The following is a 288,358-nucleotide window of genomic DNA, read 5'->3' as shown; positions in this document are numbered from 1 at the left end:
GTTTATTTTTTCATTTCACAAGTGAGGCTAGACTGTTTCCGATTTTGTCATTTGACAATTTGGTTTGTGTCAGAGTCAGTGTCTCTTACCTCAAGGAGAAGGAAAGAGGAAGGAACATGACAGTAACTTCTTTTCCTTCAGAACGTATATTTTTCTGACACTCTACTTTCAGATAGTTGAAAACTGGATCCTTGCCAGGACCTCAGAATGAGGAACATGGTGTTATACCACGGAGAATAAATTGGGCAGTGGTTCTCAACTTGGGCTGGTTAGCACACTTATGTGGCAGGAGCCGTTTTAAAGCACATATTCACAGGCCTACAAACTCAGAAACCAGAAGAGTCTGTCTTTTTTATTGAACTCAGTAGTTCTCAGTCAGGGTCATTTAGCGCCCCCCAGAGGACATTTGCCAATGTTTAAACAGTACTGGAAGTTTCTATTGGGTAGAAGTAGGGACACTGGTAAACATCATACAATGCACAATAAAAAAAGAATCCATCCATGTATACACATACACACACACACACACATACACACACACACACACACACACACACACACACACACAATCTTATTCTTTAGTTGGTATGTGTGGAAAAGTAACCTTACTGAAAATAAGGTGAGTATATGCAGCTTGTGATGTATTATGGGGGAAATGATTTAATTATGGAGGCAGAGAATGCTTATATTTAGTATTTTGTGTTGCCAAATCTTTCTTATTTTATAGTGAATACTGAGATTTAAACATTGATTCATTAGGCAGAAATGGAGTCTCTGCTATACCTACTTGATACTAAGGTTTCTATTAATGAATGTAAAAGGATTTTTATCATTGTTTTTATTTTTGCAAGTCTTTCCCATGGTTTCTTGGAATAGCAGTTGCTAATGAAGAGAAACCATCCCCAAAGGTAGATTTAGAGGTAGGTTGGAAGTCCATCTTTTTTTAGACTCCTTTAACTCATGACTTTTCTCCTTACTGCACGTTCATTCTGGGGAAAATTTGCACATGAAGAAGATAGTTCTTTGGACCTTATTTTTGCATCCACCTATGCATTCATTCACATATCCAGTATTGCTTGGGATTCTACTGTATTCCAGGTACACTTAGGTTTAGTGCTGAGGCTACAGCAGTGAACAGACATAAAAAGATCTTGCACCCAAGGAATTCACCTTTTGTTGGGGAAAATGCACACACAAAACTCAGTAAGCTACTCTGTATATAATTTATTAGGTGGTATGGAGAGAAAATAAACAGGAAAATGAGAAATGGTAGAAGGGAAGGCCTCCTGGAAGAGGAGACACTTGGGCAGAGAGCTAAAGGAAGAAAGTGAGCAAGGCTAGTCAAGAGAAGATGAAGAACATACAGTACCATGGGAATAGCAAGTGCAAAGCTCCTGGGTTAAAGATATATGTTTGCAGCAGAAAATAAGACTCATCTAGTGGATCTAATCGATCTCATATTTTGAGATTTGTTTTAGGGACCCCTGGGGAATTTGTGAAATTAACTTGGGAATGTAACTCTGTTCACTTCTTTTCTACCTACATGAAAATTTTAAAATAGGGAGCAATAACTTAAGGTCAGATAAATATAGTTTATTTGCCCAAAACAGAAGGATTTGTGTTCTGTATCTTTATCCAAAGGGAGAAAAAAATATGGTCCATAGTTAGGGACATAGTGATTATTAGATAGGGGGGTAGCAAGGGAGCATAGCAGTTTCCACTTTGCAAATGACTAAGGATATTGGATAGAGGAAAAGTATGGATGAGCCCAAAGCTTGGCCCAACAAAATATGAATGGATAAACAGAGGCACTAACCACTGATGTGGGGCTTGCTACATAGATGGAAGGTCATCACCCCTGGAAAGACATTCATACTTGAAGAAAAGTAAAAAAACAAAAAAAAAATGAGCATTACTGTTAAAAACAGGCATATAATCAAGGTTTGGGAATGCTTAATTAAAATATACAGATATCTGTTCAAGGCACCTAGAGAGCCCTTGGAGAGATGGATAAAAAGCAGCCAAGAAGGAAAAGGCTCTTTTTAAGAGTTTCCTAAAAGGGTATGCAAAAGTTACCAGGATAGCACAAAGCTATTTCTAGCTCTTTAGAAAAACTAAACAGAAGCAAAGCCTGACCCTTCCTTGGTAAGTTGTGCCTATTACCAGATAAAGCTTTCACCTCTTTAAAGCTTTGAACCCACTCAATCATCTTATAACCATGCTATCTGACAAAAATAGTCATATTTTCATATGTTTTTCATTTTAATTTTTGATAACAGATTTTCTGTCTGCAATTCACACATTGTCCAAAAGCTTCTGGCTTTCTGGAATTGTTTGGAGGGGAAGAATTATAATTATTCAAATGTCTGGGTTGGTGGTTCGTAACCTTATGAATACAAAATAGTATGGGAGCTTAATAACTCTTTCACTGTTCCACTCTACCCTTTTGAGCAGGTAAATGGAGGTCTAAGAAAATCCAGGAAGATACATGTGTATATATGTCATTCTGAGGTCTGTAGGCCAAAGAACCTTACTGTGAAAAACACTGACTCCCTTTCCCCCATCAGAATTCATTTGCTCACTGATATAGTATGGTTATTTGGTGAGTGCTAAGGAGATAAAATAAAACATGGAAGCTGCCCAATTTGCCTTATAATTGTTCCAAAGTGTGGCTTTTGTTTATAGAAAGCTTGGGTTCATGATCCTCTCAATCCCTAGATTCAAGTACTACTTGACCTAGTATGTTGCTAACTATCTGGCATGAGATGAAGAGAAGTGTTTGTGGGGTTTTGTTTGTCTGTTTGTTTGTTTTAGTTGTAGATAGACACAATACATTTATTTATTTATTTATTTATTTATTTATTTATTCATTTATTTTTATGTGCTGCTGAGGATCAAACCTAGTGCCTCATGCTTGCTAGGCAAGCACTCTACCACTGAGCCACAACCCTAGCCCCAAAATTGTTGTTCTTGATGACTTGTGTTTTACCTGGTCAAGTCATGGCATGTCTCCTAAGATGACAGTAAGGTACATCAGCTATGCCTTACAGTTGGCAAAGACCGTTGGGAGATGCAACCCTGAAAACATGGTTTGATAGCAACCCAGCAAATCAGAAAGGACATTAATATATCACTGTTTGGTTGAGACCAACCAATATGATTCTATTCCTTGCTCAGGTTGTTAGTTTGTGTTTCTCTTGTTTGACCAAAAGCAAAGTGTACGTATAAAGAGAAGAAATCTGGATATGGAGATACTGGGACCACAGACCTCAGAGCAGCTTCTGGGTATCTGTGTGACCCTAGCAAAGTCATTTCTTTTCTTATCCTCTGAAGAATCAAAAGGTAGAATTAAAAAAAAAAAAAAAACAAAAAAAAAAAAAAAACTTCTAAAGGACCTTCTTGTTCCTGCCCACTAGTTGTGATTCCAAAACCTAAAAGGATGTTCACGGTTAGTGCTTACCTTAGAGATTAAAACCAAGCATTGGATGCTTTTCAGGCACAGGGGAAATAGAACAATTTGGGCCATGGGACACAGAAAGAGGATTTAGTTGGAAGGACCCAGGAAATCAGGAGGCAGGAGAGGGGAGAGCCTGGGGGAAAAAAAGAGAAGAATGTATAAACCACAGTTTTTCAACCTTGGCACTATTGACCCTGATGAAGTCTCCTACATGTGGGACAGTCCTGTACATACCAGATGTCAGTGGTGCTCCTCCAATCTCCAACTCTCAGACCCCGGTTGCAACAACTACATGTCCCTAGACATTTTTGAATGGCCCATTGGCAACAAAATTATTCCTACTTAAGATCCATCAGTTTAAATCAAACAAATATGATGGCTTTTTCCAGAAAATCCTCATAATAATTATCCCACATATTGAAAAGAAATACATGCAATTTCTACTATTGTACACATGAAACTATCACTTGTCAACAATGTAAATCTGAAAGGGAAATATTATTGTCCCTTCACAAGTTGAACCTCCAGCAAGTTCAGATATATGAAAATAAAGGAAAGTTAACAGAAGTGAATGGGTATAACCACCAATGGCATAAAAATGGCAGCTAAGAAAAGGCAGAAAACCAAGTGTGGTGGCGCACATCTATAATCCCAATAGCTTGGGAGGCTGAGGCAGGAGGATCGTGAGTTCAAAGCCACCCTCAGCAACTTAGCAAGGCACTAAGCAATTCAATGAGATCCTGTCTCTAGAAAAAAAATACAAAAAGGGGCTGGGGATGTTGCTCAGTGGTTATGCACCCCTGTACCAAAAAAGAAAAGAAAAGGTAGAAGACAGAGCATAATGTGATATGAATGAGGATCAGTGGGGGGCTGAAAAAATGAGGAGATCCTTGAAGGTGAAGAAAGAGATGTGAGGGGAGTAGAAAGAAATTAAAACCTACAAAAGAATGAGAAAATTCATACTCTCTTTCCCTCCTCCTCATGTGTGTGTGTGTGTGTGTGTGTGTGTGTGTATTAGGCATATTTCTCAGGGTAGAGATAGAGAAGTCTTATTCTGAGGGACAAGAGACTGGATGAAAAGAACAACTACCATCTGAATACAGGAGAACAAAAGAATTAGAGGCTGGGGCCACAGGAACTGGAAGCACATGCAGTGGTAACACCTGAGCACATAACATCAGCAAGCAGGGCATCAGTGGTACTTGCTTATATAAATAGAATGGCACAGCTCCACCAGTCATTTGGCAGCCATCAAGTCTATACTGAGGGTCTGCTAAGTGCCAGGCACTGTGTTATCTACTGGAGATATAAAGCTAAAACTCCCTAGCTTCATCCTCAAGAAGATGAAGTCTATCTGGTCAAGTTCACTAAGAGGAAGACAGTCCATGATTGTTGCACTGGGAGGAAACACACTGAGAATCTCAGTTCTTGTTGCTTAGACAATGAAATAGCATAATCGGGGAAGAAAAGCAGCTCCCAGCACGCTTCCTACCACCTTCAGTTGGCTTTAAAACAGCGATCAGGATAAAAGTCTTATATAAGGTTATATAAGAAGTTCCAGAAAACCTCAAAGCCACCCCTCCCCTCAAAGAATGAAGATGATTTATAGCACTGATTTTCAGGGAGACCCTCTTACTGTCCAGTCAGCTGAATTTCTGTAAATTTTAGATGCCCAAGGGTTGGGTTGCTGTTTTGAATTAGTTCCTCTTGCCAAGGGATATAAGAAAAGGCTCCCGAAGGAAGCCTGCAAAAACAGCTCATTACTGTGCAATCCATTCCCCTGCCACCTCGCAGAAGATTCAGGCAGAAAAGCTTTGTTGCCACCGTCTGATAACAGAGGTGGTGGCCTGAATACTAACCAGAAAACCGCAGAGAAGGAAATGTTTTCTGAGAAAATGTGTCTCTTCTGCAGGTAGAAAAACAACAAGACAAAAAAAAAAAAAAAACTCACAGGTCTCCCTTCACAAATCTCAAGTGGGTAAAGCTGCAAATATCTAGGGAAGTATTGGGAAGGTTAGGTCTGGGGGTCTGGTTTTGTGTAATCTGTTTTCAATGCTTCCCTTTTGCAAGCTCACACACAGTGCAGTGGGTTTGCTCAAATGAGCGCAAACAAAGGAATAAATTTGTTTGAAAGGGCAGGCTTCATTATACTCTAATTAATGTAAATCTCACCCACAGAGAGTAACCAAAATAAATAGCTATAGTAATTAAAGTTTAGAGGTTTTTGTTTTGTTTTGTTTTGTTTGGGGAGGGGACAGTTTAGGAGTGGCTGAAAAGGATTCAGATGGGGTTTCAGGAATGAAATTTTGTATAATAATTTTTCAGAAGAACAAACTACCTAAAATAGTCGGGTGGTTGTCCCTAATCCAGGTCAGTAAATTCTTTCCTTTTTCGGAAGGGAATGCACCATGCTCCCTCAAAAGGGTTTTGGAAAACAAAGAGACAAAGTTAAAAACTAAAATTCCTTTAAAAGTTTTTTTAGCCTAAAACAATAAAGGGAAAGAGAATGAAATCATTAAGGCACTGTCATATTGAAATAACCAGACCAGCAGAGCTGAAAAATCAAAGCTGAGTTTATTGTTCACTAGGCATGGGAAAATTGTGTCATGCCAAAGTGAGTTCATTGAGTCTTCTAGAGTCTCCCCAGGCAGAAGGGCTGGATAGGGTCAAAAAAGGAATTGTCAAATAAGGCAGGATTCTGTAAAGTATTTTTAATTGGTTAGGGAGGGGATTATAAACTCTCATTTGGGATTGGCCCTTGCCTGATTCACATCGCAAAAACACAGGCAACATTTTCAAAGTGGTCCAAGATGTGCTACATTGAGATTCTGCCAGGTTTGGGGTCATATAGCAGTCACTTGAATAATAAAATCCCTAGTAATATGTAGGAATTTCCACATTGTATTTTTCAAGATGCCCTGATGATGTAACACAGGCTACCAGTAAGGGAAGTTCTAGGAACGCAAACATTTCTGTGAACAGCAAGGCAATTAGTGCCATGCTTGCTTCCATTTGTGACATATCCACACTGCCTGTTGAGGGAGCCAGACACACAAAGATCTCAGACAGTGAGGCTTTGGTATGCACAAAGACTAAAATGAGCCTGGTATAGTTGATAAGCAGCAAGAAGGGCAATGTGGCTAGAGAAAAATGAGAAGGAGGAGAATGAGAAGAAATAAAGAGATTAAGCAATATACTAGCCAGGGTTCTCCACAGAAACAGAACAGATAGATTTCTAAGTCTATGCAGAATCTTAGTCACATTGACTCAAAAAATTAACCATCACTGGTAGTGTCCAGGTCTGCCCAGAACATGGTAGGACCCAAACTTTTACTCCAAATAGAAATCCATTGAAGGATTTTGAGAAGGAAAGTGACAAAGTCCAATTTACAATTTTTAAAAGATTTCTCTGTCTGAAATGTGAAGAAGATTCATTCTTTAGGGAAGTAAAAGTAGAGGAAGAGAAAACAGAAGGCTTGTTATGATACTCCTGTAATAGTGGTCCACGTTATGCTTTGAATATAGCTCTTGCTGCTCTGCCACTACAACTTATTTTTAAAATGGACATGTGTCTTTCTATGCTTCTCTCCCTGCTCCTCCCTAATAATGTCTCCCCTTCTTTAATCTCAGGGGAAACAGGATTATCTTCCTTCCCCATGTTAGGGTTATCTGTCCTTGAGTACATACCCACCATAGGACCCAATTTTTAGGGATGGCACCAGAAGATCTCAGAAATGACTATCTCCCAAATTAACAAGTGAATTACAACTCCAACAGAGAACATGTGGAATTCAGCCTTTGAACCATCTCTTTAAAAGCCCCTGATCCTGCTGATGGGCAGAGTCACAGCCTCTGGGACAGGAGCCCCCTCTGCTTCTCCTTCGCTAGCAGAGCAATAAACTTTCTTTTCCCTTTTTCTCAAAACGGTGCCCTCATTATTAGATTGGCAACCAGGACAAGAAACAAGCTTCCACTAACAGTCCAAGAGATAATTGTGACTTCTAAGTCAAACAATAATAATGGATAGGGGTAAGATTCATGATCTGTTTTGAAGGTAGAGCTAACAAGACATGATAAAGGATATAGAATTTAAAAAAAAAAAGAAATCAACATGACTACTGGATTGTCAGCCCAAGTACATTTTTAAAGTTTCAGGAAGGGTGAACTCCAGAAAATCAAAAGTTTTAGGGGGCTGTTTAGATCAGGACATGTTAAATTGAAAATGCTAGTAAAAAATGCATGTAAATGGCAGCTGGGTATATTAACGTGGGTTTCAAATGAATGCTAGAGGTATAAATTGGAATCATTAGCATTCAGATGTTATTAAAAGCTACAGCACTGGTTCAACATGGAAACCATTTGATAATAATCCTCATCCCCATAGGGCATGTTTATATGTTGATGAAAAGAAAAAATGAGTAATACAAAAGAAAGGAGAACAGGTGAAGGAATACAGTCCTTGGTTTGAAAAGGGAAGAGATGTACATGGGGACAGGTTGACTTTGGAGTGGAGCAGTAACAGAATAGCTATGACAGGAAGGGAAGGGAAAACATAAGGTTAGAGATGCCTACAAAATAAATTTGGTAGAGTTGTGGCAGGAGAAAGAGACAGTAGTATTTTTCTGAGTACTTCTATTTTTCTCAGTGAATTAAGAAACAGAGCCATCAAGAAGAGTGAGGGAAAGAAGGCAGTACTAAGTTTTTAAGGGGAAAAGAAGGTATGAAATAGTTTCAGAGAATGCGAGAGAAAACTGAACATAGATAGTCAAGTAAACTCAAATTTACAGCCATCAATTTGAAATGAGGCCAGTAGCAGGGTGGTGCATTTTCCCTCAGATATAAAATGGACAGAGATTTGGGTTATCCTGGGTTAAGAGGATTGGATAATTTAGAGGCCAGAGATTTAAGTACAAGATTCTCTTGGATGTGAAAGTTGCAGGACAGTAATCACGAGAGTAGTAGTAGAGGGGAAGGAAAAAAGGGAGTGAGCAATAACCTAAAATCTCCATTAAAATAGGGAGGTGGCCAAGAGGTCAGTAGATATAGAAAAGAGTTGACAGTTGAAATAAAAGGCTAGTAGGACGGTAGCATGTGCTTCAAAGGAGCTTTGGTTTTGGAAGTCTGGTGAGTGAGGAAGAGAAAAACTGGGAAAATAGACCAGTGGTTCTCAACTTGGGGTGACTGTTCCCCCAAGGGGCCTTTAGCAATGTGAGGAGACATTTTTTGATTGACATAACATAAGGGAGGGAATGCCAGTGACTTCTAGTGGGTAGAAGCCAGAGATGTTGCTAAACATCCCAAGTTGGATAGGATATACCTTGTGACAAAGAATGATCCAACTCAAAATGTCAATAGTGCCAAGGTTGAGAAACCTGGAGTTAGATCAAGAAAGTTAGGGAATGTTCACAGGAGAAGAAGGCTTGTTCACTGGACAGACTGAAAGGGCCTCAGTAGTAAAGAAGGTATGGGAAATTGATCAAAGCAGGAGACAAAGCCTATGGGGAAACGGACCTGAAAAGCAAAAGGGATCTGGGAAGATTGACTACTTGATGGTGACTAAGTGTATCAAATATCATTGGTTTAGTTCTGAGAATGAGATGGAAGAGCCATTCTATTTACAGTTTTCTTCTTTGGATTAGTCTCTTTGGTAAGTTATGGAGGTAGAGAAGGCAGGATCAACGATAGAGGAGGCTACACACACAAACTCCCACCACCACCATACAAATACAAACCCAGGTGCTCACCCAGAGGAGAATCCCAGAGCTTCTCTTTTGTCCTGCTGGTAGCCAGAAGCAGGGCAGTCTTAATGCGAGCTCAACCTAGCCTTCAAAGGTAGGCCATGAAAAAGAGACATAATTTTGTACAATATCAAGATAGATGTCTATAAATGGGCAAAAACTCAAAGTCATAAAATCCTATATTAAAATGTCACATTTTGAAAATGATGGAAACTGAATATGTGTGGTGTGATAAAAAAAATTGTAAAGTGTTACTGTGCCAGATGAACGTACCTTAAATGTGTCATTTACATTTTGACAATCTCAAATGCTCCCTTTTGATTCTCTTCTTTGTGCTAGAACACTGCAAATTCAGAGGAATTATGGCTCTTGTTGTTGAAGGACTTGCCCTCATCCCATTTTCATAGACAGAGTCATCCATATGAAGGAAAAGCTAAAAATTTCTTAGAAACATTATTTTTTCTCAAAACATCAATAATTTCTCTGTTATATAAAGTAAAAATGATGTTAGTGAATAACCACTCTGTGCCAAGAATTGTGAACCCCAAAGGAATGCAGTATTTTAATTACAGCAATTCTAGCTATTTCATTAAAACATGTATTTAATTCTCTGAGGGCACATTTAAAAAGCACAAAAGTTTAAGATGATTCTTCAGATTTGGTTGTAATATTATAAACTTTACAAGGATTTAAAAATTTGGCCATAAAAGAAATTTTATAGTTTTAAATGTGCTACTTTTAAAATATATCTGGGAGTTAAACCTTTGAGTAAGATTTTGATACCAGATATATTTGAGTTGACAGTCAAAAAATTGTTTGTAGCCCTGGATTATTTTATTTCAAGTACCAACACATTAAATTGTGCATTATAAATCCAAATTTTTCAGGAACATTTTCATGATAAGCAAATGACCAATGATATCAATATAGCTATTTGACTCAGTTAAAATTCTGCCCTAGTGATTTTTTTCCCCATGCTGGTGACACTCAGCTTCCTTTCCTTGTGAGAATGTCTCCTTGGTCTCAAGGGCAACTGAATTGTACCTCATAGAATGATAAATACAAATTCAACACTACCACCTAGAAAATATCCTAACACTGATAACAAGTGTAAAGAAAATAGTTAAAATATTGCTTCTAAATATTATTTAAATGTCAGCAAGTTATTTTGCTTTGTGTGAATAATAATGAGTCTATGAAAACTTATTTCTGAAAAACTCTACTGTTATAAATTTTTGTGTGGGTAACCTCTTGCTGGGACTACCAAGAAAAGTATTGCCTATTAGTGAAGTTGTATTCAACTCCACTATTCCACCTCAACAAGTAAATCAAGATAAAGAGAGATTGGCGTTTAAAAGGAATAAAGTCATTTATTTCTTCAGAGAAGGAAAAGAGAAGGTGTGGAGGGGAATGAGAAAAGTACTCTATCCAGCTAAAACACCTTGTGTGAGATTATTTTCCCCTCTTCTTTTTCTTTTTCTGTGTAATATAAAAATAAACAAGAAGGAAGAAAGAGAACAGAGAAAGACAGGGAGGAAGAAGGAAGAGGAGGAAAGGTGGGAAAGGGAGAGGGAGAAGGAGGGAAAGTGTGAGAGGGAGAGTGGGGGAAGTAGATATGGACAGTAAATGCTATGTCATTCCCTCCCCTCCCACCCCCACAGAACTCCTTCTCTGGCAGCTGGTGGAGACTGAGGCCAAGAGAGAAGCTGTGGTCTTGTTATGAATGAAGAAGCTCTGAGAACTTTAAATCAAAGCAGAGTCACAGAGCAGAGAAGCTAGGCTGAACTCAAGGAGTTCAGCACCAGAGCAAGCAGATGAGAAAAGGGACCAAAGGTTTTCCTCTCAGAAGCTGTAAAAGTTGAAAGAAAAGGACCAGGTATTACCATAGCTGTCAAATGGTGAACAAAGGAAGCATTTTAACTTCAGCTGGTTTACTTTACAAGTTATAATTAAGTTACTTTTTAAAATGTCTGTTTTACAATACAAGTTTAATGAAGATATGCACATTTGATAATTATAGTATAGAAAATGTACAGTTACTCATCTTTGGGTGGGAATTCAGGCAGAAACTGCTATGCAAGCCTCAGGAAAATTGTTGGCCCAGTCAAAATGAAACGTGACCAAGGTATTGGCACTTCCTTGGCACTACCTTGGCACTTAATAAATATTGGTTGAAAGAATCAATACATAAATGAATAAATGCAAGCAAGCTGGTCAGTGAATCCTTAAAATTTCAGGAAAGGTGTGCTAGGATTGAAGAAGCCAACCTGGAACGAAACAAAAACCATGTTATAAACTAACAGAAAATGCCTCCTCCTCCAGCAGTCAAGAGCATCACTCAGCTTTTAATGACAGAGTTATGCATATTTACATTAAAATAAGCACATGGATTTGACAGCTTAATTTACAGTGTTTTCTCCTTACCACTTTGTTTCTGCTAAACAAGAACTAAATGCCCAAATGTATGCAATGTGGCATTTCAGATGTTGAATGGCAATGAACAACCTCGGTGACATAGTATGACAAGCATTTCCTCCCAAGAAAGCTTTCCAGGATGTAAAACTTGCTTCCCATTTGTGTTGCTTGAGAGAGTGATTAGCCCTCCCTAAAACATGCTTTGCAGTTAATCCTCTCAATAGTGCATTGGTAAGCCAACCAAAGAACTCCGTGCATTAAGGGATTTGGTCAATGACCATGTTTTAATGACCATCAGATCACCAGACACTAGAGTTCTTTTACCTGAAATTTCCCTCCTGACAGGGACTGCTTTAAATATTCAGGCACTGGGAGATGGGTTAGGGAGTGAAGCCAAGAAAAGAAAGTGAATTATCAGCATACCAGCAATTTGGAAACTAGCTGGCAAGCCAGCTTCTTAGGTAGAAATGCCCTTAGCAGAGGCAGACTGTCTCACATTCCATGTTGAGTCTTTTACCTGTTCTTTTAAGTAACAAAATATGGCACAGCAGGAACATACCACCTGGAGGACATGTCCTCAAGCCTAAATTAATGACTCCATGTAGCAGCATGGAAAATATTAGATATGAATCTGGGGAATAATTAAAGCTGGCTTTCCCATTCCTTCCAATGGGACATGGCACTTCCCCTTATTATGCAATGTCCAGCCTCATCTTGGTCTACTTTGGGGTTATATTTGTAATTTTTACACAGATTGTGTTAAATAGTCAAGGATCTTGAATCAGATAGTTAACTTCCGGATTGGAACCCAACACATTTATTTTATGGCAATGTAACATTGGAAGAAATAATTAATCTCCTTAGGAATCAGTTTCTTCACCATAAAAAAATTGAATAAGGCTAGTACCTCTGTTATGAGGTCATTGTGAGAAATGGAATAATGCATGTAAAATGTTTAGCAGATTGGCATATAATACACACTATAGAATGTTCACCACTAATAACAGTTATCTATTATCATAATTATAGCTATTCTTTGGAATTATCAACTCTTAAAGGTAGTAGAGGTTTTGAAAAGCATTAAAAATAAAGTCCCACATTAAAATGCCCTGCTATTATTTTGTTTTAGTTTTAGCATATACTCTGCAAGTTCTACCCCCACAGATTTTGATGGAATTTGTCTGGTTGGGGTCTGGAGATCAAAAGGTTCTTATATTTCCCTAGTGATCTTAATGTGCAGCCAGTATTGAAAGTCACCACCCTTCACATTATAGATTAGAAGAGTGAGTCCCTTAAAGCTGAATTGACCTCCTCAGGGCCATATGGCCACTGGGTATGTATAAGACTCAACCTCAATTTCAATATTTGATATGTCTTGAAATTCAACTCCAAACCCTATACAGTACTTTTGTGCTTTGCTCATAACTCTTAAGTGTCTCCTCAGTAAAATTCTACCTGACATTTCTTCTCTCCTAAAATATGTATTTTTCATCTATACAGGGGATTTGGAAAAGAAGATGTCAAGTTCTTGAGTGGCAAGTAACCCCTAATGGGCAGTACAATCTTCAATCTGGGGAATTTAAGAGATCAGGGAGCTGGGACTCAAAAATGATTCCTAGGTGCTGGACAATGAAAGGATTTTAGGACAGTGAAGCACTGTCCCTACAGGAATGTTTCAATGTTGTCATCAGAGGCATGCATGACTAAGAGCTGAGATGGTTTAGACTTCTCTGCCTGGTGGTCAGCACACTGGCAGTTAAGAAGTAGACAATAAAGTCATATTTACTAGAGCCTGTTCAATATTCAGGCCATGTCTTTGCCTGCATCTATTTCTCTTCCTTCTAGATTTTGGATTTGTAGCTATGAAATTTAAATTTTCAACAACATAAATATGTTGTCATACAGCAGCCTTACTCTATTTCAGGCTCATTTCCACCTCTGAGGCTTTGATTATGCTGCTCCAACCTCCAGTAATGCCTTCTCTTCTCTTCCTTTCCATCTGTGTAATATCCTACCCATTCATCAGGGTCCATCTTTGCTTTAACTATCCCTACCTTGAAAATTTTCTCTTGCTGGTGAACTATCATACTGAGTCAATATCACAGAGTTCAATATGTAATCCAATTTAGAAACTCAATTATAAGCTCCTAAGGGTAAGAACTTGCAGAAACATTTTTCTGTATCAAATATAACACTAGACTGGCTGAGCATATATCAGATTCCTGATAAACAACTCTAGTTCGTTTATTTTTGACCTCTTGCTAAAGGGGAGGTAATGAGTGGGATACTGGAAAAATATTATGGGTAAGCTAGGAATAAAAGGGATTAATGAGTAGATAAATATTTGTTAGGTTGAGGAGGAATTGATCTAAAGAGTAAATAAGTGTATAAAGAGGCAAAACCTCTACTCAGGAGAGTAAAAGTGGGCCTGCTAAAGATAAACATGGCATGGAAGATGGTTCCTGAAAACAGCTAATTGTCAATTCACATAGAAAATTCACAAGGAGGTTAGAAAAGTGATTTCTTCGCTTTGAAATACAGAGAGAAAGTTGAGGTACGTTTTGTGGAAGCTTGGATTATCATGCAGCAAATATTTTTTCCGTCCTCTTCCACTGTGAGAACACTATACTACCTTGCCCCTTAATTTTGAACTTCACTATGTGACTTGCTTTGGACAATGGCATGTTAGAAGATGTGATGCAAACGAAGTCTTAAGGGTGCTTGTATGATTAGAAAGTAATATGGAGATTCCTCAGAAAACCTGGAATGGAACTACCATTTGACCCAGCTATCCCATTCGTTGGTTTATACAAAAAAGACTTAAAATCAGCATACTATGGGCTGGGGTTGTGGCTCAGTTGTAAAGCACTTGCCTTCACGTGTGAGGCACTGGGTTCAAGCCTCAGTACCACATTAAAAAAAAAAAAAAAAGGTATTGTGTCCATCTACAAGTAAAAAAAAAATTTTTTTAATCAGCATACTACAGTGACACAGCCACCTCAATTCACACCTCAATTCACAATAGCTAAACTATGGAACCAACATAGATGCTCTAACCAGATGAATGGATAAATAAAATGTGGTAAATATACACCATGTGATATTACTCAGCTTTAAAGAAGAATGAAATTATGGCATTTTCAATAAATGGATGGAACTAGAGAATATCATGCTAAGCGAAATAAGCGAATCCCGAGGCTGGGGATGTGGCTCAAGCGGTAGCGCGCTCACCTGGCATGCGTGCGGCCCGGGTTCGATCCTCAGCACCACATACAAACAAAGATGTTGTGTCCGCCAAATACTAAAAAATAAATATTAAAAATTCTCTCTCTCTCTCTCTCTCTCTCTCTCTCTTTCTCTCTCTCTCTTTCTCTCTATAAAAAAGGGGGGGGGGGAATAAGCCAGTCCCAAAGATCCAAATGCTGAATGTTTTCTCTGCTATGCAGGTGTTAATTCACAATAAGGGGGAGGGTAGGGAAGAATAGAGGTACTTTGAATTAAGTAGAGGGGAGTGAAAGAAGGAGAGGGTGTATGGGGGTAGGAAGGATAATAAAATGAATCAGATACTATACCCTATACACATTTATGACTACACAACCAGTGTGGTTCTACATCATGTACAACCAGAAGAATGAGAAGTTATACTCCCCCCAAAAAAAGAAATTGAAGGATTGAGGACTTTAACATCCCTGATCTGTACCACTATGTCTTTAAATTATGTATACAAAAGGCCTAAAAAATTAAAATCACATTATTATATCAATACTTGCAGAAAAATCATTTGACAAAATCCAATACCCATTCTTTATAAAATCTCTCAGTAAACTAGGAAAAGAGGGGAAATTCATAAATTTGATAAAACATACAAAAATTCCATAGCTAGCATCATACTTAATGGCAATAAACTAAAAGTTTTCTTACTAAGATCAGGAACAAGGCAGAATGACATCTCTTACACTCTTTTTCAACATCATACTTGAAGTCTTAGCTAATGCTATAATCCAAAAGGGGAAAAAAAGGAGAAAAGGTATACTGATAGGAATGGATGGGGAAAAATGGCCTTTGTTTACAGATGACATGACTATCTGTGTAGAAAATCCAAAAGAATTCACACAAAAAAAATCCTAAAACTAAGAGGCAATTATGGCAAGATTGCAGGACACATGGATAATAAGTCAATCAATTATATACCAAAAAAGAATAAATATAATTTGAAATTAAAAACACAATACCGTTTATATAAGCACCCAGAAGTAAAATATTTAGGTATAAATCTACCAAAACTTGTACAAATCTATGAGGAAAATTTTAAAATTCCGATAAAAACCAAAACAAGAACTAAATAAACAGAGAGGCAGTCTGTGTTTACAGGTAAGAAGATGCAGTATTGTCAAGATGTCAGTTCTTAACTTGATCTGTTGAGTCAATATAATCCCAATAAACCCCTAGCAAATTGTTTCGCAGAAATCAACAAACTGATTCTAAAGTTTATGTGGAAGGGCAAAAGATACAGGATAGCCAACGCAATACTGAAGGAAAAAAACAAAGTTGGAGGAATGATAATACTCAAATTCAAGAGTTGCAAAGCTATTATAATCAATATTATGTTATTAATTAAAGAGTTTACAAATAAATCAATTGAATGGAAGATAACCCAGAAACAGATCCACACAAACATAGTAACAGGGCAAAAGATGGTACTAGAACAACTGGACCTCCACATAAATAAATAAATAATCAAACAAACAAACTTAAACACAGATCTTACACCTTCCACAAAAAATAATAAAAAGTAGATCATAGTCCTGAATGTATGATGCAAAACTCCTAGAAGATAACAGGATAAAACTTAGATGACCTTGGGTGTGGCAATGAATTTTTAGATTATAACATCAAAGTCACAATTCATGAAAGAAATAACTGATAAAGTGGACTTAGTACTGAAATTATAAACTTCTGCTCTATGAAAGACAATGTCATGAGAATGAGAAGACAAGACACAGTTTGGGAAAATATGTTTTGAAAATATATCTGATAAAAGATTCCTACCCAAAATATTCAAAGGTCTCTTAAAACTCAACAACAAAAAAAGAAACAAGCTGATTAAAAATGCATGTGGATGTGTAACCGATGTGATTCTGCAATCTTTATAATGTTTTGAATAACCAATAAAAAATTTAAAAAAAATGCGTCAGAGATTTTAACAGACAGCTCACCAAAAAAGATATCCAGGTGGCAAATAACCAAATAAAACGATGCACCACACATCCTATATCATCAAATTTAAACAATGAGATACCATTACATACTCATCAGAATAGTCAAAATCTAGAATATTGATAACACCAAATGCCATCAAATATGTGAAGCAATAAAAATTCTCATTTATTGCTGGTGGAAATGTAAAATGGTACAGCAACTTTGGAAGACAGTTTGGCCATTTCTTATAAAAATAGACAAACTCTTACTATACAATTCATCAATTGTATGCCTTAGTATTTACCCAAAGGAGTTAAAATTTATGTCCACTCAGACACCTGCACAGATATTTATAGTATCTTCATTCATAATCATCAAAACTTGGAAGCAACCAAGATGTTCTTTAGTAGAAGAATGGATAAACTGTGGTACACCCAGGCAATGGAACATTATTCAGCACTAAATAGAAATGAGCTATCAGGTTATGGAAAATATGGAGGAATTTTAAAGACATATTACTGAGTGCAGTCAATATGAAAAGGTTACGTACTATCTGATTCTGATTGTGTGACATTCTGGGAAAGGCAAAACTATGAAGACAGTGAAAATATCAGTGGTTGCCAGGGTTGTGGTAGCCTGGGAAGAAAAGAATTGGTGGAGCACGGAGGATTTTTAGAGTGATAAAAGTACTCTATATGATCCTATGATTATAGATACATGTCATTATATATTTGTTCAAACCCATAGAATATGCAAAACCAAGGATGAACCCTACTGTAAACTCTGGATTTGGGGTGATTTTTAAAAAAGTAATACATTCACATAATTGAAGTTAGATTTTTCTATATACATACATATGAATAAAAGTGGAATGTCTCTCTTCTACCTGTCCCACATCAATCTAGTCTCCCATCCATTAAAACACAAGTAATTACATTTAAACTTTTTGAATATAATTCCAGAATTTCTTTGTGCAGATAAATATCATCTTCTCATTTTTAACATAAAGGAGAGCATATCCTACCTGTTGTTCTGTATTTTTTAATACTTCCTAATATATCCTGCTTTCCATTTCAGGACATGAAGAATGCCCTCAATTTTTAAAATTGCAGCATAATATTCCATTCTGTGATTGTTATTGTGACCTTTTAAACTTTCAATAAAACTGTATTATTGCTTGAATGATTCCAAGTTTTATATTTCTGACATATAAATGTTTTATCACCAGATTTATTATAAATGTGATAATAATGATTCAAAGTGAAAATGTGGTAATTACAGGATGAGTTTTATGGTGTCTGAAAACAATTTCTGAGATGTGAGGAATATTAATACCAAAAAACTCAAGAATCCTGAAGTCCTCTTGGTAGGAAAAGTGATTTCAGAAGTAAGAAACTCCTCTAGGGGGAGACATCACTAAAACACATAAGACCCGGATACATGCAATACCCACAAGACATGAACAACTAGAACTCATCTTTATTTGTCCATGCTTTAAATATTTTCTCAATGAGCAAATTAAATTGGAAAAACACAGACCTGCCTTTTATTTTCTGTTAGAATTCTGGGGATATAGCTTCTGCTTTCACAGGTCTTTAGAGTCATGTTTTCTTTTGTTTCTATTCTTTCCCAGAGCACCATCTGGAATTGGATTTATGAATGTTCAAATTTTTACTTTATAACATCAAATTCCTTACTTTGCAAATTCCTTGGGGTTTTAAAATTTTATACAGATAAAACTATTTTCCTTTTGCTGACTAAATATTAAGTTTAATAATAAATTATAGCCATTATTATGAAAGTTTTAGTTGTCAATTTTTGCTACACAACAAACTTCACCAAAATGTAGCAACTCAGAACAAAGATTTTTATTTTCTTCACAGTTTTGTGAGTCAGGAATTCAGGAAAGTCTCAGCAGGCGGGCTCATCTCTTATCCATGTGGCATCACCAAGGGAGCAGGAGTGTCTAGGAATGTAGCTCAGTGATAGAATGTGGGTTTAGCATATACATGGCCCTGGGTTCAAACCCTAGGACCATGAAAACACAAAAACAAGAAGGGAGGAGGGCAGAGGATGGGCTTTTAAGATAACTTCTTTACTCACATGCCTGATGCTTCATGGTCTCTGTCTCTCTGTAATTCCGTCAGTCTTTCTTTCCCTCCAAGTATTGCATTATCCTCAATGTTTTCCCATGTAGCTTATGTCACTCAGAGCATGGAAGTGTAAGTGTGACCAGACTTCATATCTGGCACCATGGGTCTCTAAGAGTGAGTGTTCCAAAGGACAAGATATGGACCTTACCAGTCTCTTCTGACCCAAACTCAAAAAACATCAGTGTCACTTTCACAGTATTTTTTAGTCAAAGGGGACATGAAACTCATCTATTAAAAGAAAAAATATCAAATAATGTGTAATAATATTTAATTTTCACAAATAGGATATAATCTGTCTCCCAAAATTTTATCACAATATACAGGCAATATATGTATTTATATCTTAAAGATATAAGAGATATTAAAACAGTACATGAAGAAAACTTACTATGCAGCTTATGTTTTAAATTTATTTTTATTCATACATGATAACTATATATAATAGCAGAATTAGGCCCAGACAGGTTATAAACCAATTCTATTTATATTCTATTGGCTAATGAGCCTTTATAGATGCAAATGTATCTGAGAATTGTAACCCCTGGCTGGGCAGCTACTATTCAGGAACACTACTACACAAAGTGGAAAACACAAATAGTTGTTGGACAACTAATATATCCACCATGGTGTTCAATAAATGTTATTTTTATAACTTATTCTCATAATGTCAATGGTTATGATTTTTCCATTGGTCCAGAAACTAAAAAATAAATTAAAATTTCCACCTCATGAAGAGATCTACCTCTATGTTAAACTATTGTCAAGTGCCTGTCCTCTCATATCTCCACGTCATAACCTTTGAATCCCAAATTTCAAATATTGAACTTAATTCTCAATAGTTTGGTGTTGAATAATTAAAGTGAGTTCTTCCAAGTCACTTCAGAATAAATCAATCATCTTCCATAGGAAGGCCAGAGACACAAATCTACAGTGATATTAGACAGAAAGTGAAAGAGAATGATTGGAGGCTGCAACAGACCTTTGATGGCAGGTGATTTAGGGCAGGCCAAGAGTTTTGTTTGGGGAGAAAGACATTTTCCCAGCTGACATTGAAAATTAAAATTGTTGGAGGACATTAGCAGCTTCCTGCTTGAGTGGAACACTATCTAGAGATTCAAAACCAGATACACACACACACACATACACACACATACATATACATAAATACTCATTTGAATAAATGGAATAAAGACTATTTCTGTGATCCAAATTTATCATTAAGTATTCTTAGGGGGAAGATCTACCCACACATGCATATTAACCTGGGTTTTGTGGACCCCAGGAGGTCCATGAATTCTCTCTCTCTCTCTCTCTCTCTCACACACACACACACACACACACACACACACACTGCTCCATGGTCACCACTTTCTTACAAGCTATTAAAACCACTGTCTGGAATACCATTAGTCATGTGCTAGAGTTCAGCATGAATTCCTTAATATCAATGGTATAAGAAATAGGCATTATTAGAGAAAGGGGATTTACAAGACAGGGTCAGGAAAAAGGAAGTTGCAAGACCCCATTCTCCTGTTATTCCACAGAAAAATAAAATGCTAAAAGTTAAACAATCAGCTGGACCTGCAGCATAGAGTTGTATTTCCCTTAGGTCAAAGGTTTTCAACAGAGGGTAAATTGCACTTTAGAGGCATTTGGTAGTATCTAGATACAGTTTTGATTATTATACTTGGGAGGGTAGATGCTATTAGAATCTGATAGGTAAAGGGCAGAGATGCTGCTGAACAATCTACGATGGAAAGACAAGCCCCTACAACAGAGAGTTATCACATCCAAAATTTCAGTGCCAAGGGTTTAGAAATACTGCATGAGAGAGACATTCCCACTATGGCAATCTCTCTCCAAGTAGATTCAGAATTGCAAAAGTTCTGCTCTATCCCCTTGTATCAAGTTCTACAGAAAGGTTGCTATATTGTGTCCTTCTGATTTTAGTTCCATCAAAAAGGAGAGCCTGCATGGCATGACATGCATACAGTATAGTCTAATTTGGACAGTGATCCCAAGGAACAGAAATTGGGGTAGTAGGAAAAATGGAACAGAAAGGATATGAAGTGAACCTTAGAGCACATTAGTAAGCTGTCACTTCTGTGGGCAATTGGAACTCAACCTTCTGGAAATCCCCTAAGGGAACATATAGAATATGCCTCAGAATTATCTACCCTAGGGACCATATGTATCTACTGACTGTCACCTCCCAGTGGTCAAGGGTTTTCCCATGGGGGCTAACTCCCTTTAGGTTTATGCATATCCTCAGAACACAGGAGCTGCAGGGAAGTTTTAGATCAGATTGTTAGTGTAGCCAAGGTAAAGTAGTGTTAATTTCCACCTGCATGTAACTGGTTGTCATCACAGGAAGATAGGTGGGCCAAGAGGATATGAGGTGGGGCACAAAAAATGCCAATATGTTCATTCTAGCTATTTATTTTGCCGTAAGGGGTCCTTCATTAAACTCTCTCCACTGTCCATCATTCAGATTTACAGACAGAAACAAGTAATCAAGCTTATAGTAATTTATCTGCCAGAGTGAGGTGCCAGCCTACAGGGAGCCTGATTCCCTCTCCTGGTAATGTTACATTTCTATTTGTACTGAGTTCTTTTTTCCAAACAGCTCTTAGGCAATATTTAAAATGTCCAGATAGCATACTAGGTTGGAGCCTTTCTTTCCATCCTCTGTGTATAGAGTTCAAGGTTTTCAGATCCTTGAGGGAAGTGGTTAGGCTGCTGCAGCCAGCTGTTACCACCCTTTGGTACCCAGGATTCTGCTTTCACAGTGAGTCCACCACTCTGGAAATTCCAAACCATCAACTTCTCTCAGGCCTGGCAATCTTCTGGTGGACAATGAAGCCATGGGACATTGGTCATAACAGGACTGAGAGGTCTGGCTTGCCCTTTCAATGGCTGTGGTAATCAAGATGACCATGGTCATCCAGTGGCCTTCCCTCATTCCAAATGACCCTGCTTGACAGACCTCCAGATCTCTGTCTTCACCCCCAGGAGGTATCTTTCCTGCCTCTAGGGTTGCCTATTAGATCTTCTACAACCAGACAATAAGAATCCCCCCCTTCTGTTATGCCAGGTGTGTCCATTTGTGGTTATTACCTCTTGTGTTAAAGGACTTATAACAAATTCCACAATGTTACATCATGTAAAGAAAAAAAAAGAAACTTACAAAGCCAGGGTCATGAGAGATGACAGGGCATAAATGTCCCACCCTCGCATTAGCCACATGGAGAAACATCCCAGGGTTGGGTATGGGTTTACATGTAGGAAAAAGAGTGTGGCTCTTTCACTCTTAATCTTCAAGCACATATGAGTGAATGAAACCAAAAACACACCCCTGGGCACCAAGCTATCTGGATTTGGGTTCCATCTGTTTTCAGGAGTTGCCTGAGACCACCAACTGGCCAATATCTTAGGACTTCAGGAAAGCTGAATTTGTGTACATCACTCCTGCTGGGAGAAATGGCACCAGAATGAATCAATTATTATATTTAGTAAGGTAATATGCTGTTCAAAGTCCCTCCTTCTATTTCTGAGCTATTAAGTTGCTTTCTATTTGGTTGCCATTTAGTTATCTTCATTATTTGGAACTGTTATAGACATTTTGCTTTTTAACAAACGAGGTGACATGATTGGATTAATGTCTCAGAATATGATTTTATTAGCAAGGATAAAGAATGGATTAGCAAGTAAAGGTTAGGTACACAGATCCTCTGACGGGGAGAAAGAGGGTGGCCTAGTCTAACAAGCTCATTGACTAGACCACCCAGGATGAGCTTCCTGGGTCACCATTGTACAATCTAGCTCCTTGCATCCCAGAACCATTGCAAAATACTGTTTTAGTAATGTATTGGTGGAAAATGTCAGCAAGCAGTTTTAATTTTACCGCTAGGAATGCCCTCCTACCAATATACCTTCACTTATCCTTCTCACATTTTCCTTGCTCCACACATACTGCACCTAAAACCTTGAGCTACAGAAAGAAATGTTAACTCTTAAGTGGAAAGATTTCCTAGGAAACTAGCCATATAACCATCTAATCTATTAAAAACTAATTAAAACAAAATAAATGAATAGGAAAGATTCACCATCATTACATTAAAATTCTATTGAGTCAGATGCCCATAGTTTCTAAAATACTATCTAGAAGAATCTGAAGGGACTAATGTTGACTTTTGATACTGTGCTGGGAAGCAATGAGGATACACTGACAAGAAAAACATTGCATCTGTCCAGATTCTCTCTCTGGCCACTACTGCATCCATTAATTTTATGTCCAGATGACAGCATGCCTCCTAATGTTTGCCTTGCCACTTTTATTTTTCCCAGTCACTTTCAGAAATCCCCTTGCAAAAAAAAAGTAAAAACAAGTGCCTGGCAGGGAAAACACAAACAAAGCTTCATTGGTCCAGATAGACATGTGCCATCATCAGTTTTGACAGCAGCCTTAGACAAGGAGCAGACAAAATGCTCTCACTTCCATTCTTAAAACGAGAGAGAGAGAGAGAGAGAGAGAGAGAGAGAGAGAGAGAGGAGAGAGAGAAGAGGTAAAATTATAATGCATATTGGGGAGGTTTCCTCAAATGAAGGCAGCATTGAAAAAAAATATTACCATTGTGTTTGAATGCAATTGATTTCCAGTGTGTTTATAGCACAGACGAAGTAAACATGAAGAACAGCAGGTAAACAAAACTGCCAATGTCATTTAGTCCAGAAGGATGCTGCACCCTAACAACACACGGAGAGAATCAGTAATCACGTTTTCTTTCAGCCTGTGGTTAACAAATCAGATAGACACACAGGGCTCTCTAGGTATAATGGTGTGCTAAAAATAACCTCCTCACTTCCTTATGTAACCCAGAGGCAATCTCATTCAGTTTCTAAATTTAGAGTCCTCAGCAAAGGCCAGTCTGGTGGGGAGGTGGTTGGTAGTGCCAGTTAGCAAAATGACTCATAGGGTTCAGCTAATAAAAATTAAATTTATTTCTCTGTGCAATAATATGTGAAGGGATTCAGGTATAGGAAGCATTTTTAAGAGCTGCAAATAAGATAAAGCAAGTTCTGTTACAGCAATCAGCGCAGGAGAGAATGAAAGAGGGCCATTTAGACTCCAATTATCTTGTAATGGAAACAAAAATCATATTATGTTTATCTCATAATCTTATGAGGAGGAATTCTGATAGTACTAATAAAGCCACAGCTTGCAGACTGTTCATAGGTGGGGGTCAGCAACTGAAATTAAGGTGATAATTTCTGAAGCAAAACCAAGATTTACTGGCTTTGACATTTTCCATTAAACAGACACATGCTTTCCTTCTCTGACCCATTCCACCGTTCATCTCCTGCATCAGTTCTAATAGCAAATTTATGAACAGAACTACACAAACTACAATTATTCCCCCTTCCTCATTATTTAGTAGGATGGTTAAATAATAAAATCACCTTTGTTTCTAATCTCTAATTGCAAATTTTTATTTACCCTGGTAACATTTCCATTTATCCAGTATGAATACTACAAGAAAATTCTAATGACCAGAAATATTTTGCAGTAATCTTTTATAATAATAAATGCTCATTATGGTGTTTGAAGACTTACAACATCCTGAAGTATCTCTTGAATTATGATAGAAAGACAGTTTCCTGATTTCAATGAAATATATTATGATTCTTTGAAAATTGTTTATTGTTTATTGTGGATAGATAAGTGGAATTTTCCATAGCCATGGGGAGTGAAAACATAGCTTCAAGTCCAAATTTCCTGGCAGTTTATTTCAGGAAAATTTATTTGAATATGCTGAGCTCAAAATCCTCACCTGTAAAATGGGCTAATAATATCTTAATAAAGTACTATAAATTTCAAATGAAATAGTACTTTAAAAATGATAAACTACAAAATTATTCAGGTTTGTTTTTTACTCTCTGAAAACTAGGTAGAGTGCTGGGCATCGTGGTGCATACCTGTAATCCCAGCAGCACAGAAGACTGAGGCAAGAGGATTTTGAGTTCAAAACCACCCTCAGCAATTTAGGGAGGCCCTAAGCAACTCAGAAAGACCCTGTATCTAAATAAAATATTTAAAAAGGGCTGGGATGTGGCTCAATTGTCAGTGGTCAAGTACCCCTGGGTTCAATCCCTGGTCCAAAAAATTAAAAATAAAAAACTAGGTACAATATAAAACTTATCAGATTAACCCTTTCTTTCCTTCTCAAGTGGTTGAATACATTTAGCAAAACTTTATCATAATGAAGAGAGTAGTTCTGCATTTAAAAAGTACACCCTGTTTATTTATTTATTTTTTTAAAGGAGAGAGAGAGAGAGAGAGAGAGAGAGAGAGAGAACTTTTTAATATTTATTTTTTAGTTCTCGGCGGACACAACATCTTTGTTTGTATGTGGTGCTGAGGATCAAACCCGGGCCGCACACATGCCAGGCGAGCGCGCTACCGCTTGAGCCACATCCCCAGCCCCACCCTGTTTATTTTTAAATGAAAGTGTTCTAATATCTTTAGCACACATTTAAATCAATATGAATTCTGTATTGAGAAATTCTAGGTGAGATAACTGTATTTTCTTTCTAAAACTATTTCCTTATAAATATAAGGAAAGTCCATAAATCAAATGGACTTCTACCACATAGAGAAATTATTAACAATCATATATAATCTGATAAAAGTAAAAGAGCATATTCTTAGATGATGTGTATTGAAATACATTTTTACAATCACATTGCACATCTTATATGTATATTTCATATATCAGAAGCTCACTACCAAAGAGATAGGGTTTCCAAAAATATCTTCTCCATCTTTGCTACTTCTTTCTATTCCTGTTAAAAACACTTAAAATAATACCAACCTCTTAAATTGTTTTAAATTCACAATATAGCCTTGTAAACTATACCCCCTCTGTTGTACAGACCTATATAACCTATTAATTTAATATAACTGAAACTTTATACCCATTAAACAGCAACTTCCCATTTCCCTCTTCCCAGACCCCTAGAAACCACCATCCTACTCTGATTCTATGAGTTGTACTATTGTAGATAAGTGGAATCAATAAATGTAAGTTTATATACATGTATGACTGCACACATAGAGTGACTCTGCATCATGTACAGAGAAATGAAAACTTGTGCTGCATTTGTGCACATGAATCAAAATGCATTCTGCTGTCATGTGAAACTGATTAGAATAAATAAAAATAACTTTAAAAAATAAATGTAAGTTTATTGTACTTAATCATGTATTTGTACAGAAAGAAAACTGGAGATATAGCCAGAACAGAAGAAAACATTAATTAAATTCATAACTTGAACTTTTATTTACATATCCATTCCCACAGCTAATTATTTATTCAAATATGAGCACCTTCCATAAGTAGGGCCTGTAGGGAAATAAGATGCTGGAAAAGAAGAAAATATGATAGCAGCAGCTTACACTGATACTGCCCTTATGTGCCACTGTGCCTGGCTTTTATGGTTCTTATTGGGTATAGCTGACAGAGTATTGTATACCAGGACAAGCTAACATATTTTTACCTTTATTTTATGTGGTGCTGGGGATGATACTGCCAAGCATCATTCTACACTGTTCTAAGTACTTTACAAATACTGATGTATTTAATCCTCCTAACAATTCTGAGTAAATATTATTACTATATCCATTTTATAGATGGGGAAACTAACATGCTGAAAGGTTAAAACTAATTTTCCCCAAGGTCTTTCAACATCTGACTGGCAGATGAACAACTCAGATAGTCCAGCCCCTGAATCCATGTGCTTAACCACTATGCTATATGGCCTGGACACTGAATCTTCTTTTTCCCCCAACAGCGAGGATGTAGCCTGCTGGCCCTGACTTTGATTCCAGATCCAGAATGGTCCCAGATACTTGTCAGTATTTCCTGTTAAGTGTACATGTGTCTAATCAAAGTTCTTCCTTGATGGTGACATTAATCACAAAATACTCAGTTACAGCAAAAAGTGAAACCCTCCCAAATTAGAAAAAAACAAACTTTGTCTCATGATCAAAGTATCAATGTATACTCTGCTGGGAATCCCTGCATCTGCACTTCTTGCTATACCTGCCGTCCTATCTCTTTGGAAATCCTTAATGAAATAAATCAGGAATTTGCAGTATAGTGAGCATGAGGACTCCCACTGTGGAAATAGCTGTTGAGGAACTCATCACAATTAAACCGTCCTGAACTTTTCAAGAGTGTTTCTACCTTCACAACATCTAAAATTCACAAGAAAGAGCCAGTGTAACTAAAGTATTAAAAACACTAGATAAAAAAAAAAAAACTAATCTGGGGTCCATTTTTTTTAATTAATTTTTATTGTTGGTTGTTCAAAACATTACATAGTTCTTGATATATCATATTTCACACTTTGATTCAAGTGGGATATGAACTCCCATTTTTACCCTGTATACAGATTGCAGAATCACATCAGTTACACATCCATTGATTTACATATTGCCATACTAGTGTCTGTTGTATTCTGCTGCCTTTCCTATCCTCTACTATCCCCCCTCCCCCCTCCCCTCCCCTCTTCTCTCTCTATCCCCTCTACTGTAATTCATTTCTCCCCCTTATATTTTTTTTCCCTTTCCCCTCACTTCCTCTTGTATGTAATTTTGTATACCCCTGAGGGTCTCCTTCCATTTCCATGCAATTTCCCTTCTCTTTCCCTTTCCCTCCCACCTCTCATCCCTGTTTAATGTTAATCTTCTTCTCATGCTCTTCGTCCCTACTCTGTTCTTAGTTACTCTCCTTATATCAAAGAAGACATTTGGCATTTGTTTTCAGGGATTGGCTGGCTTCACTTAGCATAATCTGCTCTAATGCCATCCATTTCCCTGCAAATTCTATGATTTTGTCATAAATAAATTGTGTATAAATGCCACTTTTTTTTTATCCACTCGTCTATTGAAGGGCATCTAGGTTGGTTCCACAGTCTTGCTATTGTGAATTGTGCTGCTATGAACATGGATGTAGCAGTGTCCCTGTAGTATGCTCTTTTTAGGTCTTTAGGGAATATTCCGAGAAGGGGAATAGCTGGGTCAAATGGTGGTTCCATTCCCAGCTTTCCAAGGAATCTCCATACTGCTTTCCAAATTGGCCGCACCAATTTGCAGTCCCACCAGCAATGTACAAGTGAACCCTTTTCCCCACATCCTCGCCAGCACTTGTTGTTGTTTGACTTCCTAATGGCTGCCAATCTTACTGGAGTGAGATGGTATCTTAGGGTGGTTTTGATTTGCATTTCTCTGACTGCTAGAGATGGTGAGCATTTTTTCATGTACTTGTTGATTGATTGTATGTCCTCCTCTGAGAAATGTCTGTTCAGGTCCTTGGCCCATTTGTTGATTGGGTTATTTGTTATCTTATTGTCTAATTTTTTGAGTTCTTTGTATATTCTGGATATTAGGGCTCTGTCTGAAGTGTGAGGAGTAAAGATTTGTTCCCAGGATGTAGGCTCCCTATTTACCTCTCTTATTGTTTCTTTTGCTGAGAAAAAACTTTTCAGTTTAAGTAAGTCCCATTTGTTGATTCTAGTTATTAACTCTTGTGCTATGGGTGTCCTATTGAGGAATTTGGAGCCCAACCCCACAGTATGTAGATCGTAGCCAACTTTTTCTTCTATCAGACGCCGTGTCTCTGATTTGATATCAAGTTCCTTGATCCACTTTGAGTTAACTTTTGTGCATGGCGAGAGAAAGGGATTCAGTTTCATTTTGTTGCATATGGATTTCCAGTTTTCCCAGCACCATTTGTTGAAGATGCTATCCTTCCTCCATTGCATGCTTTTAGTGGGGCCCACTTTTGTTTTCATCCCTGTCTAGGGGCTTAACTTGATTGAATCATTTAACTCCAGAACATCCCATCTATAAACCATGCAAAAAGTCAGGCACAGTGGTACACAACCTAATCCCAGTGGCTCAGGAGCCTGAGGCAGGAAGTTCACAAGTTCAAAGCTACCCTCAGCAACTCAGTATGGCCCTAAGTAACTTGGCAAGACCCCATCTCTAAATAAATAAATAAATAATAATAATAATAATAATAATAATGAAAAGGCTAGGGATGTAACTTGGTGATTAAGAACCCCAGGTTCAATCCATGCTACCAGATATATAAATAAACCATGCACACTGGGAAGGAATTCAAAAGCCTTTTATATAAAACTCCATGACTCTAAAGATAGACTTGACCAAAACAAAGAAACTTGAGTAGAAATATACACAAAAGAGAGTATGGAATTTTTCTTTTGTATTATTCAACAATCATAGACCTAATCATTTCCTAGGAAATCCCCTCAAAATCTTGTGCTCTGGAGGCAAGTGAGGCTCTAGTCCCCAACCAGAATGTCCATCACAATCATCCCCTACCTCCAGGTGGATCTGCCAATGTAACAAAGAACCTCTATAAATGTTAGCCTGTCAGGGCTGGGGTTGTAGCTTAGTGGTAGAGCTCTTGCCTAGCATGTGTAGTGGTAGAGCTCTTGCCTAGCACCACATAAAATAAAGGTAAAAATATGTTAGCTTGTCCTGGTATACAATACTCTGTCAGCTATACCCAATAAGAACCATAAAAGCCAGGCACAGTGGCACAAACCTGTAATCCCAGCAGCTCAGGAGGCTGAGACAGGAATATCACAAGTTCAAAGCCAGCCTCAGCAAAAGTGAGGCACTAAGCAACTTAGTGAGACCTTGTCTCTAAATAAAATACAAAATAAGGCTGGGGATATGGCTCAGTGGTTGAGGGTCCCTGAGTTCAATCACTGGTACAAAAAAAAAAAAAAAAAAAAAAAGAACCGTAAAAGCCTCCCATATAGTGAACCACAATTCACAGGAGCTTGCTGAGCATTAACGCTTAAGAGAGAAAGAAATGCAATGGAACTTCTACTACTGAAGCACTAGAAAAAAATGACATCATGCTCACTAAATTCAAAGTAAATAATGAGAAAAATATAGGGAAAAACACATACACAAGGAATATGCTCCCAATCTTCTGGTGTGTAGTGACCTATCTAGCTAATTCAACTACATATGAAACAGTTATGAAATGATAAGTGGCCAAAATATTTGGTGCCAAGTTTACACACAAAATCTGTACACTTTACTCATAGAAAGGAGGTTCAAGTCCTCATTCGCAATGTGTATGTTCTAATTTTATTTCAATATTGAAATAAAAACAAAAAGACTCAAGACTGTAAGTTTGAAGTGGGGTAGGAGGTGGGGGTGATTAGCAGAAATAGGCACACTGGCCAGGTATGGTGGTGTGTGCTTATTATCCCAGCAGCTTGAGAGGCTGAGATAGGAGGATCATAAGTTTGAGGCCAGCTTCAGCTGCTCAGCAAAGTCCTAAGCAACTTAGTGAGAAATAAAATACTCTTAGTCTCAAAATAAAGATAAAAATAAAAGCTGGGGATGTGGCTCAGTGGTAAAAGTGTCTCTAGGTTCAAACACCAGTATATAAAAAGAAAAAGAAAAAGAAAAGAAATAGGCACACTGACTGGGGTAAGAGGAAGGGAGAAAAAAAAGACACAGAAACTTAAAAAGGGAAACTCAAGTAGTATTCAAAAGATATAGCAATGTCAGGCCATTCTGGGAATTGAAGCCCCTTGATTACATCAGTAGAACATGAAAAATTAGCATGAATAACTATTGTTATTCAAGGTGATCCTATAACACCCAAAATATTTAGACCACATTCAGGATTAGAAATGAAGGAATGAAAGAGAAATGAAATGCATTATCAAGATTGCCACCAAGTAATTAAAATAAATTAAATTTTGACATGCATACAATTTTTTCTTTAAATGGAAAATTTCTATACCAGACCAAATCATTTCCTCCTATTGTAACCCAGCATGCTTACTGGTCATTATTCTGAAGATCCAATACATCATACCAAAAGCTTGAAGTAATGGCATGCAAATGAAGATATTTGGCAAAAATACAGACAGGATTTAGGGTTTGCTCTCCAGGTCACAAAAGATGAGACAGGAGAGGGAAGGGTACTTATAGTGGAACAACATTATTATTTTAGTTACAAAATCCCTGAGGTGAAGATAACATTATCTAAGCTTTGAAATCCTAATCAAAATCCTTATCATATGTGAAGTGATGCTATCTCTGAAATTTAAATTCCTGGGCTTGAGCCTATTTGCTTATGATTTCTTGAGATTGCAACGTCAACATCTATGTTTTCAAGGGATGTTTGAAAGTCTCCAGAAGATAGTTATCTTCCACAAAATCCACTTCTTCTGCATTTCAGTTTAATGGAATCCCATATGAGGCGCCTGCTGTTATGCAAGCACCTTGAAAGGTAGGTGATTTTGTGAGTGTGGAACCTGACTGAACAAATCTTACTTCACACCTCAAGCTGGCTGTGAAGCACTAAGCAATGTGGTGCTTGTTTTGTGAAACCAGGGCCAGGAAGCTCAACAAATCCTAATATATATACACATTTAACTGACTCCACAGCAAAAAATGCTCTTTATTTCCTCCTACAGGTGGAGAATATTGATTCAACTACGATCCCTGGCAGAGAGACAGAATTAAGATTTCATCAGTTTGCCTTTGTAGAGAAATCCTTTCCATCTAATAGTGCATGGAGGAATGACCTACATGAGCAAGCACAGGCATGTCTTTCTATTTCTTCCCTTTCTTCCTTCCTTTTTTTCCTCTTTCTTTCTCAGATGTCTGTATTTTCCCTGCATTTATATGTGTATGCTCCATAGTTTCCCCCATCACTATATTGAACTAGAAGTTGGAATAAAGCAATGGAAAATCCCCTTACAGAAATCCCTACTGTCAAATAGCATCTCTTACTGAGTCATTTGCTCCTCTAACTGCCTAGAAAATGGCCTCTTCCAGTGAACTAAATGGCTTCTCAAGTTGCTTGAGAAATCTAATGCACCTCCTTCTACCAGGCAATCTGCTCCCTTTTCATATGTAGCATTAGGCCTATTATCCTTAATTCTACACCCACACATGCTGTTACCTAGGCAACAGCATCCCCAGATCACACATTGGTCAAACCAAAATCTTCCTCCATCTTTGTGAGTCAAATGGATGGCTAATATAATCAAATGTACCAAAATTGACTTTCAAAACAGTTATAAAAGGAAATTTGTAAAAATAGATAGAACCTTTGTGGTCAAAAGGAAGGTTGGTGTGTGCAGGGAAGTGTTTGGTTAGTTGTTGAAGCATGAGGAGACAGTCTCTTCAGGCCAGCTTGGTCTTCCCAATTCAAGTAGGAACTGAGAAGGTGCTGGTGATGGTTTGGGAAAATTTTTTCTATTCCTTGGAGGAAAAAATCCAAATGTAAGATATTGTGTCAGTTTGGGATCTCTAGAAAGAGAGTCTAAGTGAAGGATTGAGGTGCAAATGGTTTATCTGAAAGCTAATTATAAGCAGCATTCTAAGAGTAGGGTGGGGGTAGGGTGGGGTGTGGAATGGAGCAGGAAAGAGAAAACAACAATGCATTAATGATCTGATTTCTGCTGTGGATAACTGGGGTACAATCCTACTAAAGACCATATAATAACAGTGTAGAACATATCTCAGTATTACCTGACCTATGGCAGGGAAGCTGGGCATTTATCCACATATTGTCATCCTTTGTAAATTGAGGGTCACTCACATGTATTAACTTCCAAAGGATTTTCAGCCCACCCTGCACAGGGGCTCAATGAGCACCTGCTGCCACAAAGAATCTCTGGCAGAGACACATAAAAACCTGATGGTAGTTACTGGAACCATCTGCAGTGATCTCCAAAGTTTCAACTAAAGTATCAAAGGCAATTGGAAAAATAGTGAAAAATTCCAAATCAGTTTCAAAAGCTTATCAATAAAATTTGCAGGAGTCTTGACAACCAAAAGAGTAGGATTTGAAATGGGGCAAAAAAAAAAAAAAAAAAAAACAGTATGTTTTTTAATCAAGGCCAGCATTAATTACACTGTCATTATTTTCTGATCAAACAACTCAGAAAGAAGCTGGCCTCAGAAGGTGAAACCAGGACAAGAAAGTATACACATTTAAGGTGTTAGACCAGGACGTAAGAAAAGACCACTGACTCCAATTAAAATCAAATTAAAGCAAGCTTATTATTTCGACCAGCCGGGCTGCCTCTCCCTCCCAAAACGGCGGGAACAAGACAGCCCCCCAGCTTTCCTTCAGCCCAGCTTTATAGCCCAGAAAGTTACACAAAGGGGGGTTACAGATAACAGAACTCTGACAAGCATCACACTAATGGTAGTTTACATTTTTTGCTGACCCCAACATCAGAATTTATGAGGACCATTAGAGCCTCAGAGAGGGTCGTTGTCTGGCCAGGGAAGGCCAATATTTATGAGGTGTCACTAAGTTTCAGAGAGGGCTGCTATCTGGTCAGAGAGCCAGGCATGGGTGAGTTTAAGGCATAGGCAGGCATTCCAAGCAGGTTCAGAATTTGCAGTAATTTATAGTAAAGCTAAAATTATCTTTTCATGGCTTTGTGGCGAGATTGCTCCCAATTTTAGGAAAAGATCAGGTTGGGTCTATCATTCCCCCCTTTTCTTATGTGTCCCTTTCAAATCTTTGATAGGGTAGGGGAAGAGCACTGAGGGAATTTTAATCCCTCAGGCAACCGTCTCCAACTTTTTAGAACTCACCCAAAACCGGTCTCCCTAATTTTACCTGACTTAATTGATTACTTATATTGATAGTCTATTTATTTTTGGCTCCATTGTTGTAAGAAGAAGGATGTTGCTCATTTTGGCTTCTTGTGAGCTGAGAGAGGGTGATGTAAGGGGGCACGGCGTGAGGGACATGAGTTGCCTTTTAGAAGTCAGTTGAGGGACATGAGTTGCCTTTTAGAAGTCAGTTCAGTTTGAAGTCTGGTTGGGGAAGAACAGGTTGTAAAGTCATCTGGGGATGGGTGCTTCTATGAGAGAAACAAAAACCATGAGTACTGAATAAATGTTGCAGCAGCTGGAACATGTCACTGTATAGAAGTTCCCTCACCAGGCTTTAACATCCCCAGTTATCAGGACTGTAAGCATAACATTTAACTTTTAGTGTTACAGTTGTCCCTCCCCATAAGATACAGTTTAATAATTTAATGTCATCTGATCTTGCAAAATCCTTTTACTAGTATGACCTCTGTGTCTAATAGAGAAACCTTTAATTCTGTTACTCAGGGATGGATAATCATACTAGCAAACACCAAGCCTACCTGTGTAGGTTAGGAATATCTGTAGACCTTAAACTAAAAACTTCTGTCTCTGGCAGCTCCTCTTGATAGTCTCTTTTTATAGTTATCAGGCTTTTCTGTCTGAGAATCCTTCTTTGTAGCCTCCAGTCGTACTTATTTTGGGAGGCTAACATAAAGTGTATACCTTAAATTATTATTATTATTATTATTATTATCATCATCATCATTATTATTTAAAATTCCCAGGAATGGCTGTGTTTTGGTTTTAACTGTCTTTGCTAAGTGTTTAAGATGAAGCAGTCAAACTGACTTTTGTTTCTATCTATTGTTAACAGTCAACTGAACTTTTATGGGAGTCACTCCTGGGAAAACTTGAGAGCAGCTTCTCAGTTCTGCTAGTGCCGTTTGCGCTAGGATGGGTCCAGGCCTTGCTTGACCATGTGGCTTCCCTCAGAAGCATCAGAGATGTCTCCCTTCTCTGAAGACCCTCCTCTTCACAGCAAATGCACTGATTGGCTTTCTGTTCTCCAGTGGTCTCATTAATCTCCCTGATCGGGAGGTTATGTGGCCCAGAGTTACAAAGCTCTTTAGAGAAGCCCCCTGTTCCCTGGATTCAGACTGACTCAGAGGGCAAGAGCCAAATATTGGTTTTTCTGGACCTTTTAATTTAACTTTAATTTTAAAACTTAATCTTAAACATCCAGCAAGTAAATTTTAACAGCTTTATATTAAGAGTACTGGGTTTAATGTCTATAACTTTATAATTATTTATCTTTTTATTAATTGGGATCTGTATTATCCTATCTGTCTTGTAGGTTATGGCTTATTATCTTAAATTAACCCATGTTGTGTTCTTAAAGCAACACTTCTGTAAAACACTAACAGGGAATCTTTAGATCACTTATAAGGAAATTACAAAATAAAATTAACAAGAGTAAAAACATTTAGTTCGTGTAATTGCTACTCTGAATTTTTGGCTGAGTTATACATTATATCCCCTGTTTGAGATCCTAGTAATCTTGACAGAAAAAAAAACAACTTTTTAACATAACTTTAAATGAACTAAAATCTGGCCTACTGCTTTTGTAGTCATTCTCACATGTAGTAAGATGGGACACAGAGCCTTATCTCAGGTAAGGCAGGGCTCTTTATAAATCTTAAATGTTCTAGTTCTAAAGCTGATCTTTGCTTTTTAAATATCAATTTACAAAGTTTACATAAATTGTTTGAGGTCACATGAACATTACCTAACATCATATGATATTACATTTAAAACATGAATTAAAGAAAGGCTGAAAGTTTTTAACCTTTACATAGATTGGGCTCTCATTAACTTAAAAATACATTTAAATTGTTCCCCAATGTAAAAAGTAACATAAAACTTTACATATCTTATTGATAACCGGTAAATAAATCCCCAATATATTTTTTACCATACAACTTCAGAACACCAGCTTGATATAATGCTCTTTTAAAGTTTCTACCTTACAGACTTGTATACCTGGAAGCTATGGGCACATTAATAGCATCACAATTACATTGATGTTTTTATATTAACCAAGTTTAGCTTTTAAAAAATAACAGTATAATGCTCTAAAATAACAGTTCTTATTTAACCAGTTGTTTAATTTTTATGGTTGCTTGCTCTAGAAAAAAATAAAACTTAATAAACACAATGTTATGGGTAAACTTATGTTTTAAGAAATTTTTGTCTCTTTAACACATGACTGATTTTTACAATCTTATACAGACCTTAGTACAAACTTATACAGACCTTAGTAAATCAATCAGATATCTAACAAAAGTACTCATGAATGAGTAATCCCGTATCAAATTTACTTTACTTATTTTATCAAAATATTAGACAAGTGTATTGAACAGTGCTAGCCATTTTTTTGTTATTGAAGGAAAAATGCTAGAACCAAGGCATATTAGACATTTTATAGACATTGGTATTTTATGAATTTTTTGAACACCTAGAAAAACTTGTAAGCTTAAATTTAAAGACATTTATTTTTATCTGTTTATCCAATTTAAATTGAACCATTTAAATTACGTGAATTAAAGATCTTTGGATCCATTTTTTAAATTTGTTTTTATGAGCGCTCCTTATATATGTTAATTTGTATATCATATATATGATATACAGACATATGTATATATAGACATACAACACATAACACAAGTGTGCACACATAACAATAGTAAAGGCCTTGTAGCTTTTCGAAGGTGAAATCTCCATTGCAATGTTTCAAAAACTCCACAGTTGGTCAAAGATAGAACTGATCAGAAAAACATTAACCTAGGTCTGTAGGATCAAAATCATGAGCTCAAAAAAATACAGAATCTAAGAAAAAAACAAGAGTCCTAGAAAAAATGACTGGCCAGTAATTGGTAAATACCAAACAATTTACCCTTTTTTTTCCCCTTAGGCCTGAGATCCGTCTCCTACTGAGCTTGCAGGCTTCTTTCATTTGCATTTCAACATAAGTCCTGGCTGAGGTCTGGAAGGAGCAGGGAAAAACTGCTATTCTGAGCAGATACCTCAGGCCTAAGGCATTTTAACCATAAGTCATAATTTTCAGGTTCGGATGTTGAAAATTATGATACAAGTTTAAGATACAATTCACAAAATGTTATATCTTTACATCTTGTTTTGTCAACAGATACCATACTATGATTTACTATCCTTGTCCAAATTAATGCACTGGTACACACAGTGACATTTTCCCAAGCTACCCAATTCAAAATTGGTGAAAAAAAGACTGAATGATTGGAAAGTTACTTGCCAACTTGGAAGTAGAGTTCTTTAGTTTTCCATCTTAAGTATTTAAGTTCTCTGGCATGAATTATCTGAAATCATAAACTAAACAATTACCTAAACCCAACTTTTAACTGCAAGATTGTGCAATGCTTCAAAAACCCATTCAGATACCAGATTGTTAAAATAAAACATCATCATTTAGACACACATTCAGCTAAGATCATTTCCAAGAAACAATTTATAATATCAACACACTATTGCACATGTCTTAAAGGGCCAGAAACAAAGACACAAGACAGACAGAAAGGAGCTCCAGACTATGGCTGACAGACAGGAACCTTTAAAACAGAGCAGATAAGAGAAAAATCTCCTACACCAGTGGCACCATAGATGTCCCCACAAGGGGACCAGATGTTTTCACAGAGGGGCAACCTGAAATGTAAAATCAAGGGTCTCCATGGCGACTTTACTGTATTTAGTGTCCCCTTTTTCTTTTTCTCTTTTTTTAAAAAGACAGAGGTGGCATAATCCTTACAGTGCAGGGAAGGAAGGAGGGAATTCCCTGAAGCAACAGGGCTTCGGCAGCTGCTGGGAGTCCCTCAGTCCCTCCTTTTACTTATAGGATTAGCTCCTCTGGTTCGGTTCCACCCCAGGCACACTCCATCTCCTAACATTTCAGTAGTCAGCTCTAAAAAAGTTCCTGGGGGTGGGGGGGTATCAAAATTTGTAACTGAAAGTTCGGTTCCTGACCTTAGAGCCAATTAATGTCAATTTAATAATGAGGGCAGAGTTTTGAGAAAAAGAAAAAAGGGAGGTTTATTGCTTTGCTAACAAAGGAGAAACACAGGGGACTCTGCCCAAAGGTTGTGACTCTCTTGATCTGGGGGGACAAGGGGTTTTAAAGGAGTCTCACTTGTTAACCTGGGAGATACTCAGTTCTTAGATCCCAGCAGGCATTGCCCTCTGCAGTGGGTGTGCTCCAGCAGCCAGCTAGGGGTTTCTCTCCTCCTGCTTAACAAAGGGGGGTAAAGTTCATAGCAGTTCCTTAAAACACAGTCCAAAGGGGTGTCAGGCTTACTTGCTTTATTACCCATTTTCACGTCCAATATCCTTAAGTTTTTACCACAGAAATCACACAACAAAACGCACAAAAACAAACAAACAAAAAAACATATAGAACACAGAACAAAACACAAGAAAACAGAAACCCGGCGCCGAAACAGAAAAACAGAGGAGCAATGCAACGTCTTGCCAAAGCTCCGGGGTAGGAGTGCGCGCATGCCCGTTGGCACCTCTCTACCCTTCCAGAGGAATTCCCTACAGAACAGAACAGAGGACAGAACGATTTCTCGTTACTGTCCGGACAGGAGTATATGTGAGCCTTGCCAGGCCACCTCTCTGTCATCAGAAGAGATCTCCCTTAACCGGATACCAGATGTTATAAAGGCGCCACTTACCTATGGAGGCCTCCTCCACCAGGTGCTTGCTGATAGTTTTAGTGCAGCAGTTCACTGCAGTGCTCCGGGGACCGAAGGCTCACTCCGAGGCCTTGGAACGTCTCAAGGTGCGCACCCCCTAGAGTGGTTCTCCAGCCCGGAGCCCTGGAGTGAAGCCCGGCTTCAGAATTTCCAGCAGTCTGGTCTTGTGATCTGGTCGGGCAGGGTCATCTTGCTGGGAAACTCCAAAATGTTAGACCAGGACTCAAGAAAAGACCACTGACTCCAATTAAAATCAAATTAAGGCAAGCTTATGTCGACCAGCCGGGCTGCCTCTCCCTCCCAAAACGGCGGGAACAAGACAGCCCCCCAGCTTTCCTGCAGCCCAAGTTTATAGCCCAGAAAGTTACACAAAGGGGGGTTACAGATAACAGAACTCTGACAAGCATCACACTAATGGTAGTTTACATTTTTTGCTGACCCCAACATCAGAATTTATGAGGACCATTAGAGCCTCAGAGAGGGTCATTGTCTGGCCAGGGAAGGCCAATATTTATGAGGTGTCACTAAAGTTTCAGAGAGGGCTGCTATCTGGTCAGAGAGTCAGGCATGGGTGAGTTTAAGGCACGGGCAGGCATTCCAAGCAGGTTCAGAATTTGCAGTAATTTATAGTAAAGCTAAAATTATCTTTTCATGGCTTTGTGGCGAGATTGCTCCCAATTTTAAGAAAAGATCAGGTTGGGTCTATCAAAGGTCCTCACATGGCCCAGAAAGGAGTTTGTGTGTTCAAGAGAAAAGGAAGCTACACCCAAGAGAAAATCAAAAGTAAAGATCCTCTGCGTCAGACTCCCACCCAACAAAGCAGGAAGTCTCTGCTCTGTCCCTTGGGACCATCTCTGACATCTGGTGTCTTGACAATTGCCCCCAAAATCAAGGAGAAAGTCACCATGCCATGAGTTGGGAAGATAAACCTAGGGCATTGTGGGGCTTTGCCTTAAGCCAGGGGACATGGTGGTAGCAAGCACCTCAGAGAGTAATGGAAGACTACAGCAGTAATGTCTGACCTGTCAGTTCAGCTAACAGTTCTCCCCTCATCCATCTTACTCATTAACTGTTTGGCCCAGACACTCAAGGGACCCCAGACAGTGAGGTGAGGAGAAGGGGGAAGAACAGTCACATCCAGCAGGAAGGACACCAGGAGAGGAACACACAGGCCAAATGAAACTGGGACTGTAAAGAAGAGGCCAGGTAAAAGCAGAGTGATTGAGTGAACAGGCTTGAAGTGAGACATGGTTTGCTTTTAGCAAGTTTTCTAACTTCTCCGTGTTTCAGATTCTACATCTATAAAACAGAGATAATATTAAAACCTACCCCAGAATTATTTTGAGTTAAATGAGATAATCTTGATAATATTCTCAATGCAATGCCTAGAACACTCACTAAATGGTTACTTTTGAGTAGTAGGAGAGCAAAGGGCTTGAGTAGGTCTATAGATGGAAGCTATGGAGGCTGGGAAAGGTGAGATGTTTAAAGATAAAGTTGGAAAATGACATCTTACACGGATAGGGAGAAGATGGAATCAGGAATCAAAAGCACTAACGTCCTCAGGGAATTTCTATTTAAAAATTTCTGATAAAGATGCAATCTATTCTATTATTATTAATTTATAGGTCCAAATTCTCCACTAGACCCTGAACTCCTTCATGAACCTTTAATTGTTGAATTCAACCTATGTGTTAGGTACTTTTCTTGGCATTAAGGTGGTGAATTTAACAAAGTACCCAGCCTTCATAGGGCTTACACTGGGGTAAAAGTAGTTAGTCATAAAGACAGAAACATTACAGGGATTACAGTCATAAGAGCTACAGGAAATAATGAAGCCAGGATGAAAGGAGGATGAAGTATCAATATGGAAGGTGAGGATGATCTGTGAAGGCTCTGTTGATAAAGTGATGTTTGAGCAGAGACTCCATGAATGTGGCCAAAGGGGCCAAGTGGATATTCTAAAAGAAGCTTTTCAGGCAACAATATTAATGAAGAGTGTGAAGAAGAGCATGGCAGACCAGCAGGGCTTAGGGGATAGGAGGGAGCCAGATGGAGAAGTCATGTAAGGCAAACCCTAGTGCACAAAAATCATTTGGGAAGATTTATAAGATCCAAATTTTGGGCTGCAACATAAACAAGTTTACTCAGCATTTGAAAGTGGGACCCACACATGGGACTCTTTTAAAGATTCCCTAGATGATTGGTATATAGCAAAATAAAAGAACCAGTGAAATAGGTCTTTGAAGGCCATATTAAGAACTTGGGCTTTTACTCTGAGATGGAAAGCCATGAGTGTTTTCAGCAGAGAAGGGCCATGATTTGTATTTTCAAAGACACACTCTGATTGCTGTATGTGGAATGCACTAGAGGGGGAGAGAGGAATGATGCAGCAAGACCGTTAGGAGGCAAAATGCTATCATTGATTTCCTGTATCCCCAGTGTTTGAAGACATAAAATTAATATCCCAAAGACATTCCCTCTGCCTGAAACCTCCAGATCTATGAATGGTTTATCACCATAGTTCCTTCAGAGACTTGCCAGATAAAATGCAGGATGTCCAGTGAAATTCAATTGCAGATAAAAGATAATTTTTCAGTATTTCATGAGACATACTAAAAACTATTAGTTATTTGCCTTGATATTCAAATTGAACTATATTTTTATTGTTATATTTACTTTTCTCTTTTAACTGGGTCCTGTCTTTTTACTTGCTAAATCTGTCATCCTTACTTTCATGTTTTACTCACAGGAGGCTTTCCCTGACTATCAAATACAGAAATGAAGCACTCTCCTCTGGATCCTCAATCACCTTTATTCTATGTCATTTATTTTTAGAGCTCTAAGCCTCACCTGGCACGGTATACATAGATTTGTTCCTCAGTTGTCTTTCCCACTACACTGTGAGCAACCGTAAAACAGGAATTCTATTATATTCTCTTTGGTATCCCCAGAACTAGAACAGTGCCTGGCACATAGGACATACTCAACAAATATGGTGGCAGGAATGAAGTAAGGAAAGAGTAAAAGGAGGGAAGGAAAAAGAAAGGAAGTAAACATGGTAGGGAGGGAAGAACTGAGAAAAAAAACCAAGGACAGAAGAAAAATGGATAGCACTACAGATATTTTCTGGAATAATGAAAGGAATCTTTAGAAAGCTCAATTCTGACTTTTCCTCTCAGGGCATGGGAGTTGAGGTTATCTGATAAAACTGGGAGTCAAAGTTGGGCAGAAAATTCAAAGAGAAAGAAGAATATTTAGAATGCTCCCAGCAATGAGGAAACAGGAAAGCAAGTAAACAGTGGAAAATAAACAATTGTCAGAATAAGGGACCTGCATGAGGTTGACAAGCAGAAGGTGTAAGAAGGCTCACTTAGGTAGACTTGCAATCCTCTCCAAGGTGGCTGAGCAGCTAGTATTAGGAGAAAATGCACACAATAGCTGTTTGGACAAACAGCTGAGGACTGAGAGGGCCAAATGATCAAGGAATCCAGAAAACTGACTCCTAACTTAAGATAACCCAAGACTCAGTCTGCGTTAGGAGGTGAGAGGATCTAGGGGGAGATTATTAGACTTACACCTGAAGAAGGGAATGACAATGGGATGACAACCAAATCTTGTTGCAGGGGGATATAGAGTTAGAATATCATGGTCAGACAGAAGAATTTGAGAGTACAAATCATCAGAAGTTATATCAGAGTAGTTAATTGCTCAGACCCCGACACTAAATTTTTGGAGTTTGAATCCCAACTCTGCCACTTAATAGCTGTGTAATTTTATGAAAACAACTTAATATTTCTGTGCCTCAGTTTCCTCATCTATAAACTAGGATTAATAACCATTCTTATGGGGCTGGGGTTGTGGCTTAGTGGTAGAGCACTTTCCTAGCATGTGTGAGGCACTGGGTTCAATCCTTAGCACCACATAAAAATAAATAAATAGAATAAAGGTATTGTGCCCATCTACAATTAAACTATTTTTTAAAAATAATCATACTCACCTCATAAACTATGCTAATGGTGATTAACTGAGTTAATGTATGTAAAGTACTTAGACTAGTTCATAGTAGGTAGTTTGTATTACTATTATAACTGAGTGTATGGGTTATTACCATTTAGTGGAAATGAAAGTAATTGTAATACAGGAGGACCAAAGTAAGACAAAAAATAAAATAAAATAAAATGTACCAGATGGGTTTTATCATAAGAAATAGGCACAAATAACTCCAAGAAAAACTAAAGCAAGGAAAAAGTAAACATAAAATAAACATTGAATACATCATTAACAACAGAACTTATTAACACCTAGTTTTTCTAAAATTAGCAAGTCTATTTTTGAAGATAAAACAAGTAAAATTCAAAATAATGCAGGCCATTAGGCACATGATATATTCATATTTTAATAATTATAATTACAAATGAGATACTGAAGAACAGGGGCTTTTCTTTTTCATTTTTGTACCAGTTGTGTATTAAGCAAGTGAATCATCAAATATTTATTGGATACATGAATTAAAAACAAGTAGATGGAAGGAATATTTACATCCTTTACCATTTATTGTCTATGAACTTGTTTGTTTTTAAATTCTTTTTAAAATTTTCAACAGGAATGACTTTCCTGTGTTCATATATGAATACACAACAGTTTAACTCCACATCATTACAACCATAAGCATGGGATGCTAATTAGAATAAGCCATACCCCATGTAGGTATAATATGTCAAAATATACTCTTACCATCATGTATATCTAAAAAGAAGAGATTAAATAAACACACACACACACACACACACACACACACACACACACACACATATAATTTGAAAGCATTTGCAGGTATTAAGGGTTGACTTGCAACAGACCAATTTTTGTCAAAAATACTAGGAAAATAAATGACATACCAAAAAAAAAAAAAATAAAGGAGGGGAGAAGGGCTAGAAGAAGGAAGGAAGGGAAGGAGGAAGGGAAGGAGGGAGGTAGGTCTGTTTGAAAGCATCAGACAGCTGCAGAAACAAGCAGATCAGTAAAAACAGGAAACTGCAGAGAAGTGAGCTGGCATTCTGCATCTGCTTTTTCCTGAGGGCACATGACAATTCTAGCCATGAGGCACTATAGGCTAAGAATGTCAGCTTTAACCAGAGAGAAGACTGCTACTAAGAGGCAAGGAAAAAAATCAAAGGTTTGAAAGTCTAGAATCCAAATGAAAAGGAACAAACATAGATCTGAGTCTTAGACTTGACTGATTTTCCCCTAGAAACATTTGCTGAATTCTGAAGCCCCACAAGACAGGAGGCTAACAAGCTAAGCAGAACGTCTGTCAACTACAGAGGGTTGCTTTTGTCAGTCTTTCCATACTGAGATGTCTAAGACCTTGGGATTGGCCACAATAGAAGAGTTCACAGAATATCATAGATTCTTGGTTGGAATACTTAGGGGGCTATATTCTAGGGTCATAAAGCAACAAATAGATATATACTTAAAAAATTCCAACCCAAACCTGGATGTGTTTCCTGATGAAGCCCTCTGAAGAAAAATGACATCATCTAGACCCTTCAAAACTTCTTATACACAAGTATCTGAAATTTAATCAAATACTACCACATAGTCCAAGAATCCCAAAGTAAGAGAAAAATGAATAGTATTCATAGACCCTACCCAAAGATGGATCCATATTAGCAAACAAAAACTTTGAAACACCTGATTAACATTCAAGACAAATTGCATAAAAGAGAATAGATGAAAGGATAGAAAATTTCAAAGAAATACTATCTTATCTATCAAAAATGGAAGCAAATGGCACTACATTTTCATGTGTATTTAAAAAGAACAAATAAAATTATTTTTAAAAATAAGAGTAAATGGGAATTCTACAACTGAAAAATATAATATTTGAAATTAAACACTAAACAAATTGATGTACTAAGAGATGAGACCTAAAAAAGAGGAATTCATGGATTGGGAGACAGTCCAGTGGGAAATATATACCCTGAAGTACAGAACAAAAGGATGGAAATACTAAAAGGAATATATGGGAAGTAAGTAAAATATCTAACACACATGTAATTGGAGCCACAGAATAAAGATATGATAGAATAGTGAAGAAGCAATATCTAAAGAGATAATTTTTGAGGATTTTTTCAATAGACAAAAAGCTATAATCCACACTTTTAAGAAGCCTATTGTACTCAAAGAAGGCTAAAGACAAAAAAAGCCAGATATAGAATTGTAAAACTTATAATATTGAAAATGAAGAGTGTTTATAGCAGCTCAATTCACAAAAACTAAACTATGGAACCAACTGAGGTGCCCTTCAATGGATAAAGAAAATGTGGTATACACATACAATGGATCTTAGTCTTAAAGAAGAATGAAATTATGTCATTTGACAGTAAATGTATGGAGCTGGAGAATGTTATGCTACATGAAATAAGTCAATTCCAAAGAACCAGCGGCCAAATGTTTTCTCTAATATGTGTCTGCTAATTCACAATAAGGAGGGGCTAAGGAAAAATAGAGGCACTTCGGATTAGACAGAGGGGAGTGAAGGGAGGGGAAGGGATATGGGGGTAGGAAGGATAGTAGAATGAATCGAGCATTAGAAACCTATGTACATATATGATTGTGCAACCTTTGTAACTCTACATCATGTACAGCCAGAAGAATTAGAAGTTATACTCCATTTATGTATGATGTGTCAAAATGCATTCTACTGTCATGTATAACTAATTAGAACAAATTTTTAAAAATTAAAAAAAAAAACAAAGAGTGTAGTTAAGGGTGTAGCTCAGTGGTAAAGTGCTGGCCTGGTGTGCATAAGACCTGGGTTCAAATCCCAGCACCACAAAATAAATAAATAGATAACTAAAAATAAATAAAAACAAAGAAGGGGGAAAGATACATGAAGGTAAAATATTAAGATGTATAGATAACTTTTCTAAAAATGTGATAGAACCCAGAAGGCAAATGGAATGACAATTTAAAACTTCTGAAAGAAAAAAAAACTGCCAACTTATTTTGCAGCAAAATATTCTTCAAAAGTGTAAGTGAAATAAAGATGTCTTCTGGCAAAAACAGAAAGAATTCATCACCATCAAGCCTGCAATACAAGAAACACTGCAAAGATTTTTTTTCTGGAAGGAGGAAAATAATCTGAGAGAGAAACATGAAAATACAATCAGGAATGAACAACAAAAGGTAAAACTAAATGAGTACTGAATATATAAAAAATAAAAATAATTTGTGGAATTTAAAATATAATCAAACTACATGAGAATATCACAAAAGACAAAAAGGAGATAAATAAAGTTCAAATTGTCTACTATCCTAACATTTTCAGAAAAAATGGAGAAAGTAACAACTTGTATTCAGCTAATAAATTCAGAAAATATGCCATAGTCTCTAGGATAGCCATTAAATGAACAGTAAAAGATGTGCATTTAATGAGCTACCTGAAGTAAGAAATTGAATAATAAAATTATTATTATCCAAAAGAAAGTAAGAAATGAGAGAAAAGGATCATAAAACAGGTAGATCAATTAGAAAACATATAGTAATACAGAAGAATATAAACTCAAATATGTCCACAATTGTGTTAAACATAATTTGTCTTAGTGGATTAAAAGAACTTTCAAGTATGCACTGCCTATAATAGAAAAAATTGGAACACAATTACACAAAGAAGTTGAAATTGAAACTATGTAAAAAAGACATGCCATACAAACATTAACCAAAAGAAAGTTAGTGTTCTATACCAATATCAGATAAAGTAGATACTAAGACAAAAAAAAATATTTGATGTTAGGAAAGATATTTCATAAGAATGAAAAGATTACTATACCAGGAAGTTATTAAAAGAAGCCAATCATACAGCTTCAAAATATACAAAGCAAAATTGGCAGAATTAAAAGGAAAAATAGACAAATCCATAATTATTGTAGGAGGGTTAAATTTAATTGTCCAATTATATAATATAAAAATTAGACTTTTGAAAATAATAGTTTAAAACATTTTACTATAATGTGAATTGTAATGCATTCTGATATCATATATACAAATTAGAATAAAGATTTTTTTTTAATTTTTCTAATCTATTATATTTCATTAACTCCATATATGCATTACTTATATTCCTTCCTTTTTAAAGGTTATTTGTCAAATGTTATGGTTTTAAGCAGGTAAATTAAATAACAGAATTACATTTAGCCATATCATGATAAACTCTAAGAAATAAAATACAATGAAATCAAGTGGTGGAGTGAGTTGGAAGAGATTAATAAATACTTCCTGATGAAATATAATTACAAATATTATATAAAATTATAATTATAAAAGTAGTCATGAAAACAAATATGTGAACATTTGTAATTATCAGAATAGACTAAAAAAAAAACAATAAAACTGATCAAACGATAAAAGATGTTTAAAAGATATGGAACCAAAACCAAACAACTATAACCAAAAACAAGATGAGTGTACTTCTATTTCTGCTAATGACAGATTAGGCAATTTGGATATACTTTCCCACTAAGAATTGCTAGAAGAGTATGACAAAAAAATGTTTAATTTGATTAATGGCCTCATAATATTAAAAAGATAGAGAGGTATTACCTGGACCAAATTCAGAAGAGAATTGATGCCCTGAAAAATGAACCCTGTGATTAGAGTCTCTTCTGCTGGGGATGTATAATAGCCTTGAAGGGATCAGCTGAGAGACTTGTAATTCGGTCAACATGGTAGAAGTGAAGGAACAGACGGTAGCATCAGAAACCACTAATATGTGGAGTTAACAGGGTACTGACTAACCTTCCTCACTTTCCACCTGGATCTGCAACCTAAAATTAGTGTGAACTGAAAACAGACAAGCTATTGTAATGACTATAGGTCATATTCAAATCCTTTAAGTCCCTGAAATTGATGAGGTGATCCAGATTGCTAGTGCCTTTGGGCAATGGGCAGAAGCAAATGAGAATCCTCTCCGGAGGTAAATAGCATCATCTTGCATCTCAGATTATTTCTACCAACAATTTTTCAAATGCAGTGACCTGGCATATAAAGAGAAGCACACAGGCAACACACACACAAGACAACATGAATTAAGTCCAGCAATAAAAAAAATAGCTATAAAATAACAAGGAAGGATATTGGAGTTATTAAACAAGCATTTGTTAATAAATATGCTAACCAAATAAAATCCAATTTTGAGAATTGTAGCAAAGAAATGGAAATATATATATATATATATATATATATATATATATATATATATATAGAGAGAGAGAGAGAGAGAGAGAGAGAGAGAGAGAGTCCTTCTCCCAGCCCCAAAAATGTACCCAAATCCAAAAATAAGTGAACAGTCTTTAAAGCATTGGTGTGCAAAGTTATTGATTCATTTACTTAATAGGAATATTGTGAACAAGTTTTCTGCATAAGCCATCGTTAGATTTTGAGAGAGGTAGGATGAACTTTATAGACCAGGTACAGTTGTGCACACCTGTCATCCCAGCAATGTATGAAAACATGAATTGGTATGAACATACTTTATATACAAACAGAGATATGAAAAATTGTGTTCTATATGTGTAATAAGAATTGTGATGCATTCTGCTGTTATGTTTTTAAAAAATAAAAGCAATTACAGATTAAAAAGAGAGAGAGAATCATGAGTTCAAAGCCAGACTCATCAAAAGTGAAACACTAACCAATTCAATGAGACCCTATCTCTAAATAAAAGACAAAATAGGGTTGGGGATGTGGCTCAGTGGGCAAGTGCCCCGGAGTTGAATTCCCCATATCCCCCCCAGAAAGAACTTTATAGCTTATAGTCATATTTATCATACATATTATTCTAAGTCAAAAAAGCCTTACCTGGCAATGCCCTATGATTCTCCCTATGTTGTTTTTTAAAAAGGTGAAGAAAAAGGAATAAGCATTCATGTTTAAATGCTCTGGTCCTAAATTTATTCTGTAGGGGAGTTGCTAAAGATGGATGGATGGGAGGCCGTCATTACTGTGTGGTGTGTACAAGAGTTGGTCACCTTAATCTGGAATGGTAAGAGAAGAATCACAATCATTCATACCCAAAGAGCACAATGGCTTCAGTCTAAGTATTATGATCACACAAGACTCTAGGTCAGCACCATTCTTCAGCCCACATAAAAAGCATAAGAAACTTGGTCCCATCTATATTTGAAGCTGTATTGATTTTGGGACTGTTGAAAGCAATATATTTCTTTTCAATTTCTTTAAAACAGGAAACTGCTGAAGCCTCCTGGAGAAAATAACCTATTCTCAATACTGAGAGGACAGTTGAATTAAAGTGTAAGTTACTTAACTTCCAAGATAAATATCCCTCATAGCAAATATGGCCTTGAAAAGTTTCCATTTGGAGCCTGAGAGGGAACAAAGTTATTTCTTAGGAGCATGAACTTCTCTGAGACAGATTCATGAAAAAGGGGATAAAAGCAGACCTGTTAAAAGAAAACATGTCCTACATATCCTGTTATTTGTCCCAAAAACACTATTGATGTGTTGTTGAGAAAAAAAACAGGAGAATGCCTAGAAAGAGTAGTATGTCCCCACAAGCTTCTCCCTAAGGCCAGGATAGGCCTACATGCCTCATATACATGTATCCATGACCTCTGTAACAGCCACAGATGATGCTGGCTGAAATAGAAGTCCAACAGTCTGGGACTTCATACCTCCCCTGGCTCCAGAGTTTTTCAGAGGCCTCATTTGCAATCAGGCCTGGAGATGGGGACCATTAATCTGCCCAGTGTTAGGTTTCACCAGCCCAACACTAAGTTCCTGAGCAGTCTTATCCTTACTGCCCTGTCATACTCCAGTGAAGGGGTTGTGATAGTATTGGTGAAGGCAGACCCTTTGCCACCTGGGCTGATGCTAAGCTGGGTCATGCCTGAATCTCACAGCAGCAAGGACCTATGCAGTTTCACAGGCACAATGACGCCTACACCACAACTGGCAGTGACATAGGCTGACACGAGTCTGTTGCATTGGAGCACAGGTCTCTGCCTGGTGTCAGGGCAGTTCTAGAGTTCTACCTGTGAGTGCTGGCCTGGTGATAGCTATCCTGGTGGTGAAGACAGTCTCTTGACCACCAAGGCTGGCACTTAGGCTGGGTTATACCTGAGTCTCACAGCTATAGGGATGTGTACAGGTTCAGGGGGTGGGCAGGTGTGCTCCAGGCCCACAGCAAAGCTAGAACTGATGCAGCCTAAACTCGGGTCTATCCCACCAGCATACAGGTCTCCACCTGATTTAGGGGCCAGTCTAGAGGCTCCTTGAACTGTGGCATGCATATGGGGCTTTCACTTTCTATCTGGCATTGTGTCTCATCCCTGTGGGTCTGGCACTGAGCTCCAAGACAAAACCCTGTGTTAGCTTTCAGGTCCTACTCATTGCTCTGCTGCCCAAAGATGGGGGAATGGTGGTGATTGCAAAAGCCACCTGGCTGGGGGTGGAGCTGTGGCTCAGTGGCAGAGCACTTACTTGCCTAGCATATGTGAGGCACTGGGTTTGATCCTCAGCACTGCATAAAAATAGAACAAATAATATAAAGGCATTCTGTCCGTCTGCAACTACAAAAAAAATTTTAAAAGCCACCAGGCCTTAGACAATTAAGGACTCAGTCCAAGTGTATTGTCTGACACTAGGGGTCATAGGACTTTGCTCAGGGCTCTGATACTTTGGTTCCAAGTCTAAGACTTGGACTTAATTCCTTCCCCCCCCCCCAATGCGAGTGGTCTCTCTCTCACAGCTGGGCTGCTTAGGAGGGGTGGAGGAGGGGCAACTCTTTACTTCCTGTCCTCTTCAATACCTCTTTTCATTTTCTTATACGAAAAGCAGGCACTGTATTCTCTCAGCTCATTTTCTTAACTCTTGTGAAGGTAGTTTGGTTTGTGAATAACTTTTTAGCCACCATCTTGTTACACCTTCCCCTACAATTAAAGGATTAGAGGAATGTAGAAATCAGTGTTCTCTTACACCACTCTCCTCAATTATGTTCTTATATAGCCAAGTGATCCAAGGATTGAACTTATGGTGACATTTATGAGATTCTTGGGTTGTTGTTTCATGGGATATTACAGATGTGTTACACTTCCAGAGTGAGTGAATACATAACTTCAATGGCTCCTACACTTCTGCAATTATAATAATCTGGGTGATCTTATTTGGCTTTAACACATTCAAAGTAAATCCAAGAGGTTATCCTCAGTATAAGAACAAAACAATGAATTATCCTAAAATAAAAGACATATAAGATAAAGAATTTGGGGTTTTATGATAAGATTGCTAGAAAATTCTCTCACAAATTTTCTTCCTCCAATTAAAATCACAATCCTTACTATCTTCACATACTTAAACTGAAGGAAATTTTGTTCTTGCAGCATTCAATGGCTAAGTTTGCCAGGTCTTTCCATTTTGATGTAAAATGAGTACTTGAAATGTCAGATGGCTCCTATCGAATTCAGGATGTTCTCCTTGACAATCTTGGTGGGAAGGGGGGACTGTCGATTCAGGATAAATTATGATTTAAATTAAGTACTGAATTCATGGTACATAAAAACCCAACTTGATTAATACTTAACTCAAGAATATAAACAGGGCAGCTATAGATATTGAGCATGCATAGTCACAAAATGGTTCAGAGGGATTCCAGGTTAATTACCCACTATTCCTTTCTTGCTAGGAAATGGATAAAACCATTGCTTAATGGTAAAGATAGAAATCCTATTCTGGTTGAGATTCTTTTTCTCTCATCACATTACTGGTGTAATGTCCACAGATACATTTCTGTATGGCCCAACACAATTCCAAACAAATACCATTTCACTGGTCTTTCCCTTGTGTCACAGGTGATATATATTGCATTTGGAAAGTATTCTAAGAACCCAAATGGTAACTTATCCACATTCAACACTTAAAAACCACAGACTTCATCAAATGCATTTTTATTGAGCTTTTTCTCTATTTGCTAGTATACAGATGTGTATAATTAAAAGACATGAATGAGATTACTTTCCTGCTGTATGAAGGAATTATGGGTTCTACTAAATCCCTGAGAGGCAAACCTCCTACAGTGTGGCTGCACAGGTTTGGTAGATCTCACTAAATTCAGGCAGGGAAAGAAAAAGAGTCTCCCCATTGTTCAGACTTATTTATACAAGTGTTTCTAGCTCCCTAGAAACAGAAGATGAGGGTAAGCTGTTAAAGTATAGCTGTTTAAATGTCTGGGCATAAGGGCAGGGCATGAAAATCGGACAGAGCTCACTTTCAACTGGGAAGCATGGCACTGGTGCTATCTAATAGATGCACAAGTGAAGGGGGATTCAAGAATATACAGACAATTCAACAGAGCTACCAAGCCATATCTTAAGCAGCTGGATAGAATTAAGGTTGCTAATCAGTTCACCTTCAAATAAAGAGATTAGCTTAGATTATCTAAGCAGGTCCAATATATATAATCACAAAAGTCCTAAAGTAAGGAAGAAAAAGGCAGAAGAGTCAGAACCAGAGAGATGTCATTATGAGAAATATTCAACCAACCCTAGTTTCCTTTGAATGTGATGAAGACACCCTGAGTCAAAGAATGCAGGAAGCCTCTAGAAGCTGGAAAAGGCACAGAAACAGATTCTTCCTTAGAAGGAACTCAGCCTTGCCAACACCTTGATTTTATTTCCTTTCAATTGACTTTTTACCTGCAATACCTTGATTTTAGCCCAGTGATACTTCCTTCAGACATCTGACTTCCAAAACTGTAAGAAAAAAAAATTTGGTAATTTTAAGCCACTGAATTTGTGGCATTTGCTACAGAAGCAAATTAATACAATTGTTGGAATGGTATTGGGCTTTTGGGATTTCTTCAATGTTGCCAGTCTATTTATGAAAGACTGGCATGGAGACTAGTATTCAAGCAGTATTCAGGCATCTTCTTCCAAATCATTCCCAGGTATACCACCATGACTAGCCTGTCTCCACCTACCAAAATATGCCTCCCAAATCAAATTGCTATAATTTATGTTTTAAAAACACCTCACATTAAACCAAATTTTAATTGTACAACTGGACATTGTATAACTCTCTGACTACAAGAGGAAAAAGGGCGTAATATGTTATATAGCTAGCTATTGCTGGATGTGGATAGTGAATGATCCCCCTGTCATTGGCTGATCCTGTGTTATCGGCCAAATTCAAGCCTGGGAAATATTCCATGCCAAAGGCAAGGATGTCATCTGCTTTGACTCTCAGCTTTTGTGCTAACAGTTATCGATGTCCCAGGACAATGAGTTTCCTGGGTGAAGCAAAATGTTCCTAGCACTGCAATAGTAGGATAGCTGCAAAAAAATGTTTCTAGCTCTGTAACATTTTAGTGCACAAAGAAGCCTCTGACAACTCACAAGCCTTAAACAATTTACAATCCCCATAGAGTTTAACTTCCTGATTATGAGACCTTATATAATAAACTTGCAGAGCTAGTTCTGGGTCACTGTTCCTCCATCAGAGTGCAGTACCCTACCTGACCCCAGCTTTACTTGATAATGTCTCTGTGGTTTTTTTGTTTCTGTGTTTTTCTCCATCTCCAGTTGCCCCTACTTTGTTGTTGCTGTGTGGGTTGTAGCAGCTCTATAATACAATATCCCAAAATTCAATGACTTAAAACAATAAACATTTATATTGCTGCTCACAGAACCACTGTATGGTTCTTTGGTCTGAGCTAAGTTCCCGTGTAGGTGTGCAGTCAGCTTTGGGTTGGGTTGGTAGCTGTTCTAATCTTGGCTGAACACTCTCACATATTTTGTGGTTAGCCAACTATAGATTGGTCTAAAATGGCTTTGAATGGGAAAATAATGAGCTCTCCTCAACATGTTCTCTTTTTCCTAGCAAGATAGGCAAAGTTTATTCTGATGATGGCAGAGCCGTTAGAGAGAATGAAGGGACATAAGGTCTCTAGGCTCAGACAGTTCTGCCACATTCTGTCATCCAAAGGCAAATTACAAGGCTATCCATTATGCAAGAGAGTGAGAAAATGGACTCCATCTCTGGATAAAAGGACCTGTGAAGAAACATAAGAAGGGGTGAAGAATTGAGGCTAATTTTGCAATCAGCCTGCCATGTGCATAAAGCAAACATTATATGAAGTCAAATATTTGGGGGAAAGTTTACACACAAATGAACAATTGTCAGTGACATAAATAGACCAACTCTTTCCTACTGTATGATGATGTATGCTAAAAGGTGGGTTTTTTTCCCCTTGTTTTTATTCAGCAGAAGAAAAAAGATCTGTACTTGATCCCAGCCAAATAGGAACTCCATCCATACCAGATTTTTTTTACCCAGGTATGACCTTGAAAGATACTGAAACTATGGCTTCTTTCTGTTGGAAATGAAATATATCTATTGACTATTTTGTCAAAGAAAAAAATGTATTGTTTTACTCAGCATAATGTTGTTGGAACTGTTAGGAGATGTGCCAAATTCTGACACTTTTCAGAATGATTCAGTTACTAAAACTTTGCTAAGATAATTCCAAAACTCAAGACATTTTTTTTCCCTGAATTATCCATTTCATCGCCCACTTCTTCCCCCTCCTTTGTTTTTATAAACACAATTCAAGCAGTTTGCATTTTTCCATCTGGGATTTCTGAACCATTTAAAAATCAAAGCAATTGGATCAGAGCAATAATAAAAATAGTCAATAAACAGTATGGCATGGGCACTGAACATTAGAACATAGTCTGACGTTAGGTTTTGCTCTGGCATGAGTTCTATCAGGAGAGAGCTGTTTTAATGAGACCACTTAGAGGGCTAAATATGTATTCTCCGGAGTATTAGGGATACTGCTGTGGTGTGGAAAATCTAAGATGCAGGAGTCAGGCTGACTAATCTCCTTGACAGCTGAGGAAAGGAAGCTGGCAACACCTACACTACTACATCCAGAGTTATTGACCTCACCAGAAGGTTCAGTGTCAGTTCACCTTAGGTCTTGTCCCACAGGACCACCTGGAGGAATGAACACAACTCAGCAGAGAGAAGCTGTCAGTATTACCAGATTCTCAGGACTGAGGAGGAAATAAGGAATTAATTGGAAGAAGGAAACATTTTTATCTTCATCAAGGTAATGATAAGGAGTGATCCAGATCAATGAGAGCAATTCTTATCAACCGCAAAAGTGTTGATGAACAAATCAATTTTTTAAAAGCTGCAGTCAGGCCCAGAAAGTACTAACCCAGTTTCACAGAGTGCCCCAATCAGGTAAGACCTTTCCTATTTTCTATCCCTCTCTTACCCCAATCCCTTGCACCTGGGAGTACCACAACCTCCACTTCATTAAATAGGGGAAAAGAAATCAAAGAAAAAGGTGGATAAGGCAAGAAGTTGATCACAATACTGTCCCTAACTGTTGGCCTTTCCCCAGCTACAGCTAGAGAGGTAGAGAAAGGCTTTGCCCTTAAATCAGTTTCATACTTTGACCATCACATTGGACTGGAAGTTTTAATTAACTGACCAGAGGGCTTTCTATCTCAGAGTGTTAGGAAAAACCATGGATGGCCTGAATTTTCATCCAGAGCATAGTAAAATGTAAAAAGGAGAAGAAAACTGAAAACAAAAATAAAAATAGCTTTAAAATTATGTATCACTTTTTATCCTTCTTTGATGAACCAGTACAAAGATGCATCTCTTGTGGAAGAAACAAAAATAAGAAAGCAATTAGTTACATGATAACAGGTAGTGATAGGGCATGAAGAAATATAAAGCAGGTTTAGGAGATATGGCAGGGAGGGGTGGTATGGGTGGTGTTGGAAGGTGCAGAATACAACAGACACTAGTATGGCAGTATGTAAAAACGTGGATGTGTAACTGATGTGATTCTGCAATCTGTATATGGGGTAAAAATGGGAGTTCATAACCCACTTGAATCAAATGTATGAAATATGATATGTCAAGAGCTATGTAATGTTTTGAACAACTAATAATAAAAATTTTAAAAAAATTTTAAAAAGAAGATCTGTGGGGAATTGGTCCAGGCAGAAAAACCAGCAAGCACAAACTGCAGAGGCAGGGAGAAGAGTTTGGAGGTCCACAGAATCTTTTTTTTTTATATAGGATATATGACTAGAATAGAGGAGTAGGAAGGATTAGGTCATTAATTTGGAAAATTCACCAGGACTCTAATCATATACAGTCATGAAAAAGGAATTGGACTTGAAATGCAATCCAAAAGTGTTTGAGAGCTAATTTCCATTCTAAAATGATTACTTTGGTTATTATATACAGAATGGATACAGTAACCCTGAGAATGGAGACTGACCAGTGACTAAATTTGCAAGATAGCTACTTCCAAATTACCTAGGTTACTTACAAAAAGGGCAGATGGCTAAACTCCATTCATTCCCCAAACCCACTGATTCAGAATACTGTGTGAACAAGGCAAAGGATGCTTTTTTTAGCTGACTCTTCAGGAGATTTTCTCATGTTGTCAAAATCGAGAATCAGCACCCTACATCACACAGTGACCATTTTATGAGCACACAGAAGAGAACTGATGCTCAGTATCAGACTTATGTTCCCCATGAAATGTGCAGGCTTTTAATTTGCCTCTTTGCTTTAACCATATTTCATTCATCATTAACAATGATCTGTACAGAATTTAGCAGTTCAAAATCTCTTGGTTCCAACTTGAGCTTGGGCTCAATTTTACTATTTATCTTACCTTCATTTCCCCATTGATAATTATTTTTTATTTTTAGTATTTTCACATTCATTTTATTGTGTTAAAGAATTAAACTGCAGCCTTGGTAGTCTTCAGAGCAATATAATACACCATACATACATTTAATTTGGACTTCTGTCCATTTTAACTTCAAAGTCTTCTCTGACACAGGGCAGGGACTCACATTATTTTTCCCTTAAAGAAACACTAACAGTAATTCTATTTTTCTACCCACAACTATCATTCAAACAGTAACTGGATGAGTTCATTCCTAATACCATTTAAAAATTTTGTCTACTACAACACATTCATCTGATCTGCTTTGCTGGATAACATAAGTTTCCTAAACTGAACTAAAAATAAATCATTTTAAGTCTTCTTTTTTTAACATGTGAAAATTTATTAGGATACATTTTTGTCCCATACATCATCTAAATAGCGTCATACCACATTCCACTCTGGTGAATGTCATTACAAATTGGAGAACTCTTCATGGGTAGTTGATAAGACAAAGCAAATTTGGCTATTTTCTTATTGCATGAAACAAAGAGCAGCATTGTATTTTTTGATATTTTTTAATTGGTTCATAATACTTATACATAACATTAGGATTTATTTTGACATAATTATAAATAGATGGAGTATAGTTTGCTCCAATTAAGTCCCCAGTACTTAACTCTAACCCTCCCCCTCCTCCCTCTCCCTGTTCTCTTTCTTCTACCCTACTGATCTATTTATTTGCATTGTTTTAAGTTAGTGTCTTGTGGATATACATACAGGTGCAATTCACTGTGATGTAGTCATATGTGTATATAGGAAAGTTAAGTCAAATTCATTCTACTGATTTTCCCTTATCCTGTCCCTCCTCCCTCCTCCTCATCCCCTTTTTCTACTCCCCTGATCTTTCTTTTATTTTGATGGTGTCTCCCATTTCCTTTCTCTCTATCTCTTCTCCCCACCCCCTAATTTTAGACTAGCTTCCACATATTGGAGAAAACATTCTACCCTTGACTTTCTGAGTCTGACTTATTTTAAAAGTTTCTAAACAAGACACATAAGAGAATCAGATTTGAAGTAGTAAAAATACCCACAATAATGTAATAGGAACGTTTACCACCAACATTTTATACTATTGTGTGCCAAGCTTCTAATAACAAGGATTTCTCACTGGAAACATTAGAATCTCAAAATTGGTGGGTGTGAAAATCACTAATGTTTTTAAAAGTCTATTAGTTATTTTAGGCTGGTCACTGTTAAAATGGCCATATCTTATTTCTTACTTGAGCTCTAAGTTCAGAGATGTGTTTGTATGCAATTGGCCGAGACAAGAATTATTTAGCCTGTACCTGAGGACAAAATGAAATATTAGCAACCAGTTCATCTTTTGAAAAAAGAAATATCTTCTAGAGCCCTAGCACTGCCAAAAAGGAGAAAGAGAGAGAGAGAGAGAGAGAGAGAGAGAGAGAGAGAGAGAGAGAAAAGAAAAAAATATCTTCTAAATTTATATACTATAAACTAGTAAGTGATATCTACATACAGACATTTCATGTTTATGCTATATACCATTTAAGAGGAAGGAAGTATTTCATGAGGATTAATTAAAATTATATTTTATAATATTCTAAGAATGTTCATTTATACATATGAATTCAGTATAAAGTGTAAGTAGTAATCTTAGCTGTAACATAATAACCCCCTACAATGCAAAAGCTGATTCTAAAGACACCTTCTAAAGTAGTTAAATTTCATATGATTTAGTCATTATTTTTTTCTTCTCCAATACAAAGTCATCTGGTAGTCTTCAATGTTAACTTCATGCTAAAATGTTCCAAGTTTAGATTTCTCTACCAATAAAAAGAAATAGGAAATAGCTAAGCCTAGCAGCACATGCCTATAACTTTAGCACCAGGGAAGTGGAGGGAGGAGGATCACTTGAACTCAGGAGTTCAAGACCAGCTTGGGCAACACAGAGATATTGTCCCCTCTTCTCAAGAAAGAAAGAAAGAAAGAAAGGGAAAAAAGAAAAGGAAAAGAAGAAAGAAATGAAGAGAAAAAAGAAGTTTTAATTTCAAGAGGAACAATCCTTGTCATACAATAATAAAAGACAAATATGAGTTTGTGACTGTAAGAACTCCCCTCATTAGTACATTATTTCATTTCCTCCATGACATTCAAATTGGACTTTAAAATTCAATACACAAGAAACCACATCAGAACAGGATCAAACTCTACCATGAAATGAAGAATTATAATAATATCTATTCAGCCTTAAATATTTAGTTTAGGACAATGATCAGAATAGGACACACTTCATCTAAATGACACAATTTAAACAGTGCTCTAAAATAATGTTACTTAATAACATATAATAACTAATAAGTGTGGTGCATTATGTGATTCCAACCATTCTGTTAAAAAAAAAAAAAAAAAAAAAAAAGCACTAACAAGTAACAGCATCCCTACCAGCTTGGAGCTTATAGAGTCAATTACTTTGGGCATAACTTTCCAAATGATTTAGTAATGCCTTTTAACATTACAAACATAAATCTATCATAGTATTGGAATTCTGACATATTTTGGTGCTTCTGGGGCTGCCTAAAAATGAAAAGGCATCCAAGTGAAATGCATTATAGACTTATTAGACTTCAAAACTTCAGTGCCTAAAATGTGAAATAATTCTCTTCCATTCAGCTCTCTGCCTATACGTTCTACTAAAATTTTTACTTCTAGGATTTTTATTGTACTTTGGGAAATTAGTGGTAAAACATAGCTTTTAAATCCAGATGTAACTTGTTTAAATTCACATAAAAATAGCATTTTTACAACTATATTGAAATTTAATCCTTTTACACAGGTTAACAAAATGTATCATCAAAAAAATGAAATACTTTGAAGATAAAACAATGTAATTTTTTTTCCAAAAAAATCTTACCACAAAAGACCACCTCTGGTTCAATTTACCACAGTAGGGGAAAGAAGTGGTTAAAATATAGCTGTGCTCTGCTGAGCCACTTATCCACACTATAGTATAAAACATGAAATAAATCCTAAAGACAAGGTTTAAAGCCATCTTTAAAAAAGATTCTAAGTATTTTATAACTGTCTCTGTAAGAGGTGCTTTTTCTTCCTCAAACCCTCAAAGTTTAATTAAAGGTTGAGTATATTTAAAGTTTTTTTCCCTCATCAGCTTTTCAGTTCAAAATCCCATTATCATTGTTAATAGTGTCTATATTGTGTTCAATCTGAATTATGTGACCCAGGAAGCAAGGTTGGAGGAGGTAGACAAGGTGACAGCCCCTTTTTATACAAGCCTTACACCAGGACTTATTTCATCTTGTGTAAATGATGAGCTCAGAATTTCCAGATCTTCATTGAACTGGGATTAAAAGAAAAAAGTAAGATTATAATGATGATGAGAGAATTCACATACAGATGGATCATAGTTTTGAGCTAAGGTAGATCCTAGAGGAGAATTTATTTTAAAAGGCCACTGGGCCATAATATATCCAGAGGAAGAGATTATTGGTAATGGATCAGACATCATGGGTAGAGGTGACCTACAAACAGTGTAAGGGGTACCTGCATCCTTGGGAGAATATGGCATTGTATCCTTTACTGATAGCGTAGGAGATAGGAGTGGCACATAACGTTGCTCTGTGGATATATATTACGGTGAAGAAGTGATACCACTGGTTGACTATAAGGTAATAGTTCTTTAGTACCAGAATGAGAATTATCATCAAGAGGAACAATTATTAAATTACTGTATTCTATTGATGAAATGCAAATGGTTTCCTGATGGACCAAAGGAGGTGGAGGTGTAGAACGTTCTGAAGGAGCATCAATATCTTCATGAGGCTGAGTATCATACTTGTGTGGCACCACCTGTTGCATAGGAAGTGATAGTATCATGTTGTGCTGCTTTGGTGGAATACAGCATGTATGGTCCTTGTCTAGTAGCAGTTGAGGGATTTCAGAGATTTTAGCTGGTAGTGAAGCAATAAAAGGATGAACTTTTGCATGGGTAACAAGTTTCCCAACTATCTTTTTTTATGGCAATAGTTGATATTAGCTTGGAAGTCTCTTTGAGATGAATACGTTCTCCTGTATCCCTGAACAATGCTACACATGAAGATAGAACCTCATGTATACTATTCAATTCTCAGTGCAGGGTTATTAGAGATTGGACATGTCTTAGCTCCATTTTTTCTTATAAATTAGCACAGTTGTAGCAAAAAGCATGCTTAGATGAAATTGTTCAGCCACAGATTTTAATAGGCAAATCACATTTGTCACAGAAATGAACTAGTAAATCCTCATTTTCATTTATGATGTTTATCTTTTTTCTTTTTCCCAATAGTTCATCTTCTTTATAGTCATGTTGCTCTTCCTTATATTCACATTCTTATCAGCAGGGAGCCCATTCACAGTTCTCAGAATTTGATATATGGATTTGTTTTTGTTTTTGTTTTCGCTTCCTTGGAAATGATCTTTAAAGGAATTCATCTGCAAACATCAAGTGCCTCTAACATTTCAGAACTATGAATATCTGGTAACTATTACCTAAGTCATCTCCAGGACCAGAGCACATGTGTGGATCCCAGGAAGCTAGAGTACAAGTGCAATCTGATCCCCCCCCTTCCCTGTGCAGCTTTCACCTTCAAGGACTTCCATCTCCTCTCATCTGCCTTATCCCACTACTCTAGCGAGGGAGTTGGGACAGAGGAAGTGAAAGCTTCAAGTGTTGAGGTTGCTGTTGTTTAGTGCTAAAAGAGAAGGTGGTCTTTGTGGAAATAGAAACTGATGGGAATGGGGAATAATCTCCCTGCAAGTGCTACAGGAAATGTCCAAGACAGACTTGACTGCCTTAATTGTATTATTTTGCACTTTGGTAAACTGCCTTAAATCCCTCATTGGATTAGATGGGATAGTGTGTATATATGTTTGTGCATGTGTGTAAATATATGTATATATTTAAAATGCAACACCTTTAAGATTTTGTGATTTCATGATACAATGAACTTAAAAATCTCTGTTATCTGGAGGGAGAATTGCATTTATTGAATCAAGGAAGAATCATGTAAAATGTAGTGAATATGGAGCTTGACACTTGCTATCCATATTTAAAGAATGGCTATGGATATTTAGACCAAATTTTCCCAGTTCCAAAGTTTCCACCTGTAAGTACAAACTGGATCAGAAAAATAACAGCATGCCATATTTTTCTGTCCCCACTTCTACCCATAATCGTGGTATTTCTACAACTCTAGCAGGAGGAGCAGTATTTCCTATATGTGCGAACATTTGTTCTCTTGGCTGTGTCAGCTGCCAGTCCCCCTCAAAACAAGACCAGATATCTATTAAGATAATCAGTTACATTTTTCCCTTGCTGTTAATAAGTTAAATTACTTTAATTTATTTCCCAATATTAAATAATTATTGCAGTCCTAGAATAAACCCAAACCTGTCATGGTGATTTTTTATTTAACAGAATACTGGATTATCTTTGCTTTGGATATAACACATGCTCAAATTCCAAATAAAATAGTCATTATTTTAAAAATAACAAAAACATTATCAATTAGAGTTAAGTGTCATATGTTTATTGAGATATAGAAGATCACTACCTTAGTAGAATCCAAGTAGTATCTTACAAGGGTGGATGGCAGGATAGGATATTAGAGACTAAGCTGGGCATCTAATTTGGATTGGGCAGATTTTATGACATATCCATAGATTGGTGAAAAGGAGGTAAAAATATTGAAGTGAATTTTGGTGAGGGAGATATGATTCTTGCTATATGAACTCTTATTTTCCACACCATTTTTATTTTTTGGAAGAGGGTATTTCCTGAAACAAACAGGTGAATTTGCTTATCCTCAGAACTGGCTAACAGAGGAAGAGAAAACTCTTCATAGTCCCATTATTGTTTTACATGGTGACAGAGAGTTGTGTTGGTTTCAATAATTACCACACAGCAGTGACTGTTTTCCTTCTCCTGGCTCTGGCTTGTTAAGTTATTGATTAGGGCTACATTCGTGGTAAAAACACAGCAATGCTCAGATAACCACCAAAGGCCTCAATGCTCACCAATGCCTCAAGCTACTGTTGTCCCACTGAAGACCCCCACTGAAGGTACTGCTGAATCCAAGAACATAAATGGATTTCCACACCCTCTTTTATTTCATTCTGTTACATGACCTACAAAGCACTTCAGACTTATACTCTTCAGTGTCTTAAAGAGATTTTTCTGAAGTTGAACTTTTAATTTTTACTTTTAGTTATTGCTCCCCTGCCAAGGATTTAAGCACTGCAAGATCATAGTGTCTGGTTTAAATTTAATTTAAATGATGTCACTTTCCTCTGATACTCTCCACTATTTCTTGAACCTTTTCAGTATCTCAGAAATGCTACCCTCTCTTAGGATTCAGTAACTCACAGGAAGCAACTTTATCCCTCTTGAAAATAAATTCCTTATGGACACATCTCATGAAACCTCCATACACACTATAACTAAGCCCAGTGCACTTTTTCCTCTCAAATCAGGCCTGTCTTTACATGTTGACGTTTTAGGTCATTTAGAATTTTGTCGGCTTTAAAAAAAAAAGCTGTATTTTTTAATTGACAGATTAATTATACATATTTATGTGTAGTAAGCCATTGTTGTAAATTGTGGCCGCCATTAGAAGATGGCGCCGGCTTCCACTGTGGCCTGTGATAAATCAAATTCCTTTGTGGAGAGTTGGCACGCTATCTCTTGCCACCCTATAAGAAAGACCCACGCGGCGGTTTAAGATTGGTACGTGGGAGGCTTTATTAGGCTGTGCTTGGGCCCTCGAGAAGAAGAAGAAAGAAAGGGAGTCACTAAAAGATACTTAAATCAAGGCCTGAATAAACTGCTGAAAGAAGATTCCTGAGTTGCGTCTTCCTTGCGGGCAAGGGGTCGCGACATTTATGTGTCACATTATAATGTTTTCATACATTTATACATTGTATATTGCTCACTGCAGGATACTTAGGTTATCAATCTTCTTGAACATCTGTAATTTCTTCATGATGAGAACATTCAAGATACTCTCCTCCAGCTATTTTGAATTATAATAACACATTATTAACTATAATCACCCTCTGTATAATAGAACACTAGAACTTATTCCTTCTATCTGATTCTGATTTTGAACCTGTTAACCAATCTCTCCGCATCCTCCTACTTTCCTAAGCCTCTATTCTGCTTGCTAATTCCAAGAGTTCAGCTTTTTATTTTATATTTGACATATGAGTGAAATCATACAGTATCTTTATTTCTGTAACTACCTTAATTTCAATAAACATTGTGATATCCAGAGAGGCACCATGTTGCTGCAAATGATAGAATTTTGTCCTTTTTATGGCTGAATATTACTCCATTATGTATATATACAACAGTTTTTAATAAGACAAATGTCTTATTAAAAGACATTTGTCTTATTAAATGTCTTTTGTTCTTACAAATGTATGAATGCTTTGTTTTGCCCTATGATAATCAATGAAGCAGAATTCTGAGCAAAACTAAAATTTATAGCATTAAAACATATGCAAATGTTTTTGTTTTACAATTATAATGACTTGCTTGACAGGCTTTTTATGAGAGTCCAAGTTTTTTTAGTGATAGGCATGTAATTCAAATACCATGAGTACAAAGGGGAAGATCTGTGAAATATAATGTTGATAATTTATTGTCTCTTCTTTCCTTGAAGGAGTATTTTTCTGTTGAAATTGAGATTTTTTTAATTTGACAGAATTTTTGTCCTTAAACATGACCCTGAAGAAAAATGTCAGCTCCAAACTGGCTAAAATTGCTTCTTTTGCTCATTGGGTCTACTTCAAATTATTTCATGAACAATAAGTTCAGCTTTTGAGTAATGAAAGCATACTTTACCACAAACAAGCAATGTCAATTTCTAGTCCAGATACTCCACACCCAGAAACTGCCCTCATTCAGCACTTCCAATACCCCTAGTTGGAGTATTTGTTTGTAGCCGAGAAGTGCTCCCCAAAGGCCCATGTATTAAAGGTTTGATCCCCAGTGCAGCAATGTTCACAGAGGGGGCTTTTGGAAAGTGATTGGATTATGAGAGCTTTAATCTCATCAGTCAACTAATCCATTGATAGTTGAATGGAGTCCTGAGAGGTGGTGGAAACTGTTAAGTGATAGGCATGGCTGGAGGAAGTATGTCACTGGGAGTGTGCCATGGAAAGGTATTTCTTGTCCCTGTCCCTCCCTTTCTGCTTCCAAACAGCTAGGAGCTGAGTAGCTTTCCTCCATCATACCTTTCCCCATTATATTCTTCCTCATCTCAGGCCCAAAGCAATGGAGCCAGTCAACTATTGACTGAAACCTCTGAAACTGTGAGGCAAAATAAACCTTTCCTCTTTTAAGTTATTTATGTTAGGTATTTGCTCACATTTATGAAAAACTGACTACCACAGAAGCCTATCCTGGAAGCCCTTAATAAATATTATTTGGTCAAATTGTTGCTAAAATAAAGGGTGCTGACCTTCCATTTATTCCCATCAGATTTAAGAAGCTATCTTGTTACACTTGAAAAGCTGTCTTTACAAATTGATCTTTATTTAGTGCATTTAAACAAGAAAAAAATTAAATGGGTTTCCATTCAGCCACATCTTTTAGGGTATACTCTGTCCTTCAATCTCATTGCTCTTAAAAGTTGCTAGACTTACATTCGATTGACTAAAGGGAGATTCAGTGTCTGTCAGCCTGTAACAGTGATGGGATATAAAAAGGTTTGGGTTTGGAAATTTAAAAGAGATGGACCTTTGGAAATTGCTCCTATTCACAGAGGCCTATTAGAATTTGACTGCCTCTTTTTAAAAAATCGAAATGAGATTGGTGATGAAGAATTATGGACTGCACAATGAAGGAGTATCAACATACACAATTAATACCAGGAAACAGGTTGAAACATCTCCGTTTAAGCCACATGCCATCTGGCCCAGAAGCAGTCATTCTACCAGAGTGACACCAAAGGTCAGCAGGAGCGAGAGCCGTATGTCCCACTGCCAGGCTCCTGGATTTTATTTCTCATTTAAGGGAATCTGATCTGTCATTCCTCTTGCTCCTGTGGGTTTTAAATTCACATAATCAACATATCACTGCCAGAGCCTTAGTAATAGCTGAGGCAGTTTAAAGGTGAGTGGAGAATAATCGTACTCCCATGCCAGATGCCTTCAGTTTTGCAAAGAAATAAAACGTCCATCTCAGGCTCCAAAAAGTCAGGCAAATTGCTCTGTGTGAAGGAGACCTCGCCTCTCCTCCCAGATGTGCTAGTAGCTATATTTTACATCCTGGGAGGGCTGGTCCTTTGCAAGTTTAGAGCAGTGGTTCTCAAAATGTGGTCCACAGACCTCTGGGGATTCCCAAGGCCCTTTCTGAGGAACTTAGAGGCCAGAACTATTTCCCTAATAATACCTAGATGTTATTTGCCTTTTTCACTATTTGACATTTACAGTAATGGTGAAAAAGCAACAGTGGTAAACCCCTGGAATCTTAGCACAAGTCAAGGCAATCTTACCAAATAGCAATATAGTAATATATATATTACTGCCAGTTTCACTTAGAATGTTCTTGATGAGGTGCTAAAAAATTATTAATTTCATTAAGTCTCAACACTTGAATATACATCTTTTTCATATTTAGTGTGGCAAAGTGGAAAGTACACCTACCACATTCACTGCATACCAAATTGCAATGGGCAGTCTTAAGAAAAATCATTTATGCTATCATTTGGGTGGGAAGTTGATCTATCTGCTTTTTTGTGGGACACTATTTTTACTTGATAGAACAACTGATAGACTATTCAAAATTGGATATTTGATGAACATTTTCCTCAAAAATGAACCAATTTATCCAGTTACTTCAAATAAAACAACCATCAGTATTTGTTGTCAATAATAAAATTCAAGCTTTTGAATGTAAATTGGAATTTTGATAATCTTGTATCTGTGAGTGTAACAGCTTCCCAGCACTAAAGACCTAAGCTGATAAAATCAGTGATGATTAATAATGAGCTTTATTTTTTGAAATTCTATAATGATATGCTTCAATATTTGCAAGATCTGCAAAACTCAATCAATGATATTTTTCCTTAAGACAGTGTCTTGCTGAGTTGCTCAGTGCCTCACTAAGTTGCTGAGGCTGGCTTTGAACTCTCAATCCTCCTGTCTCAACCTCCTGAGCTGCTAGGATTACAGATGTGTGCCACTGTGCCCAGCAAACTAAATTTTTAAAATGTACAATGCTTGATGTTAAACAATCATGAAGGATTAAATTAAGGTCAAGATAGCAATGGGTTTTACTCTGAGTATGAAAATTCATTTTTATGTTTCAGAAAATCTATTGCAACTAATATCTCAGAAACTATAACTGAGTTTTAGTTTCAAAGAACACCCTTAACTATCTGAAAGGCTATTCAAACACTCCTGCTCTTTTCCAACAATATATCTGTATGAACCTTTCTTCCTATACTTCACCAACACCAAGTATCAAAAGAGATTGCATTCAGAAGCCTACAAGAGAATCTATTTATCTTCCATAAAAAATTCATTAAATATATTTGCAAAAAATTTTAAACAATGCTACTCTACTCACTAATTTTTTTCTTTCGGAAGATGTATTTTTCATAAAAAAATGTATTACATGCATTAATGTGTAATGGGTGTGTGATTGTTATATTTAAGTATTATATTAATATTGTTATATTTAATTTTTTGTTTCATGATATATGTACTCTACATAAACAAAAACTCTTTGGTGTCCTCAACAACATCTTAAAAGGCAGAAGTTCTGAGACATCTCAGCATGTGAGAAGTGTTATTATAGGTGAACACCTTTCTTCTCAGAGACTGCCTTCTCTTCCCGCTGCCCCAAACTTTGTCGTATCCAATTCAAATGGCCCAGAAGGTCCCAGAACTTTCCCATCTGCTAATAATGGTGGCATGGGGAATGGAAAGAAAGAGCAAAATCACTTAAATTCCAAGATTTGTACCAGGCACCTAACACATGGTATCTCATTTAATTCTTACAATAGCCCTATGAAGTAATAATAATTGTATAGGTGCACAATGGGGCAGCAGGATATCTGTGTAGCCAATCTTATTGCATGGGTCAGAAAAAACACATACTCCTCTTTTTGCTCTCTGATCATTATTATGTGTGCTGCTTCCCCCTGGCACACTCTTCCACCATGATATCCTGCCTCACCTTGAGCCCCAAGGAATGGAGCCAGCTGTCTGTGGACTGAGACCTCTAAAACTGCACTTCTGGTATAGGAACAAAGAACAACAACAACAACAAAAACACTCCTTTAAAAGATTGCATAGAATCTCCTCAAAATCAGAAACAACAACAAAATGAACAAGATGAGATCTTTGGCCCAGAGAAAAGATCACACTTGCCTGGTGTCTCAAGACTGTCTGGGAAGCCAGGTCCACACAAGAACATGAGACATCTGTCAGTCCACTTGACAGCAGCGAGGATCTCATACCAGCCATTTAGGATAAAAGCAGCCTCTACCATTTCTGCATCTCCAGAAAAGAAAACACCATGACCTCCTTTGAAAATTTACCAGCACCCCAACACAATCCATCAGTCTGACTGGAGTAGGCTTCTCCACCAGGACAATACAGACACACACATCCCATATCCAAAGCCCATAGAATTCTTCAACAGATCATTTTTTAGCATGTACGAGGGGTCGCACAGGAGAACTGTGAGCTCACTTTCCTGCTTGCTGCCTCATCTTCAGCAAGAGACCAGCACATTGTAGACATAAGGAAGTTCTGCACAGATGTGTTCCAGCCTGAGGAACCACCAAGAAGGAAGAAGAAACTTGGAGAGGAGGTAGAGGTCATGCAACTCAGAGGCTTCACCACATAGAGATGTATTGTGCAGACAGAGAAACACAACAGAAAATATGGACTCTGTGGACTGGTTGGGATGGCAATATTCTAGTCCCTTTGGGTTCTGGCTCTGTTGTCCTGTGAAACCTGAGAGAATTTTCAGTCAGCTACACCTCAGTGTGGAAGTGCCCATGAGATTATTTCCTGAAGAAAGTGATAATGAAGAAGAGGAACTTGGTGTCCCAGAAAGAACAAGGTAGTGAGAAGGAAGACGAGGAGTACAGAGCATGAGTGTTGGCACTTCCTGGCTCTGCCTACACCCCCACCTTTAGCTTTTCCTCCAATAGAACCATAAATGTCTAAATTTTCCCATTCAGAATGTTTTGAGGTCTTTCCTCTTTGTTTATTTCCTAACCATTTGCCTTCCCTTAGACTGTCCCTAGAGTCGTCTGTGGTCACTGTCCTGCCTCTATGTATGCTTCTCTACCTACTATGTGACATTAGGCTAGACCACAGCACCCAGGGTTCCTTGATGGGAAGTAATCCTCACCCAAAGTGAGATGTGTGGGGGAGAGGGCAACATCCCAGGGAGGTTGGCAGGGTGGCACGTGGTGTGAACATCAGCCTGGATAATACAAAACTCTACATCTGGATTCAGAAGACAGTGGCTGTAGGCCCAGCTCTGGCCCTGACTGGACACATTACTTTGAACAGCCCATCTCGGTTGTCTGAACCTAGATATCTTTATTTGTGAAGGGAGGAATTTTTCAAGATGGCATTTGAGGTCCTTTATTTCAAATGTGTGTGTTTGTGTGTGTGTGTGTGTGTATATATATATATATATATATATATATATATATATATATATATATATATATATATTCTGTTGCTATAATAAAATCCTGAGACTAAAAAAAGGAAAAGAAAAAGAAAAAAACACATACTAGCTAAGAATTATTTATAAATCGAATAAATCAAACATCTTATAAAAACAGCACTGCTAATTTCCAAATGCATGTGGGTGATGTGATAAATAAAACTTTGCTGTAAAACATTAGCAAATTCATAAAAGCTTCTGATTCATACAGTGTTTTTTAAAATCGCAATCAATGAATCGTAGCATACTTGTGGGAAACATAAAATTTTCTGATAATTGAAAAGGGAACAAAGGGATCCTCCTCTTAGAAGACACTGAGAACCAGTACACTGCAACTACACTAAAGCTACAGCAAACTCAGTGCCTTCAGGCCAATGCTAGGCTGTTTGGTGTGGTACCCTTAACTCCAAAAGTTCATATTTTCCATCAAAGTATTGGAAACTCTAGTTAGAGTCAACAGAGAGATAAAGCCAACTAATAGCCTGGTGCCACATGGGTTAGATGAGGGAACCAAATAGAAAAGGCTGGAAGAGCTCTGGCTAGGGCCTAGCACATGCTAGACAAGAATTCTATCACTGAGATGCAACCTCAACCTCAACCTCAACCTCTGCAGCTTTGGAGACAAAATTTAAATAGGAAAGAGAGCCACTGACCTTCCAAGTCCAGGGAACAGCACAGACAGAAATGTGGAAAGGGCAATACACTTGACTTAATGGAGGGCTCAAAGGAAGCAGTGCAATATGCAATTGGGAAATGTAGTTTAGGGCCAAACGTTGGAGGGCTGGATGAACTAATGAGGAGTATAAACTTTTCCCTATAGGCAATTCAAACCCATCAAGTAAAGAAATAAAAGACAACAAAGTGTGGGGTAGATTTGCAAACTGGGACAGGAATTGAAAAGTACTATTAGGAAGCGATTTACAGTTTAGGACTAAGATGGCTCAGGTCTGAATACAGGAAATAGAAGCCAAAAGTAATGAGCACTACAGAGATGTTAAAGGGTCACACTTTGGTGACTAAGACAATAGAGAGGTGGGAAAGAGAGAAGAGTCCAATATTTCAAGCCCAAGAGACTATCACATTGTCCAATTACAGAGGAACCTTTTGGCCTGGGGCACATCTGCTTTACTCTACATTTTCACACGTTTGGTGCTAGAAAACGTGAGGACTTTGTTTATTGACATGGAGGAATTCTGACTGTTCTGACAAGGTAATCAGAATGGTATCCTGAACTTACCACTGGTCAGTTTTTCAGCCATTTATGAGATGTCTGCCCCTTTCCTCCACAGGACAAGTAAGATGTGGATTTATTTTAAGGGCTGCAGCTGCTTGGTCACTACCCAACAGTGTTAGTTTTTTTCGCTGCTGTGAGCAAAAGACCTGACAAGAACAATTTTAAAGGAGAAAAAGTTTATTGGGCACTCAGTTTCAGAGGTCTCAGTCCATAGATGGCCAATTCCATTGCTCTATCCTCAACATGAGGCAGTACATCAAAGCAGAAGGGCCTGATGGAAGAAAGCAGCTCAGGACATGACAATCAAGAAGCAGAGAGAACTTTCACTCACCAGGGACAAAATATATACCCGAAAGGCACACCCCAATGACCCACCTCTTTCAGCCACACCTTCCTGCCTACAATTACCACCCAGTTAATCTCTATCAGTGGATTAATGTGGTGGTTAGGTTAAAGCTCTCATAATCTAATCATTTCACCTAAAAACCTTCTTGCATTATCTCACACATGAGCTTTTGGGGGACACCTTCTATCTAAACTGTAACACCAGTCCACATACAGACTGGTCCCCTCACTGAACAATTCTGTTGGATTCTCCCTGGACTATTTGACTGGCAAGGTGTTCTGGCTTGGCTTTAGTTTTCAAGGATGCTGCCTTGGATTGGAGGCCTTGCTTTTATACTCACATCTTGGCTTTCTGGCCTATGACTCAATTGTATTCAGCTTTACTCCATAGCTCTGGACAAGTGGCACCTGCCTCCAATCTCCCTATGCTTTTCCAGACCTGTTTAACTCTATCTTGTCCCTCTCTGTTGGAAATAAAGATCAGATGGGCTTTTTACATAGAGCTAGGTACAATTCTCAAAAGCGTTTAGCAATAGTTAAAAGCAAAGGGATCATAGAAATGACAAGATGGAAAAGGAGAAGGAAAAAGCTAAAGAGGAAAATTTTCAGCCTGGAGAACAGGAAGGAGTGGGCAAGGTTGATGAGATAATTGTCTTCAGGTATAGAAAGGGCTCTGCTGGAGAGAGGAAGCTGGCTGTCCTCCCATCCGGCCAAGGGCACACCAAGGGCTTACTTGCAGCATGGGGGATTTACGTAAGATAAAAGAATTTCTTGAACAAATGCGGAAATGGGTTTCAGAGGGGTTTTGTATAATTGCCTTTGCAGGAGATGGCTAAGAATAGCATAACTCCTCCAGCAGCTGGAAGGCAAGGAGGTGTTCTGTGGACAAGCAGGAGGTGAACATTGTTTGTTGCCCCTTCTATAACCTCCACCCTCCCCTTTTACTGTAGGAATAGAATTTTCCACACTCTCTTAGGCACCCATGAAAGAGCTCAACCCTTTTCCATAGCAAGGGCTCTTGGCCAATTCCTGATATTTTTAGAAGAAAATCAGCTAGTAAAGCCTTTGCCCCAGTGGTCACCAGAGCACTCTAGTAGTGATAATTCCAAAAGCCATAGAGGCAATTTCTGACAAAATGATATCCTAGGCAGACTCAAAATTGTTTCTTTAACTGAAGGGTTGCATGGCTGGTTTTTAATTAGAATGGATTAATACAGTGTTCCCATTTATAAAAACCAAAATTGAAAGGATAGAAAAGCAATGAGGTGATTTAAGTCAGGAAAATATCCTCTGAATCCTCTTCCTCACAAATATAACCCTTCAAAAAAAATATAACCCTTCAAAAAAAATATAACCCTTCAAAAGAGAGGGGAAATTAAATAATTTTTGTTATTTGTTATATACCCTGATTCTCTCTGTAATCTAAAATATCAATGGTATTATATAGTGGTATAAGCTTCTAGTGTATATGTCTATATGTGTACAAATATATGTATTTTTTCAGATATTTGTACATTTTTGTATCTATATAATTATATAAACACATGTGTAAATTGTATAAGACAGTATACATAGGTACCACTTTTTTTCTATTTCCAGAATGATATTAGTCTAGGACTAATCAGAAAAAAATTACCTTTATCTTCTCAACTGACTGATTTGGAAAAACCAAAAAGTTTGCATGTTAGTGCACAAGATAATCTACACTGTCCTCCACTGAAAAACTATGAAATGTGTCATTGGGTTTTCATTCCAAGAATGCAACGAAAAGCAATTGCTAATCTTTCTCTTTTTCTGTCACAGCACTGTACATGTGTGTACGTATATGTGTATATGTGTATGTATGTGTGTGTGTGTGTGTGTGTGTGAGTGTGTGTGTGTGTGTTACTGGGGATCAAACCTCAAGCCTCATGAATATTAGGCAAGTGCTCTCCCATTGAGTTCCAGCCCCAAACCCAGCACCATCCTTTGGTGTATACAGTTGTAAAAAGTTGTTTTAATGGGGGAGGGAAAGGAAGAAGCCTAGATGTGTTTCATCATTCATCAAGATGAAGGCTCTACTCCTTTTTGAAACTGGGGGAGGGTCACAATTCCTACATATCAAATCCAAACCCATCAGTTAACAATTCTCTCTTGATAGCTCCCCATCTGTCCCCTCCCATCCCTCCCATGCCACCAGCTTATCCTATGTCCCATGGATTACTTCAAAGGCCTCCCAACTGGTCCCCTAGGCTTCAATCTTATCTCTCTCCAAGTATTCTCCACACCAGCATCTGCTAACACTTGATTAAATAAAACCTAATCATGTCACCAATTCAAATGTTCAGTGGCTCCCAAATGCTGGTAGGATTGAAACCAAATTCAGCATCATGACTCTTCAAGACCCCTCTCTATCTGGCCTGTCAAACTCTCTTGCTTCTCACTAATCCCTCCTTGGCTACTCTCCAAGTTCTAGCTTCAGCAAGCTGTGTTCAGCTCCTCTCAATGGGTTATTTCAATTCTCACCACATCTTTGTGCTTTCCACAGCCTGGCCTTTCTACCTGGAACTATCATCCTCTACTTTCTTTCCTGGCTGTCTCCAAAACATGTTACAAAACTTAGGTCCAGTGCTGAGGGTGTAGTTCAGTGATAGAGCACCTGCCTAGCATGTACAACAACCTGAGTCCCATTGCCAGCACTGGGGAAGAAAAACAACCACTCAGTCCATCTTCATCTTTTTATTAGGAAAGCTTCCCAGCCAAGACCCCAGATCCAGTATAATCTCTTACTCACATCCCAGTAATAAGCATGGACAAAGCAAGAGTTGAAAGAATGAGGGGAGAAAATATTTTTGAAAGAATTTTATATTCAGAATTCCTTCAAAAAAATCAAACTAGTTATTTTTGTTTTATTAAACAGAGCCACTAATACATGCAATCTTTGTGGAGGAAAAAACAAAACTTACTTGGACTTTCTGTTAATTTAAAAAACCTTGATGAAACATACATATATAAATGTGCACAAATCATTCATGGAAATAGCATCCAGATTAAGAAACTTAATATTATCAGTATCTCAAAGGCCCCCTTGTCACTACCCCCAGAATTAATAACTCCAATGACTTCTAATAGCATTAGGTTGGTTTTGCATATTTTTATATTTTATGTAAATGGAAACAAATTATATTCTGTTTTGTGTTTTACTTCTTTTGTGCAACATTATGTTTGTGGGAAACACTTAGATTGTTGCATGTAGTTTTAATTTGTTCATTCTTGGTTTTGTAAGTTAATATTCATTTATTTGCTTACTGTAATGTTGATGGGCATTAGGAGCCTTCCCAATTTGGGATCAATAATGCTTCTATGAATGTTCTTCCACATGTCTTTCAATGAACATAGGCTTGCTTTTCTGTTAAGTATACATTAGGTTGAATATAAAACTGCCAAGTCATAAGACACAAGTATATTCAGCTTTAGAAGATCCTGCCAAATAGTTACCCAAAGCAGTCACACCAATTTATACTCCCACCAGCAGTATATGGGAACTGTGCCTATGTCCGTTTTTATTATACCATTCTGGGGAGGGATGGGAGTATATAAATAAATCACATGGTGGTTTTAATTTGCATTTCCTTAATTATCAGTAAATTAAGCAACTTTCACCTATTGATTGGTGGTTTGGTTATCTTCTTTTGAGAACAAGTTCAAGTCATCTGCCCAATTTCTATTGGATTCTCTGCTTTATTCATTTATTATTATTATTTTGATTTCACAGCTGAAAGCATTGTAATTCTTTAATTGCTTAGCTCTATAAATATTTTTATGCACTCCTATTCCCAAAGAACTGTTTTTACCTCTATTCAATTATATATTATACTGTTGAAATTTTTATTTGCATATCTACTTTTTCTTAAGAATTGCTAAGTATTTTAAGTCATTAAATAATTGGGAAATAGAACTTTTATTCATTACTGTACTCCCAACCGTAGAATAATATCTAGCAAATGACTCAATAAATATTTGTTCAGTTAACTGAAATAAATTTAGCATATTTTCCCTAAATTTGTGTTATCTTTTATACTCTGTTGTATATTGTTTATTCCAGCAAGACAAATTGCATGAGATAGCCATTCTGCCCCTGTCTCCACTAAGTTACAAAAGAACACTAGTTGTAAATGAACAAAGATGAGTATCAGAAAGTAGAATTTTTCAATAAAAATGAGTGACTACAACTAATAACAATCTCATAACTGATGAGAAAAAAATTAAGATCTCAATAGGTTAATGGGTGAACACTAATGTGCATTAACTCAAATTTACCAAATGGGATAAAAAAATCTAATTACAAAATAAATCAATCACACTCCTATATATTTAATAGATATAAATATTAGTAAAAACTAAATTAACAGAATTGTTGATCAGGTTTTATAAATCTGACAGCATTTTATACTGTTCTTTATTGAACTTTATGTAATAGTTGTTGATTTATATGTCTGCTTCCTCCAATGTACTATCACTTTCTTATAGGCAAGACACATTTCTGATTTTTGTTTTGTTAAACAGGCCCACTAATACATTCAATCTGTGTGTGTGTGTGTGTGTGTGTGTGTGTGTGTGTGTGGTATTGAGGACTGAACTCAGGGCCTTCAGCATATTAGGCAAGTGTTCTACACTGAGCTACATCCCCATCTCCGTACAATATTGTCAGAATGATATTTTTCAGTTCATTTTGCAAGCCACGTGTGCCTTCTTTGATGGAGCAAATTCACTTCTAAGTATTCATTCTAAGGAAATGATCAAGAGGAAAGAAAAAACTCTACATATTAAGTTACTTATCTCTGTATTATTTACAATAGTGAGAAAATGAGAATTTCTAACAATAAAGAAATTATTGAATAAATTATGTCATAGAAACTGTAAAGAATATTATGCTGCCACTATAAATGGACAATTATTAAGCACCTATGCATTCAGGCCATTGCTGCTACATGAAAAAAAATCATGCAAAATCGTATTACACCCTTAATAAAATTATGCCAAATAATTATGCATGTATCCAGAAAGCAGCATGGAAGAAAACAAATAAGAAAGAAATTATTGGAAATTTTAAGGTGGCAGGATATTGGAAAAGGTTCTTTTCTTCAATGTTGTAATTGTTCATTCATTCATTCATTCATTTCTTCCCCTAGTATATCACATATTTCACTTATTTGTTCTTGTCTGTCTCTTCAAGTCCAAGCTCTGAGAGGGCAGGAGAACTTATCTGTTTTGTGTATTACAATATCCTCAGCAGTCACGAAACAGTGTAAAGCATGTAGTAGGTGATCAATATTTATTTTTGTAATGAAAAAATAAATGCACTTAACAAGGATCTCTTATGTATCAGGCACCATTCCAAGTGCTGGAAATATAGTATTGAATAAGATAAAGTCTTAACATCATGGCAGTTCGAAGATGTTGGAGGAAGACAAATAATAAGAAGGGAGAAAGGGAGGGAAGGGAAAGGAAGGAAAAACAAACAACTCTGGTTAGATCTGAGAAGGTAAGGGACAGTTGAGGGGTGGACTTTAGTTAAGGGGCCTGATTTTAATAGTTATATGAAAGACACATGAAAAGCATTTCAGGCTAAGAAGTAAAGGCCCTGAAACTGAAAAGACGGGAAAGTGCTTAATAAAGTTAAAGAAACAGAAATATGACTGATGTAGCTAGGAAAAAAAAATGGAAAGTGACATCAGTCACTGAAAGCCAGGCCATATAGAGCTTTTGGGTCAGAAGAAGTTGTTTGGGTTTTATTGTAAATGTAAAGGAACTGAAGAATTTTTGGCAGAATAATGGCAACACTGTTATTATAATTCTGTTATCATACTATTATAATATTGTTCATGAAGTTTGGGTTTAAAGTCACCAAAATCCTGGATTAATCAACATGCAATATTAGCAGCTAACACACTGCCTCATGAGTTATAGGCACATGTTAAATGACAGTTGATTTTTCTTTATTCTACAGTAAATAATCACTTTGCACATAATACCAATTTTCCTGGGTGAGGGAGTGCCTTATTATTACTACAGTTTGTAGACTAATTTTAATATGTTGAATGCTTTACAATGGTTTTTATTTAATGCTAACAATAAAATTGAGGCACTGAGCTTTCAGCTTCTAAAGAACCATTTGTGCTTCAAAAAGCTTTTGATTGATTTCTTCTCAATAAGGTATGTGCATTAACTCAAATTCAATTGGCACCAGAGCCAGGGCTGGGGTCATGTGTGCAAATCAGAGTTGCAATGTGAATCTCCAAGGACTAAGTTTGGCCTTTGTTGATAAGTAGAAATTCTCTCTGGAGTATTGGGATGAATCCACTGTAGCCTTCTTCTAGATATATTCTTACAGCAACTTTGGAAGGTGAACAGAAATACATTCCTTTCATCTTGAGTGAATTTTCCAAGAGCTAAGTTATATGTTTTTAGGAGTAATGGAAAATACCAAATGTTCATGTGCACTTGTTTTATTAGAATAACTAAGAAAAAATATGATTGGCCTCTGCAGAAAATACAATCTTCTAATATTTGGCAGTTTAAAGGAATCTTTACACTTAGTTACAGACATTGCTGGGTAAAGGCAATTATTCAGCACAGAACCTTATGTACAGAAGTAATTATTTCAACAAAAATTTTTATTAGATTTTCCCATTAAGAAAACAAAATGTAGACTTCCCCTTAAATGTAGCAGGCTCAGATGTATGTAGATCTTCCCCTCTTCAAAAATTATTCTAAAATATTTTCTAAAAATGATTAAAGCCCACATGATGAAAATAATGGACCCCCTACTAGAAGCAAGCTAAAATATCCTTAAAATATCAGAATTCCTCAAGTCTTGGGAGCTCTAGATAACAGAGACTATAAGAAAGCTTATTAGGGTTAAAAACAAGGTGATTGCTTGAAAGTCCCTCAACTACCCACAGACAGTGTTTCAAAGGTTTTCTTCTCTGAAAAAGTGACCTAGAGATATTCTGGTTTCAGGAGACTGAACAGAGAGGACAGGGCAAACCCAGACTTCAGAGAAGTCTGCCAACTGAACTGAGAATGCCCCAGCCAGGAAATCCAGGCCTTAGGGTCACCATAGTTACATGTTTGCCTAAGGGGGTATTTGAGAAAAGTGAATTCAAACCCATCATTTCATTACTGCTTGCTACTTAAATGCTCATGGGCAAGTCATTAGTCTACCCAAGCCTTGGTTCCCTTACCTGTAAAATGGGTATAGTGTTAGGTATCTGAGTTGTTGTACTAATTAGATTAGATAATATAACTAAGGCATTTTGTACATGTCTGGCACATGGTCACATGTTCAATAAATAATATCAAGCATTATCAGTGAAGGCCAGGTTCTGGTGTCCTTTCTAAATGACTCAAAATGAAACTACCATCAAGTATGAATTCCTATAAGCTGACTCCTTTTGATATGGACGTTATTTTCCAATAGATTACTACAGAAGCACAACCTGAAATTTTCACTAAGTCACAGGTCAAAATTGTGTTTGTGAACATATCCATTGCCCAGTACAGTATTAGAGAAAAGGCTCTAAAATCAGACAAAATTTGCTTTGTTTCTGGTTCCTCCAACTACTAATGTGGTCTTGGTGAGTTCCAGAAGTATTCCTCACCTGTGCAGGGGGAACAACTATTTGCATGATTGTTGTGAAGACTGTCTATAATTCAGGCAAGGTCATAGCAGAGTGCCTAGAACATGGTGGGGGTCAACAAATAGGCGCTATTTTAATTATGATTATTATTAGATGAAAAATTATAAATGCCAACTAAAAATCTGGTTAATTTTGGAATAAATATAATCTGGGTTATTTTTGCCATGCATCAAATGTCAGTGGGGAAGGAAGTTTATCTATTATCCAGTACTGATTTCACTAACTTCAAATCAATTTTGAAATTAACAAAATATACTTCTAAATGGTAAACAACACTTTTCTTTTTGTCTAGGATACTGCAGGTATTTCAGTCAAACTGGCAAAAGACATAATACTCAATATTTTAGGTAAGCTTTAATTTAGAAAAATTAACCTAATCATTTAGTTCATTTAGTTAGTGGTATTTATCTCATAATCAATGGGCAAATGAAAACAATTTTTATACAAATTCTCTAAAAATACTGGAAATATTGTAATTTATTCCAATATTATGTTTCATAGGATATTTTATTTAATTTCTCAATGGGATATATTTAAAAGCTTAGAAAATATTGTAAATCCATGGCTTAGCCACAGATTCTTATTCAGTTACCTTCTTAATTGAGCCAATTAACAAAACAAAATACACATTCAAATGAAACATGTATCTAAACCATTTAGGAATAATTAAAATTATAGATCAGGTTTTCTTTCACTGATCACAAATTATTGTAAAGCTTTTGTGCTGCTCATTTCCGGGTTCACTTTGGTGTGTTTATTAAAGCACGGTATTGTCAGATCACGGGGAGTATCTCATTTTCATTTTCATATCTCCAATTCTAAAGGGGATTAAATTATCCAATTAAGTCGTTAATTAAAAAGACTCCTACAGAATAGACTGCAGGCTACCAATGGCATTTTCAATTTTCATTGTACTCTGCTCAAAAGCAATTTACTAAATTCAAAAGAGCTCAAAGTTACTGCCCTGGAATTCACTTTATAAGGTACAGTTAGCAGTGCTACCTGAGAGTCCAACCCATTTCCTCTTCTTTTGGGTTATCTGGCTGGACTACATAACCCATCCTCCCCTGCAGTTAGGTTTGGCCACACAACAGTATTAGCCAATGGAATCAGAGCAGAAGTAATGTAGACTATTTCCAATATTATCCCAAATCTTCCACTCAGCACTTCCATGTTGTTTCCCCTCTGCAAGTTTCTTGCTGATGAACACATATTCAATTATGTGTTCAAAATGGCAGAAGAAGCCTGAGTTCCCAAATCACCAGCTGGAGGAAAGAAACTCATGGATCATCAATACCTATTATGTATATAACAAAAACAAAAAGTTAACTTAAACTGTGTTAAGCCATCAAGATTATCTGTTTCTACAGCTAGTATGATATAAGTTACTAAAAAAGCAAGTGAACTTGAGTCTAATTAGAAATATTAATGTAAATACTTTAAGTCTAATTAGAAACATTAGCCTCCTTCAAATTTTGATCAGATCCACTTAGATATATACTTGAAAATTAAAGCAAACTCAATACCTATTGGATCTCTTAAAATCGAAGTTATATAGGCCACAGCAAGAGAGATTCTGGACTTCTTGTCTCCATTCCCCAAAGCCCTCCTTTCCTGTCCATATCCCAAAGATCACTCATAAACTTGGTCATTTATATGCATGTTTAGTTCTGCCACTACCCTACACACAAAAATTCTCATTTCATGGATCAGCTCAGAAGCTAGAAACTCCGAAAGTAAACTCTACAAAAGGGGCACTATCAGGTCATACTCAGCCACTTCTTATCCACTAACTCTATCATCTGATGTATATTTCCTGTACATGATGCAATGACCTACTACACAATGGGTTGACCTAGAAGCCTAGAAACCAGTACTTTTCCATATCTTAGAGCATATCAGTGCCAGAAAGGTATTTAAAATAATGAACAGAGGACTCTACTTACACTGGCAACCTAACCCAAATAGGCTCCATAAAGAAGTTAGTATGAATTCTATGGTATGCCTATGGAGTTATCTGGAATCAGGCTTTCAGAACCCTCCATTACTTGGGTCTATGGGTCACCACACACTTCTAGATCTCTGAAAGTGCACTGGGCACAGAGGCTCCAGTAGCATGATGGCAACTATCCTAGAGAGTCATAGCAAATTAGAAACAAAAGCACACAGAAAGTGAGTTAGAATGCTCCATCAAAGGGGTTTGCTGGGATCTGGACAGAAGGAGCACCAACAGTGTCCTCCAGGGGAGTTGAATAATTCCTTCTCTGTGTCCCAAACCACACCCCAAGTGGTCTAATTGTAACCACATACATATGCATCTCCCATGTTGACCAGATTGTTTGTTGAAGCCAGAGAGAGTATATTATCCACCTAACTATAGCTGGTTTAGGGATGTAAATGTAATGGGTGCTCAGTTATGGAGTGCTGAATGAATGACTATAAATTGACTGGATTGTTAAAGAATGGTAACAGCATATTGGGGTTCTTTGGTTTGATAGTAACAATAATGTCACTTTTGTGAGACCAACCCTATATTGGTCAATGATTTCCTCAAAGGCATGTCTTTTTCTTGGAGGGAACATTATGGCAAATGCAGTTAACCACATCTGCTGACTTACATTTTAGAAGAAAATATAATGACTGCCTTACAAATCTTTAACTATCTACAGAGCAAGTTACTACATTAAAATTCTACTTTCCTAAACCAAAAAAGATAGTATACTACAGTGCATTGTATACTTTTTATACAGTCTAAAACAGAATATTAATAGACGTACTATATCTTTGCATTTTTTAAAAGGAGAGAAATGGAAAGACTTCAAGCTACTTTTTATTGTCCTTAAAAAGACTGTTTTTATTGTTTCAAAAGTAGGGAATAAAACACAATCAAACTCATCTCACAAAGACTATTTAGATAAAAAATGCATAATCCAATAACATCTTACTTTGAACCAGTGGGACACTTCCACTGGTGATGAGAAGGTTGTATGAAACAATCGGATATTCTTCCATGATTTAAGATGCAACAGAAGAATTATGTTAAAAAATATCGAGGAAGAAGCTTATCAAGTGCTTTGATTATAGAAATGTTGATTGAATAAATATATTTGGAAATGGGAGTACTAAGGGATGATGATTAATCCAGAGGCCAGTAATCCAAAGCCTAAAGACTCTGTCTTTTCTTACTCTGAGATACCTGACAAGTAATTTCAAGCCTGTCCATTTCTCTGGCATGAGCATAACCTGTCTGGCAAGCCATAGTTCCTAGTTGCTTCTTAGTGATAAAATTTATGTGCTGTGCTTTAAGCTCCATTGAGGCAAGGCACTAAATAAACTTGAGGATAATTTATTAATCCTGAATTTGCATTAGTCATATCCCAGTTCATGTGGTAAAAGGAAAAAATATGGAAATAGGACGCCAATGCTGAGCACTTGGTGAAAAGCTCAGCAAAGCCAGTCTGGGATCCAATATGTAATTTACTTTTAATTTACCATAATGATTTTTGTAAAACTTTATGGCTCTCCTCCAATAGATATGCTCAGCAAGGATCGCCAAAATCCTGTCTTCTCTTCAGAGCCACATTCTTAGGCCAGTTTCTGTCTACTTTTTCCTTTTCCTTTCTAGTTGTATCTTATCTTCTTCCCTCTAAACTTGATCAATGACTGTTTCTTTTAGCAGCCTATATCAAAGAGAAGGACAAGAAGACTATAATTTGAAGAGTTAAACACAAGCATTTAGAAATCTGATCCTACAAAATTGTCTTAGTTAATAGTGATGATTTGATATTGCTACTTTGATTTGTGTTAATAATGGCCATACTATACACAATTTTCGGTAGAATTGAGTTAGATCAAGAAAAGTTAATCAGTAAAAGTTAACTCTGTCATCAAGAAGCTGTGAGAGCCCCAACTGATCACCAACCAGTTTTCCTGGACTAACAAGTGACTTCATTTCCACTTCCAAAGTTATAATTCTATGCTTTTATCAAACACTTTCTCTGACCTGCAGGAATATGTTTATTCAGAATTTTAAAAAGAAATCTAGAAGGAAAATACTATTCATATAAGCATGACAAACCTTAGCTAATTTTAAGCACTCAAGTAAGGAATAAAACAAAAAATATTATACATGTCTAAATCGAATTGAATTGCTTACTGTAGAGAAAAGGCACATACATTTCCAGCACCCCTGACCTAGTACTACTTGTTTTTAGACATACAAACTAAGGTCACATTAAGCTGTGGTTAAGAGGAGGAAAAGGTAGCTGCCCTTCAGAAGTTTATCCATTCGGAGAGGAGGAAAGTCAAGGGGAAAATCACTCTCCTCTGACTAATGCAGTGTAATTGTTTTCCTTATGATGGTTCCCCTCCATTTTTCTCTCTTCAGAAGTTCCCATGGTTACAAAAGGACGTGGCACACACTTACATGTCTTTTAAAAGGATGACAAGTCACGGAGATGCAAAATGACCTCCTGTGGTTAGACTGAATTTGTCATTTTGCTTTTGAGATTTTTCCCTTTGGCCCACTTAACCCAGTACCTCATGTACAATGAATAATGTGATGGGGTGTGTGGGGGGGGTGCCTATGTTAAGAAACAGGAAACGCCAGGTAACCACTTTAATGCTATTTCAGTTTTATCCTACATACACACACAACTAAAAGAGGGGTTCACTTAAAAGGATAATGCTCTAAGGATCAAAAACAGTACTGCTCTTTCTTCAAAGACTTGAAAAGTAAAAATTATATTCCTTAGTTCTATTCAGGAATTTTAAATTGAATCAGTATATTCTAAAATGGCTTCAATCAAGAAAAATTTTAAAAGGTTTTCTTTTTAAAGAGAGGGAACATTAACTGAGATGAAATGGAAGAGCATTTTTCTCCCTCTCAATGTAGTGTTTATCCCTTTGCACTAAAGGGAAATGAAAGCCATTTGTTTCTAATGGGGAATTGGAAAATCCTCCAATCAATACCTGCTCATTGAAGAACCAGGAACATGCAGACTAGATAAAATTTTGGAGATTTCATCTCCTAGTTTTCCTGTTGTTGCATGACTAGGAGTTTTTACTTCTTCTGGGACTTAATATTGCCTTTTCGTCCTATTTGATAAACTCAACCTTTACCTAGTAGACTTATTGTCATCTTTGTTCATGCTGACCTGAATAAGGCAATCAGCTGCATCAGATGCAAGTTATGAGGCACATTTTCATTCACATAGACTCCAAAGTTGAAAGTAAGAACTTCATTGAAAAATGTAAAATGGAGATCCAACATAGTTCTTATTTAACTACCTTAGCATTAAGAAATGACTGACTTAGCATTAGTAATGACTGTCCATGAAGTCTAGCAATGCAGTCCAAAGAACAGCAAGGCCTTCTATATGTGCATACACATGTCTTCATCACTGAGGGTTACAGGTTTACTAGACTGAACTTTTTGATGGACACATTCTACTTAGGACTCCTGAAAAGCTATAGATTGAAATGGTATGTGCCATCAAGCTATGACTAACTAAAATGGAAAATAGCAACAATTCAGCAGATAGCACTTTAAGACACATAGCCCAGGGATTTACTTTTGTTAGTTTGATTTTCTAAAGAAAAATCCGTGGTCCATTTCTTGCTTTTACTTTTTTAAGATCTATGACTCTCAACAGATACTGTTTAGATCTAAGCAGGTCATCTACCCAAATAATGAAACTCATCAAAAATAAAAGTCCTCAGGGGAATATAGGCCTAAATAAGTGGGCAGTTGTCTCAGGATGGCAGAATACAGCACTCCAGCTACCAGAGTCGACAGGAATCCACACCTCTGTTCATCGAGGAATTATGTGGGCAATTAAAAGCTTTCTGGAATTCTTCAAAGTTGCTAATGGCACCATTGACCCTGAAAAAAGATATGGCAAAGCACATGTCATTTAATTCATCAACAGGTTCTGGATGAAATTGTAATGGTATATTGCTAGAAAGGATCTTGACATTTATTTAATCTGTTTACAGGAGAGACAGCTAAAGCCCAAAATCATTAAGTAAAATTCCAAAGAAATTAACAGCACTAAGACTAGAACCAACATCTCCTGAATGCCAGGCAAATGTTCCTACTACTCTTCCAACATTCTTCAAAATCCTTTAAAACTATACCATCTCCAATACTTAGTTTTTCCAAGATTTTTTAAAACTTAACTTTTATGGAATGTATAATTGATATAAAGTACATGATTCTTAAATGTAGAAACCACTAATTTGTTCATGGGTACCCAATAGTACTACCACTCAGATCAAGACAGGATATTTCCAGTAACCTGAAAGCCCCTTTGTGTCCCCTACCAAGGATAACTACTATCCTGACCTCTATCACCATAGCTTTGCCTGCTTTTGAATTTTACATGAATGGAATCCACAGTATTCAGTATTGTGTCTTTGACTTCTTTCACTCAACGTCTGTAAAATCATTCATTTCCAACTATTTTTAAATAATTTTTTTCAATCTACAAAAATAATTTCTCTTCTCTAAATTTCTGTTAGTTTGGGGGGATCATATTTACCTAGAATCTAGTTAATGCAACAACCAACTAATGGGAAGCATCTAATTGTTACAGATAAATACTTCTTCACTAGATTTTAGTTCCAAAATCCGGTGTTCTTGCAAGTTCCCAACTACAGTAAAGACTGCGGATTCCTACTCAGCACTTTGATTGTAAGTGCTTTTTGGAAGTGGTATTTTCATTGTGTGATTTTCACTGCACTCAAAATCTATAGTTACTGCAGACATCAGTTAAAAAAAAAAAAACTTCCCCCCTCATCTATTTCTCACCCAACCTCACATTCAAAGGGTTGACTAGAAACTCAGCATTCTCAGCCACTGACTATTTCTTCCCTAATGACTTTGTTACCTAGAGGCATTTGAATGAATGTAATGGCCTGTATCCAACAAATTCTCATAACCTCTTGTGTTTTAACTGGGATGTATGGGTAGGGATGCATATTTCATAGGGTGCTTCACCCTAGGCAAGTGTTAAAGATAGAATATAGCTGATAATTAGTAAGCATACTCTGTAAATTATCAGCTAAAATCCAACATTACAGGCAACTAGTTAGTAAAAATAAGTTTCTAAAAACTTAACTGTTGAGTAATTAATCTACTGTGTGGCTTCATCTGCACCATTTGTCAGTGGGAGCACATTTTTAGTCCATTAGAAACTGTCAGGCTTCATGACAGTTTAGCCCAGTGGGGGAGAATTTCCAACACAGTGATTAGATTTTTATGCTACTGGGTAATTTATGGTCAATGTTCAAAGCATTTTTAAGGCAAGATTTTAGGAATAAGATTTTTAAAATATAGAAGAAATTTCAGATGACTTTCTTGCAATATGCAAATTGATTCATTTAAATATTAAATATAAAGATATCCAGGTTAATATGTTCGAAGCAAAGAATGAATAACTATAAATTATTATGATTTCTTATAATAATTATGTGTCCTCTACTTAGAAAATTTCTCTCGGGCTATGGAACCTAGGACAGGGTAAGTAATATCAAACATAATTTTGTTTTTATTTAATACTTTATACATTCTGACAATTAAGATTGTAATTCATAATCCTGTTCCCTTCATATATAAGCAATTGTTTCAAAATATGATGCAAGCTGAAAGCCAAAATATAGTGTCCTGACTCTAGATATGAATTATAATTGCTCAGTATCATCATAAATCTTCCTTTGGGTTCAGATCTATTCAGAAAGTGGGCATGCATTTATGTCTGTTGGATGGCTGTGTGGAAAAAGTAAGAGGTATTAAACAGAATATGCTTTAACATGAAACAAACCAGAGTTCTAGATGTTTTAAGGCAAAGTGCCTCATATTACATCTTCTTTGGAGACAATAAAATTTGGGTTTTGGCTCAGACCTCCCCCCAAAAAAATTAGGTAGTTGGGTGTTTTGAATATTTCAGTTTACTGATTGCCCATGGTGCTCATAGCACCCATGTATTGCTTCCTTTCAAAAACTGAAAGATCATAAATAGAATTTAATACTAAAGCTATGATTTGGATTCCAAATTACTTTTGTAATCCCATGGATCTCTTGAAACTAGAGATGTGTACAACTGCTCATCAACAGAAATTTAGTTGAAAAAGGACTGAATATACCAGCTTACTACTATTGCAGAAAAAGATGTTTAGTTTCTGTTTGGCCAGATTTGGTTATCTGCAAAATGGAGATTACACCTTCACAATACAGGCTTTTGTTTGCATCACTCATGAGTAGTACACTGGGATGGATTGATGGGTGTGGTGTGAGGCAGGAATATGCAGTTAAAAACTGGTATCACCCATTTAATCATTTACCTAAATTGAGGGGGGCTGTGAGCACCAATTTGAATTTGTTCTCGGGCAGCTTCTGGTCTATAAGAATTGCACCTCACCTAGAAGAGAAAGGCATCCCAATAAATAAGCTTCCATTCCAATTATACATTTTCTAGTTTAACTGCTCCAAATTATACCAAAATATAATTTTAGAATGAATAGATGACAAACAATTTTAGCAGACCAGATAAAACCTTCATCAGTAGTAACATCTATTATTCTAATCTCCAGAGTAGGAGTTTTTTTCAATATGAGTAATTATACAATTTGGTAAATTAGGAAGTTTCTAGACATATGCTTTAAATCAAAAAAATCATATATGTGCCCCAAAATTAATCAACGCATTTCCTTCAATTAATTTAATGTTTTAAATATCCCATATCAAATGTAATCATGCTCATTTGAATCAATAAAATGAATCAGCCATTCAGAATTGAGTATGGTCATGAGAAGTTACTATTTCGCCCCAAGTATTTTCCTTGCCTCAACCTAGTCTCAGCCTGGAACAGGAGTACATTTCTCCATTTCCTTTGAAGTTAGGCACAGAAATCTAACTTGTTCTGACCAATGAAACATGAGCAGAATGATAGATGTAACTTCTGGGCAGAGGCTTAAAAAAACCTGACAGAAGTTTTAAGAGCCTTAGGAATACATTAAGGGGCAATGAACATTTCCTTACATTTCTTCCCTATACCTGTGGTGACCATGAAATTACATGTCAAGATAAAGATTCCAAACCCTAGGCCCTTATGTAAAAATTACAGGCAGGGCCCTACTGCTAATATATGATGGACTTGGAGCATAAACAAGAAATACACTTTCGTTGTGCTGTTCTTTTCTGCAGTATAACCAACTTAATTCTGACTCAAACTATATCTTAAAATATGATATAATCTTCAAGTATGAACAGGACTAGGACACATGGAAATGGTGGTGGGTAACATTCTAATGGAAGGGCAAATGAGAAAATGATTGGGAGAGGGGGAAGGCAAGACACTGAACTTGATTGCAATAGGTTGTATATAATTGGCAGCAATGGAAGACCAAGTGAGACAGAATGGCGACAGATTTTTGAAGTCCTAAGCAATAGACCAAAGTTTTTAAACTATATTTTAACATTGTTCTTGATCAGGAAAATAAAATCCATATTTTTCAAAGATTTGTCTGATAGGCATGTAGAGTAGAAGGAGGAAATTAAGAGACTAGTTAGAAGATTATTTATGGGCAATGAATATCCATTAAATAAGTAGGAATAGGAATGGAAAGAAGTAGAAGGATGAGAAGAATATCCAAGAAAAGAAATTGATAGGTCACAGCAACTGCAAGAATATAGGAAACAGGAAAGGTGATATGATGCTATTAATTTTGATGAATATAAATCATCAGTCATGTTTCTGAATTGATTTTGAAAATGTTTTTTTGTAAAATGATTCTTTAATTTCCTCAGAAGCTATCTAGTGTGAACTTGTTTTGATATTTAATTTTTACCTCATTTCTTTTTAGGTTACTTTGTCTTATACCCTTACATTATTATATATAATTGTCTATGTCACCTATGTCACTTAAGAGATTTCTGAAAACACATTATGGTTGTTACTATTTTCCTAGTACCTTCCCAGGAGGGAAAATAACTTTGCTTCCTATAAGCAGACTTAACTCCAATGTGCAAAAGATTGAAAATATCCTCATTCTGTCAGTAGGAAAAGCTCTAAGATAAATTTCTCATTAGTGATAAAAATAGCTTTCCACTTTTTCACTAAATCTCTTTACTTTAAAATAAATCAGGAATGGTTTCATATTACATTTGGAAACATTTTAAAATTATAACTATATCATCACTATTAATTAGTTTATTTCATCTGTGAAGAAGTAATTTGGACTAGGATGTAAATAGTAAAAACTAATGAACCCTTGTACTTTGTCCTCTAGATCTGGGATTAGCAGACTCTCTGTAAAGAGACAGATAGTAAATATTTTAGTCTCTGAAGACCAGAAGGTTCCTGTTTAACTAATCAACTCTGCCACTGTAACACGAAATCAGCTAGAGTATAGCTATTTTCCAATAAAACATTATTAACAAAAACAGGAAACTGCCAACCTTAACTGGAAAAAATTCTTACTGTTGTTTGTGTGCTTATTTTAACATCTGACCCCATAATCACCCAAAAGGAAGTCTACCTAGTTGAATTGTGTTAGCCTTTTCCTTTTGAAGCAATTGATCTAAAAATATCAAGCATCTTCAATCTATTCAGCATCTTTGTTGGGTGCTATGGAGGAAAATAACAAGTTTAAGGATCCAGAAGATTAGATGTGGAGATCAACCTGAAAGTCTTGAACATTTTGAGAGCAATTAAGTACTCAACTGAATGTTAGTAAAAGGAAGTATAATAGGAGTTAGAGATAAAAGAAAATAATGAGGACTGGACTGGAATCCTTTGGGAAGAGTTATGGATGAGGTGAAACTCAACATGGTTCCTGAAGAATAAAGCTGAGATTGAATAATAATTTGGGGAGGAAAAGTAGGGAGGGGGCCACATTATAAAAGGAGAATCAGAAGCAAGGCCACAGAGACAGTAATGAACATGACATCATGGGGGGTGGAAGTGGGGATACTGCCTGGATAAGGTTGAGTTTTTCTGATCCAATGAAGCTGTAGGAAATTAAAGCAGAACAGGTAGAGATAGATCAGACTGAGAACTTTGAAAACCAGATGAAGGTATTTAGACTCAATGTTATAGACATTTGAGAACCACTGTTGTTCTTTTAGTAGATCAGTACTGAAATAAAATGGTATTTCAGTGAAATGTAAAAGAGTAGTAAAAGATGCTGAAGTAAGGAATACATGCCATAAGGCTGTTGGGATAATCCAGAGCAGAAGACATCAAAGCTTTGCCTATAGATGAGATAGGTAATGGGGATGCTGTGGGCTGAATGTTTGTTTCCCCCAAATTCAGCAGAACCTTATGCTACTGGCATCCTGATCTCAGACTTTCAGCTTCCAGAACTATGAGAAATACATTTTTGTTTATGAGCCTGAACTGCCTAAAACAAGAGAGAACGAGAAGTTGAAACTAAACAGTATTTAAAAAGATGAGACATCTGGGCTGGAGCTGGAGCTCAGCAGTAGAGCACCTGCCTTGTATGTGTGATGCACTGAGTTTGATCCTCAGCACCACATAAAAATAAATAAATACAATAAAGGTATTGTGTTCATCTACAACTAAATTTTTTTTTAAAGATGAAACATCTAGATTTGGTAAAACATGGACAGTTAAATAAGACCCAAGAACAGACTTTCTAACCAGGGAGATTAAAAAAAACTGGGGGTATGTTAATAGAAATCTGAAAACTAAAAAGGAAAGTGATTTTGTTGACATTGGATTGATCAATGATAATTGGTTTGGTGTTTTCATGCCAGTTTCAAGAGATAAAAGATCCCAGACAGGTAGGAATTCCTTAATCAGAGTATTAGGAATTAGGAACAGGTAGGAATTCCTTAATAAGACATGGATGTGCTTACTGAGAAATGAATGCAATGACTTAGGAACAAATGGTTGTGCTGAAGAAAACTTTTGTCGAGCTTTAAGCATGTACTTAAATGTTTGCCCACTGTGAGGCCATACATCAGAACCTTTATAGACACATCCTGACTTTTTTGAAAATGTTGTCTATACATTTGTGACACAAACCAGTGCAATAACCAATGGCAAAGAATTGCAATAACCAATGGCAAAGAAACTTGCTTCATTAGCCAGAGACTCAACTGAGAATTATACCTTATTTAGTGTTTCCTTCCAATTTCTGTCCCAATAACATATTAAACTCGTGAAAGAGTAACATGATTCTCCTAGACTTTGTTGTTATTTTTCAGCTCCAACAGTCCTTGTGTATTTATTTTACAGTTGGGAACCCAGACCTGAGGGTCCCCTATAGGTTGAGAGAGATAGGATGAATTCAGCAAGTGAGGCAAAGGAAAAGGAGAAATGTAGGGAAGGGCAGGACCACAAAAATCAAATGGTTACAAGTAGTACCAAATGCATGAAGAAGTCCAGATATATTGAGGAACTATATGGTTAATTACTTAAAAAATCAGTTCACTGGTTAAAAAATACCAGTGAACTTTGATTCAATAGGTTAATTATTATATGTTTTACAGAACATTAAGATGATGGACTTTATCCTGAAAGTATTCAGCGAGAGAATATTTTGGACAAAATTAAAGTCATGCCATTAAACTATGATGAAAGCCACAAGCTCAAGTTCTGCATTACATCCTTGATGCCCCTTCCTCAGTGTACTCACATGGGCATAACTCAGGAAGAAGAGCTGGTTGTTGTTGAATGTAATTCCTGGTAGGAGAGGCTCCTCAACTCCTTGCCTTCTCTCATTTACCCATTTCCTATAAGCCTAGTGAGAGAAACAGGATAGATGAGCTGTGAGATGATGGTTTTCCCTTTATTCCTCCAATACAGACATATTAAATATATACTCCTGCCATTTGCAAAATGCAATGTATCAAATTTTCCTTTAAGAAAACAAACACCTAGAAGTTAATGTCTTTCCACTTAAGAGTGAAGTAGGTACACCAGAAAAAGACCTTACACTCAATAACTACCAAAGGAGCTGAGCCACAGTACTGAGACATTAAATAATTCTTTTCAAAAAGAATTCAACATGGGACAAACAAATATAACACCATGACAAGGCCCTCAGGGAAATATATCTGTGGGTACACATATTATCAATTCTTTATTTTTTCCAATTAGCAGGAAAACTATCATCGTTGATCACCATCATTTTATAAAACAAAATTTATTTTAATAAGCATATAGGAAGGATATAGCCTTATAATAATAATCTGGTCTTTTTATTATATTTTAATAAATAGCCTTAAGAAAAGGATATATAGCACATCAAAAACCTGGTCTTTAAAGTGAATGTATTTAGCTTTATGAAAAATTTCCCATATCATACTTGTTTCTTATTTAACCAAAGACCAATGGATGACAAAAACAGTATTATGGACTCTTATCTGGACCAATACATGAGAATCACTAGCCTCTGCCCATAATTTAGACTTTTGGTATTTTAAGATAAAATTTTAAGTAGAGAGATAGAGCTGTACTCAGGGAAAACTCATATATGTACCTAGCCCCAAGGAGGTTTCTGTAGCATACTTTGATATGATTGTGAGTGTATTTTCTGAAAACTTTCTTTTAAATTCATGATTCTTAATAACAAATATTGTTCTTTAGGGTAACTTTATGCCTCAAAAACAAAAAAAGAAAGAAATGCAGATCTATTTAGGTAATAGAGATAATAGAGTCGATGGGGAAATACAATTCTATTTATAGAAACTCCAGAATACCCAACTCCTAAGAACATGTCTGCAGTATAAATTGAGGTGCACCCATACAGTGTTTTATAGCTTAATTTTTAAAACCACAGCAAACATTGCAGTTCATACCCTAAAAGCTTCCCGCAGACCTCCATTATCGGCAATATTTTCTCCCAGGGTCCTCTTCCCCTTCACCTAACAAAAAGAAAAAAAAAAGCGTTTCACGGTCAACTATCATTCAGCAAGAGGCATAAATATTATAGCAAGCAAAAGTGTCATATTTTAAAGAGAAAATTACATTCAGTAAATCAGAGGTAGTCATAATATATTGCGAGATGGCAAACTAACCCCAGCAAGGTGCTCCTGAATATAATAATTTCTATTTTATTATGCTGCACATTACTTTCTCACCCTCTTTAATCTCACCAATTTTTTCTAGCTCCAATAAAATATTAACAATATTCTGAGTGACTCTGGTTTAATGGGAAAAAATAGAAATGTCAATACACAGATTACTTTCTCTGATTAACTCATATAATTTGAGTATTCTTCTAATTGTACCTATGTTTCCAAAAATTTGCCATCCATACAGGAACAAGATTTCAAGAACAACCATTATCATTTTACCTCTAGTAATTTCCATGAAAAATTAAAAGAAGGATAGCTCTCCTGGGGAACAAAAATCAAACAGTAGTGCAGACCACAAGGTCAAGGTTTGCAATGTGTATGACACCCAGTCAAGCACAGAGAAGACCATTCTTCTGATTATTTGAAAACCATTTCTTAAAATCTCAAATGAGCCAGAACCTAAATATTTTAAATATTCTAAATCAATACAGCTCACAACCCAAAGCCACCATGCCACTTGTTTTAGTACAGGCTACCAAGTATGACTGGATTTTACATTTTTCAATGATTGGGGAAGAACAATAAAAAGGAGAAGAATATTTTATGGTATGCAAAAATTATGTGAAATTCAAATTCAGTGGTCATAAATTAAATTTTATTGGAACACAACTATGCCCATTCATAAACACACTGTCTGTGGTTACTCATTTTACAAAAGCAGAGTTTAGTATTTACAACAGAGACCACATAACCTACATTGCCTAAATTACTTACTATTTGGACTTTTACAAAAATATTTGCCAGATCCAGTATAATAGGCAGGATACTGGCCTCCCAAAGATGTCTACATCCTAATCCCTAAAACTTGTAAATATATTATCTCACAATGACAAAGGAGACTTGTAAGATATGATTAAGTCAAGGATCATGAGATGGGAACATTGCTGGATTACTCAGGTGGACTCAATGTAATTACAAGGGTCCTAAACAGGTCAAGAGAGTAAGTGTCAGAGTGATCCAATGTGAGAAGACTACACTGGCCATTGCCAGCTTCGAAGGAAGGAACCATGAGCCATGGAATATGGGCAGCCTCTAAAAGTTAGAACAGATAAGGAAACAGATTCTCTCTTAGTTCCTCTGGAAAACAACACAGACCTTCTGACACCTTGATTTTATACCACTGAGACTTGGGTCAGACTTTCGGCATACAGAACTACATGACAATAAATTAGTGTTGTTTTAAGTTACTAAGTTTGCAATGATTTGTTACAGCAGCAACAGGAAACAAATACAAGCCATGGATCCTATCAACTCTTTACTTTTAACCTAGCCCAATTTCCCAGGTATTAAGTAACACTAACAAATAAAAACAAATATTTATAGAAGTACTTTGGATTAGACAAAAGGGAATGAAGGGAAGGGAAGGGGGATGGGAGTAGGAAAAATAGTAGAATTAATCCAATATAACTTTCCTAAGGTCATATATGAATAAGTGATCAGTGTAACTCTACACCATGTACAACCACAAGAATGGGAAGTTATACTTCATGTATGTATGATATGTCAAAATATACTCTATCATGTATAACTAAAATGAACAAATAAATTTTTAAAAAATCTTTGAAAACATTTTTTGCTATAATCACCCAGAATAACCCTGCTAATTTTAGTCCCCAAAAGTCAGCATTCCTGCTTTACCTACATTCTTTTACTACAATCCTATGAGGTAAGTCCTATTATTATCATTCTTATTTTATAAATGAAGATCTGAAACTCAGAATATGTAGCAGTTGTTGTTAGTATCCCATCGGATTCCTTTTTCTACCAGGACTATGAACCCATTCCTGTAACTGATAACAGCTCAGGAAGTGAACCTTAGTTTATGAAAGCTACCATACCTGGAGGTTGCTGGGAAGTTATACTCCACCTTCCAGTAACTGACTAATATGCAGGTGGAAGAGCCCCATCCCTTGCCCCTGGGCTGAACAATTTCCATGGTATGCTTCATGCTCTAGAACCCTTTGTGGGATCAGGGTAAAGCTAAACTCCTCCTGAAACCGGTATGTTTTCCTCACTCCCTTACAAGTTTCTCATGAAACTACTTTGATAAATTACTGATCTAAGAAACTCCTCCTTGGTCTTTGCTTCTAATAACCTGCTCTAAGACAGAGTGGCTAAGTAAACTACTAACATTTCTCAGAGATTGAAACCTAAGCATTCTTCTGTCTCCAGAGCCTTTGTTCCATAATGCATAACTTCTCAACTCCTCTTGGCTCTTGATATTTGTATTTATATCCACTCAAGCTTAAATCTCTCCTTCGTTTTTAGTCTAATCTTTATAACTAAAATAGAAGCTTTTGAAGTATCCTCAACCTCTGGTTCCTGGCACTATGGACAATCTCAGTGAGGGACATGGCTCTAAGTTTGACCTCTCAGGACTTAACAGCTGCTGATAGTCTATATCTTTGGTACCCCATCTATGCTCCTCCCAATTCAGAGAGAGAGAGAGAGAGAGAGAGAGAGAGAGAGAGAGAGAGAGAGAGAGACTAAATCTTACAAATGAAACCAGAAAAAATAAACTATGGTGCCCTTTGGCCACAAAAGAAGCCACCCATTCTGCTGTGTGAATAAGACAACAGGCCGTTTTCTGATGGTTGGATGGACTTACGCTGAGACAGTCATGCCTTTTCTATTGTCCTTGTAATGAAGATACACATTTGTCAGAACTGTTTCAATATTTGACACTTTGTTAAAAATGGATGCTGAAGAACAGCCTACCTATACATCACCCAGGTATAAAATGAACTTAAACTAAGAGAATGCCAGCTCTGGAGTTATGAAGATATAAACTCTAATCCAGACTCTACTGTGGGCACGAATCTCTTTGATCATCAGATTTCTCATATGTAGAGCATGTATACCTAGTAATATGTACACTTCTGAAGAACATTATGAGGGTCACATTTATTTCAGTTAACTGAAAACTCCCTCATGCCTACAGATAATAATCACAAAGAAATATGAATCCTTTTACTGCAAGAAAACTACTGTTGTCTTTTCAGACCTACAAGTCTTTATTTTCTCTGGAGTAGGCTACCTCTTTGTATGAGACAAAGAATCAGAAATATTAACTATCTCTTACTGAGTGCTTCTTGCAACAGAATTATGCTAGTACTTCACTCATTTAATTCTTACAACAAATTAATTAGTTCAGAAGTATTTACCCATTTCATAGCTGAAGACACTGATACTTAGAAACATTAACTTGCCTAATTCATAAACCTGGGAATTTATCTTGGTGTATATGATATTCTTTTTTTGCTGGACATATAATACTTGTACATATGTATATGGTACAATGTGATATAAACATATATACATTGTATAATGATCAAATCAGAGTAATTAGCAAGTCCATCACCTTGAATTTTTATCATTTCTTCATAGTGAGTATATTAAAAATCCTTTCTTCTAGTCATTTTGAGAGATCCATGCAGTATTGTTAACTATAGCCACCCTACTATGCAGCAGAACACAAGAATTTATTACTCCTATCTATCATATTGTCCCCATTGACCAACATTTCACCACCTCCTAACCCCCTACTATCTCCAGGCTCTTGTTACCACTATTTTCCCCTCAATTTCTATGATTGACTGACTGACCCCACCCCCATCTCTCTAGCTCTCTCTTTTTCCTAAGGATGGAACCCAGAGCCTCATGCATGCTAGGCAAATGCTCTACCACTGAGTGACATCCCCAGCCCTTTTTATCTTATTTTTGAAATAAACTGCAAGTTGCTGAGGCTAGCAACTTGTGATCATCCTGCCTCAGCCTCCTGAGTTCCTGGAATTATAGTCATATGCCACCACAACTAACGGAAAAAGATTTGTTTTAATTAATGATGCTGGATCAACTGGTTATCTTCTAGGAAGAAAATATCAGTGAATTCTCATATTAAACTCCATAGAAAAATCAATTTCACATGCATGAAGAATTATATGTAAAATAACAAAACAATAAACAACATCCCCAGGCAAACTAGAAGAATTCATATATGACAACTTCATAACAAAGAATGGAAAAGAGGAAATGATTTTCAATTTTAAATATTTTATGTTGAAACATATCATATACAAAGTCCAAAGGATAAGTAGCAAATCTGGGGGAAATATATATAATGGAAACAATAGGCAAAAGTTTAACATCTATATTATTTTAAAAGGTTGTTATAATTTGACAAGAAAACAACAACTCAATAGATAAATGTTCTTTCATGTATCACTTGTGGAAATATGAAATTTTGTAACTTTTTGGTGACAGTTGGAATCTATCTTATAGAGAAAAAAGAGTACACCCATAATAAAGGAGTTTATTGTGTCAGCATTTGTAACACCTCAACAAGAGATTATTTGACTAAATTATGACAGAGCATTCACACCCAGGACTCTGAGGCAGCCATTGGATACAATGTACTAAAGTTGCGTGTGTCCCTACCTTTAAGCAAGCAGGGGGAAAGTATAACATTGTAACCAATGTTATAGGTAGGGACAGTAAGACTGATAATAGGAAAAGGATATGTAGGTGAAGACAATAAATGGAAAGGATTGACATTTCATTCACACAGACCATGTATAAAATTGTGTTCGTGTCTTTATGGAAAATTATTATATAATGGAAAATAAACATTTAAAAAGTATGTTTCCTTTGTTCAAACTTCTAAAACTATGAACTCTTAACCAGTTCTCAGACTATTAGTTCAAATTAATGAGAGTTGATTTCAATAAATTAAACCTAAGCAATAGTTTCGATGGAATTTTTTTTTTAAGAAAATGTCATGAGATGTAGGAGATTTATAAGGATGTTATTGTTTGTACTACAGGATTTTTTGACATTAAATAAATTAATTCATAGATCCATCTTTTTCAAACTGCAGCTTTTATCAATCACCACAGGGATTATAAAAAGACAGACAGACCACAAGGCTATCAGGCTCCACCCCTAGAGATTCTGATTCAGCAGGTCTGGAGGAGAAATCAAGAATTTGCATTTCTAACAAGTTCCCAGGGAAGGCAGATGTTGTTGATCTCAGAAGCACACTTTAAGAACCAATGGTCTAAAGCAAGCTAATATCCAAATGAGGAAAAATGGTCCATGAGATGCTTCCTTAACCACAGTTGTACTCACATTTAAGCCAGCTTTCTTCCAATAATAGCTGCTATACTGGTTAATCATGCACTTTGTTTTTTCTTTAAACTTTTCTTCTGAATCCATAGACCACCAAGGATCTAGGTTTCCATTTTTATCAAATTTTCTACCTAGCAAAAAGGAAAGTTAAAAGACATTAGTGTTATTTATGGAAACTAAATTCAACATCTTTCCTTTTTCTCACCTTGACAAGCTTTCAAAATGCAGTCATAACAGCAGGGAACACCCTTCCTGAGAACAGCTTCTGCATTCTTTCCAATATCACAGGTTAAATGTAAAGAGGGAGGAAGGGAGAACAAGGATTGAGAAAATTCTTTCCTTCTAAGGAACAAAGGGCATTTTAAAAAAATGAGATTTCTCAATTTAATGTATGTACCAGTCTTATCCAAATTTGGATCTGTGTTTTCACCTGATCTGACCTGAAATGTTCTCTGGATTGTGAAAGGAAATGGTTTCATTTGGAAAGTCTGTGGAGGGAACCAGAGCACCACTATCAGTGAAGTTCCAAACAATCCATAGGAACAGACCCAGCGAGTTATCCACACATAGGACCATACGCCCTACTCAGCCCTATAGGAACATGTTTCCTCCAAGTTGCCAGGAGCCAAGAGACACATAAAAGCTGGTATGAATCAATCTACAGTCATCAGTATGGATAGAAGGACCCATTTTTCCTATTTAGACAAGGAAGATTTCTCTAAAAAATAAAACTTGGAACAAGAACAGAAATCTCTAAAACATAATGGGGAAAAAACATTAGTTACATATGGTATATTGCTATATGCTAACTCACTAATTTCCCTACACTCTTCAAAACAACAATTTAGGTACATCTAGACTACTGTCTATATTCAAGGTTACTATATGGTTTAAATTTAATTATGCAAAAATGGTTAAAAGGTCTCCAAAACAAGGGTCCCCTAAGAAAGAGTTTACATGAAAGCCCTCTACCCAAAGGTGTTAATTAGAACAATCCAAAACTCTTTAGCAACAATGTATGCTACTAATACTACCACCTGGAATGGTATGGAATCACTGCCCTCCACCCACCAACCAAGCAATCATTAAATAGTTAGTGCACGTGTACTTATATGTGAATACACTGTTCTAAGTATTGGTCACAAAGCAAAATTCTGTCCTTTGAGAAAGATTCCAAATGGATCTGGTGGAGAATCATATTTAAATTTCCTAGGAAGAAACATACAAAACCAATTGCTTTTGTTTCATAGTTAAGACTCTATTCTCAGATAAACCAAGTGTCCAAAGGCAGAAAAATGAGTTCCAAGAAGTCACATGATTATAAGGCAGTTACATTTTAACAGAGAGAGGGAGACCAAAGAGGTAGAAAAACTAGGTGATTAAGGGCAGGCTGGTGGGGGCAGGAAGAGATGTCCAGAAGAAAAAGAACCTGAAATGTCTCTGGCCCTGGGGTAGGCATCCAGTAAAGGATGTTAGAGACACTACAGGCACAAGGGAAACAAGTCCACAGCATTCCCTTGGGCCAGCCAAGTTCTTAAGACTGCCTGTACAGACATTATTATTACTATGTGAATGCATGACCAATGTGATTCTGCAACCTGTATACTCAGAAAAATGAGAAATCATATCCCATCTGATTCAAATGTATGATATGTCAAGGTCATTGTACTGTCATGTGTAATTAATTAAAACAAAAAATAAAATAAAATAAAAGACTGCCTGTAAATAATTTTGTGGATGTGATAATAGTTTGCTAATTCATAAACGTCAGAGATTTCCTATGGCTTTCCAATAATACTTCAGAGAAAGGAGTGCTGATCTAAAATAAGGACTCTCAGAGGCAATCATTTCTTTAGTTTAGATTATATTCTGCTCTCTTTTGCTTAAATGTCATCAGGATGTACAACATATTCTATATTGTGCCTTATTAGAGAAGCCTAGCCTTGATAAAAACAAACTCAGAATATATGCCAATATAAAGAAAAACAATGATTAAGCATTGCATAAGCCTTGGAATTGCATAAAGAAACCAGTCAGCCAAGCTCAAAGGCCTAACTTGGCAGTGCAGCATGTAGAGTCATCTTTGGGGCAGAGCGTGCACCTCCAGGGAAAACATCTCAAAATGGTGAATTTTAAAAAATGACAAAGGGCAGAAGCTACAATACAATTCCTGTAACTACTGTGGCAGGTACAGCAATCCTGATATAAATGTAGAGGTAATCTCATTGGAATTACAAGATCTTCTTTTTTATTCTCCCCCAATTACCAATGAGAATAATTGTTTATTTATTGCAAGCTATCACAGCAAGACATGTGGAAAAGTTTTCCATCAGCAATTGTATTTTTTGTATTGGACAATTTTTAGTCTATGATGCTGTCGCTATGCAAAGATAATAACAACAATTAACACCCACATAGTGAACATTATTACAAAAGTGGCAGCTTATAAAATAAACTAGTACTTACCATTATTATCAAATCCATGTGTAAATTCATGTCCAACAATTACTCCGATAGCACCATAACTCAGAGATCTGTATCATAAATACACAATTTGGGGAAAATTATAAGCATGAATCTGAGAGCATAATCCCTTAATTTTTCCAACAAAAGCCAAGACAATCTGTTTTCTAGTGGCCATAATAATAAAAATCTAATAACCATACGCATGAAACTATAAAACAAACTGTCTAAACATACCCTTCTAATCAAAATGAACAAAGAAAATACAAATTCTAACATTGTCTTTGTGACCTTGTATAGACCTTAGTATCCTACCCTGAAAAATTAAGAATATGAAAAAGATGATTTCTAAAATCCCTTTCAGCCTCAGATTTCTATGATTCTACATCTGCTCTAGTGATATTTTATACTTATGAACACTTAAAACAGAACTTAAAAAGATCCTGTCAGTAAATATACTATTTTTTATCTGAAAACTTGTTGAAAAGTCACTATAATCTTAGAAGTTAAATTGTTTTCCAAATATAGTCATAAAAAAGAAATAGAGCAGAGATTAAAAGGGATCACTCTGTTTTCAAAGGTAGTCACATTCCTGTTTCTGTGGCAGACAAGCTGACAACTGAATAGCAAAGGCTGTGAAGCCTTCATCAAATTTGGAAAAGGTATTATATTATTTCTCCTCACCTCTGAAGAAGCATGCATTAGACTCCCTACAATGGCAACCACCAATAATTCCATGCACCCCTGAGTAGACATGCCCCCTCTTCCAATCAAAAGGGGATCTATTTCCCTGCCCTTGTATCTGAACTGGCCCTGGGACTTCTCAAGACTAAGAGAAAAAAAATGGAAGGGGCCAGGTATAATCTTTGGGCTAAAGCCTGAAGAGACCTCGTAGTTTCCCTTTGCTACCCTTTCAAAAGTTAACTACAATGTAAAGAATTTCTACATAGTTGGAAGAAAAGGTCAGGTGAACCAAGAGAGAGACTCCAAAAGCTGAGAGACTCTGAAGGAAGAGAGGCCCATCTCAATAAAGCCAGCCCAAAGATCCAGTAAAGTCATCATCCTCCTCCAGCCCTATGCACCTACCCAGCCAACACCACAAGAAACAGGGACAAACTGTCTTCAGTTTGGTCCTGCCCAAAATATAGAATCATCAGCCAATAAATGGTTATTTGGTGGTACTTCATTATGTAGCAATTGATAACTGAAACAAACATATGCATAATATATGAAGAAATCAATAATGGGATTTCCATATGTGTATGTGTATAATTTTCTCTCTCACCTATAAGTTCCATGAAGATAAAACCCTTATCTACTTGTTCACTGCTAAATTCTCTGTACCTAGTACACAATAAGAAAGTTAACAATGATTTAACTAATGCTTAATTAACTTTACCATTTCATGCAAATGACAGATCTATACGTATCTTATTGAAGTCATTTAACCTGTGGATGAGGAATATAGACTATTTAGAATATTACTGTTAGGATTCTTCATGAGATTTACAATGATGCTAAAAATCTCTCACAGTTGGTTCCTGACATGCAACATCAAAGTCACCCAGCAAATAGATAGGACCTATAACTGGAAAGAACAGAAATTTCTGAAGCAACATGTTATTACAGGATATAATGATCCTTAACATGCTAATTGTTTGTCTCAACTATACCCAAGGAAGTGCTGTAAGATTTAATTTTTCCCCTTGGTGGCAATTCTTTCCTTTGTTATTTCTTTCCTGCAAGGTAATTTGCATTTGGAAAAAAAAAGCTTCCTACTGTTTTTCCATCATTGCAAACCTTCATTAAAGAAGTAACAGCAAAATTATGCATTTCAATCATGGAGCTATCATAGCAGTATGGGACAAACTTGTAATTTTACATAGTGCTACTTCTTGCAGCAGTAGCTATCACTATGCAGCCTGCAACATTTCGTTTTTCCAGATTGTTCAGCCCTGGGAATGAATACTCAGTCCTCTACAATCTTCAGTCAATGCTGTTGACTGGATGAATTTAAGGCACAAAAAATGGAAGCTTATAGAAACTGCTGTGCAATAAATGTCCCTTAAGAGGAACTCAACAAACTTTCTATTTGCAAAGGATAATAGAGAACTCAGAAAATGACTAAGTTTAAATTAATAAGTTTCGATTCTCAGTTACAAAGTCACAATCCTTTGGACAAGAGACAAAGAAAAGGTAATTTTATATGATTAAACCTTATAATGGTAATGTTTCATAACATTAAATTTATATCCTCCATTTTATCAATGGACATTATTTAAATTAGCATGACATTATTTAAATGCAACTGACTGGCCAGAAATTTGAAGAGTTCCTGTATTGAACATCTAGCCTGCCAAAAATAAAACAGGGAAGATGAAAATTTCACTACCTACTCAGTTTCTCTTTTGTTCTTACCATCCAATGGGTTTAATATATACAGAACATTCACTGTCGATAACAAAACAACTATATTACTATATGGACACACCATGATCTCATGCTATTATAAAGTAGGCTATCCTGTGTTTGGATCATAAAAATCTCCAGATTGAAAGTGGTTTTGAGGTCATCTAACTCAAACTTTCTACTAAGAGGCATGATTTCCTGTACAGAAACTTGTTCAAATGGTCATAAGGTGTCTGCTTTGATATTTCCAAATGACCAGGAGCTCAGCCCCTTCTGAGGTAGCCAATTCTCTTTTTGGGTGGTTCTATAAAAAACAGTTCTAATATTGATCTGAAATTTCTTTCCCCTGCCTTCAATGTATTGATCCAGTAAAGTCTAGCTAAACACCTGCTGATTGCCCCAAATATAAGAAATCATTCTGCCACCTTCATTTTCCTTCAAAAATATGAAAATAATTACATGATTCACCTTAAAATGTTCTCAAATTCTTTCAGTTATTATTATTCAATCATGAACTCTAGACCAGCATTTCCCAAAACAAAAGGAAAAGAGTTTTGGAATCTCTGGGTTAAACCCATTAGGTTTCTTTCTTGTAGAACTTGGCAACTTTTATGCTGATGAGTATTGTGATTCTCCAAAAATAGAAGGGTGAAGAGATTACTAACTTCTACCATTTCATGGAACACACACTTTTGGAAATGTTGTAATGCTATCTTGGCCATTTACAATTCAGATCCTCTCCTCTGGAAACAATTTGACTTGTTCATGTCCTCATAATTAGACCCAACACTCAGGTGAAGGATAAGCTGACTAATGTGAGCAAAAAGGATACCCAGTTCTTTGTGGTTATCAATCAATTAATACAGTATAGATAGATGCATGGGAAGCCATCTCACTGGACCGTGATTTCTTTGTCTCCAGCATCTCTATGTTCCCAATGCCAAACACCCAAACAATACTTCATAGCTGTTTGTTGAGTGAATATCTTAATAGATGATAGATGGCTTAGTGATGACATAGAACTCTTTAGGAAAAAAATATAAATCTTTCTCACTGAAGTAACAACTATGGCTCAGCCTAAGATGGAACTAATAGGCACAAATATTAATTCCTAAGTTTCTATGACTTTGACTTTGATATCAGAAAATCATGCTCATGAACTCAGTAACAAATTGTTGAACTAGTAACTTCCAATGCCGCAGTCTGGCTGGGCACAAAATCACAAGCCACTCACAGCTTTGTAGATTCAAACAGCAATTCTTTATTCCCGATCTCACACTGGCCCTCTACAAACACGTTCTGGGGAAATCCACGTTCTCTGCCCAAATCCACACCTCCACTGGGCTTCTGTCTCCCAAAAATACTGTCTGAATCCCGTGAGAACTCAAGAGGAACTCAGGCATCAGGATACGCCCTATTCCCAGCAGGAATAACCTTCCTAAACCGGGAACGCCCTAAACCCGGATCCGCCCTGGTCCTAGAGCAAGATCACCTTACGTGCAATGTCACTGCAAAATGTCCTATTTCCACGAGTCCTTCCACTAAGCAACATGGGGTACGCTGGCAAGGAAATTGTCATACCTACTTGGCTAATGGCTCCCAGCATCTCCCCCCTTCTGATTAATTAAACAACAAGTAATGTGGCTTAAGGACCGTGCCTGGTAGGTTGTCCAATTCAACATATGGTTCTTACCCGTCATCGGAAAACTGACCTTTAGGCGTCAGCCTCCTGTCTTAGGTTGATACCACTGCAACTGGATCATACCCGTCACTGACTACTGGTCCAGCATACAGCCATACTTGTGGATAGGTCTATGCACCAGTGGGGGGGTGAGGTTCTTTCCACGAGTCCTTCCACTAAGCAACATGGGGTACGCTGGCAAGGAAATTGTCATACCTACTTGGCTAATGGCTCCCAGCATTCCAAACCTAACCATACTATTTCTAAGTCTCCATCTACCTAACCATAATAATAGAAGCTCAGTTAAATTTTTACTGATAAACAAAATCAAAGAATTCTAGAACTTTTAATTTAAAGGAATCTTGCAGAATATTCGGCTTAATGGAGATATATCTATGTCTATATGTAAAATCTTAAATATAGGGAAAATTGATTCCAAATATCTGGACACTAAAGAAAACTATGCAGCTGAGGCCTGAGATGGTATAAAATATTTGATTAAATACAAGCCTAAAATTTGCATTTATTTTAACAATGATGCTGTAGGCTTTATTGGTAGCTGCCCATGTTCCCTGAGTACTCATCATTTCTAAACAATCAACAACTTCAATTCTTTGACTTTATATTTTGACCTTTGCAAAGGCACCATGTTCTTCCCTCCTAACTTGTCAATAATTGGTTTCTTTACTAATTTACTCACCGAGGATATTCTGTTCCCCAAAAGAAAGGCTTTTGCAGCTCTCCTGCTGGAAATCCTGGGAGAAAGAAAACCAAACAAACAAAAAATGTTAATGGATATAGAGATTGATTCATTGAATTCCTCCTTACAGCTAAAGCCTGAAGCTTCCAAAGGCCCATCTGGAACTGGGGGCCTCTAATCTCTTTAATGGTGATATTAATTCATCTGAGCTTGAAATAAGTGCATTGAACCATTCCAAGGACACTATTTTGCACAAACATACTATTGGCAGTATCCGGCTTGTGGAGAACTGGGTCCTTTCATATACAACGTGCAAAGAAGGCTTCAGGTTGTCCAGAAGCTTCTCCTGATACAAAAAGGGCCCAGCTTCATGAATATGCAAACTGTGCAGTCACACAAGACCCACATGAAGAAGAACTGCACACTTGGTGTAGAACTTTACTGTCACTGTCTTGAAATTCTTGGTAATTTAATCTTCTAACTTGTATTTTGTTCATGAAGTCTAAAGGGCAATGGAACATTTGTGTGAGCAGAGGAGATACGCATTATGTCTAGTGTTTTTATGTAACTCATTTGCACACAGCACTCTTGACACCCCAGGAGCATAAGATTCTGGCAGGCCCACAACATGTGGGAGTTCAGCCACATGCAAGTTGACTATAAGACAAGCCTGTTACTCTGGAACTGAGTAGGTGCTAAGACAGCCCCAAGAAGCCGTGGTTTCCATGTGAACCAGAATTTGTTTAGTTCACTAAAAAAAGGTAATAGTGTTCTATGAAACAAAATGATTAAGGAACCCTGTCATGTCCTTTATTTCTCCTGTTACTTCTCTGTATTGGCCAACCTCTTACTCTTAAAATGATAATATAGAAGGAAAGGGAAAGATTGGGCAGTGCATAACTTCTTTTCCTTTCAATTCTTCCTTACTTGTAAGTAAGATGAAGTTAGAGTGTTGGTAGACTGTACAAGTATTAGGAAGTAAAAACAGTTCTATGCAGCATCTCTACCTTGCTGGTATGAATGAATATATATATATATATATATATATTTTTTTTTTTTTCCAGGATGGAGATGTAGCTCAGTGGTAGAGTGCTTGCCTAGCATGTGTAAGGTCCTGAGTTCAATTCACAGTATCACCAAAAAAAAAAAAAAAATACATGCACACACAAGTTACATATAAACTATGATTTTGGTGGGTCCATATACAAATTACATCTTCTCATATTTGCATTTAAAACTGGCATTATGCAATATAAAGATAAACAGTAAAATTCATGCTAATGATATGAAATGTTAGTTGTTCTTAGAATACCAATCAATAAGCATCAAAAAATACTGTGACAAGAGAGAGACCATGGAAGATAAAGCTTTATATTTTGGCACCTTCAGTGGTACTTTTTTCTGCTTTCTGCACAAGGAGCCCTGCATTTTCATTTTGTACTGAGCCCTACAAATTATGTAACTGGCCCTATGTGTAGATGAGGGGGACAAATGCTTGGCTTTGTCCTTTCAACTCACCACTAAAAATTTTGCACCCTGGGTTGATCCTGAGAGTTGCCTTTACTAGTCATTACAGCTGGGAATTCAAAGAATAGTAACTGAGAGAGAGAATGAGAAAGAAAGAGGGGGGCGGGGTAAGGCCTTCTGCAGTGTCCTCGCCTGCTTCAGAGCAGCTGCTCTAGGTCCCATGAGACTGAAAGCTCTTTTCTGAGTTCTTCCTCTCCCCTACTGCCCCGCAAATTTCTTTCTTCCTCCCCTCCATGGCATTAATTTAGAAGTAAAATGTTAGTTTCATAAGACTCTTGCATATATATTATTTTCTGTTGTATTAATAATATCATAGTTTGAGATTTCAAGGTACAAAACTCAATTGCAAAACAGAGATGGATCCAGTTAGGTTTTCTCTTCCTTCAAACAGAGGAAACTGCATCTAATATAACCAAATTTGAAGGGGTAATATTACATTAATCTTCATAATTTCCACATTTCCTTAAATATCTTTGGCATCTTTACATCATTATCCCATTCTCCTCATTGGGGTGGGGTGATTATTTTTAGTAAGTAATTTTGATTTGGATATATGTACATATATATGCAAGTATATAAATGCAAATCACAATGTTTATATAAAATTTCAGTTGCAAACAATAAATCATACAAAAGCAATGATATTTCCTAATAAGAACAGTGATCATAAACCAATGTGATTTAATTGTTAAACCATTATGGATTCCCCCACCTGCTAATGTGCCCAGCTGGAAGCAGTTATGTCCATCACCAAACTCTTTATAGGAAAACATCTGACACCTGCATGAGCCTTGATTTCTCCAGCTTTTGCTTTCAGGGGCCTCAGACTCAAGTGCCACAGTCATCACATTACCTTGATCAACTGTATCTTCTCAGGTTTGCAGGGCCATGGAACCCAATACTGATAAACACAAGAATCTGATGCCCTCAGGCATGTTTTGCTAAAGTGAATGGATTAACAGTGTAAGCTGCAGTTTGGGAGATGTCAACTAGCTAGAGTGATAGATGGAATCCCAACAGGGTCAACTCCGTATCTTATCTCATAAAGTGGATAAGTTGCATTAGCAAAGATGGAAGTAAAAAATAAATAACTGAAAAGGGAATTTTTTTTCTTTCCCTTTTTTTAAAATTGGGTTTTCTTATGTTTTCTCACATATTCATTTGATTTCAGTATGTGGGTGTGGATGTTTGTATATGAGAGGGAGGAGGGAGAGGAATGAAAAATTTTAAACTATTTAAAATAGCAATAATTAATTAATTTGCTAATAGGTAACATTAGACAGGATGTAAGAAGTATATTGGTGGGAGTGCAAACTGTTACAAGCATTTTGGAGATCAATTTAGTCATCTCTTCATGCTTTAAATGTCATTTTTTTAAAAAAAATGAGTAACTGGAGCTGGGGATGTGGCTCAAGTGGTAACACACTCACCTGGCATGCGCCAGGCACTGGGTTTGATCCTCAGCCCCACATAAAAATAGAATAAAGATGTTGTGTCCACGGAAAACTGAAAAATAAATATTACAAAATTCTCTCTTCTCTCTCTCTCTCTTTAAAAAAAATGAGTAACTGGACTGGGAATGTGGCTCGGTGGTAGAGCCATTGCTTAGCATACGTGAAGCTCTGGGTTCCTTCCCTAGCACTGAAAAAAAAAAGTAAATAAATAAAATAAATGAGTAATCCCCTAGGTGATGATATGGGAAAGGTTCTAAGAGATATTAAGTGAGAAAAATAATCAGAAAAACAGCATTTTAATGTAGTGTATGGAGTTCTTTTGTGTAATGTATGTATAAATGTATTTATACATACGTATATCAAGTTCTGCTATAACAGAATCTGATATATAAAACAAAAGACAAATATTGTCCAACATGATAGATAACTAGTGAAATTTGGGGGCATAACTCCAACTCACATTTGCTCACATGAAATTCGATCCACGAGGAATGCTAGCTGGCTGAAAGCAGAAAACTGAACCCAACTGAACTAAATCACATAGGAATAAACAAAATGCTCAGCAGAACACACTGCAACATGACAAACTGCCTTAGTTTACAGCATGGATTACAAGCTGCACCCACCCATTTGGTTTAAAACTCTCCTTCCAATTGCAGATAGTTTGCACCACTACACAATATCTCACATGGGCAACCCCTCCAACACCAAAAATTTTTGAGGGCTGGGGTTGTGGCTCAGCGATAGAGCGCTTGCCTAGCATGTGCGAGGCCCTGGGTTCAATCCTCAGGACCACATAAAAATAAACAAATAAAATAAAGGTATTGTGTCCAACTACAACTAAAAACTAAATATTAAAAAATAAGGTTTGATTGTGTCCCAACTCCATTTTTTCCATATGTTCCATGGCTTTTATTACAAAATTTTGCACAATTCAGTGATGCTTAGGAATACATACATCCCTGTATAGCAAAATTGACTGTGCACATACACATATGAGTATGTATGTGGATATACACACACCTACCAGTAGTTCTCAAATGTTATCATGCATGAGAATCAATAGAGAACTTGTTAAACTACAGATAACTAAGCCTTACACTCAGAGTTCCTGAGTCAGTAGGCCTAGAATAGGGCTGAGAATTTGCATCTCTAGCAAATTCCCAGGGAACATTGGTGCTGTGGATCCAGGTACCACACTGTGTGAATTCACTTCCCAAGCACCTGGAGTTCACTGCACTCTGGAGTTCACTGCTGTATTACTTGTAATTGGGGGAAAAAAAGTGTGCAATATGCCAAACGTCTAATAGGAGGGGAATGACTTGTTTACCATATGACCATATCATGAACTGATATGCAGAAAATGGTAAGAAAGAGGTCAGTCTTTTGTTGGGGGATTGAACCCTGGGGTGCTTAACAACTGAGCCAGACCCCCGCTTTTTAAAATGTTTTATTTAGAGACAGGATCTTGCTAAATTGCTTAGGGCCTTGCTAAATTGATGAAGGTGGCTTTGAACTTGCAATCCTCCTGCTTCAGCCTCCTGAGCCACTGGGATTATAGGCGGCACCTGTAAAGAGGTCAGTTTTAAGTCTATCATGGAGGGGCTGGGGTTGTGGCTCAGAGGTAGAGCACTTGCCTAGCATGTGCAGGATGCTGGGTTCAATCCTCAGCACCACATAAAAATAAATAAATAAAGTAAAGGTATTGTGTCCAACTACAACTAAAAAAAAAAAAAATCTTAAAAAAAGTCTATCGTGGAAAAAAATCTCCAAGGTATATTGTTGGAATAAAGCAAGGTATAGATATAGATATCTAGATACCATTTATTTTCTTAAAACAATAGTTACCCTATCAGTGTGAGTACATACACACATTTTTCACAGAAAATGTCAAATACATATCAAGGTTAGGATGTAGCTCAGTGGGAGAGCACTTGCCTAGCATACACAAGGCCCTGGGTTGCATCCCCACTACTATACACAAAAAGAAAGGAAGAAAGAAAGGAAATGAAAAAAATATATATGTATTACAGTGATTGTAGTGGTTAATATTTGGAAAAAAATGGGATTAGGGTTGGTGGTAGGTGATTAAAAGGGCCTTGAACATAAATTTAATGTATTAAACTTAACTACTCAAAGATATTCAACTTGTGAAATTAAAATTAACTCTTTTAGAAATACGTGTATGTAATACAGAAAATTCTTGCAAAGGCTATCCAAAAACAGCTAACTAAGCTAACATAGTATTAATTTGCTCTTTGTTAACATTATCAAATTCTATTACTATTTCAAACCAAAATATAGATTGTAGTTATATGATTTCAATGACTAAAATCATAACAAAAGAAAATATTGTTGTAACAACCTCATTATTCATTAGTAATAATTTATCTTTTTTCAAATTTGCACCTGGGAAAATCAGTGGGACTTGCTTTTGGTTTTCTACTTGGGTTAGCCTTTCATTTTTAGTGAAGTTTCTCATTATAATTCTCATATGATTGAATATTGACTAATGTAATTGGAGCTTAGCAAAATGCTGACCATGGAATACATGGAGTGCTTTTGTTTCTAGCATAATTGCCAAAGAACTGATCACATTTAGTAGGTGATTACTCCGAGTTCAAGTATTTGACTTTTACAGTCATTAAATCATATCTTGACTACAGCTTTCCAAAAGTTAAATGCCTCAGTGAGTCCCAGTTTCAGTATCCATTTTATTCTTGTAAAATCACATTAATTAAATTTTTTAGTACAGATGAGTATAGAAAAGGAAATTAGTACACTATCCCACAACTCAGATATTAAGAAAACAATACTCAGGACCAATAAACTCACACTCGATAGAGATAAGAAAAAAAAAGCAATAATTTCCCTCTATCCCTATCTTTCTTTACCCAACTTAGAATTTTCTTCCCACCACTATCTATACAGCCTGCTTCAGGTATTTATTGAAATGTCACCTTTTATTATGGCTTTTCCTAGTATTTTCTAAAGGGGTGGGTTGTCATCCTACTCACTTACATATTTTATAACTCACCATAACTATTAACCCTATCAGTGATACTGTGAATTTTACTTATTTTGTATAAATGGTCTATCTTTCCACAATCAGAATCACAAGATTCATAACAAAGGGGATTTTTATTTATTTTTACTCTTCTCTATGATATCTTCCAATCTAGAATGTCTGGTGCATGGTAAGCCCTAAATAAATATTTGTTGAACAAAAGAAATCTGTACCTTATAAAAATCAAAGTGGTGAGTGAGGTTGAAGTATTACCTATAATTATAAGTATGCTTTGTTAGCCAAAGTTCTAAAACATAATGTGATGTCATTATTTGTACTTCTTGAAGTTTCCACATTCAGTGCCAGATCTGGGATATGTTTCATTATTAAAATTCTGGTTTTCCTTCTCCTTCTAAATAAGGAATTTGATTGGTTCCTTATTCTTTGTTTCATGGCAGAACTGATATAATTTTGAGGTCAGCACTTTTTTTCCCCTAATAAAATGCTAATCAGAATGCAGATGTGAACAAACTGAAAACCCTGCCCAACTTTATGTAAGTTCTACCACTCGATCTCATCTTAGTGCCACATACCCTTCCAGCCATGAAATAAAATGCAGGATATACTCCCTTTTTAAGGTTATAGTATATGCTGAAGAGAAAAAATCTAGACAAAATGCTGACTTCAGGTGGGCACGGTGGCGCACTCCTGTAATCCCAGTGGCTGGGGAAGCTGAGGCAAGAGAATTGTGAGTTCAAAGCCAGCCTCAGCAACATTGAGGCACTAAGCAACTCAGGGAGACACGTCTCTAAAAAATATATAAATTAGGGCTGGGAATGTGGCTCAGTGGTTGAGTGCCCCTGAGTTCAATCCTCAGTACCAAAAAAAAAAAAAAAACAAACCTGAATTAGATCAAAGGTCCTTGACCCTGAGCGTATTGAACTAATACAATCCTTTTCCCCTCCATTCTTTGTTGCTTGCCTTTAAATGCAGAATTAACTATAAGTTCCATAACCATATGAGTAACCTTCAGGAACATCATCATATAGCAAATATTTTGGGGAGAATTACATTCCAAAGGTTTTTTTTTTTTTAAATTTGGAAGTCATTTTTATATTGACACTTAAATACTTATGCTTTTAAGGCAACTGTGGGTCAGATTCATAAATCTTCCTGTTATTTTCTCCAGATTTAACAAAACAGGAGGTCTCCAACCTTCATTGCTAGTCTTTAAAGCTCAGAACATTTACTGTTTCCCTTTCTTTATAGTAAATTTTGGTAAATTTACTAACACAATATAAGGCAACTCATACTTAATTTAGAAATGTTTCATTCTTTTTTTAAATTGTTGCATTGTAATCATACATCATAGTGGGATTCATTATGCTGTAGTCATACACACACATAACATAATTTTATCAATCTCATTCCTCAGTACCTTGCCTTTCACTCCTCTCTTTCATGCTCAGATTCACTTGCTCTACTCTACTGATACCCCTTCCATTATTGTTATTTTAATTAGTCCATTATAACATGTAGTATATATATCATATATATGCCATATATATGAGTTTGTGTGTTTATGTTTGTGTGTGTATATATGATTCATTGTGGTAAATTCATACATGGAATTGCATAGTTTAGAAGATATTATTTCCATATATTTCATCATGAGAAACATTTAATTCTTAAATTCAATATCTCCTTTTGACTCTTTTGAAGGAATTAGCATTATTGAATTCATTTAAGATCCCCCCAGCAATCTCTGGGACAAAAATGGCACAGCCAGGAGCAAATGACAAAATAAATTCCATCCCCAAAAAGGGGTAATTATGAAGGAGAAATCCAGTGAGTTTGAGAATGTGTGAACTGCTGTACACACTCAACTGTTTATTGAATTAAAATATATTTCCATATTTTGTATAGATGCTTTCTGTAGAGACATACCTGTGTTTTCCCAAGTATTGAGTGCATGTATTTATTTACTTTCAATATGAGTGTTTGTGATATTTTTTGCTAAAGGCCTGGCTAAGAGAAGAGGCACAACTAATAATTGCATTATTAGTTTTGTCAAATAATAAGGTATTTGTTCTTTTGCATGGGCTTACTGATATATTATTGTGGCTTTATTCTAGTACCTGTTACGACTCTTTATTTTCAAAAGTTTTAGGTGCTATTCTATTACTGAACTAATCCATGTATACATTCACATTTCAGGGTTATTATTGATGTATCATCCTAGCAACATCATCATATTTCTTGGTGAGTTTCACTTGTAATTACCTTCTGCTTACATATTTTATTATTTTATTTCCCCTATGCAATAGATTCTAGTTCTCTAGTTCACTAAGTGAATATATTTTATAGTCCTAAATTAGAGATGTTCATATAATTAAATCCCATCATAAAATTGTTGGAAATAGTTGGGTTTGGTCCTGATGCAATATTCTATACATTACTACTGACCACTGCCATTTACTGAGTTCCTGTGATAAGCCACATGGTTAAATTTTGAATACACAAACATCCTCAAAGCATCTACCACCTAATGAGTAAGAAAGGACATTACCAGATAGTACTATTTTGCAAAACCTAAAGAAGGGGAGCCTACACCAAGCTTTCTGAAGTTTACTTTTTTTTGGGGGGGTACTAGAGATTGAACCCAGGGACACTGGACCACTGAGCTAAGTCCCCAGCTCTTTTTATTATTATTATTTTTAAATTTTGAGACAGAGTCTCACAAAGTTGCTTAGGGCCTCACTACAGTTGGTGAGGCTGGCCTTGAACTTGTGATTCTCCTGCCTCAGCCTCCTGAGCTGCTGGGATTACAGGCATGAACCACCACACCCAGCTAAAGTATACTTTTTAATTGAAATATATTTTAAATTCAGTAGAGAAAAGAAATACTGGATCCATGCAAGTAGATGTACAGAGAAGAGGAATTATTTATACAAATCTACCTTAATGGGCAGTAGATATGGTATATAAGATTAGTTGGGATTTTGAGGTAGGAATTATTTAGGGCACTGGTTCTCAGAGTGTGGTCTGTGGAATAGCAGCATCAGTATCACCTTGGTTTTTGTTAGAGGTGCAAATTATTGAGCCCATCCCCAGACCTACTGAATCAGGAACACTGATTGTAAGCTCCAGAGTTCTCAATCAGCTCTCCAGGTTATTCTGGTGCCCACTAAAGTTAGGACGCACTGGTTATATCAGGATAGCTATTCTCATCCCCAACTGTACTTTAGAATTCCCAATTTCTTTTCTAAAAAGATACCCAGGTCTCATCCCCTGCCTAAAACTAAATCTATTAAAGCACAATCTCTGGGATGAAGCCCTGAGCATAAGTGTTTTTAAAAGTTCTCCAAGTTATTCAAATATGCAAAAAATAAGGAACTACTTTTTTAAGTTAACTGATCCATAAATCAGCCGTCCTGTCTCATTCTGCTCTCTTCACCTCTCTCCAACACCATGCATTTAACATGCAATTTGTTATCTTATTTTTCCAGACCATACTTTCAAAAATTAAACTTCATATGGCCTATAAATTATGACTATATTAAAGGAAAAAAATAGTTTTAATTGCAACTGCCTTTAAACACCCAAGATAAATGCTAACTCTCAGGGAGAATGAGTGTTACATCTTATTCAGGATTAGTTCTTGTAACCAGACAAGCTAGACACCCATTATTCTAGAATTTAAGGGCCCATCAGTCAGGACATGAAAATTGCTGCAATTACAAAGCACTTTTAGTTATGTTTTTTTGTTGTAAAAGGATTTCATTGTCACCACTGCTAAGATTAATAGTGGATTTTTTTTTTTCAAATTGGCATCTTGCAGTAGTTTGGTGAATGCCAACCTTCTCCTTTCCAGAAAGTATTGAGTTCTAACAGCTGTGACTCCTGTCAAGGGATTCAGCAAGATGCCTTAGCCATCTGCTGGCTTCCTGCAGGTAACCTCCTGCCACCACATCTATCAGCCTAGAGCTGACAAGCAGAAAGAAGCTTCTGAAATCTGCCCTCCATCTTGAAGCCTTCTTTGCTGGCTCTTCTATTCTTTTTCTGCCATAATTACCTTAGACTACAACAAAGAGAATTCTCCCCACTTTACCAGGGTGACCAACTGTCCCTGTTAGCCCAGGACTGAAGAAACAGACTCCTGGGATGTGGTATATTCAGTGTTAAAACTGGGATGGTCACCAGAAAAACAACAACAACAACAAATGTGCAACCCCACCTTTAACCAACTATATTTGACCTCATTTGCATTGCTGCATTTTTATAGCTCAGTGTTTTTCAAACTTTGACATCAGGCACAGAGGTTTGGTCGTTAAAATACTGTTAAATCATAAATTGCTGGACCTAACCCCAAGAGTTTTTGATTCAGTAGATGAAGCCAGATAATGCCCATTTATCACAAATGGTACAGATACTGCTGATCCAAGGACGATACTTTGAGAACCACTACTATAGTTCAACATCTGGCAAAGAAAGCACCAATTTCCTTACACTAACAGGTTCTTTCATATATACAATTGTTGTCCCAGATATTCAAAATTGGCACTAGTAACAGTAATGTTCAGTCCAACCCTAGGAACATATAAGGGGCTCAACAAAAATAACTATTATTTCCCCCATATCAATTAGACAAAAAAAAAAATCCCCGAGTCAATCCCTTTATTAATATTTATTAATATCCTCCAGGAGCATCTTTAAGATGTAAATTTTCCCAAGAAAAGGTGGGTACAATGCATTTTAAATTCTTAAATGGGGTTTACCATTGGAGGCAGCAACTCTTCTACGTCCAGTAATTTACCCTAAAGAAGTAGTCTCAGATTTAGACAAACACTTAGCCACAAAACTTATCACCACAAAGTGGTTTTGTTTTCTTTCTTACAATAGTGATTTTCTACAACAAATATGGACTCCTTTTGTTAAAAAAAAAAGTAAACAACAATTGATCTTTTTAAAGGGAGAACAAGTGATATTGAGAGTATCAAGATAAATTAGCAAGATTGCTTCCTGACTTCCTGTCTCCCATTGCCATGGCTGTTTTCCAGGCTCCTGATGTTCACTTCACTTTGGCTCACATCCAGGTAGTTCCCAGTGAGCACCCTACTCACACCTTGTCTCTTTAATCAGATTGACCCTGATAATGATTTTGTGCTTTACTGACAGCCCTATAGTGAAATCTGCCCTGTCCACTATATCTGAAATAGCATTCCCAAATGCCCTGCAGGTGGCAAAGTATGTCTCTATAGGCATTGACCCTGGGACTCTCCACAGTAATGGGAATTCCATAGGCTGCAAGTCTTCCCAATTGAGGGCAACTTTGTTTTCCCAGCCTCCTTGGTCAGGCCAAAGAGACTGAGGAAAGTGGGGATGGTTGTATTAGGACCTCCAGATTCCTCAGCTAGAGCAGGAAAGGAACACCTCAAAACAATTGTAGCAGATGTCCCACAATCTCGCTAAGTGAAATATCTGTCAATTTTGCAAAGTAATTGATGTTTGTTCATGACTTAATTCAAGCTCACTTAACAATACTTTTTAAATCTCATTGTAAATTTTGTGAAGTAAACTCTTTTTGGGGAGTACATTTAAATGTTCTTTTTATTTTCTTTGTGGTACTGGGCATTGAACCCAGGAGTACTCTGTCTCTAAGCTACATCCACAGCCCCTTTTAGTCTTCTTTATATGGGGACAGGGTTTTGCTAAGTTGCTTAGGCTGGCCTTGAACCTCCTGCCTCAGTCTCCAGAGTCATTGGAATTAAAGGTATATGCCATTACACCTAGCTTAAACATTCTTTTTTAAGGTAGCTTAAGACATCTCTCAAATATTCCAACCTCCACTTATTTCTAACCAAGGAAATAATGAGATTAGGTAAAGGGCTTGCAGAGAGCAGCACTCTTAGAGGAAGCAATAATGAACTGTTCCATGATCCAGCCCTTTGGATATAGAAACTGGACAACATCCCACCTTCTGATTCTTACCTACCTCCTGGCTGTCCTACATCCCATGATATCTTGTTTCCATATCAAAACAGAAATAATCCTCTCACTAGTCTAATGGATGAGGCTATGATATGATGATGACTCTAACATTTCATGCCTTTAATCTTCTTAGCATGTGATCACATATACTAGCTCATGTAATTCTCACATATGATAACTAGTGTTGAAAAATGTACTATGAACATTAAGAGTATGCAGTCAATAAGCTAGGTTATATACCCAGCTCTAAATATCATTAGTTTTGTAAGCCTTTGGCAAGTTAGTCAACCTCTCTGAGCTTCAACTTCCTCTTCTGTAAAATGGGTCCAGAATACCAAGCTTACAGAACTATTATGAAGATTAGGGATAATTGACATTAAAGTACTTGGCACATTAATGGCTTCCTGGCAAAGAGGAGCTGCACAAAACAATTACAATATTCAAAGCAGAAATAGAAAAGATAGAAAATTATGATCTGCATTATCATTATCCAGTTATTTGAGAATAATCTCTTGGGACTTAAGTAATTTACTATCTACTCCCCCTTAGCACTATCACTGCATAATCCTTCTCTTGAGCCACTTGTAAAACTCATAACTGCTCTAAGTAGCCTTAATTTGTCCCTTCTTTAACCCTATCTTAAAGAATAATACTAAGGAAGCAAAAAAGATTCTTGCTTCCCCCCCAGAAAAAAACTATAATGGTTCCCTATGGCCTGCTCCTCACATAATATATGAGATCTTCAAGTACTTCATCCACATATCATCACCCATCATTCTATCTACTTTCTGATGCATGTAGTTTGTGCCCCATCTCATGGTCCATTCCTGTACCATGCTCTGTCCTATCTGCGGTCTTTGCATCAACCACTCCTTCCCACATGTCTCAACCTCCCTTCTTCACATAGAGAACTTCTTTCTCCTTGCAAAGCCCCCTCAAAAATCACTTTCACTGAGAAGCCAATATGAGTCCCTCAGAATGCATTGCTCACTCTTTGGATGCACACTTATGATGGATGTCTTCTAAAAGACCCAGTAACAAATCTCTCCCCCAGTTCCTCTAAAGCAAATAATGCCTAAAATTCCTTAAATACTATTTCAAGCATTTTGCATATATTACTTTATTTAAACTTTACAACAATCCTATAGTATGATTACTACTATTATCTCCATTTACCAGATAATAACAGGCTAATGATGTTAAGAAATGTATCCAAGGTTACAAATTATTAGTGGCCAAGCCAGGATTCAAATAAAACTGCCACACTTCAAAGCCCACACCCTTAACCACTATTCCATAGCACATTATGTACATGTGCATCTCAATACCTGGCTGCTTGTAACACCCGTATTAGTTATCTCTTGCTGTGTAACAAAAGCATTTTAAAATACAGTTGCTTGAAAAAATAAACATGTGGGTTGGGGATGTGGCTCAAGGGGTAGCGCGCTCGCCTGGCATGTGTGTGGCCTGGGTTTGATCCTCAGCACCACATACCAACAAAGATGTTGAGTCTGCTGAAAACAAAAAAATAAATATTAAAATTATCTCTCTCTCTCTCTCTCTCTCTCTCTCTCTCTCTCTCTAAAAAAAATAAATAAACATGTACAATCTTACAGTTTCTGTGGGGCAGAAATTTGGAAATTGCTTATTTGAGTAGTTCTATCTCAAGGACTATCAGGATATTGCAGTGAAGATAATGGCCTGGGCCCAGTGTAATGATGTACACTTGTAATCCCAGCTACTTAGTAAGTAGAGGCAGAAAGATTGCAAGTTTGAGGTCAGTCAAGATGCTGACTAAAAATTAAAAGGCCAGGGATATAGCTCAGTCACTCCTGAGTTCAATACCCAGTACTAAAAAAAAAAAAAAAGTAACCTGGGTCATACTCCTGGAAGATATGCTTCCAAGTTGGTGCACTACCTTGGGCAGGAGGCCTAAGTTGCCTCACACATGGACCTTTCCATAAACTGCTTGAATGCCCTCATGATGTCATGGTTGGTTTCTTACACTGTGATCAATTCCAGAGAACAAAGCAAAACCCTGTCTTTTATAGCCTAGCCTCAGAATTCATACTCTGTCATTTCCACAGTATCCTATTAGTTACAAGTGAGTCTTATTCACTATGGGAGGGGGAGGGAGTATGGATACAAAGAAAAGAGAATCTTGGGATCTCTTTAAATATTAAGCAAATAAGTAGAAAAAATACTAAAGACTGTTCTGAGTATCAGAACATCTTCTTAATAATGAAAAAATTGGATTTGATGAACACTTAAATTCTCATCTAGTGGGCTGGGGTTGTAGCTCAGTGGTAGAGTGCTCACCTTGCAAATGGAAAGCAGTGGGTTCAATCTTCAGCACCCCATAAAAATAAAATAAAAATATTGTGTCCATCTACAACTAAAAAAATTTTTCATCTAGCCCCAAAATTATGAAAGATTATTCCAAAATGCTATATGTTGGCCTTGTTTCCCCCATGTCCCCAAAATGGAGCATCAAGTGGATTTGAGGATTTCATTTCATTAAATTCCAGTAGAAGCCACAGGTGAGTGTTTGCTAACTTGGCTTCCACTTTACAGTTTCAGGCAGAGCCAACAAAATATGTGAAATTCTCCCAATTTGAAACAGTTATTTCCTTAACAACAAATCTATGTTTGATTTCAGGATTAATTCTATAGTTTGATGCCAGCATAAGCCCAGCCTCTGGACAAAGGCTTATCTTCTTTAGCGCAATATCTATGATTAAACTGGGGCAACCAAATCCCTTGTATATAACAGCAAAGATAATAAAATCATTGAGTTTAGCCTTTAAGCCATGCTTGTTTTCAAGCCAAAACTTTATTTGCTTAAAATAATTCTTTAATATGATTTGAGATGTATAAAGATAAAAACCAAATATCAAAATGAGGCATTTTGCAAATACACAGTGATGTTGAATCCATGAAACAAATTTTATTCTGAAGACCAATCCATGTTAGTAGAAATGAAAATCAAATGGGTGTTCACTCTTCCCAGTGCCACCACTACCTGATTCAACTCAAAGGATTAAGGAAACTGACAGAAGACTCCTCAACAATTCCAGGAGCACATCTTCTCACAGGGCTGTATTCTGGGGGACTCAGCAAACTACAGCCCACAGGCCAATCCAGCCTGTTGCTTGTTTTGTAAACAAAGTTTTACTGGAGTACAGCCATACTTATTCATTTACAAATTGTGGCTGCAAAGGCAGAGTAGAAAAGTTGCACCAGAGACTGTATGGCTGACAAAGCTGAAAATATTTACTGTCTGGCAATTCACAGAAAAGATTTGCCCATTCCCAGTCTATACCTTTGAAGACTTGGCCTAAGACAACCAATTATAAGTTCAAAATGTCTATGCATACTATATGCTGTTCCAAGCATTTTTATGGGGCAAAAAGGAGGAAGTGTTGCTATTTATGTTGAGGTATTACTTACATACAGTAAAGGAACTAATCTTTGTTTTTTCCAATCAGGTGATAAAACCCAGGACCTCATGCAAGCTATGCATGTGCTCTACCACTGAGCTACATCCACAGCCCAAGACAAAATTTTAATGTATCACCTGTGCAACTACCTCCCAGATAGAGAACATTTTTTGTGCCACTTCCAGTCAATACTCCCAATAAAAGTAGCCATTATTTTAACTTCTATCACACAGATTCCTGAATTTTGTATGCATGAAACACAACAGGATTTACTGTTGTGCCTGCCTGGCTTCTTTCACTCAGCATTGCCAGTAAATAACATCCATACCTATTTTGAGTGTGAAGCAGTTTTTTCCTCTTCATTGCTATGTAATATTCAATTGCATGACTAGACCTTAACTTCTTTCCCTATTCTTCTGTTGGTGAATATCAGGTTCTTTCCAAGTTTTTGCTATTATAGATAAGGTTGACATGAATGTTCTTGTACATGTCTTTTGGTGGACATAAGGATTCACTTATCAGAAGGGGAATTTCTTGTTAACAGGATACCAACAAAAACTTTTCCAAATTGGTTGGACTTTTTAAATATAGAAAAATATTGGTTTGGGGAGTAGAGGGGTGGGGAGGGTACATAGGAATAAAAAAGATGTTGGAATGAGATGGACATCATTACCCTAAGTACTTGTATGAAGACACGATTTGGTGTGAATATACTTTGTATAAAACCAGAGATATGAAAAATTGTGTTCCTTATGTGTAATATGAATTGTAATGCATTCATTCCTGTCATATATAACAAGTTAGAATAAAAAAACATTGGTTTCATTTCTAAGATCTTTTGAGAGCAAAAATTCAAAATACCCCCAACAAACTTCTGCTGTTTCTTCTGTGATACACTGGCTATCACAGGGAGGTGTGACATGATAGTTTTAGAAATGCAAGCTGAAGCTGGGCATGTTGGTGCATGCCTGTAATCCCAGAAGCCCAGGAGGAGAGGCAGGAGGATTGTGAGTTCAAAGTCAGCCCCAACAACTTAGGGAGGCCCTAAGCAACTCAGTGAGACCCTATCTCTAAATAAAATATAAAATAGGGCTGGGGGTGTGGCTCAGTGGTTGAGTGCCCCTGAATTCAATCTCCAATACTAAATAAATAAATAAGTAAATAAAACAGAAAAGAAATACAAGCCTAACCTAGGCAATGTGCTGGTATTTTATAAATTTATCCCACTAAATCCTCTCCCAAAACTCTATAGGCTAGGTAACCTCAATACATGGCAGATAAGAAAAGGGCCAGGACAGATAAATATCTCAACCATGGACCTACAGTTAGGTCCATGGAACTCAAGGTCTCCCACTGAGGGTTTTACTTTTTCCCTTTGAAAAGCAGTTTTGCAGTAATCACAAAGTTAGGGAAACAGAGATAGATACCAATAACCTTAGCTCCTTATTTTTTTCTTTAAACACCTTATTAATTTAACTATAGTTAATATTTAATAATTAATTTAATAATAATTGATTTAATAATTCAATGATTTATTATTATTATTAATTTAAATATGGTTAATATTTAAATTAATTATAATAGATTAATTATTATAGCACCTCAGTATAATTCCTCATACTGTAGATTTAAATCATTATGATTTCATACTACATTCTATGCCTTGAAACATGCTATCCAGATTGACAAGGATAGAAAAGTAAGAAGTATAAGCATCCTGCAAAAAAATCTCACATTTAAAGATGGCCATAAACCAGAGGGTTTCACACAAAGGCAAGGATTTGCAAGGTGAGGGAGATAACAACCTTATAGGTTTTTCTATCTTCTACTCAGGTCTCCACTACATGTAGAAGCAGATTTAAGTGGCATAAATCAGAAAATGATAATGGGAACTGAATGAAATTCTCATAAATCACGTTACTAAGTATAGTTACATCGTAGATGTGAAACCCAATTAAACAGATGGCCACATGCTGTCAGAATCAGCCCCTAATCAATAAAGATGTTCATTTTACAAAATCACCTCAATTTTTCACTTTTTCAGTGAAGCAAAAAGAAGGCAGTTGTGGAGCGGGGGGGGGGGGGGGGGGGGGGACTCTCAGGAAACCCAGTGGAGAAATGTGCAAGAAGCTCCACCTGTCCTAATTTGTAGTCCAGAAAATCAGGAAGGGAAGGAGGGGAAGCCACCCAAAGGATTCCTTGTCATGTTGCCTGGAAATAGAATTTACAATGAGAGCAGGCAGTGGTCATTAGGAAAACAGAAACAGCTTGAATCTCTTAATTAAAATACTGCTTCAAATTGTTCGTTTTAAAACCCCTCTGTCTATGAGCTTTTGAGAAGCCATTGGTTTTCCTTGAGATGGCTGTTCCTGGTAAACCTCTGACAGGTTCAGCTCTTTCCAGGCAAAAAAAAAAAAAAAAGGCAGAGCAGGGGGAATCCTGGAGGTGGAAATATTATTAGACACACCAAGTCCCCAAAGAAGCACTAAGCCTTCAGTGGCATTTGAAAGTAAGTGGAGAAACAAAGGTGAAGAAATTATCTTGTTGATTTTCTTGCCTAAGATCAAATCTGGATCTGACGTAATAGTGCATAACTTAGGGATATCTATATGGATTATTAATTTTTATCTTAAAAATAAGGGAAAGATAAATACAAAAATCAGAATGGTAGTTGCCTCTATGGTGAGGAAGAAAATGAAATGGGGAGGGAGACAGTAGCTGCAATGATACTCATAATGTTCTGGTTCTTTGCTGAGTTACGGCTTCATGGGCACACACTGATTTTATGGTTTCTTATAGACTTTATAATCGACATGGGCCAACATGTTATACATTATTGTTTTGCATATACCAAATATTACATAATAAAACTCTTCCTTTTCTTTTTACTTTTCTGTTGTGTTGTGTGGTACTGGGGATCCAACCCAGGACCTCATGCATGCTACTTAAATACTCTTCCATAGCTGCACACCCAGCTCCAATATTTATTTTCTTTTAAAATAAATCATCTAAGCAATACCCCTTCACTTAATAGATTATTCCAAATATTATTATAATAATATATTTAAATAAATAGTAGTATAATTTTAGTTATAATTACTATCTCAAATATCATAAGTTCCCAAGTAACATATGCAGCTTAGTTTTCAATTTGGAGCTTAGTACCTTAAGAAAGCAACAGTATTTTCGTGATAATGAATACTTATATAGTAAGCAGTGACATTCAAAATATTTAACAACTTATTTGGTTAAATAAATTAGTGTAGAAATTAAAAAAAAAAAATCAGCACCATCTGCTTGTTTTCCTTCTGCTCATTATTCTCACAGACCAAAGTCCTACAGACATCTATTTCCAAATGTGGCCACAGGAGGGCAACTCTGGTCGTGAGTAGACACAGCTCTCAAGCTGTGGTCTCTGGCCAGGAAGTACTGTAGAGACAAAGAGCAGCTTGAAGGACTTAGAGCAAGCAGGCTGATTGACTGGCTAGAGGACAGACATAATAAGATGCTTCAGTGAAAAGGTGTTGTTTGAGTAAACACTTGAAAAGTAGGGGGGTTAAACTTGCAGATCCCTTGGGATTCCAAGGCCAAGAGATCCCCAAGTACAAATACCTCAAGGGAAGAGTGTATAAGATATGCTGTAGGACTGTGAAAGAGGCCAGTGTGGCTAGAACTGAGGGAGGGATGGAAGAGTAGTAGGAGGTAAAGGCAGAGAGAGATCTACCTCTAGGTCAAAGTAAGCAATTTAACCTTTAAGCTGAGTAAAATAAGATACTGGTTTAAAAAAAAAAAAAACAACTTTGAACAAAGGAGTAACTTTGATTGTAATTTTTTTTTAAATAGATGCAATACCATATATAGAATAGACTGAATCAGAATGAGGACAGAAGCAAGGAGACCAGTTAGAAGGCTGTTACTATAATCAAGGTGGGAGATGGTGGTGTGAACAAGAATGATTCTGTCCCTGTGTTCAACACTGTAGAAATGTGATTGAATCCATGAGATTAGATGTTATCACCAAGAGAGCGAATGAAAAAGGAGAACAGAGGTGAATAGAACAGACACCAGGCCTGAGCCTTGGAGCATGCCGCCATAAAGAGGAAGAGAAGATGAGGAGAATCCAGCAAAGGTTTGACAAGGAGTGGCCCATCTTCCCTGCAACAGGCTTCAACCAACTTGAGTTGATGTCTGTCAAGTCTTTACCCTTTTACTACAAAGAGATGTACCTCTGAACAGTATACAGAATTGTTCAGCATGATTTCCAATTTCATTTACATGATATCATACTCCATATAATTTTCCAAGTTCTCTTTTCTCATAGAACTTAGTATTTTTTAAACCCATCTATGTAAATACATGTCACTTTAGATCATCAAGTTTTCACTGCCATATGGTATTCCTTTGTGTGAACGTGCTATATTAGATTCACTTTCCTGCAAAGGTACAAATAGGGGATTCTCCTTTTTCTGCTACTGTCAATAACATTTATGTGAGTATTCTCGCATGAGCCTCCTTTTGCCTTGCCTTGCCTTGTATGAGAGTTCTCCAAGGCAGAGAACTTTTCAAACTTAAGCATACATTAGAATCACCTGGAGGCTTTTTAAAAGCAGGTTTCTGAGCCCCACATCCAAAGTTTGTGATCCATAGGTCTGAGGTAGGGCCTGGAGATTTGCATTTCTAACAAGTTCCCCATGATGTTGTTGCTGCTGGTCCAAAAACCAAATTCTGAGAACCCCAGCACTGGAGCACATGTAGGTACTCCTTTGGCTCCTTCAGATAATGTCAAATTGCCCTTCAGTATATGTCTTTATTGGCAATACTGGGCACTGTCAGAATTTTAATTCATGCCAATTCTGATATCTAATACTTTATATATTTATCATGGCATTTATGATTACATGTACCCAATACATATAAGCAAAAGTTATCAAGATATAACATCATAGATCTAACTAGACCATTTTCATGGTTTTCTCTTACATACAGTTATTCCCCTTCAGGATACCTGTCTGCCTGTCTGCCCAGTTACCTGTCATTCTCCTCCTCGATCTCTAGGATAGTATAGTATAGTTAAGATGATTATGAGAGGAAAGTGAAGGCATGATTTCTTCTTCATGACAAACTTCATTATGGTTTTATTTACTGTAGGTTTTTTTAGAGTCACTGATGATGTAAAGCTTAAAAATTAATAAGGCAAAGAAAATGAGGAAAAATAGGTATAAGAAAGAAAAACAAACTTGGGCTGGGGTTGTGGCTCAGTGGCAGAGTGCTCACCTAGCATGTGTGAGGCCCTGGGTTCAATCCTGAACACCACAAAAAAATAAATGAAATAAAGGTATTGTGTCCACGTACAATTTAAAAATATATTTTTAAAATATTTTAAGAGAAACAAACTTATTTCATCCACATACCTGGTCGCTTTTCAAGGGAAAGAAAGAATGCCCTATACTTCATCAGAGGCATGGAAATGTTCCTTTCATTTTGTACCAGATTTTAAAAGACGTCAAAAGGTTGTACTTACGGATCTGGTTGGTAGATGCACTGTAGAAGGCATTGACAGTTGTTGGATTTGTAAACCATCTATAGGAAGATAAACAAATGCCACAGGGTGATTGTCATTATCCAGGCAGGAGGGTGACAAAGACAAACATGATGTAGCTGGATTTATTAGCAGATACCATAGAACAAGGGGATTTGGCCTGGGGAAAATTATTGCCTCAGTTAGGGCTATTGCCTGTTCAGTGAATAATCTCTTCCTAAGTTGAACATGGCTCATTGAGAATATTAACATGCCTGGTCATTCACTGTTACTAACTTAACATAAAAACTCAGCACCAGTGCTTCTAAAGAAGCTATAATGAGAAATTCTAGAATCTAAAAGGCTTTGCCTGCAGATGGAAACACAGCAAAAAGCTAATGTTTACCAGGCCTTGTTCAATGAATTAATGAAATAGCTACAGTTTTATGCTGCATCACCTCTGACCTGTCCATTCAAAAGTTTCAGATTGGTGATAACATAGAGATCCACTTAAAGAGAGGTGAATAAACTACCACCATGCTTCCCAGAGGGTCTACCTGCTCCAGTGGAAAGCTTCCTGATTTTAGTGACAAAACAATTAACAATTGGGTCTGTCTATATCATTAACTAGCTGTCTTATAACAGTCACTGACCTTCTTGGAGTCCAGTTTTAGCTATAAAGTTAAAGTAGGCAATTTTGGAGGTCTTTGCAATTATAAACAGTTTATAACTTCATCTTAAATTTACAGGTTACTTCAGGAATTGGAAATTTGTTCTCTATAAAAAGTCAGATTGTACACATTTTAAGCTTTGTGGGCAAAGAGGCAAAATCAATGAATGGTATTATATAGATATTTGATAGCAAACTTTGCACAATTTTTATTGAAGGAATTCAAAATAGAATAGTAATTTAGTAGAATTTTTTGTAATGCAAGCCTATTAGTGAGAAGAATTGAATTCTTTTGTGGTGGGATAACATTTTGCTTAATTGGGCTTCAAAGTTATTGCTTCACATCCTCAAACCAATATCAGAGATTTATCTGTAAAAATCATTCTTGGCTTATGGGCTATATGAAAGCAGGCAGCAGGCAAGATTTAGCCCACAGGCTATAGTTTGCCAAACCCCAACGTAGATGCTTGTGGGTTTCAATCACTGCCCTTCATAATTAAAACCAAATAATTCATCTTAAACTAAATTGTTCACAATTAAACTTGTGTGGGACTGAGGGCATAGCTCAGTGGTAGAGTGCCTGTGTAGCATGCATGGGCCCTGGGTTCCATCCCTAGCACCACCAAATAAAACTTGTATGAATCCCCTTCAAAGCAATCAATTTACTCACTTATGTCTAATAAAATAATTATGTCAGTCTAATGAATTTATTGCTATGGGAGGCTAATATAAAACTGGTAGGGGGACTGGGGCTGTAGCTCAGTGGTAGAGCACTTGCCTTGCAGATATAAGGCCCTGGGTTCAATCCTCAACACCAATAAATAAATAAATAAAAAGAATTGAAACTAAGGATATTTTTAAAAAAACTGGTAGGAAACCCAACTATTGATTCTAGCTTCCACTCCTACCTTCTCCTACCTATAAAGAAGTCTATGAATATGTCATATTATTATTATTAATAAACATTCACTAAGCACCTAAGGTTTTACTCCTATAGTCACTACAGGACATATTAGTCCATTTCACAGATGAAGACACTTATCTGTGAAATGGACTAATTTAAATTTAGAAGCATTATATACTTGCATAAGATCGAGTCTGACTTCAAAGCACTTTTTTTCCACATTGTATTGTATTGGTGCATTATAGTTGTACACAATGTTGGGATTTGTTGTTTCATATTCATACATACACATAATATAACAATATAATTTGGCCAATATCACTCCCCAGCATTTCCTCCCTCCTTCTGCACCTTCCACCCCTTGGTTCATTTCTTCTACTGATGTCCCTTTGATTTTTAGAAAAGTTACCACACCTTTGTTTTCCTTGATCCTCTCTAGCTTCCACAAATGAGAGAAAGCATATGACCCTTACCAAAGAAGTTCTCTTAAACATTATATTATACTGGAGACATTTCTGGAAATCAAAAAAAAAAAAAAAAAAGGTGCCTCCTCTCATGTCAAAATTAAAACTTAGACTTATTTCCATGAAATGCATATTCTCTTCCCTCAAATTTAGGATCAGTATTTCAATTAAGCCCTAATGTGTAATATAAACTTACTGGTTGGCACACTTTCCTCAGGAAACAAGTAGAAGGGAAAGCACATTTACTGACAGAGCTTGCCACCTGTAGTGATCCCCAGGATCCTGTGAATATGTTGCTTTATATAGTAAAAAGAACTCTGCAGATGCAATTAAGGTTGAGGACTTGAAAATGGAGAGTTTCTCCCAGACTATCCAGGTAGACTCAATCTAATCACTTGAGTCCTTAACAACAATCTTTTTTTGGCTGGAATGACAGAGATTGTAACAGGGGAGGTCAGAAGAGATACTGCAGATGAGAAATCAGGGGATTCCAAGGGTGAGAAGGATCTGATGCACTTTTGCTGCTGGCTCTAAGATTTAGAGGCCATACACAAGGACCATAGAAAGGCCCCTGGGAGCTAAGAGTGAGTCCCAGGCAATACACAACTAAAGTAAGGACTTCAGTTCTACAACCCAAGGAACTGAATTCTGTCAACATTCTTGATGAGCTTTTTCAGAGACTCTTAATAAGAGCCTAGCGAAGCTGACATCTTGATTTCCACCTTCTGAAACCAAAGCAGAGAAACCAGCCAAGCCAAGCCAGATTTCTAACCTACAGAACTGTGAGACAAATGTGTTGTTTTAAGTTGCTACAGTTGAAGTAATTTGTTACAGTAGCAATAGGAAGCTAATACTTTGCCCAAGGAATCCAGCATTTGTAGGTTAAGAGAATCCAGACACCTCTCAGCTTGGTTTCTAAAAATCATTCAATTCAATCATAATACACACAAAAGACTCTGTGTATTCCTACACTATGTTCCTTCTCTTTACATCCTTCCCCTTTCTTTCCCTTTAGCAAAGAATAAATGAGCTTGAAACAGCAAATGAACTTATGCTAGACAAAGGTGGACAAAACAAAGAAATCAAATAACCAATTCCTGAAGTAGACTCTGCTGAGGACTTCTGAAGCTTTAGCAAGGATGACTAAAAATCTTACCTCAGATACATGATCTTACCATTCCTGACCCTGCAGAGCTCCTATTGACTCTAGGGCACATTTGGAGCCTTGATTATCCCCAGAGCTAATATTAAGCAGCTGCGCCAGCAGATCCTACCAGTTGTTGATACTATTCTTTCTTCTGTTTAGTGCCTATGCCAAACCAACTGTTCAACATTCCATACATTTCCTTTATTATATCCAAGTTTATTATATATTTAGTTTTACCATTCTCTAATGTAAATTGACCTGTGCTAGTTTTATAGTGTATTTTACAATTTTTTTATATTCCTCCTATGAAGAGATGGAGTCTAAATTCCTCTCCTCTTGATTATGAGCTAGCCTTAATGATTCACTTCTAAAGAATAAAATGCAGTGGGAATGACATTGTTTGACTTCCAAGGCTAGGCAATTAAGGCTGATACAACCCCAACCCCACCCCAGTATAGGAAGCATGCTTTCTCTCTCTTTCTCAGGAAACTTGTTCTTTCATGTTTCTTTATCAGCCAACATGTTGTTAAGAAACTCAATGTACATGGAGAAGCCATATATAGGTGTTCCAGCTAACAGCCAGAATCAACCATTGGATATGAGAAAGGCAACCCTTCCCCATGACTCCAGCACCAGCCACTATCTAAATGTAACTACATGAAAAACCATGTGCAAGAACCACACAAATGAGCCTAGTGCCCCCAAGAAACATGAGTGATAAAAACAATTATTGCTGTTTTAACCCTTTAAATTTGGAAGCAGTTTGTCATGCAGCAATAGATATCTGGAACACTGAAAAGTTGGCTGTCCCAGATTAAGTCCTACCCAGTAGGCTGAATTTCCCCCAGAAAACAGTTTTGTTTGTCCAAAATAATGGTTTAAAAATATTACTGCATTGGATCGGGTATGGTGGTACATGCCTGAAATCGCAGCAGCTTGGGAGGCTGATGCAGGAGGATCACAAGTTCAAGGCCAGCCTCAGCAACTTAGCAAGACCCTGTCTCTAAATAAAACATAAAAAGGGCTGGGAATGTGATTCAGTGCTTAAGCACCTAGGTTTAATCCCTGATATCAAAAAATAAAAAAAGAATCACTGAATTGGAATTTTTTAAGTAGAATGTACAGTTACTAGTTCCCCCATGGTCCTCATCATTCCTTGTTGTTGTTTATACTTAGCTAGGTTAGCCATTTCTTCAATGACTGGACCCTGAAAGCATTTGAGTTGCAGAACTTATCTTCCAATAAGATTTTAAGTTCCTCATGGGTTAAGATAATAGTCCAAATGGTACATTCAGAGTAGAAAATCACTTAATCTATTAAGATGAATTTATTATATTGCAAACATCTACCTTAATAAACAAAGAACATCATTTGAGTACTTTAAATTCTTCCTACTATGTCTTTGTGATGCTCCTGCAGTCTGTGTTTAGTGAAGAATTTAATGGATAAGGTAGGGAAAAGTCCTATAAATTTAAAATCCCAAAATATATGGGGATGAAATAATATTAGACAATAGGACTGATGAAAAGAATGTAATGCCAAAATACAATGATCTGAAGGAATAACATTCGTACTCCATTTTCTTAGAACCATATGCAATAGATATACATTAGAGTCAAGTTTCACATTTTACTTGTCAACACTTGAAGATAGTCTAGAGAATATGTAATGGGAAAACCATCAAGTATCTATTTCTTTCTTACTAATATTTCGCAGTTTATATAACTCACATTCTGTGCTACAGATGATTTTGCAAACAAAAATTCTGTGCAGAACCATAATTTGTAGAGACATTTGATGCATTTTAAAATGTATTTTCCAAAATATATAGAAAGAGAATCTAGGCATGTTTGGTCACAGTAGAATGAGAATGAGTTAATAGGGAAACTGGCTTAAAATCATTTCTGTCAAAGAAGAAGATCCTGAGGGAAAGAAATTACTCTTGACTCAAGCCAAGCAGTAAAATAAATCCTCTATTTTTAAGCAAACTGATGAAGTGACAATTCTGAGAACCAACCCCTAAATATGTACCTTCAGGGATGACCACCCAATTAATTTCATTCTTGCTGACATTTCCTATTGCCTTAGAAAATTCTTAATGCACATTAGTGCAGCTAAAATGAATTCCATGAGAATGAAAGATAGAGGGTATTTATCTCCTATCCCCACAAAGAAGTAAAATGTTATTTCAGGGTTTTGTGGAAATGTAATCATGATGTGCTGTTCAAAGTGTAGAGGAGCTACTCCAGAATCATCCCCACTTGATTAACTTATGAATTTCAGACTTTAAAAATGTCAATTAAAGCCAATGGCTGTCATGAAACTAAAATTCCCTACAATGCCTGACAAAGTCCAGCCAGATATTTAGGTAGGAAGGGAGGCAGGGAGGGAAGAAAGCAAGGAAGGAAGAGGGAAGCAGAGAGAAGGGGAGGGGAGGGGAGGGGAGGGAGGAGGGGAGGGGAGGGAGGAAGGGAGGGAATGACTGTCATATCACTTTACCATGCAAACAGGTTAAATCTCTTAATGTTGTTTACCCTGAAATAGACATAATCTGAGAAAACAAGAATCAAAAGTATTATACCTATATTCATTCTTGGAGGATTTTTCCCTAAACATAAACCAATTTAATATCCTTGTGAAAGAGGTAAAGTCAGCTCTCCACATCCACAGGTCAGAAAAAAAAATGCACCTCTACCCCATATGTTCAGACTTTCTTCTTGTCCTTATTCTCTAAACAATATAGTAGTGCATCTATTTACATTGTATTAAATGTTGTAAATAATCTACAGATGCTTTAAAATATATGGGAAGATGGACATAGGTTATATGCAAAAGCAACTCCATTTTGTATAAAGGACTTGAGCATCCTCAGATTTTAGTATCTGTAGGATATCCTGAAACCAATTCTGCATAGATTCTAAGAAACGACTATATTTGTTTTCCACTGATGGAGGAAAAAAACTACACATATCAAACAATTTGCCTAAGCCCACAAATTCACCCAGCATTTTTCCAAGGCATGAATAAAATATTAGCAATAGTCAAGAGCATTAGAATCTGACAACCAATCAGTATTTTAAGATACTGTTAAAGATGACACATTTAGGACTTTTTCAATTAGCATCACAAGCCCTGCTACATATCCAAATGAATACCAACATTTTGAAATTGAAGAATTAAATTGGCATCATATCTAATATGGAGGAGTTCCTGCAAAAACCATAAAAAAGTTACAAAAACACTGCTTGGTAAAGCCTTGAATTTTCCACAAATTAAAAAAAAAACTTTTAACTGATCTGAATTAAAGGGCAGAATGATTTTCATATATCTATAACAATCGTACTGTATATAGATGGTCATAAAGATATTAGAAATTATTTGCTAAGGAATGGAATATAGCTCAGAGGTAGGGCACTTGCCTAGCATGTGCAAGGCCCTAGGTTCAATGCCCAGCACTACAAAAATAAAAATTGTTGAAATCATTGGGTTTTGGTCATCAGATTTTAGAGCCCTAAATCTAAAATGTCTATTGTGTAGTTTAGTTTGAGGATTAAACATGATAGGAAGACTAAGACATAATATGATAAGAGGAAAGAACCCAAGGCAGCAGACAATTATCTATCATTACCAAAGAAATTTTAAAGCTATCTGTTTTCTTCTTTGATGCTTTTGTTTGGAGTCAGGGATAGGTAGAGGAGTGATCTAGCTTTGGGTGTATTCCTTCAAGGGAATAACTTACTAGTATCCTCACAGATATATGTTGTACAAAAATTTGAAAAGCAGAGGGCAGGGATGGCCAGATGGGAGCATAGAGTACTTAAGGCTGGGTGCAGGGGATTAGAGACTCTACAATCCAAGACAGAGTGGGGAGTTGAAAAGTGACAAAAAAAAAATATCAAAATAACCAGCCAAAGATCTAGAAACTAAGTATCAGCCAAGGTAAAAAAAAAAAAAAAAAAAAAGTGGACTATTGGGGTTAAATCTGCAAGCTTTGTCATGTAAAAATGGCCAACTTGGTTGAAAATGAATGAAGAAAACCCAGACTCAAATTTAAAAAAGAGATCCTGAAACTGAAAGTCAAACAAAGGCTAAATAAGCACTCCACATATCCCTGGTTGAGTAGGAAATTAGGTATATATACAGGGGAGACCAGAGAGAACCCAGTAGAAGGTAAAATCCAAGACAGATGGAGTGCTGGCTGTGACTTTGAAGGCATTCCCAGCCTACACACAGAGCAACTGGCACAGGGTAGAAGCCCAACAGGCTGGAGGTGGGTGAGCATAGCCATGCCCTAATCACTGGCTGAGCACTAAGTTGTAGAAACACGGGGGTAATCACCAGGAATAAAAAATAAGAACTAAAAAACTGAGCAAAATATCCACACCTCCTTAGTACAGAAGATATAAATTCTGTAGTGTAATTCCAGCAAAGTCACTCTAAGAAAAGCCTTAGAAAAACAAATCAGAATCCAGAGTTGCTACATCATCTAAAATGTCATTTTCAACAACAAAAAATTATGTTATGCAAAGAAAAAGTATAAAAGAATCAATCAATAGCAACTGACTCTAAGTGAGCCCAGATACTGGATTTGGCAAAGATGTGAAAGTAGCCATTATAAATTAGTTCAAAAAAATTAAGCTACATTCAAAAAATTAATGATAAATATGACAGTGACTCAATAAATAATCACAGGGAAGCAGAAACTACAAAAAAAAAAGAAAGAAAAGGAAATTCTGGAATTAAGAACAGATCAATAGAAATGATCCAACCTAGAGAAAAAATAAAACACTGGAGAAATGGGCCACAGTAGAATAGAATCTAGTCTCAGAAGCCAAAAGCACCAGAAGGCAGAACAAAAAGTAATCTAAACCTGAGCTGAAGAATTTCTCAATTGTAAGCTTTTTATTCAGTTGTAAAATAGGGGTAACTGTACTTCTACCTCCCAGAAGTGACATGAGGATAAAATGAATTAAAAATTGTGAAGTGCTTCCTGGCATATTGTAAACACACAATAACTGTTAGCTGCTATGATCATCATCATCATCATCACCATCATCATCATCATCATCTTGAATAGCAGCAGCAGCAGCAGCACCAGCATCTGCTCATGGCAGAAATCAGAACTGGCTGGCCCTGGGCCTCAAAGTGTTTAAGGAAACTCTCCTACAATTAGGGAATGTTCTTACAGACAGAAGAAGACAAATAAATCTTAGCTGCTATTCTAATAGAAATAATATAGCTCTGAGTTCTTTGATATGCATTACACCTCAACAAATATCTTCTGGATGCTTCAAAATTATTCAATTTTTAGAATACTTTTTAGTTGTCAAAGGACCTTTATTTCATTTATTGATATATGGTTCTGAGAATCAAATCCAGTGCCTCACACATGCTAGGCAAGCACTCTGCCACTGAGATACAACCCCAGCCCCCAAATTATTCATTTTTACAAGTCTGATCATACTCATTTCTAAAATATCTATGATTTTTTAAGATTGAAAAGTTTCCACCTGAGTGTGAAAATCTAGAGAAATATTCTTGCTATATATATATGTGTGTGTGTGTGTGTGTGTGTGTGTGTGTGTGTATGTGTGTGTGTGTGTGTGTGTGTTTACAACTAGATCTAGCAATAATTTTAATGTTAGCTAGGGTAAGCCTTCTTCTGATAGGTTTTAATGAAGATCTGAATCATATAATATCAGAAATAAGAGTTGGCTAAACACGACACAGATTTTGCTAAAGCAAAACAACTGGCAATCTAGCTACTCTAACTTGAGGGGAATTACAAAGTTTAATCTAAGAGATTCCACCTCCCAAAGTATTTACCTATTTCACTTTTTTTTCTTTGAATACTCACTCTGTTTTTGGAACAGCTTTTCTTAGCCAGACGAAATCAGACTGTGCTAAATACTTTCGGGTTTGTAGAACGTTGCCAAAGTAGTCCGATTCTGAAAATTTGATCTGAAAAAAAAAAAAAAACCATAATACATTGTTGTAAGTTAAGATAAGAGATGACTCTAAAAATAGATTTGAGCACATGAAGGAGCAACCAGCAGAGAAGCTACGGCCCTTGCAGCATCTCTCAGCCGTTACTGGTTAACCCAGGATTCACAAAGCCGTGAAATTTAATCTCAGTGATTTTCTTTTAACATAAAAGCTCAAAAATCAATATGGTCATTTCTGGATCACAGTTTAAAAAAAAAAAAAACATGAGAAGCTACAGTCATTGACAATGTGTTCCATTTACTTTATAATTGAAAAATCTACTTTAACCTTTACAGAACATATCAACTTAGGTTTGAAATTTCTTGGCTCACAAGTTCTTGATCTTTCTAAAATGTGGACCTTATTTATTTGTCACCTAAGATTCTTCTAATAACATTCAGTTTACTCAGCTGAAACCTCATTTAGTTTATAGATGATGATTTAGTCAAATGTTAAAATCCAATTTACTGTAATCGGCATTTGTTCATAAAGGAAAAAAATGAAACCAATTCAGAGACCCTATTTTCCACCCTAAGCACAAAGAAGTCACCAGAATAATTTAATTATTAAGAGAATTTATCTATTAATACAAAAAGGCTCTGGTCACTAAAAATTAATAAAATTACAGAGGAAAATCATAGATTATAGTTTTCAAGGGAATACAGGAAGTTGGTAGCTCACAATAATGTTGTCTACTAAGATAGGAAAATTGGCATAATTATTGTGTTCCTTTTTTCTTTTTTCTTTTTGGTTTTTTGGAAGGAAATGGCAAACACTTTCAATACTAATACATTTCATCTACAAAATCAGCAATATTTAACCTATAGATTCTAAATAATATCTGTACAGCAATAAAAGCAATAGCTGGTATTGCTAACTAATGCTTCCATTTTAAAATATATTACCATGGCAAAAATAAATGTAAAATATATAACTGTGGCAAATAAGGAAAGCACATTTTTGAATAGGTGAAAACTAAGAGTAATCAAATTATTAGCTATATTTTTTTTTTGGTAACTTTAAGACATAGTTTGTCTTTTTTTCTTTTCCTGGTACTGAGGATTGAACCTAGGGCCTTGCACATGCTAAGTAAGTGTTCAACCACTGAGTTATATCCCCAGCTCAAACCAAAGTCTTTTAAAATTAAAAATTAAAATACAGTAAACGCATACATATGAATACATATACATACATATACACAACTTGATGGTTACCAACTTGACATGTCACCTATTTGTTGGCCAATACCTGGCTCACATTTAGTTCCTCCCTAACATAGAGTGGGTATTCATGGTGGTGGTGTACACTCATTGTGTCCACAGACAACATCTGTGTTTCAATAAGTTTTCTATGTCAACAACCTTAAAAATCTTTCAATGGGATCAGGTATAAAAGAAAGTGTAAAATAATTGAAGGCACACAGAGAAAGTGAGGAGTGGAAGTATCAATTCCCAGCACCCTTAATATTCTATTTGGCCAATAAATTATAAAGACATAACTTTAAATTGTCCTTTTCTTAAAGTGCTTCAGCAGGGAAGGGGAGGCATGATAAATAAATCACTGTATATTCATAGAAAACAATGCAGTGTTTTAAATCAATGTTCTATATGCATGAACATGAAATAATCTGAAAAATAAGGCAAATAAGTTGTATGAGAAGATTTAAAATTTTAAAACACGTGAAACAATACTATATACTGTTTATGGACACAAACATATATAGCAAAAGCATAAAGAAATACATAGGAATGATTAAGATTGATTTCACAGTACCATTTATATCCAGGGAAGGAGATAGGTAAGGAGGAAGGAAATCAGATCAAGAATTAGACACTGAATTTAAAATGTATCTATTTTATGCATTTAAAATGTATGTGTATTCTGGGCACAGTGACACATGCATATGTGTCAGGAGACTGAGGCAGGAGGATCAGTTGAACCCACCAGTTCTAGATCAGTTTGGGCAATACAATAAGATCCCCTTCTCTAAAATAATAATAGTAATAATAATAAATTAAATATGTATGCATGTATAAAAGCTATTCAATAATATTTTTGAAGATAAATGTGTTCAAAACATTATTTTACATATTGTCCCAATGTTAGAAATGGTTCATAATAAAAAGAAATCTTCTAATTGATCGTTATTTTAAGATAGAGGTTTTCTCCTAGCTTCAAAAGAAACATAGAAAGCATCTTGCTTTAGGAAATAGACTTAACTAGCATTCCTAAGACATTCTTGTATCATATAATTGAAAGATATGTCCAGGTGCATGCCTGTAATCCCAGCTACTCAAGAGGAAGAGGCAGAAGGATTGCAAGTTCGAGGCCAACCTCAGCAATTTAGCAAGACTGTCTCAAAATAAAAAAAATTAAAAGGGCTGGGGAATGTAACTCAGTGGCAAAGCACCCCTAGGTTCAATCCCCAGTACCACAAAAAGAAAAAGAGTCCATTGTTCAAACCTGAGTTTTTTTCAGCTTTTGTTTTTTTTTTTCCAAGATAGCCCTGCCAAGACCTTCAAAACATTATTGTAACTGATATAAAATTCAGATATGTTTTTGGGGTTCAGAACATTGAGAAATTCTCCCAAAAGTATTTCCTTTAAAAATAATAACTATTTTTTGAAATATTACTGAAGTCAGTTTTTACTTTTAGAAAAGTTTACTAATTGTGATACTTTCCCATTCCATCTAAAAAACAACACCAGGGGCTGGGAATACAGCTCAGTTGGTAGAGTGCTTGCCTTGCATGCATGAGGCCCTGGGTTCAATCCCCAGCACCACAAAATCATCATCATCATCATCATCATCATCATCATCACTAACTTGACACTAAGTTTGGTCCATAGACATTAAAGATAAAACCGTCTCAAGACTTCCAAAGAAAATAATTCCAAATCTAAGAACACTATAAATAAATAAAGTTCTACCATACCCACAAAAATAATCATTCAGAGTAAAACTTAACTGTAACACATTACAATTTGCCACAGCTTATGTACATTTAGAAGGACAATTGTTATATTGTTTTAATTATTAAATTGTGAATATTTGTCATTTCTTAGACTGCCTTAATTTATGCATTGCACTAATTTAATGGAAATCACAAGTAATGGGGATCAAGTCTTACTTCGAAGACAAAAGTGTTTGGAGGTAAGAGGGGCAGTCATTATTCACATATGATAGATAGGAAATAGGTATAATGAGACTATGGAACTAGGCAAAGCCACACAGCCCAAATCATTTGGCCCCTACTTCAATGTTATTTTCATTGGTTCTTATAAGAAACTCAGTAATTCAACAAAATGAGTACAGGGAAGAAGGAGGAGAAGATAAGAATTAGAAACTGGAATAGAAGTAGTGATTAAATAAAATCATCATATGGTTTACTTAATAAAATACTGTATAGCTATTAAACTAATGGTAAAAGGCTATGGAAGACAGTGCCAATACAAGGTTAACTGTAAACATCAGTATTAAATGCTATATAAACATCAATTATAGCTACATAGTAATAGATAAAACAGTACACTCTAAGGGAAATATACATTATTATGGTCAAGTACCAATACTGTGGGTACTTTTTAGTTCCTTTCTTCTATTTCTCAAATTTTCTTCCATGTGATAACACTTTGACAATTTCAAATATTTCAGAAGGCCCTTGGATGAGAAAAAAAAACTCAAACCCCAGCAATGATAAGGAAAGTTATGTTTGTTGTTATAGAAATAGCAATAAAAATGTGCATGAATATTTAAATCACTTGTTATCTCCAAAAAAAAAAAAAAGTAACCTCTGCTAGGGACAATAATTAGCTCAAAAGTCTCTTGTCCTTTCAGTTACTGGGAAAAAATCTAGGTCAAGTTGATAATGACTTTCAATCAATTCTATCTCTTGACCTTTCAATGGAGTGACCTTTGGGGAACTAATTAGGTTCCCATGTCATTTCTTAGGAATAGCTTTCCAGATTATAAAATTCATGGGAACTTGGATTTCTCTTCTTGGAAATTCTGGCCTGGATGCCAAGCACCAAATGTTTCATAATAAATGGAAGAATGAAGTTATTACTGCCTTCTCCCACGAAGTTAAGAAGCATATAACAAGGGCAGAACAAGGAAATATGTTCAGCTTCTTTGTAAAAAGAGTAAGGATATGTTTATAAGAAACTACACATACCAATGGAAATAAACATTCTAATGCACCTCTCCTTTAACTTAAATCCTTTAAAGATACTCAGAGATATACCTAAATATCTAAAAAGATCATGTGTTAGGCCCTCAGATAATTTTCTGAATGCTTAATGGAATCCAGATATTATATTTAGATTTTCCTTGTTTAAACAGCAGAGCAATATGCAAAACTGGTGTGCTTAGATGGCTTTGCTCATAAATGACATGTGTGTATACAGAGACACACACAGAAATATTACAGACCTCCAGAACCTATTCTTGGCTCTCTAATGTCACAGTAACCAGTCACTAGAGAAACATGAGGGAAATATTTTTTGTTTTGTTTTGTTTGTTTTCTGCCAAACTGTAAAGAGTTATTTTCATATTTTAACCACCTCTTTTTCTAGAGAATTCCATCCAAATATCACCACACTCTTGCATAGTGATACTGTCATTTACATGCATACATACATATACATGCGCGCGCGCGCGCACACACACACACACACACACACACAATGTTCCCACCCCAGAGAATATAATGTGGGTTCACATAATATCTATCTATATGATATGTATACATATATGTATAAGTGTGTGTATTACTCACAACATTGATCTCTGAAACTTTACTCATTTCCAAGTCTGCTAAGTAAATGGAGTCCAGCTATGATTCTGACCAGAAGCCCTACTGCAGTTCTCCAGTCATTTCACAAAATAAATGAATGAAGGGCCTTCTTGTGTTTAGTTATTTGCCTATAATGACTCAGCTACCTTTTCACTCGGTTTAGTAATGCTGGGGGACCTAGGAATCTGAACATTCTGTTTCTCAAACTCCTTTGTCAATTGCTTTCCTGCATTGAAGGCGCTGGGGGTAAATCAGTGGGTGGAGGAGGGGGGATGTTTTGCTCTCCAGTCCTCTCTCTCTCTTTTGCCCATCTCCTCCTTCCTTATGACAATGACTTTGGAAGAATGTTTGGTCCCTCCTCCATAGGCCAGCAGCTCTGGAGTGGCAGTTCCTCCTCTGCTCTCCACATCCTCTCTTCTGTGTCCCTAGTCCCAGGGTTGGTAGCTGCTTCCTAAAGTTATGAATCTCTAGTTTACCTCCCCTTCCCATTCTTTGTCTTTCAACTTATTTCCTATATTAAATTCCTGTTCAAGCCAGGCACAGTGGCACATGCCTGTAATCACAGCAGTTTGGGAGGCTGAGACAGGAGGATTCACAAGTTCAAAGCCAGCCTCAACAATGGCAAGGCCCTAAGCAACTCAGTGAGATCCTATCTCTAAATAAAATACAAAATAGGGCTGGGATGTAGCTCAGTGGTCAAGTTCCCCTGAGTTCAGCCCTGGTACCCCCTTCAAAAATCCCTATTCAAAATACCTAGTACGCTTTTTGTTCTCGTGGATGATACAGCAATCTTGCCAAAATTGATATAAAACTCACTCTTGAGTCTATTTCCATTAAGGATCAATGAAATAGAATACATATTTATAAGGCTAATTTGAAAACAGATTGGCTCCTACTTTGTTAAACTAACTAATAGGCTTTCCTGCATGCTGATGTGAGTTCAAATAAAGGGCATTTCCTTTCTTCTTGTTCTTTTCAAAAACTGTAAGAGAATTGTTGTGCAGAAATGCTTTGTGCGGTATCTCAGTTTACCTTGTTATCCTCAGATAAAAATAAAATTCTCTGATTCTTTTGCCTCTCAATTCTTTTTTTATTTGCTCTTATCTCCATATGAGCCCAACTTCAGCTTGCAACCTTTCTCCTTGACCTTCATCTGATCCATCACCTAATCTCACTCCTCTTTCCTTTTGTATGTGTACCTGATGAATCATATCTTCACCAGTGTCAAATGTAGCATGCCACTTTTCATTTTGTAACAGCCTTTCATGCTCACAGCTTATAGTACCAGAAATTTCTCATAGACCCTGAAGTAGTCCTTATCTACATGTCTCTTAAAACTGAAAACACAGTCCTATTGTATACTAGCGATACTCCAGTCCTTTTGCTATTAACCTCAGTGACACTATTATATTCTATCACATCATTGTTTATCCTATTTTCAGGTTGGGTTTTATTCATCTCCTCTATCTGAACACAAATATCTTTTTACTCCATGTATTTGGATTTTGTTCACGGTTAGAAACTCTTGGGTGTAATTTTGTCTGCTTTGGCAATGAGTCAGATGAAAGCCATTTCTGCACATAAGTACATAAAAATCTTGGTGTCTAATGGCTTCATTTCAGGCCCTGGAGAAATGAAGAAGCATATCTAGCATATCCTGTTTGGTATCTGGTTTCTTTTCACAAAAGATACTGAATTCAATGAGTTCTTAAATCAGGTCTCTCAACTTAGACAATCAGACTGCCAACAAAACTTGATCAACCGAAAATTGTGAGCGAGCCCTGAATGCTACATGATTTGATTAAAGCTTGGGACTGTTCCATCTGTAAAGCCTTTTAAATCAATTTGAGGGACCTGGATACTGCATGAGTTAATTCATGATGATTTTTTCCAAAACAAAATAATCCACTATCATAAGTGCAAATTGAAGATGTCATAGCTAATACTTTTGTTTGTGCTTATGTGCCAGAGTCAGCTCTAAACACTTTAAATAGCTATTTGATCCTCATAATACTCCTATATGATAGAAATTATTATCATCTTCATTTTGCAGATGAGGAAACTGAGGAACAGAAAGGATCCACAACCTACCCAAGGTCCCAGAGATAGTAAGTCGCAGACCAGGGAATTTTACTGTATGTAGTCTGTCTCCAGGGTTCATGTTCATAACTGATATACCTAACTGCCTCTTCAATTTCTTCCTCCATATCCTGACTTGACATATTTACCACTTGCACATGATTGTCCAGGTTCTCCTTCTAAGATACTTCATGCTCTGTTGATGCTCTTCTTACTAGCAAAGTTATCATATTGATCCACAAGACTAATATATATATATATATATATATATATATATATATATATAGCCTATTATGTGCCAGACATTGTACTAGGTGCTTCCACAATCATATAGTCTCATCTGCCTACTAATACTAAGACTTGATTATTATCTCCTGTATCCAGACAACCAAAAGGAAGCTAACTAGAGTTATATAACCTGCACAAGATCAAACAATTAGGCAGTGAAGAGGCAAAATTCAAACCCGGGCCACTGTCTCTAGGCTCCTGACTACTTGACAATATGGCATACCCTCTTCCATTTTCCTTCTCATCAGCTCTAGTAAAGCTGCTGCAACCAAAGTTTCCTGAACCTAGATTTCAGTCCTGGCTCTGATACTGTGTGTGGCACCAAGAAGATCACTAAACTTCTCTGAGTCTCTTATGTTCTATGCAAAATGAGCATAAACATATTCTCTTCATCACTGTATGAATTAGAAGATAATGTACATGAATGTATAAAGTGCTTGAGTATTTTTAATTACCATATAAATAATGGGGTTTTCAGCATCATCAAAATGGTGCATAAGATAGGCTGTCTGAGCTTTAAGATACTGGAAAACAGAATTATTTCCCTCCAGAGCAAATGGATCAATACTTTGCAAGGCCATATCTTAGAGCTCAATGGAGAAAATTTTAAATGAGATTTTTCTCTCACTTTAAATGCCCTTATAAAATTCTGATGCTTGTCCACAAAGCTCAGACTAATTACAGATATGCCACTTGTCGAGCCACAATTTCAGAAAAAAGCTACACCTCAAAACCATAGTTATTTAAAGGCTACTTTTTCAAGAAAATCTAGTGAATGGTAAAAATAATAGCTTTTTCCCCCTGTGAGGAAGAAAAATACTTTACCAGAACTATTTATAAGAAATACAATAACAGTGGTTGTGATTAGAAAGACCTATAATGAATATTTCTACTATAAAATACATGCTCCAAAATATTAGAATAAAAAAGAATTATTAGTATTATTCATTACAAACATACAATCCAACTCACAATAAATTACAGTCATATGTATATGTATTTAATTTGCCAAAACAGTCATAAAGTTTAATGAAGTTAACTCCCATTAGGCAGATTTATTACTTTTCACTTAATATGAATGAAGTAAATAAAAAGTGTTTAATATAAACATGATGCATTCACCATTAGAACATGCCCACTAATTGTAAAATACTTGATTTGTTTAATTCTTTTCTTTATGATCAAATTAGGCCAAATCCAACTCCATTTGCTTTATGGTGTTCACTCAGCTATGCATTCTTTCTGACACTTCCTTTATTTTGAATCTGTTCTAAATCTTGTGATACGCCTGGCATATTCAGGTTCATATCTAGCCAAGGAATTAATCAAAAGTTGGTACTTTCTGGCACCACCAGGTTTAATTGCTTGGACTTGGGTTAGTTGAAAGGCATAAGGCCAGTAAAACTTGCCAGGAAAAAAAAATACAGTAAATTTAGCACTTACTGCCTTGAGGTCTTCATTAACATGAGTATCATTCATTATAAACTCAGGGTAGCCAACTTTTGCCAAAACAGCTCTTGCCTATAAAAAGGAAAAAGAAAAATGATGTCAGAGTTTCAGCACTTAAATCATTAATAACTACAGGATGAAGGAATGCAATCTTCATCTGGAAACTCCACTTACTGAATATCTACTACATGCAAACCACTGTGAAGGACAAAACAAAAAAGAAACAAAAGTTAGTCTCTGCCCTCAATACAGGGAGAGGAGAAATATTCCAGAAAAAAAGAAAGAACAACCAAGCAAAGACAGAGAGGGAAGATATTTATGAACCATATATCTGATTAAAGGTTAATATCCAAAATTACATAAGAAACTCAAGTAACTCAAGAAAGTAAGCAACTAGAATTAAAAATGGGTAAAGAATCTGAAAAGGCATTTCTCAAAAGTAGATGTATGCATCCAACAAGTATATGAAGAAAACATTCCAACATCACAATCATCAGAGAAATGCAAATTAAATCACAATGAGATATTATCTCACACCTGCTAGGTTGCTATTATCAAAAAGATAAGCTTAAATTGTTGGATGTGAATAAAAGAATCCTTGCCTGTGGTGGCAGAAATCTCAATTGGTACAATCACTATGGTACAGTATGACGGCTGCTCAAGAAATTGGAAATAGAACTACAAAGCAGCAAGGACATCCAGCAATAAGATCCAGCAATCCCACTCCTTGGTATATATCCAATGGAAGTGAAATCAGTATGTCAAAGACACATTGGCACTCCCATGTTCACTGCTGCACTATTCACAAGAGCCAAGGAATGGAAAAAAAAATAGTGTCCATCAGTTGTTGAATGGATAAATAAATTGATACATATACACAATGCAATACTATTCTCCATAAAAGAGGATGAAATCTTATCATTTGGGATAGCACAGATGGAAATGGAGGTCATTGTATTAAGTGAAATAAATCAGGTACAGAAAGATAGGTACTACGTGATCTTCCTCATTTGCAGAATTTTTAAAAGCCCAAATTCACAGAAGCAGATAGAATGGTAGTTACCAGGGGTTAGGGGTTAGGGGTTGGATTTGGGGAGATGTTGGTTAAAGATACAAAATTTCAGTTAGATAAGAGGAGTAAGTTCAGGAAATCTATTGTACAATGTGGTGACTACAGTTAATAACAATATGCCGTATACTTGAAAATTACTAAAAGTAGATTTTAAATGTTCTTATCAAAATAATGATAAATGTGAGGTCGAGCATATGCTACTTACCTTGATTTAGCCATTCTACAATATATACATATATCACAATATCCTGATATATACCATAAATTTATAAATAATTTTATCTGATGTACAGAACACCCTGTCCTGAGTTACTCCATTTTGTATAAGAGCAGCATCTTTCAGGTCATCCCACGTGACTTGTTGAGGGTGTTGCTGAAAAAAAAAACAACTGCCTATCAACCACTGTGCCACCCAGGGAGTTTAGTCGGTAGGTATAGCTGCTTCCAAACTCAGAGCTTTGGGTTTGCTGACCCTGACAGTCACTTGCCACCCTCCCTTCAACATCAGGGTTCAGAAAGGAAAAACTAAAACTATCCTGAAACTTGTTCCCTAGGCCTCCAGGCTACCTGAAAACAGCACCATGTATAAAATGATGGTCTCTGTTTCTGAGCTGCCTATAGTTGTTGAGGTATCGAATTGGAAGGTCCCCTATAGTGGACCATGGCACCTCAATGAGAAAGTAAGGAAATCTGATGGTCTGGACAGTAACTAGACAGGTAGGGATTGCTCTTTGAGAGGTAACTGTTACTCTGTGTATCCAACACTTTGTGGTTATTCACTTGCACAGACAAGATGCCAAGTCATTCTGCCTTAGGACTTGTACTCAAAATGGAGTAGCTCAGGATAAACTGCCATTCTATATAAAAGGTATAACTCAGGGTAAAAATACAGTAACTTAAAGCAGGACACAGACTGTTCTTTACATCTGACAATTTAAATAAATATGAAAAACAGACAGGAATACAGGAAACAAATGAATCACAGGGATCACTGGGATACCTGAATGCCATGCTAATGAGGCTATATTTTATTTTACAGCTAAAAGATAGCTAAATATTTTTATCATGGGAATAAAAAGAGATGAGTTATACTTCAGGAAGATTATCTGTGCAACATTGTAAGTGATGGTCAGAATAACAGAAAGATTGGAGGAAGGGGGTCCAGAATAATTTGAGATACATAATAACATCGCAACCATCTTTTTGATAGACAAAGGTACTAAGTAACCTCTATGTTTTGCAGTATACAGAGAATAGATAAAGGGGGAAAAATCACCTTAGGTACATGTCAGTGGTCTCTAGAGCAGAAATTGGTACACTATGGCCCCTGGGCCAAACCCCAGACCTCCTCCCCTGTCTCTTTGTATAAAGTTTTATTGGAACATGGCCACACCCATTTGTGTTTGTGCTTTTGTACTACAACTTTGAAGTAGACTTGTTGGGATGGAAACCCTGTGGCATACAAAGACTCAAAATTTGATCTGGGCCTTTTGGAGAAAGTTTGCCAGCCCTTGCTCCAGAGAAACATTACAGTTCCATGTAAAAAATATTTTCCCCTCATTCCTCTAATTCTGGGTTTCACAAAAACAAAAAAGCAGCTCACCAGAGTGATGTGAGTACATCATCAAGGTCCTGGCCAGATCCCCTAAGATCCCTTTAATAAATTATATGTGTACACATCCTCATCTCCAGATCTGCTTCCAGATGACCAGCATAAGACCCAGGTACGCCAAAACCATTGGTTTTAATCCAGCAAAGTAGCAATGCAAATGGGTGACCTTTGCATACTGCTCTTGGTAATGAGTTTTTCCCCTAGTCCTTTTCAATTTTCCTCACTCAAGAAATAAAAAGAATAAGATAGTACATTTTCCTTATCTTCCTTAAGATAATCCAAATATTAAATATCAGCAGAAACCTGCAACTCAAGACAGAGAGGATGTTACAAGGGCCGTAGGACACAGTCATGATGGGTTTTGCTGTTCCACAGACTCAAATATAGCACAGATCAAATTCTACCCTGTAAGTTACACACACTAAAAGCTTGATGTGACCCAAACAGTAAATAACTGGAGGTTACGAGTCTCCACCAAACACAAAACAATATGTCATATGTCTTTAGGTTACCTTGTTCTGAAACTGTTTTTATTTCCCTCATTGTACTTAATTTCTCACTGTATTTTTGCAGTCCACCACAAGTCATGTGTATAACTATAGCAAATAAAGAGCTATGGATAGTTCTCCCCACAGTGCTCCCTCTCCAATAAGAAATAAACAAGCTGACTCATCCACAATTGCTGTCTGAACACTGGCCTTTCTAGAGCATGCTGGTAAATTGGTAAATTATGCATTGTTTTTCAAACCTCATTTTCTGGGACCCCCACTGTACTATGATGTCTCACAGAACATATTACCTTATGTACTGTATAAGCAAGCCATTGAATCCTTTCTTATTATTTATTTAGCATCACCATGAATTGAAGCAAATCAGACCAGATATGAAGAATCCCTATTTACCTCCCAACGATACACAGCTAAAATAAGGTAATAATACCAGTAGCAACATTGCTAACAAATAAATGGAATGTTCTTCTTCTCAAATGTGAACATATGCCTGTATTCAGATTCAAATGCTTCTTCTGCCAAAGCTTACTACTGTAAATTCCACATCCTCCCGGGCACCCCACTCTACATTTTTTCCCTGAGAAGCTTCAGAACTGCATCTTTCGAAATTCCATGAAGCATGGTTCCAGGTTAGACTGCCAATGAGAAGCACTCATAGGCCACTGGGAAGACAGAAGAGGAAACAACATTTATTCATTGTTGGTAGTCAAAGGCAAGTGCATGGGTATCTACACTTTGCCAGCAACTGCCAGGCATTCTCCTGGGGAAGACCTATTGGTGTGCAGGCAGCAGAGATTATAAGCAGGCCCTACTTTTCACTTCCCAGCCCAGCAATGGTTGCATAATCTTCCAATTCCCTGAGCTAAACATTTTCCTGCTTGATATATTTAGAAAAGTACCTGTTTTCCTACATGAACCCTAAGGCAGATAGTGATCACATCACTTTTTATGGTAAAATTTCCAGAATTGGATATGTAAAGCACTAATAATTTGATGGTTTGTTATAGGGCAAAATATTAGGAGGCAGGTCTGAAATCAATTATCCCTCTGGTTACATGGATAAGAATGAAACGCAAGACCTGAGACAATATAAGTATGAATATTTAACACATTGCATGTTATATCATACAAGTTATATTTTCTTAGCTCTTTGAGGATGGTCAAAAACTCAAAGGTTTTTTCATCCAGTATATACATTTCCATCCCTTATTCCTACAGACACTTGGAGAGGAGCTGCACTTGAATGGACATCCTTCCTCAGTAGAGGAGGCTCCAGCAACTCTTTACCACTTCTGTGACCTTAAAAATGTACTTCTCGGGGCTGGGGATGTGGTTCAAGCGATAATGTGCTCTCCTGGCATGCGCAGGGCACTGGGTTCAATCCTCAGCACCACATACAAATAAAATAAAGATGTGTCCACTGAAAACTAAAAAATAAATATTAAAAAAATCTCTCTCTCTCCCCCTCTCTCTCTCTCTCCCTCCCTCCCTCCCTCTCTCTCTCTCCCCCCCTCCTCTCTCTCTTTAAAAAAATGTACTTCTCTAAAGTAAATACTTTCTAGTGCCTACCCAACATCTATACTCCCTTTTTTTCTTGTACTATCAAGACCCAAATTCTGCTCAGCATGATAATGGACCCACCAAAAAAAATGGCTGCAACACCTGCTTCCTTCACAGCTGAATTTGGCTGTGGCATGACCCTTGGGCAAATGATATATAATTAAAAATCCTTGCTGAACTTCCAAGGATCCATTTTAATAGCGAACAGAGTCAGGTGGTATGTGCTTCCTGTCTTTAGTCCAATGTTTCTCAACCTCAACACTACCGACATTTTGGGCTAGATAATTCTTGTGGGGGGACTGGCCTGTAGACTGTAGGATGTTTGGTAGCACCTTTGGTTTCTATACATTAAATTCCACTATCAAACATCTCCCCAACTCCTGAAAAAAAGGTTGTGACAACCAAAAATATGTCTAGATATTTTAAAATTCCCCCTGGGGGTGATATCATTTCCAATTGAAAACCACTGTTTTAGCTTTTCTTCTTCTTCCTTTCTGGAATGTGATGCTGGAGGTAGAATACATCTTGTAGCCACAAGGCAATAAACATGAAGGAGCCTACATGGTAAACATGACAGGATGAAAAGCTGATGACATCTGGTAGCTAATTATTGGGGCCTCAGATAAATTTTTAATAAAATGTGACTGGCTCAAAAGACTAGAAATGGAATAACCATATGACCCACAATAGCACTCCTTGGTATTTATCCACAAGAACTCAAGTCAGACATACTACAAAGATACATGCATATCCATATTTATGGCAGCATAATCCACAATAGCCATATTATGGAACCAACCTAGGTCTCTGTCAATGGAAGAATGGATTAAGGAGCTGGGGATGTGGCTCAATTGGTAACATGCTCGCCTGGCATGTGCAGGGCCCTGGGTTCGATCCTCAGCACCACATAAGATGTTGTGTCCACCGAAAACTGAAAAATAAATATTAAAAAATTCTCTCTCTCTCTCTCTCTTAAAAAAAGTTATGGATTAAGAAATATGTATTATATATACACAATGAAGTTCTACTCATCTATAAAGAAGCACCAAATTATGTCATTTGCAGGAAAATAAATGGAACTTGGAGAACACCTTGCTAAGTGAGGCAAGCCAGATGCAGAAAGTCAAGGGTTATATATTTTCTCTCATGTGTAGAATTTAGAGAGAAAAAAAGGAAAGAAATGGTACCTCATGAAAACAGAAGAGAGACCAGTAGAGTGGAAAAAAGGGTTCATGGGGAGGAAGAAAAGAGGGAAAAAGGAGGCATCAGGGAAGGAAACAGACCAAATTACACTATGTGCATGTGCAAATATATCAATGAATCCCACTATTATGTATAATTATAATGCAGCAATAAAAATTAATTTTTAAAATGTGAGTGACTAATAACAATCTAATGTATTAATTCTGTATTAAATGTCTATATTTAAAATGTCTTAAAGTTGCTGGTGTATAAGGCCTGGACTGTCTCTCTCTCTTCTTTATGATGTGAGGAAAATAAAACATTTATTTGTTTGAGGCATTAGGTATCATGTTTTCCATTAGCTGTAGTCAAATATAATCCTTATATACTCTCCTTTTCATCATATATAGTTTGAAGAAAACAATTAGGACCTATTTCATAGTGTTGTCTGTTAAGAGTTCAGGATGATATTGCACAGAAGACATTTTTTATGTCTTGGTCCAGAGCACACGATGAATAAATATTAGCTGTACACTACACAGAGAAAATAGAAATATGACTTATCCCAACGATTTGGAGTAACTCTTATATGCCTGTTTGGATGGTCTTTCAGGGAAGTCCAGGCCAGATTATACCCTGAACCAATTACCTAAATTCCCCTGTGAAATTATGTCACTCTTTAGTCACAGGTCCAGATTCAAGGGCCCACTCTTGCAGTGAGAGAGAAAATGGTGTGAGAGAAAAGCTGTTAGGCAAGTCTGTGGTCAGTGAGGGAACAGATGGTGCTACATGCTGGAAGATTTTCCTAGCAAAACCAGACTCTGCACATAAGCCACATGAATCCAGGCTATTCATACTCCCCCAAAAGTCAGAGGACTCTTTCAAGGGCCACTATATGCACACCTCTGAAAATAGATACAAGAAACACTACAGAATCTAACTCTAGGAAAGACAGAAAATAAAGTTGTCTTTACCATTCATCATCTTCGTTTCTGTCTTCTCCTTCTTTTTCTTTCCAGCATGTGTTTTTCCTAACACTACATGTTCATAACACTTGCTCTCCTGGCATACCCAAATTTGCCTTCTTTGGCAATACACTGTGCTCCAGAATCATCTCCCCCTTCCCTCTTCATCCATCAAAACTTTTATTCCTTCAAGGCAGCTAATCCATTAGCTGTTACTGGGGCTTCAAACTAATTTATAATAAAATGTGAGTGACTAATAGCAATCTAATGCATTAACCCTGAGAAACAGATGCATTTAATAGCTGTATTAGCCAAAGGGATAAATCCAATTATAAGGGAGATTTTTGTAGCTATAAGAACCTTATTTCTGATACTAATCAAATTGAACCAATACCCTATCCCATAAATCCCCATTGTACCCCCCACATAGAAAAAAATACTAAGCACAGAGCACGTGATCAATGCTCAATAAATATTTGTTTGTATAATGAATAATTTAGTTGATTCTGACCAATGTTGTCAATAGTATTAGAAAATATAAAAGGATTTTTGTTATTTGGGGGTTGTTACTTTTTTGGTACCAGGGATTAAACCCAGGGACTTGCACATGATAGGCAAGTGCTCTATCACTAAGCTACATCCTCAGCCCTTTCTCTTTTTATTGATTTTTTTAAATATATGACAGTGGAATGCATTACAATTCTTATTACACATATAGAGCACATTTTTTCATATCTCTGGTTGTAATAAAGTATATTCACACCAATTCGTGTCTTCATACATGTACTTTGGATAATAACGATCATCATATTCCACTATCATTTCTAACCCCATACCCCCTCCCTTTCCCTCCCACCCCTCTGCCCTATCTAGAGTTTGTCTATTCCTCCCATGTTCCCCCTCCTTATCCCACTATGAATCAGACTCCTTATATCAGAGAAAACATTCAGCATTTTGTGGGGTGGGATTGGTTAACTTTGCTTAGCATTATCTTCTCCAATGCCATCCATTTATCTCCAGCCCTTTCTATTTGTTATTTTGAGAAAGGGTCTGACTAATTTGTCCAGGCTAGACTCGAATTTGCAATTCTCCTCCCTCAGCCTCTCATGTTACTAGCATTTCAGGCATGTAACTACTGCACCTGACTATAAAAATAATAATTCATATTTAACCTTTAAATAGAAAAGATCTATCACATAATCAAGAACATCATTCAGTGTTGTTGACCTCAAAGCATATTTCCATATTAACTAATCTTTACCATAGGAGAAAAAAACAGACAAACTTTGTAAGAACCTAGAAAAACTTCTGGAAAAATGAAACAAGCTAAAACATTCATTCATTATAATTATTTCTCTCTTTTTTTTAATTTAGAGTTTTAATATATAATAGTCCCCCCCCTTAGCTGTGGTTTCAATTTCTGTGCTTTCAGCTACCCATGGTCAACCACAGTCTGAAATAGTAAATGTATCCAGAAATAAACAATTCATGAGTTTTAAGTTGCATGCAATTCAGAGTATCATGAGGAAATCTTGTGCAGATACAGTTTGTTCCACCAGGGATGTGAATCATCCCTTTGTCCAACATATCCTGGCTATATATACTACTTATCCATTAATCACCTAGTGGTCATCTCAGTTGTCAGATCAACCGTCATGATATCACAAAAGTTATATTCAAGTAATCTTTATGTAGTAGCCTAATACTATATCAAAATAGCTACATGATCATTGATCTCATTTTATCTCACCAGGAAGTCACTGCAATATCTCACATCTATAAGAAGGGTGACAATAATATTTTGAGAGAGAGAAGATGACATTTCACATAACAAATCCACATAACTTTTGTTACCCATATTGTTATAATTACTCTATCTTATTATTTTTTTCATTTTTTATTTTTCATTTTAAAAAATTTTTTTAGTTGTAGTTGGACACAACTCCTTTATTTTATTTATTTTTATGTGGTGCTGAGGATTGAACCCAGGGCCTCGCACATGCTAGGTGAGCGCTCTACTGCTGAGCCACAACCCCAGCCCTATTTTATTATTGTTCTTATTCATCTCTTGATTTGCCTAATTTGTAAATTAAGCTTTATAGTAGGGATGAATATATGGGAAGATACATAGAATATATAGGGTTCAGAACTATTTATAGTTTCAGGTTTCCACTATGGTTCTTGGAACATATCCCTCAGAGATACAGCTGTTGTAAGCTATTTCAGTCAATCAACAAATACTAATTGAGCATGTACTCTGGGCACAGGATTCTCCTTAGTACTAAAGGAACATAACATATAATATGGTCCATTCATCACTACATTTTTATTTTTTAAAATGGTGGAAAATCCTATGACAACTTGTTATTATCATTAATATAAGGTGTTAACAGTATCCTAATTTTCTGAATCTCTCTGTTCCTCATTTTCCTCATCTGTAGGATATGACATTTACTTCAAATACCAATAAAGTAAATTAGAGTTGAAAGAAGTATTTGGATGATAAAGGAATTAGGAAGATAGACCCAGGTAGGTTGGGGGTCAGCAGACATTTTTTTATAAAAAGCCAGACAGTAAATATTTTAGGCTTTGCAGGCTATATGGTATTTGACATAATGACCCAACTCTGTCACCATACCTGGGGAAGCAGGAACAAAATAGGATAACATATAAATGAATGGTTATGGTGATATTCCAATACAGTTTTATTTATAGACACTGAAATGTGAATCTTGTATAACATCCAGGTGATGTGATATACTCTTCTTCTTGTTTGTTAAAGCCATTTGAAAATTAAGATCCATTAGTAGCTTGAAGACCACACAAAACAGGCAGCATGCCAAATATAGCCCAAGAGCCAGAATTTACTAGGCCAACATAGGTAATTCAGGGAGGGCAGACTATTCATTGAGTTGCCTCTATTCTTAGCACAGGGCCTAGCAAACTACAAATGTTCAGCAAAGTTCATCAAACTGACCCATGCTCAATAGTGTGGTTCATGTGCCAAGTGTATATATGTGCAGGCTTGGCTTAGCTACTAGGTTGGTTTTTTTTTAATTTGGTTTGACTTGCTCTTTGCTATTAGTACCATATACATGCAACAAATCTTGGTTGCTTGAGAATTTATTTCTTGCCCTACAGTCTTAGGGCTAGAGCTTTAAAAATTACGGGTAATTTCTATAGAGACAGCAGAGAGTTCATAATGTGAAATTACTTTAAGAGAGAGACTATGGCTACCACAAATGAACTCAGCAAACCAATGAACATTGAAAACTTAATACACAACATAATTTACAGTCTCAAGTCACCCTCACCTTCCCAGAATTTTCCACCAGGTACATTACAACTTGATAATGCTGGGAGAAAGAACAATACCAAATATAATGCTGCTTTATTTGGCTGTGAGCTCTGAAACAGCATGTAATTTTTATACAGATGACCAAACTGATTTAAAGATTGGTTAGGTTGACTGCCTTACTTCTGAATTTTCAAAGCCACTTAGTATTAAGCTGATCTACAGAAAGCTCATTTGTTTTAATCCCCACTGACTCAGCTATTTAGGAAAGTCAGGTAAATTCTCAAATGTCTCGCATGTATTACATCAAAGGGATCACTTTAATCACTTAATTAAACAGCTTTGTGTTTAGTCTACATGGTTAAGTCTCTGAGCATATTTTTTTCTTTTTTATTAATTTAACCAACATAAGAAAAAAAAGGAAACAACTGATCACTGCCCTTTCACAAACAATTTATACAGCAACTTTCTTAAGCTTGTGATGGCTTTGAAAGCTTCACTCAGGCTTAACCATGCCAAGGCCTCATTTTCTCTGATGGGTTCTGTAATAACTATTAAACATCAATCAAAATTCTGAGCTTTAAGCACCCGGAAGTTCAAGAGACTGCACATGAATCACAATATCCTTCAAAACAATGGCAGTTTCCATAATGCCAAACAAATGATTGACTGGTATAGATGTCTTGGCTAGAGATCTTACCCACAGCAGAGCTAATGGTATTGATGAAAATTAGCCTAGGGAACAGGCTTTAATATCCTTTGGGGCTATCAGGATCCCACAAATAATAACAATGCAGTTATCTAACAAATCAAATTTTATCCTCTTGATAAGAATGGCACTGATTTATTATGAGTCTTCCAAAACTTTAATTCTGCAAATTGCTTTTGGGTGTGGTTCACAAGCTGATGCATCAGGCTGAGGTAGAGGATAGATAGCATCCCCATGAATCAGAGGGTTTTAACAATGCAGGTCACAGTTCTGATTCTATTAAAACTAGAAGACAGGAACACTCAGATTTCACATCACCCATCCTTAACTCTGTGTGAGCGAGCAACCCAGTGTGGCAGACAGTCCCCATTCCTCTCTGATATGAACAACACTCAACATTTCCCTGGTGTTTTTTTTTTTTTTTTTTTTTTTTTTTTTTTTTTTTTGGTACCAAGGATTGAACTCAGGGGTATTTGACCACTGAGTGACCACTGAGCCACATCCCCAGCCCTATTTTGTATTTTATTTAGAGAAAGGGTCTCACTGAGTTGGGATTACAGGTGTGCACCACCACATCCAGCTTTCTGGTGTCTTTTTGGTGTTTCTCTCACTTCTTATGAGCCCTGAACCCCCAATGGTTAAAGAAAACGTTACCATTTTAGATTTCTTAGTAAATAGATGGAGCAGATAATAGCAGTAGAATTCAGAACCCAAACCACCCTAGCATTAATCCATAAAACTAAGGTAGAAGAAATAAAAAAAAATAAGTAGAAAAGAGACACAAAGGAAAGACAAGAAAATACAATTTTAATTTAGAAGTTCCACATACTTTTCCAGGTCTGTTACTCCCAAATTCCCTGGAAATCTGTTCATCTGCCTATGCGCTGTTAATTAATCCCAAATAAAAAGATTAAGCAAAGAAAGATATCTTGTAGAACCTAAAATTTAGGGAACTTTCCAGCACTCTCTATTAATCAGATAATGAAAACCATATCAGCCTAAGGATCCTGAGACTGAACAGGCAACCAGAACCATCTTGAGATCACCAGACTGATTTCAGTACAATATACCTTCCCACAGCCACCCCTCACAAAGTTTCCTTTAAATGAAGAGCTGTTAACCCCTAAAATACATCTCTTACTCTTAAGATGGCCCACATTCTCCCTTGAATACATATTCCTTGCTTTACCCTGAAAGGCATCTCTCTCTTGAGATTGCCCCTATTCTCCCTTAAATGTGTATTTGTTTCCCAAATAAACCTCTGTCTGTGCCTCTGACTGGCACATACTGAAACTCTTTTCCATCATGTAGGCCAAAAGCCCCAGTGAATCCGAGTTGGGTTCCCCCTTCTCCCTTGGAACTCCTCAGACCCTTCTTTGGAGATACCTCTTCTTCCATGACAAAATAATACATCCAACCTCCTGATAGTTGGGGCAATACTAACTTAAAAATAGAGACAACTCTCATTTATTTCCTTTAAAATTGAACAGAGAGTGGTTACATCATATAATTTTTTGAAGCAATGGTTTTTTATTAGTTTTAATTTGATGTAGCAAACTGTTCCCAAATATTTTTTGCAAATAGAACAGCCGTTAGACCTGCTCAAACGAATATACTAAGCCTCAATGAGCTAAATCCATTTGTCCAGACGTAACCAAAATGATAAAAGCCAAAGGGCCAGAACAATCCTATATCATGGCTAAGCTTTTATATAAGCCAAAGTAAATTATATTTTTCTCTGTCTCACAAACATGGCTTTACATCAGGGGGTCAGCAAACTACAGTCTGAAGGCCTAAACCTGCCTACCACCTGTTTTTGTGAGTAAAGGGGGTTTTTCTGGTCCAGATTATGCTACTGTGGCAAAGGATTATTTTGAGCTGAAGGCATATAAGAATCAGGAAGCAGAAAGAAGCTTTCTGCATTCGTCTTATCTACCTAAAAGCAGAGCTTTCCAAAAGAATTCAACTGTCATAAATCTCTCCTTTAAGGCAGGCTTCCTATATCAGGGAGAAGAGTGACTCCTATCACCCAAGATGAGAAGTTGGTGCCAGGATGAGAACTTGCATAAACAGAACTTACTAAAAGAAACCTTAGCTTCTATTAGGTTGCCCCATATATCTCTCAGCTATCTCCCACCATTTACTAATCTCTGGGGGGGAGGTGCTGAGGAACAAATCCAGGGCCTTGCACATGCTAGGCAAGTGCTCAACCACTGAGCTACAGCCCTCCGTCTCCCCTTTATCATTATTTTTTTTTGTACTAGGGATTGAACTCAGGGGTGCTTAACCATCGAGCTACCTCCCCAGCCCCAGCCCCACCCCCATCCCCCCTTTTATTGAGACAGGAATTCACTAAGTTGCTGAGGCTGGCTTTGAATTTACAATCTTTCTGCCTTAGCCTCCCAAGCTGCTGGAATTATAGGTGTGTGCCACTGCACTAAATCTTCATTCTTAAAATAGTATATAAGCCCCAATTCTAAGCACTTCTTTGGGTTACATTTCCTGGAAGCTCTCTTTCTCTTGCTAATTAATCTTTTGTCAGTACAATTCCAAGGCCCCTAAATTAGAAACCTAAGGGGTTAGAGGAAAAGGTTTTTTTTTTTTTTTTTCTTCCTGACAACAGCCATGGCTCATTAACATATTGTCTACACCACTTGGAATTGAGTAGTTGCAACAGAGACCATATGGCCTACACAGAGCCCCAAACATTTACTGTCTGGCTTTTTATAGAAGAAGATTGCCAATCCCTCTTCCACATAAAAGGTTACCAAATTTTTGAAATCTAATAGTAAAGATAATAGGAAAAATAAGATGCAAGGATTTTTTTCAGAAAGTTTCTAGATATAAATGTGTGATTAAATAATAATGATTTAAATTATTATATAATTCACTATAATAAGTAGTCGTGTTTTGTTGAGGTAACTAACTGAGCTTTGAACAGATATAATATATAAACATTAACCAAACATCAGAATAAATACCATGGAAAAAATCTATGTACTTTCAGGGAGGAAGGAAAAAACTATTAAAGATCATTTTCAGGATTGGGGTGTAGCTCAGTAGTAGAACACTTGCGTAGCATGCCTAAGGCCTAGCCTAGGTTCAATCCCCAGGACAGCCTCCCAACCCCGCAAACTTTTTTTTTTATCTTCAAATGTCAAGATTCAAAGGGCTTAGAAATGTAACTGCAATACTTTGGCCCTAACACCTAACATTTCTCAGAGAAATTTAATCAGTTACTTAATCCTCCTCCAATGTTAAATTACTTCCTTAAACAGGAGGCAAGTGGGAGATTAACTGAAATAAACATATCCCCTTCTCTCATCAATAGTTCAATTGAGTGGGAATTGCCAACATTCTTCCCAGTATGGTTTAGCACCTAAAAAACTTCTGAACAATTTCTCTCAAGGTGTGGAAGAGATAAAATGAAAACATTTCAGTGAATTATTCAATTAAGCCAGTGTGAAATGTCACATAGCTTTTCAAAAAGAGAGGGATGTCATAGGGCCAATGCCCATAAACATTGTTTATTCCTTCAGCATTGGCATCTTCTAGTTTAGGGCTTTGGACTAATAGTATCAGTGGCACTTGGGAACTTGTTAAAAGTACTAATTTGGGAGGTTATCCTAGACTTACTGTGCAAAAATGTCTCTGAGTTGGGATCCAGAAATCTGCATTGTAATGAAATTTCCTACAGGCAGGGTTTCTCACCCATTGTACTATTGGGTCTGAACCCTTCCTTTTTTTTTTTTTTTTTTTTTTTTTTTGGTACTGAGGATTGAACCCAGGGGTGCTTAACCACTGAGCAACATCCCCAGTCCTTCTTATTTTTTATTTAGAGACAGGGTTTCACTGAGTTGCTTAGGGCCTCACTAAGTTGCTGAGGCTGGCTTTGAACTCGTGATCCTCCTGCCACTGGGATTACACGTTGCACTTCCACCCAGCTCTGCATTATTATTTGTGAAGGGCTGTCTTGTGCATTGTAGAATGCTTACCAGCATCCTTGACCTCTATCCAACTAAATAACATTAATGCTCCTATTCCTGTTGTGAACAAAAAATATGTTGGAAATATTTTGCCAAATATCCCTAGGGGTGTAATATCACTCCAGTTTGAGAACCAAAGCTGAAAGAGATTCTCATGCATAGTCAAGTTTGAGAAGGTTTCTGCCAAAGCTTCTGTACCTACTGTTGAGAACCCCTAATATTGTATTATCTTCCCATGAGGAAACTCATCTACTCCTTCAATATTCTTTGGAGACTTCACTAATGGTCACCACTATAGTGCTATTAGAAGTACTTCATGGAAAAATATGCCACCATCTTCCTTCCCACCAATTTTTGAGTGTATCTCATACATTGCAATTCAATCCAATTTCTGGCCAATGCCACCTGAAATCCAGGATAACACAGGGCAACTAAGTAATCAATAGTTAGAAAGTCATGATACAAACATACCTCAAGATCTGAGATGTTTAGAAGAAAAGTTCTAATAAGTTTTCTCTCAGTGACTTGGCAAAATCTACTTTAATGTACTTTTAGGCATTTAAAACCACGTTAACACAATTACAGTTCACTGAAAAATTAGCATGAAATCTAGTTTGAAAGCTAAAATCAGTCATAACAGCATAATATTCCATTTAATTACAAAGATTAATTCAACCCTCATTTATTTGTGCATGTGTTTGGTCTTTTCATTTTTCACCAAACACCCGAGATTCAAATACCATCTGGTAGAATTGCTGCACAAGCATCAGTAGCATCCATTAGAGTGGTACATTTCATTTTAAAGTAGAATTGATAAAAAGACAAAGGGAAGGAGGGAAAGGATGGGTGGAGTCCATAGAAACTCAATTTTAAAATTGATGTTTCCCACCAATCTTATGGGACTATATATCTCTCTCTCATGTGCCCTTTGCCATGCCACTGACAGAAATCATCCCAAATAACAAGCCCTCCCATTCTCATTTACCATATTGTTAAAAACAGGTGAAATTCAGCAGCACTATAAATTATAATGGACTCAAATTATAAATTATGAATTATGTCCACTATTACATCCTCCTTAAAATTTCTTCCCTAGTCATATGGTGATTAAGATTGACTACTTTATTCCTCACATCATTCAATAGTCCATCTTTTACTGAATTACTACTAAAGGCCAAAAAAGCCCTGCACACTGATAATCACATTTTAAAGTTTTTATTGAGTTATAACATATAAAAAGTAAGTGTATAAACAAAGATTTCTTACATATATACATTTTCACACCTGTATTAGTAGACAAAATTTAAAGCATTTATAGCACCTAGAAGTCTCCCTTGGATACCCTCCCAGGCAACAGACCCAGCATCCCTAAGATAGTAGTTACACTAATCTGACCTCTATCTCCACATCTCCACAGATTAGTTTTGCCTGTTCCTTTTTTATTTTCTTTGATACTGGGAATTGAACCCAGAGGTGCTTTACCACTGAGCTACATTCCCAGTCCTTTCTTGGTTTTTTTTTTTTTTTTTGTTGTTGTTGTTGTTTTAATTTTGATAAAGGGCCACACTAAGTTGCTGAGGCTGGCTTTGAACTTGTGATTCTCCTGCCTCGGCCTCCCAAGTTGCCGGGATGATAAGTGTGCACCAACGCATCCAGCAGTTTTGTTTATTCTTGAACTTTTTTAAAAAAAAGTGTATATTCCTTTGTATTTGGCTTCTTACCCTCAGTACCTCTGGGTAGTTCATCCAGGTTGGGTGCAGCAGGAATGGAAGTATGGTTTAATAAACTGCATTTCTGTCCTGAAGAAGTTCATGATTTGTCACATATGGAGAACAGGATGCAAAAGAAAAACCTGTCATTTATTATATGAACCACACTATTATGACTATAGTAAATGCACTAAAATTTAAAAAAAAGGAGAAAAGAATCAAAAGAAAACTTAAACTTGGAAAAACAACCTCTAATAGAAGAATGTTGAGAATGGGATGGAATGCAATGGGAAGGGAAGGACTCTGTAAGAAGGTCATCTTAAAAAAGGAGATCTCAGAGCTAAACAGAAACAGTAACAGAGGTAACATTGCTAATAATAACAAAAGGAACGCTCTTCATTGATACCCCACCATGTACTAAATACTTTAGTAAGAGCTTCAATTTATCATCCCACCTAAATCTTACTTCAACTCTGCACCTTAGGAACAAATCATTCTCATTTCACAGCTGATAAACTGAAACTTGGAAAGGAGAAATAATTTACCCCAAGTCACATAGGCAATAGAACCCCAAAACCAGCTTCTCTCTGAGATTGATTTATCCTTGGCTGATTTCAAAGTTCATGTTTTCCCAACATCCACTATGTTTTGAGGGATGAAAATTAATATTCTATTATATAAATATTATTCATTTTTATAAATCAAAATGAACTGAATCATCTGTATGGTACAGACTACTTCTGTATCCATAACTATGCTGAACATGCTAAAACAAATATTTTCAGCTGTAAAATGGCAAGACACGTGCAGAGTTTTAAGTATACTTTTAAAAAGTTCTCCACCCCTCCTCCCTAAAAATTATGTTACTCAGCTTTTGGTTCTAGACACCAATGAGACTAAACTTTGAGAGCCCCGGAGAGATCAATATTTGGCCAAGAGGGGTAAGGCAAGGCAAGAAAGTACCAGAATAATAAAGGAAATGAGTGAGGGCAAGCTATTTCTAGTCTAGATATATCAGAACATCTATTTTGCATATTAGTCAGTACAGTGAGGTAAATTAGATTTCAGCAGCAAAAGAAAGGTGGTATTTGAGGGAATGGAGCCCCAGGGAGAGAAGGCTGTCAATCTCAAGAATGAAATCCAATAACAAACACCACCCTGAAAAAATGAAGTCTCACATGAGCACCCTTGCCCCAAGGATCCCTGGCCTTCATCCTCCCATTTCAAAAGAGGAACAACACATCTTCCTTAAAAATCCTCTAACACTCACAAAGATGAATGAGAGTTTTGGTTTTGAACTAGTAAATCCAAACTTTCCTGAAGCACAGGCCTGACTGACTTTGGGGTTTGAAATACAGGAACATGCCATCAGAAGCAAACCAGAAACCTTGAACCTTACCCTGGAAGCTCATGAGTTAGAAGGTGACACTTCTGAGCTTTGAGTCCTTGGTTCCACATATGAAGCCTCAAAACTTTAAGAACTTGCCTCTGCATTATCTGCTTATAAGACTATATTATCAGCAACATCTAATCTTCTGCTGCCATAATAGCCATATCTGGCTTATAAGGTAGTTCAAGGTGAACTACATGTATCCAGTTACCTTGCTGCTCTCTGCCCCTCTTATAGCCAGTCTACCAGCCTCTATTCCCTCAGACTAAACCCTTGAGGTGAGTTACAGGACATAAACCAAGGAAATGTACCCCAAAGCCATCATCTGTCACCACAATTCAAACCTTGTTATTTATTTTGAGATGCCCATGGGCCACATTTTGAAACAAATCCTAGTTTTGTTTTGATCTACCTCTGAAAAGGCAGTCTATGGAGGGAAATCAAAAAGGCCACCTATACTCAAGGCAAAACAATGAGCCATAGTCAAGGGACATGTGGGCTGTTTGTAAACAGCAGCCTAAATGTCATCATCAATTATTCATCATTCAACAAAGCCACTGAGTAACCTCTTTAAAAAAACTTAATTCTTACCTGAGATTCAACCCAATAAAAAATGAAGAAGAAAGTTTTGGGTCAAAAATGTGACACAAGAAATGTCCTAGACCAAGTTGACAAGCCATGGCCCATAGGCCAAATTCAGGCTGCTGCCTGCTCACACATCCACATCTTTTTGCTCACATACCATCTATGACTGTTTTCATGCTACATAGAAGATCTTAGTACCTGCTACTGAGACCACATGAGAAAGTTGACAGAAGTTTCCAACTCCTACTCATTGGGGCATGGGCAGCCCCCATTGCTCTCATTCTTGCTGGATCTGAGAGAAGACACTCAAACCATCAACAATGGTTAAGAGGGTGGGAAAGTGTGGGAAAGGAGACTTCTATGCCAGGTTTCTTTCAGCCCTGTCAAATGTGGTCTCTCTGATGAGCTTATTTTTTGTGAATAATTTTTAGTGGAAATTTTTAATGTTTTTAGAACAACTCATAGGACCTCATTAAAACATGACTTATTACAGATCTATACAAATCACTTTGCCAAACCATAACTTTCATTTTCAAAAGCCTGGAAGAACAAGTCAAATTATTCCATGAACTTGTAAATTAGCTTTATAACCTAACATCATAATTGAGTAAAGGCTCTGTTCTGTGGCCCTAAAGCATACAACCTCACCACCATACTTGGCTCCACTCTGCTCTGGGACAGGTTCATTTTGCTCATTAGTTCTAATCCTTACAAATCCATGCAAGGAGGCTCTCGTTAGCCTGCCAGTGCTGGGAACACCAGAATATATGAAAGGCAGCAGCCTGCCCCACTCACCTCAGCTCAGCAAGGAACAGAGTGAAGCCCAGGCCTTTCCAAGGCTGAGTACAGAATGCCATAAGTCAGTGGAGTGGGTGTCTATACTGAAAATTAAGTTTCTTAACTAGGGAACTCAAATATAAAACTAGAAAAATGATTTGCCTCCTAGAATGTAGCTGGGTCCCTTATGGCCTAGTCCAGTTCCAGGTCCTAAAATCTAGTAGGAATTTCTTACACCTATACATAAAGGTCACATGGCCTGAGGCCAAGTCCTTTCCTCATCTCAGTTCATCAACAACTAGTTTTACTCAAATAGTTCTGAGAGACAATGTAAACACTGGTCTTGAGCAAAACATTAAAAATTCAGTAAATAATTAAACATCACTAACCAACCAATCAAGGAAATAGGGAAAAAATTATACTAATTATACTCATTTTTGTTCCTGTACTATCATGTACAGGGACAGAAATAAGCCAGGCACAAAAAGACAAATGTGTGACCTCAGTGACAGGTAGAATCTTAAAAAGTTAATCTCATAGAAGCTGAAAGTAGAAAAGTAGTTATTGGACACTGGGGAAAGGAAGGGAGAAGGCTAGGGAGAAGAGAGATGTTGATCAAAGAATACAAAGTTTCCCTTAGAGTTGTGGAGTAAACTTTAGTGATCTGGTACACTGCATGGTGACAACAATTAATAATAATGTGTTGTCAATGGGGTTTTACTCAGCTGGAATAAAGAATGAAATTATGGCATTTGCTGGTAAATGGATGGAACTAGAGAACATCATGCTAAGAAGTGAAATAAGCCAAGCTCACAAAGTCAAGAATCAAATATTTTCTCTCATATGTGGAAGCTAGAGCAACATAAAAAAAAAGAAAAATCAAAAAGGGGGATATCATGTAGAAGAGAGATCAGTGAAATACAGGAAATGGATACAGAGGGAGGGGAAAAGGGAACAGTGAAATGAATCTGATCAAACGTTCCTATGTACATATATGAATATACCACAGTGCATTTCATGTTTATGTATACCCATAATTGTACTAATTTAAAATATATATATATATGTATATATATATATATATATATATATATATATATATATATATATATATAAATCAATAGAAGAAGATCAGTAGAGGGAAGGGAACAGAAGATAGAGGGAGGGAGGGAAAGGGAAAGTACTGGTGACTTAATTAGAACAAATTATATTCCATGCTTGTATAATTATCTCAAAACAAACCCCAATACTATATATAATGAACTTATAAAAATAACAGCAAAATAATAATAATGTGTTGTATATCTCAAAACTGCAAAAGGAATGGATCTGTAATGTTATCACCACAAAGAAATGAATTAGTAAGATGATAAATGCATTAATTAACTTGATTGAATCTTTCTGTAATGTACACATAAATCAAGATTCTACATTTTACCACATATACACAATTATTATTTGACAATTAATTTTTTTAATTTTAATGAAATTCAATGGCAAGATGCTAAAGGGAGGAGGTACAGGCAATAATGTAATCAAAGAAACAACTGAATGCAGATAAGAGAGGCAAAGACTGCCAATTGTAGCTAGGTAGTTCCCAAAGATAATGCCAACAACTCCTCCCCTTTCTTGTGTGCTCCTGCTGCTCTTCACATCAAGAGATAGAGCCTATTTCTCCTCCTCTTAAATAAAGGCTGGCCTTGTCCATGGCTTTGATCAACAGAATGTACACAAGAAATATTCTAGGACTTGTGCATTCAGACCTTAAGAAAACTGGCAGCTTCACCATCCTCTCTTGGCTAATCTAGCTTCTCTCTGGAGAGAGCCACTTGAGGAATATTGAAATGCCAGACACGTGGGAATCAATAACCTTGGACATCCAGCCATAGTTGCCATCTGACTGCAGCTACCTGAGAGACTCCAGGTGAAAATCAGCAGAAGAGCTACCCAGCTGAGCCCAGCAAACCCACAAGACAGGTAAGAAATGATACATGTTTCAAGACAGCAAGTTTTGAGGTGGTTTGTTATGTAGCAATAGATAACCCAAACACAGATCAGTGCAGTAACCGAATCATTGTACCTGTGTGAAGAAAATTAAGATCTACTCCCTTATCTCTGGCCACTGTCGGATTCAGAACCACCACAAATAGCCCCAAACTCCAAAATTCTTTATGATAAATCACCCCTTCCATAACACCTTTTTTTAATAAAAAATGGAATATTGTTCATTTGAAACACCAAGAATGATAATATTTAAAGTCAAAATGAGATTATTTTGCAAAATTGTTAGTGCCTCTATCAGAATACTTAGGTCATGCCATTTCTTCCTAGCACTGCTATCTCTGACCCTTCCCACTCCAAATTTTGACCTTTTTCTAAAGTTCTTTCCCTCTTTCTTCTCCTAGTATCAGACTGTGTCTCTGGTTCATATGTGAGGTTCTGTCAGAAATGGATTTGCTGTCATGCCCTCAGCCTGCCTTCACCCAGCTACGCTAGAGTCTAGAAAATGACAACTCAGAACACCGGGTTAAATACAATTTCTCTCTCTTCACCCATTTTCCACTATCTGCGTGTCTGGCCCTCAGGTTATTAATGGAACTGACATTTCTGTACAACTGACTGAGCAGGACCAGCAGCCAGATAACAAGGGAGCAGCTGACAACAGCAGACTCAGCCCCAGAGATAGCAGATAAGCAGACGCACCATGGCTATTAGTTTCATCTTGGGCTGAAGGGAGGTGCATCATAGAATCTACACAGAAAACTTGAGCATCCTTAATGGACTCCTTTTCCGTGAAATTAAAAACCGAAACATCAAAACTAATTTTAGTCATCCAAAATAAACACATATTTTAAGTGAATTTCTAACATACTCAATTTGGATTTGGACCAAAACAGAAGAGATGGGCATTAAACCTCCCCCATCCACTCCACAATTAAAATAATAAATATTCTCCATAATTCTTAAAAAGCATCTCTCTGCTTTGAGTGTCTGAAATTATATTCTGAGGCTACTGAGGCATCTCAAAATCCTACAATCAATCAGTTCTTCAACCCAAAATATACATCTAAAAACTAAAGACTTCACAGTTCATGTTTAAGTTAGTACTGCTTGCTTATCTGATATTGTTAAAAATTGTTAAGCTTTTACTATTCCAAGTTTTATCTTTATATATAGTCTCATTATTTCACATATTTCAAATTAGTTCTACTCCTGAATACTAGAATTATTTTTTAAATGTATGAAGTGGTCATATGCTAGTTATATATTTATTTATACTCTTGATGATCAACATTGAGAATGGGACATTGCAAAAAGAAAAACATGCAACACTATACAAAAACAATTTAGTGTATTTTTCATGTTTGTACACTAACATGAAATAGTGTCTCTTATAAAAGATAATCTTCATCAACCTCTAACAATTTTATTTTTGCAAATTTGCTTTTATAGAAACTCTGCATTACAAGTTGGTAGGAATCCTCTTCCTCCCTATGAGAAAAAAAAATCTATATATTGTTCTTCAATGGAATAATTGATTAAGGTGCTGATTTATAAATTGTTCAAAAACAGTTTGGTATTTAATAGAAGTTGAACATTAAAGAGGATATCTTGTCATGCCAGGAAGAAAAGACACTGTCAAAAACAACTGGAGTCATGTCAAAATCCCCTAAGGGAAGAGTCACAAGTTGGCCAAGATGAAAAAATTTGAGCTTCAAAAAGAATAATGATTGTAATGAATTTAAACATATCAAATACATTAAAACCCCTGAGTTTATAATGACACTGAAAAAAATTGCTTTGGTACCTCTGGAAGTTCCAGGCACCATCTTATGAAAATTAATAAATAGAAAGATAGACATTAATGTTGCCTTTCCTATATAAACTATATGTCAGCATAATCAAGAGAGTAATGAGGGAAATTCTTAAGAATGATTCCAGGATCCAAGATGGCGGGCCAGAGGGAGGCAGCATTCTGTGTTGCTCCTTGACTTGAGACTCAAGAAGTGAGAAAACTGCATCTCTGTGAGTGATATTCCTGCCCCATGCAGGAATCATGGCCACCATGACGATGCAGGCTTCAGACCTCAGCATCAGAGTAGGTCTCCTAACCACTTGCCCATGCAGAACTACTGGGTGCCCCAGCAGGACCATCAGCATCAGCACCGGCACAAAATTTTTGGCCACCCACCTGAGCAGAAACAGGACACAGCTCTCATGCGGGACATGTGGCAGCTACTCACGCAGAAGATCTGCAGCCACCATTACTGTGTGGACCCCCATCAACCAACATGGGGCTCCCCTGGTTGCCTCCATCTTGGGACTCTGCAGCAATGGAGATAGTCCGCTACATGCTGTATCCCATCTGCACCGGGGAACTTCACACTGGCTCTGAAGACAGTCATAGCCACATGCTGCACACCTTAGACCCGGTCTCTGAACTCAACATCCAACACCATCGCCTGGCTCCCACCACCCAACTGACACCACATCGCTGAAAGAAAATGCTTCCATCTTGGGTCACCTTCATCACCATCCTTAGTGGGGGCAACTCCCAGTTTGGAACTCTGGCTGGCCAGGTACCCAGTTTCTAACTCCCCCGCTCTCCCAAGCAGCTGCTAATTGGGCATAATGGCTCCCCAACAACAACAACAACAACAAAACCAGCTCTCAGAGAGGCAGGTATGTAACGTTCCCAAGGTGCAACACAAAGAGTCTAGAGAGAAAGGTCCCTTATTAGGAAGCAGTAAGGGAAAAGGTAAATGTGGTACAGTTTAGAGACTAACAGAGACCAGGACCTGGAAGATCTTCATGTGAGATAAGGAGATAAGACCAGGTGCTCACATCACAGGAGCAGGCCCAAAAAGAGATCCCTGAGGTGCAGTCTCCCTTCAGGGTCAGACAGGTGCCACATCCTACTTCCAGGTGCCCGCCACCCAGGACCAACCCTCCCTCCCTGATTTCCATCACCATTCTGAGAGTGGGGATATCAGCTAACAACAGATGACCCCACCTACTGGATGAGAAGGGAAGCAGGAAAGATAGTGATCTCCAACCAAAATAATCCTTGTTTCTTCCTTTGAGTTTTTTTTTCCTTTTTTCTTTCTTCTTCTCTATTCTCCCGCCCTCATACCACCAACACATGTGAAACCAAGTACTGTGCATGAATTAGGATACCGAGGTCTGAGACGACTGAATAGTATATGACAGTTGTGTTGTATATTCTTTTTTTTCTTTATTTTGTTTTTGTTTTTTATCTAATTTTTACTATTTTACTATTTTTTATTTTTCTTAATATATATTTGTTTGTTTTATCTACTCTACTGCCTTCCCTCTTACTTGTCTTCCCAAAATTACATCCTCTCTATTCTCCTGCTACTAACTTTCTTCTTTAGATTTCTCTTTCACACCTCCTAAGATATAATAACTCTATATCCTCACCTCCTACCTCCTCAGTATATCATCCTACTCCTCACCCCCGGTTCTTTGTCCACCATCAGAAACTGTAAAACCCTTTTACAAAACTACTGAGTATATTGTTGCCAATGATTGAATTCACCATTTCTGTACATTGTGACTAAACTGTAAACATTGGTTAGCAACTATTGGTTTTTAGGTGGCACTTTGTTTAAATTGGGATCTGTTAACATTGTCCTTCACCTCAAAGGAGAGATTTTGGAACCCTACAGGGACACTAAAAGCCTATAGGGTAAAAACAGTAATGACTCAGATCCACAGTGCTAGAAGAGAAGACACACAAGTAACATGAAAAGACAAGGGAAGAAAGTGCCCCCAAACAAATCAAGATACCACATTATTATAATCCATGGCCAGCACAGCAGAGAAGGAGTTCAGGATGTACATAATTAAAATATTCTGTGAATTAAGGGATGATATAAGAGAGAAAACACAGGCAGCAAAAGATCATTTTGAAAAAGAGCTACATAAACAAATACAGGAAGCAAAAGATTACTTCAACAGTGAGATAGAGAATCTAAAGAAAAAACAAACAGAAATCCTTTAAATGAAAGAAACAATAAACCAAATTAAAAGTTTAATTGAAAGCATCACCAATAGATTAGACCACTTGGAAGATAGGACTTCAGATAATAAAGACAAAATATATAATCTTGAAAATAATGAAGATCACACAGTAAAAATGGTAAGAAACCATGAGCAGAGCATTCAAAAAACATAGGATACCATAAAAAGACCAAATTTAAGAGTTATTGGGATATAGGAAGGTATAGAGTTCCAACCCAAAGGAAAGAACAATCTATTCAATAAAATAATGTCAGAAAAAATTGAAACATGAAGAACAAATTGGAAAACCAAATTCAAGAGGCTTACAGGATACCAAATGTATAAAATCACAACAGTTCCACACACCAAGGCACATTATAATGAAAATGCCTAACTTACAGAATAAGGAGGGAATATTAAAAGCCACAAGAGAAAGGAATCAGATTGCATATAGGGGCAAACCAATTAGGTTATGTGCAGATTTTTCAACCCAGACACTGAAAACTAGAAGATCTTAGAACAACATATATCAAGCTTTGAAAGAAAATGGATGCCAAGAAACTTGTATCCAGAAAAAACTAAGCTTTAAATTTGATGATGAAATAAAAAACTTCCATGAAAAACAAAAGTTAAAAGAATTTACAACTAGAAAACCTGCACTACAGAATATCCTTGGCAAAATATTCTATCAAGAGGAAATGAAAAACAGAAATGAAAATCAGCAGAGGAATGTATTACAGTAAAGGAAAAATTAATCAAAGGAGAAACCAAGTCAAGTTAAATAACAAAAATTAGAAAAATGGCTGGGAATACAAATCATGTCTCAATAATAACCCTGAATGTTAATGACTAAACTCACCAATCAAAAGACATAGCCTAGCTAATTGGATAAAAAAAAAAAAAGACCCAACAATATGTTGCCTCCAAAAGACTCATCTCATAGGAAAAGACATACACAGACTGGAGGTGAAAGGTTGGGAAAAATCATACCACTCACATGGACTGTGGAAGCAAGCAGGAATGTCCATACTCATCAAATAAAGTAGACTTCAAGCCAAAGTTAATCAAAAGGGATAAAGAAGGACACTACGTATTGCTCAAGGGAACCATACACCAACAAGACATAACAATCATTAATATATATGCCCCAAACAATGGTGCAGCTATGTTCATCAAACAAACTCTTCTCAAGTTCAAGAGTCAAATAGACCACAACACAATAATCATGGGTGACTTTAACACACCTCTCTCACCACTGGACAGATCATCCAAACAAAAGTTGAATAAAGAAAATATACAGCTCAATAACACAATAACTTAGACTTAATAGACATATATAGACTATATCAACCAACATCAAGCGGATACACTTTCTTCTCAGTAGCACATGGATCATTCTCAAAAATAGACCATATATTATGCCACAGAGCAACTCTTAGCAAATACAAAGGAGTACAGATACTACCATTCATTTTATCCAATCATAATGGAAAGAAATTGGTAATCAATGATAAAATAAGGAAGAAAAAATCCTACATCACATGGAGAATGAACAATATGCTACTGAATGAACAATGGGTTACAGAAGACATCAAGGAGGAGGTTAAAAAATTCTTAGAGGGCTGGGGATGTGGCTCAAGCGGTAGCGCGCTCGCCTGGCATGCGTGTGGCCCGGGTTCGATCCTCAGCACCACATACAAATGAAGATGCTGTGTCCGCCGAAAAAAACTAAAAAATAAATATTAAAACACTCTCTCTCTCTCTCTCGCTCTCTCTCTCTCTCTCTCTCTCAAAAAAAAAATATTAAAAAAATTCTTAGAGGTAAATAGAACACAGACACAACATATCGAAATCTCTGGGACACTATGAAAGCACTACTAAGAGGAAAATTTGTTGCATGGAGTTCATTCTTTAAAAGAAGAAAAAGCCAACAAATAAATGACCTCACACTACATCTCAAAGCCCTAGTAAAAGAAGAACAAACCAGCAGCAAAAGCAGTAGAAGGCAAGAAATAATTAAAAATCAGAGCTGAAATCAATGAAACTGACACAAAAGAAACATTGAAAAAATTGACAAAACTAAAAGTTGGTTCTTTGAAAAAATAAGTAAGATTGACAGACCTTTAGCCATGCTAATGAAGAGAAGAAGAGAGAGAACCCAAATTACTAGCATACAGGATGAAAAAGGTAATATCAAAACAGATACCACAGAAATACAGAAGATAATTAGAAATTATTTTGAAACCTTATACTCTAATAAAATAGAAGATATTGAAGTCATATGACCTGCCCAGATTGAGCCAGGAAGATATATACAACTTAAATGGACAATATCAATTGAGGAAATAGAAGAAGCCTTCAAAAGATTACCAACCAAGAAAGCCCAGGACTGGACAGATATACAGCTGAGTTTTACAAGACGTCTCAAGACGAACTAATACCAGTACTCTTCAATCTATTTCAGGAAATAGAAAAAGAGGAAGTACTTCCAAATTCATTCTCCAAGGCCAATATCACCCTGATTCCAAAACCAGACAAAGACACCTCAAAGAAAAAAAAACTTCAGACCAATATTTCTAATGAATATAGATGCAAAAATCCTCAATAAAATTCTGGCAAATCGAATAAAAAAACATATCAAAAAGATGGTGCACCATGATCAAGTGGGATTCATCCCAGGGCTGCAAGGTTGGTTCAACATACGGAAATCAATAAATATAATTCATCACATCAATAGACCTAAAGATAAGAACCACATGATCATCTCGATAGACACAGGAAAAGCATTTTACAAAATACAGCACCCGTTTATGTTCAAAACACTAGAAAAACTAGGGATAACAGGAACTTATCTCAACATCGTAAAGGCTATCTATGCTAAGCCTCAGGCCAACATCATTCTAAATGGAGAAAAACTGAAGGCATTCCCTCTAAAATCTGGAACAAGACAGGGATGCCCTCTCTCACCACTTCTATTCAATATAGTTCTTGAAACATTGACCAAAGCAATTAGACAGATGAAAGAAATTAAAGCAATAACTATATTAAAAGAACTTAAACTAGCACTGTTTGCTGATGATATGATTCTATACCTAGAAGACCCAAAAAACTCCACCAGAAAACTTCTAGAACTAGTAAATGAATTCAGCAAGGTGGCAGGATATAAAATCAACACCCATAAATCAAAGGCATTTCTGTATATCAGTGACAAATCCTCTGAAAAGGAAATGAAGAAAACTACCCCATTCACAATATCCTCAAAAATAAAATAAAATAAAATAAAATACTTGGGAATCAACTTAACAAAAGAGGTAAAAGATCTATACAATAAAACTACAGAACCCTAAAGAGAGAAATCGAAGAAGACCTTAGAAGATGGAACGATCTACCTTGCTCATGGATAGGCAGAATTAATATTATTAAAATGACCATACTACCAAAAGCACTAAACAGGTTTAACACAATTCCAATCAAAATACCAATGGCATTCCTCATAGAAATAGAAAAATCAATCTTGGGGCTGCAGATGTGGCTCAAGTGGTAGTGCGCTCACCTGGCATGTGTGAGGCACTGGGTTCGAGCCTCAGCACCACATAAAAATAAAATAAAGATATTTTAAAAGAAAAAGCAATCATGAAATTCATCTGGAAAAATAAGAGACCCAGAATAGCTAAAGCAATTCTAAGCAGGAAGAGTGAAGCAGGTAGCATCACTATACCAGACCTTAAACTGTACTACAGAGCAATAGTAACAAAAACAGTATGGTAATGGCACCAAAACAGGCTGGTAGACCAATGGTACAGAATAGATGATACAGAGACTAACCCACAAAATTACAACTACCTTATATTAGACAAAGGTGCCAAAAACATGCACTGCAGAAAGGACAGCATCTTCAACAAATGGTGCTGGGAAAACTGGAAATCTATATGCAACAAAATGAAATGTTTTGGAAAAAAAACATGCAAATTTGTTCTTTCTTCAGGTTTCCAGTTTGTTAATTCATTGAAAGTTTGGGAAATCGAGGAATGTCTTAAATAATGTAATCAAATTATATCAAAGCACTGCTAAATATCTCAGGTTCTCCTTGTAGGCACTTCTAAGTATTTTGTCCAAAGTAGAACAATGGACTGAAAATCTACTGGTTAATGCACTGATTAGTATTTAACAAAAGACCTTTAATAGAGCAGTTTCTTCAAGAACATTTTTTTTAAAGAGAGAGAGAGATCTTTTTAATTTTTTTTTCTTTTTTTTTAGTTTTCGGTGGACACAACATCTTTGTTTGTATGTGGTGCTGAGGATTGAACCCGGGGCACACACATGCCAGGCGAGCACCCTACCGCTTGAGCCACATCCCCAGCCCCTCAAGAACATTTTTGTTCAACAGAACAACTTGGAAGGGAATCTTCAAAGTATGAGCAAATGGGCTGATTCCAGTTCCATTTTGTGAGCATGCTTATTAATAACTCAGAAAAACAATAAAACCAGAAAGTAAATTTATCAAATTATGAATTATATAGAAGTGAGAATGGTAGTTAATATACTGAATGACAGACCTGAGTTACTAAAGATCATCTGGGATACCATTCTAAAGAATTAATTCTAAATTTGGGAGAAGAGAATTGTGAAAAACATGTTTATCATAGCAATAGCTATAATAGATACCCAACCAGACCCAACTATGGGGAGATGTTTAAGTGATCTTCTGTATGACTAGTAAAAGAATATGTAATAATGGTGAATATTCTTTTAGAAAGAATATGTAATATTACGCAAAATGCTTACAATATAAGTGTTAGGAGACTAAGAAAGGAATCAAATTTACATACACAGCATTGTTCAAGAATGCCTTTTATGTATAGGCGAAATTACAGTAATACATCAAAATATAAGCAGTGGTTATGTTTGGGTGATGGAACTATTGATGAGTTTCTCTTTCTATTTCTGTATTTTACTTTGAAGATTTTCTTTAATGAACATAGATTTTCATAGCAAAAATAATAAACATGAAGAAGATGCAGAAATATTTTTCAAAATCGGAGCCATAAACAAAAACAACTAAATGGATCGTAATGAGAAGAAATGTGAAATTCTGGGATGAGGTTTTTTAAAAATGCTAACTTTAGGACTGCAGCAACAAGGCTTAACAACAGCTCCTGTGAGATTAAAAAAAAAAGACCTAGAAATTAACTGACTGTAAATTTGTTATGAGCCAACAGTGACATGCATGGCTGAGGGGGAAAGATAGCCATAATATCAGCTTCGGATTCCTTAATATAATTTGTATGCAAAACAAAGGCAGCAATAATATTCCCATTGTGCTGGGTGAGTTGGACTCTATCTAGAATATTGTGTTCAGCCTTGAACTTGAGCTTTAAAAAAAAAAAAAGATGTTGAAAACTGGAGAGAAGCCAGCAGCATGAGGCATCATAACCGCAGTAGAGAGATTGGTTCTCACTTTGGCTGCATTAGAATCATCTGGAGAGTTGATTAAAATGCACATTCCTGGGTCCTCTTCCCGAATTTTTTATTCTATAGATATGGGATGGAGCCAAGAATCTGCATTTCTAACTAGCGTATAGGTGATACAAAGAAGCTGGTATCACCTGCTCTGGAAAACAAAACACAGACTGTGAAACCAGATTGCCAGGAATGGAATCCCAGTCTTCCCCCTACTAGCTGAATGACCTTAGGCAAGGTTGATTGCCCTCTCTGTGCTTTGGTTTCTTCATCTGTAAAAAGAAATAACTTCCCCCATATGGATTTTATGCCATTGCAGTAGTTTGGCAGATGGAGCAACAGTGGAAAATGTTGGTGTGGTTGGGTTCTGAGTGCCCCCAATCTTCGCCCAGGGCACTCACCTGTGAGATGGTGAAAAAAGGACTTCTGCAAGGAGTGAGAAGAAGTGACCACTTATTAACACAGACTTGATGTCAGGAAAATTTCCCCTATTATCACCTGGAGTTCTCAGAGTGTGCATCAGCATCAACTAAAGACTTGTCAGAAATGCAAATTCCCCAGGCCACCTCAGACCTTCTAGATCAGAAACTGTGGGGCTAGAACTGGCAATTTGCATTTTAAGGGGTCCCTCCTGATGGTGCTGACCCATAGTCAAGTGTGAGGAATGAATAACCTAAAGCATCACCCAAAATAATTGATATGAGGCACTAGAACATGGAAATTTGATTAAACTCACTCCAAAAACATATCAGGAGGATGCAGCTCAGTGGTAAAGCACCTGTCTAGCATGTGTGAGGCCCTGGGTTCCATCCCCAGCATGGAAAATAAATACCAGGTAGAATATGCCTCTGATAAATATATACATCAAACTCTTACTTATACCATATATTTGCTTTTGTGCTTAAAACATATATAACACAAAGATGATACTGAATTTGTTCAAACCCAGAAAATCTAAAATCCACAGAGAAAAGCTATCACCTCCTATGATTTTCTCAGTAGGGGCTGCTTCTTATTTTATAAGAGGAGGAGGGGGCAGGAGTGGGAGGTGGAACATCTGAGAGTCTAAAGGGACTCAGGGACCATGGACTTAGGTTACCCACCCACCTCGCTAACCAACAGGAAAGCCCAATGACCCAAACTAATGAACTAAACCACACTCACTTCCTTTCTCCCACCCACCAATGCAACCAAAGCCTCTCCACTCCCACAGGACAGAAGTTTGATAGAAGCTGCTGGCAGTGTTGAGAGTATTTTTCATACTCTAGGAATTCATCTAAGTGCTTTAGAATACTGACTCCTTTAATCCAAATAACAAACTTCTATGGAAGGTACTGATCTCCCCATTTTACAGATGTGAAAACTAAGGACAATAGAGATGAAGTAATTTCCAAACAGGTCACAGAGCTAAGAAGGGATAGAAAGTTGGCTTGGAACCTAGGCAGTTTTTTTTGCAGTCTGTGTTATTAATCTGTATACTGCAATTTCTGTTAAGGCCAATGAGGAAAAGGAGATACAAGTAGGAAGTCTACCTTGGCTTGTTTGTGTGTGTGAGACAGGGAGCCAGAGAAATGGGGTGATAGGGCTGGTACGAGCTCAGTATGGAAGGCACATAGGAGCCAGAAGAGGAGGGACCCAGGGTAAACAAGAGGCTTACATGCTGTTTTGCCCCTTCAGGTCCCTGATAAACACTGGAGCTGGTACAAGAAGCAGGGTCTCCTTCTCTTCTCCTCCTCCTCCCCTCCTCCTCCCCTCCTCCTCCCCTCCTCCTCCCCTCCTCCTCCCCTCCTCCTCCCCTCCTCCTCCCCTCCTCCTCCCCCCCCTCCTCCTCCTCCTCCTCTCCTCTCTCTCTCTCTCTCTCTCTCTCTCTCTCTCTTTTCCTCCCTCTCCCTCCCTCCCTCCTTCCCTCCCCCCTCTCTCCTCCCACTTCACCCTCACACACATAAATACATACACACACACACACACACACACACACACACACACACACACATACTTTTTTGTGTGTGGTGCTGGGGATTGAACCCAGGGTCTCACACGTGCTAAGCAAGCAATCTACCACTAGCTACAATCCTAGCTCCAACTTTCAAGCTCTCTAGGGAAATTCACCTTTAAAATAATGAAATACCATTCTATATCTATACAGTATCGTTTTGTTTTGTTTTGCAATACTGGGTATTGAACTTGGGACTCTCTATGACTGAGCTATATCCCCAGCCCTTTTTATCTTTTGATACAGGGTCTCACTATTACCCAGGCTGGCTTTGAACTTACAATCCTCCCACCTCAGCCTCCCAAGTAGCTGGGATTATAGGCATGCACCACCACACCTAGCTGGTGTAACTGCATTCTTGTGTAGTTAAACAAATATTCTGTCAGGTGTAATAGGGATGAGAAGGAGACTTTGACCAAAGTCCTTCCTTTCCTTTTCTTCTACAAATCGATTTATAATGAGCATGTGCAGTGCAGCAGGAGTAAGGGAGTTAAGTGATGTAGCAAGGGACAAGGATTGCTGGTTGCAGAGTTACTGGAATTAGCAAGTAGGAAGAGCCCAGAGGAAGCCTTGCCCATAGGCTGCAAGGACATGGGCAGTGACAGGATCTGATTACATAACAGAGGAAGAGAGGAAGGAACTGGGTGGGCACTCTCTGAATAGCATGCCCCATGCATATGTTTGGGCTCCTTAGAAGCCTCCTCCCCTAAATTCTCAGGACTGCTTTGCATCTCCATGATATTAAACCATCTCCTATCTCCCCTGCATCCATGGCACTCCTGTACCACACTAGGAGTATAAAGGGCCCTGCAGACAGGAGTGACTGCAGATGACTATCTCCCATTCAGAATCCGCAGCTCCTGGCCCAGCACCTGGCACATCATCATTGTGCTGGAAATGTTTGCAGAATTGAGTTTGCTGAGATGCAGTGAAATGCATTGTCACCTTCAAGGCAAGGAAGTGTGTAACACACAATCCTGGGGCTGTATCCTCAGTGGGGATCCCCTTAGAAGCAAACCCTGAGACAAGGATTCAAGCACATGCAGTTCATTTGGGAGGTGAAAGAAATACCAGAGGGGCACAGAGAAGTGAGAGCAGAATGGAAGGCAGTCAATAAAGGGCATCTTGCCAAGCAGCTCAAGCCCACTGGGGAAGCCCCGGGAGCCCTTGTAGAACACAGGAGAGGGACAAGGAAGCTGGGGCAGGTACACACCATTGCCCATCAATTGTTGGTTGAGAGCTGTTGAAGAGGTTATGGTGAGCCCCCCAGTCCTACACTGTACTCCAGGCCCTCCATGTGAGTGACACAGCAGGCTCAGTGGGAAGAGAAAGCTCTTAGGCAAAAGCAGGAGACTGCAGCTAGAAGATAGACAGGTGAGCAATGAAGTGGTAAGGACAAGGTCACTGGTTCCCAACTTTATTACCCCCAAAGGGTTTAGCCCCACTCCTAGAGTGTGGGGGGAGGGCAGTATGTCGAAGGGATCTGCATCACTAACAAGTTCTCTAGAGCTGCCTGTCAGGCTCTGCTGAGGACACAGGCAGGGCACTAACTGGTGGTATCAGAATGCATGCCAGAGGGAAATGCAATGCCTAGGATTGGCAGAGCTTAGAGACAAAGGCAAAGAGGTGAGCTACACTCCTGTTTTGCCCTCTGCAAGAGAACATTTCCCTCTTCATTCAAAGTCTGTGTGTGGGAGTCACATGCCTGTGGAGATGGGAACATACAGCTGACTTCTCTGCACCTGCTGTGGCTAAGGCAACTCCCTCACAGCACCCTCAGCATGCTACCTCCCAGTGACTTCCATCCTGGTATTTTTCTCTGGATGTAGCCTAACAAGCTTAGGTCCTGGTGACAAAAAGCACAAACAAGCATTTCAGAAGGGATTCAGCATTTGGCTACATAGTTCAGCTGGGGATGAGCCTTGTTCAGAAAACTGTTCCTCCCGATCTGACCCTGAGCTGGCCAGGGTGGCTGAAGGTTACACTGAGTCCTTCTCCCTCCCAATTTAGGAATCGTTATATATTGACCTTGAAAGCCTCTTCCTTTGCTCTGGCAAGGGTAAATCCTCCAGAAGATACCCCCCAAATCATTCTTTTATCATCTTACACTCATTCACTGACTTTGATTACCAGAAAAATTGCAGGCCTCCCATTCTATGCTTCTTATTTACAATAAGAGTACATGCTTGCAGGAAATGCAGAATCCTGAACAAAAACTGGTGCTTATTTCACAATACCAAATTTGCACTTTAAAGCTACACCATGTGTTTCATCACACAAAAGCAACCATGACCTCTTAAGAGATGAGCAGGAAAAGGCAGGGAGACAGAGATAACAAATTTACCCTTCACAGAAACAGAGACACCCTCATTTATCTTTTACAATGATCACCCCCAGCAAAGAATACAGCAAAGCCACATGGACACACTTCCATTTTAAGATGGGGTCACTGCCACAAAAGCCACAGGGTTAGGCCTCAGACCACTATGAATATCTGGACCACCCAGTTCAGGAAGTTGGTCACTATAGAATGCTGAGGTCGACACCTCTTAGGAGGAGCTTTAATTAGCTGCAGTCCAGAGCTTCATGGCAAGGGGGAAAAAAAAGCTTCGGCCCCTCGCAAATGGGAACATTTTTTCAGCTTTCCCAATGGGTTGCCAAGTGACTCAGCATTGGCCCAGTGCGGGCACTATTATTGATGAGAAATCTTCCGCCTGGGTGATATACTGCATAAAACACATGCCCAAAGAACAGTGCCAAGTCATGCCAGGAAGAAAAGGCGAATTATTCACCTCCACTTCAAATGCAGGCAAATCCTTTCTTAATGCAGGGGCTACTCCATATCAGAAAGACAAAGCCCTGAGATAGTCAGAGATTTCCATCTAAGATTCAAGGAATTATTAGGCAGAGTCTCTCCTTTCTTGTTGACTATTAAAAGGCAATCAAATTGAGGACAGCAGAGAAAAAGGGCAAGAAAAAAATTTTCTTTTTCAAAAACAGGCCCAAAGTAGAAAGCTGCATAAAAGCTGTCAGCTCATTGTGTTCTTTATGAGTAGTATGAGCTCCACCCAGAGGTCATTTCTAGAACTGCAAGTTCATTTAATTTGGAGAAAGAAAACCTCCATCTTTTGGGGTCCAGGGCGGGACGAGCCTCAGAGAATTGCTGGAAATTCTTGGAAACATCCTTCATTCTTGCCTTTCATTAAAGGCACTAGTCTGAAATCTGAAAGATAAAATATACCTGGGGAACCTAGCAAGATCCAGGAGGGCAATTGCCTTTGATATTTGTACCTGTCGAGGAACTAGCAGAGTTCCTGGCAGATTGAACTCAGCTCAAAGAAAGCACAGTGTTCAAAGACTACTTTTAGAAGAAAAACTGACAGCTCTCATGAAATAAAATCGAAGACTGGAGAGCAACTCAGAGGGCAAGCAAGAACACGTCTAATATTAGAAATACTGGGAAGAGTTCTCCTTTAAGAAGGAGGTATGATCTGCTTGCCTAGAAAGCCCAACTGTAAGGCACCCACTCCCTTATGGAACTAGGAAGATTTCCCGGAGGCAATCTTGATGCATACTTCTCAAAGAACTGACTGAAGTTTCCAGAACATTCCCAAGTATCTGTCCATTCATAAAACACACACACCCTCACAATCCACCCCACCCTTGTGGCCTTGTACTAATTCATACATACACTACCCTAGTCCCTAAGGAGTTAGGCTAAAGAGCCCCAAATATGCTGAGGCCTCAACTGCCCAATTCTGTTCCAGATATCCCAGATATCTACCTTCTAGAGCACTTTCCATAACATTCTGTGCACACCTGTCCTTTCATGACTTAAAAGACAGCTTTGACAGACCTTGGAGGGGAAAACAAAATCAAATTTACCATTTGTCTTCCTCCAACACTCCCTCACCCACCACCCAAATTCTTTCTTCACTAGAAACACTGAACAGGCTTTTCACATAAAACATCTATGGCAAGGTCCTATTAAAGCTCTAGAAAATATCCTTGCTAAACTTCTGCACACTCCCATTTCAACAAGTCTAAGCATTCCCAGAATGTTGCCCTCTTTGTTTCTTGATCATAATGCAAAAATATTTTTGCTTGGGGTTGGGGATATAGCTCAATGGTACAGTGCTTACCTAGCATGCACAAACCCTTTGGGTCTCCAGAACCAAAACAAAAAAATAATTTAGTGCCCAGGATGACTCAGTATGATTCCCTAATGATAACAATCACACTGGCCTAAATCACAAATGTTCAGACTCTACCCTAGATCCATGAACCAGGTTGGGAAGGGAATCCAGAAAGCTATAAAATTTCTAGACATCCCAGGTGATAGCTATTATCAGAAAGGTTTCAAAACACCTCTTAAAAGAAAAAAAAAATGCTCCAGATTTTATAGTCTCCCAGCTGCAGAGTGGCATCCATGAACAGTGTACCAGGCATGCTATACCCACTAGAGCTCCAGTTCCATCAGAATACCTAGAATTAAGATAGGCTCCATTTTTTTATTTTTAAACAGCAATACTCTTAATTATTTCCTCATTTATTCCCTTATCTTGTTTATGGTATCAGAAAAATTTACAAGGCCCACCAAGTGTCTACTGCTAACTTTTGTACTCCTACACAATGGTCTACTACTGGTCCACAATTGATAAACATGGTCTTTGGATCATTTGTGTTAAATGATGGGCTAAGAAGTAGATCTATTTGGTTACTGGAAAGGATTTGCCTCAGGACATTTGCACACATCATGCACAGAGAAGAAGGACACATGGCCAATACAGGTTTTCTTCTTCTTTGCATCTTGAGGGCTCTTCTGCCAGCTGCTCCTGATGGCTCCCAACTGCTCTGCATTCTGCCATATCCAATGGTGGTTTATGGCAAAATTCACTAGGCAGCAGGCCCTGAGGCTCTTATAGATAGCAATTAGAAGGGAAAGCTGAATTATTGGGTATTTGAAAATGCAGTTAGAGAAAGAAAAAGTCAGATGTTATTTTATCTTAACCCCCAGTGATGAAATCTATTTATTCATCCAAAAGCACACACCTAAATCTGGGGTCATTCAGAACCAACAGCTCAGTCAATATAAAAATCAACTACACAGTCAATGTCATCATGAAAATCCATTAAACCAGAAATCATACTTTGTTCATCAAAAGGAATTCTTACCTTTTCTTTGGCTTTCCTTTTCGTCCCTGCATCCATCCAGTCATTTTCTTTCTCCAGCATATCAATGAAGGCCCAGCGAACACCCTCAATCAATTCCTCCATCTACAAGAAAATACCCAAAGAAGAGGTGTCAAAGACAAAAGCTTCAGACAAGGTTTTCTGAACTAAAATTAGGTTGTGTAGAAATAGTTCAATGTTCAATATGATGAGGAAGAAGTTTTTCCAACTTGACCCCATATTCTGGCAGCATTTATTCTAAAACCAGTAGATTATAGCCTTTTCTTTCCATGAGAATAACTGGATAGCCCAGCTGTGAAAGAATAATGTGTTTTTATTATTTCTAATAGGTTATGACTAGGTGGTGATCTGCTTAAGCCAATTTCAATAATTTAATATGGATCTGAGAGAGATAATAAAGGCACAGACTGTGTATTTCAGATAGGTATCGCAGAAGAAAAGTGAACAAACAGTTGGAAGTGGTACTGTTAACCAAGAAACAGGCAAGAAGAGCCATTACTCCAAAGAGTGCTTTGCCAACATGAATCAGACTTATGCCAAGACCCCAAATCTTCCCCAATTTAGTGCCACTGGTCAAATCAAATGCTTGGCTGTTCTCTATCATCTTTCTACCCTCCTCTCTACTCTCTTTTAGCTCAGCAAAGTCCCATTATTTCAGATCTAGAATGCTAAATGCAAAGGGAGCTTCTACAGAACATCTTCTAAAAGGCCTGTTCCCAGAAGTTCAAAGAGTGAGGCTACATTCACAAAGAGGACAAGTTTTCCCTAGCTTTGCTGCCAGCATCTGCAGGCCAAGAGAGGACTGGGAGAAAAAAGACTATGACACTTAATTTCAGAAGCCACACAGCAGTATGAGGAGGCTGTGCCTGTCTGTGGGTGCATACCCTTCAAAATCCCATTCTCCTACAGAGATACTCTGGCTTTCTTAACAGGACACCCAAGAAAGAATAAATATTGAGATCTGGCTCCAGAATTAAGTTAAATTTGAGATTATGGGATTATAAATCAATTTTAACATTACCTCTAGAAGGAAAACAGTTTAAATGTTTCCTTTGTTCTATAAGGAATTGTAGGCAGGAAGCTCAAAATAATTTTTTTTCTGTTTAATAAGTTTTCAGCTATGTTTTCAGTTCAATAACAGTTGTAAGGGAACCAGAGCTGTAAATCAGTGGGCTGGGTTCCATCGTATGTAAATAAGAACAAACAGCAGATGGAAGGGGGTGGGGGGGAAGCTTCACAGCTATTTCTTCCCAACTTAGTAAAAACATGTAAAAGAAGAGAAACCTCGACTTGGGATTGGGGTATAAGAAAACATGAAATAATGGTAGAGCAAAGGTCCTATAAAAAGCATTGTCAATGGTTCTCAACTTTATCTATACATTGGAAGCTTTGGGGGAACTTAAAAGAAAACTGACCAAAAAATAATGAAACATTTTAAATTAAATAAAAAATCCTGAGGCCCAGGCATCAGGATGTTGATGTCATTAATTTAAGTTCTAGCCTGGGCTCTAGGAGTTTTTGAAAGCTCAGCAGGTGATTCTAATGTGCAGCCAGGGTTGAGACCCACTGATCTAGGGGAAGCCATTTATTTTACAAATAAGGAAATTAAGAGCTGATGATCTGTCCAAGATCATATAGCCGGTGAGGGTCAGAGCCAGGCCCTGACCACAGAGCTAAAATGACAATTGTGAGCTCAGAGCTTGTAAGAGCAACAACAGTGTCCTGCATAAATTAGACGAAAATGCCAGGAAAGTGGAAGGGAACCAACTGAAAAATGCAGAAGACAACAATTTAAACAGAAAACACACATAAGGAGGGTGTGAAAATGGCCAAGAAATCTCCAGAGACTAGATCTTCTGCATACGCAGTCATCAATACCCCAAGTCTTTGTGACCTCATCACGCAGCAATGGACTTCAGCCACCCCATCACCTACATGTGGAAAGAGAAAAACATTCTCTACATTAGGGAGGGGCAATGGGGATGGAAAGAAGCTAGGAGATTGATTTGAGAGATTTAGTAACCAAATGAATGGAACCAGATGATTAATTGTATGTGGGAGGTGAAGAAAACTGGGAAAGTTAGATTAATTCCTAGGCTAGGCTTCAGTGGTTATTGTTGCCATTCTCTAAGACCAGAAGCATGGGGAGAGAAAGAGGGATAGGGACAGAAGCCAGATCACAGGTGCCTGGGGTTATAGCTCAGTTGGTAGAATACTTGCCTGGAACATGTAAGGCACTGGGTTCCATCCTCAGCACCACATAAAAAATAAATAAATAAAATAAAGGTATGTGTCCATCTACAACTAAAAAGAAAAAAAAAGAAAAAGAAAAAGAAGCCAGGTTACAGTGGAATGAGGAGAGCACTATGAACTAAAAGAATTAAGGTATAGATCTGAGGGTTTGGGTTTGGGCATGTTTGCTGCTACTCCTGTTTTTATTGTTGTTATTTTATTGTTGCTATTGAACATGTGAGATATTTGACTGTGTTTGAATACAAATGGAAAGGATCCAGAAGAGAAGGGATTGGGGAAAAGAGAGTTATTAATGGTCTCTGAAAGGGCAAAAGGAAAGATGGGGCTGGGACCCAGAGACTATATGCAAGGATTCATCTTAGAGAGGGGACAGGACTATGAGAGAGGAGAAGGATAAAATGGATAAAATAGTGCACATTTTGCAGAAGAATCTACAGATTAGATGGTAGAAGGTTGGGAGAGTCCTCATTTAATCATGTGGCTTTTCTCCATTAAATAGGATTGAGTTCTGCTAAAAGGATTTCTCTAAAAAAAAAAATTCTTCGAACATGGACATTCACATCTTGGCAGCATGAACAAACTGCTAAGAATATGGGTATTTACAGATGAAGGAAAAGAAAACAGCAAAAGTTTTCCTCTCAATATCCTGGCCAGCATGTACCAATAATAGAAAAATAAGTGAAAGAATAAATTTAAGAAGTTGAAAATATTTATTTGGGATAAGGTGTATGTAAACTAACCTTACATTTTGGTTTAAAATAAATTAATCAATCAAATTAAATAAAATAATCACTATCCAAGCCAGAGAGATCTTTGGCAAATTTTAGACTTTGGGATATCTATGTTTAATCTTAAGGTCATTTTACTCCTATTTTCTTTGGGGCATTTATAATGAAGTATACACTTATTATTAAAATGGAGATGAGTGCTCTGGATAACTTTTTCTAAGCAGCATATACCCTCATGAAGACCATAGGACCTTCTTGGCCATTCTTAGACATTATGATGACTTAAATTCATTAAAGTTTTGTGGGATGAGGTGGTGCCCATCTATAATCCTAGTGACTCTGGAGTGTGAATTAGGAGGATGGAAAGTTCAAGGCCACCCTGGGCAACTTAGCAAGGCTCTATTTTAAAAGGTAGCGGGACTCTAAGGATATAGTTCAATGGTATAGCTCTTGCTTAACATATGTGAGGCCCTAGGTTCAATTCCTAACACCACAAACAAAAAAAAAATAGTTTTAAGCATTTTTGCATGGGTTTTCAAAGTCCTTTGCCTATAACTTGTTAATTGTCATTCCAATTGGAAATGGAGGCAAAAAGATTTAATCTCATTGTCTGGATGAAGAATGACAAATAGTTTACTCACATGTAGCTTCCCCCCTTCTCTGCCGTTCTTTTCCTCCCCTGAACCATCACATCTGTCTCCCCTAAATCCATCTTTTGATATCTCATTCTTTTTGTGGTTCTTTCATATATGTCAAACACAAATAAATCAATTCATTTTTGTTTTCCCATGAGCTTCAGCTGGTCCTTGCCCTTGAGAGCAACTCTATTCCAGCCCCCATCTCAAGTTCTTTTTTTTTTTCTTTGCAGAATTTATAGATTTATTATATAACATTTTCTGTGAAATGGTGCTGAACTACCCCAGCAGACTTCAAGAACAAGGGAAATCTTTGAAGGTGATTAATGTCATTGGTTGGAATGTCAATGCAAATATGAGAAATAATGGTTTTAGCATACTGGAACTAGGAAGATAAATCACTGAACATTTATGATTTTTATCTTTAGACTACTCTCCAGCATCACATAATAACATTGCATTCAGTCAAGTCATGTTCCCTGAGGCAACAAGAATCTGATATAATTTTAAAACAAGAAAAAAGAGAAAAAATAGGATTTCCTCACCAAACCTTGACCTAACACCCCAACCAGCCATCATATGGCATTATTAGAAATCATTTAAAGTAGAAGTCATCAGGTTAAGTTATCCATAGAAAATGTTTATTTAGAGTCAAAGATCAAAATGTAACATATAAAAATTAAAGTGTTATGTGGTATAATCTGCCACATTCAGGGTAAGGGCCCATCAGACAAAGCAACAGTGCTTTGAGAGAAGTCAGTTCATCCACCATGGTTATTTGTAGTTTCCTTCAAAGCTTTGTCTCTGGCAATAAAGAAATCTTACAAAGCCAACTCAAGTCCTACCCATGGATCCCAAACATTTAACCCCATACTTTAAGTCCCATCTCAGAGTGACTTTCAGGAATATAATCAGAACGATACAGATGTGTTCAATTGCCTTCCCCTTTACATTTATTTGGAAAGATCTGTAACAAGAAGATCTGTAAGCTTTGAGAACAGAAAACATGATTTAGATCAAATGAGATCAAGCAAATAAAAAAGTATTTCACAAATTTAAAATTGTTAGTTTTATGATTTCATATTTCACACTCTTTATGATTTTCATATCTCACATGATTTTTCACACATGATTTCATATCATGTTAATAGCTAACATTGTCATATAGCCAATGCTCAGTAAATACATATTGATCACTTTATGCTTTTCAAAACCTCCAGTGGAAGTTTTAGCCAGAGCAATTAGGCAAGAGAAAGAAATAAAAAGCATATAAACAGGAAGGAAAGAATTTCAATTACACCTGATTGCAGATGATATGATACTATCTATAGAAAAATGTAAAGACTCCACCAAAATACTATTGGAACACGCATTCAATACTGTTGCAGTATACAAAATGAACAGCCAAAAATCTGTAACATTTTTATATACCAATAAAATTACTGAAAAAGAAATTATGAAAGCAATTTCATTCACAATAGCTACAAAAAAATAATATACCTAGTAATAAATTTACCTAAGGAAATGAAAGACTTCTACAATGAAAATTACAAAACAGGGCTGGGGATGTGGCTCAAGTGGTAGCGCGCTCGCCTGGCATGCGTGCGGCCCAGGTTCGATCCTCAGCACCACATACAAACAAAGATGTTTTGTTCGCCGAAAACTAAAAAATAAATATTAAAATTCTCTCTCTCTCTCTCTCTCTCTCTCTCTCTCTCTCTCTCTCTCTCTCTCTCATTCTCTCTATTTAAAAAAAAGAAAATTACAAAACACTGATGAAGGAGAATACACACACACACCAAAAAACAAAAAACAAACAAATAAAATGGAAACACCTCCCATGTCCATGAATTGAAGTACTTTTTTTAAAAAGTGACCACACAGAAGGAAGGGGATTGAGGGTAAGGGAGGAGGAACAGGAAAAAGGAAGTGAAGTAAGTGAATCTGACTTAACTTTCCTATATACATTTATGAATATACCACAGTGAATCTCACCATCACTTACATTCACAATGAACTAATTTTTTTTTCCAAAAAAAGTTATAAATAAATAGCAGAAAGATCAGTAGAGGGAAGAGAACAGGGGCAAGGGGAAGTACTGGGGACTGAATTAGAGAAAATTATACTCCATGATTTTATAATAATGTCAAAATTAACCCTAATGTTATTATAAAATTATTTTTAAAATACCATACAGATTGAAAGCAATCATCATGAAAATTCCAAAGACACTATTCACAGAAACAGAAAAAAAATCCTAAAATTCATAAGTAAGCACTTAAGACCCCAGATAGTCAAAGTAGTCTTCAACAAAAAGAATAAATATAAAGAACTCAACAATATCTGATTATAAGACATACTTCAGAGCCATAATAACTAATACAGAAGAGTACTATCATAAAAATAGACATACAGACCAAAGGAATAGAATAAAGATCCCAGGAATAAATCTACATATCTATATCCAACTGATTCTTGACAAAGATGTCAAAAATCTATGCTGAGAACAAGCTGAGAGTAGTGGTACATGCCTATAATCCAGGTTACTCAGGAGGCTGAGGCAGGAAGATCCCAAATTGGAGGCCAACCTGGGCAATTTAGCAAGACCTTCTCTAAAAAAATAAATCAGAAACAACATACGTTGTAGAAAGGACACCTTTCAATAAATGGCTCTGGGAAAACTGTATTAGCTATATGCAGAAGATTGAAACTTGGACCGTATCTCTCACCCTGTAAAAAATCAACTCAAAATGGATCAAAGACCTAAATGTAAGACCTGAAACGAAAGTATTAGAAGTAAGCACAGGGGAAACATTTCAAGACGTTGGTACATTCAATGATTTTTTTTAAAAAATATGACCCCAAAAGTACAGGAAACTAAAGCAAAAATAGACAAATAGAATTATGGCAAAAGTAAAAGCTTTTGCACAACAAAGGAAATAATCAACAGAGTGAAGAGACAATTTCAAAATGGGAGAAAAATTTTTGCCAGCTATTTCATCCAAAAGAGAGTTAATATCCATAATATATAAAGAACTCAAAATACTTAACAACAAAAAATTTGGCAAATGGGGGAGCTGGTGTTGTGGCTCAGTAGTAGCGCACTCGTCTACCATGCATGAGGCACTGGGTTCTATCCTCAGCACCATGTAAATGTAAAATGAAGATATTGCATCCACTTAGAACTAAAAAAAATAAATACTTAAATAAAAGACTGCTAGCTTTTAAAAAAATGGCAAATGGGGGATGGGATTATAGCTCAGTAGTAAAAGCACTTGCCTAGCACATGTGAGGCACTGGTTTTGAGCTTCAGCCCCATATAAAAATAAATAAATAAAGATATTGTACCCATCTACAACTAAAATGAAGAACTGGCAAATGAACTAGTGAAACTTCACATTATGTACAACCACAAGAATTTGATCCTAATTGGAATAAATTATACTTCATGTTTGTATAGTTTAAAATACACGCTACTATCATGTATATCAAATAAAAAATGGCAAATGATCTGAACAGACACTCTTGAAAGAAGAAACAGCCAACAGGTATATGAAAAAAAAAGACACCTGTCATTAGCTATCAGAGAGATGCAAATCAAAATTATGATATCAATTTGCCCAGTTAGAATAAATATCATTTAAAAAAATAACAAAGGCTGGTATGGATGTGTAGTACTGCATGTTCTTTCTCATACGTGAAAGTTAAAAAAAAGTTAACCTGAAAGTAGAATAGTGATTTATTAAAGATTAGGAAGGTAGGCAGATAAAGGAAGCTTGATTTGATCAGTGTACTTTGTATACATGTATTGAAATAGTATACTAAACCCCATTGATCTATATAATTAAGACATGCTAATCAAAAATAAGATAAAAAAATAAAACAAAACCTTCCAATAGACACCTGGCAAAGAAGTGAAATTGAATCAAACTTTTTTCATATATGTTCATGTGTAACAGTTATTTCAGCAATACTAAGAGAAAATACCAAACTTCCTCACAGAAAGTATGTGATTATTCAAGTAGGACCAGGAGGTTTACTAAAATGGAAGCTGAAAACAGAAAAAAAAATAATTCAAGTTACCCTTTTCAAATGAAGCCATTTTTGAAAAGAGAGACCTATTCTGATATAGAAATTCAAAGCCTGAATCTATGGAACTCATCAGTGAGTAGCAAATCCATCTTTATATTAGGAGGCAAGGTTCCCAGCAAATATCTCTGGAATGGTTCCAGCCTACAAACAAATATAAACTTTAGTGGAAATCAAATGACTCAATAAGTTTGTCTAGTCATTCTGACATTGGTGATGTCACAGTGGCACAGGACAAATAGCTAAGAATGGTTAAAATATATAACTATATATCACATATCTTGTAGAAATATTATAGGATAATATAATTCTGAAAAAGACAATAAAGAAAAAATTATCGAAGTTGACTGTGTGCATCAATCTTAAATTAATATTGTACTAATAAAATTCTTAACTAAAAGGCATAATCTTGAATAGACTTTCTTCTTTAACACAATTAGAAATTATCATATCTTAACAAACCGTGAGCTTAAAATGTTTCCAGTCTTCCTAGTGTTTTAGAGCATGGCCAGTTTCCTTGACTTTTAACCACTTGATTAATGAAAGTGCCAAATGGAACTCATTATTAAAAATATTTATGATTAACCCTGAAAAAATAGACTGCAATCTCAGGGAAAGTGTTCTAAATCTTTTATTTCTGGCAATTGTCATTTTATTAGAAATACAGACATTAAATCATTGCATAAATAAATATTAAATATTCATTGATTCATTTTTATACTGTAACTTTTTATAAAAATGAGTTTGGATTGGTTCCGGATAAAAATATAATAATTCCATTAAAATAAGAAGTAACAAAGAGACATGTGGAGGTAGAAGAAATGATTAAGCCAGAAAACTAAGGATAGAAAATGCTGAGATTTCTAGCAGCCAAGTGTGCTAGTAAATCATACCAGTTTGTTATAACATTTAGCAAACTTGCATAGCTATTACACATGTTGGCAAAATAAAAAACAAATATCAAATTATTTGGGCCCAAGTCATGCTAAAAAGTGTGTTAGTCTGGTGCAGGAGTTTAGTATGTCCTTTTATGAAAACACATGTATCCATAAGATTGGGGTAAGAAGGAAGAATAAAATATATTCATTAGATATGAACATATAGACTCTGTTCCAATTTCATAATTCATCCTTCCCTGTTTCTCACATATTCATTATGAGAGGAAATGGATCAGAAACCAGAATATTTACAAGTCAACCAATCTCATAATGGTCCATCCTTTGGCTATGGATAAACTACTCCCAGCAAGTTACTATGACTGGTTACATTCAACACTCAGATCTTATTGAAGGGATAAAGGCTTTTTTCTCAGTAAGTGAATCTCCAGTATAGGGTCTTTGCATTTTACAAGTCTGATCAAATGTGCTCCACAAGACTGTGGCTGATAATACATAACAAAGGCCAACAGTGTCCAATGCTATCCAGAGACATAAACAACAAACAAGAAAGGTGGGCCAAATGTGTCATCATTGTGGAAGCACACCCAAGGACAAGATCAAAAGTAGTGTCTAAACTTATTTCAAAAGAAGTCCCAATGACAACATTGTAAAAGCTATCTATGCTAAGCCTCAGGCTAGCATCATTCTGAATGGAGAAAAATGGAAGGCATTCCCTCCAAAATCTGGAACAAGACAGGGATGCCCTCTATCACCACTTCTATTCAATATAGCTCTCGAAACACTGGCCAGAGCAATTAGACAGACGAAAGAAATTAAAGGTATAAAAATAGGAAAAGAAGAACTTAAATTATCACTATTTGCGGACAACATGATTCTATACCTAGAAGACCCAAAAGGGTCTACAAAAAACTACTAGAACTAATAAATGAATTCAGCAAAGTGGCAGGATATAAAATCAATACGCATAAATCAAAGGCATTTCTGTATATCATCGACAAAACTTCTGAAACGGAAATGAGGAAAAACACTCCATTCACAATATCCTCAAAAAAATAAAATAAAATACTTGGGAATCAACCTAACAAAAGAGGTGAAAGATTTATACAATGAAAACTACAGAACCCTAAAGAGAGAAGTAGAAGAAGATCTTAGAAGATGGAAAAATATACCCTGTTCATGCATAGGCAGAACTAACATCATCAAAATGGCGATATTACCAAAAGTTCTCTATAGGTTTAATGCAATGCCAATCAAAACCCCAACGGCATTTCTTGTAGAAATAGATAAAGCAAACATGAAATTCATATGGAAAAATAAAAGACCCAGAATAGCAAAAGCAAGTCTAAGCAGGAAGTGTGAATCAGGCGGTATAGTGATACCAGATTTCAAACTATATTACAGAGCAATAGTAACAAAAACAGCATGGTACTGGTAACAAAACAGGCGGGTGGACCAATGGTACAGAATATAGGACACAGAGACTAATCCACAAAGTTACAACTATCTTATATTTGATAAAGGGGCTAAAAGCATGCAATGGAGAAAGGATAGCATCTTCAACAAATGGTGTTGGGAAAACTGGAAATCCATATGCAACAAAATGAAACTGAATCCCCTCCTCTCGCCATGCACAAAGGTTAACTCAAAATGGATCAAGGAGCTTGATATTAAATCAGAGACTCTGCGTCTGATAGAAGAAAAAGTTGGCTCTGATCTACATATTGTGGGGTCGGGCTCCAAATTCCTTAATAGGACACCCATAGCACAAGGGTTAATAACAAGAATCAACAAATGGGACTTACTTAAACTAAAAAGTTTTTTCTCAGCAAGAGAAACAATGAGAGAGGTAAATAGGGAACCTACATCATGGGAACAAATTTTTACTCCTCACACTTCAGATAGAGCCCTAAAAACCAGAGTATACAAAGAACTCAAAAAATTAAACAATAAGATAACAAATAACCCAATCAACAAATGGGCCAAGGACCTGAACAGACACACTTCTCAGAGGAGGACATACAATCAATCAACAAGTACATGAAAAAATGCTCACCATCTCTAGCAGTCAGAGAAATGCAAATCAAAACCACCCTAAGATACCATCTCACTCCAGTAAGATTGGCAGCCATTATGAAGTCGAACAATAACAAGTGCTGGCGAGGATGTGGGGAAAAGGGTACTCTTATACATTGCTGGTGGGACTGCAAAATGGTGAGGCCAATATGGAAAGCAGTATGGAGATTCCTGGGAAAGCTGGGAATGGAACCACCATTTGACCCAGCTATTGCCCTTCTCGGACTATTCCCTGAAGACCTTAAAAGAGCGTACTACAGGGATACTGCCACATCGATGTTCATAGCAGCACAATTCACAATAGCTAGACTGTGGAACCAACCCAGATGCCCTTCAATAGATGAATGGATAAAAAAAATGTGGCATTTATACACCATGGAGTATTACTCTGCACTAAAAAATGACAAAATCATGGAATTTGCAGGGAAATGGATGGCACTAGAGCAGATTATGCTAAGTGAAGCTAGCCAATCCCCTTAAAAACAAATGCCAAATGTCTTCTTTGCTATAATGAGAGCAACTACGAACAGAGCAGGGAGGAAGAGCAGGAGGAAAAGATTAACATTAAACAGAGACATGAGGTGGGAGGGAAAGGGAGAGAAAAGGGAAATTGCATGGAAATGGAAGGAGACCCTCATTGTTATACAAAATTACATATAAGAGGTTGTGAGGGGAATGGAAAATAAACAAGGAGAGAAATGAACTACAGTAGATGGGATAGAGAGAGAAGATAGGAGGGGAGGGGAGGGGGGATAGTAGAGGATAGGAAAGGTAGCAGAATACAACAGTTACTAATATGGCATTATGTAAAAATGTGGATGTGTAACCGATGTGATTCTGCAATCTGTATTTGGGGTAAAAATGGGAGTTCATAACCCACTTGAATCTAATGTATGAAATATGATATGTCAAGAGCTTTGTAATGTTTTGAACAACCAATAAAAAAAAAGAAGTCCCAATGGGCTATCTAAATTACTTGTTTTGCTGGATGTCATTTTACCAAAGATTGCATAAATGAGCTGTCAGGATTGGGGTCTGATATTTGTTGTAACAAGATTTAGCCCATAGAGAGTTGTGAAACCCAGATCTGTTATAGAAATTATATTTGGCTCCTTGAGTAGTTTCATGAGACTCTCCTATGAGCCAGACTTAGCATTAAATGATTGGGCAGGTTCTGGAACATGGCCAGGGCACTGGCATTAAAAGGATCTTTATCCCAACAGAAAGCTACTACAATGGATATGCATGCAGGACTAGCAACAGCTACCCCCAAGCACCTCACTCACTCTCACTCTTTCTGAGATAAATTAGGAAGAGGTGATCTCCATGCAGGAGTTGCCACAGCTATGCCAAAACCTTGATGTTATATATTGTACCTTTACTGCTCATGTTAGGCATGACACACATAGTAACAATAGCTAACATTTACTGGGCACTTATTATGCACCAGGTTTTGTGCTGAACCTTCTATAAGGATTATCTCATTTAATCCTCACCACAAACCAAAGTGGTAGGTACTATTTTTATCCTTATTTGTGATATGCTGCAATGATGCCCCTGCTTTTACCCACACCCTTTGCCATGTGACTACAGATCTTCTCACTAAAAATGTAGAGTCCATTTCTCCACTATATAAATCAGGACTAGCCTTGTGACTTGCTCTGGCCAACACAATGCAGACATGACATTATGCCAGTTCTGAGCAGGAGCCTCAGGAGGCCCCACATGTTTCTGCTTGCTCACTTGCATCTCTGCCACAACCATGAGAACATGCCCAGGCTAGCCGGCTGAAGGAAGTAAGACACATGGAGTAGAGCCCAGTCATCCCAGCCACTTCTGCCAAAGCCAACCTAGATCAGCCAACCCCCAGACATTTGAGCAAACCCAGCCAAAATCAGCAGAACTGCAAAGGGGACCAACACTGACTCCAGATGCATCATCAGTAACTTCTTATTGTTGAATGCCAGTCAGGTTTTGTGACTGATTGTTACATAGCATTACTGTAGCAACAGAAACTCATGCACAATTTACAAACAGGAGTACAGGCTCAAAGAAGTTGTCTAATTTTCCCAAATTGGTTAGATCTGAACTATGAGATGCCATTAGAACTTTGTAGAAAATTGGATATAATTTCTATATTATGTAACTATATTAAAAAGTCCTTTAAGACCCAAATTATTTTGGTTTTCCTTAACCCAGTTCTTCAACCAGCTTCTCTGGAAACTGATTTGAACAATAAGATACCATTTACTTGATAGCCAGAAAAAAATATCCTTTACTTGCATGAGTGTGTCATACACATACATATATACATACTGGTCTTAAGAGCAACCCTCAAGAGTACCTGCATCTGTAGGGAATGAATAAGTCCTCGGTTTAAGGGCAATGCTATAATGCATGGCACTGACTTTCATGTGACTTCTGCCATCAACGTTATAGTTACATCTCATTTACTCAACCACTGAGAGAAACAGTGATCAAGGGAATCGGAGACTTAAAGAATATTAATGGCAGTACATCAATTCAATTATCTTGACTCACTAATGAGGTGAACTCCTAGTGTACAGAGGTTGTAAGTTCAAACTCCACTGCCGCAATTGGACCCATGTGAGTAGTTAAGTCTTCAATACCAGCTGTAGCAGTATGGGGTAGGAGGAGAATTCCATTCTTAGGAGAAGAATTACACTAGAATTGTTCACGTAAAGAGCAGCTCAGAAAAATGAAGATACTGTAGGTCATCTATGGCATTATTTGGGGACATGAACAATGTCTTTACTATGGAGGGAAAGATAAGCTACTAGAATGCAGGAGAAATTAATGAATTATTTTACACGGTAAGAAAAGTTTTAATTCTTTGCCCAAAGTCTAAATCTAAAGTGTAATAATGGGCTGGGGTTGTAGCTCAGTGGTAGAGCACTTGCCTAGCATGTGTGAGGCACTGGGTTTGATCTTCAGCACCACATAAAAATAAAAATATAAATCTATTAATGTGTAATAAAAGATTTATTCTGCTTTATCTAGATTAACCTTCTGAATATAGAATGTTTTAATATATAATAAAAGATCAGTGACTTTAGATTTGTCTGAGGAGTGACAAAGATTATCTTCTTGACCAGAGTTTAGTTTCTTAACTGGACCTTGACCTTGCCCTCCTGTCTACCCCCTCACCCCCAACCTGTCCTTGTCACGCCTTCCTAGCTAGGTTCTAGCAAGAATTCTGCTAAGTGGCTTTAGAGAGAATTTCCAACCCGCAATATCATATCACTCTCTATATCAGATCCAACTCTTTGGGGTTTTTTGTTTGTTTGTTTGTTTGTGGTGCTGGGGATTGAACCCAGGGCCTTGTGCATGTAAGGCAAGCACTCTATCAACTGAGCTATATCCCCAGCCCAGTTCTTTGTTTTTTACCCTTAAAATCTGATCACCCTTACCTGCCTGCAGCAAGAATCCTGTTAAGTTAGTTTAGTAATAATTTCCCTCCTCTTGATGTCTCTTCTTAATAATTTTTCATCCACTGACCCCCTAATTCTGCCTGTTTGCTTGAAATTCACAACTATCTTTGCAACATTTGGAGTTGAGCCCAATCTTTCTCCTCTATTGCGGTAAAATTGACACCCTTTGCAATAGACCTGAATAGACTATATGACTTTAACAAACATCAAAATATTTTTTTCTTTATAACCTTATAACAAAAACACAGAAATCTTGAGGGAGCAGGAAAAACAGCCTACTGGCAAAATTGAGATATATGAATATATATATGAAAAAAGACAGGTAGTTTGGGTACATAGTGTCTACAAAGAAATAAAACAAGATTTTTTAAATACAGAAGAACTTAGCTCAGCTGAAATTTTCAGATGGGAATTTCAACTTCACTGAATTTTCTAGAAGCTATAGTTAAAGCAAAAAGACCTTTTCAGCATCAACACAAAAGAAAAATTGGTCTTTGATGTATATGCTCACATTTCTGCCTTAGTAACTAGAGAATGGTAAACAACAATGAAAAAAACTGTTTGAAGAAATATTCCATAGATGTGGGTCACCATTTGAAATATTGATGGTCACTCCTTAGACTGATGTAAGTAGAAACTACTGAAAATTGAGCTTAGTGTATAGCCTGAATCAAAGATATCCTAAAAAGTCGTTCTTAGATCAAATCTCTGATAATCAGCTTCTTTCTTGTTTCCCTTTCTTCTGACAGGTATATAAATACAAGAATGCAATGACAACTGGTTGGATTTAAACTTAAGTTTTCACTATATTTTATCTTTAAAATATGGAAATTCTAGAAACTAAACCTATTCCAGCTGTATCCTATCTCTACAATTCTAAAAAAATAGGAAATGTGAGCCTTTTATTATTATAAGATGTTACTATTAGAATAATACCCTAACAAGGATGAATTAATTATAGGAAGAGCCACTGAGAAGTCTCTAGTCTCCTCATTCCAGTCATAAAATTGGTAATGATTCAAGAGCAGCAAAGGAATATGCTGTAGTTCAGATCAAAGGTCCATGTGGTAGATTTGTTCCTCAAGGTGTTGCTATTGCTATTGACAGGTGGTAGGATGTGGTACTTAGTAGGAGATCTTTAGGTCATTAGGGCATGCCCTTCAAGGGGTCAGGACACCCCCATCCCTTCTTCTTCCTCTCTTTTATTTTCTGGCCATGAGATAAGCATTGCAACACTCCTGCCATGACATTTGGTTGGGCCACATGCTTAAAAGTATCAGGGCCAACTGAACATGGATTGGAATCTCTAAAAGCATGAACCAAAATAAACCTTTTCTCTTTATAAGTTCAGGTATTTCTTACTATAATAGAAAGCTGGTTAACACAGAATGGAACACAGATTTGGGCTAGAAAAATCTTCACTTGAATCTCTAAGCTATTTGTAAGCTATTTGACCTCACGGATTTTGGTGAACTCTCAGTTTTGTCATCTAGAAAATGGACACACTAATAGTAATTATGAGGCCAATGTGAAGATTAAATGAGTTTTCATATTGAAAACACATTAAAAATTTTCTGGAAACCTAGTTACACCTCAGTACAACTACCCAACACTATTATCATCACTAGATTTTTTAAAATTTTAGTGCATTGTAATTATACAAAATAGTAGGGTTCATTTTGATATATTCATAAATGCATATAACATAGTTTTCTTCCCTCCTTCCCTCTGATTCCCTTGCTATACTGTATTGGTCTTCCTTCTATTTACTTACTTATTTTTTTAATATTTATTTTTTAGTTGGACACAATATCTTTATTTATATTTTTATGTGGTGCTGAGGATTGAACCCAGGGCCTCGCACATGCTAGGCAAGTGCTCTACTACTGAGCCACAATCCCAGCCCCAACTTACTTATTTTTTAATTGGTATATTATAGTTATGGATAAAATTGGAATGCATTGTGATATATTCATACACACATGGCATAATTTGGTCGACTTTATTCCCCAGTTCTTCCCCTTTGTCTCCTTCTCCTCCCTTACTCTTGGTTAAAAAGCTTCATCACTAGATTTTTAAATCATTATCCTGATCATTACAGTGCCACTAGACCCAGATGACAAACCCTTCTCTCCCTAGCTTTCATTGGAATCTTTACCTGCCCTTCATGGACATGAATATCCATCTGTGACACTTACTTATATATTATAGATATAAATTACAATTGATAATAAAATTAAATGGAAGAGAAGAACAGCAAGTAATAATATTAAACACCCTCCCCTAGACATACCTAATCCTCTCTCACCATTTAGGTTATGAACATATAGATTAGGACTTGTCACAGTAGGATGAGAGCATCATCTCTATTTATGGTGACAGTATATCATTAATTCTCTGGGGAAGTCCCACTTTCTATCCTGTATATAACTTTCCATAAAAGTAATTTGTTAAATGCTTACCTAATATGATATATGATCATCATCTAAATAAAATTTAAAAATTAAAGAAGTCTTTTGACAGACAAGGGTATGATTTTTAGTTCTGAAGATTAGAGATAGAGGGATAGAGAGGGAGATGGGGAGAATGATAATATAAAAGTCACAAATGATATCCACAGGAAAAAGTTATTTTGAACTCCAGAGTATTCACAATGTGGGAGATTTCACCAAAAAAACATATTTCTGGTTTCTCTCAAAAATGAAAAATAAAAATTGAAACAAAGTACTCCAGGCCTGCATTCCTGAATGAAAATAGTTAGCCAGAGACTAGTCTTGGTGAATCCTGGATATTACCTGCACACCTGATCCCCACCAATATATCCCAGCCACCAAGGTCAAGGAAAATTCCATTTATCATTCCACTTACCCTGGCTTTTTTCTATACTCAGTCAGCTTTACTCCTGAATGGTATTTAATGCTACTCACTAACCATGAGTAGAGTTGAGCTTGGACCTTTGGCTTTGGCTTGGTCAAGTCCTTTGCACCTCCAGGTCACTGGATATCTTCAATTTATACATTCAACCCCACATAGTCTCTGAGCCAATGAGAACTAAGGCCCCAAAGTACTTGCTCAGAGTAGAGAAGCTGCTATCCTAGAAAACCTGAAGTATTCTGATAAAGCAGCACTTTGACTCCAATTCCCACCCTTGTTCCCAGGCCATGAATTCTAGTGTTGAGTCCTTGTCACTGATCTTATAGTTCTCCTAGAAATCCACTTGGCTACTGACCAACAATGCCACCCTCCCACTCCTGGCTATTAACAACCTCTCACATAGAGACCAAACCCTATCATGCTGAGATCAAGGGATCCTTCTTGGATTCTTTAGATCAACAATTTCCATTATGATAGCCACTTAGCAATATGTGGCAATTGAACAATTGAAATGTCACTAGTCCAAACTGAGATGTGCTATAAATATAAAATACACATGGAGTTTCAGACTTAGACTGAAATAAAGCATATAAATTATTGCATTTGTAATTTTATATTAATTATGTACTGAAATAACAATTGTTTTTGATAGACTAAACAAAACATTGTTAAAATTAATTTCAACTATTTCCTTTTACTTTTTTAATGTGGCTACTAGAAAATTTAAAGTTACATACATGGCTCATATTGTAGTCCTACTGGACACCACAAAGACATCCACTACTATGCTTTGGATCTTCAATGCCTCCCAAAAGCTCATATTTTGAAGGCTTGACCCCCAGCCAATGGTGCTGTGGGGAGATGATGGAAACTGAGGGCAAGTAGGTCATTGGGGATGTATCCCTGAAGAATATACTGGGACCTGAACCTTTCCCCTCTCTCTATGCTTCCCTGATGCCATGAGGTAAGTATTTTTGCTCTATATTATGCCTCCACCATGATTATCTCCTCATCATGGGTCCAAAAGAAATGGGCCAACAAACTATAGTCTGAAACTATGAAATAAAATAAATCTTTCTTCTAAATTATTTATCTCAGATATTGTATTACAGTGACATAAAACTAACACAACCACTCTCCAAAAAATTCTATATCTCCCTATACTCACTCCACTGGCCTGTGACAAGCAAGGCTTATAGCCAACATCTATTCTACTATCTGAAAAGCAGACTATTCCATCTGATCTCTTTAGGTGACTAAATTTCTGTTGAATGACTCTCCTATAATACATGCTATTCTTCTCATTTCTAATTAAATTTGCAAAACTCCTGTAGTCACATAAGTGAATAAGTAGAAGGGTGTACCAGCATACCTGTATGGTGAATGCGTACTTGTACATAGAAGTCATAAGGAAAGAATAATGTGGAAGTATGTTTTTCCCAGTGGAAAAAAAAAGGTAACCCTGGTAGGTAGGTAGGTAGGTAGGTAGGTAGGTAAGTAGGTAGGTAAGTAAGTCAGTAAGAGTCAGATACCTAAGGTGAGGATGGGGGTGCTCTCCCTCTACCAAGAAAATCTGGAAATTAATTCCTCTCTCCCATCCACCATCAATAATAAAGGGTGCCAACCAGAGGCATTTGGGCCAACCCTGCAGTCAAGAGAGTCTAGAATCAGAGACACTGAAGAGGAGCATGAATTCCTTAGAAAAACCTAGGTGACTGTTTTCAAAGCAAAATAGTCCAGTGTAAGGGGCACAAGTATGGAGGCCCTCAAGTTGGGTTTGGCACTGTCCATTTAAACCAATCTGAATCACAAAAAAAAAAAAAAAAAAAAAAAAAAAAAAAAAAAAAATTCAATGATCTGAACATTGAAGCAATTATTACACTAATGCAATAGATTTTGGTAAATGAAGTATTGCTGTCAATATCTGCTGATCTGGCCTGCTCCCATGAATCACAGGGTTTGTGCTTTTGGTAGTAACTCTTTACAAACACATGAAAGAGGAGAAAGCCTTGTTACTCAAAGTGTGTTACCTGGAACAACAGCAGCAGCAGCATCTGGTAGCTGGTTAACCAAATTCTTGGGCCATATACTAAACCCAAGTTTAAAAGACCCTTGTTAAAATGCAATGAGATTTTGTACTTTTAACAAGAAGATCCTGTGATCCATGTACATATTAAAGTTTTAAAAGTACATAAAGTTTAACCTTCTGACCATATTCATTTGCTTAACAAACTTTTTTGATAAATAAATAATGGATGGCAGCCTTTCCTCTGAGTTAAGGTCTCTGGAATTTGCCCCACTGGGGACTTTCTGTTTGTCTTTTTCTTTGGACTGTAGCTAATAATACGGAATGCTTTTCAAGTAAATCAGTGGTTCCAGGTGGTTCTTGGATGGGAGCCCTGTAACAAGGCTATAAAAAGCCAGATCTTTCTCTTATAAGTTTCCAACTTAAGTATTCCCTGAAGCAAATAGCTTTGGCATAAGGGAGGCAAATAATTTTATGTAAAAGAGATGAATATCTGCATACATAACATAGTGCCCCCCACATACATCAAAATAAGGGAAATAATTGCCAAAATCAGCTTCATTTTAGAATGCTACACTATGTCATATGAAAATGGGTCTTTATCACCCAAACTGAGAAAACAAATTTAATCCACATACTTTTCATATTACTTAAAATTTTTACACTGCCAAAAAACTCTTCATATATATATACATATATATCCATTACCCCTTAATTATTTTTATATCCTTCCCAGAACTTATAAAGTTATCACTGTGATAATCTGATAAGTTTTCCACTCATTTACTGCAACCAAGGAGCAAAAGAAAACACATAAGGAGAATATTGAATATTTTAAAATAAGACATTAATTCCTCAGTGGAATTATTGGCAAGAGGACTTTCTATTTCAAATATAAAGTCTCAAACTTCACAAAAATTCTCCAAAGTATCCAAAGACAACAAAAACAAATTAATGTAGGAAAATGTATTTAGATTTATGGTATTCCAAAGCAAACTTCAGCACAGAATACATAGCTATGCGTTATGTATCCATACATATTCCAACATTTTGGTATTAATATTTATCACTACATAATATAAACCATTTGAACAATCATGACTAAATAGGCTTTATGTCTTTACCCTTAAATTAAAGATGCTTATATATTTGTATCTGACTGATTACATGGACTTTTTTCAGTACTGGAAGTTCAACCCAGGTTCTCAAATACAATATGCAAGCACTCTACCACTATACCCCAGACTCCCTGCCCGCCCTTCTTCCATTCCCCTTTTATGAGACAGGATCTTGCTAAGCTGCTGAAGCTAGCCTCAAACTTGCACTCCTGCCTCAGCATCCCTAATGGCTGGGATTATAGGTGTGGGCTACCATAGCCAACAATTATGTGGATTTCTGTTAGTTAATCATACCTAGATGTTTTGCTTCCTGATATCTGTAAAACACAATTCATCAAAATGCACACAAAAACCTGGCTCAATTCAAATTGAAAATTCAAAAAATGCCCTCATAATAGCAAAAAATAATAATAATCTAATTTTAAAATGGGCAAAATACCTGAATAGATATTTTCCCAAAGATATACAGATTACCAGAAGGTGTATGAAAATGCATTCAACATCACTAATCACCAGAGAAATGCAAATCAAAAGCACAATGAGATCACCTCTCATCTGTTAGGATGGCTCTTGTTAAGAGATACAAGAATGTGGAAAAAGGAAACCTTTGTACACTGTGGGAATATAAATTGGTATAACCATCATGAAAAATGTATGAGAAATCCTAAAAAGAAAAAAAAAAGGATTCATGTACAACCCAGTCATTCCAAGGGAACCAAAATTAGTATCTTGAAGAGATACCTGCACTCCCATTTTCCTAGTGGCACTATTCCTAATAGCCAAGACATAGAATCCACCTAAATGTCCATCAGTGGATGAATGAATAAAGAAACACAGATAAAGTGGAATATTAATCAGCCACAAAATACAAGAAAATTCTGCCTTCTGCAACATCGTAGATAAACCTGGAGGACATCACACTAAGTGAAACAAGCCAGATACAGAAACACAAGTACAATATAATCTCATTTACATATGGAATCTTTAAAAAAATGTTGAATTCATAGAAGCAGAGAATAGAACAGTAATTGTCAGGGGCTAAGAGTGGAATAATGGGAAGATGCTGGTCAAAGAATACGAACTTTCAATTATAAGAGGAATAAGTCTTGGAGATCTAATGTTTAGCATGGTATCTGTAGTTAAAAATAATGTATTGTATAATTAAAATTTGCTAAGAGAGTAGACCTTAAATTTCCTCACCACACACAAACACAAAATGACATGGTGATGGATGTGTTGATTTGATTGACACATTTCACAAGATATCAGTATATCAAATCATCATACTATATACCTTGAATATATATAATTTTGATATGTTAAATGTACCTCAATAAAGCTGTAAGAAAAAAATACAATGCAGCTGAAACAGATGGAGAAAAACTACACTGCCATGGTGACAAATCTCTCTTTAAATTTGTGACCTGGAATCTCCCCTAGACCTAGACCCTGACTAGTTCCAAGTAGCCATACTATATTTCTTCAGTTAAGTCACTCTCCCACTCCTCGGGACAACTAATTAGCACCTTCTCCTCTTTCTTCCAACCTTCAATATCTGACTACCCATCTTACTCTCATGTGAACTTTCCTCATGTTTCACTGAGAAATGGAAAGAATCCAAAGAGAACACCTATAGATCTCTACCACCTGGAAGACTGGCAGTGGCCTGCTGATTATATCCTTATTACATCTGGCTAAATTGCCACTGTTTTACCAGCTGAGGAGCTCCACTTACCATCTCCTTCTTATCTTCCTGGAAGTGCACACCCACAAACATTTTTCCAACAACATAAGGAAGGGCACTTTCAATAAAGTTTACACATTTGTCCCATTGAGGCAGCAAAGTTGTAGTCCCCTGGATCACCTGTGGGAGAAAATCAATCCAGTTTAATCTTCATTGGATAAAACCTATTTCTAAAAAAATCAACCAGCTGAAGAAAACAATTTTTAAAACATTACACACCCAAGCCCATATACATGTAAGATAACAGAGGCAAAGGCAAACTCAGATGAAGAAAAATAATTCTCCTTGTTCCTGTTTTTTTTAGAATTAAATAAAAATGTTTTGATAATGAAATATAATGTAACTTGTCTTTTCTCCCACTTTTCTTCATTAAGCAAAGGATCTAAACAATGGTACAGCTTTTCAGTAGGGATCCGAAGGGATGTTCAAGTGTGCAGATAGTACTTAATATCTATTAAGAATTGAAGTTCCATCAGAAAAGGTCTAGATCAAAGTTCCTGCCAGTGAGAGTTTCCATGCTCTGGGGAATATACCTAAAAATATACTAAGAGTAAGATAACATGACCCACCATGAACAACCCAGGGAGCATATTACATTGTGTCATAGCAGAGAACACACTGGTAAACAAATAAAATACAGATGTAAATGCTTCTCCCTTCAATCTCAATTATACCATCATAAGAAAACATTTACAAACAAGTAAGGAACTTTGAAAGCATGACTTGGAGGGCTTACAGGTTTATTCTTGGGAATGAAGGCAGAGAAATAAATATAGTTTAAGTTGTCCCTGGAGGTTGGGCATGCAGGAAGGTAGTGGAAGGGGGAAGGGAGGCTTTGAGAATGGTGAATGGTGGCCAGAATCATCCCTTGTACAAAGTAAGAACCAGGTTGTTGAAGCAGGGAAAAGAGATTAATGCTTCAGTTCATCTATTCTTCCTCTGCTTCTGGTAACATGACCCCTCTCAGAGGTAAGGTATGAATCTATTTTTAAAACCTCTAGAGAAAGAGTTCCTACAACCTTCTTTGGCAATTCAAAATTATATTTAGCACTTCACACTCAAGAAACATCCCCTCATACCTAACCTCAAATTTCACACACTTCTTTCTCTCTCTTTCTCTCTCTTTCTCTCTCTCTCTCTCTCTCTCTCTCTCTCTCTCTCTCTCTGTCTCTCTCCCTCCCTCCCTCCCTCCCTCCCTCTTTCATTCTCTTCACAGTAGAGGTGGAAAGAAGCTGGTTATCATCTTTTATGTGATCCATAAGACTTAAAAATACACTCACATCAAAAAAAATTCTACTTGTTTTGGGGCTAGTTTGTGGCTCACTGGTAGAGCTGAGTTCGATCCTCAGCACCACATAAAAATAAATAAATAAAATAAAGGTATTGTGTCCAACTACAACTAAAAAATAAATATTTTTAAAAATCTACTTGTTTTGGATCTGAACCATTTGATATAACATAAATATATATAGTTGTTTTATGCCATACTCTACAAAATGACTTTCTATTCTAGTCACTTTAAAGGGTCAAAATGTACCCAAAATACCTGCATTACTCTGCAAACACAATGGTCTACTAAGAATTTCTATGCTCATTATTTTCTCTAATAAACAAAATATCTGTTAAATGAAATCAGAACTTATAAAATTTGCTTTCACTTAGCTTTGAACTGATAGAAAAATAAAATATTTTTAGAAGTCACAAAGTCCTCTAGTGGTGGCAGAATACTTATAAATAAACCTCAGAAACAGACCATAAAAACATCTGTGTAATTAGGAGGCATCGGGGATGGGCAAGAAGCAAAGACTCAAAATTCAGGTGAGTGGGGAGAGGGAAATCAATTCAGGCACTTGAGCAAGGTCTCAAAGGACACGGAAAAAAAAAAATATGGAGTGGGCCTCATGAAGTGGGCCTAGCAGAATTAGGATAGATTCAAGATTAAAGATCTAAGTCAAGTTAAAGACAAAACTGTGTCACCAAATTAAAAATGAAACTTTACCATCTAATGCCTATGTCATACATATATGAATATTCAGGATACTAAAAATAAAAGACAGTTACAGTGCAATCAATCACAATGAAACTCTGTACCCTCCAATCAGTATCTCCACTTTCATCAGTCCTCCCTATCCCCATAAAAATACACATTATATGTCAGTGAAAAATTAAATAAAAACTACTTTTAAAAGATAGTTTCAAACATATCACTAAAAAATGTTAGAACTATAATTATAGTGACGCAGTTAAAAACCCTGGGGAAAAATGGAAATAAGTTAATAAGAGGGGAGAGTTGAAAAACAATGTGACCACGGCCGTAAGTATTACCTTAAATATCTTTATATAGCCCCATCAAATTAGAGCTTGAGTGTACTCTTACTGTATTTAAATTGTACCTGAACAAAAAGAAACCAAGCAAGAAAAGACCTTGGGCTGCAAAACTTCCTCCTATCCCATCCCTAAAGGCAGTTTTTATTGGACTAGTTAATATACAGACTGTTCTGGCATGTGAAGTTATCCAGTGCTGTAACATTACAATCTTCTTAAACGTACCCGTGAGAATTCCAGCCATCTATATTGAAAGCGCCTGCTCAGGTTTGGAATTCTGGAATAAACCATTCTCCACACCAAATAGTTGGCAATGGTCCTGTTAACATAGAGAAATGCACATTTATTGTATTTTAGGTCGATATCTGATCCTCTGCAGAACACCTTCAGAAAAACTGTTGGCAAAGCTCCATGGAGAGACCGCCTGTTCATATAAAAATGCAACACTTTCACTTGAGAAATGTCATAAAATGATACAATGTCAATAAGCACAAACAAAATTGGCTTGCCTTTCACCACCTACTTACTACAGAGATAAAATGAATATTTCAACCCCAGGTCTGAAAAGTGAACACTTCGCTTTCTTTCTGGCAGAGTCCACTATTGCCTTATCTCTCATACCTGGAAACTGTAAATACCTTCAAATTATAGGTGGCTTGATGTAATGCATATGTATTATTTGCCTTCAGAAATTAACAGCAAAATACTGACCAATACCTATTGTCTAAATTTGCACTTATTAAATATGTGAACTCAGGGAAGTCACTGAAGCTCTCTGATTTCTCTTTCCTTAGAATACATGAAGGATGTTCCCTGCCTCACAGGGTTATTGTGAGGTTAATATAAGAAACAAAATGTTTGACAAAGAGTAAATACCTAAGGTTATATTGTGTACTTCAAAACATGAACATTCCCATATGCTCTTGCAATGCCCATGATACCTACTTTCAAAAATCTGCTACATTTAAGTGGTACCTTTTTCTACAAGCAAAAGATGTCCTGAGCTCAGAAGGACACATGATCTGAGTTAATTTCTAATTCAATAGTGATGATGGATTTTTGATGACCCACCTTACTCCCAGCTGTGCCATTACCATGGTGACTAATAACACACATTCCTAAGATGGCCCTTGGGTCAACCAGAAATGTGACATTGGTGTGACATGATGATGCTAATTGGCTCATCAAAAAACAACCTACTCTCTCATTATTTGCATGGCTCTCTAATGTAGTGGTTGTGCACTCCTGACAGCAAAATATTTTTCAGCATATTCAATAATATGTGGATGCTTGTTTTAATTTCTATATAGGTACAGGCTAAAATATTAGGAATCTTTAAATAAATACAAAAATTTTAAGAGATAATATAAAAATATTTTCAAAAAGTCATAAATTAACCCTTCAAATATTATGCTTACTATTTAAAACATATTATCCTCATAGAATTGGGTTAATATAGTGACAGTACATGTAAATCCATATTTCTTATAGTATTTTTGACTTTTTCAAAAATTTTGAGATACCCTTGTCATATCTGGTTAGATCACTATTGTTTTCCCTTGTCATCTGGCTAACCAAGATGGCATACTAGTGTGAGAGAAGGGTCACTTCTGCCATTTATTTCCATTCCATGCTTATGCTTATGTTAGTAGTAGTAGCTTCAGTTCATGTTTCTCTGCAAAAAATATTTTAAACTACTTGTCCTTGTTGTGATGTTTAAACTAAAGTACATTAAAAATATTCACAAATCTGTAGGTATGTGCAAGTGTCTCATGATTATTTTCAATATGTCAAATGCAGTCACAAACCAGTGACTGTAATAGTGCCTCTGCCATGCATGTCATCAAGACCAAATGAAGGGTCCATGGCCACATACATAATAGAACTTAATAAAACCTAATAATTATTTTAAAATTTAAAAATAAAGATAGAAGTTCCAACATTTTCTTCTTGGACCCAAGGGATCTCCTTGGGCTATGAATATCCCCCCTTAGAGACCACTACTCAAATCAGTACAGTCAAGCCCCTCACCCATGCTTTGTTCAGACCATTATGATAAACACCTCATTTTAGGTCATTGCTTCAGATCTTTTGCATATTCATCTATCTCTACCGACTGAACAAGACAAAAAGTGCTCACTGAGCACTTACTCTTGGCCCAGTGTTGTGCCAGGTACCATGAGGAATGTTGAAAAACAGGAACCTAGCACCTAAGTCAAAGAACTTAAGATTTCTGTTTGTTCATATCATTGGGTTTTTAATTGAAGGGACACACTATAAGTACATAAAGGAGCCTTCTTTTTTTTTTAGAGAGAGAGAGAGAGAATTTTAATATTCATTTTTTAGTTTTCGGCAGACACAACATCTTTGTTTGTATGTGGTGCTGAGGATCGAACCCGGGCCGCACGCATGCCAGGCGAGCGCGCTACCGCTTGAGCCACATCCCCAGCCCCTAAAGGAGCCTTCTTTCCCTGACTCAATCAACATACCCTGAGTACCCAGATATGTACTAATAGTTCTAGATGCTGGGGAGATAGAGAGGTAAGAAATATATAGGCCTTGATCTCCTGAAGCTTTTAGTTGAGCAGAGGAGTTGGGGGAGTGAATAAATAAATATTTGGCAGGTCCTAGCACCCCAAAGTGGGTGCCAGACATTCCCTAGAAGTATAGCATATCTCATACCGAGGGATAAATGTAGACTTCATGAGAGGGACAGGGCTTAAACTATATCTGAAGGTTGGAAGGCTAAATAATGGGAGACTAGGCCATGCATTGGAGGGAATGGTGAGCAGGATCATCAGTAAAGGAAGTAAGCAAAAAGACAAGCCACACTGGGAAGATGCAGGACAGCAACTGGGGCCTGGAATCTCTAGTGCATCAATGGGGCAGCTCCTGACCCTAGTGCAATGGCTACATTTTCTTTGTCTTTCAAATACTGTTTGCTGAGTGTGTGAGCTGTGCTGGATCAACAGGGGCAGATTAGAAGATCACTGACTGGCAGATGTCGCTCCACAAAGTCAAAAGATATTCCCTAGAGGGGGTGGTGATGAGTCAGATCAAATGGGGAAGTTGTGAGGATGGAGTGTGACAGTGGTAATAAAAGAGTCAATATGTCAGAAGTAGACTGGGGTTTTAGAAGTAGGGATCATTCCAGCTCACCTGAAATCATCCCACATAGGCATCTCAAATTATTGATGATTCTCACAACACCACTATAGGAGAGAAGCTACTATACCCATTTACATATAAGGAACATGAGACTTAGAAGCATTAAGTAAACTCATCACACAGTTGGTGGGTCTCAAACTAGTAGAATCACCTGGGGAGTTTTTAAAAGTCCAGATGTCCAAGCCACTCCAAGCCAATTCAATCACAATCTCTTGGGTAAAGCCCAGCGTGAATATTATTTTCAAATTCCTCCTTCAAATCAATGTGAAGCCAAGTTGGAGAAGCAGTGTAATAAGCAATGGAGGCTACACAAGAGCCAGGTGTTTCTAGATGTAAAGCCTGTATGTTTTTCTCTACATCACACAGTGAATGAAAGCCCTGGAATTTGGCTAAGATTTCCTGTCCAGTCAGAGACAACAAAACACTCCAACAAAGATACTTTGCAGAAATCTGTGGGCACAAAAAGATAATAGTTAGGCCGTCCAGGCCAATGCATTCCTAAGAGGATAGCATAACAATGAGATTTCTGAGAGTGGAAGATGGAATGCTGGGAAGCTCACACAGCCAGCCAATGGTACTACCAAGTGGCTCCCCTATGGTACAAATATGCTGACAGAATGCTATGGAGCATAGTTTAGCAGTGCTAATATCACCACATCAGGAACAGATATGACCATAATGAGCAAATCACTGCCACCTAATGCTCAGATACATCAAAAACAAAAACAAAACAAAAATTAGATCAGCAACAGTCCTTGAAAATAACACATATTATCTTTTTTTTTTTCCAAAAAGCTTTTTCAGCAGTACAGTAATTTCCCCAAATGGCAATAAATAAAGGAAAGGAAAGTATCCCAGAAGAGAACCCACCACTAAGAAAGCAATATGAAATCCTTCCCCAAATCCTCTGACTTGGAAGATTTGTTCTTTAAGAAGCTTTTGCTGCTCCATGGTCTGAATTAGCAGCAGCTTACATTTACATTACATTTAAGAGCTTATAAAATACCTCCTTTGATCCTGATGACAGTGCCATGGGGTGGTTATTATAATTAGCTTCATTTTCATATGAAGAAAATAAAGGTCAGAGGTCAAGGGACTTCCAAGAACATGTCCAATCTGGGACTAACATTTAGGTCTTCAGATTACAGTTTGCATTTATTTCTCCCTGTCATGCTACCTGAGGTGAATCATAGAGGTTCTTCTCAAACATTCTCAAATCTCAGAAATCTTCCTAAATCCTATAGGTTGCCCAGATGCATGCCTAGAGCCATACTTCTCAAAGCATGTCCCAGTATTGGAAGTTTCAGCATCACCTGAGAATCTGGTAGAAAACTGGCCTTGTCCCATTCCAGACATACTAAATCAGAAAATGCAGGGATGGGGCCCAGCAGTTTGTGTTTTAGCAAGCCCTCCAAGGTATTCTGATACATGTCAAGGTTGAGAACTTCTGGTGAAGGAAAACCCCATCTTTTCATCTTTCTGCATATATGGCTCACTGAGGCCTTCCTAAATCCTAGGTCAGTGCTTCTTAAACTTTAATATGCACATAAATCTCCTGGCAGGGGCTGGGGATATATCTCAGTTGGTAGAGTGCTTGCCTTGCATGCACAAGGAGCTGGGTTCTAATCTCCAGCACCACAAAAAAATCACTTGGGGACCTTATTGAATTGCAGATTCTGATTCAGTTAGGTCAAGGGCATAGACTTGAGATTCTGCATTTCTGACAAGTTGTCAGGTAATGCCCAGACTGCTCATCTGTGGACTATACTTTGAAAAGCAAGGCCATAGACCACCTCAGAAGAGATGAGCCTCATGAGAGGTTCACATTACTATACGTTTTCCAGGTGAGCCTTTGGGAGCATCTGTTCAACAAGAATCATCTGACTTTAATGTACACTGTGCTGCTCTATAAAATAAAACTAAAGACAGGAAAGCTCACAGGGGCTTGGCAAACTCCCAAGGATTTGCTTGAGACAAGTCTGCTAAAAGAGTTCTAAGGCAGATGATGGCCATGTGGCCAGGCCTTGCCAGAAAGAGGAACCCAAGCTGATTTTTTTTCTAACACCATCCTTCCTTAGTCCCCAACCCCCAAATCTTGCTCCATAGATCAAATTGGATAAAAAATGTCCAAGGCAGCCTTAAGTTGGAGTGGGGAGGAGAAATGAAGGGGACACAGAAACGAGTCTCTCTTTATGTAAAAGCTATGTTACTAGCTCAGTGATATGCCAGTAAACATCTACCAACTGCCTTGCCAAGAAAAAGTAATAATTTGCAGAATTTGCTAGTTTCCCTGGTGTAAAACTTCCATCCTAGTTGATTACAAATTATAGGTGAGATTACTGAAAATAGAGTTAGGAAGAGATGCAAATAACTTGAGAGATTCAGCACATTCCTACCTCCTCACCACTTTTCTACTTTGACTACCAACTCCTTTTCCCCATGTTGGCCTCCTCCTCATGCATCCATTGGCCCTTCCCTGGCCACCTACTCCATTGAACCACAAGGGCCTAATGCAGTCTCTGGCATCACCACCTCAGCAAGATCTCATTGCTCTAGTTTTGTGTCATGTACTACCTTCCAAAGTGTCAGTGTAACTGTCCCCATAGCCATCCAATTGGAAGGAAAGGTTGCATTGTACTAAGCTAACAGCAGGGTGTGATCTAAAGGGGGAAGCAGCAGCCAGGAAATGGGCATTTGATGCAAACTTAATAGCTTTGGAACCCTAAAAATGGCAGGAGACTTGCCAACATTAGCAAGATGTAACCAGTTGGAGGTTCAATAGGCTAGTACTAGTTGAGCACCTCTAATCTACAAACTTGAGATCTAAAATGCATCATCATGAGGCTACCAGTAGAACATTCCACACCTGACCTCCTATGACAGGGTACAGCCAAAATACAGGTGCACTAAAATATTGTATGAAATTACCTTCAGACTAGGTATATAAGGCATATAGGAAAAGTAAATGAATTTCATGTCCAGACTTTGGTCTCATTCCTAAGATATCTCATTATGCAAATGCAAATAAAAATCAGAAGAAATCCAAACTCAGAACCAATTCTGGTCCCAAGTGTTTCAGATACAGACTATTCAACCTGTATCTCCAAAATTAGCAGTGAAGTGTCTGAAAAATATTCTTCTCCATACAGGGACATGTATGGGGAAAAAAAGACATAGGACATAGAAACAAGGGTTACCCAATTTAGAATATCAGCTCTGCCGCTTCTTAGTGGTGTGTCCTTAGCAAGTTGCTTAATCTCAGATTCCTCATCAGTAAAATGGGAATAACACATAGAACTGTTCCAAGATTAAAGATAACTGTTAATCTTAATGGTGGTTAACATCACTATGGCCTGTGTATGGCTTTCACAGGCAGGTCTTAGAACAGAGGCATGGCAGAAATACTGAACATGAGAAGGCTTAGCTGGCTATTTCTTCAATGGTGCCTCCAGAGGGGAGGTGAGAAGATTCTGAAGAAAAGGCTGAAGCCTTCTCTTTACATATCCTGAGTCCAAAGCAGCCTCTCAACTTTGTAGCCTCCTGCCTTTTGAAGGCGACATCTGGCCTCATGCTACTTCTGCCACCCAAGCTGCTCATTATTCTTTTTCCACTCTCCTCTACCTGCAAAATTGCTCCTTATCTTTTGGAGTTCTGCTTATCTCACCTCCTTGATGGTGGTGATGAGGCATCTGGTTAATGTCTAGAGATTTTTAAGAAGTGTCTATTATGTGATATGCACTGTGCTAGGCCTTGAAGCTACAAAAGCAGTTACAAGAGTGTCTGCCATCTGCTTACTGTATCATGGGGGAATTGAAAGAAAAGCAGTCATTTCAAAAAAATGAAAAGTTCTCTGATCAAGGTGTATCTAGAAAACTCCAACTCCTTTTCCTTCTGGTACACAACTAGACTCTATTTCCCAGCCTCCCCAATGATCAGATGAGTCACATGCCTGAGGTATAACTTATGGAATATAGGTAGAAGTGACACTTGTAGGACTTCCCACAAATATCTATGCAATTCTCCACCCTCTCTCTTTCACCATCCCTGAATGGACAGGGTTCCAAAAACTCAGGAGAGGGCAGAGCCACAAGATTGAAGGATCCTGGGTTCCTGCATCACAACTTAAAAGAAAGTTGACTTACAGGACACCTTGTTGGGATGTTCCATGAACAGAGGATATAATTTTTATCGTGTAAGCCAATGAGAGTTGAGGTACTCATTATTGCAGCTGGCATATCCTGGCTATATGGTGATTATGAGACCCAAGAGGACCTTTTTTTAGGGTAATTTTTAAAAATGTAGCCATAGATAAACACCTCCAAATGCATTTATCACACTTGCACCACCAAGAGGACCTTTTTTTAAGTAGCCTGTAAGGCTCCAAGCATGAGGACCAAACATGGTTAGCAAGCACTGGGAGTATAGCTCAGTGGTAGATGCTCAGCCCTCGTTGGCCCTGAATTCCATTCCTAGCATGTGTGTGCTCACACACAATCAGCAATGTAAAACCCTCTCCATGATATTACACCTCACCATGCCAATAAAGTGCTGTCAATATTCTCAAGACAATAGAGTATCTTGAAATCTCACAAGAATTCACAGAATTCAAGTTGTTCTTGATGAATTGATTATCAAGGGATAAACTGTCAAAGATTTGGCTTTTGTCTTGATTTTTAAATGAAGTTTTATAGTACATAATATCTATAGGTATTTTTCTATCTACATCATCTTCTATTGTTGCTCTCTGTGTTTACATTTGTCTAAGTTATCATGACAGGAACCAGAATAAAACTTCCCCCTAATCATGGTTTTTCCTGCTCACTGTTGTTATGAAAAGTCCTACAATTCCAAAATATAATCATTACTATGGAGATGATTTTTCTAATACAGTAGACCATGGCCCAATTTATTCCCTGGTTATAAATTAGGTTTGGGGGGAAACAAAATTAATATAATGTCCAAAAATTGCTATTATTTTACAAGTGATGGTAACAGACACTAGAAGAAACTGACTTGTGAGGTTCTAAACAACGATCTTCAGCCTGGCAAACCCCACCTTCCAATGGAAATTACCAGTGAAATTTAAAATGCACTAAAGTGCATATAAGTAGAAAATCATTTGGGCCATATTTTGTAGTATAGATTGAGCAACACCAATCTGAAAATCCAAAATATGAAATGCTCCAAAATCCAAAACTTTTTTATTACCAACTTGAGGCCCTAAGTGGAAAATTCTATACCTGTCCTCATGTGAAGGGTTGCAGTCACAATGCAGGCATGCTCTAAATATTATATGAAACATAAAGGAATTTTATGTTTAGATTTGGGCCCCATCCCTAAGATATCTCATTATATGTATGCAAACATTCCAAAATCAGAAAAAAAAATCTGAAATCTAAACCCTTCTGGTCATAGGCACTTCAGATACGGAATGTTCCATCTGCATTCAGAGCTAGGAAGTATTCACAAAGAAATTTTTCTAACACAGTGTTCCTCCCAACCCTCCCCCCCAAAAAAAGAGCTAATCATAAGATATTCCTGGGCTGCTTATTTAAAATCCAGATTCCTTGGCCTTCCCCCAGCCCCACTGTCTCAGACTCTTCGGAGAAGGGCCCTGAAATCTCTATTTTCAGCAAGGATACAAGGTGATGCTGCTGGCATTACTGGTTCATGGTGCACATTTGGAATGTGAAGGCTCTGCCTCCAACTTACCCACATCTAGATTCGATTTTCACTTAGAAATTTTTCAAAGAATCACTACTTATCTATAAATGGTAGAATTCAAAGTGAATTTATTGCTTCTTCTCTCCCTCTTCATAGGATTTTTGTTGTTTTTTGGTTGTTTTTTTTTTTTTTTTTTTTTTGGCAGGGAGCGGGGGTGAATACATGCTGCATTTTATTCAAAGAACTTTTTAATTTTTTTAGTTGTCAATAAACCTTTATTTTATTTATATTTGGTGCTGAGACTCGAACCCAGTGTCTCACACATGCTAGGCAAGCGTTCTACCACTGAGCTACAACCCCATCCAATTTTTAGGACTTTTATCGATGCCTTTTTTAAACATAATTCCTGGCAATATAGCCTTGATCAAGTACAATTAAGAAAATATGTTTTGTGGGGCTGGGGTTATAGTTCAGTGGCAGAGTACTTGCCTAGCACATGTGAGGCCCTGGGTTCAATCCTCAGCACCACACAAGTAATGAAATAATAAAGGTATTGTGTCCACTACAACTAAAAACAATTTTTTAAAGAAAACATGTTTTGTTTTATTTTGGGTACTAGGGAGTGAACCAAGGGGCACTCTACCACTGAGTTATACCTGACCTAGCCCTTCTCATTTTTTAAAATAGGGTCTTACTAAGTTGCTGAGGGTCTCACAAAGTTGCCAACACTGGCTTCAAATTTGCAATACTCTTGCCTCAGGCTTCCAAGTTCCTAGGGTTATAGGTGTATACCATTATACCCAGCTCAGAAAATATGATTTTTAATCATGGCTCAGCAATTAGTTTAGTAAATTGCTTTTGTAAACTTATTGACCCTTCTGTGATTCATTTTCTGTAGTCATATAGCTTAATGAACACATACAATTCTCTTTCCTGGCATTTTTAGGATTTCTTTTCTTTGTAGCACTAAACTACCAAAGTTACAAATTCTAAAACATTTTTTAAAATAAGAGAAACTTTCAAGTTCCTGAAGTTGTTTCATCAGTGCAATTTTTCTATAGCTCTCAAAGTGGTCTTATGTCTTTTCAACATAGGTACTTTGGTTTCTTGCCAGAAAATGACTTACTAAAAAGAGAACAGGAGAGGAAAAAAAACAGCAAAAGACCAAGGGATGAACTGGGGGGGGGGGAACATATGTTCATACAGAAATCTCAGGAAATAACATCATTACATAACCAGTTTCCAAAACTAATAAACAATTTAGGCTATCAGAGAGAACAGTATGGAGAAGGACCAGAAATAAAAGGCCAAATAATCATGCATTTCTTGTCATTACAGCAAGTAAATTACACCAGACAATGGTTTGGGCCTATTTGTCACAAAGGGCACCACAATTTTCCCTATGATTCTTTTGCTGTAACTTTCCTTAACAACAATTTTCAAAGGATGTGAGAAGGGAGGCCCTTCTAATTTAAAGAGAAAACAAAAACCAAAATAAATGCACACAAAAAGTTCTTACTTCTTCCTCTCAGAGCCTAATATCCTAAACAAATCTTTAAAGTACTGTGGGACTCGGACCACCACGTTCTCGGAGGGGCTGATGTCTTTCAGGTGGGGATACAGCCTGACATCAATGACCTTCTTGATGTAGCCCAGCCAGTCAAACTGAGGGGAGAGAGAAAAAAAAATGAGCAAGGAAACCTTTGTAAATTAGGCAGCAAGTAACAAGAAAGGCAAATAGAGTAAGCTGAGCATAATTGATTCCTTGAAATCTTACACCAAATAATTAAAGATACAACTGCTTATAATTTACTTATCTAGAAGATTGTTAATCCTTGCCATTTTGACCTGTGGTCTTAATCACAAAGAATTCTGCCTTCTTTACTGGGTACAAATGGATAAGACACTTATGTAGTAATGCACATGCACTCAAGCATGCTCCCTAGCTTCTCTGGCCCTCCTCTACTTCCTGAACTCTCTCTCCTTCATCTCTCCATACTGCTTTCTCAGCCTCCTGGACTCTTCCTCTAGTCTATGCTCCATTCCTCCCATGTCTTTTCCTTCTCTCCCCCACTTCCTTCCCTGTATACACACTCCCTGGTCTCTCCCTCTGTAGTCTCTCCATTCCCTAGACACACAGATACAGACACTTCAGTACATTTTCTGGTCACCTCCTCAGCACAGTCTTAACACAGGAGGAAATAAACAGCAATAGAAAGTAACACCCTTATATTCTTCAGAGCATTGCTATTTCGCTAAACAACTGCTCGATGTTTTAGACTGGCTCTCCTAAAAGTAATTTATCAACCTTGTCTCCCTTGTTTGCTTTCACTGTTGAAATGAAAAAAACAGTTACTCATTTTCCGTGTCCAGCCCCCAAGTTCCTCTCCTCAGTTAGGAGGAGAGTGGTCATGTGCTCCAATTCTATTCAATAAGAAATAAAGGGAAGACATCTGGGGAATATTCTGGGAAGCCTTTTTTTGCTGTCCCTGATAAAAGAAAAGTCAAATGTGACCATCACTGGCCCTTCCCTCTTCTTCCTGTCTGATGGAAGATGTGATATATGGAACTATGGTAGCTGTTTTACAACCATGAGTCATCAAACATGAAGTCAAAATGCCAGTACAATATAGAGAGTGAAACAGAACTTGGGTCTTTGACAATACTATTAAACACCTGAACCAACACCAATTACTTCCAACATCTTGACTTACGTCATGTAAAAAAAATGGGCTTTAAATTTTAAGCCACTGTTGGAAATATTTTCTGTTCCCTAAAACAGAAAGCATCCTAATGCATACACAAGGGATATTTTATGTGATAGTTGAAAAAGATGATGATAACTAAAAAGACTGATGGTAGGTTTTACAAGGCAAAAATTTACACAGATGAAATACAATCACTTGTAAAGTGACCAGTTAAGAGAAAATTTCCTGGATAGTTTTCACCAACCTGGGGAATCATGGCACTCAGTTCAGAAATGTTCATTTTGTTGTACATGGCCTCACTGGTTCGGTTTTCATGTGGAATCATTATCTGTCAGAAAGACACTGGTTATTTTTTTTTCAAATGAATCATTTCTTACTGCCTGACTACTTTCTACATGTGCCAAAACATCTGTATATTATTATTAAATTTTTCAAGATTTTGGTGTGGTGCCCAGCTGAGGGGAGAAAATAAAAAAGACAACATCTTAGGCAGGATTTAAAAAATTAAAAGAAATTTACAATCCTCTTCAGTATAAAATATTGCCCCCAGTATAAAAAACAACTTCTCAGAATCTCCTCCTCCTCTAAAATTTGGAGAAATATAATGCATTACTGGCTTACTTTTGACAGCCAAACTGAAGTTGGACAGTTTGAGGCAAACATTCTACTTTTACCTGTCTCCAGATAATGATCTCAATACTCTATGAGCCAGAGACCATCATTTGATCTCTAGGGACATATTTTCACTGACAAACACTAGGTTATCTAGATACCACTGCTACCCATGATCATTTTGTCAGTAACAATTTCCCTTATTTTATCTTCTTGTTTGTTTGGTCTTGAGATTCTCTTTACCCTTCTGTTGGGGTATGGATTCGGTTACCACCCAGACACATATCCAAACCTCCATCTGTGGCCCTGACTCTCCATACTCTTTCCACACCCAATGCTCATGCTCTTGGTCATTTGGCCAAAACCAAATCTAAGCTTTTTGCGTGTGATATGTTTAACTTATTCTAAGAACAAGAACACTTATTACCTTCTTCAAGGGACATCTTAATCACTTCTTTTGACAAAACCATACTCACCCCTGAATCACATTATAGTTTTGCTTTAAGGCCTTCTTTTTAAAAATATTTTCATCTTCTTGGTCCTGGGGATTGAACCATATGGTGCTTTGCCACTGAAGTACATCCCCTGTTCTTTTTTTTTTTTTTTTTTTGGTACTGGGATTAAACTCAGGGGTGCTGTGTCACTGAGCTACATACATCCCTAGTACTTTTTATTTTAAGGCAGGGTCTTTCGTACTAAGTTGCTGAGATTGACTTCCAACTTGCAATCCTTCTGCCTCAGCCTCCCAGGTCACTGGGATTACAGGCAGGCACCACCAATGCCCCATGTTTTAAGGCTTTCTATAATTTAATTCTTTTGCATGACACACAACTCTTCTACCATTACATTCCCTATCCACTATTACCCCTCCATGATTTGGACTATGATTCAAGATTTTGCATAAGATTTATTTTCTCTAACAATCCTTTTCAATTAAACTCTACTTGGTTCTGATCACAAGGGCTACTCCATTAACAAGTCCTCTCCTTGTACAAAGTCTCTCTATCTGGAATTAGGTAAATTGCACACCCTTTTTTGTTTTGTTTCTGTGGTGATGGGGATTGAATCTAGGGCCTCATGCATGCTAGGTAAGCACTCTACCACTGAGCTATTTCCCCAGCCCCTAAATGCACACTTTCATGGATGCTTTACAAGGACTTATTTGGGCTTAACTGGGCTGCCCTGCCTCCCCAGGCTTAGAAGTTTCCCTAAGACTATGTATCCCACTAATGTTGAATGGATCTAGTAACCTGAAGCATGGAGGAAGGAGGGGAGCATTTCTAATGGGCCAAAAGTACACACACCATGGATTTTTCAAGGCAAAATCTTAGAGGGCTGAGTGGAAGACAGTTGCCCTGTCTGTTCTAAATGTCCCAGTGCCTTTAGCTTCTCCCCCTTTCCCCTCCATAGGGGAGACTGCATGTACCTTCCAGCTGTATGTTAATCATTGCCTCTTCCATCCATGCCTCCTCCTCCTGCCTCTACTCAGGCTCACAACCCCAGGTTGGAGCCCTCTGACCTCAGAGCTGTTTTCAGTTCTATGCCAGCTATTCCCCTCCATATAATGGATTTGTCACTTAATTGAGCCTCTTGATGATTCCCAGTCTTGCCTCAGAGCAGCTGTTTTTATTTCCCTTCTTGGTCTAACTCCCTGGCCTTCCCTGTTTTTTTCAAAACTTCAATCTAAAGCAGATCTCTGGGCCTCCTATGTGCCTGAAAAAGGGAATCCTGACAACCTGCATACACAGCCTAGAGGCAAAATTGTGGACTTCAAAATACCTGTGGCAGTATTCACAGTAAATAGAGGTGACATGCAGTCATGATCTTTTGTATTGCAAGTAGGAGATGGGAAAGAGGTAATGTGAACATCACCTCAGCAGGAAAGAAGCCCCTTCCCTCCTGACCTTCATTCTTTACCCCTACTCCATACTTCAACTTACTACTATTACCCTACCAAACATGAAACCAATAAACATCTGGACTTTTATTTGCCTCAAGTTTTTTATCAAGGTTCATTACAAAAGACCACAAAACCATATGCAAAGTTTCTTGGTACAAGTTTGTTTGTTTTCACAAAAGTTTCCCCACAAGCAGATATCACTATATTTGTTTTCTCTGAACCTGTGAACATACAGGGCTTTCATACTTTGGTTCTTCTAGAAACTGGTTATTTTATAAACAAAGAAAACCATTTAAGATTTCTCATTATTCTCCCGTGAGTTTGTTTTCATGCTGTTTTATCTCTAACCTGAGCCTGAAAGAGTTTAGGAGACTTGGTCAGAACAAGTTTATGACACAATGACATTAATTGGTAGACAGACTTCCCTGAGCCCAGATCTTATATCAGACTTACTCAGTAAGAATGGTATGAAGAGGGAAGGGGGATGGGGATAGAATGATAGTAGAATCAATTGTACATTATTACCCTGTGTGCACACATAATTATACAACCACTGTAACTCTACATCATGAATAACCAGTAGAATAAGAAGTTATACTCCACTTACGTATGATGTGTCAAAATGCATTCTACTGTCATATATAACTAATTAGAATAAATTTTAAAATTCTTTAAAAAATGAAACTCAAGGACTGGGGTTGTGGCTCGGTGGTCGAGTGCTCGCCTAGCATGCACAAGGCTCTGGGTTCAATCCTCAGTACCACATAAATGTAAAATAAAGATATTGTATCCACCTAAAACTAAAAAATAAATATTAAAAAATGAAACTCAATCTTCACCTTTATTTCATATTCTAAATTTAATTCAAAATAGGTCAGAGACATAAATGTAAGAGCTAACATTCAAAATTTTCTAAGGTAAAATAAAGGAGAATAATCGTATTCAAAAAAAGCAGACTGGGGGCTGGGGTTGTAGCTCTGTGGTAGAGCGCTTGCCTCACATGTGGAAAGCACTGGGTCCAATCCTCAGCACCACATAAAAATAAAATAAAGGTATTGTGTCCATCTACAACTTTAAAAATGTATTTTAAAAAAGAAGACTGGATTAAAAGTAACATTCCAGAGTTGGGGGTTGACTCAATACTATGTATGAGGCCCTGGGTTCAATCCCCAGCATACTCACAAAAGAGTTATTCAACATTTATATTCTATTCAGGGTCACACAAAAGTTTGTCTAGGAAAATAGTCTGGTCTTTCTGCTTCTATTCTCTGGCCACAGCTGAGCAGCATACAGACATGGAATGTGTTTTTTTTAATCTTTATTTTATTTATTATTTTTATGTGGTGCTGAGGATTGAACCCAGTGCCTCACACATGCTAGGCAAGTGCTCTACCACTGAGCCACAACCCCAGCCCTGAATGTGTTTTGTTTGGCTTGGTTTGATACCAGGGATTGAATTTAGGGGCATTCAACCACTGAGCCATATCCCCAGCCCTATTTTGTATTTCATTTAGAGACAGGGTCTCACTGAGTTGCTTAGGGCCTTGCTTTGAACTCACAATCCTCCTGTCTCAGCCTCCTGAGTTGCTGGAATTACAGGCATGCACCACCACTGGACCTGGCTGTTAAATGGGTTTAAACAAGTGGAAAGAATGAAGAGCTCTTCTTCCTGCCATGGTTCTTCTCATACTTCCCAGAGGGGATGCTGTTAGTTCTCCTTTGGACCCAAAGGGCAATGACACAGAACGCTATTACTTGATTGCAATTTTTATTTTCATTCAAGATATACTGACTTTAAAATAAGAAAGAGAACATGAATAAAGGATTTTCAATTAATACTCACCTCAGCTATCTTAATTTCTAATCTAAGCACTGACTTCATGTCATGCTCTGCTCGAGAGCTGTTAGCTCCTAAAAGCACAGCAGTATCCACCATGAACCTATAAAGGGCATCCCGATACTGTAAGAGATAAAGAAGCAAGTGACCATGTCAATAGCCTACTAGAAAATATGTTTCAGAAAAGCAGGAAAAAAAAGGTAGAAATAAGTGTCCTTCATTTTCACTCTGTGCTCAAAGTATGGTATAGGCATTATATAACACTAGCCACCCACCTACCACTTTGGGAGACAAAAAAAGTGATGGGTTTGTGAGATTGTTTCCATAAAAGACAGAGATACTCAGTCATCAAGCATCAAGAGAACTAGGCTTCCCATAACTGGCTATATTATGGATACATGAAACATCTCCAAATGAGCCTAGAATAAAGTTAATGTTCAAGTGTCCTCTTTTCACGCAAGTGAAGCTTTAATAAAATAAAGGGAAATGACTGTTTCTAAAAGCAGGAGTCCTGATCCATAAACACTGATGGGAAGTGTGATTTATTCTCTTCCAGCTCAATTTATCCACCTTCATACTCAGAAATGAAAGATGACTGCAGTTATTAAGGCCCTGTGTCTTTTCACTTTTGTACAGTTTCCAACAAGTTCCCCGTGGCTCAGGGGGAAAAGATGGGAGAGAAGGGAGAAATGATGAGAGAGACCTAGCAAATAGCAAATATGAAATTTCCTCCCTAATGTACACCTGAACTCTGTAAGCTATTCTTCCTATGTGTATGATCTCAGGCCCTATACAGTGCTCAGCACATAGTGAGTCATTAATAAAACTGATCTGATCAGTAAGCAAGTTTTGCAAATAGTCTTAATAAGAAAGAATTTTTTTGCCATTCCCAATTCAATTCAGAAAAAAATTCAAACTACTCAATACATATGCAAGGTGACTTGCTAGGCAGTCTGTGGGAAAAGGAAATGCAGATGAAAAATTAATAATGCTTGAGTCTGGTTCTCAATGTGTGATCCAGTGAGGAAGATAAACATGTCATTACTAACCATAACATTAGTAGGACAAAATTAACTTCTTACTAAAGTTTCATGTTTGGAAACTCAAGAACTGGAGAAGGATTCTTACCTGGAAGATTGGGGATGGAGAATTTGAGGAAGACCTGTTTGAAGCAGTGAGGAGGACAAGTTGCTTTGGTTGAGGGAAAAACAAAAGTAGATGAGTCAGAAAGGAAAGGTGGGTTAGGATCAACCATGAAGAGGCCTTGAACTCCTTCAAAGAGCCTATTTTCAAAGCAAAGGCACTGTGGGAGCAATGCTATAAGAACAGAGCTTATCCAGTGGTGCTAAGAAATCAGTAGAAAGAAGGTAAGGAGGGACCAGTTAAAAGATTGCATGCTGTAGACAAGATAAGGGTAAACAAGAATCAGACCCAGGGCAATACAGGTAGAAAAGAAGGGCCAATAGCTAGAAGAGATATTTTGAAGGTGGAATTACTTGGATTTGACTTCTTGTTTATAGAAGGAAGAGATGAATTCAAGCCTCATTGCTGAGAACCTAGCAGAAACAGAGGTGCTCACAAGTTGGTAAATATGCATTCAATTTTGTAAGAGGACAATTTGCTAATCTTCTTTAATGAATGTCTTCAGCCAGAAAGCTGCTTAGGGTCTTGGCTAGTTTCCTGCCCTCCATAGCCTTCTCCAGACAGAGGTTAGTACTAGTAGAGATCCAAGAGATAAATGTCTGAAGCTCTTTAAGAAGTTTGATAAAGTTTCCAAAATGAATTAAAAGAGTCAGAAATGGACCAGCTCTTTCCAACCTCCAGGAAGCTATTAGGTTTCCCAGATAGGACAAGAAGTCTAACCTCATTGATACTTTCTGTTCTTATAACCCTCTATTAATCTATGGCACCTGTTAAAACTACAGATTCCCAGACTCCACCCCAACTCCACTAAATCAGATTCTCTAGGAATTGACACCTAATAGAAGTTTCTCAGGTGATTCTTAGTACAATATGAGAACTGTTGGTCTCCCAGGTATCTGTCCCCACACTTCACTTCTACAGTGCATACTGTGCACTTCTAAGGAATAAGTGCAAACTTGTTTCTTGGTTATGTCATTGGCATGTGCTGTCTCCCTGGCAAGATCATGAGGGCACTGAGCAGGGGAATTTGTATACCCTGGCACCCAGGCTTCTAGAAGACAGGGGTGGAATTTATCTGCGTGAATAAAAGGTGTTTGCCTCCTGTGTTGGAAAATAATGGTAATGAATAAGAATACTACTTATTTCTGATGAAGAGGCAAGAATATTAGAACCCAAATGATGAATCTGACAATAGCTTTACAAGGCTGAATACTTACTGATTTGGCTTCTGTACTGTTATCCAGGTAGTCTTCCCTCACAGCTAGGGAGAGTGTTGCTTGGTCCAGCTGTTAAAACAAAAAAAGAAAGCATTCTGCTGGCACTGTAGATTCTATATATCATGTTACCAATAATCATGAGATCATCTCACCGCAGCCATATTTTGAGCTTGTGTCACCATTACAAAAGAAAATTCATTTTACTCAGAGCTACTTGAAAATAGGCACTTTGCAATGGCGGATCTTAAGTATCTGAGACCTGCCACTGCTTCCCTGATTCATGGTTTGTAATCCTTTTGAGTTTCTATCAACACTGAATAGCATCAAAGCAATTTGAATTAGAATAGATCTTAGAGATTATCTACCCCACCCCACACACTTATTTGACAGGGGTAGGGAACAAAAGCCAGAGAATTGATATGACTTTCCCAAGGTAATGTGATTGGGCACAGCTCAGTGTAAGTGTCTTCTGTTATCAGATCTATTATCCTCATTACTGCAGTAATTTGCAAATGCCAATGTGGATGGAGTTGACCAATCAGACCTTCCACTTCCCTACCTCTAAAATAATTTTTTCCTAAAGGAATCAAATAATAATTTTGAGAAATCTTTGCAAATTTTAGAATCTCTCTGCAACGTTAAGGATAGATAATAAAAATCCAATAGTCAGACAAGTAAATAAGTAGAATTATTATGATACACTGTAATATAAACTCTTGAAATAAAACTTATAGCACCATAAATCCAGTCAAAAGAAAGAACAGTCTTTTCAAAGTACATGCTATAAAAACTGGACATCTTTATGCAAAATAAAGTGGAACTATACCTCATACTTTCTACAAAAATTACCTGAAAATGCATCATGGATCTAAATGTAAAACCCTAAACTATAAAAATTCTAGAAGAAAATAGAGGGGAAATTTTTGTGATCTTAAGACATAAGAATGAAATCATGATTACATAAAAGAAGTTAATAAATTAGAAATTAATATTAAAAAGTTTTGCTCTGTGAAAGACAAGCCAGAGAATGGATAAATATTTTAAAATAATATGTATGTCAAATGATGTGTATTCATAACATATAAAGGCTTCTCAAAACTCAATAATAAGAGAACAATCCATTTAAATGTAGGCAAAAGATCTGAATATATTTCACCAAGGAAGATATGCAGATGGAAAATAGGCACATGAAAATATGCTCAACCTCATTAGTCATTAGTAAAATGTAAATTAAACCCACAATAAAATACCACCATGCCTCTTTTAAAATGTAAAATATATCTGATGAGTGTTGGGGAGGATGGGAAAAAACTAGATCACTCATACATTGCTAGTGGGAATGCAAATTTGCCCAGCTAACTTCAGAGGAAATCAGCTTGAGTGGAAATCAGCTTGAGTTTCTTATAAAGTTAGACATACATTTACATATAACCCACCAATCCCACTCCTAGGTATTTGCCTAAGAGTATTAAAAACTCTTTATGTAATTGTATTCTTAACCATCAAAAATTGGAAACAAACCAAATATCTTTCAACCTGTGAATGATTAACTATGATACATAATGAAATACTACCCAGCAATAACAAGGAATGGACTGCTGATATATGCAAAAACATGGGTACATTTGACGTACATTCTAAAAGAAAAGAGCAAAACTATAGGAGCAGAGAACAGAATGGAAGTCACCAGGATTTCAAGTTGGGGAAAGGAATTGACTACAAAGGGACAACAGTAAGTAATTTGGATGGGTGATGAGATCACTCTATTTGTTGATTGTGGGTGGTAGTTACAAGATTCTATGCATTGATCAAAATTTACATACATATACATCACAAAACTAGATTTAATTGTATATAAACTTAATTTTTAAAAAAGCTTCCAGACACTTCTCTAAATCCTATGGCTTGTTTTTCCTTGAATATCAGCAATTGACTAAAGACTAACTAAAATGGATCCTAACCACAATAAACTGTCCATATTTAAATCTGATTTGCACATTAAAAAGTTAAGCTGAATTAATAAGATACAAAACCTAAATAATTTGACTCAAAAATTATCTGAATAAAAACTAAATCCTACATGACCATATCATTATTTTATGTAACTTTAAATTGTTCTGATCCATCTCCCTCTAGTTTCTTCTCTTACTATAATCTCAAATATTTTACTCTCTTTTGAATACATGAAGTCTGAATAAGATTATAATTTTCCATAAAAACCTCCTTCACAAGAAACAAATTTTACAAAGGCCAAGCTAAGAATTAGTGATGTCATGGAAAATTCAAGGAAAAATATTGCTATTGGGTTGTTTCTTGGGGGAACAGATGCTTTCAAAATATCCATTTTGTCTGTGTATTGCTAAAATCCTCAAATTATTTTTTTCGACCTTCTCTAATTGGCCTGAAACAACAAAGTCACAAGCCAGTCTGGCTTCTTCCTGCTGCAATTCCCAAAATACCACTGTTTCTTCCAAAAATTAAGTAAGACAGGATCATGAAACAAAATATTTTGATTAAGATGCTTTGGCCTTCAATTAAATTTGGACCACTTGGAAACTCTTGTGAGCTTCAGTCTCACAGGAAAAGAAACTGTAGATAATATCAAGAAAGCCAAAGTTTCCTCTCATGAAATGAAGATAAACCCACTTATTTAAAAAGTTTAGATAATTTAAGTGAGGCTACCAGATCTTTTATAAACCCTTAGATTATTAGGGGTTCTAGGGGTCATTTTAAATACACCAACAGATTGAATAAGATCAGTCAACTAAATCTCATTAGAAACAAATTCTTCAGGCAAAAGACATTCTCAAGAAGCCAACATCAGGACAGTATATTATTTGAGGCTTTTAAAATCTTTATATTGATGACTAATCTGAATATTGCAAGCAGAAAATAAAGCTGATACATTGCGCTGAAAATACAAATTTCCTCAAATAATAATAAACTTTGTGTTAGGAGACAGAGTAATAATGCAAAAAACATCTAACAAATTATGATGCAGAAAAAGACAAAGAGATTAAAAAAATCTCATTTCCAACAGTCTCTCTCCTTCCCATCATGAATTTTCCTAAGCCAAAAAGAAAATGCAAGCCACTGAGTAAGAATGAATTTAATTTGTTGTTTTATACTAGAGCAACCCTGGCCTTCCAAATACTCTTTTGGGATCACACATAGATTTAAAAACATAGAAGTTTTTAAATCTTCTATTGTCCCTTGAATCCTTATTCTTGCTATCTCCTGGCATGAATTAAACCCAAACACATGTAGCAAAATAATGTTTCAGGGCACTCAATTCTGATGTATCTTATAGTTTTGTGGGGTTTTTTCTCCCATTTAAGCCTGTAGCAAATTCTGTGTCATCTTGTCACAGGGGAGCTTTGCCAAGGGTCATTGTATGGGCCAAACTGTACATCCTTGGGATGGGAAAATATCTGCCCATTGAAAGCAGTGTTTTTTTTCTTCATTGAGAGATACCATATGCTCACCTAACAAGACACTTATGGTGATATTCCTGCACAGCAGGAGACATTTTTCTTATCCCTGTGGGTTTGTGATAATAGAGAAGCTAAGAACAGTGGGGAAAATGGAACTGGATGAAAAAAATAAGCCTAAGCGCACTGAGGGAGGAGAGTTAGAAGTGCGAGAGATTTCCTCTAGAGCAGAAGGAGATTCTGTCAAGCTGAAAAAGAAGTCAGTGGTTCTTGGGAGCAGAAGGAACCCGTTGGTGTCCCCTAGAACATAGCAGTATCTAAGAGGGAAAAGAGGCCCAGGACCACAGAATCAGAGAAGCTCATCTAAAGGGGCTATTTGGGTTCCAGAGTAAATTTCTTCTCAGATCATCAATGACTGAAGGGTATCCCCATGTCCTAGAAGAAAGTTAAGAAATGGAGCAACTATGAGGTGGTGAGGAGTGCCTAGACTGAGGTTCAGTTTTCCAGCCAAAAGTTGTGGTAGAAAGCTTCATGATCAGATTAGGTTGAAATTGCACAACCAGATTTGAGACCTGACAGGCATGTCAAGTACACAAATTCAGAAGAATCCTTTAATGGTCATGGGTCATGTTTCAAGAGAAGGGAACCTTTTGTCATGAGAGTCTCTTGTGGACTAATATCTATGGTGGAAAGTTGAAAACTTCAAGTCATTTAAACTCATAGCAACAGTGCAAAGTAAATTCTAATTTAGCCTTCTTTACACTTTGGGAAAGGGAGACTCAGAAAGGTGAAGCAATTTGTACAAGGATATTTAGTGAATAAATCGCAAAGTGAACTGAGACCCTAAATCTCCTCACTACCAAAGCTTACTATTCCACATACCCATGGTCTTCAATGTTCCACAAAACCTAAAAGGGGTTCAGTGGCTCCAAATGTTCATTTAATGAAATTTTGTTTTTTATAGTTTTAGCCACTTTTAAAACTAATAAAAAGCAACACACAAATTCTACAATTTTGGCAGCCACAAATACATTGACTTTGTGGTCAGATTAATTGGGTTTCATTCACATCTCAGAATAAAGCTTCCTCTATCATCTCTAGACACAAGTTTGCACTTTCTGTAACTGTATCATGGTTAGGAAGATTATAGATCCATTTTGTTTAGGGGAAGGTGGTTAATTCAGTTGGGTGAATATTCACTAATATAAAATGGCACAGAGACAGAACTAAAGCAAATGTGTGCTGTGTTCAAATGCCAAGCAATGCTCAAATACTTCAGTTTGGAACAAGCGGCCATATTGGCAAAGAAGAGCAGTAATAATAAGTACACAAGTGCCTCCTTACATTTGGGAAGTATCTATTACTGACAGTTTAGTGTTTCTAGGATCCATGTAATTGAATATTAAGTATGCAAGGCAAGCTGTTAACATGTTCCTCAATTCCCCATATTTTCTGTAAGCTAGTACTGAAACAAGAGGCTTGATTCAAGTTCTTTTTTTTTTTCTTTCACTTGGCACATCATTGGAGATGGGGTGCACTTCATACTGGTATCAAGGAGAACATAATATCTGGTTGTCCTATGTTTAACAATGATATTTGGGTTCAGGTGATATCAGTCTGATCTGTCATGAATGTCCCAAACTGTCACCTAATGGTTTTAGCAGCTATTGGTGATAGTTATCTGGATCTATTCTTTCATCAGGTCTTTTTTAAACTTTATTTATTTATTTTTATATAGTGCTGAGGATTGAACCCAGTGCCTCACACATGCTAAGGGAGCACTCTACCACTGAGTCACAACTCCAGCCCATCATCAAGTTTTTTTTTTTATTAGTTGTTGATGGACCTTTATTTATTTTTATGTGGTGCTGAGAATCAAACCCAGTGCCTCATACATGTTAGGAAAGTGCTTTGATTTATCACTGAGCCATGACCTCAGCCCAGGTTTTTTTTTTTTTTTAATGGTAACTTTCTAATTCCATTATTTCTCCTGAATTCTTAAGCTGTGATTCTCTTAAAAACAAGAACTTAGTTTTATCAGTTATTTGGTTACCCTGAAATCAGTGGAATCCAGAATGTGGAAAGGTCTATAGGTCAAATTATCTATTTCTTAAACAAATACACATGGTTTTAAAAAAATGAGGGGAACTGCTACAGATTAAAATAGACATATCAATCATATGATTCTTATTTGGAACCCAAATCAAAGACCAAATGGTTTTGATTTGGGTTTTTTTAAAGGACATTTGTGAGGGCTAGGGATGTAGCCCAGTGGTAAAGCATGTGCTATAGCATCTTTGAGGTCCTGGGTTTCATCCCCAGCACTGAAAAATAAAATAAAATGAAACAAAATGGACATGCTTGAGACAATCAGGAAGATTGACAATTATCTGTGTATTAGATATCAAAGTATAAAATTATGATCACTTTTGTGGTTGTGATAAGAGTCTTTTCCATTAGATCAGTACTGAAGTATTTATAATGCAATGATGTTATATTTTGAATTTTCTATAAAATGTTCCATTCCCTCTCCCCGCAAAAGAAGAGGCTTAGAAAAGAATAGCAGAAAGGTGAGGGTATTGAAGCTGGGTTGATAGGTACATGGGAGTATGTTTTTCTTTTCTTTTTATTTCTGTGCATATTACTTTCCATAATAAGTCTTTAAAGAAATTAATTCAGTTATTTGATTAGATCTAGATATCACTGAAAAGAAAACAGTTACCATTTGCAATGATTTATCTATGCGTTATTCAACATCTTCTGTTAATCAACAGAGCGTATCAACTTAAGTTTCAATGACATACTCTGGTTCACTTCATAATACTGCTGAATGTATTTGGAGAAATATCATATTGTGTAATTAAGGATGATAGTCTTAAAACATAGTTTTAAAAACTGAGCAACCTATAACGGACAAAGGTCACTTGGATCACCACTATCATTGTATCTTATGTAGCACATCTTATCCTGATGGCATTAGAAGATACCTCAATACTATGCTATCATTCCATCACCCAACATAGAAACACAGCTCTTTCTGGAACTAAAAACTTCCTTCTGAGTAGATTTGGAATCCTTTCAATGACCAAAGATTTGTATTGAAACTCAGTGTCTAAAATGGAGGTCAGAAAGCTATAGGCTTTGGGCTAGCCCTCCACACAGCAGGTACAATGGCAGAGATATGTAGTTATGACAGAGTATAGATGGCGGGAAAAACCTAAAATATGTACTCTCTGTCCCTTTACAGAAAAAAAAAAAGAAGTCCACTCTGATCTAACTCTAGACTCCAGGATTTGAACTTTGGAAAGCTGAATTATATTGGATGATGATAATATACTCTAATGGATTTATACTTCTATGATTTGAATATTAACATACCATTAATATTTTCTGGTTTGACAAATGACAGAATTCGGGGGTGAAATCAGTGGTTCAATAACATCATCATTATTAGCCAAAGTAACTGTGGAAGTAAAAGTTAAAAACCCAACAAGATCAAAGCACAAAACAATTTGAAAATATTACTTGAATTTTTACAAAACTCTTTCATTGTTGAATCTTCTGTTGTTGCTACTTTTCTGACAGCCTCCTGATTTTATCAATATGATGTACCTTAGGGCCTGTCCACCTGGCCCACTCCCTTATGGAAGAGATGCTCACTTTTCCAACCAAAAAAAAAATGTGATCAGGTACTTAGAACAAGTTCTGCTTGATCTTTTGAAAGGAAGGAGGAGAGGTTCAAATTGAACTAGACAATGGGAAAGTAGGTATGTAGGCATGAAACATTAGGAAAAGGGGGAACAAGGAATCATAGCATGTGTTCTATGTCAGGGGAATGAAGAAGTGAGAGAAAGGACAGAATTCAGAAAGTCTTTCATGACAGCAGGAGACCGACAACCCTCTTCCCACTGGAATTTAGAAGCCCCACTCAGATATCTGGAGCAGATATCTTTAGGGTCAGATCACAGAACACTTAAACTCACAGGCTTCCTGAAAAGTTGACAAAAGTTGTCTGCTAAAGATTTATATTCTGAAAATCTTGTGGGATCTAATATAGATCTAATTATCTACATTCTGCAAATCTACATTCTAATGTTCGACAGAATTTTTACTTCATCATTTCACTAAGGCGGCATGAATTTCTTTCCCTAGGAAGGAAGCCTAAAAAGCTAATCTTGGAGGGAAAAAAGAATCCTTCCTGGCTATACCTTCAAAATGTGTTCATTAGATGCCTTGTCATCAGGGGACACATACAAACGGATGAACACAGAATTGCTGTATTGACCACGAAATGTTGCAAGTGTTTGCAGAAGACTGAATTTTCTCTCCGACCAAACTCCTTCAGGACCGATATTAGCTTCAAGTACAGGCCAGCGGAAAGGTGAATGCCGCAGAATGTGGAGCAGTGGCTTGGCATCTGCTTTTTCGATGGCTTCTGAAAGGGATCAGATATTAAGGGAGAGTTAGAACTGCAAACTGGATTACCAAACTAGAATGCAAATATATCTTCTCAAGAAAAAGTGTCCATAAGGCCCCAACTTGAAAATTCAGTTGTTAGGGAGAGAAAAAGAGAGGTATACTGGATTGAGATTAACCCAGATACAGAACTCTAACTCACACTTTAATGTGACTGTCTAAATATGGTATTACTCCAGAAAGTTAATGGATTAATCTGTTGGATATTCTCTACAATAGAATATGGGTTTGCTACATTGATCCTGGTTAGACTTATAGTACTTGGTGGTACTAATGCACAATCCTAGTTTTAAAGGAAACTGATCAATAAAACCAATCACTCTGCAATAAAGTGAACTAATGCTCCAGATCCTTGACTTTTCTGCCTTCTCCCAGTTTGCCAAATGATACCCCAGATCCTAGATCAGTTAACATATTTTCTAGATGCACTGGCTCCTTCCTACAACAGCCTTGAGAAAGCAGATCCGGTAAAATGGGTAGCATGTCTTCCAATCTACTCATATCCAAGATATTGAGAGACAGGTTTGAGGCACCCAACAGTGATGCTGGTTAAACTCACAAAGAAGTCTGTCACACCTGGGAATCTGGATTTCTCTAGGTCCCAACATGCCCTATGAAATATACCAATTCTTCCAAATATACTTTCTTAGAGCCTCTTTCTCAGACCAGAACCAGCCTGGCTTCTGGATTCTGGTTTTTATGGGGTTTGCCCTACTGCCTTGCCCAAGTTTTTCATAGAGTAACTGATGCTCAAATAATCCAAGTCATCAAAATAAGATGATTTTCCATCAAGCCAGCCACAGAGATTAACTAAGAAAGACTAGTCAAAATCCAGTCTGAAAATTGCTCCTTTCCTCAAATGATACCTTGAAACATTAATAGAATTTTTGTTCTTTTTCCGTAAACAATATCTTTAAACTTTAATATAATTCTAAAGGATAAGGGTGGTAAATGTTTTATTTATTTTATTACTCACTCTCATTCATACAGGATGAATAAAGGATTTTGGCTTTCTGTACGGCCTCAGAGTCACGCCTTCTACTGATTGATTTCTCCAACAGTGCTGGGAAGGTTAAGAGAGGATTCATTAGTATCCACCCACACAAGGTGCCAAGTTGGAGGTCATTAGACAATAACAGTCCTAGTCTCCAGAAAATTAAATGTACATACAGACAACTCTGAAAAATATAGATCTATAAAAGACATACAGACAGAAAAACTGATTCCAAATTGCTTGAGGTTCAAATAAAAACAATTTAACATTTTCTTCTCCCAGGCTGCCCTAACTCAAAAGAAACCAAAAGTTCAATTTCCAACTGAGACTGGACCTTCTGCAGGGGTTAATTTCTTCTGCCACTACACAAAAGGAAACATAATTCATTTATTCAAGAACCAAAAATAACTGAATTTGGTCTCTTGTTTCTGTACCAAGTAATAGTCTCAACGGAGGCAATTTCATCAGGGTCAGATTTCTTAAGATTTCTTCACAGTTCAGCCTCTCAGGGAGGTCACCTGGAAGAAATTTCCCATTAGAAGTTTTATTCAGTGTTGCATAAACATGCTGTGGACATGGAAGAAGTTATTTAGACAGGAAATGGAGAGGCAAGATTGGCAAGCTTACCCAAATTGCCTGAAAACTTGCCTATTTACGCATGCAAAGTCTTGGCCATTTAAATGAGGCCATGTGTATAAAATGGCTGCCAAGCCCACCTGGAAAATGATTTTCTATTTATAAGATCACTAATAATACTGTTACATGAATCTGGGAAATGACAGTTGTCACTGTTGCATTAATAAGGAAAGAGGAAAGCCAGAACTCAATGAAAACAAACCTTTGCAAAATAAAGAGCACCTCAAACTTACTTGATAGTATCAATTTTTCAACATGACACCAAGCTGAAAAATCCTGATGGAGACTGAAGCACTGTGGCACTGCCTATTCCAACTATGTCGAACTGCTGTTGTCAAGGCATTTGGGGAAACAACCTAACAGCCTCCAAAATCACAGTACAACAGATGTCCCTACAGTTCTCTGAATAGCTTCAAAACACAATGTACAATCCTAATCATATTAATAAATAATTACATATTCCCTGAAGAGGTATCTATTTCTAAACTAGAACTTCAAACTACATCTCTGTTCAGTTTTTTAATAAGCACCTGTATGTAAAACAAGTCCACATAACTAAATAGATTCCAGCAAGATAAATTAAGTTAGGTTAGATGTGGGCATTTTCAATTATTTAAGCTTATTTGGTGTTCCTTTCTCATGTATCGTCATAGCAATAAAAGTGCATAACCAGCCCCAAAGATAAAGAAAGGACTTTTTTTAAGAAAACAAAAAGCCCTAAAATCATATCCACATATATTCCCATTCAAATCAGATCATGTGCCTTTCCACCATATTGCTTACACAAACATTACCCTCATTAGACTATTGTGAAGACACATTCAGAAATAAGTGGTCCAAGGGGCTGGGGTTGTGGCTCAGTGGTAGAGCGCTTTCCTAGCACACATGAGGCACTGGGTTCAATCCTCAGCACCACATAAAAATGAAATAAAGACATTGAGTCCACCTACAACTAAAAAATAAATATTAAAAAAAGAAATAAGTGGTCCAAATTTCATTTAGGGTTGCAATCATTTTCTGATGGTATAAACATTCCATAGTCTACAAACATGAGTGTGCTAGGGACCAAAATCAAATCACAGGAAAAAAAAAGAACTAAAATTATTAAATATTTACCTGAGTATGCTCTCAAGGCATGCCATGTGTCACAAGAAGAGAAAAAGAGGACACACATAAGCTAAGCAGGGCAATCCCCAAATCCTAACCATGCACAAATACTAATAATTAATGCATGACAAAATTCTGGTTTCCATAACAGAATTTGGCTTTTAAAACGGATCCAGCCATCACAGTTTCCTTGTAATACTCCTTTCCTTCCCTTCTCCTTTCTTTCTCTCTGTATCCAAACAGGCAGGGGAACATTGATATGCAGACAGTGCTGTGGCAATCAGTTGGCAGCATTTATTTTATATATCTCTGAATATGAATTAAGTGGTAAGAGGAATAAAATCTAGCCTGGAGAGTTGTTTAATAAGCAGAAAACAAAGCCTGCCTATCACAGGCAATTACTTGAGTAATTAAAAAGTCCCTAAAGTGTTGAGAAGGGCTCATGGGTCACCCATATAAGGGAATTTCCAACCTAGCCTGTGTTGTTTCATGGAGGATCTCTCAACATCCCTCCCCGAGTCCTTACCATATTACAACAGAAAAGGAATGATTGAAGAAGTCCTTCTGAACATCAAATTTGAATATCACATATATTATTTTTCTTTTCCTCATTATGCTCTATCAAATAAAATTTGTCTCAAAAATATAAGGCAGCATAATTGACATGCCAAGAGGATTGGCTTTCTAATCATATAGACTTGAGTTCCAGTTACAGCTGGAAAATGAGTAAGGTCTTTTATCTCCCTAAGCCTAGATTTCTTCATATGTAAATTTATATAGTAGAATGTACCTACGGGTTTTGGTGAGGATTTTAAAGATTTAATGCACAGGAAGACTTCATCTTAAAATAAGTGGTGGTTTAGACAGGATTATGGGCCAAGTTAATGACACACAAAATTAGAAAGTAATCAAGCTTGTTTCTAGTATTTCCTCCTCAACTATGTCTCTTTTTACTCCTTCCTACTCAGGATATTGGTGGCCAAAGAGCTTACATGAGCTCAAGGTGCTGCCACTCTGTGTACAGAAGGACATTTGTATTGTGAAACCTTTTCCCATTCTATTAGAACTAATTTTCTTATGGTATCTTGTGAGGGACTGACATTTTTTCTTTTAATGTAGTTCAACTTGTCCATTTTTTGCCCTCATAGTTACTATATTTTGTCTTATTTTAAAAATCTTTGCTCATCCCAAAGTCATGAAGATAGTTTTCATTTTAGATCTACAGTCTATCTGGTATTTCTTTTTGCACATAATATAAACAGCCCTGCCTTTGTAAAACACACCTGTCCTCATGGGGAATGAAGCATGTGAAAATTTTTTTTAAAAAAAAATTTTAGTTATACATGAACACAATATCTTTATTTTGTTTATTTTTTATTATTTGTTTTTATGTGGTGCTGAGGATCAAACCCAGTGTCTCACATGTGCAACGCAAGCACTCTGCCACTGAGCCACAAACACAGCCCAGCATGTAAGAATTTTAACAAAAAATATATTTTTCATCATTACATATCAAATAATATCATAAAAATATTCTGATGTAAAAAAACTGGCATTAACAATGGCTACTCTCTATTCAACAGAGTATATCTTTGAGCAGAGGCTGGGTCACATTCCTCTTTAAAGAACCAGGGCCTAGAGCTTGGCATGGCTGGTATACAGTAAATGTTTACTAAGATGAATTCCTGACAAGGAAAGTCAGAGACAGAATTTTTCACCCAACTGAAAAGAAACTATGAGAAGCCAGACTGACTACTTAAATATTTCATCTTACAATCAATATTATCCTTAACATGCTAACATTATAACTTCCTTTTTTCACATTCCAATCTCTGCCTCATGCAATGATATCTAAGACTTCATCTGTTTTTATGAACACCAGTTCTTAAAATACCCAAGTTTAATTTTACCAATTGTCTCATTTGAATCACTCATTCCCAATGCCCTGCTCTTCTCTACTGAGGTTGGGGGATACTTGGCATTCTACTTCCTTTACCCCCAGCAGTCAAGAGAAAATCATCAGTCCTACTCCTTCAAATCAATCTTCCTACTGAAACAGGGCATTTATTGAGCACTCTAGAAGATTGAAAGAAAATTCCAAAGGAAGTCTCAGATTCCTGAGGACTTTATTAGTGTCCTAGTTTGTGATGAGTTCAGTAATAGTCATGAGCATGCAGCACAGGTCAGTCATTTGATGTTTCTGCAATATGTAGGACATGCCTGACTATTTTTATTTTTTTTAAATTCCACATGTACAAAGTTTTAGGATATGAGCAAAATTCTACCAAGAAACTTGGGGTTATGCTAATAATGTGAATGAGGTAGCTTGATCACACAGAAAGTCTTACAAAGCTTCCTCTTTTGTGTTCTTTCTCCTGGTCCTGCAATATTTCTTTACTGCTCTGAAGGGAATCCTCTGGCTGTTTGCTAAGAGACCAGTGAATGCTAGAGCTGTTTGCTCAGTTTTTGCTGAATGAAAACAGCAACTGCATTTAACCTTCATATCAATATCAGCAAAGTAAATTCTCAATCCCATATAAATTATGCCAACTCTTCTCCTTTGGAAATTAAAGGGAGTACCCTCTTAATTCTTGTGAAAGAAAGAACATGGGAAATCAAAACTTTAGAAAACAAAATCTATATTTTAAGCTTCCATACCTATATAATGAACAGAATGTTCTCTAGACCTATATATTTTTGAAAGCTTATCATAGCATGGCCTGCTTTCTCCTTTGGTGGTACTTAAAAACCACCTTTGGATGGTCCATGGTTGAATGTCACCTCTAATCTTACTATTTTTAGTCTTTGTTGATTTTCTAGGCTGCAGACTTCAATTTGGTTTCCAGGCTCCAGGGTTTATTTACCGTACTAAAAATTTTCATTTTTCTAACTCACACTGCATGGGTATTAAACCCTTATGCAGTTAAATCTGGAGACTCTAAATCAGCTTGCAAAGCCCGTTGTTATTCCCATTAAAAAATAAAATTCAAGTTAACTAAGTCATGGTCTGTGAATCCCATAACCCTCATATTTTTCCACAAATTGTGTGACACTCAGCTTTACAGTTCTCAGCCCACAGCCAGTCAAGCATGGGATTAACTGAGTCTGTTTGACATACTGAAAAGACAATAAGAGCTGATATTTCTCATTCTTCTAGAAAACTCCCACCTAACTACAGGGAGAGAAACTGTCAGAATTATTTTCTATGTCCATTTTTTATGCTCATCTTATAAATGATAATTATTGGTTAGCCTCAGCTTAAGAAAGAGGGCAGGGATGATATTCAAGGAATTAAAAACCTCTAACTCATCAATCTAAATCATGGGTTACCAAATAACACAAAAATATCCTCCTTTTAACACAGAAGACCTCTTGTCCATAATAAAATCAATTTTATAAAACTGCCAGATACTACAAAACTCTAATGGTAAGTAACTCTTTTATTATGTTCACTTATAAGTGAATTAATTTATAAGGATTACACTTATCAAGGTTATACTTTAAATTTTAGCAATGCTCTTTGATAGCACAGCATTACAATTAATCTTCTAATATGATATTTTAACTCAGAAAAATAGCTTTCCTGTTTAGATAATCTGTATTGTAAGAGATATTTCAATATAAAGCCTATGCCTAAATTTAAGTAATTAAAATCCATCTTTAGTTTTTGTCCTGTAGTAAAAATTCGAGTTATCTTTTCTTCTTGCCTCCTATTTCAACCATCTTAACATTACAAGGCAAAAGCCACATCTGGTTTATACTCCTTGCAATGGTTTTTCCTGAGCAATCCTGATACATCCAAGGACCCAATCATGATGACATTCATATATTAAACATTTGCTCTGTGCCAGGCACATTGTACATGACCTCACTTAACCTCCCCTTATAATTCTAAGAGGTGCATATTGTTAATCCCCCTCTAAAGGTAAAAGCAAAACTGCAAAAACTTATCCAAGGAAACTCAGCTGGTAAGAGTTAGAACCTGGATCTGTACCCAGATCTCTGACTCCTGCTCATTTAACCCTCAGATACCCAGTAAAAATTCCTTTCCTGTGAAAGAAGAAGGTCCCCAGTATCTAAACCAGAGGGAGGAATTCCTCATGGAATTTCCCAATAGATCCCTCAACCCTAACTGGAAAAAGGAAGGCCCTCCCTGATTATTCAAGTCTTGTTTTTGTAGCAATGGAATGACTTTGTACCAAGCCATCTATCCTCTTTACCTTGTCATCCTATGACCAGAGACAGACTCCTGAGGCATCTAGTCAGAGGTGGGAAGCTTGGTAAGGTTGGAGCTTTAGCTTCAAAGTTAGTTGGTTCACAAGGCTTTACTTCACATTATATTCTAGTCTAAGTCAATGGTTTCCAAACTTTTAGGCATCAGAATCATTAGGAGAGTTTGTTAAAGCCTAGATGGCTGGGTCTTTCCTGCACAGTGTCTGATTCAGTCGATTTGGGGTAGGGCCTTGGATTTTGCATTTCTAATAAATTCCCAGGTAACACTAATGCTGCAGGTCCAGGGAACACACTTTGAGAACCACTACTTGAAACCATCAGCATTCACCAGTCTTTTATTGATTGGCTAGAATTTCAAGAAATAGTACTAGCCTAACTTCCCTCTTCCACTAAGCCTACCCCACCCCAAATCAAGTAAGGAGCTTTTGGGCTTTCTTTGTTCATTTCCTCACCCTATAGCTCCATTTAAATTAGTATCAACATTCTTTATCGAGGTCTCAAAATACTTCATTTTATTTTGGAGACACTTTCCTTGCATTGTCCCATTTGGGTCTAAGTGACTTCCTCAGTTCTGCCAACTCCGTTTTTAAAAGTTACTTTCTTAAAAGGGAAATGCAATAGGGGTACAAGGTAAGGGTTGATTATCTAGTTCAAGGAGGCAGGGGAGTCTGCACTATGCCAGGAAGACTTTCAAAGTGAAAAAGAAAAAATAACACAGGGAATCTATTTTCAATTCCAGCTTATGCCACACCCTAAAAGGAGGAAGAATGGGATAAACATTGCATCCCTGAAATCCTAAAAAATCTGAGCTCCAGACTTCTTCATTCCTCCCTCATCTATGAAAACAGCATCAAAACACTGTAAACATAGGTTTAAAAAGCCACTTCCCAACTAACCCCTGTTTTCACTCCCACCTTCTATGAGGAGGTGAGAGATGGAGGGGTTCTATTCTTGGCTGTTCAAACCACATTGTGTGGTCAAGGGAGATTGTCCCTCTAGAATTAGGTTTCTGACAGTAGGGGATTAGGGGTGAGGCTCTTTGCTTTTCTACCCAGAATCCTCTCCCCTCAAAGAAAGGAAGCAATAGAACCTGTGGCAGACAGTAAACCCAAAGGGGCAAAGGGCTGGGAGGACAAGAGCTAACTACCATGACCATCAGCTACAGCCATGGCTTGCCTGACAGACTCTGCTCTATGACTAGATGTACATGAATTTCCTAAGTTCAGAGAAACAAGGAGCAACAGAAAAGAGACAATGACCCTTCCTTCTGACCTAAGGAGAAAACAGAGAAAAGGATAATTAATAATGCTTTGAAGTTTTTTGCCACAAGAAAGACAAACTCTACCTATGTTTGGATGCCAAGGCAGAAAACAGATGGGCATGATGGGGCCTGTTGAACTGGTCTGCAATACATCAACTACCACCTCCAAGCCATTCTCCACAGGCAGCCAGCATGCTCTGGCAAAATGCATCACTCATCATGTCCCTTGACATGACATTTACAAATGGCTTCCCATTGCCCTAGGATAGAGTTTAAAATCTTTACACAGCCTACAAGACCTGTGTGCTGTGACTACTGCCCTGCTCTTCAGTTTTGTGTTTTGACCTTCTTCCCTTCCAACTAGGAGCTCCAATCACACTGGGCTTCTTGGGTTTCCTCAAAGGCACCAGGTGGACAGGGCCTTGGCTCCTGTAGCTCTTTCCGCCTGGGTTAAAATTGGAGACATCTGAATAGTAGACCCATAATCTGTGGGGGACAAATTATATGGCTGGATTGGTTTGGGCAAGTCACATCATTTCCTTGACCTTCACTTCCTCAGATGTAGGGCAAAGACAGAAATAAATACGGATGGTTGCCGATGTCACAGAGTTAGACTGAAGAACGATGGTAGAAACAAATGATTCTCTAAAGGAATAAAATTAGTATCAAGAAATGCTCGGAGGCGGGGGGCTGGGGTTGTGGTAGAGCACTTGGGTCAGTGATAGAGCACTTGCCTAGCATGTGTGAGGCATGGGGTTCAATTCTCAGAACCACATAAAAAGAAATAAATAAAATAAAGGTTCATTAACATCTAAAAAATAAAAAAAAAAGAAATGCTTGGGTCTTGGGGAAGTGAAGTTTTGAATTCAGAATAGAGCAGCAGGGATCAAAAGCAGTTCAATTTGGAACTTAATCTAAACAGCCACTATAGGAAGTCTCTGTTTAGCAAGAAAACTTGTGAGTAGATTTGCACATGTTTCACAAATATCAGATCCCACACCTATCATAACTGCTCATGAATATAAAATTCCCTTCTCATTTTATAAGTTAAAAAGTCCATGAATCTTTTAAAAGTACTCCCCACTGTGCAAATATCAACACCAATGAGATTTTCCAAACAAACGTATCTTATTTGTGACAAGCTATTATCCAACCAGCATATAATTAATTTTCCTGTTACGGGTAGTGCCTTTTTACAATGTTCTCTTGACACTTTAAAGCAAATAGTCCATCATTACTAATTCATTAAGCATTCACATAGATACTATTAATCACAATGAACTAATGTGGTATTAATGAGTAGGTTATTAATCTGCAATTACAAGCAGATTTCCTAGTAAATTCAAGTTTCCCAAGTTTTTTGAGGAGGAAAGCAAAGAAAAATGAAAGGAACAAATCTTTCAGAAAACAAATTAAGGAGAAGAAATTCCTTTCGTATATTACAAGACGAAAATTATTCTTTTCTTTTTTTTCATCCTAAGAAATTTTTCTATTCCTCTAATACAATGACATTTGCAACACATAGGTTTTCATCAAAATGATATGATGGAAGAAAAAATTAAAATATCTGCACCTCAGAAAGGTAATGAATTTCTTCCACAACATACTGTGTCCTTAGATGTACAAAAGCTCAGCTACTCAAAATGCATTCTCCAGACTAGCAGACTGCAACCTTTCTAAACCTGAAGTTAGCAGAGTAAACCTCCAGACTAGCAGACTGCAACCTTTTTAAACCTGCAGTCCCTCAAGTCCCTTCTCAGACCTATTGCATCAGGACCTACATGTAAACAAGATTCCCAGGTGATTCATGTGCATATTCAAGGTTGACATGACCCGGACAAAAGCAGTTTTGTGGCTGGAGTGAATAGAAGAAGAAAGTTGGGAGTGTTACTTTTATGCCATCCTATACTAAATCCAAAGTATGTGAGGTGAGAGCATCAGGTAAGTCTCAGTCAAATTGTTTAAAGTCCATAAGCATGGTAGAGATGACAAGCATTTGGGGACTATATGAAATATATTGCATATACCATATTTCATCAATTCTGAGATGAACATTTTTCACATCTTAAGTTCTCTAAAGTTGGAATCCATCTTAAAACCTTCATAGGGCACAGGGACAATGTATTTGCCACTACCTACCTATGGCACAAACTTGATAACAGCCATGCTTAGAGTCAGCACTTCAAATGAGTTGGGTACAGAGTGGGTAAACTATGGCCCACTTCTCAGTATATATCCAAAGGATTTAAAATCAGCATACTACAATGACACAGCCATATCAATGTTTATAGCAGCACAATTCACAATAACTAACGTAGGTGCAGCCAACCTAGGTGCCCTTCAACAGATGAATAGATAAAGAAAATGTGGTTTATATACACAATGGAATATTACTCAGCCATAAAGGACAAAGACTTTTTGACACTTGCAAGTAAGTGGATGGATCTGGAGACTACCATGCTAAGTGAAATAAGTCAATCTCCAAAAAAAAAAAAAGAAAAAGAAAAAGAAAAAGGTTGAAGCTTTCTCTAATATGTAAAAGCTAACTCAAAATAAGGAGGGTGAGGCATAGAAGTTCAGTGGATTAGACGAAGGGTAATGAAGGGAAGGGAGAGGGAATAGGAAAAGGAAAGAAGAGTAGAATTAATCTGACATAAGTTTCCACAATGAATCTCACAATAGTGTACATCCACAAGAACGGGGTCCTAATTAGAATAAGATATATTCCATACTTGTATAATCACATCAAAATGGAATCTACTATCATATATAACTAAAAAGAACCAATAAAAAACCTTCTTGCAAAAATCGACTATTTGCCTTGTCTTCAGAAAGATTTCACTGACAATGAAATAATAACTTATTGCGTTTCCTAAAGGGCCCTCTTGGAGAGGAATCCCTGAGACAAATGGGGAAGAAAAAGATTTTTCAAGAAATGTTGAATCACAGCTCTTGAGAAAGAGGACAACATTTTGTGGGAAAACCAAAACACTGATGATTCAATATTTTTTAAAATCTGGAAAGAAGTATTAGGAATACCTAAACCAATCTTCTTTACTTGTGTTCTCCTTCTTAGTGGATGTAAAATAATAATATATAATAGAAATGAATATTTACATATGGCTAAAAGAACTCCTTCAATGAACATAAAATAGAAATTCCATGTGATAAGAATGCATTGTAGGGCTGGGGTTGTAGCTCAGTGGCAGAGCGCTCACCTAGCATGTGTGAGGTACTGGGTTCGATTCTCAACATTGCATACAAATAAATAAAAATAAAGATCCATTGACAACTTAAAAAATAAAATACATAAAAAGAATGCCTTGTATAATAGCTTATTCTTAGCATATGTGAAATAATGTGCATCCTACAGCTGGCAATATATTTGATTCAATAAAATATGGTATTAATTTTGTTAAGGCTGTGGAAGACTACAATGTTTGTGTATTTTCTGGCTTAAATTTATGTAAAATAAATATAACCAAAAATACTGCATCTAACTAAAGAGTTACTACCTCAGAAGACTCAGTATTTTCACTCAGGGAAATAATAAATATGCCAGGAATATTGAAGCTGTATTTGGATTTAAATAAAAGACGCCAATATAAAAAATCATTCCAAATGACACCAAAGGCATTTTAAGGACAACTGAACCTCTGGGTGAGATGTTTTAATTCCTGAATAGTGGGTTTCACATTCAGGTCTCAGGGGTAGAAATACAAGTTTGGCTGAGTGCGGATCTGGGCGTGAGGTCGCTGGCAAGAGCAGCTTCAAGAACATTCTGAGACACAGTGGGCTATTCAGTCTTCAGACCTCAGCAGGAACCACAATTGCCTCCTTTCCTCACCCAGCACCTCCCACGCATTCCCCACAAGACTTATTTCATTCTGGCAGAGGCCTGCAGCTTTCAAACCCCAAGTTCCTCTTCTCCATAGCTCAGAGGTTCCAGACTGACACCAACACCCTTAACCTTAATTAAAAGAATAGAAATTTATGTCTTAATTTACTTTCATTGGTGTGTATCCAGACCAATGTGTAGATCAGAGGAACAAGAAATAAAAAATCTTTTTTTTTCTTGGATTGTTCTGGGGACTTGGCCAAAATGTCGGTAAATGCAAATTGAGAGAAATTAATAAATTAGCTAGGGCATTGCTTGGCATTCTTTAATGTCAACTAGCAAAGCATGCTGCCAGCTTGGTTGTTTTTAAGGGTTCTCGTTTCACAAAACTCACAGAACCTTCTCCAATGGACAATGGCTACATTTCTCCACTTGGTTCATTTATGCATCATCTGGTGGGTTGTGGGATAGGGAAGGAGTGTGGTTAAAAATCCCAGAGCCCCTGCTGGGGATATAGCACATTTGGTAGGATGCTTGTCTTGCATGCACAAGGCCCTGGGTTCAATCCCCAGCACCACAAACAACAACAACAACAAAAAAAAAAAAAAACCCACAAAAGAAGGAGATGAGTTCACTTTAACTACAACTAAAACTATTAAAATTAAAAAAAAGGACTGGGGTTGTGGCTCAGTGGTAGAGCACTCACCTAGCACATGTGGGGTACTGGGTTCGATCCTCAGCAACACATAGAATAAAATAAAATAAAATAAAATAAAGGTATTATGTCCAACTATAACTAAAACAAAATATTTTTTAAAAAATCCCAGAGCCCAGGCTCAACAAATGGAAATTACAGACTAATTACATCCGAACATCTGAGGTCAGCCCCAGGCATCTGTGTTTTTAAGCTCCCTGGTGATTCCACCATGTAGACATGGTTAAGAACTTCTGCTCTTGAACTGCCTTGCCCAGTACAGAAGCCAGCAATCATGTGCAGCTATTGAACCCTTGGAACACAGCTGGTCCAAATGGAGATGTGGAACCAGGATAAAATATGCACCAGATTTCAAAGATTCGGTAAGAAAGAAAGAATGAAAAATATCTCATGAATAAGTTTTTATACTGATTACATGTTGAAATGACAATTTGAGATATATTGTGTTAAATAAAATGCATAAATTCAACTGATTCATTTTTGCTTTTTTAATATGGCTACTAGAAAACAAAGTAACATATGACTTCCATTTGTGACTCAAATTATATTTCTTGAACAATGTTACCTTTATAGGCCACTATCCATGTGAATATGAATGAATTACTTTGCTTCTCTTAACCTCAGTTTTCACAAATGTCAAATGGGGATAATACCACATTCTTAGATTTTAGGGCTTTCACCAGGTGCTAAGGGCCAAATGCCCTGAATTCTAATTCTGATTCCATTGCCTATTAGCTGTGTGATCTTGGACAAGTTATTGTACTGCTTGGTGTCTCCCTCATCTGCAAAACACAATAAATCGTATAGCTTAGAGGCATGGTAGAAGCTCAGTTTAGAGAGGAGCTCAACAAATGGAAAGCAAGAGTATTATTAAATAAGGTCACCTCTATGAAATACCTGGCTCTGTTAGGCCCTTCTTTGTGGGATGCACTCTTAGAGTTTGTTTAATTTATTAAAGGCTCACTTCATAGTGATGAGCAGACATATCCTCCATTAGTAATAAGTCAGGGGAGAAATGGGGATTCTGCCCCATTGCTAAAATGCCTGACCCACCCATAACTTCAGTTGCAGTTGAAAAGATCTCAGGGTTGATGACAAGAACAAAACTAAAGCCATCTAATCTGGGAGTTTGGAAACATAAGTATGAATTTTCAACTCAGTCCTGCCATGCACGTTAGCATACAACCAACTTTTTTCCCCAGTGTCTTAATTTTGCCCAATTCGGGGGATGGTAAAAAGTAAGGATTGCTGGGGTTGTGGCTCAGTGGTAGAGTGCTTCCCTAGCATGCATGAAGCACTGGGTTGGATCCCCAGCATCACATTAAAAAAAAAAAAAAAAAACTAAATAAACTAAATAAAGGTATTTTGTCCATCTACAACTAAAAACATGTTTGTTTGTTTTAAATAAGGATTCACCCTTTTCTCTAAGGCAAAGGAAATGTGCATCATCTGCTTTTGCAACAAAATCTGGATGCCCTTGGAAGTTCTCTCAAAAATCCCACATCCTTAGCTCCATTATTTTTTAATATCTTTTAGTTATTGATGGATTTTATTTATATGTGGTGTTGAGAATCAAACCCAGTGCCTCACACATGCTAGGCAAGCGCTTTTCCACTGAGCCACAACCCCGTTAGTTCCATTATTATTCCAACTTCTGGCAAGCAACAGCAGGAACATGTGGCTACTTGAAAGACCTTTAGGAATCATAACCACCAAAGCTCACGTGGGTACGCCTCCAAACTGTCACCACCAATGCAAGAGACTGTTCTTTCCTTGCCAAATGGTCATCCTCTGTCAGGAAGTGGTTTTTCAAAAATATGCAACCTTCCTGAACAACTGCAAAGTAAAATACACTTGTATATGCCAATCATGTAAAATGGGACCTGGGTGTGGGCAGGTGGAGAAATACCATTATGGGAGTACACATCTTTCTCAGGATGCATATATCATGTATCATTAGAACTTATATTTAGTCAAAAGAATCTAAATTTAGTCAACACTCTTCTAAAGTAAAATGTTTCTTTCCTCCTACAACATTCAAGCTAACTCACAGGAAACTTTTCATCAAGTGTTGCAATATTTATGCTACAAAAATGCCCCCTCGTCTGCTTTCCTACTCCTTTTTTCCATCTACATTCCCATGCTGAAATGCTGCTCAGCTTCTCAGAAACCTCAGCATTCCCTGACACAAGTAGAAAATCTTCCAAATGGACTTCTTCTTCATCCACTCATTTCACATCTGTCATTTTTCCCCAATAGGCCTGTTCATTCCCTCCTTCCAACAAGCCAAGTCATATGTATCGGGCCTTGTCCTCAAAACTTTATTCGCAGCACCACCATATTTACAGTCCTCCCAGCCCAGATACACTCTACCCCTCAAAGTTCAACCAATAGTCAATGTCTTTCAAGACTGGAAGACAAGCCTGATTTTTTGTACACCATGTAGTTTGTACTTGTAAATAAATCCTCTACTTAGTATGTTATTTTCAATAATTTGTACTGTTTGCAAATATTTTTAACTGCACCATGGCAAAAGCTATATCATTTCTGGTTGGGAATTGACCTTTAACTCCTTGCATTCATGATAGGCATGTGGCAACACTTAGTAATTTCACCTGAAAATATGTTTATTCCATGACATAGGCAATCCCACAAAGCCTACACTTAGAACAGTTGGTATTGGCACAAACCTTCAAACACAAACCTGCAGCTTCATCTAATATCCTTAGAAATACATATTAACTACTGGTAATGTGCTCATTGCCCAAGGAGTCTAGACAGTAGACTGTTCAAAGATTTGTGGCTTTGTAAACATAGCTTTACAAAGGAACCAGGTATTCAGAAACAGTTAACAAAACATTTTCTTTTGTACTGTGTGATTCATAATACACACAGTACTTCATTAACTCATTAAATGACAAGACCTAACATTGGGTCTAACCACTACTATAATTTTGAAATAGTGATGCAAGCAGATAACATTTCAAAATACCTGAAACATCTGTAATAGGTTAGAAAAATAACCTTAAGTCCCATTGGTAACAAAGTCACAAGCACTGCTAATAGTACTGGAGTTTTTTTGTCAAAGTTCATGATTAATAAAAATGCTAAAGTTCTGTCAAAGATTAACATAACTAAAGGTACATCTTTTTCCTCATTCAAGTCCCTAATTTTATCAACAGTGTTCTTGGGGGTCTGTGGGCCCAAGTTGTAGATCCCTTAGGGATGAGGGGAAAAAAGAGAAGAAAGGGAAATTAATAGAAATTTTTTAAGTGGCATCTAGAGAGGATCTAGAGCAGCCTAACATGTAACCAATTCCCCTTTCTTCTTCTCTCAATTTCTATAGGAGTGATTTTAAAGTCACATGATGCCCTCTCCCCCCATGAATGTGCTGTTGTCAGATCAAAACCTTCTAGAGTTTAGGGTCATGGCCAAGTTCTGGCAATTAAAGTTGGGAATATGAACAAATACCTTTGAATTTTTCCTCAAAGACTCATGCTGAAATTTAATTGCCACTGTAATATCATTAACAGGGGGTCCATTAACAGGTGATTAGGCCATGAAGGTTTTGCCCTCACAAATTGATATATTATTTGGAGATTGAGTTATCTTGGTTGTTTGCATCTTTTTCTTCTTCTTTCTTCTCTCCTTCCTCCTTCCTCCCCCTCCTCCTCCTCCTCTCTCTCTCCCTCTGTCCCCCTCCCCTCATGGTTGCTTGCCCTTCCACCACCATGTTATGACCCTCACCAGAAGCTAGTACTCTCGGACTTCCCAGCCTCCAAATAAACCTCTATTATTTATAAATTATCCTGTCAATGGTATTCTGTTATAGCACCAGAAGACCAACCCCCAGGCTTGCCTTTTTCAGGATCAGCTTCCTCATTTACAGGTATATTGAAACTTTGGGGAAAAAACACTAGGATTACAATAGTGCTTTTAAAGTTTTGTATCAGTTATTTTTATTTGCTAGGGAGCTAACATTTCTTAAGCATCCACTATCTATCTGTTAAGCACTTTGAAAATGTTGATTTAATTCTTATGAAATTAATTGTAATAGATCCCATTTATTGAATCCTGTGCAAAAGACATTATACTCATCTCACTGAATTTGTCTAACAATATTGCCAGATAAGAAACAGACTCAAAGAGAAGTGGCTTGCCCACGGTCACAGCTGATAAGTGACAGAATCTCAATTTTTTTTTCAGAGCCTAAACTTGAGTTACATCCTCTAAGTTCTTATTTTTCTCATCTGTAACTTGTTCAAGATCATACAACCAGGAAGTTCTGGAAGAGTAAAGGCCTATCTCGTTGCCCATATCCCAGTCCTGCCTTCCTGAAGCCAAGAACATAAATGGGGAATGACAGGCCATTCCTCTTCCCCTCCCGTGACTGGCCAGCTCCAGCTTCATCTCAGGATGCTTCTGGGACTGCATATGGGGCACCAGGCATAGGAAGAGGGGGGAAAAAAGAAAAAAAAGGCACTCCTCCTCACTCAGCCAGCCACCCCAGCACTGCACCCAGCCACACACACAGGGAGCATCCTTTTCTCCTATGTATAACAAGTATTTACTGACCATGTCCTATGTTCCAGGCTCTATGCTTGGTACTGTGTCCAAAATGGACACAGTCTAGTTCTTATGGAGTTTACCATCTGCAGGGTTGGGGTGGGCATAGGTGACAAGAACAAGTAAACAAGCATACAAATGAGATGACTTCAGATGCTCATAAGTGCCACAAAGGACACAAAAACCGAGGGACTGGAGATGGGGTAAGGGACTGTTTCTAATATATGTTAGCTGACCCTTCTCTAGCACTAAAATCCAATTGAGTTTGTTCCCAGATAGCTCACCTTTCTAATGGTCTAGGCAGCACTCCAGAGCAGCACTCTATGGTATAAATATTATCCAAACCACATGTGTAATTTTTAATTTTCTTGTAGCTACATTTAAATAAGTAAAAAGAAACAAGTTATATAATGTTTAATAATATATTTTATCCCAGTATATTTTAAAATATTATCATTTCAACATGAACTCACCTACTTATTGAGAAAGATTAATTTTTTTAATGTCTGGGAAATTTACTGTATATTTTATATTTACAGTACATTTCATTTACTGCTAGCCACCTTTCAAGTACTCAGAAGCCATATGTGGCTAGAGGCTACTGTATTGAGCAGTACAACTCTAGAGACTTTATTACAGTGCCTACTGGAGTACTTTGTGATGTACAGATTGTTGTTTCCATGAGGATAATCTTGGAAGCTTTATTAATCTCCATACTTCTATATTCTCTGGGTCTAACACAATACCTGTGACTATATACGAATGAAGAAATGTAAATTCTGGTTGCCATTAGCAATGATCACATGATCAAACAGACCTATAAAGAAGCATGACACAGTATACATCAGAGTACGTGGAAAAAGAAATGTAATCCTTAATGATATGGTTCAGCTGCTTGATCAACCCTTACACAAAGTCCACATAATTACTAGAGTTTTTGTTTACATGAGCCAGCATATTTCCTTTTTCTTAAGCCAGTTTGAGTTGGGGTTTCTGTTACTTATAATTGAAAGCAATTGGTGTCAAGAAAAAAGAAAATGCTCAGTAAATAATATTGAGTTCACAAATCAGTAAAATCTAAATGTTGTGCATTTCAATATATTCAAAATCAGTATTTGACAGTTGAATTAAACATAACTTTCCTATGTTGATATATGAATACACCACCAGTGGAACCCACATCATGTTCAATCACAAGAATGGGAAGTTATACCTCATGTATGTATGATATGTCAAAATACATCCTACTGTATATATAACTTAAAAGAATAAATAAAATTTGGGCTGGGGTTGTGGCTCAGTGGTAGAATGCTTGCCTAGCATACATGAGGCAGTAGGTTTGATCTTCAGCACCACATAAAAATAAATAAAGCAATAAAATAAATAAATAAAAATTTTAAAAAAATAAAAATCAGTATTTTTCCCCAAATTAAATATCATACAACTCAGAATTAATGTGATGAATAGAGCTGGTACTTATCAACCTTGCCAACTTATTTGTATGCACTACTAATGAAAGAAGAGCTACATTAAAGCCATAAAGAAATCAGATTTTAAAATTGAATACTTAGAGCAGGTAAGAGTCAAAAGGACAAGGACATCAAGTCAGGGTTGTGGCTCAGTGGTACAGCATTTGCTTAGCATGTGTGAGGCACTGGGTTCAATCCTCAGCACCACATAAATAAATAAATAAAATAAAAGTATTGTGTCAATCTACAACTAAAAAATATTTTTTTAAAAAAGACAAGGACACGCACCGGGGGTGGAAAGGTATACATAAAAAAGGGGGAGGGGGCAATTGCCAGAACTACTAGAACACAAGCTTTTATACATGGGCCATTCTTGTGGTCTCTTACTTCATCTAGCTATTTAGAAAAGTGAATTTGTTTTACAGACACATAAAGTCATCAGAAAGAAGTTTATTTATTTCTAGGTTTGAGATGAATATCCCCTAATTGGCAATTGCCAACATTTTTGGACACTTTCTTCCCCTGTTTACCATAATCTATATACCACACTTGAATGTATGTGAGTAGGAAAAATGTGAGCAAATGAAACATTTTCAAGTAAAATTATTTCATCTCACATTCCAAGAGTCTTCAGTACAGCTCAAATCTCCATGCAGCACCCCTGAGCACATACAATGATGTACTTACAGTGATGCATGCATAATTTGGCAATTTGTTGCTTCCTGTATAGCCTCATGAAAGAGTCAATATGCTCTGAGAAAACTAGAATCTTCTCTGAATGGTTGCACCTAGCTTATGTAGTAAGCTCATTCAAAATAATGGGCTCAGTTTTCATTAGGAATAACAAGCCCAGTATAAGGGATAATTGGTTCTTAGTACTTTCTTATCTCATCCCCACTTTTACTAGTCTGACGTCATTTGTTTCCAAGAACCTAATGAAGTCAAGGATCAATTAGGTATATCTTTATTCTATATACACACTCTCAGGAAAGCAATATAATTTATCAGGTCTTCAACAAACTGAATTTCCTAATTAACAAATGACTTTGCAGGAGCTGAGTTGAAGTTTTCAGATTTCTATTATCTACAAAAGATAATTCAGCTAGGATCATTCACAGAAAAAAATAAGATTATATAAGGAAGGGGATGGGTTTGAATTTTAGCCAGTAGGTATTTACAAATATATATGATGTATGAATCACAAATCTTTATCTGCACATTAATGCATAGTTCCTACTTCATCTTGTTCTACTGGAGCTGTGTTTGAAAGTAATATACTGCATTTCTTCACAAAATATTGGCAAAGATGCTATCCCATAATAGAGATGATCTGGCCCTGCCTTGAGTCGTCTGTCTTCTATTTGACACAAGTGTTCTATCTCATTCATTGCCTCATGTTTCAGAATTGCTCATTTGCTCAATTTCCATCTGCTCATTCATAAGCAATGCATGCTCAGTTGTCTTGGTGGTCACATGAAGACAAATTTCATGGGGGGAGGTGGTTCGGCTAAGACAAAAACATGACTATATTCAATCTTTATAAAATAATCTTGCTTCTTGGAAAGAACAAGAAATAATTGTATTTCCCAAGTAGAAATCTGAGTCTTATCTGCCATTTAAAGGCAAAATTCACAAAGCCAGGTTGCTGACTTCAATAGAGGTCAATTTTTCATCAACCTGGTCTGTCAAATCCATTTTATTTCACAAATTGGACAGCTGCATCTGTGTGTTCTCTATCAGCCATAAGAAAATGGTATTCCTTTGGTTGGTAGTATTCAGTTTTATTTTTGGATGTTTTCTCCTTTTATCCAGGGTGAGGAAAAATATCTTGACAGGATTCAATATTTTTGAAAGCATATGATATTTACAAAGGATAAGACCCAAATAAAACTTAGAACATTTTATAGACATTACTTCATGAACCTTAGAACTATCTTTGTAGCAAAACAGAGAAGCAAAGGACAAATATTTATTGAGGGCCTGCTGTATGCCAGGACTGGGTAATTTATATAGGTCATCTCCTTTAGTCCTCACAAAAACCGTATGATATGGGGATTCTTATTTCCACTTTAAAGTTGAGAAATCTGCCAGGTGTGATGGCATACAAATGTAAACCCAGCTACTCAGGAGGATGAGGCAAGAGGATCACCATGTTTGAGGCCAGCCTTAACAACTGAAACCCTCTCTAAAAATTTAAAAAATAAATAAATAAAGGGCTGGGGATATAGCCTGGTGGTAAAGCATACTTAGGTTCAATTCCCAGTGACATAATCAATCAATCAATCAAAAGAAATCTGAGGTAAAAGAAATCAGTATTTGGCCCAAAGTGACACAGAGGGTAAATGAAAGGGAACCTGGATTCAAAACTAGCTCTTAGACTTCAAACCTCATGCCTTTAGTGGCTTACAATGAGAAAAAAAAAATGGAAACAAGCTAAATGACAACACAGACATTGATTAGATAAAAATAGTAGATAATATGTCCTTTGGTACAAAGCAGCCATGGCAAATGATAGCATAGATCTAATTTATTGACATGAAAATATGTTCACAGGGCTGGGGATTTAGCTCAGTTGCCGGAGTGCTTGCCTCACATGCACAAGGCCCTGGGTTCAATATCCAGCCCAACAACAACAACAAAAAGATGCTCACAGCATATCAAATAAAAAAGATTATAAAAGTAGAGCTTATGATCCCCTTTAAGATCACATATACATAATTTTATATGTATATAAATTATATATCTATACATATATATATAATTTTATATGTATATTTGCATTTAAAAAGTTATCACTGGTGGTAGAACTTAACATTTGTTTTTCTTGGTTATCTATTGTTGGTCCATAAGAAGTTCATATTACCTGGATGGAATGATGAATAGAGAGATGGTTGGATGGATAGGCGCACAGACTGATAGAGACATAAATAGATAGGGAATATACAAAGAGATAAAAAATTGAAAGATCCAGTGTTCAAGCAAAAGAAGCACATTTGATATTTGAAAAGTTCTATTTACGCACTTTAAGAAAATCTAACCATCAGAACATACTTGTAAAGTTCAGAAAAAAAAGATATGTAGATATCTATATCACTATGCATAGATATTTATTTTCTCATGCACTATATATAGCATAAATGTACAGATATATGATGAGATAATATTCATACATTTATAGAAAATGAGAAATAACATGATAAAGCCAAGGTAGCAAAATCAGGGAATCTAGGTAAAGTATGTATGGGAGTTCATTGTGCTATTTGCTCCAATTCTCTACATTTAAATTATCTCAAAGTAAAAAATTTGAAGAACTAATCATTGTTATTTCAAACACACATATCTGAAACAAGATGATACCAATTTAAAAGAAACCCTATTCCATCATTTGCTCTTCTTTTTTAACACTTGAAGCAAGAACCCTATGACCACTTGGTGAATTTGCCCATTATGATACTTGTCACAGAAGAACTTGGGATTTACTGAGTTGTGCATTCCCTAGAGCACAGACATATATAGGAATTCTGCCACTTTGTTTCTCAAGACCAGAAGTATCTTGGTCACATAATTTGACAAATCTAGCACACATGAAGCCATGGACCAATATGAGTCATAAACATAGACACAAATGTATGGAGCAAAATAGTAGCTTATTTAATTTTAGCAGTGTCCTAAAATAAACCATTCACAGGTAAGATTTATTTCAAAATTATAAGTTTAGTTCATCATGAGAAAATTTCCACCCGAGTCTCCCAATAAGTGTCAGTGGCATTCTTGGGCACAACATTTTTGCAAACTAGGAACAAGAGAACAATAAAGAATAACTATCAGAAACTCTATGTATGAGTGGTGTACACTGATAGGAAATACTGGATGCATTCCTGCCTGTACTAGGGGAAAAAAATTATACACATTATCATTGCTATCATTCAACTCCATTCTGGAGACTCCAGCCAATAAAATGAGAGCAAAAGAGAGAGAAAGAGAGATAATATGATTTATAATTATTTCTTAATTTTATGATTAGCCATCTAAAAAATCCCAAAGAAGCCACCAAAAAACTATACTTACTATGCATAAAATGGTCCTAATCATATTCAATATACATATATCAAAGATTTATACCAGATATAAGGGATTGTCAAACTTTGTCCTTAAAGGTCAGAGAGTTAATATTTTTGGCTTTATGGGCCATGTGGTCTCTGTACCAACTTTTCAGTTTTACAACTATAGCACAAAAGAAGTCATTCATTATGAATAAGTGAATGAATGTGGCTGTATTCTGATAAAACTTTATTTGTAAAAACAGGCAGTGGACTGGGTTTGGACAACATTTGTAGTATGCTAAGCTCTATAACACCGCTACCAAAAAAAAAAAAAAAAAAAGGCTAATGAGGAAAGTTATTTAAAACAGCAAGGAAATATATAAAGCCCTGGAAATAAACTTTCTAAAGGACAATTTAACTATATGAATCAAAACCTAAATTATGAATACTCTTTCAACCCAATAATTCTTAGGGATATACTTAAAGAAGAATATAAAGATATGAACACAAAATGTTTATAACAGTATTATTTATAAGAAGAGAGAGTTATCTACTACACCATTCTTTTTGTTTTTTTTTTTTTTGTTTTTTTTTTTGGTACTGGGGAGTGAATCCAGGGGCACTTAACCACTGAGCCACATCCCCAGTCCTTTTTTGTATTTTATTTAGAGACAGCATCTTATTGACTTGCTTAGCATCTCCCTGTTGCTGAGGCTGGCTTTGAACTCACAATCCTCCTGCCTCAGCCTCCTGAGCCTCTGGGATTACCAGCATGTACCACCACAACTAGCTGACACCATCCATTTTTAAAATAGGTTACAGAGTAATATATATAATGTCAGCTAATTTTTAAAATAAATGGCTTTGCATATGAGGTCACGCAATATGAACCCACATATGTAAAACTATACCAAATTTGCTTTATTAGCAGTAGTTTCTAGAGGTAGATTTATGGGCAACATTCTTTCTACTTTTATATCAAGACAACCCCAGAAAGTTCTTTTATTATAAATACTTCACATCCTAAGGATATAAATCTTTCAGTTATAACTAATGTAAAAGAAGCATCTATCTAGAAGTCTTATATTTTTTCTGTCCTTCAGTGATATTCCCACATGCATGATTGTGTGTATGAGTATGAATATGGGCTTCATATATGAATACACACCTACCAAGGAAGAAATGCCAGGGAAGAGAAATAGAAAATGGACAATAATGGTAGTTGAAGGATCAACATTAATTAATATCCCACAGGGTAATAAATATTAGTCTATAAATTCACTCTTGAAGATCTTATTTATGGTTCTATGATACAGGAATATCACCTTTTAGGATAGAGGAAAATCCTAACATTCTTGCAAATTCTCATTCAAAATTTACCAGATTAAATTTGAGCCTCCTAATAGAAAATAAAAGTCCATGTGATTTATATATAGTTGTGAAATTTAATGATATTTTCTTTACAATTGCTGAGCAGTGTCTAATCATTCTGCCAATAGTTTTATGTGTTAAGTTTATATAAATTGATATTTAATATTTATGTACTTAAAAATCTTGAAAAAATGGAGATGGGAAAGAAAGAAAATTACAATTCTTACCACTTCTCAGTAATTCTATGTAGGTGTTACTGAACACTAGTTACATGGCATTACTTGTGGTTGTCAAAAAGAAAACAAACATTATTTTTGCCTTCTGATAATAATTACCTTATCTGGCTTTGAAATCTTCCTAATTCTCTCATGAGGTGTCTTTCTCCAACAGCTTAGCATAAAAATTAGACCCAATGCAAACATAATATCCTCCTGTAACAGACATTTCTACAAGGACATATGAAATAAATGTATATAAGCACATGTGAGTACGTGTGTGAGAGCCTGTCATTGCTAAAAAGGCCATGGGAGAAAAGTGAGTCTCCCTAGAGCCAACTAAGTTAACAGGAACAATATGACAACCACAGGTCATCCAAAGTTCTCAAAAGTGATGGCAAAAGACAACAAGGTGTTAAAGTACATTTTATAAGCCATGAAAATCCAGGACACAATAAGCAAAAAATGAAGTTTACCCTGAACACAACAGACAAATAAGTATATTGATATAACATAAGTTTCATTAACTATTCCTTTACTCACAGCCTCCATCAAATGTTATTTAGAATTTACTATGGCAGTAGAATTTACTATTGCATTATAAAGTATGAACATAACAGCCTACATTAGGCTTATGTTGAGATATGAGAGACTAGAATTCTGCAAACTTTCAATTTCCCATTTAAAAATTCTTGGAAATGAATTTCCTATAGTTAAAAGTGAGTAGTTATGCTTCAAATCCCAAACTATGCTTTTCTTCTCAAATATTGCTCTCTATATATCACCAAACTCCAGTAGAAACTCACCCTTCAACTTGAGGTCAACGTTATGTCTCAGCCAAGGATAAACCCCATAGCTTGGCATATCTTCAGGAATTGGATTATTGTTTATCCAGCCATCGCAAGCAAACCGGAAGAAATTATCACAAGGGTCCACAGACAGATTTACTTTGCTCAAGATGGCAGCGGCTATTTAAAAAGAAAATCACAGGATTAATGACAAGCACTGAACATTGTGTACTGTTCTATTCCAAATTAAACAACAATTTCATATCAACCAGTTCCCAAGCCTTGGCTCTATGTTCCTCCTCACATGACTCTCTGGATCAACATCACTATATGAAATGACCACATTCAGAGTGAGTAGGTAAAAGTTCCATTATATGTTATTGGTTTTGCAGGATTATTCCTAACATCTGTGGGGTGTCAGACAAGAATACATATGGAGTATGTGGTAGACTGTTTGCAAAGATAAGTATAACACTTTCTTCCATTCCACATGTCTGTATGCAAAGCCACCTTACTCTTACCATGAAGCAATAGGGTCTATTTCCGCTGCTTTGAATCTGGGCTGGTTTTACCACTGGCTTTGGCAAACAATTTGCATAAATTACTTTTTGTGAGTTTCAAAGCTAGGCCTTAAAAGGTCTTGCACTTTCCAAACACTCCCTTTCAAATGGAGCCTCGAGGCTATCCTTTGAAGAAGTCTCCAAGAGGCCACACAGAGAAGAACCAAGCCAACACCAGCTGCCATACATGTGACAAAGGCCATCAGGGACCTTCCAGCCTAAGTGAACCCCCAGAGCCTATGCAATACCAGAACCATCTACCAAACCCAGAGACCCATGAGAAAAATTAAATCATTCTTGTCTCAGGCCTCCAAAGTTTGAGGTGATTTGTTCCACAGCAAAGGGTAACTGAAACAGAGACCCACATGTCATCTACCTACATATTTTTAAAAAATATTTTTAGTTTCTGATGTACCTTTATTTTTTATTTATTTATATGTGGTGCTGAGGATTGAACCTAGTGCCTCACATATGCTATGCAAGTGCCTTGCCACTGAGCCACGACCCAAACACCTACCTACATATTTTAAACACATACTTGCAACATTCCTTCATAAAAACCAGGAAGGCCAGTATGAATTCTTCAGCCCCTTGATATCCAGTGTAGGTCTCAGAGGAAGGGAGCCCTGAAAGAGACCCACACAGGCCCTGAAAGGAAACTTGGGGCCATTTGGCAGGCAATTCTGGGGTGTAGGAGAGAGCTGCAGACTTGGCCCCACAGGCTCCTTGACTGGGCTGGGGGAGAGGAATGGCCACAGAAGGACCAAAATGAAGTATTCTAAATAAGGGGCCCAGGTATGGGGTAGAATTGAGTATTCATATGAGTTAACAGAAAGATACAATACACTAATCTACCCTGTTTTTCCTTTTATAAGCCCAAACACAATTATATGTGGACCATAGTTCATAGATAGGAAATTTTTACATAAATATGTATCCATAAATTTTGAAAGAAAATCTTCTATCACAAAATGAAATGAAAAGGTTCTAAATTTTCTAATATTGACCTCCAATTCTCTTCCAATTGCCATACAATTGCTGGCTACCACTCTGGCACAAAGATATGCACCAACTGATTAAAAAAACAGCAGCCAATATTTTAATAACATTAGAAGAAAGACATTCTGGGCGATTTTCATACCTTAATTAATGCAAGAATATATTTCTCTTTGAAGTAATGAAAATCCGATGACTCTTCAGCTAGATGAGAATGAACTGCCCCCAAAAGTATAATATGCAAGGCTGGGGTTGTGACTCAGTGGTAGAGGGCTTGCCTCACACTTGTGAAGCACTGGGTTCCATCCTCAGCACCACACAAAAATAAATAAATTAAATAAAGGTGTAGTGTCCTTCTACAACTAAAAAAAAATATATTAAAAAAAAAAACTTGAGCTTTTAAAAAATAAATAAATAAGGGTATTGTGTCCATCTACAACTAAAAATTTTTAACAAAAAGTACAATCTGCATAAATAAAGATATTATGTCCATCTACAACTAAAAAAGTTTTAAAAAATAAAGCTAGATATTTCTCTATACTACACTGTGAAAATTTCAACCAGCCTTTGTCCTCATTGAAGTGAAAAATCAACAAACATCCTAATTTCTAGAGGACTTCAAAATCCCTGCTGCTTTCAACCCCCTCCCAAAATAAACAACCAGCAAAAACTTGGTTTACCAGTTCAACAGATTTTAAATTGACTTAATATTTTTGTTTTTCAGAATGAACTCAGTTGTATTTAATTACATGTATGCTTACTGCTACTGTTTTATCATTACCATTTAATATGCAACCATGCTAGGACATACAAAGTCTTCCTTCCATTTTATATTTATAGTCTGTGCAGCCCCAGAATGAATCTGCAATGTGACACCTCAGGGATACGGTTCACACAAGTCTCAGTCCCACACAATATTTACAGTCACACAGGGGAGCCCTCACACGAATTTTTATTCACATAAGCTCACTGTTTTCTGGCTTCCTTCCCAAACTTCCCTTCCCCCAACCCTCAAATACAACCTCTCCATCTCCTCAGTTTGCTAGCAGGTACCTACAAAAACTGCAAGGTCAGCTCTGACCTCGGCCCTGATACTAAAGTAGGGGAATACATCACTTGTATGAATTTGGAAAGGAGCCCTCTGAGTGAGAAAACTCTTCCCTCTGCCTTGCAATTTATCATTCACAATTCACAGCTGGGCACAAGGCTGTGTTTTCTGCAGGAGAACTGTGACTTCAAATCATGAGGGACCATACTTGTCAAGACACCAAACTCCTTTCCCCCTACTCAGCTCCATAGAGAAAACCCAGAGAATCTTGTTTTAATAAAAGAAATATGATGATGAAGGAAACCTGTGAAAGCTCAGGCTGTGTATTCTCTCAAGTCATTGCAGATGGGGTTAATTGGTAGGCAGTCTCCAGCTAGTTTATGGAGTACAGATGGAGGCATCTTGCCATATACCAATATGAGTTTTTAGGTTTAGTCAGGGCTCAGGGGAGAGTCTTATTAAGGGCCTCAACCTCATTATTTATATAAAATAATAAAATCACTAACATTCAGTATTTCTGCTATGCCAGGAACGATATGCTAAGCCCCTTCCAAGCAATATAGCATCATCATAAACTCTGGAGTCAGACCACTTGGGTCAGAGAAACAGCAACAGTGTGCAATAGCTGTACAACCTGGGAAGATTACTTAACCTTCATGTATCTTAATTTCCTCATCTGTAAAATGAGGATAATAATAATAACAACACCATATAGGATCACCATGCTAATTAAATGAGTAAATATATGTAAATTGCTTATAACAGTGTCAGGCACATTGCCATATAACTATGGTCAACAGATGAAATACAAGGTGCCCAGTAAAATTTGAATTTCAGATAAAAAACTGCTTTTAGAATAAGGTTAATTATTAAAATAAGTATATATAAAATATTACGTGGGACATATTTATACAAAAACATTGTCAACACTATATATCTGCAATTCAACTTAACTGAGCATCCTCCTGTATGTATATATTTAGCTAAATATGGGAAGCATACATGTAAACATTTGCTATTATAATTCCATAAACACTTATCTGAAACTCTGAAGTTAGATTTTCAGAGCGCATAGATTTTTCAGATTTTGAAAAAGAAATAGTGTATAACCACATATGATATCATAACTCAGAAATGTCTGGAGTGGACCCCTAAAGCAAGCACTTAATATTTCTATGGGGAACATAGAAATACTTCTTATGTTCTCCTAAGTAGGATCGATAAAGCCTAAAATGACCTCACATGAGTTAAGATCCAGTTTATCCATCATAGGAATTGAGGTCACGTTTGCTCTGGCCACCTGGGAATTGCAATACTTTCTGGGATTGCATATTGTGGACCTGGATTACTAGTACCATTATTATTTTGTTTTATTCTCACAACTAGTATGATAAGTTAATTTCATAGATGGTAAAACTGCCACTTAGGATGGTTAAATATTTAGCCCAGGATCACATGGCTTGTATGTGACCATAACAGGCTTCAAACAAGTGAAAGGCTTGTCCACCTTTATCCACTATCATTAGCATGACCTTTCCTTGTTTCTTTATATTCTTTCTACAGCTCTCATTTTGAAAGAGGGATCAGAAGAAGTGAACAAGGAGAGAGGAAAGAAAAGTTACAGAGAGGCTGAATCTCAGAAATGGTTGGCATCCAGAAGTGGAACAGAAGGTGATCAAAAACATCCTCTCTTGAACTTTTATTATGTGGATTTGTGCCCATATACCCTCATCTTCATACCAGCTCTTGTATAAGACCCTGGCTTATACGATTCTCCTACCATATCTATTGGAGCTGTTCTACAGACACCTAGGCAAAATGAAGCTCATGTCCCATCAAAGAGGGCTGTATTTCTTGTGACCCTTTCACAACTGAAATAGCAAAATCAAAATTTTTCAACATTAGAAAGCCATTTGCCAAAACAAAAATTAAAAACAGGAAAAACATTCTAGATGGCAGAAAGCAACATTATCAGACAGCAGTCTTTAGGTTTAACTCTGGCATTGTTATGATTTGTAATAAGCAAAATTCATACAGTAAGTGACCTTCCATACCAAAAGTTGTCTAAACTCAAATTGAAGATTCTGAGTTTTATAAATTTCAAATTCTCCCAGCCACAAGAACCCTAACCACAGCAAAAGTACCAGATGATGAAATTTTAAACCTGTTCTCTGTGCCACCTATTCCCTCACCCTACTCTATGACATCCTCTCTCCACTAGAGAAGGCCCCGGGTCAACTGCTCAAGTTGGAAATTCCCACATCATTCCAGAAGAAAAAGAATCATCCTTTGAGGGATGATATCAAGAAGCTGAAATAGTTTAGTCACTAGACTCTAGGAAGTCTAGTGGGTGGCAGGGTGGAGATGAAGGACTAAGGGGATCAGAAACACAGAGTTACTTGGTATGCTACCAGAGCACCAAGGAAAAGATGGAAAGGATCCAGAAGTGGAGGTAAAGCCAAACTCTGCCATTGGCTCAGGATAGGGCCGTGGGAAAGTTAATTAGCCTCTAGAAGCCTACATTCCTTTATCTGTCTGTGGGACTTGCAAGGGTATTAAGTTCATAAAGTTCTTCTGGAGGTTTTATGAGATGAGGTATGTAAGTCACCCAAATGTTGCCTGGTTAAAAATATGTATTGATCACTTAAATGGGACAAGAAATTAATTTTAAAAAGTAACTATGGGTAAATGGCAGAAAGATCAGTAGAGGGAAGGAAACAGGGAGTGGGGAAAAGGGAGGAGAAGGACAGGTACTAGGGACTGAATTAGAACAAAATATATTCCATGCTTTTATAATTATGTCAAAATGGGTTCTACTGTCATATATAACCAAAAAGAACCAATAATTTTTTTAAAAATAATGGGACAAGAAACCCTTCAAGAACATAATAACCTAATTCATGACCTTTGTCTAAGTTTATAAGCCCTTCCACCTAAGCCTTTCCTATCTCAATTTATGCCACCAATCAACATCTAAGCATCACGCCGAGTCTCTTTTTCTCAAAGCTCATATCAAATCCTTCAGCATCCTTCTGCAAGCTTTCTAACTCCTACGCCTTCTGCATTCTCAATTTCTTGAATTCTCACCTGCTCCACTGAAATAACTTCATCTCTGAGTGACCCTCCTTCCCTGTCCCCTACTGCTAGACTGAGAATTGAACCCAGAGCCTTCTACATGCTAGACAAGTACTCCACCACTGAGCTGTACCCATGGCCCTTTTTAATTTGAAACAGGATCTTGCTAAATTGCTGAGGCTGGCCTCAAACTTGCAATCTTCCTGCCCCAGTCTCCCAAGTACCTGGGATTACAGGCCTGTGCTACTGTGCCCCACAACCTTCCCCCATTCTTGCTTCCCTACTTGACTTCTCCACACAGAAAGATTTCCCTAAATCTAGTTCTCCACCAAAAAAGATCTTTTAAAAGGCTCATAAAGTGTACTCTTTCTTCTCAAAACCCATCAGAGGTTCTTGTGTATGCTTAAGAAAAATCTAAACTCATGGCAGCTAGTCTGCCCATTTACTTCCTTTCCCTGCATGGTGCCCCTTACCCAGCAAATTCTGCCTGACCCTGAAGCCACACAAGCTCATTCTTCTGTGGGACCTTTGCCCCACCTGGAAAGCCCTTGCCTCAATCTTCACAAATTAATTCCTTTCTCATTGTTCAGGGTCCCCTTCATGTCCTCAGACTTTTCAATCTAGCCATCCTGTCACTTTATCACATTATTTTGTTTAAATATTTTAATTTTCTGCATATATTCCTAGCAGATATTTTTCCTGTGCATTGATTGCCTCATGTGTCTTTGATTGTCTGGTTCATTGATATATTCCCAAAACATAACTCAGTCCCTGGCTTGAGGAAATATTTGGTGAATTCATGTGTTAATCTTATCTCTTAAGGTCAAGTGGAATAGACCAAATGCTTAATGTGATCTCTATGCTATGACTTTCCCTTTGGAAAATGCCATTGGGGCCCTGCCCACTTAAAGGGGCTGGAATCCATGGAGGTAGGGGCTGGAATCCAGCTTCTGCAAGATCCTCACACTGATTTGTGGGGGAGGGCAGAATCTAATTGCTAAGGCAACTTTAAGCACAAAGTTTCACTTTGGGTCAACCACTGATACGTGGTCTGATCATCTCAAGAGAAGTTTGACTTGTAACATGGAATAGAAGAACCCAAAGGGACTCCCGGCAACAATGGAAGCATGGATTTACAAAGGACCCCTGCTTAGAGGCAGACAGGTTAGAGCCTCTGACCAGAAGATACACAAAGACTGCTTATGATAAACAGGAATTTTCAACCAGCTGAGCCATAGAACGCCTATGGTCTCTGCCTGCTGGTCTTAAGAGAGGCCCTGCAACCTTCCAAGCCCCTTCCTGAGTTCCTTATCACAAGGCTTAGAATATCACACTGCTTGATTATTGCAAGAAAAAGAAAACAGGAAACCCAAACTCCACTACTTCACACCAAAACTTGAAAGTAAACTTAAAATTTCTTCAAAATTGCATTTCGTATTTGGTAAACCTCAAGCAAACAGAATACTAAAAATACCACCTGTTTTCTTGTCTACTCCCCAAGGTACCATAATTATAACTTGACACAGGGTAGAAAATGGAACTTACCGGCTTCGATGCACTCTGGCTTCAGGCAGTACTCCTGTTTAGCTTGGAAATTTAAGAGACCTTGACTCACTGAAAAAACAGACCAAAATAAATGACAGACTTGTAGTAGACCACCATCGGGTAAACCACCATCAGGCACATATGCAAGACATTTGATATCAGTTCATTCTTCTCGGTATTGACATGGTATTCAAAACCCCATTGGCTCAACCCCTCAGAACCACGCTGTTCGCTACCTAAGTAGCCTTGGTAAGATTCTCAGTTGCTCTGAAATTCAGTTTTTGTCATATGTAAATCAAGTGGGTGAGTGAGTATGAACAGACTGAGAGTCTGTTCCCCAGAGCAGCAGAAGCACCTGGAAGCTTGTTAGAGGTGCACATTTTCAGCCCCACTCCAGATTTCTGACTCTATCTGTGGGGTTTTGTTTGTTTTGTTTTGTTTTGTTTTGTTTTGTTTTGGCAGGGTTGGTTCGGGTGCTGGAGATTGAAGCCTGGGCCTCAGTACGTGCTAAGAAGGCACTCTAGCACTGAGCTCCTTCCCCAGCTGGCCATCTGTGTTTCATCAAGCCTTGCAGGTGATGCTATTTTGAGAGCCAGTGTTAGATGATCTTTAAAGTGTCTTCTATTTCCAATTATCTGTAGTTTGTCTCACACTTTCACTCTTTATGCTTATAACGACATCTCCGTCTTAGAGATGGAAAAATTGAAACTTTTAAACTATGCCATTGTAAGCAACTCCAGAGTGGAAGGAGAAAATTATCACATGTGGCATTTAGAGTTTGGGATCTTATCTAAATCATCCATAAAGAGGGAGAAAAGAAATAAAACCACGGGCATATAACTCAAATCATCTGGTAACAGTCATTTTCTGCCTGCACCACATACTTTCCTCCCACCAGGCCCAGCCTAGCTACCAGACATATGCACCTGTGAGAACCAAGATTCCAGCTATTTCCACTCTTCCCCTCAACCCTACCTCAAAAAACAAAACCAGGGATGGTCCTGGGCTTGATCCTCAGCACCACATTAAAAAAATAATAATAAAACTGTACAATTAAAATAGCTTTCACCAGTGCCTTACTTCCCTCATTTGGCTGGCCACATTATTCAAATGGATTTCAGCACAAATACTGAAGGATACCATGTTTGTGAACTCTAGACAGAACCTTTTTCTGGGCATTAACAGATGTGACTTAGGGATTTCAAAAATATTTGAAATATGTTCCTCGGTTGCTGGGGAAGATATATGGAATTCGTTATTGCTGTTTTCTGTGAGCAGAAACAAGGAGTTGTTTGAAGATGAGGCCATGGGGAGATGAACCATGGGTAAGAACAAGGACTGAGGCCCTTCATGGCATCCTCAACAGAGAAGCAGAATCAGAGAACTTGATGGCACTAATACTTATGCTTCTGGAAGCAATGGAAGACCTGAAGATCACCTGCCAGTGTGGCAGTTTTATTATTTATTACCCAACATTCTAAGAGGAGTCTGTTTTTCCTTTGTTCTTTTCTCTGCTGCCATCCTGCAAACAGCCTTTTTACCTGTGTTATATAATAAATTCAAGGAAACTTTCTACAGTACATCTCAAGCCTATTTTTAAGAAAAGAATTTTCTTACCATTAAGGTGTGTTTTGATTTCTTTAAAAGAAAAAAAGTTAGGTAAAAATATATATAGTCAGCATAAAGATTGGTGTGGAATATTCCAATATGCTTAGGTGGTGAAACTATGGGTGTAGTTTTTCCCTCAGTCTACTTTGATAAGTTTATCAAATATTTTTTACTAAGCATGTATTATTTCTTATAATTGAAAAATAAACTTTATTATAAATAATATTTTATTATCCTACACAATAACTTCTTGATACTGGCATTTTTCACAAAAAGCTAATGAAATGGTGAAAGACTTAGTCCTTTCATAAAAATTAATTCTTGACAAAAACTCTCTAAGCAAGCAGAACTAAAATCAGTTATCTTTTGCTAAGGAAGAGTAGAAGAAAGGTTTTTAGGGTAATTAATTGGGACACAGACCTAAGCCCTCAAGCAAGAGCAGTATATCCATGGGGGGTTATTTTAAGATGTTGAAAAATAAAGGATCTTAAGGATCAATGAGCCCAGGTAAGATAAAGGTTCAGTGAATGAAATATAAACAATAAAGCTAATATTTTTAATATAAAAATTTAAATGTTACTTTTTACTGGTTAGGAGCTTAAAAAAAAACTTATGTAGCAATTTGGTTTCTCACTTCAATTTCTCTATAACCATTAGAAATGCCTTCAGAATCCAGGGGAGTCACATATCAAGAGTATGACAGATCAAGAGTATGAGAATGGACATAGAGCAGAGGTCAGCCAACTATGGCCTACAGGCTAGATCCAACCCACTGCCTGTTACTGTTTCTATGAATGCTTTTGACATTTTTAATGATTGGAAAAAACACAAAATAATAATAATAATTCATGATGCATGAAAAGTATATGAAATTCAAGTTTCAGTGTCCAGAAATCAAATCCTATTGCACCAAATTGTGCTCATTTGTGTGTATATTGTCTATGTATATTTTTGAGCTACATCAACAGAACTGAGCACAGCAACAAAGACTGTATGTATGGCTCATGAAGTTGAAAATATTTACTATCTGGCCTTGACAGAAAAAGTTTGCTGATCATTGCATCTGATAAACAGACTGTGAGAAGGGGAAGGGAAGAAGAAAGAACACTTTAAAATAAACTGGCTAGGGCTGGGTTTGTGGCTCAGTGGTAGAGCACTTGCATCACATATGTGAAGCACTGGGTTTGATTTTCAGCACCGCCTATAAACAGATAAAATAAAGGTCGGATGACAATTTAAAAATATATATTAAAAAAAATAAAAAACTGGCTAAAGATGTATAGTTATACCTGATGTTTTAATTTCTAGTGCTTTCACTTTTCTGAAACCACCCTAAGGCCACCAGCAATCACTTACTATAGAAGCATAAAGGTTTAGAAGAGAGATTATCCCAGAGCCTCAAAGACAAAGAAGAGGTAAGGAAGGGTTCTGAAAATGCAGGCATGTGACTGAACTTGGAAAGACAGAAAAATACACTGCAAAGTTAACCGGGAAGTACTGTGAAGCATATTGTCATGAGGAGCATTGCCTGGAAGGTCCCCAGAGATTTTCAGAAAGGATTTTGCTAGATGCAGGGTGGAGATGAGTAGCAGAGCCTGAGAGACGGGCATTGAAAAAAAAAAAAAAAAAAAAAAACGTGGGAGGATGAGGGTGAGTCTTTCATAGTGCTGAAATGTTTAACAAAACATAAGGGCCCCTGAATTTATATGCCCAAATGGAAGTGGTATCCTGAAGCAATGCTTCTCAAACTTGCATTTGAAAAGAAATCCCCTGGGGTCTTGTGAAAATGCAGACTGTGAATCAGTAGATCTGGAGTGGAGCTCAGCTTCCAAGTGATGCTAATGCTGCTGGTCCAGGGACCACACTTTGAGCAATGAGTGTGCTGAGGCTACACCATTAGTTTGCACTTATTCTCCAACACCATTAGAGCCTCTCCTAGACACTAGAGGTGAGAGCTGGGTTGCTGGGCATATTGGATAGTTATCTTCTATTTTATACAGGCCTCCTTGTCCATAATAGCATTGACTGACTTGGTGATTTTACTTTGCTCCAAAAACATCATCTAAAAATGATGCCAAATAATCACTTTCTCTCAAAGGACAAAGACTTGCTGCCATGGAGAATCTTCCAATTAATATGCCACAGCCTCAAAATGTAATAATCACAAAAGTAGAGTTTGGAAAAAGTTTCAAGCAGTAGTAACATTTAAAAGAGTACATATTTTTACACACACGATAATCATTTGGATTTTGATGTCTGGAAGTGTTTGCAAACCTAACCTTGTAGTAGACACTTCCCACTTAGTGTGTAGTCCCTTGGTATGCCCATAGAATTTCTCCCCCAGTTTTGAATTTCAGGAGAGGATGTTCATCTAAACCCCAAGTGTTGAGAAATCTCACAGCAGTTTTCAAGAGCCACAGATTCAGTTGCAGGAACAGGAGATTTAGCTTCACCAGAAAGTAATAAATTCAACTAATTTCCTAAATCTCCAGCCACAGAAAACATGGAAAGATGGTTTTCTCATTTTAGCAGAGTTCTCAACCACACAACCCTAACTCTTTTCAAGTTTAATTACTGGTTTTCCCCTGCCAGAATAAACATGGTCTCCTTTATCATGTATATGCCAAGGAATGCTTCCAGGCTTGCTGCATTTCAAAGTGTACCTAGAATCTCCCAAGAATGGGAGTTGTACCTTCATAACTCTCAAGCTAATGAAATATTATGGGCTGTTTGAGAAAAAATGGTAATAGCCAAAGGTTCCAAAAGCCTAAAATTTTCGGACATCCCTCACCCCTTACCAAGATGTCTGACTCTTTGTCATAGGGATACACTTGGATCATCTCATAGACTCTCTGGGCACATCATTCTCACCATGAGTCATTAAAATAATTGAATCACACAATACCTTTTAAATCTTGGAAGAAAACTTCTGTTTTCCTTCATGTTAATTTTTAAATCTATTAGAAAGGCTGAGTTTACATTGCATCCCATCAAGTCACTTGATTAGAAAGGACTTGAAGAATACCATTAAAGGTGCATTGAAAGGACTGATTTGTAGTTTGTGAATTAAGTTTTGTGATTCGCCCAGGCAAATATAACCAAAGTCAAATGAAAAGAAATTCCAGCATGGTTTCGATCATCATGTAAAAAGTTTTCCTCACAGCATAAATGAAAGTACAACTATGAATTTATAAACACTCAATTTTCAAAATGTAATTCATGAATATTCTTTTCTCAGTGCAACAGAATCCCGTAGTCACTCCAAATGACTTTATACCCATGTTCCCTTCTAGACTATACATTTGCTAGTAAAGAATAGCCTTCTTGGGGCTGGGGCTGTAGCTCAGTGGTAGAGTGCTTGCCTTGCACAGGTGAGGCCCTGGGTTTGAACCTTAGCACCACATAAAAATAAGCAAATAAAATAAAGGCATTCTGTACAACTACAAAAAAATTTTTTAAGAAAAAACAGCCTTCTTTTACATATGCATGTTTGATAGAAACTGAGACTATACTGCCTATTAACACAAGCAAACAGCTGTACACCTGTATTATGGCAAGGTTTGCCAGAATAAAGCATGAGGAAAGTTCTTGGCATGTACCCAGTTCCCCTGGCCTCCAGAGCTCCACTTACCTAGAAAGAGGATCGTGCCCAGCACCACAGTGCCACCGATAAACACAGCCAGGGCGATTTGAGTGCCTCTGTTGGCCCCCTTTCTAGCCTCTATGCTGCTCCCCGTTTCTGCTTCCATCAGAAAGACCGTAGAGAACACTCAGGAAGAAAGTCACTTTTCGTGGTTTGGTAGCTGGTCTCAAGAGTTTGTTAGGCGTTGACATCCAAGGCTCTCTTGCTTTTCTACTAATGGACAGCTTAAAAAATTCACGTCAGGAAACCTTCCCTCTCTACCCTTTCTCAAATAATCCTTCACAAATGAAATAAAAGAAACTCAAAATATTGGTTGCCTTGGCTTTCCCCCTGACTAGACAAAACAAACAGCGGTTGCTTTATCTTGGTGCTCTCCCTCAGCAAAGTCCCTCTCAACCGGTTGTTTGGCAGGCTCTTCTCTCAGGCGTTCTGAGTATACATGTTTTACTATGTTGCTGAACAGATGTTTTAGCTATTTAAATGTATAGTCACTTGGGGAGGAAAAAAACAATTGTCTTTATCAAAACTGGATTCTTGTCAACCTCCCCCCAACCATGATAAGTTAGGTGACGAGGACTCTCCGGACCTACTTCAAGATCTCAGTTAATCATGTAATTCTGCTGCAATAATCATTCTGCTCGCCTGAATTGTCCTCATCAAAGATATTCTTTCAGTGTGTGAGTCCCTTTTTAAAGCCTTCTAAGAGTTCCTAGGATATCCTGGAGCATTTTATTTTAGGAACTTTGTGTATGATAGCATGTGCCAAAAATCAGAGTCACAGTCCAGTGCAGTGCAAAGTAGCAATTAAGACAACCTAAAGAGGCTGATGGTTTGGACTGGAACTTTTTTTGAGGAAGAAGAAAGAGCATTTCCTCTTTGTGGTGCTAAGAATTGTACAAATGACAGTTAAGTATATGAATTAAGCTTATTAGCAACCACAAAAGATACAGTGAAGGGTTTTTTTCCCTGGATGTTTTGGTGAAAACTGCAGCCATGTATTTTGTCCTCTGGTTCCCCTGAGGCAGTCATTGGTTAGTATGTTTTTGCGTTTCCATATAGTGTTTATTTCAGCAGATTCTCCAGATTGAATTTGAAGGTATTTGGCTTCACTGGAAAGATTGATAAATGACGGGGTCTTTAATTTTTTGATGAAAATGATTTAAATTATCAAAATCTGCTTGCTTTATTGGGGCAGGGCAACTCCTACTCCAATTCTAGTGAAATTATATAAATGTTATTCTTTAATGATATAGATATCATTAAGTCATAACATAACTACCAATTACCTGTTTCTGTTTTGCTGGAGATCATAATGCAGTCGGAGTCAGGGTGAAGGATTCAGCTACATCCCAAACCAGGAAAGTAAAACTTGTACATTTGGCTTTGGGAGTCTCCCCAGAGTTCAGAAGGTGCCAATGAGCTCAGTATAACATGATCACTTGTTCACACTGCTATCTGGCTAAGCTTAGTCAGGACTTAAGCCCACAGCATGGAATTCTCCCGTGTTTTAGAACTTCTTCCATAACACATCCTACCCTATTTTCTGTTCATTTCATGTTATCCCCAAATCAGAAGATCATAAATCTGTGTCCAGTTTATGACATCATCATATGCTGTTAATCTTATATGCTCATTGGCTGTTAATGTTATTTTGTGGCTGTTATTCAATAACACAGTCTAACAGGTCTTTTGTCCCTAGAATGGGATTTTCCCAAAAGTATCTGGACTTCACTTCATAATACATCTTGAACCATGAGCTCCTTGAGGTTAAGGAACATGTCTGTTGCATTCAATACAGCCCCAGCATCAAGAGTTCCTGGCCCATCACAATGAAAGGGGAAATAAAAGAAATGAAAATCATTCAAGTTAGCCCTAGACACTTGCTCTTATGAAGCAGCTTCAGGATCTTCAGACATTTCTTCCTGACAGGGCAGGGGTGGGAAGCATACAGCCTCTAGATTCCTTCTAAATGCTCAGCTGATAATAATACTTCACGTGGGGATAGTAATAGTAAGCTAGTGGTAAACCTGTATACTTGATAGCAAAGGCATTTTAAACTGTTTTACAAATGAAGAGACTAAGAGCAAGAAATGGTTTTAGGTGACATGTCTGGGAAAACTAGACAGGGAAAGTTTCAGAGATGGGATCATTGCCATACACTATGTGTCTGCAACTTCACAAAGTTTTCTATGCCACTCAATCACAGTATCAGGGCACGCTTCTTCCCTCCTTCCTTCTTCAAATCTCCTCATATCATTCAGGGTCTTGACTGACATGGAACAGTGGTCATGGGTTGACCACCTTGGACCAGCAAGATTTCCCTAGAGTTGAGGACAATTTCAGGTTTGCCCTGAAGTTGTACCTATCCATCACTGACAGACAGGAATTCATTCCTGAACATTCAACTGCTGAGTTAAAAGTCATTAAACAACAACAACAAAAATGCCTTCAGTAATTTTAATAGAAAATCTATGATGCATTTATTCTAAATTAGGACATGCATAGAAAAATATATTAGTTGAACAATGAAAACAAGTCTATTGAAATAACAAACAACTTTCAAGATGTTAAAAATAGTTTGTTCATATAATGTAATGTAATGAAGGTTTCCTTTACTCACCAAAGAAATAAAGGAAGACTTGAGAGTGGGTAGGAATGATAGAGGAAAGGGGTGTGGGTGAATCATTCATTATAAAGTGAATTCTTCATTATGTGCCATTTTCTGCATTAATGTTTCAACCTTTTGGGAGGTGGTGATTATCTTGCACTAAAATAAACTTCATTTAACAATAAAGTAGCACAGGAAAAAAAAAGACTTCAGGGCAAAATAAAGAAGTTAAAAACACAGAGAAATAATGACTGTTCATGGAAAACTAAAGCAGGGAGCTGCAAATGGCCCACCTCCTGTTTTTATAAATAAAGTTTTATTGGAACAAAGTCATGCCCATTCATTTATAGATTGTATATGACTGCATTTTTGCTATAAAGGCAAAGTTAGGTAGTTTTGTCACAGAGACACTCTGGCCTGCCAACTTTAGAATATTTACCCTCTGGCCCTTTACAGGAAAAGTTTACTAAACCACTGGCTGACGTAAAAGATGCTACTCTTCTTCCCAAACACATGGCATATATATACAAAGCAAAATATTCATCTACACTGACATGAAACTCAAAATTGTTCCATGTAGTATTTGCAGAATAAAAACCACTGTGCCAGGGAAGTTAGTGCATGCATCTTTTGTCTGAAACTGTAATATTGAAACTACAGCATATTATTTAGTATGTTTGGGAGCAAAAAAGTCATTTTTCTGGGGATAAAAGTAGGAAGACTGTACAAAATTAAACCTTACAATTTCTCCAGGACTGTAAAAATAAATCAATGAAAAGTCACTCTGCAAGATAAATTAATTGATCATCTGATCTATGCATCCACTCAAATATTTCAATTAAGAGCATCCAGGAGCTGGGGCTAGGGCTATAGCTCAGAGGCAGAGTACTTGTCTCGCATGTGTGAGGCACTGGGTTTGAGCCTTAGCACCTCACAAAAATAAACAAATAAAATAAAGGCATGCTGTCCATCTACAACTACAAAAAATATTTTTTAAAAGAGCATCCAGGAGTAACTTGGGCCTTAATAGGAATCAATCAGTAAATCATCTGAGGTTTCTTTGTTTCTTAAGTGCCTGGCTCTGGGCAAAGCCTTGTGAGAGAAAACCAAGAGGCCACGGTAGAGACTGTGGACTGGTCAACAAGATTCAGGCATGAAAATATATGAACTCCTTGGAAACTTGGCCATGTAATGCCCCTAAAGCACCCAGACCTGGCCATTAAGACTGCAAGTGTCCAGAGAAACAGAGATCTGAGTATTAGATTTATTGGGAAGACTTCCAGAAAGAGTCTGCAGAAATGGACAGCTTGAGGGCAGAAAGGAAGGCTTCTAGATAGGTCAAACCACATCTTGAGATAGGATTTGCCTGGGCATTTACCCTGTAGGTAAGATAATTTGTCCTGGGTTAAATGAATCCAGCAACTTCAAATCAAGCTGCCAACTGGCTGGGATGACAGCTCAAGCTGAATTTTTGTGCTAGACATGAATGCATCTGGTCATTAATTGGATGTGCAGAGTCTTCTGTTTCAAGCAATAAAATCTCATGTGGGCTATAATTTCAGGGAGAAAGAAGGAAATGATTCAAATCCTGAAAAATGTTTTCATCCAGCCACTAGAAGGAGAAGAGGAGAGGCAAGAAAGAGGGAGAGAAGAGCTAATGATGAAATCTCTAATCTAAGGGCTGTGGTGGGCTTTGTTATTTGTTAGCTAGGCCCTTCAGACTAGTGGGGTTTAAATTCCAGGTCTTCCCCTAATGAAACACATTACTTACATTATATCTGATGTTTTTAAACATCTTTCTTAGGTAGATGTCCTTATCTCCTTTTACAGATAAGAAACCTGAAAGTTTGGAACTATTAAGTGATTTACTGAAGGTCACAAGGCTGATATTTATCTTAAGGCCAGAATGGTCTCAAATTTCAAACTCTGGTCTCTCTACCATGTTCCTTGACAAGTTTGTTTATCAGGTAATTAGTGAAGGTAGGTGTAGCATGTCAAAGTGACACTTGAACAGAGAAAAAGTGATAAAGTATGCTTCCTTTAATTCTCTTGTTTACAAGACTAATTATCAGGCTTTATTTCCTTAACAGTTACAGAAGCCATGTTTAATATGGAGGGAAAGGTTTTTCAGTTAAGGAACAAAAACAGCAGAATGTAAAATGTCTCCTGATTTGCTGCTGCTTATAATTGAACATTAGGAAGGAGATATATATATATATATATATATATATCTGAATGGGTATTTATTTATGTATTATTCATTTTTGAGCCAAAGGAAGATTTTATATCTTGATTGTCTTATCTCCTTGGTTGTTTTAGTCAGCTTTATGTCACTGTGACCAAAAGATCTGACAAGAACAATGCAGTGGAGGAATAGTTGATTTTGGCTCACAGTTTCAGAGGTTCAGTCCATGGTCAGCTGGTTCCATCACTCTGGACCCATGAAGGAAAGGCGTGACAGAAAAAAGCAGCTCAGGACATGGCAAGAAGGAAGCAGAGAGAGGTTTCCACTCACCAAGGACAAAATAAAAACCCAAAGAAACACCCCCAGTGACCTTCTTCCTCTAGTCATACCCTAGCTGCCTATAGTTATAGCCCAGTTAATTCATCAGTGGATCAATCCACTGATTAGGTTATGTCTTTCTTAATCTAATCTTTTTACCTCTGAAAATTCTTGCATTGTCTTACACATGAGCTTTTATGGGACACCTCATATCTAAACCTTACATCAATCATACATCTATTTCTTCATTACTCAGTCACTTTATGTGTATTATCATCCATCCTTACAGTAGTCCTACAATATAGAAATCTTTTGCTGTGTTCTACAGATAAGAATGCTAAAGCCGGCTAAGGATAAGCAATATTCCCAAGGTCATATGATGGGTAAATAACAGAACCCAGCTGGAACTCAATTCTATCTGGCTCCTATTTTGAAATGTACATGGGACTTGTTTTAATTGAGTGTGACAAGATGACATACACAAAGACAGCCTTTGAAAGAAGAGTTTATTTACAGTTTCCAAGAGGAGGGTGTATGCCATGCTACACAGGGACACATGGGGATGCACTATGGTTAGCCAGCAGGCAGAGGGGTGAGAAAAAACTATATGCAAAACCATTGGTTATGGTTTTCAAGGAAAGAAATGGGCAAGGCAGGATAAGCCCTTGAGCAGGTTTAGAACTGGATAGTTTGAATAATTTCAGTAGACTCTAGTCTGTACAGTACAGATGGTCTATAGTGCTCTGGTACCTGGTCCTGGGATGATTTAGGGCAGGAGAATAGAGTCCTGCACTGTGGGAGCCTGGTAAAATGATGCAGGTAGGATACAGATTCAGAAAAGGTGATTTGTATATCAAAGTTATCAAAGACATAGGTAAGTCTTTACTATCTCTAGGAATCAGCTAACCCGGGAGACACTGTTCCAAAACCCCATAACATCTTTTCCAGAACATCCCACCACATAACACTTTTTAAAATGTAGTATCTATTCATCCAACTAGTGTTTAGCTGATATATCCTCAGATTGATCAGACCCACTCTCACCCCTAGGTAAGAATGCTACCCTATGAAAGATTTTATGCCTTTGATTAATAACAGCCAATTTTTCAAGGAGGGTTTACTCAGATATTTATGAAAAAGAGGCTCAAAGAAGTAGTTCTCAAATTTGAGTGGCTACCAGAATCTCCAAGAGGGCTAGTTAAAACAGAGATTGCTGGGCTCTTAGTGTTTATGATTTGGTAGGTCTAAGATGGGCTGAAATTTGCATTTCTAACCACCTCCCAGATGATGCTGATGCTGCTGGTCTAGAGACCACATTTTGGGAACCACTGGCTTAGGGAAGCCATTAAATCCCTTTACAATGTAGTAAAATGCACTGAAGAACCAACAAAACTAAACATTAAACTGATGTAGTGAAACCAGTAATGACATTCAAAACATTTAACAACCAGTATGGCGTGGCACTGACTGGTGCTATGGTTTGGATAAGTGTCCCTCAAAGGTCCATGTATTAAAGTCTTGGTTCCTAGCCCATGGTATAACCTTTAAGAAGTGAGGCCTGAGCTGCTTTCTTCTGCCACATCCTTCCATTATAGGTTCAGAGCAATAATACTAGCCAACCATGTACTGAACCTCTAAAACTGTGAGGCAGGAGGATCATGAGTTCAAAGCTAGCCTCAGCAAAAAGCAAGGTGCCAAGCAACTCAGTGAGACCCTGTCTAAGGTTTCCTCATGGCTCAGTGGTTGAGTGCCCCTGAGTTCAATCCCTGGTACCTGCCCCCCCAAAAAACTACAATATAATTACATAAGTCCAGCCCTACATTGTAGGGTCTGAGACAAGAGTACAAATGGAGCCAGGCATGGTAGAGCATGCCTGTAATGCCAGCAGCTCAAGAGGCTGAAACAGGAGAATCAAGAGTTCAAAGCCAGCCTCAGAAAAATTGAGGTGCTAAGCAACTCAGTGAGACCCTGTTGAATGCCCTGAGTTAAATCCGCAGAACTGCCACCCAAAATAATTGCAAATGGAGGTCCAGTCACATATCATCTAAAGCTGTCAGGCTATTAGGTATGAAATCAAATATTCCATCTTCCTACCTTGCAAATATACCTCATCTGGAAGGTCAGGTCACAATTCAGAATTATCAGACTTTGGTAGAGTTCCAGGTAAAGACATATTGGAAAGCTGGCCCTTGGCCCACCCCTTTTCTCTGCTCACACTTCCCCACCAGCCCAGACACAGTATTCTCTCAGGACAAGGGAAGATAAATCAAAGAGATTCTCATGGGATCAGAAGTGGGCTCTGTCCAAGTCTAGAGAAGATGCTCTGAGTCTCAGGGAATATGAACTTGTGTTTTAGAAGGGGACACAGGTACATCCCCTTAGCACTGAAGATCCTTCACCCCATGGCCAAGGGCATAGCCTGAGGAAAGCCAGTGTGGAGCCTTCTTGAGCCAGGACCCAGGGAATAGTCCTCTTGCCCACACTAAAGGCAAAACTGTTGCTACTTAAAATGTAATTTTACAATATTACATGTCTGTAATCCCAGCGGCTCAGGAAGCTGAGACAAGGAGGATCCTGGGTTCGAAGCCAGCCTCAGCAATGGCAAGGTGCTTAGCAACTCAGTGAGACCCTGTCTCTAAATAAAATACAAAATAGGGGGTTGGGGATACAGCTCAGTAGATAAGAGTGCTTGCCTCAAATGCATAAGGCCCTGGGTTCAATCCCCAGCACCACAAAAAAAAAAAAAAAAATAGGGCTAAGGATGTGGCTCAGTGGTTAAATGCTCCTGAGTTCAATCCCCAGTACCAAAAAAAAAAAAAAAAAAAAAAGAAAGAAAGAAAGAAAAGACCTTTACCATCCAACCTACCCAAATAGATTTAAACTTCTAGAATTGTTTTTAAGCAGAGCAATATAGATCTCAGGTGTTGGAGATGAGCGACCCACTGCAACTGAGGGCCTTGACAGCTAATGCAAAAATGAAAAGACCTCAGTTATAGGTTCTTAAATGAAATAATTTATGCAGGTTCATTTCTTTAAGGAGACAATGTTTGTCAAAATGTCAAATTTTAGGAACATTTTATTGTGTTATTATATAAAATACATCAGATGATATATAAATTTCAAAAGTGTCATACATTATGCAAAGAAAAAACATCATTTGTCTTCCTAAGTAGGTGATAAATACTACATTATACAATAGACTGCCTCACTGATATTATTAGCCATGAATTCCATTTGGAGTTTACTGCTTATCTCAAAAGCTTAGCATTATTTAAATATAATAACTCCCAAACATAACCACTTGGATGATCGATTCCATTTAATCACCAATGTTTCTTTAATGGTGAAAAGGCTGTATTATTTTCATTGATGTTAGCACACCAAATCCCATGGTATGGTATAATTAAGAACAACTGTTTACTTTTTCTTAAATTCAACACCCCTCACCCCTACCTCAAAAGCTAGGCATTAAAGTACTAAATATAATGATCTTGGTAAACCAAATTGCTATGTTCCTGGCAGCCCTTCCCTGCTGTTTCCCTTAAACATTTCTATCTGAAATGATGATGAATAAAAAAAGAAAAAAGAAACCTGGGAAATATATAGCTCTCCCTTGACTGTATCTTCCACCTAACCATCAGAGTTTCCATTTGAATGCTTAAAAACACTCACTCCCTCTATCCTCCCTCGATCCCCTTTTGGCCATTTTAGATTTTTACTAGTTTTATTTCAAATGTCCATAGAGTATATCATGCAGGATCATGAAACACCAGCACACAGTTTTGTGTCTGTGTGTTGGTCTCCCTTAGTTGATTGGGGATGTTCATGAGGGCCTTCAGTCACCTTGATTCCTTCAGTACCCATACCAGGGCCTCACATAAAGAAGTACCCAGGATAATATTGAATAAATAAATGATCACCTTATTGTCCCTGTGAACTATGTAATACAGATTGAGCATCCCTAATCCAAAGGTCTGATACTCAAAATACTCCAAAATTCTAAACATTTGAGTACTGGCATGACACCACTAGGAAAATTCCATACCTGAAATTGCATGAAGGATCATAGTCAAATCATAAATGAGCTAAAAATATTGTATAAAATTAATGTCAGGCTGTGTGTATATTGTATATATGTGAATTTCACTTTTTATCTAGGTCCCATCCACAAAATATCTCATTATGTACACACAAATATTAAAAAATTTTTAAAAATTCCAAAATCTGAAACATTACTGGTACTAAGCATTTTAGATAAGGGATACTCAACCTGTATTGAGAGTTACTCTGCCATAAAGAATAGCAGATTCCATTGCCCATAGTAGGGAATAATTCAGTGCATTCCCTTTATAAATTTTGGAATCTAAGAATCAGAAATTCCAGATATAAGATCCTATATTATTCTATCCAAATCCTGCTGGGTGGGGGGGTGGCATACAAAGAACTAGCAGAACTTAGTGACAAAGACTGACAAGACATGCCCTTGTAAAATCTTTTTAAGATGCCTTTAATTACATTTTATAATCATCAGGAGACTAGCCTTTGCTGTTTTGAAAAACAGTACAACACTGCACTTAATTCAAAGTTATTTTTTAAAGGTGCAATTAAAAAGACATCAGATTCTGGGAATGCTTAGAAGGAAATTACTCAGAGTGGAATTGGACTAAGTAATCAATACAATATGGCTGTCATTGTCTTTTTTTCCCCTACTTGCTATCTTTTAAATGTGCTTCAATATTGTGACCTGCCTCTGATCACTTTTAGGAATAGATGGCTTAAAAAATAGGAATAAAGACAGCTAATCACAGGCATTTTATTGCATAGCTAAGCACAATTATTTGGTCATTAAAAAAAAATAAGCAAGATCACTCGCTGACTGCCACTGCCCCCTGGCCATTTGCCCACCTTTTGCCTGCCCATCACCAGCCGCCCACTGTCTACCTGCCAATTGCCTGCTGTGCACCGGAGACTGCTGGCGGATTGCCCACTGCCTGCTGCTGCCTGGAAGTCCAGTGTTGGGGTACCCATCGGTTTGGTTAAATGCAGCCACTGCCATCTTGGGACACTGACCAGGGCCTGAAGACATATTGTCGGGGTACCTCCAGGTCTGACTGTACCTGAGGTCTTCCTACTGGGTGTGCTAATGGCCACCAACTGGCTGCCTCTTTGCAAGGTTGTTCCTTTGTGCGAGCGCATCTTGGGACTGCAGAAAGGCAGAGCCTGGGGAAGCTGAAGCCCAGATCCTTCAGATTGCAGCTGGATGGGTGTGGGCCAGTCTGGGCCTGGCAAACCTGTGGAAAGCCAGAGACTGAGGCAGTTCCCCCAGGGGGAACACAGGTTGGAGAAACTGAAGAAACCCCGGTCTCTCTCCAGCTCAGTGAGTCCGAAAGTGAATGGGGACAGAAGGAGCCAGGTACTACAGGTGGGAAGACTGGAAGAGGTTATGAGGGCATCTTGCTATCAGCTCACCCAGCTAATGGGTCTGGCACCCACCAGATTGGAGCTACCATCAAACTTCAGACAACCCCACCTATCTGTGGAGAAAGAAAGCTGAGAAATTTTTTGAAAGCCAATGGAATCAATTACTCAGTTTTCTATGGAGAGTTTCCCTTTTATTCCCCCTCTCTCTCACATCTCTATCATCTTTGAATCCAAATATTTTTCGTGCATCAATTTATTGAGGAATGGGATGTGTGAATGGTATATTATAGTTTTGTTGTGTATTTATATTTTTAGCTTTTGTGTGTGTGTCTGTGGTTCTGGGGATTGAAATCAGGGCCTTGTGCATGTGAGGTAAGCACTCTACCAACTAAGCTATATACCCATCCCTATATTTTTACCTTTTTAAAAAAACAAATCTGTATATATTTTTTCTCTCACTTATCTGTCTCCCTGGATTCTTTTTCTCACTTCTCTCATGCTAACAGCCAACCTCTATTAATTCCTCCTTCGCTTTTACTATAAATTTTTACCTCTATCTTCTTTCCTTCTCCCTCATAAATATCACATCCTACACTACTTCTGTTCCCTCTTTGTCCATCATTTGAAATGGTAAATCCTTTTAGCAAACTTACTGTTTATATTGAACACAATAATTGTGTTTATTGTAACAAAACTGTAGACACCTTAATAGGAGGTCTTTAAATTTTTTTTAGTTATACATGGACACAATATTTTTGCTTATTTATTTTTATGTGGTGCTGAGGGTTGAAGCCAGTGCCTCACATGTGAGAGTCAAGTGCTCTACCACTGAGCCACAACCCCAGCATGTGATAGGAAATATTTGAATTAAAGTTGTATATTGTTTGCAGTACATGCTGTTAATGTTGGTCTCTCCCTTAAAGGTGAGATACTGGAAGCCTTCAGGGATACTATAAGACTGCAGGGTAAAAACTGTACTGCCTCAGATCCATACCACTAGATAGGAAGACACACAAACAACATGAAAACACAAGGGAACAAAGCGCCTCAAACAAACCAAGATGTTCCAACAATAGAATCCATAGAGAACACAGTAGAAGAAATGTCAGAGTAGAAGGTACATAGTTAGACTGATCTTCGAAATAAAGGATGATATCAGAGAGAAAGTATAGGAAGTGAAAGATCACATCAATAAAGAGGTAGAGATCATAAAAAGAAATCAAGCAGAAACCCTCAAAATTAAGGAAATGATAAACTAAATTAAAAATTAAATGGAAAGTATCACCAACAAACTAGACCACTGGAAGACAGAACCTTAGGCAATGAAGACAAAACATATACTCTTGAAAACAAAGTCAACTGTACAGAGAAGATGGTAAGAAACCATGAACAGAACTTTCAAGAAATATGGGATAACATGGAAAGACCAAATTCAAGATTCAATGGAATAAACAAAGGCATGGAGATACAAACCAAAGGAATGCACAATCTTTTCAATTACATGGTATCAGAAAATTTCCCAAAACTAAAGAATGAAATGGAAAATCAACTACAAGAGGCTTACAGAACCCCAAATGTACAAAATTACAGCAGACCCACACCAAAGCACATTATAATAAGAATGACTAATATACAGAATCAGGATAGAATTTTAAAGGCTGAGAGAGAAAAAATTAAAATACATATTGGGAGAAATCAATTTGGATTATAGCTGATTTTGTAACCCAGACACTCAATGTCAGGAAGTCCTGGAATAACATATAGCAAGCTCTGAAAGAAAATGGATGCCAACCAAGAATTTTATATCCAGCAAAACTAAGCTTCAGATTTGAAGATGAAATAAAAACCTTCCATGATAAAAGTTAAAAGAATTCACAACTAGAAAGCCTGCACTACAAAATATTCTAAGCAAAATACTCCATGAGAATGACAAAAAAAAAAAAAAATGAAAACCAGCAAAGGGAAGAAATACACTAAATGAAAACTGAATCAAAGGAGAGACTAAGTTAAGTTAAAAACCAAAAACAAACAAAAATGTCCAGGAATACAAATCATATTTGAATAATAACCCTGAATGTTAATGGCTTAAAGTCATCAATCAAAAGACATAGACTGGCAGATTGGATTTTTTAAAAAGACCCAACAATATGCTGTCTTCAAAAGACTCACCTCCTAGGAAAAGACATCCACAGACTGAAGATGAAAGGATGGGAAAAACATATCACTCAGATGGACTGTATAAACAAGCAGAGGTTTCCATTCTCATGTCAGATAAAGTGGACTTCAAGCCAAAGTTAGTCAGAAGGAACACAGAAGGATATTTCATACTGCTTAAGGGAATTGTACATCAACAAGACACAACAATCATAAATATTTATGCCCCAAACATTGTAGCATCTACATACATGAAACAATTTCAAGAATCCAATAGACCACAACCCAGTAATATTGGGTGACTAATACACCTCTCTTTCCACTGGATAGATCTTCCAAACAAAAACTAAACAAACTATAGAATTCAACAATACAATCAATGATTTAGACTTAATAGACATATATAGAATTTTTCATCCATCAGAGCCAATATACTTTCTTCTCAGCAGCACACAGTTCCTTCTCTAAAATAGACCATATGTTGTGCAACAAAGCAACTCTTAGCAAATACAAAAAAAATGAAATACTACCCTGAATTCTATCAGATCATAATGGAATAAAACTAGAAATCAATGATAAAAAAAATTAAAGCTATTCTAACACCTGAAGACTAAATAACATGCTATTGAATGATGAGTGGATAGCAGAAGAAATCAAGGAGGAAACTTAAAAAATACTTTGAGGTAAAGGAGAACACCAATACAACATATCAAAATCTCTGGAACACTATGAAGGCAGTGCTAAGAGGAAAGGTCATTGCATTGAGCTCATTCATTAAAAGAATAAAAAGTCAAGAAATAAATGACCTAACATTATATCTCAAAGCCCTAGAAAAAGAACAAATCAACACCAAAAGCAGTAGAAGACAGGAAATAATTAAAATTGGAGCTGAAATCAATGAAATTGAAACAAAAGAAACAATTCAAAAATTTACAAAACAAAAAGTTGGTTCTTTGAAAAAATAAATAAAACTGATAAACCCTTAACTACACTAATTTAGAGAAAGAGAGAGAAAACTCAAATTACTAAAATTTGTGATGAAAAAGGAAATATTATGACAGATCCTACTGAAATACAGAAGATAATTAGGAACTATTTTGAAACTTTATACTCCAATAAAACAGAAAATCTCAGACATCGACAAATTTCTAGAGACATATGATCTACCCAAACAGAATCAGGAGGGCATACACAATTTAAACAGATCAATTTCAAGCAATGAAATAGAGACACCATCAAAAACCTACCAACCAAGAAAAGCCCAGGACCAGATGGATTCTCAGCCAAGTTCTACAAGACCTTCAGAGAAGAACTAACACCCATACTCTGCAAATTATTCCATGAACTAGAAAAGGAGAAACCCTTCCTTACTCATTCTATGAGGCAAGTATCATGCTGATACCAAAAGCAGACAAAGACACATCAAAGAAAGAAAACTTCAGACCAATATCCCTGATGAACATAGATGCAAAAATTCTTAATAAAATTCTGGCAAATCACATATAAAAACATATTAAAAAGAGAGTGTACCACAATCAAGTGGGGTTCATCCCAGCGATGCAAGGTTAGTTCAACATACGGAAATCAATAAACATAACACATCATAGCAAAAGACAAGAATCATATAGACAAGAATCATATGATTATCTCAATAGATACAGAAAAAGCATTTGACAAAATACAGCACCCTTTCATGTTCAAAACACTAGGAAAAAATAGGGATAGTAGGAATATGCCTCGACATTGTAAAAGCTATCTATGCTAAGCCCAAGGCCAACATTATTCTAATTGGAGAAAAATTGGAAGCATTCCTCTAAAAACTGGAACAAGACAGGGACGCCCTCTTTCATCACTTTTACTAAATATCATCCTTGAAATTCTAGCCAGAGCAATCAGACAGATGAAAGAACAAAGGGATATGAATAGGAAAAGAATAACTCAAACTATCACTATTTGCTGACAATATGATTCTATATTTAGAAGATAAAAAAACTTCCACCAAGGCTGGGGTTGTGGCTCAGTGATAGAGTGCTCGCCTAGTGCAGGTGAGGCACTGGGTTCAATCCTGAGCACCACATAAAAATAAGTAAATAAATAAAAATAAAGGCATTGTGTCCACCTACAACTAAAAAAATATTTTAAAAAAGTCCACCAGAAACTTTCTAGAATAAATGAATTCAGCAAAGTAGCAGGATATAAAATCAATATGCATAAATCAAATGATTTATTCATCAGTGATGAATCCACTGCAAAACAAATTAGGAAACCTACCTGATTCGCAACAGCCTTAAAAAAAATAAAATACTTGGGAATCAATCTAACAAAAAAGGTGAAAAACTTCTACAATTAAAACTACAGAACACTAAAGAAAGAAATTGAAGAAGACCTTAGAAAATGGAAAGATCTCCCATGCACCTTGGATAGGCAGAATTAATATTGTCAAAATGGCCATACTACCAAAAATCTTATACAGATTTAATGCAATTCCTATTAAAATCCCAATGACATTCTTCATAGAACTGGAAAAAGCAATCATGAAATTCATTTGGAAAAATAAGAGACCCAGAATAGCTAAAGCAATCCTTAGCAAGAAGACTGAAACAGATGTCGTCATTATACCAGACCAAAAACTATACTACAGAGCCATAGTAAAACAAACAAACAAACAAAAAACAGCATGGTATTGGCACCAAAATAGACATGTAGACCAATGGTACAGAATAGAAAACACAGAGACAAACCCACATAAATACAGTTATCTCATACTATACAAAGGAGTCAAAAACATACATTGGAGAAAAGATAGCCTATTCATCAAGTGGTACTGGGAAAACAGAAATCCATATGTAGCAAAATGAAATTAAATACTTATTTCTCACCCTGCACAAAACTCAATTCAAAGTGAATCAAAGACTTAAGCACTAGAACAGTGACCCTGTGCCTAACAGAAGAAAAAATAGACCCAAATATTTACCATGTCAGCTTAGGACCATACTTCCTTAATCAGACTCCTAAAACACCAGAAGTAAAATCAAGAATCAATAAATGAGATGGATTCAAACTAAAAATCTTTTCAGCAAAGGAAACAATCAATAATGTAAAGAGAGAGCCTACAAAGTGGGAGAAAATCTTTACTATACACACCTCATATAGAGCATTAAACTCTAGGATATACAAAAAAAAAAAAAAAATTTAACACCAAAAAAAACAAACAACCTAATCAATAAATGGGCTAAGGAACTAAACAGACACTTCACAGAAGAAGAAATACAATCAGTCAACAAACATGAAAAACTGTTCATCATCTCTAGCAATTAAGGAAATGCAAATCAAAACTAAGGAGCTGGGGTTGTAGCTCAGTGGTAGAGCACTTGCTTAGCATGTGTGAGGCCCTGGGTTCAATCCCCAGCACCACATTAAAACACACACACACACACACACACACACACACACACACACACACACCAATAAACAAAATAAAGGTATTAAAAAAAAAAAAAAACTAAGATCTCATCTCACTCCAGCCAGAAGGCAATTATCAAGAATACAAACAATAATAAGCGTTGACCGGGATGTGGGGAAAAAGGCACTCATACATTGCTGGTGTGACTGCAAATTGGTGCAGCCAATATGGAAAGCAGTATGGAGATTCCTTGGAAAACTGGGAATGGAACCGCCATTTGACCCAGATATCCCACTCCTTGGTTTATACCCAAAGTTCTTAAAATCAGCATACTACAGTGATGCAGCCACATCAATGTTTATAGCAGCTCAATTCACAATAACCAAGCTGTGGAACCAACCTAGAGGCCCTTCAAGAGATGAATGGATAAAGAAAACGTGGTATATTGGGCTGGGGATGTGGCTCAAGTGGTAGCGCGCTTGCCTGGCATACGTGCAGCCCGGGTTCGATCCTCAGCACCACATACAAAGATGTTGTGTCCACCGAAAACTAAAAAATAAATATTAAATTCTCTCTCTCTCTCTCTCTCTCTCTCTCTCTCTCTCTCTCTCTCTCTCTCTCCCTTAAAAAAAAGAAAACTTGGTATATATACACAATAGAATATTACTCATCCTTAAAGGAGAATGAAATTATGGCATTTTAAGGTAAATGGATGCTAAGTGAAATAAGCCAAAATCAAAAAACCAAAAGCCAAATGGTTTCTCTGATAAACCAATGCTGATCCATAAGGAGCGGTGGGTAGGAAAAAAAAAAAAGGAAATTTGGATTGGGCAGAGGGGAGTCAGGGGAGGGATGGGGCTATGGGAATAGGAAGGAAGATAGAATGAGATTAACATTATTCCCCTATATACATGTATGATTATACCAGTGTGACTCTGCACTATGTACATCCAGAGGAAGGAGAAGCTGTGCTCCACTTGTGTACAAAATGTCAAAATGCATTCTATTATTATGTAAAACTAATTAGAACATTTTTTTTTAAAGTAACATTTCTTTTCTAACGTGGGGTGCATGGACCTGGCTTAACACATTGTATTAGTTCATTTTCCATTTCTATAACAAACTATATGAGGCTAGGTACTTTATTTTTTTTTTAATGAAGTTTATTTGGGGGCTGGGGATGTGGCTCAAGCGGTAGCGTGCTTGCCTGGTATGCGTGTGGCCCAGTTCGATCCTCAGCACCACATACAAAGATATTGTGTCCGCCAAGAACTGAAAAATAAATATTGAAATTCTCTCTCTCTCTCTCTCTCTCTCTCTCTCTCTCTCTCTCCTCTCTCTCAAAAAAATTTTAAAAAAAAGAAGTTTATTTGGCTTATATACTTGGAGGAATGAGAGCCTGGTGCTGGCTTCTGTTTGGTTCTGATGAACACCTTATGATTATTCACAACATGGAGGATGCCACCATGATGAGAAGTTCCAGAGGAGAGTTCAGATGGCAAGACAGGAAGCCAGAGTGATTCAAGGGTCAGGCTCACTCTTTCATAATGTCCCATTCTCTTAGGAATTAACTTGTTCCTTAAGACCAACACTCATCCCATCCAAGGGCAGCACCCCCAATGACCTAATTACCTCCTGCTAGTCCCCACCTCCTAAAGGTTGCATCCCCTCTCACATTGCCACATTAGAGACCAAGCTTCCAACACATGAATCCTTGGGGGGGGGGGGGGACACACACATCCAAACCATAACATACTTTCACTAACTTCTGAACTGTTCTTAGAATATGCTTTTGTTTTGATGAACTGTGCATGCTGAAGTACCCTGTCCACACACTTAATAATCTTAGTTATGATTACCACACTTGATAAAATACTTTATTCACAGCATCTTTGGTAATTTGTTATAAATGTGACTGTTTAGCCTATGATAACAGATTCCATGTAACTTAACTACCAATTTAAGTGTTCAAATGTTTGAAATTAATGCTTAAAAATAAATTATAATGTGGCCCATCATAAGAAATCATTTCAGGGCTGGGGTGTGGCTTAAGGGGTAGCACGCTCGCCTGGCATGCATGCGGCCTGGGTTCGATCCTCAGCACCACATACAAAGATGTCCGCCAATAACTAAAAAATAAATATTAAAATTCTCTTTCTCTCCCTCTCTCTCTCTCTAAAAAAAAAAAGAAAAAAAAAAGAAATCATCTCAGCTAGAATGTGGTCAACATCTTTTTCCCTTTTTGTGACATTCTAAAATATTATCCATTAGCATTTTGAAGCCATCCGTATATCTTTTTTCAAGAACATTTTTAGTCCAGCCTTATCAACTATCAGTTTCTCAAAGTAAAAAAAAAAAAAAAAAAAAAAAAAAAGCTGTTATACTGTTATACCTAATACAAGCCCACAAGTAAATAATTTAATATAGGATAACAAATGTTTTTCAATCACTTGGGAATGAATAAACAATTTAATTAAAGGTACTTGGGCAAGTGGTGATCACAATGGAAAACTATTCTTACAACTCATAGCACATAGCATGCCAAAAACAACAAAATCTTTCCTCATATCCTACCAAAAAAAATGGCTCATAAATGAAAATCCAAATTATGAAAAAACAAAAGTTTAAAACACTCACACACACATATGCACATATGGCAAATAAGACTAGAGAAAGGTTCTAAAAACACAGTAGACCAAAAAAAAAACCATAAAACAGTAACAAATCTGACTATATTCAAATAAAAAATTTAGGTGCATCCAAAATACCA

At 37.0% G+C, this 288,358-nt stretch overlaps 1 protein-coding gene across 2 annotated transcripts; it reads right to left on the bottom strand.

Moving 5' to 3' along the window:
- Window positions 1-83,971: 83,971 nt before the first annotated feature.
- On the bottom strand, window positions 83,972-269,605 carry Phex (phosphate regulating endopeptidase X-linked). 2 transcript variants are annotated; one of them, XM_077107194.1, is made up of 22 exons: window positions 269,488-269,605; window positions 264,249-264,317; window positions 257,043-257,204; window positions 232,765-232,851; window positions 231,521-231,747; window positions 223,882-223,950; window positions 221,528-221,644; window positions 217,417-217,500; window positions 215,984-216,129; window positions 205,858-205,951; window positions 203,299-203,427; window positions 181,399-181,500; window positions 143,390-143,467; window positions 134,657-134,760; window positions 125,618-125,676; window positions 104,678-104,732; window positions 99,891-99,958; window positions 97,425-97,555; window positions 92,019-92,084; window positions 90,854-90,958; window positions 86,534-86,610; window positions 83,972-84,074 (listed from the first exon to the last, which is right to left on the bottom strand). In XM_077107194.1, the coding sequence occupies exons 1-22, from the start codon at window positions 269,603-269,605 to the stop codon at window positions 83,972-83,974; spliced, it is 2,250 nt and encodes a 749-aa protein (XP_076963309.1). The 2 variants fall into 2 exon arrangements, with proteins under 2 accessions (XP_076963309.1, XP_076963310.1); XM_077107195.1 differs by lacking the exon at window positions 86,534-86,610 and having other exon boundaries at window positions 84,057-84,074.
- Between the last annotated feature and the right edge of the window lie 18,753 nt (window positions 269,606-288,358).

Source organism: Callospermophilus lateralis, chromosome X, assembly GCF_048772815.1.
Source record: "Callospermophilus lateralis isolate mCalLat2 chromosome X, mCalLat2.hap1, whole genome shotgun sequence".
Classification (NCBI taxonomy): Eukaryota; Metazoa; Chordata; class Mammalia; order Rodentia; family Sciuridae; genus Callospermophilus; species Callospermophilus lateralis.
This window is presented reverse-complemented; position numbering and strand designations above follow the sequence as displayed.

Bases quoted from the DNA above. Each gene is read 5' to 3' on its own strand.
- Phex (XM_077107194.1), bottom strand. From the start codon at position 269,605: ATGGAAGCAGAAACGGGGAGCAGCATAGAGGCTAGAAAGGGGGCCAAC. The intron at 231,748-232,764 runs GTGAGTAATAAA...GATCCCTTTCAG, and splicing joins TTCATCCTGTATGAATGAGA to AAGCCATCGAAAAAGCAGAT. The intron at 125,677-134,656 runs GTGAGTATTCAA...ATCTTCCTATAG, and splicing joins AAAGCTGTTCCAAAAACAGA to ATGGTTTACAAATCCAACAA.